This window comes from Heterocephalus glaber, unplaced genomic scaffold (assembly GCF_053883595.1).
Source record: "Heterocephalus glaber isolate CG9 unplaced genomic scaffold, H.glaber_assembly_v1.0 deba00001538, whole genome shotgun sequence".
In the NCBI taxonomy this organism is placed as follows: domain Eukaryota; kingdom Metazoa; phylum Chordata; class Mammalia; order Rodentia; family Bathyergidae; genus Heterocephalus; species Heterocephalus glaber.
The window spans coordinates 6,085,987-6,373,208 of NW_028258333.1; the positions used below are offsets into that span (position 1 = coordinate 6,085,987).

A 287,222-nucleotide genomic window follows, 5' to 3' on the forward strand; every position below is an offset into this window, starting at 1 on the left:
GCTTCTATAAAAGACTTTTAAGGGCCAGGGATTTAGTTCAGTGGTTTCGTTGCCTGCTTCACAAGTGCAAGGACCTGAGTTCGATCCCTGGTACCCCCCCCAAAAAAATTTTTTTTTAAATAATTTTGCATATTTTTAAAGGATTACAAAATGAAATCATCTTTGACAAGTCCATCTGAATCATGTGGTGAATAAAGAACTAATTGGCTTAGTTTTCTGATCAATAAGACTATTTTCAATGACTGTCAGACACTGACAATTCTATTCCATAGGAAAATTGATTTACAGCCATGTCAAATGGAGATTTTACTTTACTTCCTGTTTTTATTGCTTTGTTGTCTTCTGCTGTCGGCCAAGAATGGAGACCTCCTCCCCTGAGAGCAAGGAGGCAGAATGAGGCCTCCGAGGTCACCCTTGAAAGCAGGAAACACTCAGCTCTGACCTGGTCTATGAAATCAATACGGCACGGCATGGAGAGAGGAAGCAGATGGCAGCGTATTGTTACATCAATATTTTTCTTTATTGTATCATTTGCATTAAATTCCACTAAAGGACAAGCAGATTCAATTGACCATGAGATGGCAATGAGTCATATCGCAAATGAATTTTAATCAACACTGTAGGATTTGTGGTGGAAGCTTATTTTCCTTTTAATGAAGTTATCTCACTGCTTCCCACCTAGATTATAAGGAAAAGTACAGGCTGCAACAGACAAGGCTGAGCAGCTGTAGGCCAACCATCAAATGCTGCCCCTGTTGACTCTTCAGCACACCTGATCACAAGTTTCTCTGTACATTTTCTATAGTCATGGATTCCACTTAACGCAGAATAAAATCATTTCCCTGTTCCCACAGAGGTTCTCGTTTCCTTCGCTCTGGATGGAAAGCCTGCCCTGAGACCTCAGAGGCAGGAAGCAAGGCTTTAAGGGAGTCTGCCTCTCTCCAAAGCCCACAGTCCTCCACTGTGCCCACGCACCCTAAAAACAGCTAGGCCTTATCCTGCACGAAGTCACCTCTGAGGAATCTACATGGAGGCTGAACCGAACAAAAGGGGCTAGAATGTGTTGAGATGCCAAAAAGTAAGAAGCTTTTAAAGACTAAATCGTCATGTCCAGGGAAAGCCAAAATGGCATTGTGACTGTCCAAAAAGTCTATAATCATACTCAATTAAAATATTAAATATAAAAATCAATGTGTTAATAATAACACTTTTTTAAAAAACTTATGAGCACTAATTCATTATTCTGAAAAATTGATAAATATAAAGAACAAATCAAGAAGTTCTCTTGTCTTTCCAATATTAACTGTATTTCAAGGCAGTCAAATAATTGATGAGGATAAATTCTTCTCCATAGAAGAATCATGGCTAGCTAATGTAAAAGAGGGGACAGGAGGGCCGGGGATTTAACTCAGTGGTTTCGCCGCCTGCTGAGCAAGCACTAGGACCCGAGTTCGATCCCCAGTACAAACAATAAAGAGGGGACATATATTGCTATTTTAATCCTTAATGAAACACCGGATGTAGGCAATGGTTGTCAGCGAATGCTAAGCCATAGGTGAAATATTCAGAGGAGCCTTTAGAGGATGTTCTGATGTCACCTGGCTGATGATTGGCATTACTGGAATCAGGGCAAACAGATGTCATGAGGTATGGTCTGACTCCACAGGAAGTACCTAGCATAGGCAATAGTATGACCTAAACTTAAATCAAGGTTCAGATCTAATTCTGGACTTAGAGGAAATCAGAAAGTGGAGGAACAAGATAAAAATATCAGAGCAACCATCATTCCAATCTAGAATACAGGAAGTAAAAGATACCTATCCTGACTTCTCCAACAAATTTAATGTCATAAAACTACTGAAGAGAGGAGAGGAGGGACAATGTATATTAAAATAGTGAAAAGATATGACAACCCTGCAGTTTTTTGTTTTATATTATTTGAATAGGCCAACTGTAAAATAAAAACATTGAGATAATTGGAGACATTTGAATACCAGTTTGGTATCACAGTATTTTAGATATTAATATTTTAGGTGGTTTTATATATATATATATATATTTTTTTTTTTTGTACCAGGGATCGAACTCAGGACCTCGTGCTTGTGAGGCAGGCACAGTGCCACTGAGCTAAACCCCTGGCCCCAGGTGGTTATATTTTTCAGAGTATTTTTCCTTAAATTCACATAAAGTAACACAGAAAAGGCTATGTTGTCTGATACTTGCTTCAAATACTCCAGGAAAAAGTGTGTGTGTGTACGTGTGTATGTGTGCGTGTGTGTGTGCACATGTGGTGGGAGGAAGAAGGAAGTAGAGATGGATTGATGAAATAAAAGTTGCAAAATATTAATAATTACTGATGCTGAGCTACAGGTACACGAAGTTATACCATTCTCTCCATCCTTGTATATGTTTAGAAAATTCCATAATAAATTTAACACCAAAAAACTATTGAAATAAAATTCCATAAATGCCAAAAACTGAGAAGGCATGCAATAAATAACTATCAAAAAATCTAACTAGAAAAATGTACTTCATATGCTGCATGCTGATTTCTTATCTATATTTGAAATGAAATCCCCCCAATATTATCTGATTAGTTTTGAAACTGATGACTAATAAAAAGATTAATCACCTTCTATATTCTTTTGCACCTACCACCACCATCAATTTAAGGAAGAACACGAAAACTATCAATCTAAGAAAGAAACACAGTGAACTTAAAGGTTTATGGTATGCTCTGTGAACATGTCTATCTTGTTGCAAAGAAGTAATTTGGAGATGGAAAGAGGACATAAATTCTGCAGGTCATTTTTCTGTGATCCTCTTTTTTTTTTTTTTTTTGGTACTGGGGATTGAACTCGCGTCCTTGCGCTTGCGCAGCAGGCAGCGAAACTACTGAGCTAAATCCCCGGCCCTCTGTGATCCTCTTTAAAGGCTGGAGGGATGATTTGGTTTTCAAAACCCTGATGCTGTAGATCACAAAGTGAAGCAAAATTAATTGATTGAAGGGAAGAAAACATTCATAATGGCTCTTCTTTTCCAGAGAGAGTTAAGCAAGCTAATAGCATTCAGGGGTTAAAAATAAGTCCATTCACCATATGCCCACACACATTCCATATAACAACAGATGGTGGTCTACTTTTTAAAATATACTACATTTTAAAAATTCTTCAAAAACATCTATCTAAACAATGGATTAGAACTTGATTAAAAAATAAATAATTTAAACACTGAAAGCTCACTTAAGAAAAGACAGTATGTGCAGAAGCCTGGCTGTAGAAACAAAACCCTTTGTTCTCAGCAAAATGTTTTCCTCTGAATGAAATAACTAAATATTTTAGATTTTACTTTGGTGAAATGATTATTTGTTCTTCATCACAATCATAATTTATTCAAATCTCTGGGGTTTGCTCATTGGTTGGTTGGTTAGTGTGTTTCTTTGCTTGTTTGTTGTACTGAGGACTGAAGCCAGGGCTCCAGTACCTGAGTACATCCCCATCCCTTTTTTATTTTTGAGACAGGGTTTTTCTAAGTCACTCTGTTGTTCAGACTGGCCTCGAACTCGACATCCTCCTGCCTCAGGCTTCCAGAATTCTGGTACTGTTTTTAACGTGAGGTACAAATAGTGGGAGAAATAAAGGCATTTATAAAATGCTTAAACCATAGCACACTCCTAGGTCAGTCCTCTAGAACCAGGTTCAAAGACGTTAGGTCACACACAGCTTTGTTGAGAGCACTTTCAGAAACACCACTTGGGAGCAGGAAGAAGCAGGAATGGGAACAGGGAGATGTCAAGGCATGGTGTGATTACAAGAGTCCTCAGAAAGGTCCATGGGAAAATGGTCCGTTCAGGTTTTCCTCACGGACGTAAGAGATCACGCTCTCACATCCTCGCATAACCATGCCTTTAGATGCCAGTGAAAATGGGCTGTAACCTTGGACAAGTGCTCTTCTCAGGGCTTAGAGGATGAATATTTTGGTCCTAGAGAGAGGTCTACAGAGTATATCTTCCCTTCCATCATAGTCCAGCCCTTGAAATTCCCCCATCTACTGCCTTCAAACACCAAGCTCATCGCATCTAAGAATAGCTCCATGTGATGCCGTGTGATCTCTTTTCTGTGAGAACATAAGAGAAAGATTATTGGGACAAATCACGGCACCTGCCACAGCAGCGGCTCTCATGATCCCCCTCTTCCTACTAATTCCCCCCTCAAATTCTCCACATATTCAAATACCTCTGCTGCTAGTCTGGGTGGTTTCCCTAGTAGAGTGACCCAGATTGTCACCCCCCGAGCTGTGGGACGCTAAGGTGGTAAATGGCCAAGTTCAATCCACTGACACTGCTCTTACTCGTTTACCATCAGAATCTGGGAAGGAAGTACCAAGAACCAACCTGGGTGGCCGTGGCTGTGCTGTAATGAGGGGGCAGTTGTAGCTTACAGTTTAATGGGATTTTTTCTGTGTCCCCCAATAGGAGCTTTTACCCTCTGGGTGCCAGGACACAAGGCTGTGTGCCAGGACAAGGAAGCACAAAGCAGGTCATTGGGAATAACGGTGAGTTGCCCCAGGTCTATCCAATCCTTTTTTATGGGGCCATCAATTCCACCTGTTGAGAACATAGCGATGTATAATGGACCTTGATCTAATGTCACCCTGTCCTCACAAGCTCTCATTCCAGGCTTGCACTTCAGCTGGCACTAGTAGGTAAGGCGCTTCTGGGTGGTATGTATATGACCAGAGCAGGGGATCCTATGGTCACAGACACCCATTTCCTTTGCTATAAAATGGGACTATTGGTCTGAGGTCACATTAAGCAAGATCTCATGCCAGTTTACTAAACAATCTGTAAACCTGTGGACAGAGCTGCTGCCTGAGTTCCCATGAGCAGGAAAGGTAAAGCCATTTCTGGAACATATGCAGTTCTAATCGAGATAAATCACCATCTCCTTCAGGTTGAAAGGGATCCAATATCATCAAGTTGCTAACAAGTAGCTGGTTGGTCTCCTCAGGAGCTAGTATTTATGGGTGCCCTTGGTGTTAGTTTCTGTTGTCTGCAGTTTGGACATTCAGTAGTGACAATAGATGTATCAGGTAATTGTTGACTTTATGGTGATCCATCTTCAATTACCAGGAGCTCTAGTTTTAAAGGGGGCAGAATGGTCAACTAATTAAGTAGGGACAAGATGCGGCCACTATCCTTGCAGTGTTGAGTATATCTAGAGTGGCAGATCTTTCTGGCATTTCCTGTATGTAGCATTATTTTTTATTTACTCTCTTGGTCATAGTAGAAAACTTTCCGGGGCTTCCATGTAATCTTCCTTATACAGTAACTCAACTTACAAACCAAGGAGCTAAGGAGAGGATTCTGCCAACAGCTACAGCTGCCCATTTCTCATATACATTCAGAAACTGGACGAATGGTCACCAGGTGGATATGTGGAGTCACAGACTCTACTGCGAGATAGACTGGGTCTGGACTTTTTATTATCTACCTCTCAAAAGCCCCTCAACTTTAGCAAAGGGTCACAAGACAGTGATTGTCATCCTGAAGAGTCTTTGAAACATTGTACACTTTACCAATAAATGGCCACAGACCCCTGTAAGTAAAAACTAGGGAAATTTATTTTCATAACCACCTGCCATATTATATCAAGATACTTCCTCAAACCTTCCTGAAGCCTCTCCTTCAGTCTACAGGTTCTGGATTGAAGGACACTCAATTTTGGAAACTGGCCATGACTTTTTAGTAGGGTATCAGCATTACCCTTGTTATTTGCCCCATCTTCCTCCTAAGAACACCATGTTGAAGTCCAATAATACCCCTTTTCTGTGTTTTCACTTTCTGTGATTTCAGTTACCCACAGTCAACTGTGGTCCAAAAATAATGAATGGGAAATTCATTCCAGAAATAAACAATGCATCAGTTTCAAACTGCATAGTGCTCCAAGTAGTATGATAAAATCTTGCATCATCCTGCCCTGTTCAATTTGGGATGCAGATTATCCTTCGTCCCACATATACTCATGGTAGGAGCTGCTCACAAGCGCTCACTTGACAGCCATCGTGGTCATCATTTCGACTGCTCTGGTATCACGGGGCTCTTGTTCAAGTAATCCTGAGTAGTGCTAGCCTAACACTGCATCACAATGCTGACATCATTCTCCTCCCTTCATCTCTTCACCTAGGCACTGTATCATCTCACATCCTCACAAGAAGAGAGGTGAGCACAGTACCATAAGATATTTTGAGAAGAGAAAGAAACCACTTTTCATAATTTTATTATAGTATATTGTAATTTTTCCATTTTATTATTAGTTTTTTATTATTATTTAATAATATATTTATATTCCGTTTTATTATTAGTTTTTGCTACTAATCTCTTATTATGCTTAATTTGTAAATTAAGCATATATATATGAAAACATAGTATAGTACGTACTTAGTATAGTATATGTAGGGCTATACACATAGTATAGTATATGTAGGGCTATACATACGGTATATAGCATATACACAGTATAGTATATGCAGGGCTATACATACGGTATATAGCATATACACAGTATAGTATATGCAGGGCTATACATACGGTATGTAGCATATACATAGTATAGTATATGTAGGGTTTTGGTACTATCCACATTTTCAGGCATCAACTCGGGGTCTTAGAAGACATCAGCTGTAAATTAGGGAGGACTGGTGTAATCATCTATGAAGCTCCCTAAGAGAGAGAGTCCCCTAGTTGTCACTTCAACCTTTGTTACTCATAACAATTGAATGTTCCTTGTTTCTGCCACCTAAGTTCTGCCCACTGGCCCCTATCAACCTGGAATCCTACCTCCCTGTTCCTTTCAGGGAATTCAGTTCTATAACAGCTTCCTCTGGTCTCAGCCTGGCCTTGCAGAAGACAGTCCCCCTTGAGTTTGCAGTGTCCCTGGAAACTTATCAGTTTGTCCCTTATAGCTTTTGTGCCTGGCTTATCTTCAAGGTTTCCCTGTGGAATCTGGTGAGTCTACGGGTTTTCCGTTCTTACAGAGCATATCCACTCTTGCATGCCCACTGCTCAGAGCCTTTTGATTTCTGTTGTCACTGTCTTCTAACCTCATATATCTACTCTGCTTAGTCTGGTCTTTTCTATAAAAGAAAAGAGCTACTCAAGCAGAAAACTAAGTCCTATATCTCAGGAGAGCTCTCCCATGTATTTAAACTCCATTATTCAACTGAATATTCCATGCTCCTTAATCTAGATCCTCCAAGATCCAATCCTGTATATTTTCTTCCATTCTGCTGGAATTAGTTGGCAAGGTCTTGCATCTTTATTGGTGTATCTTCTTTATCAGGATGAGCACTTCTCCTGCCAGGTTTTATTGTAATCGGAGTCTAGTTCAATGGTCAGCAAACTTGTCCTATAATGAGCCAGCTAACAAATATTTCCAGTTTTGTGGGCTCCAATGCAACTACTCCACTCTTCCAGTGTAGTACAGAGGCAGCCAGAGATGCTGTGACACTGAGTGGTGTGGTGGTTGTATTCCAATGAAATAGAGAGCTTGCTGAATCCGGTTTGGAAGCTGTAGTTGCTGGTCCTTATTCTAGCTGCTGGTCTAGGGCCAGGCTGGAGTTAGGGCAGATCCTGCATTAGTAACGTTAGTAACATGCGACCTTGCAAAGCAGTGGCTTCTGCATTGTCTTCAAGCAAGGGGAGAGCATTAGCTTTTCGCAGGAAGGAGCGGGCCCAGAGGGGTCAGGATAATTTGGCAAGTCGAGACTTTTGGTACACAGACACAAGAGTTCCCAACTCAAGTCTCAGAATCTCACACCTTTCCAACCAGGGCCCTGATCTTGGTGTAGCAGACTGGCTAGGGTTGAGTACTCAGCTTTCTCGAGTGCTCTGGCTACTCAACAAAAACAGTGGGAGAAGGAAGAAAGGAAGGGAGGGAGGGTGGAGAGGAGGAAAGGAAGAGGAAAAATCCAAGTCCTCCAAACTCCTACAGGAGCCATAGCTACTTAACTGAACATGTACATTACAAAAATTTCATCTTTCTACTTCCTTTCCTTTTAACAAACAATATTTTTTGCCTTTTGGCATGGCTGGGGGGGATCATTTGAAGCACCATAATGCTGAATTTGTGACATGGGAAAATTTAAAGAGGTCTACTACAATTTAAAATGCATATATATACATATATATATATATATATATGTATGTATATATATATAAAATTTGGAATCCAAATAAAATGTGTGGCATGTACAGATGCCCAAATAAATGTAAACTATTTCCCCCTAAGCTAAGAATAACATTCTAAGTAGAGTTTTAAAGAACCATTTTATATTATTTTATCTTTGAAGCTATAATGATTATCCAATCCCACAGAAAGCAATAGTTGAAATGGTTTCTCCAGATTCTCAAGCATTGTCTTAATGCTTGTATAATTTCAAATTCTGATGAATTCTTCAGAAGTTAACATCCAAATACCTATAATCCTTTCTTTTGCTCAACATTCATTCGTAGCCAGGACTTTATCTTCGAACACCTTTAGCATTTATTTCCCTGTGAAAGTCTGTAAGCTGGAGATTATGAACATGAAAGAATAGGTACGGGCTCTTGTTTACAGATTTTGAAATGTTGCCATCTGTTCAATTTCTATCCTTATAAAGGTAGTGGGTAATGGATCTTATTCGTGTCCAAAATCTATTAGTTCACCTTGTATGTATTCTTTAGGATATTAGGCTCTTGGCTACATAGCTTTTCAACAAGCTAAATATAAAGTATCGACACATTCAGGAAGATATCTGTGGGTGCTATGGGTTCATATTGAAACACATACATGCATGATCTACATGTCTAATTCCCCTTCTCCACCATCACCAATAAAATAAATGTCTAGGCTTTGCACTGTAAGGAACAGACATCAGCAGAAAGGCAGAGGCCACCTCTGTAAACACTATGAAAGGCAAAAACTAGGAGAGGTTGTTTCTAGGCCCTTAGGTGTCTTGCTTATGAAATTGAGCAGACAACATGAAATAGCATGATCACACTTCCCCACTTGGTGCTGACCAAGTAGCATTAGATAAGACCCACCAAATCCTCTCTACAATCCCAAGGTCTCAGAGTTCCGAACACTTAAAGCATTTTGTGCATCCTTCTGCCTCAAAAATCTGATCTGAAAAGACAGGAAGCCGTTTCTAGGCCTTGATATGAGTGGAGTGTGCATTTGCTTATTAGGTGGTTCTCCAAATCCTACAGAGGTATAACACCTGCAGTGTATGCACCTGGCTAAACTTCTAGATGCCCAAGAATATGCATCTCCAAACACAGCTGGTTTGCAAGGCTTTTAGCATTGGGGAATCTGTCTTGTGGCTCTCTTTTCCTTCCCTTCTGCCTGGTCACGGTCCCTCCCTTCCTCCCTGCCATGATTAGCTAAACTGAAATTAAAGCTACCCATCCTCTGCATATCAGTGCCTGTTAAGCACCTTGTCACATAGTTTTTGAAATGCTGACAATGTCCCTGCAAGGACTGGAAACAAGCCTTATTGCAAGCAAGGAATCTGAGAAACAAGTAACTTAATGGAGGTCAAGAACTGGAACCAGGTAGCTCCCCCGTCCCTGTCTGTGTAGCCACTGCTGCTCTTTCTTTCACAGCAGGCTGAGATTGACTCAAAGAAACCATTTCTTAAGGAGCATTTAATATTCAGCCAGGACATTTTCCTGGGCACTGAGGCAGTAAGGCATAATACAATGTTCTCAAAGTGTGATTAAGTGACCCTGGGTGTCCCTAAGATCCTAGCAGGGGATTTTCAAAGCCAAAGCTATTTTTTTGTACTATTATTAAGATACTGTTTGCCTCCCATTCTTTTTCTGCCATTAGGGAAGCACAGTTTCTGGGGTCTATGAGACATATTCTAAATAATGGATTGAATGTAGAAGCAGACATGACAATCTGGTCATACACTGTTAAGCAAGACATTAAAAAGATTTGTAAAAATTTACACCATGATATGTGGGTCCCTCAAAGTGGATGTGCTGAGAGCTTACCCCACAACCAAACAGTGTTGGGAGCCAGGCCCTTGCAAGGAAATTAGGTCACAGAGGCCCTGCTCTCCAGAATGGGTTAATGTTGCTATCAAGGGAGTGTTTGTTAGTTGCCCAAAAGTGGTTTGCCATCAAAGTGAGTTCAGTCCCCCAATCCCCTTCCCTCTCCTCCCTTCATTATGAAATGACACAGCAAGCAGGCCTTTGCCAGGTGCCGGACCTTCATATTGGGCTTCCAAGCCTCCAGAGCAGTGAAAAATAAATTTCTATATAAATTACCCAGGCCCTGGTATTGTTATAGCAATGCAAAACAGACTAAGGCAGAATACTGCCACTGAGAAGCGAACCACTGCTACAACAAACACCCAAAAGTGTGGAAAGTGCTTTGAAATTGGGTAATTGGTAGAAGCTGAAAGAATTTGGAGGCATAGGCTAGGAAGCTCCTGTATTCCTGTGAATGGAGCATTAAAGGCAATTCTAGTAACAGTTCAAGACAAGAGCTATCCGGGAGAACTTACATCTTTTTAGGGATTGTGTGAAGTGTTCTGGTCATATTACTAGTAGAAATATATACCTAATTCTTTCTTAAGGGTTTCTTGAGTGGTCTGATTGGATTTTTATTTATTTACTTATTTATTTTTTTGGTACCAGGGATCAAACTCGGGACCTTGCGCTTGCGAGGCAGGTGGCAGAACCACTGAGCTAAATCCCTGGCCCCTGATCAGATTATTAGTAGAAATATGGGTGGGAAGGACCATTCTGATATGTGTCAGACGGAAATGAGGATAAGGCATTAAAACCTGGTGAATAAAGTCCATCCATATCATATGAACCAAAGAGCTTCAGGAAGTTATGTGCACGCCTTGGGCTTTATGGAAAGAATTTAAGAGTGGTGAGCTAGGCTATCTGGTGGAAGACGTACAAAGCATCCAAGGTGATGCTCCCAAGTAAACAAGAGAAGAGAGAACTGCTTGAAAGATGAACTTCATAGCTACACAATGAAAAGATTCAGAAAACTCTCAGCTTAGCCATGTAAATAATAAAACAGTGTGTTCGGGAAAGAATACGAAGATCATAGCCAATCAAATTGTTAAAAGAGATCGATATGGATAGAAGAAAACCAGGTTCTAGTCAACAAAACAATGGGAGAGTGACTCTGGAGCCATTTTCCGGAGATTCTGAAGCAAGGTAGGACCTTGAGGGAAAGGTTGCCAAGGCAGTGCCTGTGGGACATCAGCATGTGCTGCCCTGCACTACCTGAGGACTCCACTTCCTCAGTTCCAGCTCAGCACTGGTCAGCCACCCACCTGAGCCACAACTTGCCACAGATTGCCAGGGATCCTGGAAGTGGAACTGTGGGATTTGTTTGCCCTGCTGGATTTTGGTCTCGCTTTGTTCCCATTCTTTGCTATCCCCCTATTTGTAACTTTTGGAATGGAAATGTCTATCTTGTGCCATGGCATGTGGGAAGTGTTTAACTTTCTTTTCATGTGTACAGAGGCTTGCAGCTAAGTTTGCCTTACATCTCAGAGGACATGTTGGACTTGGACTTTTCAGCAGTGCTGAAACTGTTAGGACTTTGGCAGCTCTTGGAGATGGACTAATGCCTTTTGCATAGAGAGGTACATGAAATGGGGAAAAATGAGAGCCAAGAGAGATTATGTAAAGGTGCAAATTCCCAATGATGAATGTCATTCTATTGTATACCTAACACGTACCAGTAAAATTAATTGTAAAAGAAGAGAGAGGTGCATGAGTCTTTGGGAGGCCAGGGTCAGAATGTTATGGCTTGTGTCCAGATGTCCTCCAAAGCCTCATGCACTCATGGTGGGGGGGGGGGGGGCTTCTCAGAGGTGCCTGAATCTAGAGTGACACTGGGATTGATTCATGGTGCAAGCTAGGATCAAGGGCACTACAATAAGGGTGTGGGTGCTGCCCATCCTAAGAAGCCTGGATAAGACACAAGGGACAGAAAGAGCAGTGATCTTTCCTTGCTGCTTTGCTGCCTTCTGCCCACCATGAACTGTTTCTCCTCTGTGATGAGCTAAATAAACCTTTCCTTCTTTAACTTTGAGTATCGGATATTTTGTCTCAGCAGCAAGAAAAATGATTGAGACAGGGATAATGTAGTACCTACTTCATAAAGTTGTTGTGAGGACCAAATGAATTTACCTATGTAAATCACATACACCATCTGTTTTTGTTTTAGCTTTTCTCACTGAATTCTTACATAATGTGTGTGTGTGCATGTGTGTGTGTGTGTGTGTGTGTGTGTGTGTATTCCCAGGAACCCCCACCAAAGTTTCAAGATAAAGAGACTAAATTATCCAAATAGGTTTCATTTACTTGAATTAAAAATAGGAAAGACATCTTGGAACCAGAGTCATATTTAAGGCATAAATGTTAAAATAGTTTCCATTCACTCCATTTATTTATTTATTTATTTATTTATTTATTTATTTTATTGGTGCTGGGGATCAAATTCGGGACCTTGCGCTTTTGAGGCAGGCAGTGGAACCATTGAGCTAAATCCCCAGCCCTCCATTTACTCTATTTAGTGTAAATTTAATATTCTCATTCTCTGGCACAAAGCATTATAAAAATCTCTTCAGAAAAACTAAAATCCCTCATTTATTGGCATTCTTATTCAGTGAAATCAAAACTGCAGATTTCTTTAAGAAACATAGATTTGATGTTGTTAGTATAGACTTAATGCTTTTAATATAGATCTCTTCTGAAGAAGTGCATCATGCTCTCTCAGCAAACAGTTCAGACTAAAAGATTTTCAGGTGCTGTAAGCAGTTACACTCTGCAAAGTAACACAGTGGCCAGCACACACACACTTGGTGAAATATGCTAATATGCTTTCCCTCCTCTGCCAATTCCTGTGTTCCAGGGACAAGTTTGTTGCAGCCAAGCACCCAGACTCCGGTATATAACCACAGTGGGAATGCAGCCACCTGGTGGGACATGATTTAGGCCAATTCCCTATGTCATCCACTCCAGAGAGGATGGTGATTAAGGGCAGGCATGACCCAAGGCTATTAGCCCCAGCGTCCTCAGCTGGAAAATGGAACTGACAGTTGCAGTCTTCTGCTGACTTAAGGGTGTTGTAAAAATTAAACAAGGCGATAGAATGTATGTAAAGTCCTTGCCTTTAAAATCGTATTCACGGGAAATTCCACCCCAAGGTGGTAAATGGAAACAAAAACATTCAACCATGCAAAACATGTGGTGGTGTAATGCTGGGATTCCACTTACTGCTGTTGTATAAACTTAGGGGTAGAAAACAACTGCGCTTGTTTGTTTGTTTTTATGGCCACCAATTCTATGGGTTAAGAGTTTTGCAAAGGCTCAGCTGGGAAGTCCTCAATGGGTCTGTCAGAGGCTGCAGTCAGAGGTTGCTGGGGGCCGCAAGCTTTTGAGGGCTCAGCTGCTGAGGACATGCAGCACACTGTCCTCAGATGCTAGTAGCTGGTGGTGGCTGCAGCTGGGACTTCGGCTGGAAATGTCAACTGGAGCAGCCACGAATCTCTCTCCATGTGGTCTGGGATCCACCCACCATGACCTTCTCAGAACTGTCAGACTTCTTGGTCAAGTCCAAGGTGAGCCCTGACTTGCATTTGGTGACCACCTCTAGGAGTCCAAAGCATCACTCTGCTGCCTTTTTATTAGTCATGAGAGATTAAGGCTGGCCTACCACCAAGGGAAGGGGAGACAGACCCCACCTTTCCAGGAGAGAGGTGTCCAAGAATTATCAGGCATGGTGTAAAACTGCCATAGAGACTGAAGAAAAATATATTTTTCAGCATGTATGGCCTTCAAAAGAAATCAGAGACAATACTGAAAATATTGACCTGCGAAAATCCCGATTCGTGAGGCTTTTATTTCCTACCGTCTCCAAACCTAATCCTGCTTTACAATTAGCCCAGCTGTTTGAGAACGGAGGGAAGGAAGAATATAAGAAATAGCAATTGGCAATTGCACTTTAAGCAAATCTGCATTATACTAAGTTACATTAGCAGTATCTGGGGCTTTACCCTATTAGATTATAAACTAGGCTTCGGTAGCACAAACTACACAGTATAATGACTTCAGTTTATGTCACATTAACATCCAGCCAAGTCCGGTTGGCAGGGCACCACTACTTTATCTTGACATTTAGCAAACCAGGCTCAATCCATGTCTGCCATCCCCTAAAGTATTGTCCTTATCTGCCTGGGAAACAATGGGACACCTCATCTCCAGCTTATGAGAGGAAAATGAGGCAGCATCTAAAGGCAGCTTGTCTCAGAGTTAATCTGTACTAAATTACATCCATCTCTCTGTGCACAACCACTGGCCCAAATTTAGTCATATGACCACACCTTGCTGGAGAGGACGCTGAGAAATACAGCACTGGCTGGAAAGCCACATTCTGAGGATGGAGAGAACAGATTAGAGAAACAGTCTGTTCCACAAATGACCAGGAAGTTGCCATTGTAAGACTCAAATGTTTGCAGCAATAACAAGCTAATCAAATCTTCTTCATCTCAACCAGTTTCAGCATCACAAATAGTTCATGTGCCAGCTGTAACTGAGGCTGAACCAAATGATACAAATTTTTCAAAACACAAATTTCTCCAGGACTGCCAAGAATTCTCTCACAAAAACAGTCTGAACATTGAGAGTTGGCAACACAGCTCCTACCTGGCCTCCTGCATGTGAATTATTATGAATTCCCAATTAGTGATGTCCAATGGCATCTTAGATTAGGAATGATAACTATGGTGGACAACAGCTTACAAATAACTGAAACCAGTAGGAAGCAAAAACTGTTCATTTTAATCATGAAAAGGTGTTTTCATAAATGCAGACACTAGATCGTATCCTAGATTTAGAATGAGCTTTTTTGCATAGCTGCTGCAAATTTAATGGACTTGAGTAAGACATTACAGCTCCACCTCCCCTCTGATGGACAGGGTCACTGCACAAGTGCAGTGTTGCAGAACTCAAGAATACTGGCACGGGCATAGTCCCTGGCTTCCTTCTGTTGTCTCCTTTAAAGTTATCGACTGACCCTTATTTCCTATGTAAAATACTAGTAACTGACGCCTCACAGTGAAGAGTCAGAAAATGTGCTTATACTCAGTGAAACACAAGCTCATACTAAAGAAGGCAGAAAGAATATGTTACCTCTGTGTCAGCCACCTGCCAGGGCTTCTGAGAGCCTGGTGCTGCCATTCTAGTCTTCACACTGAGGGACAGAACTCCCATCCAGTAAGCCCTTGGCTGCTCTTTACTCTGCCTAGGTTTTACGATGCGTCCAGAAACACGCTACCTCACGAGCTGTGACAGCCAATTTTGCTCCTAAATAAGCCTCAAAGCCCCTGAGGAAGGTCCCACCGTGTGGCAAGTTACTCTGAGAATCAGTTCTGAAGTAGATAAATCACTCTGGTTTCCCACAGTAAGCTTGCTGAGAGACACAAGTCAGCAAAATCGGAGGCAAGGAAGCAAATGACAAGCAAGCGTCAGTCCCAGGGTCCAGCACACATGCCAGCGATTCCACATCTGCCTGACACACTGCTCAAAGACGCTGTCTGAAAACCAGTGTGATTCCGACTTTTATTACAGGGACAGAATAAATAAACGGCTGCGAAAGGGTCTCCCCATGGCAGGCCCCGCAGTCCTCAGAAGCTCTCGCAGAGACGCCCGAGGCCGCAGACTCAGAACCTCACTTGGGCCCGGAAGTGCATCTGCTTGGTGGCGTTGTTCTTCATGCCAGTCTTCAGCATCCACTTGGACTTCATCCTCTGGACGTACTGCATGTCCCTCTCTCGCGCCAGGGCCTTGCCTGCAAGGGGCAAGGTTCGAGAAGCAGGTGAGGGCCTGCCCCTCTAGGCTTCTCATACAGAGGGCTGCTGACATGGGGATCCCAGCACGGGCCTCGGGGGCCTATGCACCTCGGTAAATGTCCATTTCTCTGCATAAGCATCTCTACAGAGCACTTAGAATGGGTTCTGAGCTGGGCGTGGTGCTGCAGGCCTGTGATCCTAGCACTCAGCAGGCTGAGGCAGGAGGATCATCTCGAGTTCAAGGCCAAGTGGGCTATACAGTGAGTTCAAGGTCAGACTGAACACATAGTGAACCAGTCTCAAAGAGAGAAATGAACAAACAAACAAAAAGAAATAGAATGGATTTTGTGCCCAGCGCTTTCCAGACCATCAGAAAGCAACTCTTCTCATATCCCCCACTGTCCTCCAGCTAATTCCACACCCTCCCTGAAGACCGAAGGAAAACCAGCTTTACACACCAGTCATCAAAACAAACAGCATCACACTGAGGAGGCTTCAAAGCTTAAAACTTTCAGGGCCCAGCTTTAATCATCTGAATCTAAGTTTTCTACGGAAAAACTGCAAAAGGGGGCTGAAGGCTGACTCCACTGTGCACGCCCTGTATCCCATGTGGCTTCTACAACCAGCCCACTCGGCGGAGAGGCAGGTCCTTCCATTAGCATCTCATGTAACAGGCAAGGAAACAGAGGCTTAGATTAATTACGTTACCTACGCTCATCACGTGAGCATCATTTAAGTCTGTTCGACTCCATGGCTCAAGCCGTTCACCACCGGATGCTATTTAATGCCTTGGTGCAGCCTCCAGGATAATTTCAGCTGTAATGCCAACTAAATATTCTTTTTGTAACAAATAGCTTCTGAAAAAGCTAATGGTATTTGTAAAGATATTAGCCAGGAATAGGAAGTTCCTAAGTCAAGGAGTCTTTTCTTACTGCCACAGCCATAACGGACATGGAAAGTGTGATGGAAACCCCCCGGGCCAATGGAGCAGTCACTCAAGCGCCATATGCAGGCCAAGTCCTCGGGCTCCTACCTGTGCTGCCAGTCCACCCCAGCGCTCGGTACTGCCGCAGGACCCTGCCCACGGCCTTCTGATTTCTGGCCACGGCCACAGCTCTTGACAAGCCGAATCGCTGCCTGTAGTACCTCATCAGGGAGCGGTGACCCACTCTGGCACCTGTTGTTCAAAAGAGCGATATGTAAACAGGGGGCCGGATGCTTCTGTCCAGGCAGAGCTGTGAGGGGAGGAGGGCTTTCCAAATCCGATCTTCAAGGGTACAGAGCTGGAAGACGGATGCGCCCAAAGAAACAGTGTTAGTAACAAGGGAAAAAGGAAACGGCATTTAAAAAATATAGAGTAAAACAAAGAAAGAGCAAGCCAAGGGTAGATTTTTAAAAAGAGAATGGCAAGTCGCTGCTCAATGAAATCAGGGTCTTGTACTTACAAACATACAATATTTATACTAATTCCAAAGAAAAGGATAAGGAGGTAAGGGATTTTGAGAATTTTTTTTTTAAAAGAAAGATGATGCTTAGGTTTACAAACCTCGGTCAGAGTCCAGAGCAGAACTGATCCACCCGTGCTCTGCTTAAATCACTGCAGCTCTTCTGTACAGGTGCAATGTTTACCCCACGGGGACATTTGCTACTCACTAGAGACATCTGGGTTGTTACAACTAGAGTGCTGCTGGCCTCTAGTGGCCAGAGCCCAGCGGTGCTATAAACATCTACAGTGCACCAGACCGCCCCCATTCACAAAGGCCTCACTGGACCAAACTGTCAACAGTGCTGAGGCTGAGAGCCCTGCTTAGTGCTTCCGATCCACCCAGTCAGCCTGTTTAACTAGGACCCAGCCTCTCCGTCCCTGTATGTATTCTGTCCAGCTGCTGTCGTCCTAGAAGGGTGACCCTAAATCAGTGGTGGCAAACACACAGCACATGGGCCACGGCGGGCTGTTCGTTATCACTGACAGCTCTGAAAGGTTCGCCATCACTGGCCTAGACTCTTGCCTCTCTGGCCCTTCAAAGGAAAATGCCCCAGTCTGAGTCTTGGAAGAAACCGGAAAGGAAAGGCTTCGTGGGTGCCAGCTCCAGGCTCCATCGGGGCCATGGCACTCGAGAGGTGCCTCTAGGCCAGAGAAACCAGTGCCAGCTGAGGCTTACTAATATATATGAGCTTTGCCAAGAATATTAACTAAGACGTAACCTAATAACCTTCCCAGACAGACACACATGTATGGAACGCTCACAGCATACACACGAGCCACACAGCAGCCACTGCCACTGAAAATGAGTAGTAAGGGAACCCTGTGAGGTTGCTAGAAGGGTTTCACATGGATATCAATCTCTCAGAATGCTTTGGGTAAACAGACTGTGAGTGGAAGGCTGTACTTGCTCTTAGGATACAGAACTTTAAATTGGGAGAAAAAACTGTCAAGGTTATTCTAAGTCCCTATACCTGGCAAGACATGTGGAAGGAATTTACTTGCCACACGAATACAGAAAAGTGGCTACTGGGCCGGGGATTTAGCTCAGTGGTTCCACCACCTGCCTCACAAGTGCAAGGTCCCAAGGTCGATCCCTGGTACCAAAATTAATAAATAAATAATTTTTTAAAAAAGAAAAGTGGCTGCTTTCAGTGCCTGGTTTGTGATCACACTCAGGAGATGAGAAAAGAACCTTTCACCATGGCATGTAGATGCCAACATGGATGAGGTGTTTCCCCTCAGCCTGACTGTTCGGTGGCACAGGCGTTCACGAGCCTCCTGGGCCACAGGAACGGAGCACCAGCGGACGACCCACGAGGAGACCCCAGCATTCCTCACGGTGATTTTCTATTTCCACTGTTAGATTGTAAAGGTTCAGGTTTGCAATGGTAATAATCCCCAACCCATAAATGATAATGTTAGTAATAACTACACAATATACACTTTCTTAAGCAACATTTAGAAGCACATCTCAGTTTCCAAGAGCTGGCAGAGAAGGGGACAGTGTCGGGAGCTCCTCCAGCTCTGTCAGTGACACGGTACCTGATGTTAGCCCCAAGTGTAAAGTGCTAAGCAGAGCCCAGGACAAGGAAATGCCTCACAGTGTGATGACCGCCCCATGACTTGCAGGCTGGTCGTGTCTGAGTCACAGTGAACACGAGCTGCCTGTCCAGCTTTCCCATATCACAGCTGCTGACTACACTGTCCATTCCTGTTAAAAACAGCCTGCCAACGGATGCCACTGGATACTGGAAAAAAAACCACCTAGAACTACTGTAATTTTCTCAAGATTAACTATGCAATTCTCATAGAGCAGCGACAGTTTCATCTAGCTAATCCACAGCTAAAGCAACGTCTAGTTCACACCAGCTTCCTCCACAGGAGCTGAAGAGCAATGAACGGAATGCCAGGAACTGAGCCAGGCCAACCTTCCAAAGAAATGCTCACGGCCCCCTCTACTGGACGCTCTTGTCACTGCCTTTGGGATCATGGGCTTGCAGGTTTTACTAACTAGACTTAGGATATCTCAACTGCTGCTTTTCAAATCAGCTTAAGCAAACTCTTAAGTGTAGCTGGTTAAATATCAGTAAGTTCTAGACCTTAGTACCCTTATCAAACTGGCTTCAATATAACATCTACACTAACTCAGTCATACAAAACAGCAAACTGAAGAGGTTTCCGAGGGGTAAATGTGTTCAGAGACAAACAGGTGAATAAATTCACTGCTGCTACATTCTTATATACTATTAGATCAGCATTTCTTGGTTCATTACAAACTTCTCAACCACTACCGAGGTGCAAGACCAAACCAACAGACTGTCCTGTCTCACTGCAAACATGATGGACCAAAGCACGACTGGTTTTTAAAATGTGAGAGGCTAATACAGGTAACAATAAAAGCACCGTGTCAGTCTATATGGTCTGCATGTCAGTGGATTTGTCTTTACTCAGAAATCTGTATTTGCTGCCACTTACACAAAATCCAGTCTCAGGGCCTCAGTCACCTTGATGACCGGGTTTTGTATCTGAGAAACAGATTTGCATCTGTGGCTCCCAATCTTCTCTAAGTCACAGAGGCTTTCAGTAAGCTACGGCCTCTCCCCGCAAAAATATACATGCCCACAAGGAAAAAAACTGTGCACAGCTTACTTAAGAACGCTTGGGGTGTGACACAGTTTCTGGCTGTTGGTTACATCTGTCCTGGGTCTGTCTGTCTAAAGGTCAGCGTATTGCAGTTCTCTAAGACTCAACCAGTCACCTGACCACTCCCCAGTCCTGAAGTTATCATCGTCTTTCAAATGACAAGACTTAGAAAGTAGACCCACAGCTGTGAACAAGAAACCAGCTCATCTAGGCCATTTTCCTCTTCGATCGCATGACACGGGGCCAAGCAGTCTCCTCTGAGGACTCAGCGATGCAGACAACTGGAGTCTGAGCCCTGTGCGACCCCAACCCTCTTCCTTTCCCACCACTGCCGGGGGACTGACCCTGCCTTCCTGTTAGAAGACACCTCTGCCTGCTCAGCCAACAAACATCTATCTGGCTCTTGCATGTCGGAGCCCCCGAGCTGAGAGGAAGAGAGAAAGAAGCAGCTTTGTCTTTGAAGCAGTGGGAAGCTGGACAGGACTGGCTTCCACCACTGCACAGCACAGGGATAACAATGGTGGGTGACAATTATTTCAAAATAGCTAACGGAAGACTTTAGTGTTCCTGACACACAAAAATGACCTCTGTCTGAGTGGACAGAGATGCTTATTATTCTGAATGGATCAGAGAACACTGTGTGGCCATCTTGAGATGGCAACTGCACTGCATCCATATGCACAGTGACTCTGTGTTGAGATATATTTCTATATATATATATTCATCAAAGTAATGGGGAAAAGGAGTCACACAGGGATGAGGTGGAAGTCAGGACAGACAGGCAAGTGTCGGGAGCAGACACAAGTGTTCACTCAGCAGAACAGCTGAAGCTCAGGAAGGCTTCCCGGGCTCACAGGACCAGAGAGAAGGATAGGAACCGCACACACAGACCCAGATCAGGGCCCTGCAAGTGGGTGGACAGGAGCAGCACAGGACCCCCCAGGGACAGGTCTGACAGATGGAAGTCACCCGGCAGCCAACGGCTCCCCCTGCAGGCAGTAGAGAGTAATGCACACACATGGAGTCTACACAGAATGTTCTGGGGCGGAGGAAATCAGACTGAAGATGGCCCGGCAGGAAGTCCTAATGGTGACACAGACAAATGGACAGAGAGAAAACAAGGACAAATGTATCCAAAAGATATTTAGGCAGTGCCAAATCATGCAGATGTGGGAGGGGAGTAACCTAAAAGATACCCATTTTGGCTTTGGTTAACCCTAGAAATGCAATCCCCCTATGAAAAAGTACTGTCTACATAGCTGAGGATTCCTGATTTTTTAATTTTTTAAGTTTCAAAAATCTAAAATTCAGATGAAAACTTCTCTCAAATATATTATAATTCTCCAACAGGATATTCTTGTTATTATAAACATTGTGTAATATGTGCTAAAATAAATGCAAGCTGAAGCAAACATAGCGACTACTATGCACGACAGCTTTTTAAGAGTTTGGCTTACACAACGAATCTGGGTCTGCTGTTGCCTGAGCGTAAAAGTGGATGCTGGTGAGATGAGGGGCCAGCCAGTCTTGAAAACTAAGTCATCCAACATAAAATCACCCCTCGGGATCTGTGGGCGACTGGTTCCACGACCTCTCCCTCAGACACCAAAATCCAAGGACGCTCAAGTCCCTTCTACAATGTGCTACAGAACAGGTGCAGGGCACATGCCTGTAATCCAGCTACTTAGGAGCCGGAGGCAGGAGGGTCTCAAGTTCGAGGCCAGCCTGGGCAACTAACTTGCTAAGATGCTGCCTTGAAATTTAACAAATTTTAAATGGCTAGGGGTACAGTTCAGTGGTAGGATGTTTGCCTAACATAAGTGAGTCCCAGGATTCAATCCCTAGACACACACACACACAGTGCCACCATACTTGCATATAACTTATACACATCCTTTTGTATACTTAACATCACCTTTAGATTACTTTTAATATCCAAAGTGATGTTAAATGCTATGAAAATAGTTGTTAAACTGTATTATTTCCGGAATAATAACAAAGAAAAACTTTCTATACTTTTCTGACACGAATGCAATCTTTTCCAAGTATCTACACTTCAGAGTTCGCCAGCCCATGAAGCTAAATGTTCCGTGAGGACGGCAGGGAACTGAGGGAGCCCCGCCTCTCCACAGTAAAGTCCTCCTCTCAGGCCTGTATCTGACAAATGCACCCACCCGAGGGCAAAATCAGCTCCATGGTCTCGTCGTCATATTCCAAGTGCTTTTCTGAAGGCAACTCTTCCGTCCCATGCGGGTCTTCCCCTTCCTTGTGATCTGGGTAGCTACTCCTGAAACAGGGAAATGCCGTTACTAAATAGACCACCTCAAATTTGACTAAAAACAGGAATGGCATTAGCAAATGGGCAAACTCACGAGCTACTTAAAAAAGGTATAGAGACTTGCAGTTGAATGGTGTTGGAGAAAACAATCTGTTTGAATTTCTGTGTAGTGAAAGTGGGCAAATGACCTATAAAAGAATTTTTCCTATTTGTTTCTCCCTAGATTACCAAATGCAGAGGAAGAATAAAAAACAGGACATGCAGCTCTAGTCAAATTAACCACTGTAGAAACAAATTCTAGAACAGTGGCACTAAACAGACTCTGTGCTGATAGAAATATTTTATGTCTCTGTGTCCTACATAGTAGCTCTAGACATGTGGGCTGTGAAACACTCAACTTCAGAATTCAGGTAATATAATATGAATAAAGAACCGAATGTTTTAAACTTATCTTTTATTCATTTAAATAGTCACAAAGGTGTAGCTAGTCATTATTGCACTGGACATGAAGTTCTAGAAGAATCTGTTCCCAGAAATGTTCACAAATTCCTATTTACTCACAGATGGCAAACAGTTTGACAAATGCACATAAAGCCATATAACCCAATGGAAAATATATAAAAGACTCGATTAGATACCTCATAAAAAGATCTCCAAATGGCCAATTAATACACAAAGGACTCTCAATTACACTGATCATGAGAGAGATGCAAATTAAAACCACTATACACCCACCAAAGCGGCCAAAATGAAAAACTCCCTCAAAGTGGGAGTATAAAGTCACTCTGGAAAATGATTTGACAGCATCTTCTAAAACTGAACAACTTCTAAAACTGGCCCAACTCCTAAAAATATACACCAAGATAACGTGCACAAATTTGCCAGACTGCAGAATGAGGAAGCAGCACTGCCTGTGATAGCCTCAGCAGGGACCACCTAACACGTAACACAACCCTCTTGACAGCGAAAAGGAATGAGCCACAGCTGCAGACAACACGTGTGAGTCCCACAAAGGTAAAATGAACAGGGGGCCGGGCTGAAAAGGGCGATTTCTTTGCACTCCTGTTCCTGTGAGGTACAAAAAGATGACAAGCCTAGCTTGTCAGAATGGTGGTTACTCTAGGAGTCTGGAGGGATAATTCCTAGAAATACACACAAGGGAAATGTCAAGGTATTATTAATATTTTGTTTCTTGATGTGGATGTTTGTTATATTTAAAATTTCACTGTGCTGAACTAGGTGTCATATGTGTATGTTAATGTATTTTTCTGCAAGTTTATTCTTCAGTATAAAATTTCAAGTCAACATGAGTTGACCCTAGTTACTTGGGAGCAAGGATGGAATTACAGGAAATTTGTTCATTTTCTAATGAGGTGAATCCACATAATATGCTTGTGTCTGAAAGGTAATAAGCACCCAACAAACACTAGTTTTGTGCATGAAGATTTTCCATTTTCCAAGTTGAGCATTATCAAGTTTTTTGAGTAAATAAGTCATTTAATATTCATTTTTATGAAGGCTTGTACCATTTCTCATTTCTAGGAACCAACAGAGTCAGCTCTGTAAACTAAGTCCAAAACGGCAACATTTGCACTCAGAAATTCACTTCTTCAACCATTAACGTCAGCTATAAATTTTCATTCAAACTGACAGTGTGGGCAATGTTAGGAAACAACAACAAAAGGCCTACCCCACAGAGTCTAGGAGACAATAAATAAACAACATATAATCGATAAAATGGCAGCAAAGGGTACAGGGATAAACAAAAGGGGAGAAACGGATTGGGTAGGTGTTACTATTTTATGAAAAGTGGTCAGGGAGGGCTACACTGGGAAAGAAAAACCAGCCCCAGCCCTGCAGGAAGTGAGAAGACAAGTCCTATGACTTTCTGAGCAAAGGTTACAGCCAAAGGCAACAGGAAGCACAAAGGTCCTGAGAAACACACTGTGCATTTGGACAGCTAGAAAGCCAAAGAGCAAGAATTAGAAAACATTGGAACCATAGCTGTGCCCAGAATGACCAGAACATGGAGGACTATATGGGCTATTAAACTTTGGCTTTTTCTTTAAGACAAGAAGTCCCTGAAGATTTGGAGCAGAATCTGATCTGACTGAATGCTCTGAAAGAATCACACTGTGGCTACCTGTAAGAACAGAATGTAGAAGGTGGTAAGAATGAAGCCAGGAGACCAGGCAGGAGACACTGCATGAGTCCCATGAAAACCAATGGTGACCTGGACCCAGAGAGCAACAGTAGAGGAGATGAGAAGCAGTCACACACATTCGGAAGACAACTCGAAGGTAGACAAAGGAGGATCTGGTGACAGATTGGTGTAAGCATGAAATAAAATTAAAAAGATGACCAAAAGGCTTTTAGCTTAAGTAACTGAAGGTTAGAATTAGTACTTACTTAGGGAGGAGCAGGTTACAATGCATGTAAGTTTGATTTCGGATAAAGTCAAGGACAGCTGGATACATAGTCTGGGGAGAAGGGGGAAGCTGTACAAGAGCTACAGCTCTGGGAATCTCAGCCTAGGAGATACTGACATCTCTGAGCGGGGTGGGGCCCTGAGTATACAGAGAGTAGGTGTGGACCAAGGGCAGAGACACAGGGGCTCAGTGCTTCATTCCAAGCCACTGCCGGTTGCGGCCTCTCACCTCAGTCTCTGATATCCACTTTGACCACTCTCATCAGAAAACGGATGAAAGGGTCAGAAACACTGCTGACAGGACACTGGAGAGGATAAATACTGGCTATTGCCTGGAGAATGCTTCCACCCCCAGTGGGCCATTTTCCATCTCTAAACCCTTTAGTTATGCCCAACTGTAAGTCTTCAACTGCAAAATGAGAAATCAGGGGGAAACTGCAAAAAGAAATTTTAGAAGACTAAGACTTCTGAACACCAGTATCATTTGGGCTGTGCATGCCTGGTTTGATCATTAGAAGCAGCTGCTTATCTGCTGTACTACCTCACAGGAATTCTGATAACAGGAACTAGTCATGAATGAGCGCCCCGCGTAGATCTGGTGCACAGTGTACGAGCTGCTAAAGATGCTGGTTAGGATTGAACCATTTATGGGATAACTTCACCACCAAATGCCAGGGTCTGGCCTAGTTTAGCCACCATCTCAACTATCTTAGGAAACAGCCTGTGACTCCAGGTCCCTTGAGGAACTCGAAACATATAACCGAATTTCTACACCTCTGTTCATAGGTAATCAGCAAAACTGAACTCCTGATGATTAAACTACAAAAGTCACGTAAAATTCAGTTTAGGCCTGGGATCTTCTCTTTCCTAGATGTCTTAAACTCAAACTGATTTTCTTAACCCAGATAAAGGCATTCTATGGATTATTAAGAATATAGAGTACAACATCACTTCAATGGAAACATGACAACCACAGTTCACTTCACAGGACAGATCCCAGACGTACCTAAAATCATAGAAGTCTGCAAATTCCAAAGCAGCATCACCATCTGTGAAGAGCTTACAGTGGCTTTTGTCACTCATGTGGGCCTGGACAGCTTCCGTGGAGTAGAAGGATTTCCCTTTCTCATTGCACCACAAGCAAATCTTCCCAACACCAACTTTTTCACCTGTTCAAATTATTTGAGGAAAAAATATGAACAAAAGCTTTCTTTCAGCCACAGCAAATCTCACCATTCACCTCTACAATTCAAAAACCACTCACTGGGCCAGAGATTTAGCTCAGTCATTTCACTGCCTGCCTTGCAAGCACAAGGTCCCAAGTTCGGTCCCCCATACCAAAAAAAAAAAAAAAAATTCACCAAGTTTTTAATTTTCCCAAGCTAAGCAAGTAATTAAACCAGAGACTGATGACAAACACAAAACTAATAATGTTCCATTAAGACCTGTCCCCCAGGGCCAGGGATTTAGCTCAGTGGTTCCGTCGCCTGCCTCACAAGCACAAGGTCCCAAGTTCGATCTCCAATACCAGAAAAAAACAAAAAACAAAAAAAAACCTGCCCAACAATAACAGGCTATTTCCTCATTAGAAAGAAAGATATCACACCTACCCAAATATTTAATCAGTCCCTTCAGGTCAGAAAGATATTCTATGTCAGGAATAAAGAAGCTGTGGACTTTAGTCATATGAGCCACGTTCTTCACCAGGGAGCTTGAATGATGGGAACAAAACAAACAGTCCGTTACTGGGATGGCTCCTAGGGCTGGGCTTTCTCCGGCTTCTCCTTCCTTGGCATTCGGCCCTTGCACATCGTCCATGCCTTCATCATCTTCCAACTCCATTTCTTCCTCAGAATCAATATCTTCCCAATCTTCAAGCCAGAGTTTTGAAAAAGAAAGTTAATTTAAGTGGTAAGTGCAAAGACAGCACAATGATTCATAGTAAATGGTACATTTGGGGGGCCTGGGATCCAATTCCTCTTTCAAGATCTCAACTGTCGCCATGCATTGACCACAGACGAGTTCACGTGGCTAACAAACCTGCTTAACCTTCCTCTTCTGGGACACAGTGACCTCTGTGAAGCAGTCTTGGGCTTCTTTCCTATGCTTCACAGCACCTAGCCCAGTGCGGGACACACAGTTCAGGGCTCTCACGTATGGCTGAACAGCTCTACAAACTGCTCGGTGGCGGTGAGCTGCGACACAAACTCCCTGACTGCATGTGTCCTTCCCTGTTGAAAACTAAGCATCAGTGTAGTGGTGTCGAGAGCTGGGGCCTTCTAGGTGATCGGTGCTCTGCCCTCGTGAATGAACCAGGGCTTAGGAACTAGCTAGTCCCTTCTGCCATTTCCATCACGTGTGGAAATGACACGACCATGCCCACCACGGAACAGGCCTTCGACAGACAGTGAATCTGGTGGCACCTTGATGTCAGCCTCCAAAACAGGGAAAATAAATTTATGTTGCTAATAAGCTACCCGGCCTCAGGTATTTTGTTAGAGGCACGGATGGACAAAGACATGAACTTGCATTATCAGTGTTAATCGGATGTTGGGTGAGGAAAGAAGAAATAAATAGCGCATAAAATCAAAGAGGCTAGGTTGCTGGCTCAAGTTCCACTTTTAAGATTTGCTAGCTGACTTTGAGGCCTTCATTCAGTTTTAATCCACTAAACTAAGCACCAACCCATTATAACAGGAAACCCACTAGCATGACAAATTTTTGCAAGCAGTGTGCCAACAGCACGTCCTCCTATGCAGATGCCAGCAAGTTCCTCAACCAAAATGGATGCGATGTCAGTTCATCCTACAAATATTAACTAAGCACTTATTTTAACCAGGTATTGTTATAGGCCCTGAATGTGCAATAGAGAGCCCAAAAGACAAAACTCCCTGCGAGGATGCGGGCCGGAGAGGACACCCCCTTCACTCTTCATTTTCACTTACACACACACACACACACACACACACACACACACACACAGCCCTCAGGTTTAAATTGAGAAACTTAAGGCCAATTTCCTCTTTCCCTCCCCAAACCGGGCCATTACCTTCTTCATCCGGGTCCTCCTCCTCCTCCTCCTCCTCGCTCTCCTCCCCCTGCTGCTTGGCCAACTTCTTCGCCTGCTGTTCAAACCACTGCAGCCGGGGCGGTTTCTCCGCGGGGTCTCGGTCGTGCGCCCCACGCCCACCGGCGGCCACGGCCCCGCTGGACTCCTCTGCGGGCGCAGGGGGCGCCTTCTTGGGGGACAGGGACGGCTGAGCCTTGATGGCCTGCTGGATGGCCGCGTTCATGGCATCCTTGTTCACACCGTCCACACCCAGTCCCTTCTCCAAGTTCTTCTCGTTCATCATCTCCACTTTCCGATTCACCGCCTGCACGGCCTTCTTCTCCAGCTCCACGTGCCGCCGGGACTTGAGGTGATTTTCGTAGGCGTTGAAAGAGCCAAACTTCTTACTGCAGACGGTGCAGTAGGTGGCTGTGCCCTTGCTCTCCTCCGCCGCCACGGCCCGCTGCGCGCGTACTCGCTCCTGGAAGCCTTCGGCGGTGACGGGGGCCATGCCGGCCACCTTTCGCCGCAGGTTGTAGCGGTGCCAGTCCGTCTTATAGTGGGCCCGCTGCATCTCAGCGTCGCGGAACGCCACCCGGCAGGTGATGCAGGTGTACGTCGCCATCGCTCGGCGAAAAGTAAGAGGCGAATGAGCCGAGAATCTAGCGATCAGCGTTGCGGCCCACGGGATATAAGACCTTCACTCCTCTCGGTGGACAAGAAGAACCCCCCAACGCCTGACTTCCCGACTTCCGCTGCAGGAACTTCCGGCGCACGCCGGAAAATATTGACAGCTGGTCAGGAAGTCCCGCCTCTCACTTTGGACACGCCCCGGAAGTTTAGGGGCCCAATGACCGGTCCCATTCTGGGCCCGCCCAGTCCGCCCGGAGTGGGTGTGAATGGGAGCGCGCCACGCCCTCCCCGTGACCCGCCTACAGTTCGGGGTCAGACGGGCAAATGTGACGCGCTTGAGATCGCAGTGCTAGGAGTGGGGAGAGGGGCGGCCGGCCCCCCCCGGGAACTCCTGTGAGTTCCGAGGAGCGCGGTCGGGATTCCCTGCAGACCCCGCGCGGGGCCCCGGGAGCGATGTCGCGAAAGCCCTGGGTCGGAGCCGGTACTGCCCAGCCGCCCGGGAATCGGACGTCAGGGCGGGAGCCCAGGCCTTCCTGAGGCCGTCCTGTCGGTGAAACTAAAACACCAAGTTTGCCTGCTAAGGGAGCCACAGCACAGCACAGCCAAAACCACGCGTGTAGTGTCGAATCTAATAGTAAAGTAAAATTACTTTTAATAATACTTTTTATTTAACCCAATCAATCCAAAATATCATGTCAACGGGTAATCAGCCCAAAGAAATTAATGAGATTCTCCTGTTGGCATTGAATCTTGGAAATCCAGGGTGTATTTTATAATTAACTGCTTACCTCAATTCGGACTGACCCATTTCCTGCGCTGGTTCCCCAGGTAACCCCATATACTGTACACCAGACAGCACAGTTTTATAGAAAACGAGCCTCAAAGGCGTGAGGAGTTCAGAGATTCATCTGCACACCCTAGTAGGACTAGAACCAGCTTTGTTACAGAACTGAACATTGCACGAACAAGATCCAAGCTGTCAATGGCACTAAAAGATGAGAGAAGACTTTTTTAAAAAAAAAAAATAGGTCAGATCGTGCTGCTTTTTTTGCTCAGAACCCTCCAGTGGCTTCCCTTGACTAGAAATAAATTTTTCAAAACCTGCCTGTGTGTTTTATGAAGTCCTTGAGTACCCGCTACACCTCCACCCTACTTCTGATCTTTACCACACCGTGTTCTCCACCTGGCTCACCTTGGTTGTCACAGTGACACTTTTTTTTTCCTAACAAGGTATGTTTTGTTGGTGTTCTCACAAGTCCTTTACTTTGCTGCTCTGAACATCTCTCTGCTGGTTTGCTCTCTGACTTTTTACATCCATGCCCAAATGCCTTTATAAGAGAGTAAAAAGTAATCCTAACCCTGACTCTTAAATCCTTACCAGGAATGTTTCCTCCATAAACTGTCAGTTATCTGTTACTCTGTATCGAATTAAACTCAAATTTGGCATCAAATTTTATCTCAGTTTCTGCAGGTCAGGCATTTGAGTGGCTTAGCTGAGCGGTTCTGACTCCATTTCATGATGTTTCAGTGAACATGGGGCCAGGGCTGAAGTCACTGCAGGCTGACTGTTTGGCCTTGGGTGGATCAGAAGGACTCATTTACATAGCTGATAGCAAGAGGATTTGGTTCTTAGTCAGGTGGACCTTGACATAGGGCCGTTTGGCTGCTTGACTGTAAGATGGCCTAAGATGTGACTGTTTTCCCCCAAAGAGAGCAGAGCCACAGTCTGCCTCATGACCTAGCCCTAGAAGTCACAGTTATTTCCACTATTAGAGTGCTCTGATGTAGGTCAGCCCCGTTTAACTCAGAAGGAGATCACGAAAGGATGTACAATGGGCCCTCAAGTAACGACTGGCCTGACATATGAAAAACTTGGGTTATGACTAGAATTTTAGTTAGTCTTGAGTTATGACCCGAATGCCAGCTGCTTGTGCTTCCAGATGGTCTCAGATACAGATTGAACCCTTGAAGAGTTCTAGAACATTACAACATCCTTTCCTGTGTGGGGTTCATTGAGAAATCCTGGGCCAGTGTCTAAGGACACTGAGATCTGCCTGTACACAGGAGAGCGAATTTGAAGGTTGTGTAGAGGAGCCTGAGCCTTCATTGACCAACTTGAGTTACAACCATCCCTAAGGAACAAACTGAGTTCATAAGAGAAGGGTCCACTGTAAATCAAGAGGGTGGGGTGGGTCAGTCTTTGGGGACCATGTTGAGACGCTTCTGCTACCATTTGTTGTTTATCCTTGATTTCCCAGTCAGCACTGGAAGCCCTGCATTGGAAGGAACCCTCAGCCCTGGACAAACTAGAATAGCCAGTCACACATTAGTCTTCTGCATCTAGAATACAAGCTCCCTGAAGGCGGGCAGTCTTCCTGGCTGTATGCCACACTGCAAGAACAGTGCGGGCACCTAGATTGTTCCATTTTGCTAAAAGAATAATTTTGCAGCGCAAAAGTTAAGTCCAGTGGTAGTTTTTATTCCAGAAAGCTTGGCTTAGATTGCCAAAATCTTTTGAAGTAGCCGCACTCTCCAGACAGATACTCAGTTTAAAAAATATAACTAACATTAATCATCAACTGGAGTAAGAAAAACTATATATTTTCAAGCTTCCCTAAAAAATAAAGCAGATAGGTAGCTGTAAAAAGTAAAGAACTTCTGGTTTTGCTTTTCCTTATGTATTATCATTTCTGTATGCTTCTTCTAGCACGCATTCTTCAGGCAATTATTTCCTCCCTGCCTCCTCCACTCTTTCACGATCCTCCCAGGAATTTTAGTATCTTTGAACACTCCGTTTTCTTTGTTTTTCCTCTTCAAGAGGGCATTGTTTTCTCCACAATATTATTTTTCCAATGAACTATAAAGAGAATAGGCTTTGGGATCAGGCAGTTTCTTCCCCTCACTAGCTGTATGACCTTGGACAATTTATTTATCCTGTATTTCACAATGCTCTTAATTCCACTTAAGAGCTGGGATCTTGGTCTATTGTAATGTTCTACTAAACTACGGAGGGGGACATTTTGTAAAAAATCACTTTTGAAGATTTTAGGGTAAATGAGAATATTCAAATGGAATGACCTTTCAAAGTAAACTTCAACTTCTTTTTTTTCTCTTTTGTTTTTTTTTTCGGGATATTGTGCTTGTGAGGCAGGCGGTGGAACCACTGAGCTAAATCCCCGGCTCTGTTTTGTTTTTCTGAGACTATGTAGTTCACTACGTAGTTCAGGCTGGCCTTGAATTCACGATGTAGCCCAGGCTGGACTTGAACTTTTGGCAATCCTCCTGCCTCAGCTTCCCAAGGGCCAGGATTACAGGCGTTCATCACCACGCCCAGTGAATTTCAATTTCTTTAGCACACTACTTTATTGTTTCAGAGAAAAATACATGATACACATCTGCTACACACTTTCTACAGGAAGTGAGCAAAACCATGGTTCACATTTTAATGACTGCATTTCACTTAGATCTCACAAGGAAAAGGCCATTCATTCTTTATCAGTGTCTTAGATACTGGAGAAATACTGCTATTGATTTAATTTCTCATGGTAAAGGACTTACTGTCCCCTATCATACTGGATCAGTCATACGGCTTATTTGGTACTATAGCAAAACAGAAACAATGGCCCCACACACAGAATCTTCAGCATCCCTACATTCATTCGACTTAAAAGTTTTGAGAAGAGCACCATTACTGTTTAAATTTGTAATCACAAGTTCTTATATAAACCCATCAAATGGATGTATAGTCATAGTGCTCCTCTCCGCAGACTGCTGCTGTCTCCAAACCCATTTTAATTTGTAGTTTGTAACAGTTTATTCTAGATTTATTGTTCATACAAATACCAGCCCTTGAATTTATCTTCTTGTAAGCTTGTCCAGTGACTTATAACATAATCTTTGATTATTTGGTTATTGAAATTCTTATTTTCTCCTCAATGAAGAAACTGAAATGATGTTTAAACTTTATGACCTTGTGACCAAGAATATTTTTCAAATGAAGAAACGCACATTTTTTTAAAAAAAAAGAATCCTGGTAGCGACTATTTTATAAATATGTGATTGTATTTTTTCCCCTCTTGTCCAGAAACTCTTATTGAAAAGAATTGAGGTATACTCTTCCAAAACCACACAGTTCAGAGATTTTCTAACACAGGTTTACATTTGTACTGAAATGGGCAAGAGAATGAAGGCACAGGCTCACCTGATACCATCAATAAAGGACGTCAAACATAGCAGGAGGCAGTAACGACACGAAAGTATAGTCAATCACAAAAGCAAGTGTTGAAAGTCTTCAGGAACTTTCTTCCCTTTAACATTTGGCAAAATTCTGTCTAGATAATTTAATACCTCAGAAAGAAAATATAAATAAGAGATACTTCATACAAGATTAGTTACCGAGAGTTGTTCTTTACAAACGTAAGAAAAGGCATGAAATGAAAGGAGGGGGAGACAGATTTCCTATACTGTTAGATTATTCTTCCTTTCTGAGGGTCTCAGATGCTGTGCATCTGTAGAAATGCCAGCCGTATCTGAAGGTTTAAGAGATGTTTTAGACTCGCTGACATGGTCCCTCACTCAAAACGACTAAAAGTCTATATCACAAAAACAAAACTATCTTGGTTTCTGCTTTTCAGTCCTTTGTTAAAAACTGTAAGCCAAATGTGACCATTAAAAGATGATCTAAAAAAGTGTAAGGCAAAGGAAAAAAATATATTCTAGTTTCCCAATAAGAAACAGGTGACACAGGTAGACTTCAATAGCAAATAAATATTTTAAAGCCAGCTATCTTTTCTATCTATACAGACTAAGAAAACAAGTTATTATTTCTTTATTGAGATGATGACATCATTCCTAGAACGTATCCATAACTTGTTTCACAATTTTAGGTGACATTTTCCATGACACAATATAAAATATGAGCAATGAGTGTGAGTGGGCAGAATAGATCTGCACTCACAATGTCTATTACAAACAGAGGACAAAAATGAGCAACAAAACAACGGAATCTCTGGTTACACCATAACCTCCATCTATGTGATACACAACTACTTACTTCTCTGGGTTAAGACCACCCTTCACACGACCAGAGGTGGCAGCCAAGAAGATGCCACTTTGCAAGTGCGCCTATGCCTACAACTGCAGAAAACATGTGGAGATGCTCCAGCCGATCTGTACGTCTTATTTTTAAAATTTTTCCTAGGACACTAATTTTGATAATACTTCCCAAGTCCTTCAACTAACAATCCTTCGATAATTTGTCTTTTTACATCAAAATTTACCAGTTTTTTAAAAAATTATTTCCAAGTATTAGGAACAAGGGAGCTGATACAGCACATAGTCACAATTAATTGTTAATATTTTCAATGAGTTACAATAAACTTTTGCATGCTTGAAAATTAATTATAAAGAATACTTACAGAAGGATCTTAATAATTTGGTGTTTGGAGTTTTTTTTTCTTTTTGCTTTAAAAACAACTCCTAATATTTCCGACAACATGGTGTATATGTATATGAAGTTCATTTCCATGCTTATTACATAAAAATAACTATCAGAAATACCAATCTATCAGTGTTGGCTGATATATATCCAATTAATTCACCGCAGAGGGGAAAATAAGACAAAGAAAATCTAAAGTAATCATTAAAGCTTACAGTTAAATTTTTTTCCATTTTTTTCTTTCTTTTTTGTTTTTTTATTTTTGCTGGGTTGAAACTTTTTGGTGGCAGCCTGTGCCTGCTGCAAGCCTAGTCCCAGCTTAATGGCCGCCAAGGAGATGTGAAAGGAATCCGGAAGACTTCCTGTTTTGCTGTGTTTCCGCTTCCTGCTCTTGTGTGAGTCCCAACTCACTCTCAATTTGATCCAGCTCCGACTGGTCAAGTAGTTCAAAGTCATCCCCTTCTTCAGTGTCTGTGTCCTCGCCCGGGCTGGGCGCAGCAGGAGCCAGGGCCTGCTGAGCCCCTCCTAGCTGGTCTTTGATGGCAGCCGTCACTGCAGCTGTGATGACGTCCCCAGCCAGGCTGCTCATCAACTGAAGGGCTTGGTCACTGTTCAGAGGAAGAGTGAGCCCAGCTGCTGATAGCCTCTCTCTGCTTGCTGCATGGCCCCTGTCCAGCTGCTCCTTTTTCCTCTTGCGCTCAGTGGGCAATCCGAGGCTTAATTCATCTTCATCGTTTGTTCCTGTGCCATTTTCTACAGATGGAAAATCTGAGAGATCTCGAGAGAAAACATCCTCACTAGGCCGGTCAAGATCTGTGAAAAGCATAACACAAGTTCATGCTTACGCACCCCAACAAATATGAAATCTGTTAAAAGCTGTCTTTGATCTGACCCTTCCAAGCCACCTTGGCCCTCCCCAAGCCTGCTGAGTGAACAGGAATCATTTTAACCATATTCTGGAACTCTCCCCAATCTGTGACACTGTCTCTCCACAAACACACAAATACTATGTGTCCTCCGCATCTTTTGCTTTCCTCTTAAGCACAAGCTGTGTATATGACTTAATATTGAAACTTCTCTGATGTGATCTGGAGGATTTAACTAAAGATTAAGGATATATCACAAAAATCCCTTCCTTCTAACATGGGAATCACCTTAAGCCAATGGGGGTATGTATGGTCATGAAAGAAAAAAAATACTTGAATTGCAGGCATTCACAGATTCTGGTACATCAAAGAGTAAATATAGTTCATCCAGACTCAGCATTTCCATACATAGAAATAGGACTTGTAACCTGTGTCTGTTTAAAGCAACAAAAAGAAGCTACTGGCCCTAGTATTCCCACTCAACCCGAGAGCTCATGGAAACATTTGGTCCTCTTTATAACTACCGCTAAAACTGAGCATGCCTACATTCAGGACATCTGAAAGCAGTATCAGATTATGAGGCAAGCTGATTTTTATAGAATATTTTTTAGTACAGTTAACTCCTTACAGCAGTGATTTGAAGTTTTCAGTTCTAGTAAAGACAGCCTTACATGTGGGTTTCCTTTTACTATATAAATCTAAGATGGATGCATAAGAAGCATTTCCTATCTTAGCATTTAAACTGTGAACTCAGGTGTAGACAGTGAAAGTTGACACCGCACAAGTGAACTTCAGGGCTCCTCTTACTCTGACATGCAAGGCAGTGGAGATCATGGTGACTGTGTCACCCGTCCAAGACCACACAGTCAGCTAGTGGCATCTGAGGCAAGATGACATAGTACTTGGGTCTCCAAGTCTCCAAAAACGTCTTCTTTCAAACATGGTATAGTCCCCTCCCTCCTTCCTGTACAAAGTCAGTATGAAACAGGCTACTGATTCTCTTCCTTTGTGATCTCATATGTTCAGTATGTGGCTGGGACCACTGAAAATTACCCAGGGAGACCAGCGAAAGGAAAGTCACTGCACAAGCCTTGTCTCCATTTATATGGATGGAATTTACAAAAAGCACCATAAAGAATAATGTACTCATTTAAATTGTATTTAACCTATTGTGAAAGCAAAGTAACTTACTTAACTTTGAAAACAAGTATGAGAACTTCAGAGTTAGCTTTGGACTCTAGAGAACCTGCCCTCCACTTTTTTTTTTTTTGGTACCGGGGATCAAACTTGGGACCTTGTGCTTGCGAGGCAGGGACTGGAACCACTGAGCTAAATCCCCGGCCCCACACTTTCATCTCTTTTAAAGAATATGAGGTCTGATTATATAGGATTAGCTTTTCTTTTTCTCTTTTCCTATTAATGCTATAAGCAATGCTTCCAGACATTTCAGGAGGGAATTTTTTTAATTTTTTATTTTCAAAATAAAGGTAGATTTGGACATGACTAAGATTTTTTTCTCATACTTTTTAAAAAGTAACAAGTATTGGAGATAGTAACATCATAAATCCACTTTTTTAAAGTATATAATTAAGGAAGTTCTAGTATATTCATCACACCAATTCTGGAAATTTTTCTTACTCCCAAAAGAAACTCCTACCAACTAACTGTTGCCCCATGTCCCTAGTGACCACTAAGCTACTTTCTTTCTATACAGATTTGCTTCTTCTGGACATTTCCTATTAAGGGAATTATACAATGTGTAACCTTTTATCTTTAGCATCTTTTGCTCAGCATAGTTTATTTATTTATTTATTTTTTTGGTACTGGGGATCAAAGTCGGGTCCTTGCGCTTGCACAGCAGGCGGTGAAACCACTGAGCTAAATCCCCAACCCAGCATGGTGTTTTCAAGATCCACCCATGCTGTAATAAGAATTAGAACTTCATTCATTTTTACAGCAAGTATTAATTCCAATATACCAAACTATATTATTTATTTAGTGGTCGACAGAAATGTTTTTACATGTACTGAATAATAAAACTAAGAGTCTATCTAGAAAGGCTAGCCTACCATCGGAAGTATCTGTCTGTGGAGTGTATCCTTCTGAGAGGTTGAAGGTCCCATTATCGGTCCAAGATACTTCTGAGACGTCTGTGTCAGACACTGATAACTCTTTGGCAGCAACTGTAAGGCTGATCTGCGTTAATACAAACACAGTGGCACATTGTAAATTGCAAAGGAAAATTTTCTGAAAAATCGACACTCATGGCCCCAATGTCATACTAATAAAAACAGGTGAGTATTTTCCTTTGAGGCTGTTCAGATGACCAAATCTATCTGGAAAATCATTCAGCTTTGGTTCACATAAATAAATGTACAGTCAAACCACAGAAACAAATTGAGAACTAAACAAAGTACCTTAGGACAAAGAGCAGAAAAGTCTAATTCACTGTCATCTTTGTGACTCTTTTCTTTATCTGCTTCTGTTGAGAAAAAAAAATGGGAAGCTTTCAGTTTCCTGGCCAGCTTAGACACGGTGTATTTATTTTATTATATATTCTTACCCCACACTCCCCATATACTTCAATGTCTCCAGATAGTTAAATATCTGCACAAGATGAGTGTGGTGGCACACACGCCTATAGTCCCAGCATTCTAGGAGGGTGAGACAGGAGGATCACCAAGTTCAACCCCGACCTAGGCAACTTAGTGAGTTTATGAGACCCTGTCTCAAGTAAAAAATAAAAAAGGCCAGGGATACAACTTAGTGCAAAGGCCCTGCATTCAACCCCCAGTATAGAAAAAAACATGTTTGCACGTAAGAACCTTTACATGTTTGATGTCTGGCAAGCATGAGGCCCTCAGTTCGATTCCCGATACTAAAAAAGAAAAAAGAAAAAAAAGACCAAAAAAAAAGCCCCTTAAAATAGAAACTTTACATGTTTGCAAATCATAAGAAGCCCTGCATATTTGGAAGATGTCTGATTTCCAAAGGCAATGGTCCATATTAGCAATTCTGCAGCCAACCAGTAGCTGCTGCCCGGGAAGCTCTTAGCAATGCAAATTCTCTGGCCCCCCATCTGACGCCATTGAGACTCACACACAATTTGGCCTTTTTAAGTCCTCCAGGCCACGCTGACACACACCATGCCCTGATAACCTGTAAGTCACAGCTGAGGTGGGATGTCAAAACCATCACACTGGTTTTTCCTGTGATTTCTTCCTCTGGCTATTTGAGCCCAGTCTCACGTGACTTCCACACTCATCCCTATTGCTGATTTTTATTTGCAATACAGTAGACTAGCCAAAGATAAAGGAAATCATAAATGGCAAAATACATACTCGGCAAAGCCTTCCTCCCTCAAAAACTGGGATTTAAAAGTCAATTTACTTAACTATGTTTGAGAAAAGTGTAAAAGCCTAAAAAGGAAAAAGTTACATAGATTACCTGGGGGGAAGGGTAGCTTCTATGATAATATTTAATAAGAAACCCAAAGCACCCTAAAATGTATTAAAGGCCATTGTAGCAAGGACCTGGGAGCTGGGCCTGCAGGTGTAAAGGTGTAAATGAAAGCAGGTGGAGTGGGACATCTCTGCCCTGACCTCAGGTGTCTCCCTAGGACCTGACAGCGAGGGTCAGGTCCAGGCTCCGCTGTGCAGGTGGGCAGGGCGCTCATTTAAGGGGTGTCTGTATGACACACTGATCAGCCGGGCGTGGTAGCTACGCTTATGATCCCAGCACCCTGGGAGGCTGTGGGAAGAGGGTCACAGGTTAGAGCCCAGCCTGAGCAATTTATCAACTTAGAAAGACCCTGAAGAAAGAAAAAAGAGAAAAGAAAAGAAAAGGAAAGGAAAGAAAAGAAAAGAAAAGATGTAGCTCAGAGCAAAGACCCTGGGTTCAATCTCCAGTACCACCACCACCAAAACAGAAACAAAACAAAACAAAACCTGAGATAAGAGCAACTAAAGTCTTTTTCGGGATTGGCAGGGACATCTAGTGGCCAGCTTTTACAACACCCAGTCCAGACTCCCTGGAGCAATGCCTAGGAGTTTCCAGTCCTGAACCTCGCAGCCACCTCAGAGGCCAGGATAAGCAGGGTCCAGTCGCCCCCAGGAGGTACAGAGCCCCAGGTGGGAGCAAGGCTGCCCCGCAGCAGAAGCCGTCCTGGGATGGGCACCACAGCCCTCTAGCGAGGAGGGCTTGCCCGCCCCCACACAATCAGTCCTGACGTGCGGGGGCCCAGCGGCACTGCCTCCTACAAACCCGTGTCTGTCGGCCCCTCCAAGACCCATCCTGAGCCTCTTTCACCCGAGCTTCCTGGCCTGGCCACGCTGATCAAAGCGCCCTTCACCACTGCTCGTCTCCCTGTGGGCATTATGGGATGGGCAGCCCGGCCTAGTCAGGGACGACCAGAGCCAGGGCTTCTGCCCTAAACTCTGTCGACAATCTCGCAATAGGCTGCTGGCGTGTCATCTCAGGCACGGACTCTAAGATTCAAACTTTACTTACCAGCCCTCTCGAGTTTCTTCTGATTAATATATTCTCCGATTCCAAAATCTAGTTTCAACAGAACTGACTTGATCCTGCTGTATATTTTTTGTCCGATATCATTACATTTAAACAGTGGACATAGAAACGCAAACAGTACTGAAATATAAGGAGGAAGAAAGTAAAGGTAAAACATCCTTTTTCACTATTTCACAAAACACTAAATTTTCTTTGTTGAAAAATAGAAGTTTTTCTTTTTTAAAGAAAACGCCTTTGTGAAATAAGTTCCTAATTTCTATTCTCCCCGTCATGAAAACATGTTTTACTGCACACCACGCCCACACACACACACCCACACACACACACACCCCATGCTCACGGTCACTTTTTTAGACTTGCAATTAGATCACCTTTCTCCCCTCAATCCTTTCACCCTGAAAACCTACAGAAACTTCCTATGTTGTCCAGACAACTGCCCCGGGTTAGAACCTCACCACTGTTTTCTATGTGGCATTTTGCTGCAGGAGACCTGCTATCATCTCTGTCTGACATCAGTAACACCGGGGTCACTTTGCTGGAAGTTGGTCTGCTGCATGAGATAAATTCAAGCCATGTGAAAAGTGCCTTGCTCATATTTCTCCTTCCCCTGCACTATTCTCCTCTGCCTCCTAAATAATGCAGATCAAGAGGCTGATGGTTTATGCGAGTTCTATCCGGAAGACTCGATTTGAGCCATTTGTGTTACGCATTAGGAATACAAAGTGAGATAAAGATTACCATGCTGGACGCACTGTATTCCCCGGTGCTTACTTCCTTGTTAGAGTTAGGAGATGTCTCCTGTTACCTTTTAAAATAGGAGTTGCAAAACTGAAGTATCTTGAGTACCTTTAGGCAAATCTGGTTAGTTGAGACCGCCTGCCTCACCAAAAGGTAGCAGTGTCAGACCTTCATATCTTTCAGGAAAGCTAGACTTCATAATGACATTTTTAGTTATAGCTGACGTACGATAGATTACACAGAAAGTGTACAATATGATAAATTTTGACATATTCGTGTAACCACAAACCCATCACCAGGGCCAAGAAGATACCTACTCACCTCTGTCACATTTCATGTTTTTATTAATCCTTCTGCATCCTGCTTCTCCTTGCCCCATACAGCTCAACCCCAGGCAACCACTGATCTGCTTGGTCACTAAAGAGTACTTTGAATTTTCTAGAATTGCATCCAAACAGAATCTACGGTACATAACTCTTTACGTGGCTTCTTCCACTCAGCCCAACTGTTTTGAGATTTAGCCTAGTATTGCATGTATCAATGTGTAGTGCTCAGTAGTAATCCATTATATGGATATACCAGAGTTTGTCCATTCATCTATTGATGGCCATATAGGGTGTATCGCACTTCAGGCTATACAAATAATTGTGCTGTGAACATCTGTGTATGCATCTCTGGAGATGTGGGTTTCCATTTCCCTTGGGCAGCTACCTAGCTGTGGGATGGCTGAGTCACACAGCAGAAACTGCCACCCCACCTCACTATGTGAGAATTTCACTTGCTCTGTCTTCTTGCTAATACTTCATATGGTTGTTGGTTTTAATTTTAGCCATTCTGGCGGAAGTACATACAATGATATCTCTTTGTGGTTTTACTGTTTTCAACTATAGAACATGCAAAAAGGACAAAGTATTGATGCATTTGGGTGGTAGGGCATGCAGCTTATCTATAGTTTTACTGACATAATTTAAAATAAAAGTATTTACTTCTAATGTGCCTTTTGCAGCTTTCTTCCCAAAATATCTCTAAGAAAAAAGAAAAACTTTGTACAGCAAGATATTAAGAAATAATCAACTTGTTATTGCGAAGAACTCATGCCTCCTCTTCTAAACCATGGAAACTCTGTTGGCCACTAAGTGATGACATTTGCATCAAAGCAATCAGTCAAATGTTCTACTATACTTACACAGTAGATAGCTGAGGATAACCCCAGGAATGTAACTTCCCAAGATTGTAAAAAATGTGCACACACTGCAGACCAGGAGACAAAACTGCAAGTAACAGAAATAAAATGGGACAGTTATTGCCACAGAAAGACATTTCAGAGCACAGAATACACATGCCGTTATTTATTTATACGAGGCCTATTGGATTATGGCAAATATGTTCCAAACAGTATTCTTTGCACTCATTCAGGGACATTCAACAAGCTCGGTTCATTTTAACACTTGGAAATAATCATTTATAAGGCAGAGGAGCTCATTTCTGCAACTAAAAATAATGTATCCCATTAGTGGCTGAATTACTGCCAGGTGCAAGAGACCCGAAGAGTCACTGGTGTTCCTAGAATCCTCTTCCTCAGCATCATTTAATAAAAGTGATGCAATCTGATATAATTAAATCTGAAACTTCAAGCTACCAGTGTAACCTACAGAAATTCATAAATACAGCAAACCATGTTAGAACGATTAGAAGCATCTATACAAATCTCATGCTATTTGCATAGTGGTAAACCTCTGGGACGCTCCTTTCTAACAATATCCACCCACTTCTCGACTGCCTAGAAACCAACTGTAAATGAAACGAAACTCTTACATTGAAATTTTATTATTTTCCTTTTCTCTGCCAATTACAATGACAGCAAAATCTTGGTAGTTTTAAGAAATTTAAAAACAGTCTACAGAAAGTTTTCCTACTACCCATTAGAAACATCAAGACAGAAAAACCTTCCCTGTAAAGTCTTCACTTAATTCTCACACTTCAGTCTAAACCTTTTGTTTTTTATCCTATCTTTACATGATGGTATTAGAGTACGATGATAAGCAAGCAAGGAAAATGCATTAAGGGGCTTTCAAAAACCACATGAAGAAGGAATACATACCTCTCCCCAATAACTGATTAAGGGAGAGGGTAAGGAGTCTAAATTTCAGGTTAACTTCATTCTTTGGCACAGAGTTAATAAAATAAAACAGAACAGATGAACTTGTACAGCAAAATTAAGAGCTATTTGTGAGATAACAAATGCCCTTGGAAGAATATGGAATTCTAGACATGAAATGGAAGAAATAAAGCTGTAGAGGTGGAAGGAGCAATAACAACACAATGATATCCAGAACTAAGTGTTGGAAAGAGATTTCTTATTAACCCTTAGCTTTTGTAGCACCTTCATCCTCAGCCACCAGACTTGGAATGCACTGAGGCAATCCAGGGTGGAAGTCTGAAGTTCAGAATTCTCCAAAAATATGTTTAACCACTTGGGTAAAACAGGCACCAAAAATACACCATGCCCGCTGTTACGGTTCAGACCTAAGACATCCTCCAAAAGTCTCACTCGGAGGCGGACCCTGGTCAGGAGGTGGAGCTCCAGGGAGTGATTCGGGCGGGTGAATTCCCATCCAGCTCCTTCTGCTCTCTCTCTGCTTCCTGACTGCCAAGGGGTGAGCAGCTGTCCTCTGCCAGGCCCTTCCACTACGCCATTTCAGAGCCAGCTAACTATGGACTAAACCCTTCTAACCTGTGAGCCAAAATAATCCTCTCTTCCTTTAAGTTGTGGGTTTTGGGTATTCCATCCCAGTCATAGGAAAGCTAATTAATACACCTGCCATATGGAAATCTATTCTAAAATTTATCTCCAGTGATTAAAAAATCAACCCAAACACAATGCCACTTCAATATGCTCAGAATATTTCCAAGCACAGTTCTCCTATCTAACACCGATGAAGCCACAAGCTTGCCCACAGACAGCACACTGAGGAGACTGTAAGTGCTGCGTCCAGCACCCTACGATCAGAGGCCATCTGACCCTGTGAGGCGCCTCTGAGCCCATCAGATGGAGCAACAGCAGTGCCGGACCGTGTCGCACAGGCAGTAGCAGCGTCTGTCTCCCTGAGCCCCAGTCTGTCCTGCTTGGTGGGAGGGAAAGGCAACCGTGAAGGCAGCGATGGCACAAACAAGGTCTGTGGACGGCTCTGCAGCTCCTGCAGCCACCAGACTGCCGCGCACAGTGGGAGCTGTCTGCACATGCACATGGTGCCACCCTTCCCTGGGTGACCCTTTCTGCTCACTGAAGACTCCTCCCCCTGTGGTCTTCATCTTAACTGCAAAAGTGCCCGTTCTAAGTACATAATCATTGACTGCTTCTGCCAAAAGTTTTCTTTCCCAAGTAAAACATATGAGAATCTCCACTTCCTAGCTTGGCAGTTAGACTCTGTTGCCTCTGAACGTGTCGCTGCAGGTCTATGCGTTCATTTCCCTTTGACTCTTCAGAACCAGGCTGAAAGCTATCAATGAGACTTTTTTTTTTCCTTTTCTGGGACTGTTTAAGACAGGGTCTCATTATGCAGTGCAGGCTGCCACTGAACTCACCATATGGCCCGGGCTGCCCTCAAACTTGTGATGATCCTCCTGCCTCAGCCTCCTGAGTGCCAGGACTACAGGTGCATCCCAACACATCTGGCTTCAATGAAAAATTTTTTTTTTGTGTGTGGAACTGGGGCTTGAACTTTGGACCTTGTGCTTGCAAGGCACGCACAATGCCACTGAACTAAATCCCCGGCCATCAATGAAATTCTTAATAAGACTTTTCTTTTCCCCTTTTGGCTTGGCTGTTAAGACCAAGCATCATTCATTCCAATTAATAGCCCAAATAAACACGTATAAAATATAAAGCTAACACGACTTCCAAACAGGAGTTTGAAGGTTCTCTGGGGCTCGTGTGCTAACATTTTCAAGCCCTGCTGGCGCTGGTTTTCACGACACGGGTCCTGGTATATTCAGAGTCAGACAGAGTCAGTCAGTTCGTTTGTCCCCAAGTGCATGCCACATTTAAACACACTCCTCCCTGGGAAAACTTGCCTTGCCAGGACTCTGCTGTTTAAAAAGAGACATTTCTTGAAGAAATATGCTGAAGTTCACCCACGATTCTGCAATACAATGACTGAGTCTGGGTCTTTCATCTGGCTTAGAATTGATGACTTCCCAGCTGAAAAGAGAAAAAGAAAAATAGTATCATTGAACTTTCGATGAGTCACACAATATTCATGGCTCCAGTAAACATTTATTGATCATCTGCTGGGCTCGCTCTCTGGACAGCCCCGTGAGTCCCTGGGAAGCCAGAAATGCCTTCCTCAGGCTCCTGCTCGATGGAGCTCAAATGCAAAAAACACCACAAAGAGCTCCACAATCACCCAATGGCAATGAAAGGAATCCAATGGGGGACACGGCCAGGCTCTGAGACAGCTTCTCCGAAGAAGTTGTCCAACTCCGATCTGGAGCAGATTTGCAGGTGACCGTATGCGTTCCAGACAAAGCGATGACACTTGCTCAGACCTCGGGATGGGAGGTGGGCCCCTCCTGTGCCCCAGTGTGGCAAAGGGAACCAGGAGCAAAAGATGAAAACAGTTCAGTACGCGAAGAGGATCCCGATCGTGCAGGGAACTCACAGGACTTGCTAACTCTTTACACACACCTTATGAGTCAGGAAGCCACCGAACTTCTAAAGAAACGCAGGCACTAAGCATATAAAAGTTACTACCAAGAATACACCAACAAGTACTTGTATTTCCGATAGCTACCATGTCCAATTAACTCTATAGGAAACTGTTAAGCTCAACAGGATCTCACAGCAACCCCAATTTTTCTAGGATATCTTTTCCTGACCACCGTCTAGAATGTGTTGAATGTGACACACAGGCCAGGCAGTGTGTGTGTCCCTGTCCCTATTTTGAAGGCGGTACCAGGAGCCATAGAGGAGGCAACACACGAAGGGGCTTCCTCCATAAGAGCAGGGTTATTAGTGATCTCTAGGTCATGACTGGAAAGGCATCAGGGTGAGGCTGATGCCGGGTTTAATCCCAGTGCCCTGAGACAAATCAAGACGACCTTGGCAGAAACTGTGAACACATACATTCTGTTACTTTCTAATATATTTTGAATAATAAGGCAGTTTGTAAGTTATAATTTCTTTTTTAACAATAAATTTTAATGTATGCTTAATAAGTGCAAAAGCATTAAAATTTTTCCTTTCTCTCTGGCTCAATAATGTTCTGCAAAGAATCGCTGTACTGTGAGCTCTTCAGGTTCTCAGCAGGTGGACCCCTGCCAGATGACTTCCTGCTGGCCTCTGGAAGGAACCTCTGCAGGCATCTGGCTGTCAGGGGCCGCTCTGTCCCACTAACCCTACCTCCTCGTGAGTCACCAAGTGCCTGTTTCTGTTGTGATCAGATTCTGTAGCCAGTGTGCCTGCGCCGTGAATGATTCCAGACCTACTACGAGAGCACTAAGAAGCCGCTATACCAAGATCTTGTCGATATATCTGCCTCGTGGGAAGATTCTTCACTGGGGAATCAAAGCTGCACAGCCAAGGAAATGTGAGATTATTAAACCACTGGTCTCTTTTCTTAGAAAACACAGACGGCGAGGCTACTGTCCAGCTTCATGGGCCCAGGAGGGTGAGAGGAACACAGATTTTCCTATTTGCTGTCTGTGTTGTGTAGTAGTTAAGGATTCCCTGGGGCTGTGTGGAAACAGAATTGTGACAAAACTCAAAACCTTAAATGATTTGAATATCAAATTTTGAAGATGTAAGAATTAATGAACACTTTGTGTTCTGATACGTATTTACAATATACTTCCATTAAGACGATGAGCAGGGCCTGATATTGCACACACCTGTAATGTCAACACTCTAGGGGGCTGAAGCAGGAGGGTTACAGCCTGGGCAACTTAGCAACTTAGTGAGACCCTGTCTCAAAATTAAAAAGGTTGAAAATAAATAAATAAGAAAGAAAAAAGGATGGGGATGTAGCTCAGTGTGAAGACCCTGCATTCAATCTCCAGTTTGAAAAAAAAAAATAGGCTGTGCTGTGTTCGAGCAATGGGAAATAAAACAACAGCGAAAATACGAAGGAATTCAAACTCTACGTTTGTATATCAACTTTGCAGTCATGATATTAGGAGAGAAAAAACCACAGAAGAAATATATGCCGTGTGATTTTATGTAAATAAAACTCAACATCACGGTAGGCTGAACAGATTATTTAAGCAGCAAAGTGATTGAAACAACTCAGGAGAGGCGATGCTTCAGGTGGGCATTAGGCAGGGGCCGGCAGGGAGGATGAGGACCACAGAGTCAACCACTGCTCCTGGAGCTCGAGTCGCGGGCGTGTGTGCGGATTCTCCGCGAGGATTTATGTGAAATGTTCCCACTTTCAAGTGGGTAACCACGCTTCTCACTCATGAATAAACCCTCTCCCGGTTACCCCGCCTCACGTCCTCTGCCCCGCAGCGAGCTGTCCTCCAACCCGGGTCAGAGCACCTCCACACACCCCCTCGGGGCTGCACAGCACCCTCTGAGGCCGGCGGACCTGAGTGCACGAGCGACGGACGCTCCTAGGGACCCGTCCAAGCCCACGGCCTAACAGGGGTTCGGTTCGGAGGTGCCGCACCCCAAGCGGCCCCGCCCGGGCACAAGTCCCAGCACACTCAGCCCCGCCCAGCTGCAGTGCCCGCCCCGCCTGGAGACAGGCACTTCTTTTCTGCAACACATCCAAACACACGTTACCAGCTTGCCCCGGGGCTGTTTACATGGGAAGTAAAAAGGGCATTCCTATTGGCTAGAGCCATGAAAAATTGTATTTATTTTACTGGGATTTTTTTTCAGTGCTGAGCCTTAAACTAGGCCTCATGCACGCTAGGCCAGTTCCCTGCCACTGAGCTACACCTCCAGGCCCGAAAAACATTTTTTTAAACAAATGGTACCTGTAAGTGTTGCAGCTTTGTTCTGACGCTACCTTCAGAACGCGTGTCTCAGAAATAACATCACATTTGTGTACGTAGTTTTTATTACTCTGGTAAGTAAATTCCCGAAAACTGGAAAGGGGGTAAAGACTAAGTTACCACTGGAAGGATAATGGCTGGTAGAGACTTCATATAACTTAATGTGCTTTATACAGATCACAGTGAAATAACTAAAAATTCTCTTTTGGATTTAAAGATCTTATCTTTTTTCCATAGTGGACATCATCCACCCATTAACTTATTCATTCGTTCATTCAATAAAAATGTATCAAGCTCCCCTCTGTAGCTTGCATTATGCTAAATGTGTAAAATATTATTTAGAAAGCTCAGATACCTGCACCACTTTTCCCATCACTGTGTCAACAGATACCACCATTTGTTGGAAAAAAACAAGTAAATATTCAACTTGTGACTACTGCCCATAGCTGAAAGACAGCAGTTGTACCAAATTTCTACTCTCTGAGAAAGCCTCAAGTGACTTGGAACAATAAATTCCATGGTTATATTTATATTAACATAACAAATAATTCTCGCTGGTATTTGAATTGCTATAATCTCAAACAGAAATGAGAAATTCACTGTACACAACTTGAAACTATTATCTAACCAAGTGGGTTTTGGAAAGACTAATAAATGTCTGAGATAAAAATGAATCTCCAGGGGCCCGGGATTTAGCTCAGTGGCACCACGCCTGCCTCTAAGGCCCAAGGTCCTGAGTTCAATCCCTGGTACCAAAAGATTAAAAATTAAAAACTTAAAATAAAAAATAATAATTAAATCTTCAGACTATGCTGAATAAAATGTAATGGAAACATATGTTTTCAAAAAGAAAATCTTAAGTCAAAGATGAAGAGTTGTCATTCTACAGTTTAAATGAGATATGGACCCAAAAGAGCTGTTCCCTGGCCGTCTAAAAATAGCTTAAAATCGTGCAGTGATTGTTTCTGAATGCTACCGTCCTTCACTGACTTCTGGCACCACAGTTCTATAATTTGTTATGAGATGGAACATTTCATGCCAACTTCACAAAACCCCTTATTTTATGAGAAACACTGAAACCCACCCAAGTTTTCTCAGTTAGCCAGGGGCAGAGCCAAGGCCAAGACTGGGACGCAACGCCCAGCACAGCTCTGGGAACGCTGGGCACGTGTCCCGTCACGTGATGCGTCCATTCCCAGCCTCCTCTGCACAGACCACGCGTCAGTCAGAATGAGCAAGAACGTGTCCAGCTCCTCCTGCTCCTTCCTAGAACGAGAGGCGTGGTGGTGGCCACAGCACGCGCCACGGGGACCAACCCTTTCCGGGAAGGCAGAGCACTTCCTGTGCAGAATCCAAATGCTCCGCCGAAACTAACCCCGAACTTGGGGGCTGGTTGATGTTTCCTACGGGTGACGTCCACACACATGTAGAGAGCTGCTCCGCAGTGAAGCTCTAGGTTTTCCTCCAGAGCCTTGTTTGGGAGACAGTTCTCTTCCACAGGGTCTCCCAGCACCTTGGCACTGATCGGTGAGCAGCCTGAGGCCTGACCAACACAAAAGGCAAGGAGACAGACCTTAGCCTTCACACTCAGCCGTCTGATCTCTGACAAAGGGGCCAAGCACTCATGCTGGAGGAAAGATCGGCTCTTTACCAAATGGTGCTGGGAAAACTGGCTGTCCACATACGCAAGATTGAATCCAGACCCACATCTCTCACCCTGTACTAAGCTAAAATCAAAATGGATCAACGATCTAAATGTTGAAAGAGAAACACTTAATCTGCTAGAAGATAAAATAAGTAAAACTCCTGAAGTCCTAGATGTAGACAAGAACTTTCTGAACTTTGGGACCACCAGTAGAACAAGAAACAAAGGGCAACAATCAACAGATAGAATCACATCAAATTAAAGTTTCTGCATGCCAAAGGAAACAACTAACAGAGTGAAAAGACAACCTACAGACTAGGAAAAAATAGGCTATTCCTTGAACACAGGACTAATATCAGGAATACATAAACAACTAAAAAAAACTAGACCACCCCAAATAAACGACTCAATCAAAAAATGGGCAACTGAAATGAACACTTCTCAGAAGAAGCAGCACAGATGGTCTATAAACAAGAAAAAATGCTCAACATCTCTGCCTATTCGAGAAACGCCAAGTAAAACAACACTGAGCTTCCAGTTCACTCCAGAAAGAATGGCTAACAAGAAATCAAATAATATCAAATGCTGGTAAGGCTGTGGGGAAAAGGAACACTTCCACACTGCTGGTGGGAATGTAGACTAGTACACGCATTATGGAATCAATATGGAAATTCCTCAAAAAACTGAAATTAGAAATTACATTCAACCCAGCTATTTCCCTTCTTAGGTATCTTCCAGAAAGAGTTAAAGACATCATGTTACAGTGATCCATGCATACCCCCATGTTTATAGCAGCACAATTTATAACAGCTAAATCTTGGAAAGGGCCTATACATCCATCAACAGATGAATGGATAAAGAAAATGCGGTATTTACACACCATGGAGTACTACTCTGCCACAAAGAAGGAAAACTTGCATCATTTGTAGGAAAAGGGATGCCCTTCCAGACAGTAATGTTAAGGGAAATAAATCAGATACACAAACATAAAAATTATATGAGAAACCTGAAGTATAATAAATGAGCAAAATAAAAGATAATAGGAAGAAGGGACATAGATGTTTTGCAAATGGAAAGAGGACAGCGAGATGGAGGGAGGGGGGACGAAGGGGATGAAGAAATTAAGAAGTGTTTTGTCCATGAGGAGTGTAATCATTATGTACTACAAACACATACTAATAAAAAATATAAATGGAAAAAAGGAATCTACTTTAGCCTTCAAACAGTTTGGGTTTTTACCAAGTTCTTAACCAAACTGTACAAGAAGTCTTCTGTGACTGAAGTTGAGCAGTTACCAATGCTTCATGATTCATGTTTCCTTTCTATTTTAGAGAGTTCGGAAATTTCCAGGTTCAAAGGTAAATGAGGTTCCCTACATCCTTCCTCCTCTCTCTTTTCCCCTCTTCCAGTATTCTCTTCCCCTTTAGCCTTTGTTGGGCTTTAAATCTGTGGTCCAGCCGTCGCGAGTCGCCCCCTGGTGGCCACCGCCCGCCCTGAGGCCGGCCAGGAACTGCAGTTGGGAACGCCTTGCTCCGAAGGCGCCAGCCAGTGCCACATGGCTACGTCTTCCCGCTCAAGAAAAACGAGTCAGGTGTTTTTGACGGAGGCCATTAGGTCCTCAAGATAAGCAATTATGTACCAAAGAACCCTAGGCTGGGCCAAAGTCCGTTTTCAGCAGCTAAGAATTTCTGGTTTCACCAGACTCTAAGGGAATAAAAAGTAGTAAAATACAGTAGCTCCTCAGAGGCCGGGGACACGGCTCATGGTACAGCATGTGCCTAACACGAGTGACGCCCTGAGTCAATCCTTAGCAACACACATTAAAATTTTTGTATTAAAAAGTTTGCCTTTTTTTTTAAGTCAGTGTTTGTGGTACGTCAGTGTTTGCGGTACATTTCCATTCCTTGTGTGGAGTTGGCGCGGGTTCAGAACACATCTTAATTTATCCTTTTTCTCATCCCCTTTCCCTCCCTTCCCTCCAACTCTAGACCCCCTCCCCTTTTGAGAAAGATTAATGGATAAAGAAAGCGTGTTATTTACACACAATGGACTCCTACTCTGCCATAAAGATATCTTGAGGGCCGGGGATTTGGCTCAGTGGTTCTGGTGCCTGCTTCCCAAGTGCAAGGTCCCGGGTTCGATCCCCGGTACCAAAAAAAAAAAAAAAAAAAAAAGGTATCTTGAGTCATTTGTAGCATAATGGACATACTTTGAGACTATAATGTTAAATGAACTGAATCAGACACTCAAGCTTAAACATTCCATGATTTCTTTTATGTGAGAAACCCAAAATATAAATAAAGAGCATAATAAAAGACAGATAAAAGATTTCTCTTGAGTAGTTCAATGGTTGCGTAAATAGAATTCTCTAGTTTGAAGATGTAGTGCACAGAGTCGGCCAGTAGGGGACTCTGTAAGACTAGGAAATGTAACACCCTTGGAAGCAGACTGTCCTGCAGGAGAGGGAGGATGCGTGCTAGTGCCTTTGAGCAGAGCGAAGTGAACTTTTACCCTGATCCCCAAATGGTTCAGTACGTGTGCACATGCGCACGCACACTTGTCCATAAAACTCACCTTTTAAAAGGCATTTGATTGTATCTGGGGCTACTGGAGAACAATAAATCTGAAAACTAACATGAGGATCGGCTATGTGAGGAGAACCTGTTAAATACAAGATCTTTTCATTACTGTATGTTTTACGACAAGGCACAATGGTGCACTCCTGTAATACCAGCTGTTCAGGAGGCTGAGGCAGGAGGATTACTAGCTCAAGGCCAGCCACGGCAACTTAGTGAGCTCTTGTCCTAGTGGGCCAGGGATGAAACTCAGCAGCAGAGCACTTGCCAGCATACACCCGGGTTTGATCCACAGCACCACGAAGGAAAACTGTGTAGTTATATTCTAGAGAGCTTAAAAGTCGGAAGTGCTGCATTTCTACAGTGGAAAATCATTTCTCAAAGAGAAATTGTGCGTTTGATCTACCAAACTCAAGTCCTTGCACAGACAAGCACAGGTGAATGGAAAGAGAGATGGAGGGAGTCTGAGAGTGGGCAGAGGGAGAGAATATGGAAGTCCTGCCCTGTGCTCAAGCCCCAATTCCTGCGTTTGTGCCAGAGGGCTGCCACCGTGGGACCCTCACAGCGGGCTGGGCTGTCTCCTCCCATGGGAAAAGTCACGCAGAGAGCTCGTCCCTTCATGCAGTTATCGCAATGAATGGTGCTTGTGATGTTGACTCCCTGTCAGGTTGTGTGTGTGTGTGTGTGTGTGTGTGTGTGTGTGTGTTTTACTGCAGATCAAGCCCATCAAGCTACATTCCCAGCCTTATTTTATTTTATTTTAACTGTGAGACAGGTTCTTGCTAAACTGCCCAGAGGGAGCTTGAACTTGTGATCCTCCTGCCTCAGTCTTCCAAGTAGCTAGGATTACAGGTGTGCACCACTGTATACATGCTTCATTCTATCCCTGGTTTTATTATAAATGGGAAACAGATGTTGAAACCAAACCATATTTTTCAAAGAGTGAGCTCTATCGACCTCCCATGTTGACAAACATTTAAAAGAAAATATTTGTTGTAGCCTAAGCTATCACTTAGCAACCGTGACAAGCAGCTGCTTCGGCCATCACACTTATAAATACGCTTTGGCCTGGGGAGTGTTCATTCTCCGAGGGTGACTAAAGGTCCTATGCTCCCTATCGGTAGTGAACATCTGTTGATGCTAATTACCGCTGAATTTTTCTTAGAAAGGTCAGGTTGTATCTGGTTACTGATTTTAACATTTCTTGGTGTCGTGCCTTGGGGTCGCTTTTATCCCGTGGACACTTACCGTGTTCCTCCACGAGTGAGCATACGGAGACAGAGACAAAATAAGGCCGGACCATATTTCTCTGTACACATACTCACAGAATTAGAACTATGACCAAGCAAATAAGAGGTGTCAATGGGAGGACTCACTGAGCAAACAAGATTAAGTTATTACATAGCGCTTATACCAATTACACCGGGAGCAGCTCCTTCCTTCTCCAAGACCTGGATGGAGAGGCGCCAGTTGCGAGCCCGCTTCCGCTGCCCCAGGAAGCCGACCCCACGTCCATGCTCCCGCTTGGGATGCCCCTGTTCACAGCAAGTTTGGATCAAACCAGAGCTCAGCTGCGTGGTCTGTGAGATGAACAATTTGCCTCTTCTGTCTCACACTCAGCTCCGGCACCTTCCTGGGCGGTCACCAGTTCCCCAGTCCACCTCGGTAGGAGCACGACACTGAACTGCCCGCCCTCTGACCTGTCACGGTCTCGAGTCCCTGTGAATTAGATGTCAGTCGTTTCCAGCGTTTTCACCGATGTTACACTTGCATCACTGTAAACTCCATCACTAGCACAGGACCAGCGCCTCCATGAGGCAAAGCAGGCAGGACACAAAGCACCCTTCCAGCTGGGAATGCCGAGACCGGCTTCTCCCTGTCCCTGAGGGAGAGAAGAAGGCCCCTGCTTTATCTCTAGAGGACAGATAACAGCAGAGGACCCCGAAACATTCCTCAGGGAAAGCAGACATCGACGGTGTGGAACGCGGTTGGTGATTTGGAAACAACCCTTTCGATTCTGTTTGGGACCCACAAAGTATTACAGTCCCATCCAGAATTTAGATTTAAAAGTAAATGTCCCCTCCCTCCCTTAAAAACAAAAACTTCTGGCAACTTATATGAAACCTGTGACAAAACAGCGCAAAAACTTAATGACCATATGCGTCCCACTTGGGCTCTTCAGCGACTGCGTCCCTCCCACTGGTCCTCAGAAGGTGCACGCAATCGAGCCGGGCCAGAACACCGAGCTCCTCCCGGACGCTCTCAGCGTGTGGGCCAACTCGCCTTCCCTTCTCCTGGACAAGCTCCTGTCAGCCTTGGGACGCAGCGGGACCGCCCGGTCTGTCACGCTGGAGAGACCGTCACGCGTGGGGACAGCCAGCCGCGGTGCGGGTCTGCTGCGCGATGAGCCACATTCCCTTCCTCAAGCGAGGACGTGGAAAATTCGTTCCCGGAAGAAGAATGCAAGCACGGGTGGTAAGCGAGCGCATAAGACGCCCTCAACGGCCGCACGCGGGGCAGCGGGTGTGAGTGTGATTTGGGGACGTGGAGCACAGACGAGCTCAGGACGGGCCGGGGCGCGGGGCTATGCTCCCGAAGCGCCGTCCAGGGCATGGGACAGAAGCTACGGGAGCTGCGAGGCCCGAAACGCGTTACTGCGGGGCTCTTCCTAGGGCCGGCGAGGCGTGCTCCACACTATGGGGTGTGAGCAAATTCCCACGCAAGTTATTCCCTCTAATGATAGGAAATAAAATCAGAATTAAAAGAGCCTGCCGGATTTAGTTTCCATAGGGTTTGCCTAACAGGCGGAGATGAGCTCTTCCCCGTTTTTCTGGTTACTATGGTGATGTTCACTGTGAGTTTTATATATGACTGGAGGAGTTCCAGGGAAGGTTACGTGAAGTTTCCCCAGTGTTTCGTTTCCATTCACATTACTGATCTGCTCAGGAAAACGCACTTTTGAAAATCAGAATTCCCTGGTGAAACTGGGCAGGTGCAGGCCGGACTTCCGGGTCCCTTCCTTTTTCCGGTCGCCAGGGCCCGCCCCCGGGGGGGGGGCGGCCCGCCCCGGTGCTCCCCGTGGGCAGGGCCTGCCAGGCTGCTGGAGCGGAGAGCATCCGCCAGGCAGCTCCACTTTCAGGAAGTCGCCTCCCCAACATCTGAGGGCTCAGGAAGGTGATGGGTGTTCCTGCCCACCATGGCCCCTCAGCCGCAATGGGAGATGGCGTACCCTTCCTCCTCTTCCTCAGGGTGCTGCTTCCTGGACTCGCCCGGCAGTGAGATAGTTTAGATGCCTACGGTTTGTCACACAAACCTGTGTGGTTTTCAACAAAACACAAAACCGTCCAGTTCCAACGTGCTGCTCCCCACGTGTCCCAGACAAAAGAAACCAGTCAGACACCAGTACATGACTCAGTCCAATTGAATGTTACATCGTAAGTTCTTACACAAATATGCTTTCAATGAATAGCCAGAGGGGACAAGAGTCAACGGGCTCTATGAATTCTGTTACAACTTTACTCACAGAAATCCTGACAGCAAGTGAGAGGAATGTTCCTGTAATCAGTTTTGCTCAAGAATGTGGGGACACAGCAGCACATTGGTGAGATTCCCTGGAAGGCCGATGGGAGCTGACTGCTCCCCGTGGGGACCCTGGACTGCTCTGCCTGTACATAAGAAACAGGATAAGACTGGATGCTGCTGGATGCTGCCAGGGACGTAGCTCAGCGGCACCGCACCTGCCTGCCGAGCGCAAGTTCCTGAGTTCGATTCCCAGTACAGAAAAAAAAAGACCAGATGTTAATCCTTTTTTGCAGTACAGCCCCCTTTGAAATATCTGTGGGCCCTGTGTTGAGTGCTACCAAGGACACCTTCTGCTTGAGGATTTTATCATCTAGAAGGAGCCTAGAATTTTCTTGAAATTCTGAATTTAGGAAAACTGGGTAGTTTAAGCCTCCACTGTATAAAACAGACACTGATATTAACTCGAGAGACGAATATTAAATGTTAATATCCCTTACAAATCCCTGGTGACACTGATGGGAAAAGAATCCCAGACAACAGCTATCAGTGGCCCTTTACACATGGTCACAGTGTCTGATCTCAGGCCCAAGGTGGTTTCCGGCCAACAGGCCACCCGCCGAGCTGCAAGAGACCTGCGCTACTTCCATTTTCTGACGCTGTATGCGTATGCAAAATGTAAAATGACAAAACTGTGTTATGCCAATATTTGTGGTGCTGTAATGGAGAAACTTAAGGCCATGAAGAGTTTCATCTTTCATCACAATGGGCAGCTGTGATATCCTGGCTGATTTTAGGCCCTGTGTGCCAGTGTGGCCAGAGCAGCTACCCACTGGCCTGCCTTCCCTTGGTCCACCAGCTTCCTCTGCGAAGGTGGCCTACATGCTGCTGTCCTCACCACCAAGGGCTCTTGGTTTAGCAAAGTCAGGAAAATCTAGATCTAGAAATTCCTTGTTTGATCAAGAGGAAGACCTCGGACTTCATCGGAGATATGGAGCTGGAGACCCTGAGACCAGGCTTAGAAAGTAAAGGGAAATCTACCAAAAACAGCAGAGGCTGCTGAATGCCAGGGCCTGACTACCTGAGAGGAATCAAATCTTCCTTCCTCACACTTTCATTGTGGGGCTTAAAGGGGCAACCATTTCCAGTCCTCACACTGCAAACAATGGTCACTTGTAAGCTGCTTTTTCATATCCAATAACATCCCCTCCCTTACCTGGATGGCCTAGATTGTACACTAATTCCAAACTAGACTAACAATAAATTAGTATTTTCGTATTTTTAAACTCATACTATAACTTAAATCCTGACTGTGGATTAGCATGTCACACAGTGAATCCCTGGGATCTTCAATTTGTTCCAATAAACATTACCCTGTGGATAAGTGCCAAGGGTCTTACCAAATTGCCGGCTGCTTTAGAGCTGGGAACAAAGACTGGTATCCTTACATAAAATACCCTCCCATGTATTATGCACCATTTTAAAGAGGACCAAGAATCTAATGACAGAATCAAAATCAATTAGTCTTTTTAAACCTTTATTCCTCAACTTTTTCAGTTGTTTTGTCTATACTTTGTTAAAAAAAAAAAAAAAAGCAGTAATTTCCCTTACTCTCTGCAATGCATTCAACTTTATTTTCATAGAGAAAAAAGAAAGCTATATATTAAAATGCATGCTCATCTGCTGTACCAATGTCAAAGCAACAGTGGTTTATAAAAGAGCAGTTCCTTTCTCCCTAGTGTGACAGCAGAGCCTAGAGGGCTGACTGGGGGATGTTCACAGTGCTGGAGACCAGGCAGGCCCTCTCCTTCTGGTTGCTCAGATACACTCAAACCACACTGCTACCCTATGAGCCCAGACAGTTACTGCAGCTACTGCTCTCCCGCCCACACAGCCACTAGATGGAAGGAAAAGGGAAGTAGAGGGCCTTCCCCTTTCTTTAAAGTCATGGCCTGCAAGTCACACGTACAACTCATCTCCCACAGGCTAGAATGAGGTAATATGGCTGTACCTAGCTGAAAGTGAGTCTAGGACACATGTGGCAACTGCTGGTGACCAACTTCTGGCTGAAACTCAGGATTCTATCACCAAACACCCTAGCATTTGAGAATTACCAGAATCTGCCATGATGATGTTCTTCTGGATATCTTATTTCACTAGTTTATGTAACTATCATCAAAATATTCAATTACAATGGGCACAAAGAGATATGAAAATAAATACAACTGACTTAGTAAGCACACAGCTCCCATAGTGGAAACAGTTATATACTAGAGTGGGGTAGACCACCCTTTTCTATAAAGGGCCAGAGAGTGGATAAATATTCCCAGCTTTGCTGGTCACAGATACAGTCTCTGTTCTTAACTCTTCCACTGTGCCAAGAAGGCAACCACAGACAATACAAAAATGAAGAAGCAATACTGTGGCCTAGTAAAATTGACTTACAGAAAAAGGCTGCTGGGTAGACTTGGTCCCCAGGCTCCAGTGGTCTACTAGTTTGGGTTGTCATGAGCTTCAGCTATGTGGCTCTATGGAGATGACCATGATCACTGATTAGCCCATCAAGCTCACTAGGGAACATTAAGAAAACTGCTACTGTGCCCAAAGCACCTCCCATTTACTGAGCATATACCAAGTTCCAGGAATGACGTTAGGAGCTTTACTCATGTTATCTCTAGTCCTCCAAACAATCTGACAAGGTGGGAAAATGCTTCCATTTTCCAGATGACCAGCAGACACAATCAAGAGAACAGCACCAGATAAGGACCGCTCTCTGTGGCTCCACCCCCACTCCCTGCCAGCCTCCCAAGCTGGTTCTCTTCCGGATGAGACAAGGCTCTTCTACAGAAGCTGGCTGCAAAATCAACCTTCAGCTAACAACAAATGATTTATTTCCCCCAGGAATTCTCGTCACACAACCAGCAACGCTGTACTGCCAGACTTAACCTGGAAAGTATTACAATGGCAAAGGTTTCTCTCTGATCTTAAAATAACCCTTACCCTAGAAGTTTATCCTGGTTTCAGCAAGGACACACCCAACCTTCAGATTTCCACGGGTTGAGCCCAGTTCTGAAGCATCAGAATGGTGGTAACCAATGAAAGGGCCAGGGGGAAGTGGTTGTGAAAGTGAAGGTTCCATCAACATCACAGAACAACTGCACAGGGTTTTCTTCCAAAGTCTATCTAAATTGGGCTGGGGATGTAGCTCTGGCACCACCCCTGCTCTGGAGGCCCAAGTTTCTGAGTTCATTCCCCGGTACTGGGAGGGGGGGGATAATTCAGTAGAAAATCAAAGTCCTTCTAAATAAATGGAAAGATGACCACACCTCGCCCATCCTTGCTCAGGGGCTTGCATGTACCACTGCACTGTCCCCTCCCCGTGCATGCTAGAGCACGCTAACCTGGCACTGCACTCTTTCCACAAACTTCCCAACAAGGCCTCATGATCTGCATCGGCGACCCAAGGCACTATCTCCAGTTACAAAACTTGGCACGAGAGAATGAATCCACATGCAAACCCTCAGCACCTGCCTACAGGGCACCCAGCATCCCCTCTTCTCCTCTACCATGCCCAAGAAAGGAATTATCAGTTACTTCTTTTGCCACCAATGCCAATGTCTGTTGTAACTTAGACCTACTTAGATCTACTTGCTGTTTCAAAAAGCAAGTCAATTATTTCTAGGATTATCACTTCTCTAGGCATGGATTCATTTTATAACAAAATGTGTATTCCACAGCATTCTTTGGCATAAATATGCTCCTAAAAGCATATTTTCACAGTATCTCAAAATGCAGACACTGTGAGTATTTAGAATTTGCATTCTGTTTACTCCACTTGTGGAAGGAAAGTTATCTATCACTGATGTGACAGACTGCTCCGGGAACACTGAACATCCGCCACATCACTGGATTCTTGCATAGAATACCCAGAGCACCACAAACTGGTCATTTCTAAGAAACACACGCACATTTATAATCCCCACACCTTTCTAAAGTGAAGAATTTATAATTTTATGGGGCTAATTTTAAGATGCTCCACTGAGGGGTGGGTTTGTTTTCTTTTCAAAATAAAGCCCTTGCTTATAAGTTCAACTGAAACAGCAGCATGAAATGTCACTTCCTCAGCCCGAGTGGCATTTGTGCACAGCAGCTGCTGTTGTGTGTACAGCTAACAGGAAGCCCCCTTGGGGTGGTGGTTACTAGGTGACACTCATTAGCCACCACCATGTGTGGGTGTCTGCCCACCTCTGGGGGTGCTGGTCTCCACCTAGGCGCCACTGCACGTTAACAATGCAGCGACCCTTCATAAATCACCGTTGCCAGGAGGGAACATTGTGGGCTTGAACCCCTTCCGTGACCTCTTCCTCTACTGGGCGCTCGCAGCTGTGGCCCTCCCTTCCAGGGCAGAGACTGCAGTCTGTGATGTCTCCCTGGGTCACAGAGCCAAATCTTTAACAGCCTTGATGGTCTTTACCTGGTAGGTGACAATCCCTCCCAGAGCAGGCCAACAGCAAAAAGAACATTGGAGCCGGGAAGGGAGGGCGACCTGGCTTGGGAGACTCCAGGAGGCTCCCCGCAAGACGATTGTTCCATCTGTGTCCCTAGTGGGAGGCCTCACAGGGCGACACAACGGTCCTCTCGGCCCCCACATACCTTGTGTGTCTCCAGGGACCGCTGGGACGTTCCCTTCCCAAGGTTTCCCAACCTCAGCATCAGGACACTTGGGTCTTGCCCCGTGGCTTTGTCAGTCTGGGACTTGGGGGTGGCAGGTGCGGTGGGTTTGTAAAGGCAGCTCATGGTCTGAAGGCATGAGAGCAGCAAGGACAGAGACTACGGAGAGGATGGGAGAGTAGGAGACCATGAGCGTGGACGAGAGAGTGAGAGAAAATGGACTCAGTGCCTGTGAGTGTCCTGAGGCAGAAGGAACTGTCCTGCCCAATGTCAGCTCCCTCACAGAAGTCCGGGCTGAGGCTGGGGCCATCCCTACTCAGGCCAAGGAGTCTGAAGCCAAGATTCCTGCACAAAGTCTCTTTCATTCTCCCATTCATCATTTTCTGGCCACTTCACAAGAACAACTGGAAAAAACTTCAGTGGAGCTGTGAAACTCACTCCCGCCTGGGGTCTCTGCTCTGAGTTTTGTCTGGCTCTCACCACACTTTAACCACGGAAACCAACCAAAATCTCTTGATTTAGGTGAAAGAAAAGTTAGATTGCTGGATAACTTTTCAAAGTACCCTTTAAGCACTGCATGCCGAGGTCCTGCTTTCTCAAACAGGAAATCAAAGCATTGTATTTCTTTCCCCGTATCGCCACCTCCCCACTAAACCCAAATCACTTTCCACCCTTGGTCTTCAGTTTGAAAACTAGAAGGAAACACTTAATTTCCTCACCTACGTGTATAGATATCTAATTTGTGCACATTCCAGGCTATTCCCTTGGCCACAGGATGCACTTATATGACATCCAACGGAGCCCGCTTCATGCAGAAGGTCAGAGCCTGAGTTGGGCGTGAGCCCCACACCAGCAGGACACAACCTATGTGACGTGACCGTAGGGGAGTGGAGGTGCCCACCACACAGCTATAAAGCGACATGTGTGCCTGGGCCCGGAACGCCCCCTGTCCTTGTAATATGCCTGGGGCAGGAGTGTGCTTCCCCTTAGAAGAGGTGAATGCAGTCGCCCTTCTGTGTCCATGTGTTCTGTACCCAAAGAGTCAACCAACCTCAGACTGAAAATATTTTGTTTAAAAGTTGTTCATGTACCAAGCAGGAACATTTTTCTGCCATTATTCCCTAAGCCGTGCAGTGTAACAGCTACTTACGTGATATTTACATTGTCTTAGAGATGATTCGAAGAAGAAAGGAGGAGGTGCACATGCTCTGTGCAAATACCACACCCTTTCCCAGAAAGGGCTCAGCAGCCTCAGATCTGAATATCAGCAGGAGCGCCGGAACCTTCGAATATGGAGGCACAAAGGTGCTTCCATTCGCCCGACAGTGTGTAGCATAAATCAATGTTCACACAGGCTCAAGCCACGCTAGGAAAGTGCAGAGCGCAGTGACCAAAGTCACACCCCTCTGCAGCTCTGTTCCAAACATGCACAGCACCCAGATGCTGTGGAACACACCAAGCAGGAGGAACGAGAGTACAGGCAACAACGGCGCCCAACCCTCAGGTAAGGCCATCGAGAGAGGGGGGGAGAGGGGGAGAGGGGATAGGACATTTTCAGAGGACACCCCTTGTTGCCACGCCTGCACTGGACGCCAGATGGTTCAGGTGCTGTTTCCACTCAAAGTGACCTATTTCATATTGCCTAAGGAAATGCATATTATCATCATCATCTACTCTGAGAATTTAGCATTGAACCATTCCTACACTAAATATTTAACCTGGCTTACCATAGTAACCTGTAAAACAAACCTGTAAGATCCATGTTATTTTATCCCCATTTTACTGATAACAAAATGAAAGTCAGACAGGTTAAGGAACTTGCCCGAGGCCACCCAGTTAATACATGATGCCCGGGTTTGCAGCCAGGACAGTGGGCTATTTTGAATTATTCCAAAGCTAGCGGTCACCCTGAAGAATGGTTCACATGCTTACAACTGTGAAGCATTTGTGTCTGGAGAGGTGGGCTTCGAGGGACTAGAGTTCTTCTGTGAAGGAGCTTCTCCTGCATTGTGACTCTGCCAGGGACACCAGTCACTGGCCTGCCATTTTCTTCAGAGAGAAGAGGAAACCAGATGTCAAGGTTTACCACAGATGCCGGGGATTTAGCTCAGTGGTTCTGGCGCTTGCCTTGCAAGCACAGCACAAGGTCCCGAGTTTGAGCCCCAGTACCAAAAAAAAAAAAAAAAAAAAGATTTACCACAGATATCCTTTCCACTGACAGTTGACAAAATGTTGTGACAACAAATATGAAGTGAACGTCTCTTCTGTTTTTGTTAGTTGTAAAATAAATCCCCAAAATTCTTTGAGAATCTTCCCAAAGAAAGGTAGGGTCTCTGTCCCCTCCCCTCAAATCGGGGCCCTGGGGCCACCTGACCAGCAGAATACGGTGTGGATTTAAGGAATTCCCACCCTTTGGTCCCCTCCTCCCCTAAATCAGAAAAAAACTATGCAGTGCTATATCCTACTCTCATCTTTCAACAGCAATGATTAATAAATGAGGGCAAATCCAAAGAAGAGAATTAAAAATGCTGTCAGATTAGATCCCACTGAAAAATGCCTGTGAGTGAAAAGCCACATACAAAATATATATACCATAGACTTATCACAACTTAGCCAGGAAAACACATCCAAGAATTAGAAGACAACAATTATTTTTAAGGTATTAAGATTACAATTGATCTTTTCAGCTTTACTTTTGTTTCTTCCTAATAACGTATGTATCCTCCCAAATGAACAATCATAACATGCTTTAGTGGGAAAACTGTTTAGTGGGACATTAGTTTTGGAATATATGAATGCCAATGTCTGAACCTGACCCAGACAAAGCTCTTGCCGCACACCTCTGATGAGCACAGGATGGAGAAGAAGCAAACAAGCAAATGGATTCAGACACCAAGTTTGCCACAGAGGGACAAAAGGCAGGGAGTAGGGGAGAGCCACACAATTAGCTTTTGCTCTGTTGATCACCAGGGACAGTCCTGCCCGCAGCCCACCACCTAGCAGCTGCAGACCCCCTTCGGCATTGTAAACCAGAGCTTTGTCACATTTTAGGGAAAGGAGCAGAGACTCAGTCACCCTGTGTTCATAACACTGAAGTCAGCACTAACTGGGGAATCCTGGCGAGCTGCAGGGCTTGGGAAGCCTGCGGCTTATTAACTAGTGATTAAGATATCTCCCCCAAAACCAGCACTCTTGCCATGGTGGCAGACTGCATGGTTCTAGGTGTTCTGAATCAGTTACAAATATTAGCCCAGCTGGGTCAAAGGAGGATTTCAAAAATGATAAACATTTTCCATGCCTGGTAGACATTTTCCAGGACTGTGTGGAAGAGTGGAAGAAAATAAATTATTAATTCTTTCAACTTCTCTTTATGGGATGTCTATGATGTCTTCGGAACAGGTCAAGAAGATGCAGCATTGTTAGAACTAAATGGCAGCTCTTCTCCGGGCCCAGGGTCTCCTCCTGCATCCTGGGGCTAGCCCTCACAGGCTCATCAGAGCCAATGTTGCAGAGTCCTGTTTCTAGGCTTGCGGGACCTGACATGAGCGGCTTGAAATCAACCCACAGGGTGACTGACTGCTTATCACAGGGCTTCCAGAGCAAGCAAGCTGGTGGTTGAACATTACCAACACACCACCCCTCCCAGGCCCAACTCAGCCGCTCGTGTACACCTCTCCCACTTGTCTCCAGCCACTGTCCCCTCCCTTCTCCTGTCCAAATGTACTGACACTTCTGAGCCCACACCGGCTTCCTTTCTGAGCGCTGAGCCCACCTCATGGGTCACCCCCACACAATGGTCTAACTGACACAGGCTCGGTCGGCAGCCACCTGCCTCCAAATCACAGCCCCTTCACTTGATGGCTGTGGGAACTTTGTTTATTTCACCTCGTCCGGTTTATTTCCAAACCAAAGGCAGCATAAAGACTTTTTCAAACACACAGGAGCTGAAATGCAATTGCTCATAGCAATGCGCCCCAAGTGGAGGTCGAGGTCCAAGAAGCAGGAACCAGGGATCCCAGTGTGACCACCATTCGAGCCATTTCTTAAACTCGCCTCATAGTTTAAAGAAATGGTATCACCAAAGGACAGGCCTTACCCACAACGTAAAGTTAAACCTAGAATCTGGGCAATGTGAGTCATTGAAACGTCTGAATTTAAAAATACACTTAAGCCAATATCTTTTAAACTTTTCGAGAATAAAATTCAATGCAATTGCTAATAGTATTTCCAAATGCTAAGCAGACCACTGTGTTTTAAAAGAGCTTTCGATTTCTTAACTGCAACAACCTTTTGCATATTCAGAAACAAGTACAAGCTGAGCACCCCAACCTGAAAACCAGAAATGTCAAATGCTACAAATTTAAACTTTCTGCAGACTGGGCATCCATCACAAGTGGAAACTTCCAGAGTGACCCTGAATCCCAAGTTATGACGTCAAAATGCAAGCATACTAAAAATATTGTACAGAATTATCTTCGGGTTACGAGCAGAAAACGTACATGAAACACACGTGAATTGCATATTTACAGTTGAGTCCTAGTCCCCAAAAATGTACAAATATCCTAAAACTTAAAAAAATTGAAATCCAGAACACGTCTGTTTTCGAGCATTTGGGAGAAGAAAAGCTCAGCATGTCTCAGGCCACCTCACCACTCCACATCAGAGCAACAACATAAAGCTATGGGAGCAGCCAAATTAGCATTACAAACAGGATCTTAGATGCTCACTGGCCTTTTCCAGCAAACTTGTAAGTCTACTATATGATGAGTCCCTGCTCACCAGGTGGAAGGGGGCATGGAGAGTGGTCTTCTCGCCTACATCTCCAACATCCTGAACCTCGAGGGCCAAATCTTTATATGCTCCCTGTGCAACAAAGTCTTCCCCAGCCCTCACATCCTGCAGATCCACCTGAGCACCCACTTCAGTGAGCAGGCCGATGTCAACGTGCCCTCGTGCTCGCTGTGTGGGAAGACTTTCTCCTGCATGTACACCCTCAAGCGCCATGAGAGGACTCACTTGGGGGAGAAGCCCTACATGTGCACCCAGTGCGGCAAGAGCTTCCAGTACTTGCACAATCTGAGCTGCCATGCCGTGGTGCACACGCGTGAGAAGCCACATGCCTGCAAGTGGTGTGAGCACAGGTTCACACAGTCGGGAGAACTGTACAGACACATTCGCAAGTTCCACTGTGAGTTGAACTCCTTGTCAATCAAAAGCGAAGCACTGAGCTTGCCTACTGTCAGAGACTGGACCTTAGAAGACAGCTCTCAAGAACTTAGGAAATAATTTATATATATATATACACACACACACACACATAGATCTCTATATAGTTGTGGTACGGTCTAAAAGCAGTCTTGTTTCCTGGAACTAAAAAGTTGGGATCTTAACTTGTTTTTGCATTTTAGAATAATAGCATGAGAATCTCACTAATTTAGCATTCTGATAAAAGAAACTCTAGAGCAAGTCGGAGAATAGAGAGGTATCTTTTCTTTGAGGGATAGGTGAAGTACGCCAATAAGAACCTTCCAAACAAATTGTCCTATCACAAAATGCTTTCACATGGCTTAATTTTGTCAACACTGCATTGTCTTTGGAGTTCTTTTTTTGTGCCCCACATTTCTGGTTTTGTTTTTTAAAGTAGAAATTCTCTCCAGTTTTATTAGCCTCTGTGTCTCAAATTGCATGAACCTTTTCTGCCTGTTGGAAACCTGAATGCTTTTAGACCCAAATGGAAAATTTCTGAAATGCTGGATTATCTATTTTTAAACAAGCAGTTGACTTAAAATTTTCTGGGGCAACTTCTGGTTTTCTGACGGTTCCCAATGAGAGAAATTCTGAAAGTACACTGGGATCACTGGGACACTGTCTTGGTGAAGGTTTGCTCGGGATGAAAAAGGATACTGCAGCTTCAGTAGTGTTGAACTGTGTGTTTAAAAATGTGAATTACTGTTCTTCTATACTGTAATTGATTACATGAGCTGGGGGTGGGGGGTGTCAAAGAACTTGACAGGTTGTGTTGATGCCCTTAGTTGAGTCCTGAAAAGTAAATATTGGGCCAGGGATTTAGCTCAGTGGTTTCGCTGTCTGCTGCGCAAGCGCGAGGACCGGAGTTCAATTCCCGCTACCAAAAAATATATATATATACACACACACACACACACACACACGAAAAGTAAATATTAATGCTACAGAAATGCATGAGTTCAATAAATTTTTTGTCTTTGTTTGCATTGTATAACTTTAACAAGTGAGCTTAAAATTATTTAATTTTCCCATTTGGGAAAAAAAAGGTGTTATGAAGAATGTAAATGCACTCTTTTAATTTTTATTTTATATAATTTAAATTGACTTTCCCACTGTCTTTAAGTTGAAACTGTTAAGCTGAATAAACTTTGCTACGTAACACGGAACATATACATGTTTACAAATGGCTTAAAGATTTGCATGTGCAGTGTGCATTTATAACAAACTTCTAATTGCACAAAACCCATGCCAGCTCAAAGTTTAGGTGTACACATTTACTGAGTTGAGCATTTTTAGAATAACTACTGCACAAATTGACAATAGGTCATTCTCTCCTTTTTTTTTCAACCCTTGTCTTTCTGTCTCCCCACCCCAACTCAGGAAAAGATTCTATGGACTGAAAAAAGCCCCAGGCTGAAAGGACTGGACTTCCTTGATTGACATGGGGATGGGGTTAGTAGACTATGAGTATCGGCAGCAGAGGCTGCAGCCCAATGTGTGGTTTGAATGACCAGCACACAGGGCAAAAGCATTTTGCACAGTGTTTGTTTTCCTGCCTTGCACTTATAAATAAGGTCTATGGGAGTACCATGGACCTTAGCTGGTTTTCCTTTTTAAATTGCTTTTGTTTAAAATTTGATCGCCTTAACTACTGTAAACATAGCCTGTTTTCCTGCTTAAGATACTGAATGGAAAACTCGATTGTGTGTTGCTGGACTGTTTTGGAAATATTTGGTCAAATGTGTGATAATTTGGCTGTAATGGCATTTAAAGCAAACTAACCAAAAAAAGCTGTGAAAATGGCCTTGGAGCATTATCTTTAGTTACCTGAAGAGTTTCTAGTTTTTTAAAATTCAGTTTATGTTAAAATCATTTTTATTAATCTAGAGAAGCCAATCAATGTCTGTGAGCAAAACAGACTTTCTTTTGTATTTCTTTTCGTGGTCATTGTGAGTGATTGCTTCTTCCTTTGCTTAGCTTCCCATTCTTCCTCTGTTCTAAAACTTAGACTGACGTCTAGCTTTGACAATCATAGTATGTTGTATTTTCCTGGCGGGGGGGAATAACTTACAATGTTTTTAGTTTTATACTATTGGTGTGTTGGTGAATTTTTAAACTGTGCACTAGCTGCAATAAATTATATGAACTGAGGAAAAAAAATAGTAAGTCCCCACTCTCTGGGAGGCTGAGGCAGGATTCCAAGTTCGAGCCCAGCCTGGACAACTTAGCAACAGTGAGACCCTGTCTCAAAACTAAAATTAAAAAGGGGCTGAGGATATAACTCAGTAGGAAGGCCCTGGGTTCAATCCTCAATACCAAAAAAAAGTGCCACAGAGCCCTGAACAAGTAGCCAGTTTGCTCTGTACCATGCCTGTCCCGGATCCGCAACGCACACCCCGTACCCAGTACTCTCCCGTTACCACGGCAACTTCATGTCCTCCACCCTCATGATGTGAGTGCCCTTAATTTACTTGCTGTCCACCTGCAGTCTGTCTCCCCCACCCAGGCTGCATGCTCCAAGACAACTGGGGCCTGGCATCACCTGGCCCAGCCACTGGCTTCCGTTCAGAACTGATAAACACCTCCCGAGTGAACCTGGGAAGTGTGAACATGATCCTCTGCTGTCACAGTGCTTCTATGACCAGACACACTCAGAGCTCAGTCCTGGTGCCAGTCTCCATCACTGGTGACCGCTGCACCCGGGGATGTCCCGCTACCCAGCCTATCCAGGTTCCTGGGCCGCTGCTCCAGGAAGGACCCTTAGTGAGCTGGGAGATGGGACCACTGTGGAGCCACGCCTCGGGCCAGGGCTCATGTGCCTCACATTTCTTCACCTGGTCTACTTCCCAGTCCCTGCCCTTGCTCTGGGTCCTGGGTCCTGGTTCCTCCTCCTCCTCCTCCCTTTCCCTCCCCCTCCTCCTCCTGTTGCTTCCTATTTGGGGCTGGGCCTCCCAAGCCTGCTTCAGGCTTTCTTGAGCCTTCAGCTCTTGACCTTCAAAGTGGCCCAGAGTCCTCAGAGGTTCTTCCCGAGATACTGGGCAGAACAGGCGAAGGGAGGAGGGTCTCCCTCTGCCTGCCCTTATGGTTGCTGTCGTCCATCTGGTGGGCAGGAATGGTGCTTGGGGCTGCCAGGGAATAAAGCGGTGGGGCGTGGGATGCTCCAGGTACCAACACAGCACCCATGTCAGGCACACCCTTCATGCCGGATCTACACAGTCTGTTTTTAAGACCAAACTCAGATCTAGCTCTCCAGCAATTACAGAGCAACCCAGGACACCAAATTTTAAAAACAGGACTCAAGAAACGTGAATATGCCTTAATGTGAGATTCAATCAGAACTGCTGCAATGACGCTCCAAGAACATGTTTCATCAGCAGATTTATAATAATTTCATCAGCAGACTTATAACAGTTCTTTCTCTTTTAGACACAGCACCAAGGACTTGTCCAGAGACATTTCATCTCAAAGTTAGCAGGAGTACCATTTTCTCTTCATTGTATACATTTTATTTCCAGCCTAGCTCTAAACTTTCCCATCTGGGATGTTATTTTTTTCTGCACAGATAAGGAACAAACAAATACAGGAGGTAAAGCCATCTATAAAAACCACCAACTGTTAAGAATGATGATGAAATTTATCTCATCAAAATAAAAAACAAGGGGGCAGAGGTATGCTACCTCAAAGGAGAGGAAGTTTCCACTTTCAGTCAAATATAATACTATTCTTGGTAATAATAATTACTGGTATACATGTGTACAATATATTTATGTCCGTGCATGAACATATATTCTCTATCTGTATATACATTTTTGCCTTCATTTATCTTTTTTATCAGTAAAACATTCCTAGAGAAAGAAAGATCTGTAGTGAACATCACAAACTGTTCATTCAAAATATTTATTGCCAACAGTAAAATACTATTTAATTATAATGTTGCATTTCACTAAAGCAATCATTATTAGATTTCTGACAAATCTCTCCCCTTTAGTCCTCGAATGATCAGGCCCTTAGACCCTGCACATGCAAAATGGCCTATGAATACATCCCATTCCATGGAGCAAGTATTTGTTTAAAAGGCCTATTCTGTGCAAAATTTTATGCTTCCGTGCTAGGAGAAAAGAGAAAGTCTTGTTTCAGAGATGCAGAAATGTTCAGGAGAGGATACATACAATATCTGTGGATCAGCCAATCATCTCCAGCCAAAACTGACATTTATTTAAAACTCCCTGAAAAGTGTTTTCCACACTAGTTAATCCATATGTCTCTCTGGGGACTCACAAAGGGCATCTTCAAGCACTTGACTTAATACCTCATTTTATGTAGAAAACAGTTCAGTTAAATGTCAGTGCAATGTCCCTTTTCATGTCCTGGAAAGGGATTGGAAAGAAAAATAAAAACTAGAAAATGACAGAGAACGGTAGCTTCTAAGAACATGGTTACAATTAATTCTAATCACCACACACAAACGTGCCTCCAATCACCATGGCTTGCAAAGTGTATTTTGGGTTCTCTTGTTCCTAAAGCTGCCAGCTTCTACTTCTTTAGTAATAAAATTATCAGTGATCTCTTTTCTTTTTATCTAATAATTTTCCTTTTAGATTTTCATATTTAATTTCAAAGACCTAATTACAGTGGTGAAGACATCTAACTGATTCATATAAATTTTGTTAGCAGCAAGGGGGCTGCAATGGAGACTTTCAATATGGGTACAAATTAGCAGGAATTAATTGCTTGCTTGCCGCTCTTCCCCCTTCAGGTTCCCCCTTCTTAGACTTAGATATTAATCCAAACATCGATACAATTACTGTATTGCCCAAATGATCCCATTTTCAAAGATATCACCTATGGTTTTTAAAAAAAAAATTTTTTAAATATCAAAACTGCTATGCTGGTCCAGCATTTAACCTCTAGAGTGGCTTGGCAAGTCTTTAAAATCCAACCGTTCTTAAAACTATTCATGAGTTCAGATTTCCAACAACTATCCTTTCCTTAAAAAAGAAACATCGAAAAATTCAAGGAGCTTTTACATTGTATATAAGAAACAATCTTTTAAAATATTTCAGATCATCAGTTCCTTATTCAAGAAAAGCCCTTCTTAGCATATGTTTCTAAGAGTATATTAAGTGAATTTTGTTTTGCTTCAGTTAGTCTATGGACAAAAATATTCAGCTTCCCAGAATCAAGGAATGATATTCCAAAACTTAATTTTTAAATTGAAGCGCCTTTTAATTCATAATTTTAAGAAGATAACTACCAAATGATACAGAATCCCCAAACAATAAGTCTACATCGTGATTACCTTTTGCCTGGAGCAGAGTCTTCACCTTCAGGCATCTCTGCCCTTTAAAACACTAGCAGTGCAGCCAGCTGTCACACTGCCTGCCCCACTAAGGATTCCAACCTACAGCGTCTTCCACGAGGCCCCTGAGCATCAGGGGGGACTCCCAGCGATGAAGTTCTTTCCTTTTTGGAAAAAAAAAGCGCTTTCTCCTGTACTCAGAAAGTTGCTGTTTACAAACTCCCAAAGCACCTGCTCGCTGCTGTGAATGAAGCTCGGGCAGGGCTATTATGACAGCCCCCTTCTAAAAATACAGAGGTCACCTCTTTCTCCCAGCACCGTGACAGGCAGCTGGGAGCCCAGCACTTTCCCCAGGTCGTGTGAGAAGGTGTCACCGCCCTCGTGGCATGACTTCACCCACCGAGGCAGCCTGCCCTTTCTCTTTCCTCTTTTTTCCTGGCATGACCAGGCACCCTCAGAGGGGACGGTGGCTAGGGCAGGCTGAAACCTCACCCCAGGCTATCAGATCTCCTCTTTCGAGTCACAGGAGGGAGTTGGAGGGCAGAGAGCGAAACGGGCTGTACCTGTGAAGGCATGTTTGCTTGCAGAACGCGTAGCCACTCAGCAAAAAGGTCCTTTACTCAGAAAAGAAAGAAACAAAGTGTGTGGAGCAATTGGGTTTGGAGAGAGATTGTTTTGCAAGAAAATCTTTCTCTGGGACAAACAGATTTCTCAATTCCCAGTACGCAGGCTCGAAGGGCTATTGAATGGAGGCGTCTGCCTAGGCAAAGGGCGCCCCCGCCACAGGATCTGGGTGTCATTGCCGCCTTCTTTAAAAAAAGAGCAACGAAGGGAAAAATCACTTCAAAGCTTTTCGCTCCCAAAAAGCCCAGGAGAAATATTACTGAGGTTCCTCAAGGAACATTCTCTGAAAGCTGTGGATAAAAACCTGAAGCCGTTTTCTTTCATTCTTTCTTTCTTTCTTGTTTTTTCCCTGACTAGGAACATGAAGGAAGGCAGAAACCAGGGCCTAACGATGATGAGATATATTTTTCTTTTTAAAATATGTGTTCCATTGTCATACTGTGGCTAATCTGACAAGATACCTCTCTTTACTGCCTATTTTACGTAAGACACTTGTCAAAGTGGTTTTCTAGAGCACTGAAGAATCTGAAAGTCAGAATAAAAGATGCTGTCACCTACTTTCTTTTGGATGGTGTTAGCTATACGGTGATACAGGTATGCCACAGTTAAAAACATTCTTTACATAATTTAATATTTCACACAAATTCTAATATTTCAGACACTTCCAAGTCTAAGGCTCGGAGGTGCAAATATTCAGCATACCAGGACCTCAAAAGAAAACAGTCATCCATGGAGCTCTGTGGATTGGGATGTGGGGCCACTTCCCAGAACCAAAGCAATCTGCTATACTGTTAGAAATCCCAGGTTCTTAAAGAACTAAAAGGCTGAAATACTGAAAATACTGTCTCTAACACTATGTCACACTTGCATCTAACCACAGCAGCACAAAAGGCTAATTGTGGTATCACTCTCAATTCTCATCATTCTCTCCCCTTAATTTCACCTTGTTTTTTCTCCTAAGCTCCCGTTCTACTGCACATGTAAACTCTGCTGCTGGGCACTGCAGACCTGAATATATCCCTGAAATTTGTCTCTCAAGTTTAAAGCCAGGAGGCACATTCTATCTCTGAACTCACAGGTGAGAGAGAAATGAAATGACATCCCTGCCACTGTTACTTTGAGACTACAGAAATCCTCTCTCATGCATGGTTTGCTTTCTATGATTTCAGTTACCCACAGTGGACCAAAAAATACTACATGGAAAGTTCTAGAAATACACAGTGCACAAGTTTCAAGCTCCTGCTGTCCCACACCATCCCACTGTGTCTTGGCCCACCCAGGACATAAGCCAAAGCCTACTCCAGGATATCCAACTGCTGGGGTAACGACTGCGGTGCTTGCATTCAGAAAGCCTTATTTTACTTACTAATGACCCCTAAGCACGGGCTTGGTGATACGGGCAATTCAGATATGCCACAGAAAAGCCATAAAAGGCCTCCGTGAAGTGAAAAGTTGAAAGTTCTTGATTAAATAAGGAAAGGAAAGAAAAACTATGTTGAGGGTGCTAAGATCTATGTTAAATTATTGTTACTACTCTTTTTTTTTTTTTTTTTTTTGGTGCCGGGGATCAGACTCAGGACCTTGCGCTTGCAAGACAGGCGCGGTTCCACTGAGCTAAATCCTTGGCCTTATTGTCACTATTCTTACTATGCCTAATTTGTAAATTAAACTTTATCACAAGTATGCATGCATAGTTTTAAAAAGTAGAATACACGGGATTCAGATTGATCTATAATTTCAGACATCCACTGCAGTCTTGAAATACGTCTCCCAGGAATAAGGCGGGACTAACTCTACTCACATTTCAAATTAACCCTATTTCCTTAACAGCACAAGCAGCCATGCAAATAGAACTGACTCCAGACCGCCACCCCAGGCCCCTCGAAGAGATCACACACAGTGTATGGAGGAAAGAGCGGGTCCCCTTTCTTGCCTGGTCCCTGCATAAGTCTGGAAGACTGATTCCTGGTGGCAGGCTTTTATGTAGTCAGTGAGGTTTTTGTTTGGCTTTGCTTCTGAAGTTTGTGCTCTAACGAAGATCCAGAGGACAGCGTTAGATCACCAGGGTAGTAATTCCAGTAAGAGCGACAGAGAGAAAAGACCACAGTGACACCAGAGCTGTGTTAAGTATCAAAGCGCTTCGGTGGAGGATCCAATCTGTTCTACCGGACCCTAGAGGGCAAGTGGGAGATAAAGAGGTGGGAGGTTAAAGGGAGTAAAGTGTTCCCATAGTGGACTTGTTCAGGTCTCCTACAGGCCACTCCGGAGGCAGCCAGGTGACTGACAAGTCACCCTCTCTGTTGTTGGGTTTTTTGTTGTTTAGTTTGGATTTTGGAAACAGGGTCTTGCTTATGTGGCTCAGGCTGGCCTTGAACTCATGATCCTCTTGCCTCAGCCTCCTGATGTTGTTCGGTTTTAACGCCATGGACCGTCAGGCCGGGAGACTGTGCACTCTGGGACTGACAGCCACCTGCTCACACTGAGGGCGTGGCACAATGGCTGGACTCAGGAGCTTCTGCAGCTACCGAGCATCATAACTTGGGATGCAGCCTGGAGCAGGACAGGCTCAGAATGTGCCAGGTCTGTTTCTTTTGGACCTGTGGACAGTAGCAGAGTTTAACTCTAAATGCGGTGATAGTCTATCAGGGGCTTCCGGCTAATGCTTCTCTGGAGGCTCTTCTAGAATGACAGACTCCTGAGCCTACTTAGATCTGAAGTATCCTAAGAATCCATCACAGCCAGTAGCACTGACAGAAAACCCAGGTAACACTGACGATAGTAACAGCAGCAGCGCAATAAAGCCTGCCGCCCCTGGAACCACACCATGAGCTCCTGATGCAGGGACAGCCGCAGCACCTGGCCGAGTCCACACAGCCAGGAATGTGCTGCAGGAACCACATCCGGGTCAGCCTACACCACAGGCCTTGCTCTGGGCTGCTAGGCCATGCCTGTGGTATGGTCCTTGCAGACAGCTTCTGTAAAAGAAAAAATTCTTCTAGCGCTTGTCAGAGAAAGAAAGGCAGACTTGATTCAGGGAACGATTCCTTAAGGGTTCTGCAGCAGAGGGGAGAGACTGGGCTGAATTCTACAGCAAGAAAAAATCGGGGTTTGTAACCAGGAAGTAGGGTGATGGCATAGGGTAGGGGCTAATAGATAAACGCTTACAATTTTCCAGTTTTCATATCAATGCAGGGATCCTTTGCATTTCACTCAGTTTTTAAGTGCTGTCTCTCTTCCTTTTCACGATCTCAGGCACACAGCTGTCCGGTCATCAGACCCACCGAGTCTCCTGTGGTCTACGAAGATCACGCTGTCTTTCCCTGGTTTGCAGGACCTTGGCAGCTCTGATGGGGATTCGGTAGATGTCCTCCGTTTGGACTTGACTGGTGTTTTCTTACAACTGGCCTGAGCACTGGGGGAAGTGCCCTCCTCGCATGGTGTCACCCAACCTGTGACTGATGGTGTTAGCTGCATCATTTGCATAGAGTAGTGTTTTCAAGATGTGCCCGTTGTAAAGTCAGTTTTTTTCCTTTCCATATTCTATTCTTTGAGAGCAAGTCACTAAATCCCATCCACACTTAAAGAGGAAAGGAGAAGAAAAAAAAGAGGGAAGGAGAGTGGAACAGGGATACAACTCAACCCTGAGCCAAGGAGAACTGATGTGTGCAGTACGTGGAGTCTTCTGTAGGGAGATTTGCCTCTCCTTCCTGACCGTGTCTTCTCCACATTAGTAAAGACACAGGCATACCTTAGACTTTGGGCTCTACTCCTCTGCTACGTGATTCCTTTTGTTGCTCCACTATTGTTTCCGCCACGACCTTGCTTTTGCCTCTCCTCCAACCCCTCCCTGAGCAGAAGAGGCCACCTCTGCCTCAGTGTCCCTCTCAGCCCTGCTCCCATGGACTGGCCTAACGGTGTCCCACTCTCCAGCAGAGCTTGGTGCTAACCATCCAATACCCAGTCCCCCCACCAAGGTTAACTCCCTTCCCGGCTGGCATCAGCACCAGCCAGGGGGCCATGCCAGGAGGAACCCGTAGTATGAAGTGCACTGATACACAGGGAAGATGTGGGCACCTCACGCGAACCCATCTCCATGAACATGTGACATGGGGTGACACACGTGTGCCCTTTTGATGTCACGGGCAGCACCCATGGAACTGAACTGAGAACCCTTCCCACTGTGTTCTTCTGAAAGCCATGAATGACAAGCTGCCGTTTTCCCCTCATTTTCATAAAACCTCCAAGTCGTAAACCAAACTCAGATTTCCTTTCCATGTGTGCCATCAGTCCTTACCTTTCATTTTCTTTCCTATTTTGGGTGTTACAGGAAGTCTGTGGTTTAAAAATAGAAATGGGACTTGGCACCTTTACCTGCCCCTACTTTTAGCATCAAACCATGGCAACGTCACACACACAGTTCATCATAAACTGTCACAGTGGATTCGCACTGCCAGACGCTGCTTTCAACACGCTTGTTTATAACCAAGGCACATTTTTTTAGTCCCGTTTCATTTTAAGTTATTTTTTAGTGAAGACAATGAAGTCACAAATCGTGCAAAAACTGTAGAGGGCCACGACCTGTTGAAGACTCCCCCTGACCCAGAGTCTGTGCCCACCACAAGCAGTTCAAATGTAAACATCACCTCAGTCCTAAATATGAGTGAAAGGAAAAGGACTCGCTGTGTCAGAGGCTTTACGAGTGTGTGTCCGTTACCATCTGGGACAGATGTGCAAGTGAGGACACCATGTCTGCATGAGGACAGTCAGTGTCCCGTCTTCCAAGACAGTGCAACTGGCCACGTGTGAGGAGACAGACAAGAGGTCCCCATGAGCAGTGGAACCAACTGTTCCTGGTTTCTTCACAATTACACAGAGGTATCAACCCTACAGGCAGAACCGAGGTCTCCCTGGTCCAGTGGGATGGGGACCAGGCTTGACCTGGTAAGTTGGCACCTTCCGCAGCCTTGCTGAGTAGTCAGGCCCATGGCAGCCTCTGAGGTAAAATGTGGGGATGGAGACTGAGCAAATACTGTGCTTCCAGGGTACCAGACAGGGTTGCTCAGGGAAACAAGACCACTAGGATATAAAGAAAGGCTTAGTCTTATAACTGGCTCCTGTGATTGTGAAGGCCACAAGGCTGCTACTGGCAGGAAAGGCCAGCAGACTAGAAAATCCCAGGGGGCCTTTCCTTGCATGAAGGCAGACTGGAGGCAGGATTCCTTCACTGAGGGACACGTTCTTTGCTGTTATGGCCTTCAATTCACTGGACGTGGCCCAGCCACTTTCTGGAGTGTAATCTGGTTTATTCAAAATCTGCAGGTAAGTGAATCACATCTAAAAATAGCTTCACAGCAATTATCTAGATGGGTGTTTGTTCAAACAACTGGACTTCACAGCCCCACTGAGTTGATGCAACAATTTAACCATCAAACGGGGAAGTCTCCATGAAGTCTCTTTGCTGCAGGTGTCAAATAGATCGAGGAGATCCTGTAGAAACATTTTCCATTTCCAAGAAAAATCAATGACTCTTGACCTACAGGCTTGCTGCTGGCAGGTAAGAGCATCTTAAGCCCCACTTTTTCATCACATATATACCGGGGCATATTCTGTGCAGGTTCTATGAGAAGGAAGTCACAGTAGGACCAGCTATGGTGTCGGTGGACTCAGATCCAAGGAGGAAGGAAGGAAGCTTATGGACCCCAATCCATTACCTGGGGACCCCAGAAGAGCAGTTCAGGAATAAGTACAAAGGTTCCCAGTAACAAGTGAAATTGGTATATTGCAGAAATAGAGTCTAGAACCCGATAAACTAGTAGTATAGTTAAATGACAGATGCATCAAGTCCAAGATGTTAATTTTAATTTGCTTAGCAAACACGTGTCTGTTACTGTGGGTTAGACCCTGTTCTGATGCTTCTACACATATTAAAACGTTCATCCTGGGGCCATAGTCGATATGTCTGGCTGTCAGGCAGCTCTAAACGACTGGTAGCACATGCATGATCATCCCATCGGGTGGCACAAGCCACACTGTCTTCACGAAGGAACACTTGATTTAATATGATCACCGTTCCACCGAACACTCACTGGGATTATTTTGCATCATTATTCAACAGCCTACATACCCGGCGGTATAAATCAAAATTTAGATACTAAGTTCCTGGCGACAGTGGCTAGTTCAGCTAATCTTTTCACTTTTTTAATTGCAATAGGCCATTCGGGCAATGAAGTCCTAACACTAGTAATAGTGATCATATTTATGATTCCTTACTTTGTGTGCTTTAAGTATCTTCAAATGTCTCCCCACCTATGTACTCCTTTTGTAACCTGATGAAATCTACAAGGAAAAACTAATGTCTCAGATTCTGTCTTTAAAAATCAACAAATGGAAACAAAGTTTGGTATTCTGTGTTTACGTGTCCTGTCATTGTTTGTACATTTTTACTGAGACCATTTCATATAAAAAATAAGAAAGGTCTAACAAGAAAATAACTCAGACCTGTGCCTCCCAGACCGGGAGGGTGTGTGGGTTAGGAACAGGGAAGGTTGTTTTTACTGCTCTGGCTGAGTCTCTGGAAAGACCGAATCTTGAATTAGCAGCCTGCTTTGCTGTCCATATAAATATTGTGTTGCTATGCCCTAAACTGTCCTCCCACGTGGGTCACCCTGCTGTATAATTAGCCTCTTATCGTATCAGGTCTAAATCAAACGGGCAGCACTGGCTGTTAATGTGGTAATGCAACAAATCAGAAACACCGTTCGCAAGTATCAGAGTCTGATTTATTACTGTCACAGTGCCACCAAAGACACACCGCGGTTTTCTCACTGTTGGACAACAGCAAGCTTAATTGGTGTCAAAGGCCTGGACACTAAGTTGTTAGCACTGTCGGCGCATCTAGGGCCCTCGCTGCCCCTGGAGGCCAGGCCTCGATGTAGATCTACACCTCTCTCCTTTCTGGGTGTGGGTCCTCGTGGATGTCCATGGCACAGTTACCTTGCTGTGGGCCCCTCCCCTCCATTTGCAGATGCAGCCGCTTCTCATGTGGCAGTGGCTCTGCCTGAACAGGCCACCATGAAGGGCAGTATTCCAGGTATCAGGCCTTCTCACAGCACGGGACCCAGTGACCCTGGAGTTGTGGCCTGGCTTCTGAGGCTGCCTCCACCGCCCACTGGCTGTGTGCTCGCAGCAAGTGGCTCAGCCCTCTGGGCACTGAAATATATGGAGATGTATGGAAAGCACCCCAAGTATATGATTAAACTGGGTTAAGTATATAGACTGGGGATGTAAGAATATGCAAAACACTGGAAACAAAGCATGGCCTACTGACTGCCCTGCTTAATTGTCTGCTTTAAAAATATCCAAGAGAAATCTGGGCATGGTGGTACACGCCTGTAACCCCAGCACTCTGGGGGCAGAGGCAGGAGGATCGCCAAGAGTTTGAGGCCAGCTTGGGCTACACAGTGAGTTCAAGGGCAGCCTGAACTACAAAGCAAGACTGTGTCTCAAAACATAAATAGGGGCGGCCAGGGATTTAGCTCAGTGGTTTCACTGCCTGCTGCACAAGCACCCAAGTTCGATCCCCTGTACCAAAAACAACAACAACAACAAAATAAATAAATAGGGGGGGATGGGGATTTAGCTCAGTGGTTCCATTGCCTGCCTTGCAAGCGCAAGGACCCAAGTTCGATCCCTGGTACCAAACAACAACAAAAAAGAAAAACATAAATAAACCCAAGAGATAGAGAATTAATCTCACATTTTTTTCTTTTTGCTGTCTATCACAATGATTTAATTTTCATCAGAATCTCAACAGGAAAGAAGGAAAGGAGGGAGGATAGGTTGGTTCTTAGATTCTGTTCTTTCTTATTCCCTCACTACTTGTGGCCACTGACACACTGGTGGTAAATAATAGCAATGATGAAGAAGAGGGAGGGGAAGGCAGCTAAGCCAGTCTTGTTACGCACGGAGCCCTGAAAGTTGACGGCTCGCTATGACCCTCACAGTGCCGCACCCCATCTTAGAGAACACACAAGTATTCTCACCCCATCTCACAGACGAGGAGACCGAGGCCCAGAGAGAGCCAGCGTACCCCGCCCCAGGCTGAGCTAGGGCCCTGGTTTTCTTGCAGCGCAGTTCTCTGCTGGTCATGGATGTGTTAATGGCAGCGTTTGGTTAAAGGAGTGATTCCTGAACAACTGCTGGCTTGTTGCCAATTTCAGGCCAGTTTCGAGGAGGGCGAAGATTAGAAACATCTGTGGTCCCCAAGTGTCAGCGTGGGGGGGACACAGACGACCCCACCACAGTTACACAGCAGCGGGGAGACAGTGGCTGGGAAAGTACACTGTGATGGGACCACGCAGAGCAGCCCTGTGGATGTCCCAGGCTGTGCAGCTGGGAGGCGGCCGATCTCCGGACAGAGGCGCCGCCCACTGAACAGCAACTTCTGCCCACAACCGGGCCTCCTCTGTCAGTGGGTCTGGCTTCTCTCACGCCCCGGGCGGTGAGCGCGCCACTCTGGGGGGCCTCGAGGTCCCTGGCTCTGGTGTCAGCCCAGAGAGGCCCAGGATGGGGCGGGGGCGGGGCTGCGCCTGCCCGGGGAAGGGCACCAGTGGTGGGGCGGGGACGGACCCAGGAGCTCTTGGGCCTGGAAATCCCTCCACAGGACAGGCCCGCGAGGGCGCTGGGACAGCGAACCTTAGTAGTGGTCATCAAGTCCTGGAGGGTCGGGGGTGATGCACCGTTCTAGGACATCAGTTTCCTCTTAATCTCCTCGCTAATTCTCAAAGCAAAGTTTTGCCCTTTTATTTATTTATTTATTTTACGGTAGTATTAAACTACCATGGCTTTCACATCAAGCTACTGTCCCAGACTTTTATTATTATTATTATTTATTATTATTATTATTATTATTATTATTTTGATACAGGGTCTCACTAAGTTGCTAAATTACCCAGACTGGGCTCAAATTTGTGATCCTCCTGCCTCGGCCTCCTGAGTAGCTGGAATTATAGGCATGTGCCACCACATCTGGATGTTTTTCTCATGCTATCTTTTTATCATGCTCTCTCTCCATGAAGTCAAAAAATAAAGACTAGAGAAAACTAAGATACCATTTTTTAAAATAAAGTATGCCATCTTTTTTTCCAGTACCAGGGATTGAACTCAGGACCTTGCGCTTGCCAGGCAGGCATGGTGCTGCTGAGCTACATCCCCAGGCCAAGTATGTCATTATTACCAACATACTTTTGAAGAAAGTTTCGCAAATTACCTGCACAGGTAGGGGAGTGCAAGGATTCTCTCGCCACAGGAAGTTGCAGTCTGAGTGACTATGCTGTGAGACAGTCGGGAAAGCCAGCTGGGTTCCTTCCTTGTTGGTTAGTATTTCTGCTTTATAAACTGGTAGAATACAGCACATGTAAAAGAGTCTGCTGAAATTCAAAGCAGCAGCAATAATTTGATCGATTGATTGATTGACTGAGCGATGATTGATTTTTGCAGTGCTGGGCCTCCAACCTAGGCCTCAGCCATGCTAGGCAAGTGCTCTACCATTGAGCTCTACCCCCGGCCAACAATAAAAACACTGAAGACATAATTTAGGAGAACTATTCCATTCTACAAAATAAACTACAAATCCCAGACACAGACATGAATCTCTACAATGTGGGCACTTGGGAAAGATCTGGAGAAAAAAAAATCTTTTAATAAGATACTCGGCTTGGATACTTTAGAGTTGAAAGGAATTTACAAAGGACTGAAATACAGATTTTAGCAGTTGATGAGATGAACAACAAAGGTCTTAGGTGATCCAAAGACCGTGGAGCCTAAACATTGCCCCATCCTGCCCCATCTCCCAGCAGAAACACTAAATTTCAAGTCGGGAGGAAATGGGAGGTGTGCCCGACAAATATGGTGAATGTTTAAATTTTTCAAAAAATGTATTGCAGCAAAAGACACATTGCCGGGCGGGGGATTTAGCTCAGTGGTTTCGCCACCTGCTGCGCAAGTGCAAGGACCCGAGTTCAATCCCAGGTACCAGGAAAAAAAAAACAAACACTGCCATTAATCACCCTCAAAATCCTGTTCCTTGGTTCAAACACGTTCCACTGTTCTTACTACTTCCTGAAGCAGTTCTAAAGTCCTCTTTCATGTCTTTAGTTGCATTATTCTGGCTCCTTGATGTCCTGAATTGATTCAAAACGTTTACCTTCCATGGTCATTTTGACTCTGGGGAAGAGCCCGAAGTCACATGGTGCCCACTCAGGGGAATAATAAGATGGATGAGGACTCACGATACTGTTTTCACAAACCTTTACAGCATTTGCATGCCTCACAAAGACACAAAAGAGGGCTTCCAGAACTGTTTCGGAAAATGGCAAGAATGAGGAATAAGTATTCAAAGTGAGAGCAAGTGTTTAAGATTATTATTTTTTACAGTAATAATTTTTTAAAATTTAATTATAATCTTAATTTAATATATTTCTTTTCTTTTTCTGTTTTTTGTTTTTTGAAACATGGTCTTGCTTTGTAGTAAAGGCTGGCCTTGAACTCACTATGTAGCCCAGGCTGGCCTCGAACTCACAGTGATCCTCCTGCTTCAGCCTCCCAAGTGCTGGGATCACAGGCGTGCATACCATATGTCCAAAGGCAGAGCAACCTGGAGGTCCTCTAGGTGTGAGCATTGTTCAGCTGCTGCTCAGGAGTAAGGAGAGCCTTCCATGGGACCCATCAGCGCTCCCAGGAGCCTTCCGTGGCTGTGCCCTGGGGAACTTGACGCCAGCTCCTCATTCAAAGTCTGGCTGGAGCGCATGTGGCGGAGGGGCCCAGGGTTCTCGCTGCCAGCGTGGGCTCCAAGAGGTGGGAAAATGAGCTCAGCCTCTGTGGAGAAAAGGTGCGGACTCCTAAGTCCACAGGTTCCTTTTCACCCTTGGAGAGATCTGGGCAGCCGTAAAGAATGATACACTTTCCCTTCTTTTTACCAACACAATCTCCTAGCATCCGTGTGTTCAGAGGAGCCGAGGCTTGTTCAATCCCCAGTACAAAAAAAAAAAAAAAAAATCTAGGGGCCGGGGATTTAGCTCAGTGGTTTCGCCGCCTGCTGTGCAAGCGCAAGAACCTGAGTTCAATCCCCGGTACCAAAAAAAAGAAAACAAAAATTTAAACAGAGGAGTCGAGGCTTGACTGTGTGTGAGATCCACTCCAGCTGCCCCTGATCTGGCGGTGGGAGGCCCCCAGGTAGTGGGCGGGGCCAGGGGGGCTTGGAGAGGGAGATACTGTGCCGGCTCTGGGCGGCCTTATCAAGGCCAGGACAACCTCGTGATAATGTGGGAACCCGTCAAAGGGGCAGCCCGGGATTTCTGCACCCAGATCAGCTTCACACTTCAAGTGCAGCCAGCTGCGGTCTGGTCCGTGGCTCAGCGCCGCCCACTCCACACAGAGAGCTCGGCGATGTTTCCTCCTGTGCAAGGGGTAGAAGCCGCCCCTCGGGACAGTCTCCTGGCCCCCTTCTCTCCTCAGTCCAGGGCCTCTCCGGGCCCACAGGGTTTCCACCGAGCCCTTCTTCAGTGGCAGCACGGTGGCGGCCTTGGAGACTCGGGGATGGGCAGGAGAGGCTCGCTTGGGGCGGAGAAGCCTGACGGTGAGCAGGGGAGACAAACGGGGACTCACTCTGTGAGGAAAAAGGAGAAGCTGCAGTCCTCAGAGGGCAGATTTAAAGCCAGAATGCTTGGATCATGTTTTTTCTCTTGCTCTCTCAAATATATTTATAACTTTCATTGCATGTTTTACAAATACGCAGTGGGTGTTCTCCCCAGTCTCTGGGCTGGGGTCAGTCCTCGCAAGATCAGAGCGCCCTAGCTGGTTTCAGTGCGCAGCGGTGGCCACGCATGCACACACATGTGCACACACTCACAGGGTGCACACCACCTCGGGTAGACAGGGCAGCAACCTGCCACGCGTATCTTCCTGAGATGACAGCGCGAGGAACACACAAGGCAAGAGAGTCTGACAAGTCCTTTATCACCTTCAGAGCACACTTTTCTCCTACCCAGGAAGCAAGGGGCTCAAGGGCCACCCACTTCACCTCTCTCATTTGAAATGGACCATGCAGATGATAGGACTGGTAAGAATTCCTGCTGAGGAAGGAGCCTGCCTCTTCCCAGAGGCAGCCTTGAGAGAAACTCACAAAATACCCCAAAGCCAGAGAGTGCAGGAAAGTCCCCATACCTACTCCTTACACCTACAGCTGGGAGGAATCCGATCACTGAGACAAGAGTGACAGGGATCATCAGTAGGCATAAGCTGCCCACCTCACAAATGTGACTTGCCACACCAGTTCAGCCCCTGGCCCGGGCCTGCAGCGCTGCAGCACATCTTCATGCCTCTCCCAAGGACACAGAATACACCTGTGCCCGTTTCATTTTCTCACCACTCTGACATTTATGCCTTGGCCCACCCAACAGGAAGCACTCCACATCTGTGTCACCCCGCATCAGATGAAAAAAATCATGAATCACAGTGGGTTGGGGGCAAACAGCTGTTTGCCAAAAGACTAGGAGTAGACCCAAGGTGTGGACATAAAGAGGAAATAAAGAGATGCCGAACCCACATTACAATGGGCGTTGGAATATTTCATCCACTAATGGGCTTCAAAGGTCATCTGGGACTCTTGTCTTATGGTAACAACCAGTGACAAAAATAAGGTTTCTAGAGGGCCGGGGAATTGGCTCATGGTGCCGCCACCTGCCTTGCAAGCACAAGGTCCTGAGTTCGATCCCCGGTACCAAAAAAAAAATAAGGTTTCTCAACACGGATTTGCTTGAGCTCATCAGAACGAGCATTCTTCAGGGCTGAGCATGGGCTCTGCGCCACATCCCCAGCCACAAGACAGCTGAGGTGGCAAGAGCTACTCAGTCTGCCTTCTGTTGCTGAAATAAAATACCCGGGACCACAGAACTTGTAAAGAAGTTTGTTTGGCCCAGGGTTCCGGAGGCTGGTAAGTCAAAGCTGTGGTCAGGAACTACCTGCCATGTGATCAGCAGAAGGCGGCAGCCCATTCTGGGATGGGGCGGGAGCTCTAGCTTGGCATCTTGTCCTCTTTATAACCCACCAGTGCCATCGTGAAGAACCCACCCTCAGGACCGCATCCAACCCTAATTACCTCTCCAGCCCCCCTCCGCATACCATTAGCACAGGAAATGGGAGGTTAAGCTTCTGGGGAGCACATTCGCCTCACAGCAGCCACCACCAGCAAGGGGTTTAGGCAAAAGGCCCAAGGTCAATGGACTTCCCTTCCCTCTCTTCCAGGAGCAGCCCTGTGCAGCTGGTCTCATCCTGTCCCAGGGCGAGAGTTCGTGTGAGTCAACAGGGCAAATCACAGAGCACTGCGTTCACAGAGCCCACGCCAAGGGCCAGACACTGGGTCAGGCACATCAGAGGCTGCCATATGCTTTAATCTATACATCAACCTTCTGCATTAAACACTATCTCCTACGTTCAAAAGTGAAGAAATGAGGCTTTGAAGTCTTCCGCCCTGTCCAGGGTCGGGCATGTGTTCACAGGGAGCTGGGCTGGAACCTCGCCTGAGCCTCAGAGCCCATCCTATTAGTACCTCCTGTCCACTGCCTGAAGGTGCCAGCCAGGTAACCAGGGCTTGGGGCAGCTGCAGACACCGCCACAGCTTAGAGCCCAGGAGGTGGGAGGGGCTGTCCAAGACTTTAGTTCTTTAAGGGGAAAAAGATGATTCTAGGCCCAGGTACTGGCACGGCAGAAGAAACAGGGTCTGCCCTGCTCAGCTGGGTGCCACCGTGTCCCAGTGCCTGTTTCCACCAGTGTACAGCAGCAGCCCTGCCCAGGGACCACTCTCTTATCCTGCACACAGGATCCACGGCTCTCATAGCAAATATGAGGCAAATAAAGCCCACTAGGCACAGCAATCCTCAGCTCACCTACAAGGCACAAGCAAAATATACAGGGAGTATTTAATTTTTAAAAATTTTTGACAGTGTAAGATACACTGCCACTAATCCCTCAAAATGCTCCCCCTGGCTTCAAATACACTTATCCCATCCTTCTGGCCACTTTCGGAAGCAGTTCTGGACGTCCTCTTTTGGGAGGGTCTTTACAAGGTATGATCAAAAGTTTGATGAATGCTGCTGCTGAACGCCATCCCACGGAAAGGCAGGCTTGTCAGAACATTTCGGTCTGTCCTCATCTACCTCACCAGATCTGGCACCCTGCGACTTCTGGCTTTTCCTCAAAGTCAAAATGACTAAGAAAGGCAACCGTGTGGAATCAATTCAGGACACTGAGGCAGCCAGAACAGTGCAACTAGTGGCACTCACAAAAGAGGACTTCCGGAACGGCTTCAGAAAGTGGCCAGAACCGTAAGATAAGTGTGTGGGAAGCGAGGGGAAATATCTCAAGGGGGGCTCATGGCCATGTGTCTTTTATCATAATAAATGTTTTTAAAATGTAAACATAAATTTAAACCATATTTTTCTATCACAGCACATGATATTCACGGGATCACAGGACTCTAGCGGGAGGCGGAACTGGGAGTCAGTGTGGCACATCCCTTCTTTTACCACTGCCTGGGAAACGGAAGTGTAGGGGTGTCTGCAAGATGCAAAGGCGAGGTCAGCAGGGCCTCCTGGGAGGGAGATTTCCTAGGCCTGGGGGCCTGAGCTCCCCACCCCACCCTGCCCGCCTCATCTGAAAAGGGGAGCAGGTGGCACCTGGCTCCGGCTGTGTCAAGGGAGCAGATGCAGAGTGGCCTTGGCAGCGGAGCCTGCGCTGTGACTTCTCCGGCAGCTGCAGGATTAGTGCTCTGCTGGCTCCGGCTCCCCAGGCGCCTTGAGCCCAGCGTGGAGACAGCTTCAGGGCTGGGCTCATCACATCTCAGCACAATGAAGACAACAGCAAGTGACAAAGACGGCGGATGACGGCGGATCGCTGAGGTGAACAGAACGCACCCCTGTGCGGGCACTAGGAGTGGCTCCGGGCTCCTGACCCAGCTCGTCCTCCCCAAGCTTCGAGAGTGGATCTCAGCACTCACTCTACAGACGGCTACAGTAAGGCTTGAGTCTGTCATGATCACCGGGTGCCTGCTTCAGCACAGCCACGGACCTCAGACTGGAGAAGGAACAAGAGCAGCCATTCAAAGCAAAACTGAGGCTGGTCATCCGGGTCTGCTGCAACCTCACTGTGTACTCCGAGATGTTTCAGGGATGACTGAAGTGTCCTTTTCAGGCGGGGGGAGCTTCAAGGGCGCTGCTTGAGGGAACAACTGCTGGGGACACGGGGGAGGAAGGAGCCCTGACTTCTGGGCCTGTGAAACTGAGCCTGGAGGAAATAAACAGGTTATTTTATTCTGCGCTCACGTGCTGCACCCCGGAGCCAGCAGGGGGAGTCCCGAGCATCTGGTGACTAATCAGACAGCGCGCTGGGAAACACACCCCTGCGTCGCGGGAGCCCGGCAGCTGCGCCACGACTCCAGAAATAAGCTGTTGCTGAAGGGCGGGCGCCCTCTGGACATAATTTCCAGAACATGTGTCGTAATTGGGACAGGACGGAGAGAGCCAGGAGACAAGGAAAGGTCACAGCGCGGCCTCTGCCCGGCCTGGCAGCCCTGCCTCCCCACGCACCGCACCGCGCTTCCCCACCCTGCACCCCATGCACAGAGTCCCAACTCGCCTTCACCCTGAGCCCGTGTCACCCTGAGCCCGTGTCCCTCCAGATCACGCTCCTGGTACCAAGCTCCACCCCAGGCAGACCTCGCGCCTTTACCAGACACGTCTCCCTTGCTCCTTGCACTTGCCTTGAATACGTTTTGAGAAACCATCACAAACTGATGAGTTTATTTCCCAGACATTTCGATGTCATATAATTACTGGCACCCGATTCTCCACTTTTCCGCTATGACTGGACTGAGTGACACGTTTGAAAATAACATTTCCTTTTCAAGTAATGTGGCCTCCGGCTAGAAAACTGACTGGGTACCTAGATTCACCACAATCGGTTGCTTTAAAACTTTGTTTTGCCCCTTCGTTGCTGGGGATGCAACCCAGGCCTTGCTGTGTTCTAGACAAGCCCTTCGCTGCTGAGCTACATCCCCAGCCTTTCTGGAACTCTGTGATGAAAATGCCAGAATCCAAAGTGAATTTCTTAAACCTGGATCCGCCAGTGAAGATCACCGTCCCAACAGGGCTGGTGCAGCAGCTTTAGTCCCTTCCTGTGGCCATGACTGCCCTACTCATGCCTCTGGTGCACTTGTGTCATCAATAAAGCCAACGGCTGATGAAACCCGAGAAGACACAGGGCACAGCCGCAGGAAGGCTGCTGAGGCCCGGCCAGGAGCTCAGGACCACGGAGTGGCTCAGTGTGACTGTCACCCAGGAACACCCACCATGCACGGGTCCCTACCAGATTCACTCCTGCCACAAATTCAATCAGTACACAAAGCTCAAACCCTTTGCTTCTGCCCTTGTCACGAAATTTGCCCACATCCCAGTGAACGATTCACTCTGTCATTGTAAGCAAGAAAAGCAAATCAGGTGCTGGGCATGGTAACACACACTTGTAGTCCCAGCAATCAGGAGGCTGAGGCAGGAGGATCACAAGTTCCAGCCCAGCCTGGACAACTTAACAAGACCCTGTCTCAATAATAATGATAAATAAAAGGGTTAGGGATGCAGCTCAGTAGTGGAGTGCCTCTGGCTTGGCCCCTTAGTAACACACAGCAAATCTGGGAAAGATGGAAAGATGTAGACTCATTATTGAGTAATTCAGAACTAGCAGATGATCACCAAAGGGAAGGGAGGGTGGACGGGAAGGCTGTACCTACTGCAGACACTGTCTGCATGCACTGCCTCACCTCACCCCGGCCTCCTCTAAAGACCACACGGGAAGCCGCAGCTCTCACCACCTCAGGTCTCCACGTCCTGAGCATCACAAAGAAGAAACATGGGTGTGGGCATCGGGAGGACACGGCCACTGCTGGGTCTCGGGTCCCACGCGGCCACGTGACTCAGACCAGCTAAGAGGGGAAGCGTGTGGGTTCAGTGAGCTGACAAGTAGAGATTTTCCATGCGACAGGACCACGTGCAACTCCAGGGGCAACAGCCCCGACTCCCCACTCCACTGGAGCCTCAGGAGGAGACGACAGTGGAAGGTGGAAGGTTGAGTCCCTGTCCCCAGTCGCAGGCTGGAACCTGACACCGGAGGCAGTATCAGCTCAGGCCTTCGGGAAGGCCTCCAGGGCTCCTCTCAGGAGTGGGACAGGCCGTGAAGGATGCTGAAGACCTGCTCCATCCCTTCCGCCACAGCGGGACACAACAAGCAGGCACCACCGGGAGGAGCAAGCCCTGTGCAGACAGAGTCTGTCTACAACTTGAACCTGGACTTCCCAGCCTCAGAACTGACAGCAAGAGGCTTTTGTTGTTTATGAATTCCCCAGCCTAAGGTATTTTGTTATAGCAACCCAAATGGATTAAAGCAATTATCAAAAACAAAGGCCTCCGGGCCTGGAGATTTAGCTCAGTGGTTCTGCTGCCTGCCTTGCAAGTGCAAGGTCCTGAGTTCGATCTCTGGTACCAAAAATAAAAAAAACAAAGCCTCCATTTCACACTGGACTTTGCCCTTAAAAACACAATGGTGGGTTCAGGGATTTAGCTCAGTGGTTCCAGAGCCTGGAGCCTGCCTTGTCAGTGCAAGGTCCCAAGCTTGACCTCTGGTACCAAAAAAAAACACAATGGCAAAGACACACACCTGAGTTTAAAAATAAAGTCATCAACATGCCGATATTAAACCACTTTTTGTTACTGTAACAGAATACCCGAAGGCAGGTAACCCTGTGAAGAAGAAAAGGTTCGTCTGGCTCACAGTTTGGAGGCTGAAAGTCCAAGACTGGGCAGCTCCCTTGGGCGCTGGTGAGGTCCTAAGGGCAGGTGGTGCCCAGGGACCTGGAGCTCACAGCACCCGACAGAAGGCCAGCGCCCAGGGCCAGGGAGGACGCCCTCGAAGAACTAGCCCAAGGCTGACACGAGAGCAGAGCAGAGCGGTCTTGATCCCCACCTCTCATGGCCCCCACCTCTCACGGCCCCCACCTCTCACGGCCCCCACTGCACACGGAGACACGCATGCGAACTAGGAGACAAAGCACAGCAATGCCTATGGCCGAAACAGACTCAGAGGGGTTTCAGCAAAGGTTTTAAGGAAAATCACCCAGGGAGGCCACGATGCAATCATGTTATGACTCCCTGTGATAAGGGCACCATGTCCTCCATGCAGGCAGAGGGCAAGGCTAGGCACTCTTAATATAACTTCACTGCGAGAGAATTTATAGAGAACAAGCTGTATCCTTTGAAAGCATAGATGCTGATGCGTTTCTGACAGATGTTTACACCCATGAAATCAACACCACAAGCAAGCAAGGCACATTTCCAACACCCACCCCTCCCCGCCTTGGCTCCTCTGCAGCCCACCGGCCCCAAGACCACTGCTGTGCTTTCCAGGGAAAAACAAAGGTGTAAACATGGAACCAAAGGCCCAGTCGGGGCGTGGGGTCACACACCCATAATCCCAGCCTGGGCCAGAGTGAGTTCACGGCCAGCCTGCCCCGGAAGTCCCAGCTACCTGAAACTGAAGGCTTTATCTGAGGAGAGGCTCCTGCCCATGAATATCTCACTTTGCTCATCAACGGATAGGGGCAGCAGGTGACAGAGCCTCAAAAATAGCTCAGCTGGCAGTGGGAGAGTCGAAGGGCCTTACCTCAAAGAACCCATCTGCCTCCAGCCACGCCCTCGCTTTGCTCCTCCCGAGAAGCTAGAAGACTGAAAGCCACCCCCCACCCCACCCCCCCCACCCCCGTGAGCTCAGGTCACAGCTCAGGCCTACACCTGCCCACACCTGCCCACACCTGCATTACGGTGCCAAAAGTCATTTCTTCTCAGAGTAAAGGACTGACTAATGATCACTTTGAAAGAAACACAAGGTGCCCAGCACAGTCACCTGAAAGGGATTCAGAACTGGCACCAGAATAACCTGCAGATGGTACATAAAATCCTCCTGACTTCTAAACAAAAAAACCCTTCCTCTTCCCACACTTTCATGTATGCTGACTGCCAGACCTGCTTTGTTTAAACAGCTTCACAATGTGTGAGTGTCATACAATGAACTGTGCATATTTACACTGCATTATTTCATAACTTCTGACATATGTACCCATAAATCCATCACCAAAATCAGCAGTGACAGCTCCATCACCCCCAAAGTTCTCTGCTACCTGTTAACTCCCCCAAGCCACCCTCTTCTTCCAAGACTCATCTACTTTCTCCCTATACAGTAGTTTCATTTAAAATTGCTTATATAAACAGAATTAATACAGTAAATTTTTTGTTTGGCATCTTTCATTTAGCAGAATTATTTTGTCTCTCATGTAGTTCAGGCTGGCCTCCAAATTGTGGAGATCCTCCTGCCTCAGCCTTTTGGGTACTGGGATTACAGGCGTGCACCTCCACACCTGCATGTTTGTCTTCCTAAGAAACTGCCACACAGTTTGAGAAAAGGGTTGCACCATACATCCAACCCACCAACAGGAGATAAGGGTTCCAGTTCCTCCACAACCTTATAAACACTTGGGACAGCCTGTCTCTCTCTTTTTCCCTTTCCTTTCCCCTCTCCCTCCCACTTCCCCTTCCCCTTTGGACCTTTTCTTCCTATTTCACATTACCAATTATTCATTTTAATCCCTATTTACCCTTTCAGCTTCTCACAGGAGAGAAACTATTTGGTATTTCCCCATGTGGGCCTGTCTCTTAATTTTAGCCATTTGAGTAGGTACACTGGCCTCTGACTGTGGTTTTAACTTGCTGTTCTACTGTCTAATAATGCTGAGCAGCTTTTCACATGCCTGTCTCATTTGGAAAGTATCTGTTCAAGTCTTCAGTACTCTCTTTACTGAGCTGTTTGAACTCTAATGTGTGAAGAGGTTTTGGGGGGGTTTTTTGGTACAGGGGATCCAACTCCGGACCTTGTGCTTTCAAGGCAGGCGGCAGAGCCCCTGAGCTAAATCCCTAGCCCCAGTTAAGAGTTTTTACATACTCAGAATGCACATTATTTAATAGATACATGAATTTTTCAAATATTTCCCCCTGGTCTGCAGTTTGTTCATTCTCTTCATGGTACCTGCTAAAATCAAAGTTCTAATCTTGATGGAGTAAAATTTCTTCATTATGGGCCACACCTATCGGATTATATTTAAGAAATCTTTCCCTAACCAGGTCTATGAAGATTTTCTCCTATGTTTTCTTCTAGAAGTTTTATAGACTTATGTGTACATTTAGGCCCATGTTCCCCTTTGAGTTAATTTTTGTGTACAGCATGTGAAACGGATTACAATTCATATTCTTGCAATATGGATATTAAAACTTGCTAGCACTATTAGTTAAAAAGGCCCCTGAAGATCTCCTCTGAACCAACTTTGAACATCTCTCCATACTTGGCTGTCATACTTGGGTCGCTCCTGGACTGTCTACTCCACCTACCACAGTGTTGTGATTATCTAGTTCTACAATAAGCCCACTGACTTTGTTTTAGCCAAATAGGAAAGTAAGTCTAGAGAATGAGGCTGAGTTTTTCAAAGTTCAATGTCTCCTCCATTCGTGCCACACTGTCTAAAGACTTCATTCTTTGACATGCAAGGAGAAATTTTTCCCAATAAAAAAATTAATTGACAGAAATTGACATAATCTTGCTTCAAATACATCTTCATTTTGTGATGAAAAGTAAGCTTTCGGCCTATTAACTATAAGCTTTTAACAGCAAAGAAACGTTTCAGTCATAGGAAGTCTACCTTGTCTCTCCAACATCTGAAGAACCCCCACTCCACCCGGTGGAGGTCCCTGTGGGCTGTGACCCACTCTGATCTCCAAGCACTGAGATGGTATGTGATGAAAACATTTTCAATTCCCGACCTTGTCTTTATTTTTGAAATGCTGGTTAGGAAGCTATGTCCTGGGAAAATATATGTGCATGCACTATGTGATACAGGATGCCCTAGAAGCATCAAGGTGAAGCCAGTGGCAATGGGAGGAGACAGACAAGAATGGAAATCATCCCTCTGTCACTTTGGTATGGTCACCCTAGCAAGCTCTGCAGTCCTGGTCTTGTAAGTAAAACCAGGAATCCCTGTCCCGTGGATCTGTTTTGGAGATAATTAAGGTAAAACTCAGGAAGCACTTAGTGTAGAGGACCGACTCCTGGCTCAGCATGGCCATCACTAGCACAGGCTTCCCCTACTCTGACGGCCCTTGGTCCTCGATTCTCACGGAGCTTCCTGGCATCTCCCTCTGAGTTCCGGAACCCTTAAGCGGCTCTGTCCTGGAACTTGCTGGTTCTGAGATGCCTGAGGTCCCTAAGAATTCCCTTTCCTTGGGCCACACAGAGCAAGCAGGACCCTGTTTGTTACTGCAGAGGACAGGAAGAAACAAGAGCACTGAAAAGAAAACAGTTCCCTTTCGTACAGCATTTTCCACTACACAAACCTTAAAATTTCATATTCTTGAGATACAGAAACATTCAACGTTTGAAAAGAGCTAAGTGACTAGAAGCAACATGTTGCACCAAAGGCACTTTTGTGACTTGAAACAGAGACAAAATTATTTTAACAGGTTATAGGAAAACTGGAGGAAAACAGGGCAATGATTCAGTGGAAGAAAAACCAAAGCCAGACTCCAATTTTGAAATAATAATCTGCGTACACAAAATAAATCTGATGCCTTCCCTCCTGCCTACCTTTTTCTTACTCCCTCTTAAAATGATCATTTCAATGAACAAAACAGAATCAGCCTAAATATAACCATGGGCACCTTCCCCTCAAGGCCTGAAGGGCCAATGAAAACCTTTTCTGAGGTTGTAACAGCTCCAGCTATATTTATTATCATGGTGCAGACTCCTTCCCTTTATGTAGAGCAAACACCAGTGGAATCTCTGTAGAATCTTTTGAAAGGTAAATTCCCACAGCCTCCACTAAGCCAACCATGTACACCTCTCTGGTTATCTCACACACCTCTCTGACATTCCACACCTTCCCACTTCAAGGGAAACCAACAAAATCTCAAGGCAATCAAGCCACTGTGCTGCTGCAGGTCCAACAGAGTCCACCTTACGCATGGCAGATGCTTGCTAAGTGCTGGAAGCATGAATCCACCAGCTCCAGGTGAAGATATCGTGGGAAGGTGGCCCCGGTGTGGAAGCAGGAATCCAAAAGAGCAGCTCCCCCAGACACCAGCTGGGCAGCCACGGCATGTGTCACCTCCTCGTCTCTCTTCAGACAAAAGGTCTGACATTTCCAAAATGTCTCAGCCCTTTACAAATATCACCAAAAAATCCGTGAGAAGAATTTCAGAGTCAGGCCCAAGATGAAAGAGATTTTGTCAAGCCATAGCAGAGATGACTAACGACCTGCTGAGCAGAAACCAGGAATCTGGCTTCCACGTTTCCTTTCGGCTCTACTCCTGCAAAACAGACAACTGTGGGCTCCCTGGTAGCTCCTGTCAAATAACCATGAGTGTAACCAACAGTGGGAGTTTAATTTACGATCCAAAACCCAAAACCAACTCCTGTTTTAGGAGCATCATTTACCCTATGGATGGATGATTCTGCCTAAGGATACAGCTGATTCTTCCAAGTTCCACTTTCAATGTGTACAGAGAGGCCCTCTATAAAAATAAATGTACACAATGTACTCAGAGTCATATAATGACAGGTATTCCGAAGCCTTCTGACTGTGAATATAAGAACACGTGGAGATATATCATTATAATGTCAAACTTGCCAGCAATTTTATATTCCGAAATTATTAGTGGGTGAAACTCTTCTGGTTTTGAAAGACTGAAAATGAATGTGCTGAAGAAATTCATTTAAATTAGTGCTAAGAAAAGCTAATAATTATAGTAAAAAATTTAAGCAACACATATAAAATACTAAGGGTTAGAAAACGTATTCAAAGTACCTTTTTAAAAAAGTGAGTAGCAACTGGGTGCAATGGCATGTACAGATAGTCCCAGCTACCAGTGAGGCTGAGGCAGGACGACTGCTTAAGCCCATGCATTTGAGGTCAGACTGGACAATGGGAGCCCGTAGCTCACAAATAAATAAGTGTAGGGAACAGGGGAAGGGGACATTACCAGAACCTCTGCAGTGAGTCCTAGTGTGGGACTGCATAACCTTTGTTCCTTTTCTCCAGCCCCATTGTGATTAAATGTGAGTTAATGGATGGAGATGCTTGTTAGTTTAGGGACGCTAGATAGGGATCTGTAACAGACCTAGAGTCCCAGAGTAAACTACTCAACTCCTTGTTTGCCTGGAACTGATGTTCCGGGCACCACAATTTTTAGAACAAGCTGCAAATGTCTGCTGACCATCCATATGTGACAGTCAACCACTAACCTTTGTCCCCTTTTCTTTAACTCTGTATGTTAACTTCCCCCTCAACCCCCTATAAAAACAGCCTTGGATTCTGAGCCAGCTGCCTCTCTAAGCTATTTTGCTTTGGGAGTGCCGTCTGGCCAGACTAATAAAGGTCTATTTTCCAACTTGTCCGGTGTGTTCCTTCTCGGGTGTTCTTCGCTGTAGTCAGCTCCTCGGAGCGTTTGGTAAGGCTCTTGGTCTTACATTCTGAAGGCACCCCTGGGATTCCTGGGTGTGCTTCACTAGTCAGCTCCTCGGAGCATTTGGTAAGGCCCTCGGTCTTACACTAGTCTCCTGTGAGCCACGGCAGCACATGGCGAATTACAGGAAAGGTAGACAAATGAGACTGAGAAGAAGCTGAGCTTTGGGTCTGATCAATGTTGCTCTGGGCAACAAAGACAAAAACCCCTAGTTTGCAGCACCTTTTACTCAGTACATTGGGAGAAACAAATGTAACAAATGAATATGTAGGTTTCAGTACTTCACATTAGGATAAACAAGATGTAACAAAAGACTGGGGGGGGGGTGAAATCTAAGGACAATAAGGAGCTATGCAGATGAAGATTTGGTTCCTTCCTGGCATCTCCCGCAGGTGTGGTCTTGCCCTGGAGCATCACAGCATCATGGGATCACTAAGGTCTCAGTTGTGACCCAAGACCAAAATGGAATTATGTCTGGAATGCCATAGCTGGCCTGTAGGCGGAAGAACTAGGCCTACTCAAATGATTTTTCCCTAGAATTATGTAGCATTGCTCCTGACATATCTCCCTTTCTTTTTGTTTTATGTGAAGGTGTTTCTAGGAAAAGTGTGCACACCCAACAATAGCTTGCCCCTATATATATTGTGAGGATCTATAGTGTGTTTGACTAGCTTAGCTGTCTATAATAACCATAATTTCTATTAATTGGGGCTGTAAAAGGATGAAAAATTGAATAATAATTTTTTAAACAATGTTGGCTAAAAAAACTTAAAACTTTTGTTGAACTCAAATAGCTATTGTCTTTAGTTATACATTTCTACTGTATGTTCAAGACCAAGTTATGGTGAGACCTATATTAAATAAAGTCAATCTCTTGCTATCTAACAAGGTCAATTAGGTCTCCACAGGCACTGCCTTGGAATCATGCATAGAGCCTCTTAGCTCCTCTGTCAGTGTCAGCCATCAGGATATGTCACGACCTTGCTAGGCCCTTAGAGGGAAACTATTTTTGCAGTTCACACTAGATATAATTGTAGAGATTTCACTAACTGGTTAGATAAGAACAACCATTCCATGGGAAAGACCTGTTTCTCATACCATTGCCCTATCAAACCTGTAGGTGAGTGGGGAGTATTAAACACAAACAAATGAACTGGATAATTAGAGTTTATACGAAAAACCTGATGGTTATGTTTGCTTTGTTCTATTAATTGTAACTCCTTTTGTGCCTCTGGAGTTAATTTTCGAGGGGAATTAAGATCAGAATCTCCCTGTAATATTTCATACAAATTCTGTAATTGAAAAGTTGCTATCCCTATTTTAGGCCTAATCCAATTAATATCACCTAATAATTTTTGAAAATTATTCAACGTCTTTAATTTGTCTGTCCTAAATTTTATCTTTTGTTGCTTAACCATTCGCTCAGCTAACAAGGTACCCAGGTAAGCATAAGGCTCACACAGTCGAACCTTTTCAGGTTCTATGCACAATCCAAAACGCACAAAATCCTTCTTTGCAATAGCAAAGGCCTGTAAAAGTAGCTGTTATGTATTTGTAGAGATTAATATATCATCCATATAATGTGTTAAATATATAGTAGGAAATAACTTACAAGTAGCTCGAAGAGCCTGTGCTACAAAAAGCTGACACAATGTGGGGCTGCTAGCCATTCCTTGAGGCAACACAGTCCCCTGAAAGGCTTCATCAGTTCTCTAAAATTTGTATTAGGTACTGAAAAAGCAAATCGAGGTCGGTCACTTAGCCACAAAGGAATGTTAAAGAAGCAGTCTTTTAAATCTATAATTCTAAGCGGCCACTTCTGGGGGATTGCCACTGGGTTTGGTAAGCCAGGTTGCAATGCCCCCATTGGAATGAGGCTGGCATTAACTGCAGTAAGTCCTGAAGCAAACGCCATTTGCCTGACCTTTTAGGAATAACAAAGAAGGGTGTGTTCCAAGGGCTCACAGATGGTTCTAAACGCCCCTCCTTAAAGTGTTCTAATATGAGTTGCTCTAGAAGGATTAGTTTCTCCTGTGGGAGGGGCCATTGATCAACCCAAATGGGATCATTTGATTTCCATTGTAAAGGCAAGGCTGCTTTGGGTGGAGATACTTCTTCAATAGCCCCAACTAAAAAATTTTTTTTGTATCCAATTCCAAGGCAATTATTTTTGTTGCTATTCTATAGGGTGTGTTCTTCCCTGAAGTTGCTTACCTAACCCTTTTCCTGGTTGGTATCCCTTTCTAGACATCATTTGTTGACTCAGTGAGGTTTCAGGGGGCAAAGTAGGCACTACAACTCTCCACTCTTCCAATAAATCTCTGTCCCATAAATTTACAGGTATGGGAGCTATGTAAGGACAAATATGTCCCATTTGACCATCAGGCCCTTCATGAGGCAAGGGAATGGAGCTTTGCAAAACTTGTTGGGGGGGGCGCCAAGGCCTACCAGAGATGTTTTAGTTGGTTTTTTCCCCCCAAGATGATGGCCAAAAACACGTGCCAATCACGAACACATCTGCGCCTGGGTCTATCACCCCTGCAAAGAATTTGCCATTCAACTTAATTTTACACATGGGGCTGTTTTTGGAAATCTCTTGGGTGAAATAAAACTGTTCTTGAGGAATTTCTGGCTAAGGATCCTCTCGGGAATTTTTAAGGCTAACATTATTTAACTCTGGTTTAGGCAAGAGCAACAATTGTGCAATATAATCTCCTTGTTCTATTACCCAAAGTCCTGTGCAACGAACAGGAACACACACTTCAGAGGTACAATCAGAATCAACAATAGCTGGAATAACAGCAATAACTTTCAAAGTTAGAAAGAATTTTCCAAGTATCAAACCAATTGTTCCAGGGGGTGGGGGTCCATGAATTCCTGTGGGGACAGATACCGGAGTCTCACCTCCCAGTAGGTGAACTCTCTGAGCAGCAGGAAGATCTATTCCTGAGCTCCCCGGTGTTCCCCTGATGAGGGAAGAAATGTCCCTCCAGACACCCATGCTGTCTGATTTTGTATTTGTGTATGGGTCTGAACCAGGTACCGCTGACTCAAGGGGACTGGAGCCTCCTGGTCCTGATCTCTTATAGTTTCCTGGGCCCAGTTTCCATTTTCCTCACAGCAGTGTGCCATCCTTATCATATTTGGAGTGGCAGGCTTTAGCCCAGTGAATGCCTTTTCGGCACGGAGGACAAAGGCCAGGTGGTAACTTATTTTCTCTGGATGCCTGACTCAGTGGCTCTGGGTCAGCTTGTAAAGCCCCTTTCATTTTGCAGTTTTTTCTGAGATGCCCCAATTTTCTGCAATTAAAACATTTTAAATCACTGTGTGTACCGTGTAAATGTTGGGAGATGGCTTGACCCACCAGAGCCACACTGTATGAAGGAGACCCAATATTCTGGCATGCCTTAATATATGCTCCAAGATCCTTAGAGGAGCAAACAGGATTTATTACCTGTTTGCAATCCATATTAGCATTTTCATAGGCTAGCTGTAAGATCAGGATGTCTGCTGCCTGGGAATTAGAAATCTGTCTCCTAACAGTTTGTTGTAATCATGCTACAAATCCTAAGTTCCCACCAGCCCTTGCATGATTTGAGTAAAAGATTTCATTGGTGCACTCTCAACTGGCACAGAAGCCCAAGCCCTCCGCAGGAGGTCCTCTAGCTGGCGAAAGAGTAACGCTGGGCAACAGGCTTGCCTGCTTAAATCCGAAAAGTCACCTGTGCCCGATAACATGTCGATAGTAACTTCTCTCAACTGAGCATCTCCCTGAGCATTCTTATGAGCCTGTTCCCTGATTAAAGAACGCAGTTCCACTCAAAGTAGATATACTGAGCTGGGGATAGGCACATTTTCGCAAGGTGAAAAATGTCATGAGGAAACAGAGAATAAGTCTGAGGTACGTTGTCCAACAAACCCCCTGTATAGGGGCTTTGGACACCATTAGTTAGCACACTCTGTCTGAGGTCCTTTAGGATGTTAAAATCAAATGAGGAGTGAACATACATGTCCACCTCTGGGTCATCAGGATCAGGCAAAACTGAGACAGGAAAGCACAAAGGGTCTCCCACTGCCTTGCCTGATGTCACAGCCTTTTGCTGGGTACAGCGACAGGGAGTGGCCACTGAAGTGGGCTTCACAAGGGGGGCAGCTAGACCTTTGTGAGATGGCTGAGGGGCTAGAGAGTTAGGGTCTTCCTCAGCACGCTGTGGTGGTGGAGCAGAAGCCGCAGTGAGATGAAAGCAAACCGGAGAGAAGCCGAACAAGGGGAAACCTGGACAGAAGGGCTGGGGAGGGGAGGGGTAGCCGAGGTTTCCTGCACTGACTGAGAATTTGAGAGCAGAGCGGACTGAGGCCCAAGGGGGGAGCGTTCGGGGGAGAGACGATCACCCCTTCACCAGGCCTCATGAAGAACAGTGCCTACATGTTCCCATGTTATTAAGTTAGTTGTCCCTTCTTGGGGAAAAGATGGGACGTACATTTGTATGTCTTTTAACGAATCTATCACAGCATCCTTAGGTACTCGGTACATAGCTTGCTTTAACAGAGACTCAGGTAATTTGGCAAAGTTACACTGCTCCAATGACAGAGACTGACACATAGTTGTAACTCAGCAAAGATAGAAAATTACCCCCAGCTGGACACTCTTACCACCAGTGTCCCAAGTCTGGAAATTGTCCTGGAGACCCCTGTGCTGTCTCTTTTACTCCGAGTTTGTCTCACAGGCGAGTTTACTTGTGGATCCTATTCACATCCACGTTGGGTGCCAAATGTAGGGAACAGGGGAAGGGTACGTTACCAGCACCTCTGCAGTAAGTCCTAGTCTCCTTCCAGCCACGGCAGCAAACGGCGAATTACAGGAAAGGTAGACAAATGAGACTTTGAGAAGCTGAGCTTTGGGTCTGATCAATGTTGCTCTGGGCAGCAAAGACAAAAACCCCTAGCTTGCAGCACCTTTTATTCAGTACATTGGGAGAAACAAATGTAACAAATGAATATGTAGATTTCAGTACTTCACATTGGGATAAACAAGGTGTAACAAAAGACTGGGGGGTGGGGGTGGAAATCCAAGAACAATAAGGAGCTATGCAGATGAAGATTTGGTTCCTCCCTGGCGTCTCCCGCAGGTGTGGTCTTGCCCTGGAGCATCACAGCATCATGGGATCACTAAGGTCTCAGTTGTGACCCAAGGCCAAAATGGAATTATGTCTGGAATGCCATAGCTGGCCTGTAGGTGGAAGAACTAGGCCTACTCAAATGATTTTTCCCTAGAATTATGTAGCATTGCTCCCAACAAATAAGTAAAGAAATAAATAGGGGATTGGGCTTAAGAAGCTTATAACCTGTAAGTGAAATAATATAAAAAAAAGTATTCTGAAGATCTTAGAAAGGCACTGAATATAGAATAAAACCCATATAACTATGTGAAAAACATTCCCATCTAGTAATAAAAAACATTCAATACCAGTTTAAATTATGAGCCACAATTCTTCACTGCCTGTAGTTTATGTCAATGCCCGTACCATGGCCTCGTGGGGTCACAGGTATGTTCTGCTCATGGGCCTTGGATTTGGCCATGTGACTGGCTCTTATGGGATATGAACAGGCAGAGCTTGAACAACTGGGCTCGTACTCCGGGCTTCTCCTTGTCCATGAAGATGGTATGCCTTGCATACCCTCTGGCCCAATAAGGCTAAAAGACCTGGCCCTACCTGAACCACCTGAACCCTGGCCAACCCCCAGACACAGAAGCAAGAAACACATGCACACTGTATGCCAGAGGAATGTTATATTTTATGTCACACAACAGAAACTCATCCTGAGTCCTCATGCAATAAAGAAAAATGTATAGCAAATGAGGGGGTCTGTTATTGCTAATATCTGGCTGTCCCCTAAAGCCTCATGTGCTCCCAGGTAGGGCTTTAGGAGTGACTGGATCGTGGGGGTGTGATACTGGATCAATCCACTGATTGGTTTAGCATAGTTCTGGGTGTGGATGACGGACTCAGTGAAGAGGGAAGACCCTCCCTGGATACAGGTGGCAGCAACCAATAGGCTTGTAGCCTGCATGGAATGAAACGGGAAAGAAGAAAGAAATCTCTCTGCCTCTTGCCTGCCGTGTCCCTCTGCCATGCTGCCCTAACTGGGAGCCAGCCAAGTACAAACTGTGAGCTGAAATAAACCGTCCCTCCTTTAACTTGTGGGTAGTGGGTATTTTGCTCCAGTAATGAGAAAAGTAGCTAAGACTGGTCATAATGCATTCATTATTAGTCCTGTTTCTGTCTGGTTTCACATGAAGGGCCAATTAAGAAGAATTTTAAAGGACTTGGAAAATACATGTTTTAACTTTTTAGTCAAAAAACATTTTATAATTACCCATACCATGGTTTAAATACGATCCCAGTATGTGTTGGTAACTTAGTTGCTCTGCTCTCCTGAATGAATGAGTGAATGAACAGGAATGTCACTGCCTGCCCCACCAGTGCATCTGGAAGAATGAGGGCCCCCAGCTGGAGGAACACACTTCAGGACGGATCACGCCTCACGCCTCGCTCCTGTCTCACTGAGCTGAGACACTGGGCTTTGGACTTGTGCACTGGTGCAGGCTCTGCAGCTACTGTGATGGGATAAAGGTATTCTGCATGTGAGAAGGACGTGAATTTCAGGGGCCAGGGTCAGAATGTGCCAATGTGTCTCTCAGAAGTTCCTATGTTGGAGGGCCATGGATTTAGCTCAGTGGTTTCGTCGCCTGCTGCGCAAGCACAAAGAGCCGAGTTTGATCCCCGGTACCAAGAAAAAAAAAAGTTCCTATGTTGGAGACTCAATCCTGGCACCTCCAAGGACAGATTCGTGTTGGCTTGCCCTTGTGTGTGGGTGAGTGTCACTATCACAGAAGTAGGGTCATTATCACAGTGGCTTGTCGTGAAAGAACTCTCTCTAGCACGCCTGTTCTATCTCGCCATGTGCTGTCCCCCTGCCATGCTATGATTCAACAGTAAGCCCCACCCAGATGCTGAGCAAATGTGGGCACTCTGCTCCTGGACCTCCTGGCTCCAGAACCGGAAGCCAAATGCACATCTATTCTTTATTTAGTTGCCTGGCATTGTGGTTTGGACCATAAGTGTCCCCAGGGCCATGCACTACACGCTTGGTTGCACTGTTGGGAGATATGAAAGCTTTAGGAGGTGAGACCTGGTGGATGTAAGTTAGATCACTGGGGTGTGCACTTGAAGGGGCTCTTGGGGCCCCAGACCCCTACCTTTCTCTGTACTTTTCATTGCCATGAGAAGCACGGCCTTCTCCACACACACACTCCCACCAGGACGTACCACACCACCACCGGCCCAAAGCAGCAGACCCAAGACCCTATGGACTGAGCCTTCTGTAACCACAAGCCAAAAAATCTTTCCTCCTTGTAAGCTGATTCTCTCAGGTATTTTGCCACAGTCACAGAAAGCAAATTAACACACCTGGTCCCAGGAATTTTATTATAGCAACAGAAAAACAGACTGAGACAACCCATTTTTCTCCTTTGTCTGGGTTCTCTCCTCAACTTGAATGAAGAGGCATCACCTGTCAAACTCCAGGCTGAGGGGAGGGGAGGCTGGTCAGGATTGGTTAATACCTCTGTCCTCTGTATTGTTTTGCTATTCCATGGTTCTACCACGTGACAGACACTCCCTATCCCACATCCACCACTAAGTGAAGCTCACGTTAATAGTGGTGAAATTATCTTCCAAAGGCATCAGACTAGAAATGAGCCTGAAAATGACACAGTCCTCTGTGGTCCAAATTAAAATATCTACACTATCTCTTGAAACAACTCCCAAAATTCAGGGGACCCAGAGCTCAACAGTAACAGGCAGGAAAAAGTGTGTAAAAGAATTTGAAAGAAAGAACGTTCCTCTTTGTATCAGAAAGTCATGAGAACCAGAACTGTATAACCAAAAATATTAGCAAATAATCCCTTCTCCAGGAATCTGAGTGCAGAATAGATTATCTTTATGACTTGTCGCACTGTGATTCTTTCTAGAGGCTTGGATGAGCTGCAACTTCCTAATCCTGCATCTTTAGGAGTTGTATCGACCCAGTGAACTTCTCCACTTACCCAGAGAACTAAGTTCTAAGCAGGGAGAAGGAGCAGACGGGGTAGCGGAGTGCCATAGCCTGAAGGGCCACGTCCCCAAATTCATTCATGGAGACCCACACCCCAAATGACAGTCTCTGGAGATGGAGAATTTGGGAAACGAATGGGTTTGGGTGAGGTCACATCCTTTGTGGATGGAAGCCTTCCCAGTAGAACTGGTGCCCTTATAAGCTGATGAAGGGTCACAGTTTCCCCATGCTGCCATGCGCGGACACTGCAGGAAGAGGCCCCCACCATGGACCTGACCATGCTGGTCCTCTGGTCACCACGCATGTCAGCCTTCAGAAATGTGAGAAACCAGTGATTCCTGCTTCAGCGCCCCAGCCCATGGAACCTGTTACAGCAGCCCCAGCCAGGACAAGAATCCCAGGCCAAGGCACCAGGTAAAGTCCCAGTGGGGAGCACACATTACTGAGGTGGCCTTGGAGTCGGGCACCTGCCACACAGCCTCCGCTGCTGCTTCCTGGCCTCCTTCTACTCCGACATCACCTTCTTATATGACAACAGCTCATCCCTCTTCCGGAAGTCAGGGGAGTCAGCCAGCAGGGAAAAGCCTTCCCCAGAGCTCACCAACTACTTGCTCTTCCGCTAGTGCGGAAAGGGTCACTCTCATGTTCTAGCCAGCATGAGAAAATTCATTTTGCTACTGGAGGGCTTCTGTGTGATGACTGAAGAACAAGGACAGACTGAGACCTGGCTTCCGGTTTCCAGGCGTAGCACAATTACACAACCAGGACGCTTCCCTTTCCATGAGCCCCCACTTGAATCACCTACGCATCTCATAAGACTGTGGGGTCTTCATAAAGGCCAGAGGCAGTCCTGTTTTACACCCATTTCTCAGCTGTAAAATACAAGTTTTTTCTCATTTTATTTTTGGTTGTTTTGTTTGGGGGGATGTTGTTTGTTTGTTTGCTCTGAGGCAGGGTCTCGATATGTACTCCAGGCTGGCCTCGAACTCATGGTGATGCTCCTGCCTCAGCCTCCCAAGTGCTGGGAGGGATCACAGGCACGCCACACCATGCCTGGCAGTGTTTTCTCACTCTGAAACACTCTCAATTACTGAATCTTCATTGTGTATTCCAAGCCTGGCACACCCACTAAAAGCCCCTTAAAGCAAGATGATTTCACTCCAACTTCTTCCCGGTGGAAATAATTACACACATTTAAATGTGTAATTTATTAAAAATAAACAGCCATTTTTGGATCTGTGGATGTTTCACTTGGTAAATTTTGGAATACAGGCTGATCCTTTCCATAGCAGATGACTCCCGAATCATGATCGAAAATACCCTCACTCATTCTAATAAAGATAACAATCACTCATCAAAAACAAAGCCCTTATCAAGGCCAAGATGTTGCCAGCGTATTTTCTGTGGAAGTAAAAACACTTTTCAAAACTTCAAGCTCATAGTTCAGGAGAAATGAACACTGAAGATGCTTCTTGGGCTTTCAATGACACGAGATGGCTCTGAATGTTATAGTTTAAAAATACTCTCTAAGAATACAAGCCAAATGACAGCAGGATTATAAGTTCTCTCTCCCAGTTGTTCAGGCATAAAAACAGGCACAAGTAAGAACACCCTTCGCAAGGACTCATAAACAGCACATGGCCTGGGGCAGGCGCTCTGGGCCCTGCCTGCTTCTCCTTATACCAAAGACCCCTAAATAGTAACTTTCCCTTTCTCCAAGTGCTCACTCCTCTTTCTAAAAAGAAATTAAACAGGAAACATGGCTTTGAGGACAAATGAAGGGCTTGCTCTTGGGGTCTTCCTTCAGGGCACTGCGCTCACTGCTGGGCGTGGTGCTGCCCAGAGATCGCCTTCCCCTGCTGCTCTGGCATCTGCGGAGGGACCGCTTGTCGGCTTCCATTTTCCAGGAGAGATTTACGGACGATGAACACAGCCGCCCCCTGCCCAGGGTCTCCCCCAGACGTGATCCTGCCCCCACTCACAGCACAGCTCCTTGCCTGTAAGTTCTGTCTAGTGGCCCAGCAGCCCGCTATTTTGAGGATAAAACCAAAGAAGACAAAACCAGCTGCTCACTATTCATACTGACCAAGAGATGGGAATACAGTACTGGTACCTCAGTTCATATACTTAATTTGTTCCACAATTGTGGAAAAGATGGCCACATTCATGTTTGTGTGGGAAAGATGGCTGCAGTCATGGTCATCACCCAACATGAGTTCACAAACAAAAATATAATTCTGCCAAACATTTCTGTTTGTGAACCAAATTGTAAACTGAGGTACCACAGTAATCCAAATGTCTACCAACTGATGTCAAAGCAAATTGTGGTATATCCAGAAATGGAATATTATTCGGCCGTGAAAAGGAATGGAATGCCAATAAGAGTTACAACATGGGTGAATACAGAAGTCATTATGCTAAGTGAAAGAAGCCAGACATAGCTACAGTCACATGGTTCCACTGGTAGGGAATATGTAGGAGGGTGGATCCACAGAGAGATGAAGAGGACTGTGGCTGCCAGGAGGTGGAGGAGAAGAAAAAGAGGAGTGACTGCTTAGCACTTGTAGGTTTTCTCTCAGGGTGATAAAAACAGTCTGGGGACTGGGGATTTAGCTCAGTGGTTCCGCTGCCTGCCTTGCAAGTACAAGGTCCCGAGTTCGATCCCTGGTACCAAAAAAAAAAGTCTGGAACTATTGTGATGATGGTATCACAATACTGTACCTACTGTATTAAATGTCTCTGAGGTAAATTTATGTTATCTATATTTTATCACAATAAAAGTTGAGAACAAAATAAAACCCAGCTGATGCTTTTCTGGATCACTGTCTATTTTCTCTTGGTCCATTCACCACCAGCATTTTCTAGTATGGAGTTCACACCAACTACACATCCATTTTCTCAGCTTTCACCTCATCCATTAGCCTTTGAATTTGGTTTTTCACTACTGAAAACCTCCTTCTCGGGCCGGGGATTTAGCTCAGTGGTTTCTCTGCCTGCTGTGTAAGCGCAAGGACCTGAGTTCGATCCCCAGTACCAAAAAAACAAACAAACAAAAACCCTCCTTCTCTTCCATACACATAAAAGATACGGAGCGCTATTTATAAAGACATCCGCGTGAGTCATTTCTACTACTGGAACAAATACAGTTGAGCAGATCAAGCTGAAAAGAAGAAAGGCTTGTTTAGGCTCACAGCTTCAGCGACAGTCCAGTTCTGGCTGGCCCTGCCTTTGGGCCTGTGGTGAGGGTGTGTACCATGCTGGACCTGCCTGGAGGCGGAGGAAACTAATTACCTCCTGGCAGCCAGAACGTGAAAGACAAACAGGAAAGGGCTGGCACATCTCATGACGTCACTTCCCCCCGCCAGGCCCTACCTCTCAAAGGTTCCACCACCTCCAAATAGCGCCACAGACCGGTGAGCAAGCCTTCCACACATGGGGGTGTGGGGGACACTTATCCTACCCACAGCCACCTCTGAAACACTTCTAAGCACGCCAATGCCCTCCTCCACGCTCTGAGGACATGGGTGACGACCATTTCCCCGAAACCCTTTTCCTCTGGCTCTAGGCATGGCCTCTCCAGGGCTCTTCCCGATTATCCCAACCAAGTGGCTCCCTTTTCACCCCCTGTCGCCCCTCTGCCCACTGGGAGTGTTCTCCAGGCCCGTTCTCAGCCGCCTGTGCTCTGCCTTGCTGTGGTGAACCTGCCCTTCCGTGCTCTGCCATCTGGCCCTGTTTCAGGGTGCAGCTCTCCCGCCCGTCGGGTCAAGCTGTATTTCCTCCGTCACCTGGCAAACTCCCTGGGTGAGGTAAGCAAAACCCAGTCCCCGCACGTCACAGAGGATACTGCTGTCCATTCGCTCCTTATGACAGCTGTGACAAGTGACCACAACTCAGCGTCTGTAAAGCCCACAAGGACTCAGCGCACAGCTCTGCTGCTCAGAGCCCACCGGGCCTGTGGGCTCCCTCCCCTCCTTCCTGAGACTGTTTCCTTGCCTCTTCCAGCTCCAGAGCTCGCCTGCTTTCCTTGGCTTGGGCATTCTCTCCTCTACTGCCAGAGCCTGCAGCCCAGCATCTTCCCACCTTTTTGCTCTGCCTCTCTCTTAAAAAGACCCTAGGATGACGCTGGTCTACCAGGCTAATCCAGGGCCGCCTCCCATCTCAGCAGCCAACTTAACCACATCTGCACCCTCCCGGGCCGTGTAAGGTAACAGAGCAGGGGTAGAATGCGCCCAGGTTTGCTGGGAGTGACAGAGCTGACTCAGCAGTCTCCGAGCACCCCATCCCCTGAGGACCTAGGACGGTGGTCAGCGATCTCCTACACTTTCCTCACAAGCAGGGACCTCTGTCCTCCATATCTAACAGGTCAATTTATACCTGGAGACCAACAAATCACTGAGAAGTTCTCTCTCCACACAATCACTTGCAAACTCAGCCATTTTCTGGGATATTTAGTAGGAAAAGAGGGGGAAATCTACAAATCTTCACTCATTTCTGCACACCTTTTAGCCCAGCATTTGGGAGGCTGAGACAGGAGGATCACAAGTTTGAGGCCACTCTGGGCTAAATAGTGAGGTCAAGGCCAGGTACCCTAATGAGATCCTGTCTCAAACAACAGAGACAGATAGATAGAGAGATGGATGAGGGGAGGGAGAGGGAGAGAGAGGCATTTAGTAAGACAATGGATAGAAACAAGCAGTGAAGGGGACATGAACTCAAAGTGCCTTTGCCTTCTAAGACACCTCACGAATCATTAGCTTGTTTCTAAACAGCGCAGCTATTTGTCACCGATTATTAGATTCGCGCCCATGTTGCAAGTCTTCTCCCCTCCAGGTCTTTCTTGTTCTCCGATGATGATCACACATCTTTCTATCACTTCTCTCTGCCCCCATCTGTTTTTTCACTCTCCCTCCTTCTCTACTATGTGCATCCATGCACATGCGTGGCACAGGCGCAGCCCCAGGTGTAGCCTTTCCTTGGATTTTCTCTCCTAACTGGCACAACTCAACGTTTCTGCCCTGCCTGAACGCGCATGCGCTAATGCCACTCTGGAGCCCAAGGGCAGCGCTTAAGGAGCAGCCGACTCTCTCAGCGTGGACCACAGGGAGACGGCCTCCTCTCGCGCGCCCCCTAGTGGTGGCCAGCGCTGGAACACTGCTGGGTAGGCTCGGGACAGCCGCAAGGAAGCTTGCAAAAACCCCTCAGCTCTTCCTGAAATACCAGTCAGAGCCCAAGTTTCGGTGTGAATTTTACACAACCTTCCAAGCCTACAGTTTTCTCCCTTCAGAAACTGTTTACTTTATGCATCAGATATCTGCCTTTTTCCTTTTGCAGATCTTCTTTACTATCCGGTAGTCAACTCAGAAATTCACAAAAACAAGGGACCGTCTGGGTAGGAGAACAAAATACCAGACGTTTCACCAATACTGATGAAAACAGAGGGGACTGTGTTGGCTACAGTCACATGATGGAATTTTATACGGCAGCCAAAAATAAATGAGCCACAGCTACATACAGCATCGTGATTGTCCCCCCCCCCAAAAAAAATGTTGAGTGTAAGACACTGGTCCTAAAAGGCAATGGAAATATGGTACTTTTTTTTTTTTTGGACTGGGATCGAACTGAAGACCTTGCGCTTGCAAGGTAGGCGGCAGAACCACTGAGCTAAATCCCCAGCCTAATATGGTACATTTTTGAGCTGGGGAGTGCACAAGACCTTGGCTTCAATACCCAGGACTGCATAAACATGTTTTTACTTAGGGATACATATAATTTTTATTCATTTTTTTTTTTTTTAGTACCGGGGATCGAACTCAGGTCCTTGCGCTTGTGCAGCAGGCGTTGAAACCACTGAGCTAAATCCCCGGCCCTAGGATACATATAATTTAAACAGACACACATGAAGTTTTTTAAAACAAAAGGAGGAGCACAGAATTCAGGGCCACACCTGCCTCTGGCAGCAGGCTAGGAAAGGAAGGCAGAAGGCTTGGGTCCCGCTTAGAGGATGGGTCTCTCCCCTTTACCATGAGTGTAGAGTTTTACAGCGCATGAGTACATATCTCAATGCGCCACATAAAATCACTAAACATAACCAAGGGACACAGGGCGGGTATGGAGACCGTAACACAGCACTTACAGATTCATTCTTATTCAAACTGTTCAAAGACTGTAGCTTGGGGCCTAAGGACAGAGACCAGAATCTGACTGCAAATACTTATGTGAAATATTCCTGGGGTCTTCCCAGGTCCCATCTGGGCCCCGATGCCTGTCCCCGGAGGTGCCACTCAGAGCAGCCTCTAGGTCTCATGGAGGGAGATGGAAGGACTCCGATCCACTTCCGGGGCACACGACCTGACCCGAAGTTAATCATCTCTTTGCCCCAATGCTGGGAGACTTTGTTCACGTGACCCTGAGGTGAGCTAGGCCCCACCTGTAATGACACTGATTTTCCTGCCCTGGTTACTTCTCTGGGCTTCAGCTGCCTCCTCCATTTCCAATGACAGCCAGGACAATGTCCCTCCTGATATCGGAGCTGTCACTAGACAACAGCTCAGAAGCCAGAGCCCTTGGTACCTAGGTGAACTCAGTCGCCACCCTGTCACCTACTTGCTGGGACCCTCCCTCCTTCCACTGAATACCTTTGTTTCCCTTCTTCCTAAAGGCATGTTTGTCAAAGGAACAAATATACAATAAGGGTAAACAAAATTTTAAAACTTTAAGACAAATTCCCCTCTTGCAGAAATAACTACATTCATGTACTAATAACTGTGATACATTGTGCATTATATATCACTATGCTTACTTTAAATCAACAATTTTTTATAAAAATTAGCAATAAAAGAATTTTTCATATGCCTGTTCTTCTACCTACTTATAATCCCAGCACTCAGGAGGCTGAGGCAGGAGGATCACTGAGAGTGCTAGGCCAGCCTGGGCTAGACAGTGAGTTCAGTGAGTTCAAAGCCAGCCTGGACTACACGGCAAGACTCTATCATCTCAAAAACAAACAAAAACAAAACAAAAAAATAAATACATGAGCATGAGACATTTTTTTACAAAGCTCCCAAATAATTTTTTTGTAGGTACATCATTGATAGCAAGAGATAAAACACGTAATTCTCCATTCATTTTCCTCCAAAATAGCCTTAAGATCTAGTCCCTTGTTTCACATTGTCTTCCACGGGTCTCCTTTTCAAAGTACAAACTGAAAAAAATGAACACAACAAACTGGAATCCGGATGGAGAACTCGGGCCACTTTCAGAGCAACCCTAGTGAAGGGTTTTCTCCAGCCCGTGAATGGCTCCCTTCTTTGTCAGGGCGAGAAGAAAAGGGCTTTGATGCTCTACTGCGCGAGATATGACTAGAGAATTGTCCTCAATTATTATTTTTGAAAACAGGAATAAAAGGCCCATTGAGATTTGACTTGGGCAGGGACAGACTTGCAAAGTGCCATTTAGCTCCTCTGCTCACCTGGACAGCGTCAGCCCAAGATTCACCCAGGACAGCTTGGTTTCTGCACAAGGCCATAATGTCCAGGAGGTCAGAAACTGTTTTCCCCCCAGGACGATGATATTTTTGCCCCTAATCCCACCAAATATTCTCTTCACCACAAGATTTTCTTTTGGTTTGCTGGTCACAACCCTAAAAAAACACAGCTTCAAACAAAACTCCTTGTTAGCAAGGTACCAGCCTTACCTGTTCGAGGCCCAATGTTATAATGTGCAAGCTACAAGGGGACATTAAGGCAAATCAGAAAAAAGTAAAACTCAAAGCCAGCCACAGTGATGCATGCCGTCTGTCATCCCAGCACTTAGGAGGCTGAGGCAGGAGGATTGCTACAAGTTCAAGGCCAGCCTGGGCTGCATAGTGAGTTCAAGGCCAGCCTGACCTATATACTAAGACCTTGTCTCAAAAAACAGAAAGAAAAAAATCAAAACTCTAAATGCTAGTGGTTTCAGTACATAAGAGTGAGAATTATTCTTCTGGAAAAAGAGTATGTCTTTTTTTTTTTTTTGATACTGGGGATCAAACTCAGGACCTTGCGCTTGCAAGGCAGGCACCGGAACCACTGAGCTAAATCCTGGCCCAAAGAGTATGTCTTTTAGGCTATCAGCTCTTCATCTGGGAATCCACATCAGCAACAGCCTATGCAATTCCAATGTGAGCAGTGAGACAAAAATAAAAAACAGTATTCCCCCACCCAGTTCCCCCTCGAAGAGGAGACAAGTTAGTGAGTTCCAGACCACTCAGCACTTTTAATCGTAGCATAAGGTGTCGGGGGACATAAAGTCTTCTGTGTCCCTAACCTAAATGCTGTAATTCCTCCTGGGCCTACGAGCTGGGTCAAACATAGGCCTTGGACTTTACCGCTAAGGATTCCTGGGTCCTCGCCCCCAGCCCTTCACAGCACACGGGCAGCGGCCACACTCGGCTGGGCTGTGATATCCGAGCCCGTGGAACAAAAGGCCATTTCATCACACGAACTGGGCCACACCCCGCTTCTTTGGACAGTGTGAGAGAGAAAGACAGCCGAGAGAAAGGCCAGAGGGGGCTCCTGCGCCTGGCCATGCTGGGGACAGAAGCGCATGCCTCGGGGAGCACAGGAGCGCACCATGTTACTGCAGCACCCTGGAGGCTGAGGCAGGAAGATCGAAAGTTCGAGACCAGCCTGGGCAATTTAGTGACACAGTGAGGCCCTGTCTCAAATAAATAAAGCCCCAGGGATTTAGCTCAGTGGTTCCGCCACCTGCCTCCCAAGCACAAGTACCTGAGTTTAATCCCCGGTATCAACAAAAACAAAATAAAAAATAAAAAGAACTGGGGATGAAGCTCAGTGTAAAAGCCCTGGGTTCAATCCCCAGGACAAAAACCCCACAAAAGTCACAATATCTCGTAGGTCCGTGCAAGCCTTGGGAAGAGTGACACTGTTAACTCTATGCCCTTTGTTGCAAGGGTCCAAGCCAGGTACGGCCCAGGGCGGCTCCCGGGGTCGGCCACTGCCCCTCCTGGGGACAGCACCACAGGAAGCAACTGGACAGCTGAAAAGTCCACCAGACATCCCCTAGCTCTCGGCTACTATTTTCAAATTTTATAATTTTTTTGCCATGGAAAAGAATTTATTTTCTGTAAATTTGAAATTTAAAAATGATAGCTGACAACTCTCAGAAATTGAAACAATAAAATAAAGTTTTTGATAAGAATATCCCCTTTAGTCTGGGTCATAATGAACAAGCCATTAAGGTGCTAGGTAAAAAAAAAAAATTCTAAATGATTGTTCAGTGTAAGTAATAATCTAACTTTTTTACTTAAGAAAACCTGGCTATGCTGAAGACAATTTTGTGATTTTTAAAAGGAGGTATGATGGGCCAGGGGCTCAGTGGTTTCGCCACCTGCTGCGCAAGCACAAGGACCTGAGTTCGAGCCCCGTTACAAAAAGAAAAAGAGGTACAGCCGGGCATGGTGGTGCACACCTGTCATCTCAGCACTAGGGAGGCTGAGGCAGGAGGATCGCCATGAGTTTGAAGCCAGCCTGGGCTACACAGTGAGACCTTGTGTCAAGAAAAACAAAAAACAGCCACTGAAAAATCAAATTCCAAACTAATTCTCCAGGTACATAGAGAGCCTTGTGGATAACATCAGATTCAAATTTTCCAGTTCTTACTGTTGCTGGCACCACTGGAAACCAGAACCAGCTCTTCTATACTGTGCGTGGAACATCGCAAACTCGTTCAAACCTCTCTCCGTGCCCAGAGGGAGCACCCACGTGTCCTGTGTCCTTCACACTGCCACCTGCCAGCTCCAGGGAAATCCACACATTTTTTGGGGTGAGGAAGAGCCTGTGTCACCCCAGCCCGGGACAAGACACCTTTGGCACCAGGTGCAGGGCGCCGTGAGCGGATGAGGAAAGCCAGGCCGAGAAAGGCAAAGGCTGGGGGCTGGGACAAGACGGAAACCAGCCGCGCCAGTTCTAAAGGGGTTGGGGGTGAGGAGGTGGTGGCCATCTAGACCCTTGTTTAAGGGCTATTTCTGTTACCTGGCCTTCTCTGCCTCACAAGTGCCCTTCCCTTCAAAGGAAGACAAAGCTGGGTGTGGTGGTGCTCAGGCCTGTCATCCCAGCACTCGGGAGGCTGAGGCAGGAGGATCCCCACAAGTTGGAATCCAGCCTGGGCTACATAGAAAGACTCTGTCTCAAAAAAATACACATCAATGAACACAAAAGTTTACAACACATGGACTCCGAGGGACATATTGAAAGCATAGCAAGGGACAATACTCTGATCAAAATGACTATCCATACATCAGACAGAAGTTTGCATCAAAGAGCACAACTTTTTAAAAAGTCCTCTGAGACCAGGGGATTTAGCTCAGTGGTGCTGCCATCTGCCCTGCAAGCGCAAGGACCAGAGTTCGTTCCCAGGTGCCAAAAATAAATAAATAAAAGTCCTCTGAAATGACACTGGGTCACGTGGTCTCATCTTCCCCTGACCACACTTAGATAGCAAGCTTCTGTTTTGTCACCTCTCAACAGGAAACGGAGGCACAGGAAGTTAAGCCGCTCACCCCCAGCAGGCCGGCAGGCCTGTGGCAGGCGAGTCTGCGTCCCGGGCCATGGGTCAGGCCCAGACCACCTTCTAGGTACCGTCTCCAGTTCTCAATTCCCCCTCAGACTGCTCTCCTCAGAGTTTTGGTGTTTTTTCTTTTTATTTCTTTTGGTACCGGGGATCAAACTCAGGACCTTGCGCTTTCGAGGCAGGTATGGCGCTGCTGAGCTAAACCCCTGGCCCCAGATTTTTGTTGTTTGAGAAAGAGTCCTCTATGTAGCGGAGATGAAAATTTTGCCCTGGTCCTCATCTTTTGGTAACTGTCACGCCTCCCACACTCAACTAAGGACGAGTACCAAGGTACTACTGTGTGTGTGTGTGTGTGTGTGTGTGTGTGTATTTTTTTTAATATGGAACGCATCACGAATTTGTGTGTCATCCTTGCACAGGGGCCATGCTGATCTTGTCTGTTTTGTTCTGATTTTAGTATATGTGCTGCCAAAGCGAGCACTACTTTTAAGGGAAAATTGATGTTTTAAATCAAGTCTTATAAAAATTCATTTTAATAGAACTTTAATTAATTTATTTATTTTTTGGTACCGAGGAATCGAACTTGGGTCCTTGTACTTGTGAAACAGGTGGCAGAACCACTGAGCTAAATCCCCAGCCCTTAATAGGACTTTAATCCCCATGCGCTCTGTTTTTCTGCTCCTTGTCCGCGCAGCCAGTGAAGTGAGTCACGTTCCCCTGAGCAGCCAGCCTGACCCCGTGCTCCTCACTTGGAAGCAGCTCCTGCTGGCAGGGTGCATGGTGGCCAAAGGACAGGAGGTAACACCTCCCTCTGCTGAGGCAAGGAGCCAAGCAGGCTGGTCAGCGTCCGCTGCATCATCCTACCAAAGGGCCTCTGAGCCCCTCTCATTTCGTCCCAAAGTTCTCTGGACTGACCTCATGGGTAGCCGTCCAGAACATCCTAGAAAGTCCTAGGACCTAGGGAGTCTGGCCCTGTTCTCCCATGACAGCCGCACTGCTCATGTCCCCAACCCGGAGTCTGAAAGGAGATCCCAAGAGAAATGCCTTCCCGCCTTCACCTCCAAATCACAGTCACACAGGGTGAGCGGCCCAAGGCCAGGCCCAATACTGTAGCAAAGTACTGATCACTTCCTCCAGTGAGTCCCCGTTTTATCCTTGTTCTCAGGTCCACGGTATTTCTCTTTATTTTGCCCACTCTTGTAAATGGCTACAGGACTCGGGTCCTTGTCACTGAAACACGACCTTGCAGATGTATGCTGGCGCCTCCCAGCCCCCCACTGCCCCATCATGGAGGTGTGTCCCCTACCTTTCGCTGAGGCTTCTCCACAGCTGGGCACCTGCAACGGGGAGAAGCAAATGTGAGCCGGAGCTGAGGCCCTGTCCTCCCAAGGCCTCCCCGACTAGAAAGGAGCATTCCAGGCCACCAGAAGCGGGACACTTAAAAGCGTGCAGCACTAGCAACATCAATCATCTGGGGTGGACTAGCAGAGCCATGACTAACTCCAGCCATGGGTGAACTGAGATCCTGCAACATCCAAAACACATGGTTCCTGCTGCAGGGACCAGAATGTCCAAACAGGTGCTGCAGGAATTATGCGAGAGGCACAGCCGCTGAAGGAAACGTCAAGAGAGTGTTCATATTAGGAGCAGCTCTGAAGGGGAGTCCTGGCATAGAGCTGACAAAAAGGAGAATGGACGCCAAGAGTCAGGGTGCTCGCCTGTAATCACGGCACTGGAGAGGCTGAGGCAGGAGGACTGCTGTGAGTTCAAGGCCACTCTGGGCTAAATGGTGAGTTCAAGGCCAGCCTAAACTACATAGCAAGGTCCTGACTCAAAAACCGGAGAGACAGACAGACCGAGAATGGGAATATGGGTACAAGTATTTATTCTTTAGATGTTGTGAACTTATACCTAGGCTCAAATGAAGTCAACAGAAAAATATACATTCTTTGCTTTCCAAAATCTCCAGCAACTGTCTTTGTTTGACTAAATCTTAATGTAACACTCTCAGCTACCAGATTTAAGGAAGCTTAAAGTAAGAAATGACTATGAGGTTGGGCGTGGTGGTGCACGCCTATAATCTCAGCACTCAGGAGGCTGAGGCAGGAAGATCACCATGAGTCTGGGGCCAGCCTGGGCTACATGATGAGCTCAAGGGCAGCCTGAACTACACAGTAAGACACTGTCTCAAAAAAAGGAAAAAAGAACAAGAAGGAGGAGGAGGAGGAGAAAGAGGAAGAGAAGAAAGAAATAGAAGAAGGAGGAAAACGAAATGGCCATGAGGAAGTTTCTACATTTTCCCTCAAACTAAAGGTCGAAGATGTTGCCCTTAGGTTCTTCAATATCTTCTACCAAAGATCTGTGTAATAAAATCTTCTTACTTCCAGAAAAAAAAACTTTCTCAAAACTGTTTGCCGGTGGCATTCTCTAATGGCTCCAGAGCCCCGTGGAGAAATCGGGTGAGGGGCGGCAGCCTCTCTGCTTGCTCATACTATTGTTAAGAACGGGTGCAATGAATACGGCGATGGGAAGGGAAGTGGGGCACTGCAGGAGTAAGGACAGCATTCCTGCAGCAACTGACACACAGAAGGAGAAAGTCCAGCCAAAGACAGGGCCGAGCAGAAGAGTTAAATCCAGTCCCAGAGCTGAGTCAGCAACACAGGGGCCAGGCAGGGCGGGCGGAGGGTGCAGGGACCGCAGTCTTGAGACTTGGCCAGTGGTGGACGTACAGTACTTCCAAAGGCCAAGGTGAAGGAGGAGGCTGCCCAGCAGGTACTGAGAGCCAGGCCCCTGGAGAGGCAAGGAGGACTGGAGTTCACAGGCCGGGTCCCTGCTAGGTCTTCATTCCCACCTACCAGGGTGCTGAGGATATGGTGGAGAGGACAGTGTGGGTTTCCCATTCCCAGGAAGGAAGGTGTGAAAAGACAATGATTTCAAATGACCCTGGGGTCATGGGGATGATCCAGCCACAGGGCAGGAGGTGCAGATCTCACAGGGAGCCTGGGGTGGGACTGGAAGGGGTGATTACATCCACGGAGGGGGGGAGGTCAAAGACAAAGTTAAGGATGCAGGGTTAGGGTTAGAGTTAGAGGGTTAGGGTTAGAGAGTTAGGGTTAGAGCCTTAGGGTTAGGGTTAGGGTTAGAGAGTTTGGATTTTGGCTAGAGGGTTAGGGTTAGAGCCTTAGGGTTAGGGTTAGGGATGGGGTTAGGGTTAGGGTTGGAGGGTTAGGTTAGGATTAGAGTTAGAGAGTTGGGGTTATGGTTAGAAGGTTAGGGTTAGGGTTAGCGTTAGAGGCTTAGAAGTTTAGGGTTAGGGTTAGAGGGTTACAGTCAGGGTTAGATGATTAGGGTTAGTGGTTAGGGTTATCGACTGGGGTTAGCGTTATGCCTAACCACCTCACCAGCACACCTGGTTTTGACTTTGAACTTTTTAATCTTTAATGACTGCACCTGAGGGAGGATAGAATGGTTGTTCTCGCCTGTGATCTCAGCAGTGGGGACCTGAGGCAGGAAGATCACCCTTAGTTCAACATCAGCCTGGGCTACAAGAGTCAGTTCAAGGTCAGCATGGACTACATTGCCAGATTCCCTCTCCAAAAACGGTAACCAAAAAAATATTAAGAAGTTCGGATTCAACCATATAATAGTGTACATCTAGTTCACAGCATTTCATATCTTGAAAATTCGGTAAAAACATTAAAACTGAGGTGTAATTAAATTCGTGGCCTCTGAAATTTATTTTCTGAGGTCACAGAAGCGGCTGGGGCAAGCCGACCGAGCTGAGAAGGGAGCACAGCTGCCCGCCTGCCGGGCAGCCCGGTCCTCCCTTCCTTTCTGCTGCGACTGGGCCCAAGCATCTAAGGGGAGCAGCTGCTGGCTCGGATGGAAGCCCCCGAGTCACCAGGCCGCCTACAGATGTGACTTGGAGCCAGTTCTGCAGCTCCTGGGATGAGATCCTGGCAGCCGTGTGCTGTGCCGTGAAAGGATCTCTGTCCTCGGACTTTCTCCCACACAGAGCAGGCAGCAGAGCATCTCCAGGCACAGATCACAGGGCTCTGAGACTGCACAGTGAGGAATCCTGCTTTCGTCTCTGTCTTTTCATGCCCAGAAATGCTTTGTTCACAGCCATGCCACCCAGTGAAAACCTCGAGAAAGATGGGCTAGGGGGAGGATGAGGCTCCACTTGGCAGAGGGGCCAGAGTGTCTGGGTCCCCACCAGAGCCTATGAAGGCTGGCACAGGAAGTCATGGCACAAGCCTGGTGTGGTGGTGCATACTTGTGATCGATCCCAGCACTCAGGAGGCTGAGGCAGGAGGATCACTGTGAGTTCGAGGCCAGCCTGGGCAACCTAGTGAGACTGTCTCAGAAAAAGAAAGTCCTCAAACAGACCAATGGATGGGTAGCCAGAGTGTGCCGTCCTGGGTGTGTCAGCCCCGTGTCCCCTCCTGTGGCTGGCTCTATGGAAAGAGCAAGGTTGGTCCCACTTTGCGGGATCAGTAACTGCAGTGGAGGAACAGGCTGAGGGCTCTCCTCTGGGCCCTAGGACTGACCCCTCGTGTCTGTGGCTGGCTCTCCATATGGGAAGTGCAGGGGGTGCTGGGCCCCTGGGGGCCCTGGTGCACCTACCAGTGTCCGCTGATGGGAGAGGCTGAGGGAGACGTGACACAGACAGAGGAGAAGCAGTGTAGCCATGAAAGCAGAGTGCGGGTATGAGGCCACAGCCACGGGCCACTGCCAGCACCCAGCAGAAGCCGGAGGACAGGAAGGGGCCCTCCACTGGGGCTGCAGGGGGTGCGGCCTGACACCTCCGCCGCGGCACCCTGATACTAAGCAGAAGAAATGGCTGTCACGTCAAGCCCCTGGGTCCATGGTCACTTGTGACACAGCCATGGGAAGTTAACACAGTCTATGCTGTGGCTTCTCATGGGAAGAAACAGAATGGACTCGCTCAAGAAGGAGACTCTTGGGGCAGCACTCGAGAGGCGGAGGCAAGAGGGGTGCCACGAGGCCAGCCTGGGTGCAAAGGGAGACCCGAGCTGGAAAAAACGGGAGACAGGGAAGGCGGGGGGAGTTGGCTCTAGGCAGGCACCCTTTCAACCCCACCACCTCAACTTTTAAAAGGACTGAATCGGGCCGGGGATTTAGCTCAGTGGGTTCGCCGCCTGCTGTGCAAGCACAAGGACCAGAGTCCGATTCCCAGTACCAAAAAAATAATAAAAATTAAAAAAATAAAAGGACTGAATCTTCACATCTTATAAATAAGAAATCTCTTATGAAGACGGGCAGAGGCTCTGGGGGTAGGGGAAAGGGGAGTAAAAATGATGAGGATGCAGTATGTACCTATACCGGTTCCCCAAGATGAATGTCATTACTATATGTCACAATCATGTACTACTAATAAAAAATACACTCTGATGTTTGGATGATGCTCAAGCTAGAAACTACAGGGCCAGAGCCTTGCACCTGGGAGTCTCCATCTACGGGTGCACGAAATGCATTAACCAGGCAAAATATGAATATGTTCTCTGTCCAAAAAGGAATGACTCACCTCCAAAGCTGATGACATGCTAACTAACGTAAAAGAGTCTTTCAAAAAAACATTCACACAATGATCTAGATTTTTGAATTTTTGTCCATCTACACAAACTAGCTCAAATACTAGACGAGGCCTCACCAATCACAGAGGAGGTTAATTCAAATACACAATATATTTAAATTATTCAACAAAACTTTAAACAATCCTTTTAAACAATTCAAGTTCTCACTTGTAAATTGAATGTTTAAAATTAATTCACTTTTCATCAGGAACTCATTTAAAACTTTTTATTATCATTGATTTTTTTTTTGGAACCAGGGATTGAACTCAGGACCTTGCACTTGCGAGGCAGGCACTGGAACCACTGAGCTAAATCCCTGGTCCCCTACTATCATTGATTTTTAAGCCCTTCATAGCTGGTTTTTTTACTAAGGCACAGAAAATGTGTTTTCCAATAGCCCAGTTTCTTTCTTTCTTTTTTTTTTATACCGGGGACTGAACTCGGGACCTTGCACTTTCGGGGCAGGCACCAGAACCACTGAGCTAAATCTCCAGCCCTACAATAGCCCAGTTTCTTATGTCAGATGCAGTAAATATTTAACTGTTATCCTCCCTGTGAACTTAAATACCAAAATGGTATTTAACACAAGACTTAAAGCTGAGAAAGAAACCAAAACATACCAACTGTGTGCCCAGTAGCAGTAGGTATGACGACAGAACTATCAGTTATATAAATGATTACACTGAAAACAGCAGCATCAATGCCTGTAAGATCTATTACTTTGCTCCTGTCCAGAGGATTGATAGGTCAAAAGGCCTACACAAAAACCAGAAATTCAGGTCCGGGGATTTAGCTCAGTGGCGCTGCGCCTGCCTCAAAAGCACACAGTCCTGAGTTTGATCCCCAGTACTGGAACAAAAAACAAAAAACCCCCAGAAATTCAGAATATAGAATATTCAGTGCATAAAAATGGAGCTTCCTTACCTCTTGTTCGAGACAGAACCATATCCTTTATTATTTGCATAATGACACGTCCAAGAATCATGACAGAAATCAAATGATAAACTCTCCACGGAGTCAGCGCAAGGAACCTATAGCAGAAAAACAGGCAAATCAATATTTTAATGTCAGGATTGTCATCTTTAAAAAAAAAAAATTAGGTTTACTTTGGGCCGGGGATTTAGCTCAGTAGTTCCACCACCTGCCTTGCAACTACAAGGTCCCAAGTTCGATCCTTGGTACCAAAAAAAAAAATTAGGTTTACTTCCCATCCCAGAAACAAATTTTAAAAATGTATTCACTGATGATTTCCCGTTTCAGAAACCACCCCGTGACCACATGAAATTATTTAATACCAAAATGGCATCTTTTGAAAACAGCATGAAGAATCCAATTTGCTCTGTCTTTAAGATCGCTGCCTTCTTGTCCACCTGCCCACCGCCTCTCCAGAGTAAAACACACTGCAAATTCACAGACCCTGCAGGGCCTTTTATGAGCGACAGAGGAGAGGAATGGCTGGGAAGTCACCAGAAGCCTAAGCCTTCACATCAGACTAGGGGTTGACCCTCTTTTGCACAACTGGCCAAGCCAAGCACGCCAATTAACATTCACTCTGACGTAACCAGAATCTCAGAAAGGTGAACTGAAGCAGAGTGCACCTGGTGCAGGACTCCATGGAGAAGTAAAGAACACGCGTTACAGCCTTCCCCACAAGCACGGGCCGAGCTAAGGAAGCCCACGCAGTGTCTTAGGTGCCGTGTCAGAACGCAGGCAAAGAGCAAGATGCGCCCAGGAAAGAACCATAAACCCCACATCAGGCAGGATTTTATGAAAGCAGCACCAGAACTCAGCCTGGGAGGACAGATGTAATTCTGAGGAAAGCAAAGGCTGCTCCAACGGGGAGCTACAACGTGAAGAGAAGACGCATCGGTGAATCGTGAGCTGCCAGTGGCCTTCCAGGGAGTCCTGGCGGCCTCGGCAGGAAGTAAAGGCAAAAGAAGAGGGCTGGAGAATGGCAGAGCAACCGCAGGGACAGGAGGCAGCAGGTGTTGGCAGGCCTTGTGTGATACACCAGGCTGCTGGTCTTCATGCTACAGGAATGGAGAGGGAGCCAATGGTATAGGGCAGGAAAATGAAATGAGTGTGATTCTGAGGTGGGCAGATCGGAAGTTTGGCCACATAATATGCTTGAAGGAAAGAGACCCACGTAAGCTGCCCTGAGAAGCTGAAGGTACAGCCCTCCCGACAAGGGGGGACCCAGCTCCCAGCCTGGCACTAATGCCAAGCGCCTGTGCAACCAGGGCCAGAAGAATAAGCAGGCAAACAAGGTCGGTGCTTCATAAACAATGGTCTACAGCTGCCACCAGGAGAAGCTGGTTAAAGAAGATTCTCAGGGGCTGGGGATTTAGCAGCGGTTACGCTGTCTGCTGCGCAAGCACAAGGACCCGAGTTCGATCCACGCTACCAAAAAAAAAATAGTAGAATGCTTTGAGCTGGGGATTTAGCTCAGTGGTTCTGCTGCCTGCCCCGCAAGCGCAAGGTGCAGAGTTCAATCCCCAGTACCAAGAAAAAAAGCAGATTCTCAGGCCCCAGGCCTCGCCTCCCAAGTCTTCTGAGACCGGTGGTTTTGGTGTCATTAATAGTGTTTGAACCCAATCAGTATTTATTTATGAATTATTACCCACACTGGTATTATTATACCATCCATGCGCTGGGCTCACATAGTTTTTCCACACCATAATGAACTGGCAGTTTACAAAGTTTTTGGTAGTGATCAATGGTAAGACGTTTACTTACATCTAAATACATATAACTGAGACTAAAGTTTCAAAAATCAGCGATTATCCTTACAATGTGTAATACCTTGGGATGCTTTCCACTCAACTTGCACCTATGTTTCAGTGCTGAGTGCGACTCACTGAAGGGATGCAGGGCCACTACTGAACTGTAAGTCACAGTTCAGCTCACAAACATCACGGGAATCTGAGTGTTGGATTGGGATGCTTTATCAGAATGGCTGTCCTTGTAGAGGCGTCACAGTCCGAGGAACCCAGAGAGTCCCCCTAAGTCGAAAAGTCTTTACAGCTAATCAGAAAGTCACTGAAGTATCTTTCTAAAAACAAAGAAATGCAGAAGCAATTGAAGCAATGAAAGCTGTTAGTTATTCTTAGTGGAAGTTCCAAACTTCCAAGAATAAATTAGGTAATGACTAATAAATTAGGACTTCGACGAGGGAATGCCCATGGCAACTCCAAAGCACACCCTGGGGTCCCCTCACTGTCCTGGGTAAGGATCCAGTCAGCGTCTCAGCCCAGGGCCTTGTGGCCTTTAAGAACCCTCAATCAGCTTAGCAGGCAACCCCAGAATTCCTGGAAAGTCACGCCAACACTGTATGGGCCTGTGTAGCTGCTTCCTTAGTAGGTTAGACTCTTCTAGTCCCAAGAACAAAGAAAGAAATGCTTGAGAAGCAAACTCCAAGATGAGTAATTTTTATCTGCAAGACCTGTGCATAGCTGGAACTCTAATTATGCATAATGTTTAAGATGATTCATCTCAGGGTTCTAGGTTAAAATATGTAGCCAAATCCTTTATTTAGACCTGTGATTTGCAGTTAAAATACCTTTTTAATTTCTTAAAATTTTTCTTAGTACATGTTTACAGAACATAGAAATATCTGTGAGGTTTTTTTTTCTTTATAAGAACTGCCTAATATTAGGGAGGGCCTGGGTTGTCAGACAGTTGATGTTGTTTTTTTTAAAGTATTTTGCTTTGATTAATTTCAAACATAAACAAAAAGAGAAGCCAGAGTATAGTACACTCAGCTTCTACAAGCCTCCACTCATGGCCATGCAGTTTTCCCTACACTCCCACTCAGTAAGCACGCCCATCCAACACAGGCCTCTATCCTCCCAAAGGGCTTAATTTTTATTTTCATCAGTACGTGTTTGCAGTATATAATGATCCCATCCTCACGGGGAGCTGGTTCATGTACATAACGCATCCTAATTCTTTTCTCATGCCCCGCCCCCATCTCTGGTGTCTTTCCCAAAGGACTTCCATTCCCTATCCCAAAAGATTTTTTTTAACCAAACAACAATACCACTATCGTGGCTAAAAAAAAAAAAAGTTTTGGCTTTTAAGATCATCAGATATCCTATTAACACTCATATCTCCCCAATCACTTTTGTACACTTATGGGAAAACAGAAAAGGGAGGGGGAACAAGACAGGATTCAAAATCATCAGGCATCGAAGTTGGTAGATGGAGGCTTTAGGTTTCTTGTATTTCTAGGTCTGCTGGCATCTCTTCTTTTTTAATTCTTGAAAACTTTTACAGAAGAAACAAGCTCATTTGCTCCCTGATTCTGGGACTAGTTCATTGCATCCTTGTGGTTTAGTTTGAATTTCCTGGTTCTATGTGCGAGTGTGCACACATGCATGCACCACCTCCTGCAGCCTGGCAGCTGGATCTAGAAGTTTGATCGGATTTAGGTTCTTTTTCTGTTTCCTGTAAAATCTTACAGTAGGTGGTGGTATGTCTTCCCACCAGGACGCAGGTCCAGCCTGGGTGTCTGGCATCTGGGGTGACAGCACCAGCCGTTAATGATTCCTGAAGTGCCTCGTTCGCTCCTCCTGGCCACAGGGAGCGGGCGGCCTTCACTCTGCTTCAGGAACTCCCTGGCCGCCAACCCTATGGAGGAACCTTCGAGGTCAGTATGTGAGCAGCCGGGAGATGCAGCTCAGAGGAAAAGCACCATCGGTACTTGACTTTTTCCGTAATGAGGCTGTTGCCTGGCATCCTCCTAAGGTAACTAAGTTAGTTTCTTCATTCCTTCCTCTTAGTGTTATTAAAAATTCAAGAACTGAACCTACGATGTGTTTCTGTCCACGGTGGCATTATCCTTACTGATCCTCAAGCTGTCATAGCTCCACTGGTGATCCCTGAGTTCCTTTTTGGAAGGACTTGAACGGGTATGGAAAACATAACATTTACAACTGCAGTTTGAAATGCTGGAAGGAGTATAACTCAACTTTCTAGTGAGATCCTTTGTTCACCCACAATTCTCTCGAAAATGCTTGATAAAATTTGCTAGGTTTACAAACAAAATAATGTTTTATCAGTTAAAACGGAAAGTCCAAAGAAAAATGGGGATTTTGAAGGTGTAACTTTATGAAATCAAAACTCGTGCATTAAAAAGCAGTCAAACAAAATCATCTCCAAACCAATTTTTACATGAAAATTATCTTATAGGGCATTAAAAAAAAAATCTGTGCCAGCTGTCACACCCTCTGAGAAACACTGTCACTCTCTGGAATCATGGAGCAGGGGCAGCCCAAGGGAGTCAGATTTCCCCTTCATCTGATCCGTGAGTCCTGGTGGAGTCCTTCTCACGGCCCTCCTTAACCAGGTCTCACCCTGGAAGGCCAACTCCCCGAAGAGCAGAGCCACCTCCTGGGGTGCACGATCATGGCTACTGTCACCCCAAGGAGCATGGGTCGGACACGCAGAGCTGCTGGGAGCCCAGATGACCAAACCCCAGCCTGCCCAGCACTCACACACAGGGGACAGCAGGCAGTTGGCATCGCACTGAGCCGAGGGCCACTCAGGACTCGGTGGGAGTGGAAGAGTCACTACCCGCAGAAGGAAAGCCAGAGAATGCTCTCAGGACAAGGTGGCCCCATCTCTGGGGCCCACAAAGATCTGGCCAGGTGGGAATAAGGTGAGTGAGGTCCAGGCGGGAGAGCAGTGGGTGCCAAGGGAAGAAGGCAAGAGAGCAACTTGCCCTGGACACCAACCCCCTCGCCGGGGCCTCCGATCTGTGGGTGAGTAAAGTAGCTCGTGTGCAGGGAGCAGAAATCTCACTAAGGATCTCACACACTCCTTCATCTAAGGAGGCCACTACCATTATGACCCCTGGACAGATGAGCAGAGAGTTCCAAAATGTGCTTGAGGCTCCAAGACAAGGGGAGGTAGACCCCCATGGGAATGCAGGCAGCCTGGCTAAAGCCTAGCTTGTTTGTTTTGTTTTGTTTCGTTTTTAGAGACACGGTCCCCTCAATACGTAGTTCAGACTGGGCTTGAACTCATTATGTTGCTCAGGCTGTCCTGGAACTCATAGTGATCCTCCTGCCTCAGCCTCCCAAGTGCTGGAATTACAAGTGTGCCCCACCTCACCTGGCAAGTCTGCTTTTCTTATGACTCTACCAAATGCCTCCCGATGGACACAAGTCTCTGCTACCTCATCTGACTGCCATCACTTGAAAAGACCTAGAAGCACTGTCACTAGTTCACAGCCTTTTTCCCTCAGTACTGGGGACTGAAAACAGGATCTTCACCCTAAGCTACAACCTAGCCCTTTCTATTTTTCTATTTTGACACTGGGTCTTGCCAAGTTATCAGGTAGAAGGTCCCATCGTGTAGGATTTTGTGTGGACACAAGTTTTCAACTTGTCTCAACACAGCTTTCTCGTTAAACAGTTCCACCAGCACGCCGCCTGGTGCTGAACTCACCGGCAACCTGGAGTTCGAGTGTGGTCTGTGAAACCGGTTCCTGTGTGACAGACCAGGAGGCAGCGATCACGGCTGTTCTCTGGGACACCCACATGGTTGGATCTGCCGGCCATCAGCCCTCACTGACACAGCTGATCAAAGATACCGATCAGTGCGGTGCCCTGTCCCTCCCCACCAGCCCTGACCCAGATTCTGTAATCAGTGCTTCCTGACAGCAGGCTGGCCGGCCTGTGCTGTCTCCCTGTCCCTGTCACTCCGCAGTAGCAGGCTGTCGTGAACGCCTCGCTGAAACTTCCCGAGTGCACCAGATCAGCGTGTCTGCAAGCGCCCGTGGGCCTGGCTACTGCGGACAATCACTGGAGCTGTGCGGCGCTCCCTGCAGAACAACTGAGCACTACTGCACCCTCTCGGAGGCATCACGGGGCCGGCTGACCCCGCTGGCCTGGCTACGGAGAAGTTGTGGTGGACAGGCCATGTACGGACAGCAGCAGGCCCTGCAGTGCGGCTGTCACCTGGCTGTGGTCACAGGACTCCCGAGAGGCTGCCAGCAGAGTCGGGTGCAGGCTCTGAGGAGAGCGGGGCCCACACACCATCCTCCCTCAGGGGTTCCTCGCTGTTGAGGCGCAGGGCAAGGTGAAAACGCAGAGAGCTCGCTGCGGGTGGAGGAGTCCGCGTCCCCTCCCCAGCCCAGTCACCCCAACCCAGGCAAACAGGAGACCCCAACACGCACGCAGCCTCACTCCAGGGACTGAGGTCACAGTGGGACATGAGCCACTGACCTGGGTGTCGCTCAGGAGGAGGCAGGAGAGGGGCTGGGCAAGGGGGCACCAAATGGCAGGGAGCAGGCGGCCGAGTCCACCCGGGAAGGGGGCGGAGCGAGGGCGCCAAGCCCCCACGCATGCGCCGTCAGCCCAACCTGCTTCTCTCAGGAGCCCAAGGTCCAATCAGAAGTGCGGGGAATCCCAGGGCGGACTCCGAATCCCTGGCCCTGTGTGGCTACCTCTGTCTCAGCCGTCCAGCCAGCCCTACCGGCAGCTGCGGTCCCCATTACAGCTTTTCTTCTCCTTCGAACAGTTTTAAATTCGGTAAAAAAGACCACTGACCCATGTTTGCATCCAAATTAGCTTAGGGACCAGGACCACATCAAAAGATGTTAGAACCCCGAAAATTCACAAGCATGTCCACCAGTCTCAGTCTCCAGCTGTCAGAAAGGTCTGCAGGCTGATGGGCTCATTCTAACCAATTAAAAAGAAAAAGAAAAGCTAACACTTTCTAAATTAAGATATCACTTGTTTACTAAAAGTTACACATTCTAGCGGGTATGGTGCGCATGCCTGTGATCCCAGCACTCAGGAGGCTGAGACGGGAGGATCGCTGCGAATTTGAGGCCAGCCTGGAATAGTGAGACCTGGTCTCAAAACACCAAATAAACAAACAAACAAATATTACCTGCTCTTTTAGCTGACATATGATATGACTTTTATCTGACAAAGATATTCAAGATTTTGGAAACGAAGACAGGCCTAAGTTACATATGCCAATTAAAATAAACATACGCATATCATGACAAACATTATCTACGCCAATTATGTGCTTTACAAAAAATAAAATTACCGGTGGGTAATGATACCCCACGTGTCTCACAGACACTCCGACGTCTGGCTGGGACTGGAGGTAACAGCTCTGGAAATCACCAAGCACACTTCTCCCAGCCAGCTGGGGCCTGCTCCTCCGCCTCAGTCCGGTGTGGCGATGGCAGTAAAGCCACCCCACACGACCCAGGTGACTCTCGGCTGCTTGCCATCCTCACAGCCCGCAGACGACTTCCACCCACGCCAGTAATAACGTCATTTCTGATTCGCTCTTGTACTGGATAAGTTTGTCTGCTTGCTTTTGTCTTGCTGTTTGGTTGGTGCGGTTCGTTTCTCTTACACTCTTTGAATCCAGATCCAGATCCAGTGAAGCTACTGTGAATTTTTATTTTCGGGCTGGGTTACAGTGGTTGATGAGACTCGTCTCTCTTCAGTCGTCTGGCTGAAGAAATGAGACAGCGCATGCTCAGAGGCAGAGGGGAGGGAGAGGGAGACAGTGCAGCCCAGGGGAGCCAGGCTGGGAAGGCACCGGGGGACACTCAGGCTGCTTCCGGTGCAGAACGTGCTAGGATTTTTTTTTTTCCTTTGGTACCGGGGATCAAACTCGGGACCTTGTACTTGCGAGGCAGACAGAGGAACCACTGAACTAAATCCCCGGCCTGTGTTAGGATTTTAAGAAGAAAAGTTTCCGCGGGCCTGGTGGTGCACACGTGTAACCCCAGCATTTGGCAGGCTGAGGCAGGAAGGTCACTGGGAGTTCAAGGCCAACCTGAACTACACAGTGAGAGTCTGGCTCAAAAAATAAATAAATAAAAATAAAGCAAAAAGAAGGAAGGGGAGGAGGAGGAATTGGAGAGAATGTTCCCGTCAAATTAGAGCCTTTGACTAATTCAAGGTTGGTCTGCACTGGCTGCCCGCAAACCCCTGGAGAGTTGGGGCACTGGCTCCCGGAAGGCGTTCAGCAAGCAGATGAGAGGCCAGGGAGTTAAAGCCTCCCCAGAAACGCAGCATCTTGCTTCCTGCGCAATCATCCAGACCCCTGCAGAGGAACTACAAAAAAAATCGTTTGCCAGCTGATGAGGGAGCTAAGTTCCCATCAGGATGAGTTTGCAAGGCCCCAAAAGACAAATTTCTTATCTTCTTTTACCGGATTACATTTTTATTGGCACATAATGATTGTACTCATTGTTAAGCATTGGTACATGTACATAACACACCTTAATTCTTTTAGGACAAATTTCTTATAAGGCAAAATGGGGGGAGGGGATAATTCACAAGAAAAAAATTTAAAAGACACCAGAATAAATTTCTTTAACAATGAATGGAAAGACAAGACTTGGTTCTTCCCATGTGAACAGACTTAAGCTTCATTTCTGGGTAAAGCAGAATCCTCTCTGTACTATGAAATGAACAGGTTCAATAGTGAAAATATCCTCTTTTTTTTTTTTGTCTTCAAAGAAAGTCTATGGATAAAAGCATTAGAACCCATCACAGTTCTTATGTGGAATAATGTTCTGCATTATTTGCTTTGTAACTTTCAAAACAGGGTTCTAAAAGAGGACCTTTGTTTCCATTTACTGAAATATGAGCAACCATAGACCAAGGCCTGAGAAGTCCTTGATGTCCGCTGACTTTGTCTAACCGTCTAGTGATGGCTTTTACGATTAACCATAAAATAAAGAAGGGTCTCACAAACCATAAGGATTCACACCAAACAGCATTGCAAGGCCAGATTGCCATGCTGGCAAACAATAATCCTCTCAAGTGTTAGGCAGCCCTCTACCTTAATATCAGAAAATCCTGAATCCTTTTATACAGATTCTGAAAAACGAGTTGCTAAAGATGCGGTGTAAAATTAAATTATTCAGAAAAAAAAGCTGAAAATAGATCACGACCCTCCAGATTATAATATGCATTTTATTTCCATTTATGTTCAAACATATGTGTGCACTGGGCAAGGGGATACTTGTTGGTATTTCTTTAAAAATCAACAAAATATATACTTCTAAGTAATTTGGGAAGAATAAGTTATCGTGAAATGTAGCAAAATAAAGTGGAAAGCTCGATCATCAATCAGACGAGGTGGGACACGGAAGGCTTTTTGTAGACGAGGACGTGTCTGGTTACGACCAGGCGGCATGAGAGGAGAGGGAGACACGGGCGGCCGGAAGTGGGCATCCTGGTGCAGGGAGGAGAGAAGAGCAACCTGGAAGATAGCGAAGACGGCGATGAGGAGGAGGGGCAGGCACGGCTGGTTATAGCAGAAACAGGTCCGTAAGCCAGTGAATCCGGGGAATGTGCCCAAGTCAGCAGAGCAGGCAGGTGGCAGAGCAGGGACCCGGGGCGCTGTGTGCACGGCAGGCACGGCTGGAGCCTCGGCAAGGGCAATCAGGCACAGTCCACTCTGCTACTGCCCTGGAGTTGAGAAGAGCCACCCCAGGGCCCTGCAACAGGCTCCTGCGACCTGCCGGTACCAGCTGGTTATCTGCCCCATCTGGGGCCTGCTGCCTCCCACCCGGCCTGGTCAGGACAGGGAAGGGGCCGATCAAGGGAGGTTCGAGTCTCCCTCTGCAACTCACCCGGCTGAGTCACCAGTGAGTAAAAACTAACCACCAGATTCGGTCACGGGAAGAAACCACCAGAAGAAAACGGGGGGATCAAGGTCGTGCACTGCAGGAGTAGGGTGGCTAGAGGGAGGGAGGGAATGCGAAGGGACAGCGGAGAAGACAGAAGAAATAAACACCAAGCTGAGGGAGCTCTAGGAAAGGCAGCCGACTGGTTTCTTGGGGTTCCCGTGCAATCAGTGTTCTATGTCTCCCCCACGGGAACCTAGGAGTTCGGGGCCCCAACAAATAGATAGTGGAGTTTGAATCCCAGCAGCCCCAGCATGGACAGAACCCCTCTGCATCCTCCTGTCTTTAATTTAGACATTGGTGAGATAAGTTCCTCCCAAAACTTCCTTATCATCATCAGAATTAGTTGAAGCCCTTTTTAAAAATACAGATTCCTGGGCCCTGCTGCAGACCTGGCAGATCAGAACACCAAGGAACAAGGGAGGCATAAGAATCCATGTAACAGCTGCCTTCTGGGTGACTGTCCTAGAGACCTCTGGGCATTTCCACAGCCATGCCCTGAGACCGCGTCCCCACTTCGGGAGTCAGGCCACATAAGTGACTTAAAACAGCACATTGAACTGGGGCCTCTTCCTTCCTAAATAAATAAACACACTCACTGCAGTGTCTGTCCCTTTGGGCCCCAGTAACAAATACCATAGACCCAGTGGCTCACAAACTATGGAAATTTGTTTCTCACAATTCCAGAAGCTTGAAAATTCAACATTAAGGTTCCAGCAAAGCTGGTGGAAGAGATGAGGGATCTCTCTCAGGCTCCTTCAGTAGGGTGCTGAGCTCAATTACCAGGGCTCCACGCTCATGACGAATCACCTTCCAAAGGCCCCATCTTTGACTTCAGTCATGCTGGGAACTGGATTTCAATATAAGAACTTGGGGGACATTAGCGCTCATTGAGTCCACTGCAACTGGATGCAGGGCTAAGGATAGAGGCCAGAGGCCTTCAAGGAGAAGCGCTCTTGGGGACAGAAGTGGGGGAGCGAGCGGAACGCACGGATATGAACGCAATATACCTTTACAGGAGGCCCAAGAAAGACTCGAGCCAGTGAGCCACTAGGACCTGCCTGGTGCCAGATGTTTCCACATCTCCATCTCCATCTCCACAACGGTCCTAAACATGATGAATTCAGACATGCAAGCTAAATATCTACAGATGAATGAGGCTGGAACAAGCCATCTAAAATCATCCAGCCTGGCAGTGAGAGTCATGATACAAACTTGGGTCTTCCTGACTTCGAGGCCAGGGCTCCATTCACACACCGCATGTGGAGTCCCTGGGCATCTGGCTTTAATCTGTCTGTCAGTCTTCAGTTCCAGGAGCTCTAGAGGGCAGCAGTCAATGGTCAGGTGATCTTCAGTCTACTGGGTGTGGCCAATTGTACTCGGATGTTTTCATCCACAGTGGCTCAAGCCATTCAGATGGGCCTGACCCTGTCCAGGGTCCCAGAAAGGAATTCAGCCCCTCTGCATTCCGGTACAGCTGGCTTGGCCACAGCTACTACAAAAGATCCTCTTGTTCCTCCAACACCTTCACTTCAAAAGAACCAAAGATGCTAAGAACTGGGCTTTGGCCCACAGGCATCGGTATGGACCCATCTCCCCCGGCTGCCCAGCCCTGCCCTGCTCTCTAGAAACCCTGCCAGGGTTCTGCTTATCCAGATGCAGCCAACCCCTTGCCAGGGAAACGAACTTGATCACAGCCATGTGCAAACAGACCTGTGTTAACGCCTCTTCTTGGCCGCATACCTGGGCTCAGTGCTAAGATTTCACACTGCCAGACACCCCCGACCCAGTCCCAGGCAGGGGCCACAGCACTGAGTCTGAGGCTTCTACATCTCTCAGCTCAAGAGTATTTGCTGTAACAAAATACCACCCATCAAATGGCTGAAAATTTATTTTATCACAGTTCTGGAAGCTAAAACCCCAGGACCAAGATGTTAGCAATTTGGTTTTTCCCAAGGCCTCTCTCTTGTTTTGTTTTTTTAGGTTTTTTGTTTGTTTTAGAGACAGGGTCTTGCTGTGTAGCTCAGGCTGGCCTTGACCTTGGCAGTCCTCCTGCCTCAGCCTCCCGAGTGCTGAGATCTTAGGCATCACAGCACTCTAAGGCCTGTCACTTGGCTTGCACATGGTCACCTGTGACCTCACGGTCTTTCTTCCATTCATGCTCTTCCATCCTTATGACCTCATTTAACCTCCACTACCTTTCTAAAGGTCCTGTCTCCAATATGTAGTCACAGTCAGGTGTACAGCAGTGTAGACTTCAACATCTGACACTGGGGAGGACACAGTTTAGCCCATGAGAGCAAGTGGACCACACACACCTGGTCCAAGATCAACTTCAACATCAAGGTTAACTAGCCTACGATTGGTCTGTTCACCCCAAGATGCTCAGGACCCATCCTGCCCCTCCCAAACTCCTCCCTGCAAAAGCAAATATTCTCTCAGGCTGTTACCCTCAGTAAACAGGAGACCGGGCTGGAATATCTCAACAAGCCACAAGAAACTATGTGGATCAGAACGGTTTCCTTGACAATCAGAGAGGCCATAACATAACGCTTGACACAGCGCCGTGACCTACTTAGATTTGGACAATAAATTCTATGGTCACCCTACTTTAGATCCAAGTGAACATGACACACAGAAGCACACTCTTAAATGGTTTCCAAAGCCCAAAACATAAAATTCACTGAGCAGGGAGCTAGTAATTGTACCACCCTAGTGGGCCACTCATTTGAAGGCCAAGATCAAGCATCATCTGTCAGCACAGTGAAGCAGCATCCTGGGTGGGGCTGACCTGGCCACACCACTTACAAACACTGCTCTCTGTCTACATCCGGGTCCTCTCTCAGACACCTGAACATCCGGAACCCTGCATCCGGTAGCCATTTCTGGAGAATGTCACTCATCTTTTTTTCTCATTCGATGCCAAAATGACCAAGAAATCATATAAATCATATAAAAGCCAGACCTAGAGAGGGACACGAGCCTTCACAGTTCCCACGGACACAGTCAGGGGAGAGACCAGTGACGATCTTGGGCATCTTCCCTAGGAAAGGCAGCCCTGGGAAAAGGAACTCAAAGCTGAGGATCGTAATCCCTGTTGGTGTAGCTGTCCTGACTGAGACAGGATGGGAGTCAAAGAGGAGCTGCAGGGCACATCTTTCCAGGTGCTGGCATCAGGGGGACAGCCGTGGCCCCTCCATCACAGCGTGTGGGAGTATGACGCTGTGACTGCCTGCTGTTCTGTGGCCAAACCTGAGGCAGGAAAAGGCAGCCATTAATAGTAAATATCGGGACTGGCCGCTCTGGGCCTGGTGCCAGGGGCCACATTCCAGCGGCCACATTCCAGCTGGACTCTGAGACTGCTGTCATCCCAGGTGGGAAAACACCTTCTGGTTCTTTTCCACGGCTCATATTAAAAGAGAAGACAAACAGAGGGAGACACAAATAGTCAGATTGTGTGAACCTGCACAGCACGAAGATGAATTGGTAGCTGCCGTGTGGACCCAATCCAGGAAGTTCCCTAGGCTCTGTGGTTCTAGAACATTCTCGAGTGAACCTGGCTCGACAATGAATCTCTCTTTTTTTTGGTATCGGAAATCGAACTCAGGTCCTTGTGCTTGTGCAGCAGGTGGTGAAACCACTGAGCTAAATCCCCAGCCCCAACAATGAATCTCTTTTGATAGCCGACAGTTCTTCGGGGTCCCCAACTGAGGGCCTCAGACTCAAGTGGAGCTGTCTCTCAGGGCCTCACCACTACCCTCTGAGGGGATGACGGCATTACCCAAATATTTCTTCTTTTCCAAAGGAGGAAAACCATAGCTCTGAAAGATAAAGTCACGAGTTTTAGGTTCATCTGGCTAAAAGCCTCACCCTCCCTCCCACACACACACATGTCTGCCTCCGTGAACATTTGTATCATACCTAAATCCAATCCAGAGAGCATAAATATCTATTATAACATAGAATAAATATAAAAAATAAGGAAATTGGGCAAAAGGAGAATAAAGCAGGAAAAAATGGCTCAAGTTGAAGCATAGCCCACAGGAACTCAGGCCAGAGCTGAGATTCGAGGGAGACACCAGGCTGCTTCAGAAATGAAACCTCCAGGGTGAGAACTTGATATTTAATTCCTGGGGGAATCTTGTGGGAGTTTTTTGTTTGTTTTTTGTTGATTCTGTACATTGAACACAGGGCCTTCACACTGAGCTCCATCCCCAACGATTTTTATTTTTTTATTTTGAAACAGGGTCTTCCTAAGTTGCCCAGGTTCAACCTGAACTGGAAATCCTCCTGCCTCAGCCTGGTATGCACCACAACGCCCAGCTAGGAATGCTTTTTTGATGGGAGAAGAAGACAGACTAACACAGGGAAACACTCCATGTCTCCTCGGTATAGAAAATGGATCAGGGGCCGGGGATTTAGCTCAGTGGTTCCGGCGCTTGCCTTGCAAGCGCGAGGACCTGAGCTCGATCCCCGGTACCAAAAAAAAAAAAGAAAATGGATCAATACAGCTAGTGAGCCTATAAAATAAGTGAATGTTGCCAACATCATGCCAAGTACATTCTGAGCGCCAACAGCCAAAATAAAAGTCTCTGAAGATGTTTGTAAAGCTTTCTGTTGTTCCCCCAAAACGCAGCTATAAAATAGGAGAACAAGAGAATTGCCGATCAGAAGTGTTGCGGAAGGAACAAAGCCTCCCCCTCCAATACACTGTTTAAAAACTCGCAGGGATTTACTAGAAACGCTACCCACACATGTGCCCAGCATGCATACAAACAACCAACAGCTCCCTCTAATTAGGCCACGGAGACCAAGCCAAGCTCAGCGGAACACACACCTCTCCAGTGATTCCACTGAGGCTCAGCCCCATCAGCTCTCCACACCGGCCAGACAGCATCCAGAGCAACACGGCGGGGACTCAGGTCAGAGAGCAAAGACGACAGCTTCTCATAGGGCTCTGAGTGCGAGCACCTGGCTGCTGTGCTTGAATTCAGCATGAAACCCGAGCCAGAAAAACAGACATCTCAGTTCCACCAGAAATGACTGCAGCTCATGCAGCACCAGGAGCCTGGAGCAACCCCACGCCTCCGTCCTACTTGGCTCATGCAGAACAGAGCAGCAGGAAAGGAGGCAAAGCTATGCCCACAAATAACCAGAGAAAAGCCTCATGGAACAGATCTTCTGTCAAAACTATGAGGTGTGGGGCCGGGGATTTAGCTCAGTGGTTCTGCCTCCTGCCTCAAGGAGTTCGATCCCCGGTACCAAAACAAAACAAAACTATGAGGTGTGAATGTTTAACTTTTAAAACACTGTGACAGTACAAAACACATGGCCAGGTGTGGTGGCCCATGCCTATCATCCCAGCACTCAGGAGGCTGAGGCAGGATCACCTCAAGTTACACAGTGAGTTCAAGGCCAGACCCTGTCTTAAAAACACCAAAAAAATTTTTTTTAAAAAAACACATTGTCATTACACACTTATCCCATCATTCTTGTCACTTTCTGAGGCAGTTCTGGAAATCCTCTTTCAAGAGTGTCTTTGGCTGCAGTCATGGTTGCCGTGAGGTCTCAAATCAACCCAACACGTTTCCCTTTCATAGTCATTTTGACTGTGGGAAGAAGCCAAAAGTTGCACAGTGCCAGTTCAGTGAATAAGATGGATGAGGACGCAGCGCAATGTTTTCCTGACCTTGTCTTTCTGTTGGATGACGGCTGGCAGCAGCATTCACTGTATTTTTGTTTTTCTTTTTGTTGGTACGTGTCTGCAGTATATAATGATTACATTCCTCATGGGGAGTTGCCACGTGCACATAGTACATCTTAATTCTTTTTACTTCCTCTTTCTCCTATTTTTTTATCATACCTTGTAAAGACACTCATGAAAGAGGTCTTCCGGAACTGCTTCAGGAAGCAGCCAGAACGATAGGACAAGTGTGTTCAAGGGAAGGGGGAGGACGTCAAGGGGGTTTCATGCCGTTGTCTTTGACTGTAATAAATTTAAAACTTAAACATGCCCTGTATATTTTGGTCACCCCGCCTAACCCCAGTCATGAAGTCAGCTACATCAGAACTTTAAATCCATACGTCCAAAAGGGATTGGCCGTTTCCAAGAAATGAAACCCAGCTTCTTTGGAAGAAGGCATTTGTTCTCAAAGGCTTGCCAAAGGCACGGCTCTGAGTTCCTCACTCAAAACCCAAGCATGGCAGCCACACAGCAAGGAAAACCCAACCCAGGCAGCTCGAATTCAAAATCAGCCCCGTGGCTCCCCCAGAGTGCAGCCTCTGCTCGCCCCTCTGGATTCCATTGGAGGGTCGTCTGCCTGTTCCTTTGTTTTCCACACCAAACTATGACCCCATGAGGGCGAGGCCCACTCCTCACTGCACCTCCATCCCCCCTGCCAATAGCAGGTCTCAGTGAGAACCTGTTTGTGTGGCTCATTCAGTATCTGCCCAATGAATGACCCAGTTAACGTCATCATTAACCATGCATATAATCAATGTAATTGTTAATTATGAATTCTCCAAATCACACTATCACAACAGCAACAGCTTGAGTAATTGAAAAACAGTGTACAGGGACAGGAAAGTTTGCATCCATTTCTGAAGACGCGCTGGGAAGCAATGGGCAGCAGGGTTGGCCCCCTGGCTTAGATTATTTTTTCTTTAACAGAAGGCTTGGCCATTGTGTTAGTCTATTTTCTGTTGCTAATATCACAATACCATAGATTGGGTAAGTGACAGAACAGGGGTGTATTGTGCTCAGGGGTACGGTCAGAGGTCGAAAGGCCACATCTGGTGATGGCCCTCTGGCTCGTACAGCCCCAGGGTGGACAAACCATGGTGAGACAGGAAATTGACTCTGAGAGTCCTACACTGACTGGCTCTTTTGGTGGCAGGGTGGGAGGGTTACATAAAGTCTTGTTCTGTAGGCTGGCCTTGACCTCACTATGTATCCCAGGCTGGCCTCAAACTCACAGCAAACCTCCTGCCTCAGCCTCCCAAGTGCTAGGATTACAGGCGTGCACCACCACACCTGACTCCAAAAATTCTCAGTATTATGGATGATGAAATGTTGCAAGCTGTTTTTAATTTACCCAGAAGGTATTTGGAGCTGAAATTCAAAAGGTGTGCCGAGAAGATATCCATTCATAAAGAGACAGATGAAGTAAGTCTCCATACTGTCAATACTCCGGGGCATACCCATTTGGGCAACAGGAACCCAACTGTGGAGGGCTGTCATGTGTCGTATATGTCATATGTCATACGATGTCCCTCCTTCAGCTTTAGAATCATTTCCTCCACCTGCAGAGGGATGTGGAGTTCATCCAAATCAAAAACAACTAAGTAGGGCCAGGGATTTAGCTCAGTGGTTTCGCTGCCTCCTACGCAAGCACAAGGACCTGAGTTCGATCCCCAGAACCAACAAAACAAAACAAAACACCTAAGCCTTGGACAGGAAGCCACCTCTGACCAGGTGAAATTCCCTGGGCAGGGCGCTGACCAGGCCCAAGCCCCCAGCTTCGCACCCTGCACACCTGGCCTTTAACCTGTGCTGCTCCAATGGCCATCTTCAAATTCTGATTTTGTGTCACAAGAAAGTTCTGAATTTTGAGGCCCATTTTATGGATGAGTGCGTGCGTATGTTTATACAGACACCCTGTGTTCTATGCAAGAGCGAGGAAAGAGCTTCATGAGAAGAGGCCAGCCTCTCTCTGGAGGGATTTCATTCAGTTATGAAAACTAACACAAAGATCAAAGCAGCCATGCCTGCTTTAACAGGTCTCAGTGTTACTTCAGTAAACATCAGTGTTGACTTGTCCTCGGGCACATGAAAACCTTTCCTTGGAAAGTTCACTGCCAGTATGAAAGGTTCTCCGGGATGGGCTCGGCCTCAGGCTTCGGGAGAAGGCTGAGCTCCCCTTAGCCCGACATCTCATGTCACACAGCTGTGGGAGGACACAAGCCACCAATCCATCCTGGAGAAGAGACAGTGCTCCCTCCTCCTGGCAAACACAGGAGGACTCGCTTGTTGGGGAGGCAGGGAGGGATGCTGAGGTCCGCGGCAGAGTTGAGACTCACAGCTTTAACAGTCCTGCCAGAGCACGGGCACATCTGTCCATACACCGTCTCCAGACCCTCTGGAGGCTCCCAACGAAGTATCTGGATCAACACAGCCAAGTTCCCGCACTGACCTACAAAACGCGATCAGCGGTTCTCGGGCGCCCGGAGAACATTCTCATTCTGCTTCCTGGGTTACAGCACACTTGCTGTTTCAACACTGGGCAGCAGGGAGTTTACCAAAGAGGTCAGGAGCCTCTGATGCCGGTCGCATTGTCACGAACTCAATCTCATAGGTCCTCGGGACGGCATTTCTTCATCTAGAAAATGAGGTGGTGAAACCAGAACAAAAGGTTCCCTCGCCTTTTGTTTCATCAGTAGATGTTTTCTTTGGAGAGGGCTTAGCTGCCAACAAAACACCCTGGTTTCCTAGGTCAGAGCTCAGGAACTGGATCACCAGAACGGATATCTCCCAGCATGTGGCTGAAATACTGGACTTGGGTCAGTGCCTAAAAGAGCCGGATGGCTTGGGCTCCTAGCTGACTACTAACTCACTCTGCCCCTCCTTGCTGAAATCTGCTCATTTCAGGCACATTTCCTCCAGGACATCACAGACTGGCAGAACACAAGAAAAACACAGGTGGCTTTTGGACGAGGGGGAAACTGGCACTGCTGTAACATCAAGCTCCAAACCCAGCCTAAAATGTCAACAGCCGCAACATTCTTTCAACTCCGTGCAACCTGGTCCATGACACGGTCAGATACTGTGTTTGAATGCTGTGTTACCAAGGCCAGGGTATTTCTGCCTGGGGTTCTCCTAAGCATGGCTTAAACTAGGATCACACACTGTTCCCAGAAAGCCAGGCAAACTGCCTGAACCACACCCTCCGCATCACCACAGAGTGCAACACAGCAAAGCCAACCCAGGCAAGGCAGCCTCCTGACCACTTCCAGGGGGCGCTGCTCAGGATGCTGATCAATTCCATCCACCCAGACAATGCACTAAAAGTCATATACAGCTTGGTTTTTGGCAAGCAAGGGTCAAGTCTTGGAAGCACAAAAGGCAAAAGGAAATGTCTGAAGCTTGGCCTGAAGATCTAAAGTTTGAGAAATGATAACACAAGAGTCTGATTCACTCTTATCTAAGTGCCAGAAGTCCCAGTCAGTAGTTGGATCAACTACAGAGAAATTCATCTCCACCAAGCGCCATGTAAAGAAGGCTGAACAAGTAGGCAGCCAACTGCAGCTCCAGGGCAGGGCAACCAGCAAGCAGTCAAGGGCAACCCTGTGGCCAAACCACTGACCTGTAATCCAGCCCAGCTGCTCATGAGCCGTGCCCTGGCGTGCCTCACCACTCCCCTGGGCCCCTGTGTCTCTGCATAGCAGCAGAGTGGGAACGTTAGCAGCAACCCGACCCCTACCTCCTCTCCAGACCTCACATACAATACACAAAGTGGGAGACACTACTGCTGAGCTGCCAAGATATCTGGCACAGGACAAGCACTGACATGGTGGCTGTGAATTCAACATTACATTGCTGGCCTGTCACAGTGTCTTCATTTTTAGAGCCAAAATCTTGACAACTCTAACCTTGGTGCCATAAAAAACAAGTCTCTGTGGGACTGTGAATCCCTTCAGGGAGCCCCGGGCTCCTCACACTCAGCTTTCTAGGCCAGGCTGGGCCTCAGGCTCAGTAGGACATCAGCCACCATTCCAGGGCCCCACCCAGAAGGCCACTTTCAACACACACTGCCCTGTGGCTCTCCCACCCACAGAGGACCTTGGGCAACTCTGACCAGTGGCTCCTTGTGGGGAACCTGACAGATCCCCAGGGACTTCCTCCTCACACCCACTCTCCAGATGCCAAAATGGCTTCCCATGGCCCTCCTCACTGTCCCTGCACACTTCTGTAGCAGAACCCCTCGTGTCAGCCCCACAGGCTATCTATGATGCTCTATGGGCACTCCAGGCCTGAAAGAGTCCCCGTCCTTAGACTAGCGTCAAGGATTTTCTGGATGTAGGTCGCCTTCCCTCCACCTCACCTCCTGCTTCTTCCAGTCTCTATCTCCTTGTTCAAGGGATAGGGAACTACTCTGACCATGGACTGAAACCCCTGCTCCTGCCTCCTCTGAGGACTTCCCTTCTCTCCATGGTGGAGGCCCTTCATGGCCACCATCTTTAGTACCTCATCTCCTGCTTCACCTCCCCCCCTTCACACCCCACCTCCCCACACTGGTGCCCAGTGGTGGTTACACTTGATTGTGTCGACTATGGCAGACACACTTGATTGTGTCAACTGGATTGGCTTGGGAGCCTCTGAGATTAGAAAAACACAGTCTTGGGTGGATTATGGAAGTGTGACCTTGGGGTCTATATCTGGTCCCTGGCCCATTGCTCCCTGGCACTATGACCCTGTTCTACTTCCTGCCACCATGAACTAAGCATCTTTGCTTGTTCTGCCACATATTTCAGCCATAATGTCTTTGCCTTGGACCCAGCCAACCATGGACTGACTCTCCCAGAGTGTGACTGAATTAAACCCCTCCTCCTTTAAATGGAGGTGTTGGGCATCAGTGGCAGGAAACCTGACTAATACATTCCCCGTCCTCTGAACTTTCAAACATACTGCTTCACTGTTTTAAAACAACTAACTTGGCCAACTTCCACTGACTCTTTAGGGCTCAGGTGAAATATTTCTTCTTCTTCTAGGTTTTTCTGACCACTACGCACCATGACTGCCTCTCCTACCGACTCTAGCATAGCAATGATGAGAACATACTGGAAGGACCTGTGCCAGTTAAGCTTAATAGTCACCCTGACTGGATTAAGAGACTCCTGGAGAGTTGAGATCACAGCAATTCTGTACTCATCAGTAGATTAATCCACTTCTGTTCATAGCTGAATGTGCTGCTAGAAGGAGGGCCTAGTTGGAGGACATGGGTCACTGGGGCTGCCTTTGCAAGGTATCTTTCCCTGGCCTCCTTCCCCTGTGCCCTACTTTCCAGCCTCCATGAACTAAACAGTTTTGTTCTGCCACACCTGTCCACCTTGATGATCCTGCTTTAGAGCCAGCTGACCATGGACTGAAACCCTGAAACCATGAGCCAAATTAAGCCTCTCCTCCTTTAAGTTGTAGGGGTCAGGTATTTTCCCCCAATGATGGCAAGGCTAATAAAGGGTCTTTTACCTGAGTTTCTTCCCCTGATGGTAAACTTCACAAGGGAGGAGGACATGGCATCTCTGTTGCCTACACAGCAACTTCTACTTGATATGTCTTCAGGGAGTATTGGCTATACTGTATGCTTCATGGCACTCCTTCATCCCGGAAGGCCCTTCTCACCTTTATCCACCCAAATGACCCCCACTCATCTGTAGCAGACATCTCTGCCCAGTATTAACAGACTCTGGTTAATTGCAACCCAACCTCAATACCCTTTGATCTCTCCAAACAAGACAAGCAGTGCCTTCACCCTTTACATCCCTGTTTGCCTATCAGCTATCCCTGTCTGCATATCAGCTATCCCTGCCTGCATATCAGCCATTGACAGATGCTTCCTGCCAGATGCTTCCAGATGTTTCACACTGTGCTGCTAAATGTCTTCAAAGCATTACCTTCCCACACTTGTAGTCAATAAAATACTGGGTGCCCTTGGTGGCTCTTGTCCTTGCTGCCCAGAGCAACACTAATCAACCTCAAGACCCAGTTCTCTCTAAATCTTGTTTCTTTCTTTACATTTATTAGCTTGTGCTGTAGTGCCTCATAGGAGACTGCAGATCTACTCCAGAGGTCCATGGTAAAGTCCCTATTCCTGTCCCCTACACTGGCACCTAATGTGGACGTAATTTGAATCCAAGGTTGGATTCACCTGTGAAGCAGACTCAGGTTAAAAAACAGCACAGAACTCTCAAAAAAGCCTTCCAGACACAGACAAAAAAATACCTAATATTCACCTGCAGGTACTTTCCTGTCTTTTGCTGAGTTAAAAATACGGGTCAATCTTTGTCAAACGGCTTAATATGCTTTTAAAGCAAACTATGTATCCAATACCGGAAAAGACTATAGTTAAATTGATAACAGACTTAGTTAAATATGCCCTTTTATTTCCCAAAACTTGAGACCTAAGCTCATAAAAACATGCAAAACTCGCTCTTGGTGACGCCCACCAAAGGGACAACCCTCTCTCTGCTCAAACTTGACTTTCTCGGGCTCTCGTTCTTTTGGGGGTAACTTACCAGTCAGCTCGAAATCACAGCTGCATCCACTGGCACTTCAGAGACATCCGTGCCCTCAGCTACAGTGGCACCTAAAGCAACTTCAGTCACTTCAACAGCTGCTGTGCCTACCACTGCAACTGCTCCATGGGCAACTGCCCTGGGCTCTGCTGCTCTCCCTGTTCTGCAGGCCTCAATAGCCCTCAGGGCCTCGAAGGTGATTTCAGTCATCTCTGGGATGACAGTGGCGAGGCTGACTCCAGCCACCAGAAGGCTAGCTTCGCCCTCAGTTAAGATGGCGCCCTCGGCGACTTCAGTGTCCCATTGGCAGCCCCACTCACAGCTGCCCTTACAAAAGCCACCCCAGCTCTAGAGCTATCTTCCTCTGTGGCTACAGTTGCAAGCACTGTTTCCAACTTTCAGTCAACTTTTACTCCAGGAGAGCATTTCTTTTCAGCCTTAAAACAAATGCTCGCCAAAAGTAAAACAGTCAATATTTGGGGACAAAAATGGGCAAAGAGCAGAAACCAGAAGTAAGCAGGAGACATGCACACCTACTTCCTCTCAGGATCACAGGAGTCGGGAGGAAACGGGTTGAAAAGCCGGGGCGTCACTGCAGTTGGGCCCATTTTTGATGATGGAGTAAATATACTCCAAGACTGCATCAGATACTAAGATAAATCTACAGATTTGCCCCAGATACAAATGTTTTCAAAAGATGTCCTAAGTAAAAGATAAAATAGCTCAATACAATTAATAACACAGGGGCCAAAGTGGGCTTGTATTCCAAAAGACAATCTCAAACCTACCAGACCCAACACACTGCCTACCACGAAAACCCAAAAACAAACATTCTGCCATAAAAAATTTCAAACAGCTGATGCCTCGATGCCACAAAACCTGGACTCACCCTGCTACAGCTGCTGCTGTCTCCAAAAAGAAAAGGAGGAAATGTAGCAGACTTCCCTGCCCAGCACCAAACTGCACCTGCCTCTTTACTCCCAAGCGCCTTCAAAGGCTAAAATCCACAGATGCTGGTGGGATGGTGGTGGATGCAGGGTTGTAAGAGGGCCCAGGACTGATGCTGTGGCACTCAGCAGCCACAGGCCTTGCCAAGTCAGCCAGACCTCCTGTCTCTTAGAGTTCACCATCACATCCAGGTGGCTTGAAAATATCTGGGATTCAGAGTTTGATGCTGGGGGGCCCCTTCATTTACCAACTCACCCTCCATTTGTTTAGTTTTATTTTTAAAAATAAAAAAAATTTTTTGAGGTAGGTCTCATTACATAGTTCAGGCTGGCCTTGATGGCCAGGATGTTCTCCTACTTGAAGCGATCCTCCTGCCTCACCCTTCTGAGTGCTGAGATTACAGGCATACCTCACCACACTAGGGCTTAAAATGTTAATGAATAAAATAATATGCTGTAGAAAATGCCGTTCTCATGCTGGTGAGACTAAAATGTGGTCATGATGACACACACCCGTGATCCCAGCACTTGGGCTGAGGCAGGAGGTCGGAGAGTCCAAGGCCAGCCTGAGCTACATACCAAGAACCTGTCTCAAAAAAAAAAAAAAAAGAACAGAAAGAAGAGAAAAGAAAAAAAAACAAAAAGATTAACTAAAATCAAATATACCTTATTCATGAATGTTTTACTTTGTGAAAACATAGTTACGTATTGATACCATAAATCCAACTTTTAGTTGAAAACCTACAAAGTGCTGCACTTGGGTTGAGTAGGACTTTTTTTATAAGCGCACAGTCAATATTTGGGGACAAAAATGGGCAAAGAGCAGAAACCAGAAGTAAGCAGTGAACACCTACTTCCCCTCAGGATCACAGGGTCAGGAGGAAATGGGTTGAAAAGCTGAGGCATCACTGCAGGTGGGCCCATTCAGGTACAAAGGACAGCTGAGGGCTGGGGATTTAGCTCAGTGGTTTCGCCTGCTGTGCAAGCGCAAGGACCCAAGTTCGATCCTGGTACCAAAAAAAAAAAAAACCAAAGGACAGCTGAGTCCACAGCTATGTGCAGGATCCACAGCTGAAGGCACAAACCTGGCATTGCCACCCCAGGATGGTGACAGGAAGCATGGGGCTATGGGTGGGCATGGCACACTTACCACACACACACACACACACACACACACACACACACACTCTCCCCTCCCCGACCAGCCAGAAGAGAAGGACAAAGGACATAAGAACAAAGATGCATGCCAGAGACAAAAGGAGCGCAGGGGAGGGATCAACAATTTCATTGTCAAAGAGTTCTGAAGACAGAAAGTAGGCTAAAATCTGCTGAATAAAGCTGGATGTGGGGGTGCACACCTGTAACCCCAGCACACTGGGAGGCTGAGGCAGAAGGATTGCGAGTTTGAGCCCCAGCCTGGGCAATTTAGTGGCCTAATAAGACCCTGTCTCAAAATAAAACAATAAAAAGGGTGGGGGATGTAGCTCAGTGTGAAGACCTGGGTTCAATCCTCAGGACAGTTTAAAAAAAGAAAATGATAAGTGACTCAGGAAGCCATGAAGGAAACACACCCATGAGTCCTTTGTTTATGCAAAGGAAAAGGCACTGGGAGAAGGCAGGAGCTGACCTTAGGTCTCCTCTGACAGTCTAAACAATAAACACTTGGAGATTCAGATCTCACCACTCACTCTGCCGGGTCGAGAGACAGAATGGGGGACTGTTGCCAGGTGCGCTGTGGCACACACTAAAATCCCAGCACTCAGGAGGCTGAGGCAGGAGGATTGGTGCAAGTTTGAGGCCAGCCTAGGCTACACGGTGAGTTCAAGGCCAGCCTGAATTACACAGTGAGATACTGTCTGAAAAGAAACAAGACTTGGGGATTGTTCTCTAAAGAGAGCAGAAAGACTTAGGACTGTTTGGAATGAGATGCACAGAAGGGAACAGGGATACGGAACCACAGGGAAAATGGGGGCTGGTGCAGGCCAGCACCCTGAAGAGGACCCCGCTTGCTCCTCCCCTGGGCTTTCCCTGCCCTGTCCCCCACAGGGGCAGCAGCTCACCTGCAGGGATCCACAACTGTGAAACGGTGATGGGAATCAAAGGGCCACAGATCTGAGAAAAACCTCCAACACCTAACAGTTCAGAGCACACAGACATAAGGAACTCAGAACAAATGCAAGAAGACCTCAAATAAACCATCCCCAAAGCCCCCAGGGAGGATAAAAATCCAAGATCCCCAAATCCAACAGCCAAAACAAGTGCATTCTAAAGAGGAAAATAAAACATGGAGGAAATGCCTTAGATCCACAACTGAGACAACACATTTGAAGTCACTGAAAGATCAAAGAATCTCTCTGCAAGAACAGAAAACAAAGATGAAAATAGGAACAAAAACTGAGAAAATCAGGAGCGATTAAAAAAGTCCAATGTTTGAGCAGTAAGATTTGCACAAAAGGAAAAAAAAAAGAAAATTATCAAAAATTTAAAAATGTTTCCAGAACTGAAACACATGTTTCCAGATGAGAGGGTTCATTTAAAAATTTAAACATGTAAAAAGACAAGGAAAGGCCTGTATTACAAAATATCAGAACATCCAGGATACAGAGGAGATTCCAGAAGCTTCCAGAGAAAAAAACTGTCCTGTACAAGGACCCCAGGCCCCAAACCGGAAGAAATCGGGACACCACCACGGCAGCCTGGCGGGTGCCCTTTGTGGAAGGGAATTTTCCAGGTACACTAGAGGGTTTAAAAGATTAACCAGAAAACAGTTTGAAGAGGGACAGTGAAGTGACTTCGGGTCAGAAAGGAAGCAAGACCTGGTGCTCTGTGGAGCTCTCGTCTGAACAGTGCGTGCTCAAAACTGCGACAGAATTACCAGGGAGGCAGGGCAGGAGGAGTTCGTGTGAACTGGCACGCAGGGGAGAAATTCATGTCTTAGATTGTTAAGCCAGACATGGCATCTTAAGAATCTCACTACTTAGAAAAGTCAATAGACAAAGCTGGGCATGGTGGCGCACACCTGTGATCCCAGCACTTGGGAGGCGGAGGCCGGAGGATCACTCTGAGTTCAAGGCCAGCCTAGACTGCACAGCGAGGTCCTGTCTTGAAAGACAACAGGTCATTTCCACGAAATTCACCCAGCTCCAATCCCAAAGCACCCCTCTGCCACATGCCGTTCCACAGAACGCAGCCATCGGAACAGGCCAGAGTCCCCAGGACATTTAACCTGTAGACAAACAGCCACCCTGGGGCCAAAGGGACAAATATGAAAGGGAAGTGAAACGGCAAACAGCCACCTGACAGCTCAGAGAAATGCACACCCGGCTGGATAACAAACAGATGTTAAGGGTGGCGGGGGAGGCCCTAGAGGGTCAAAGGCACAGGATGCCAAGCTTCTACTTGGAAAAATCTGCTGACTGCTTTGCCTGAAGCAGAGAGCGAGCAGTACGGAGGGAGCTGGTACTTGCATCTGAGACTCGACTTAGCCCAGCCCCCAGGGTGCAGGGGTGCTGCTGCCTGTCTGGTCCACTGGGCCAGAGCACAAGGACCTGGCTGGAACCCTCACTCCACCCCATCCTGTTATTTGGGGCAAATTACCTAACTATCCAGCCTAGACATCTCTTTTGTCAAACAGGGCAAAGCCAGCCAGGCTGTGGTGCTGCATGCCTGTAATCCCAGCACTCAGGAGGCCGAGGCAGGAGGACTTCGGTGAGTTCAAGGCCAGCCTGAACTACATAGTGAGACTCTGGCTCAAAAAAAAACAAAGGGGAAAGGGGGACAAAAGGTCCATGCCGCCTCTGTGGGTAGGAGGCCACAGCCCGTGGGTGGCTGGAACTCTTTCCCCCAAGAGAATCTTTGTTCCACATTCTATCGGGAGCATGAAGGGACTGCATCCTGAGCAGGCTATTTTCACTGAATGCTGCTATCTTCAGCCGGGAGACAAAAATCTTTTCCAAACAAGTTCAGATCAGCAGAACAAAGAGTACCACAGTGAATCACTCAGCAAAATCTGAAAATAATTACGAGTTTGAGTTTCTAAAAGCAGGTGTGTAATGATAAATACATGGAACAGGCTCATCTTAGCTTGAGCAGCAGGAAACTCCCTGTAACACCCCGGGGGCTAGCGAAACACCAAGCTCAGTACCTTTTGCTGATCACAGTGGCTGTGATCCCAGCATTCTAGGAGGCTGAGGCAAGAGAACTGAATGTTCAAGCCCAGCTGGACAGTGTAGTGACCTACCAAGACCCTGTCTCAACATAAAAAATGAACAGGTGTTGGAAGCAATGCTACATAATTCTAGGGAAAAATCATTTGAGCAGGCCTAGTTCTCCTGCCTACAGCCCAGCTAGGACATTCCAGACATAATTGCATTTCGGCCTCTGGTGACAACTGAGACCTCAGTGATCCACCCACCCCCCCATGCTGGAATCTCCAGGACAAGACCACACCTGTGGGAGACGCCAGGGAGAAACCAAATCTTCATCTGCCTAGCTCCTCATTGTTCTTAGATTTCCACCGCCCCCCAGCCTTTTGTTACACCTTGTTTATCCCAATGTGAAGTACTGAACTCTGCATTTCACTTGTTACCTCTGTTTTCCCATGTACTGAATAAAAGGTGCTGCAAGGTAGGGGGCTTTGTCTTTGCCACCCAGAGCAGCACTGATCAGACCCAAAGCTCAGCTTCTTCTCAGTCTCATTTGTCTACCTTTCCTGTAATTCGCCGTGTGCTGCCGTGGCTCACAGGAGACTAGGACTTACTGCAGAGGTGCTGGTAATGTCCCCTTCCCCTGCTCCCTACAAACAGGGTCCAGGACGTGGCTCAGTGCAAAGACTGGGTTCAATCCCCAGTACCACAAAGATGAATTAATTACAATAAATACACACCTTGAGCCAGGTATGGTGGCCTGTGGGACTGCATAACCTTTGTTCCTTTTTCTCCAGCCCCATTGTGATTAAAATGTGAGTTAATGGATGGAGATGCTTGTTAGTTTAGGGACGCTAGATAGGGATCTGTAACAGACCTAGAGTCCCAGAGTAAACTACTCAACTCTTTGTTTACCCAGAACTGATGTTCCGGGCACCACAATTGTTAGAACAAACTACAGATGTCTGCTGACCATCCATATGTGACAGTCGACCACTAACCTTTGTCCCCTTTTCTTTAACTCTGTATGTTAACTTCCCCCTCAACCCCCTATAAAAACAGCCTCGGATTCTGAGCCAGCTGCCTCTCTAAGCTATTTTGCTTTGGGAGTGCCGTCTGGCCAGACTAATAAAGGTCTGTTTCCAACTTGTCCGGTGTGTTCCTTCCCGGGTGTTCTTCGCTGTAGTCAGCTCCTCGGAGCGTTTGGTAAGGCTCTTGGTCTTACATTCTGAAGGCACCGCTGGGATTCCGGGGTGTGCTTCACTAGTCAGCTCCTTGGAGCATTTGGTAAGGCCCTCGGTCTTACAGGCCCACACCTGGAATCTCGGCTACTCAGGCTTAAACAAAAAGCCAGGAAAACAGCTCCATGCAGCACTCTTCCCCAGGAGTCGTCCGTGCCTTGCCAATATCCTTCCCCAGGAAGCCCTGGCCTCTCTTCGGGTGCCCGACCTGGGGCCGGGGACACATTTGCCCTGCAGGGCAATCGTAGGACCTGCCACTCTGACCATGGCTGCGCCCGTCTCTCAGGTCCACAGAGCCTAGCCCTGGAGCCAGGCACCAGGGAGAGAGGGGATGCCTTTCCTGGTGTGGCCATTATGAGAAAATACCAGAGCCAGGGATGGAGGCGCACACCTGTGATCCCAGCACTCAGGAGGCTGAAGCAGAAGATTGCTATGAGTTCGAGGCCAGCCTGGGCTGCATAGTGAGTTAAAGTCCAGCCTGGACTACATAGCAAGACCCTGTCTCAAAAAACAAACAAAAAGGAGCAGATCCTTCAAAGGCCAGGGAGGCACAACTGCAAGTCCAGTGCTAGCTGGTAGGGATGTCAGCAGCTGTCACCTGGGAGCGACTCTCCGGGGACTCCCCCATGCTGTGACCCTGCTTTGGGAGGTGCTCTTCTGGGTCACCAGTCTCCTGGCTGCCTTCCCCACGTCCCCAGTAAATGCGCCCCAGCAATGCCCCACACTCTCCAAACTGCGACCCCTGGGCCCGACACACCCAGCCCCATACCTGGCTTGACCTGCATGGGGGGCATAGGCCCGGGTCCCTCCCCACAGGACTTCTGGGCTCAGCTCCCCGCGTCCGATAGCCCCAGATGGAGCAACCGCCCTCCTCTGCACACCCGACTGCTACCCTTCCCTGGTCCTCACCAAGAACAGGGCCGGACAGAGGATGCACAATAAATCCTTGCTGCATTTGTAACGGAGGTCTTGGGAGAACGGGAGGAAATGATGGTGTTTATTTTTTGGGAGCCAGACGGAGAATGCTTGTTGGACAGAGTGCAGATCCCTCTGCCTAATCCCATGGTAACATCTTCATAAAGTGGCCCCAACCTTTCTCTTTCTACCACACTTCGGAAATTTGCATAAAACCACACTCCCCTCCCTTCCTCTCTCTGTTCTCTCTCTGTGTCTGTACCTCTGGTCTGGGTTTTTTTTGTTTGGCTTGGTTTAGTTTAATTTGTTTTTTTGAGACAGGGTCTCACTATGTAACTCTGGCTAGCCTTGAACTCACTATGTAGCCGAGACTGGCCTCAAACTTGCAGCAATCCTCCTGCCTCAGCCTCCTGAGTGCTGGGATTACAGGTCTATGCCACCAGACCAGCTGTATCTGTTTTTTTGTTGGTTTTTTTTGGTACCAGGGATCGAACTCGGGTCCTTGCCCTTGCACAGCAGGAATTGAAACCACTGAGCTAAATCCCCAGCCCACTGTATCTGTTTTTAATGTTTCTTCCTAGATATGAAGATATACATTAATACAGCTGTCCATTAATACCCTGCCCACACTTCCATCCATTAACCAAGTGCCCAGTGACTGGCTGAAGATCCTGTCTTCTCCATAATCCTCACAGCTACTTGTCTCAGGCTGTTTGCTGTTGCTGTAACTGAATCCCATGGGCCGGATAATTTATAAGGCACGCAGGTTTACTTTGCACTCTGGGAGGCTGGAAGTCCAGCCCTCCCAGATGGCTCATGTGGGAGACAGCTCATCTTTCCCTTCTTCTCATGGCACTGATGGAATCAGGAGCACCTCCAAGTCTCATCAGCATCTAAATCTGGGGATTAAGTTATCCAAACAGCAACTTTGGGGTTGCAAATCCCAGGGCCCCTTGCTCCCTTCCTAGGGAACTTTGGTTTTTTTCGGTACTGGGATCAAACTCAGGACCTTGCACTTGCCAGGCAGACATGGTGCCACTGAGCTAAATCCCTGGCCCAGCTCCCTTCCTAGGGATCTTCATGGCCTCCAAGGGACAGGTCAGCACCCAGCACCTGCATCAGGATTCCCAGCCTCCTGACCAGCTTCTCTTCCCCTCCCTGGGTGGGACCATGTCCCCCGGGTCACCTTTCCATTCTAAGCAGCTAGGAAGAAGGGTGCACTTCATTTACCAGTCCTCACTGGGATCCGCTGGACCGCTTAGGAGCACTCAGCTACAACAGCAGGATAAAGAGACAGAAGAGCAAACTGAAGCTGAGACAGTTATTACCCAAAAAGCACCACCATAAGATTGTGCAAAATCACTAAATTCGGGTTCAAAGTCGGCTCCAGGGTTCTCACCTGCTGCACAGGACAAAGCCTGGGGTGTTCCGAGAACAGGCATTAGTCTGGGGCAAAGGGCCCTGCTTCTGGGGTCCTCACCCAGCGTTTCCCAGGCCAGGACCCAGGTCTGCGACAGCTCATAGAGCCACTGTGTCACAGGTGGCCGCCAGGAAAAGGCTGAAGACTGAGAAACGGCCGGAGCTGCTGCTAATGGACAGAGTGCTCTTCAGTTTGTAAGTGCTTTGAACGGCCCCACCCTGCGTGGGCTAGAAGAACACCAGGCAGCTCACCTCAGCTCAGCAAGCTTCCTGATCCTCCGCCTTTCAGTCCCAGGCTGGTGCAGATGAATTCTCTGCTTCCTAAAGCAGGCAGAGAAAGGTGAGTCTCCCCGTTCACCTCTTCCTGGGTTTGTCCAGTGTGAAAGCCTGGCCATTAACCGCATTTGGAGAATTGCAGCTTTCTTCTAAGTCTGTACAATAAACTGCACAAAGCCTTCATCAACCACCCCACAGCCCCTAGTCTCGCTTTGTCCCAAGCTTTGAAGCCCTGGAGCCGTGACACGAGACTCACAGCTGTGACTCACGGTCTCGATTGATGCACGGGGCCAGCTTGTCTCCTGTACCAGAGGGAAAAGCTCAAAGACAAGTTGAGAGCTCAGGCTTCTGGTCTACCCCGTACCCCAGCACCAGGTGGGGTGGTCTGAGGACCACCCCGAGGGGACAGACCTGAGGCAGGAAACATGACTGGACCGGTCCACAGAGGGAAGAGAGACCTGTGCAAGCAGAAGCAAGCTTCTCCCCACATGACTCTCACTCTGTGCTGGAATCAATAAGCTTAACTCTGCGATATTAGAAACTCTTAAGTCCTAATCGCCTCCTGCTGTTCTTTACATAGAGCACGGCAATAAAAACTGGGTTTATGGGAACAGATGTGACTCCCTGACCCAGCTGATCACTACTGTCCAGGGCTGTACACACGGACGGAGGAGCCCCCAGCCACCGGTGGCTGTTGACATTTACATTTAAAGAGAACAAAACTAATTCAAAGTACGCTTTCTAAGTCACACTAGCCATAGTTTTATACACTCAGAAGCCACCAAATCCCACTGGCTACCATCCAGACGGGCAAATGGGGCATAAGATTCTCCCCCAGGAGAATCTGGGGGGAACCAGGAATGTGGAGTGGACAGAGCCAGGGATTCCTCAGCTAGGACAAAGGAGACTGCACTGGGACCACGAGCAGAACAAACCCTGACACTGGGGCTGCAGAGATGTCCAAGAGGCGGCCTTAATCACGTAAGGAAAATGTGTACCAGTTGGAGATGTCCAACAATGGAAGTGTTGCCGTGCGTGTGTGTGTGTGTGTGTGTGTGTGTGTGTGTTTGTGTGTGTGAGACAGAGTCTCATTATGCAGCCCAGGCTGGCCTTGAACTCCCGGCAATCCTCGTGGGCTGGGATGAGAGGGGTACGTCACCTTGGCCAGCTGGCAGTGTTGCCTTAGGAAGCGAGCTCCCAGCACCAGGTGACCCCGCATTTGTGTCAGAGCCTGGGAAGCCCAGAGTCTCGCTCAGCCCCAAGCATGGAGGCTGCAGTTCAGAGGGGAAGGTGCGGCCAGAAGCCTCATCCCTAACCCCACCAGGGCCAAGCTTGGAGGCCACTGGCTCTAAGGAGCTGGGGACAAGGGTGCTGGGAGCGAAGGGGAGCTGCATCCCGAGGGGGAGTGAGGGCCTGTAGCCTTCTGCACTGACTATAAACCACGCTGGGGCCTTTGGGACGGCTCAGTGCACGCAAGTCAAGTCCCCCATTTCACAGTTACACAAATAGAAGGCTGTGGCGCCTGCTGAGACACAAGCCAGTCCACATCAGCGTCGTGACAGGCAAGACGACTTAAGGCAGCGGCGTCGTGCTTCACGCTCGCTGGTCCAAAGCCACCGTGTGGTACCAAATATGGGTCAGAGCTCACCCTTTCCTCACCAAAGCCCGAGCCTTCACACTAAGATTCCTGCCTCAGTTGTGCCAACAGCCTCGACAGTAACAGTCAAGCTCGGAGACTACTCCAAGAAACATCAATCCCAGGGCTGGGGGTTTAGCTCAGTGGTTTCTCTGCCTGCTGCACAAGCGCAAGGACCAGAGTTCGATCCCCGGTACCAAAAAGAAAGAAAAAAAAGAAACATCAACCTGCAAATGGGTGACCAAGTTATGGTCATAGGACTGAGCAAAGAAAAGGGTCAAAAACCCTTTTAGGGACCCTCAAAGGGGGAATCTCAAAGCTCAATGCTGAGGAAATGAAGCCAAGCACGAAAGGCATCATACATACCATGTGAAAGAAAAGTCTGATCGATCGTGACTCAAAGCAGATCAGTTCCTCAGACAGTAATAGGAAAAAGGAACCGCCCAAAAGTCAATGGAATGAAAAAATATTTTAGAATATTCAAAAAATTCTAGAATGTTTTGGAAAATTCCAGAACATTCCAGAACACTTTGGGATATTCTAGATTTTGACTGCCATTGTGATTGGATATCTATGTACATTTGACTGCACGCGAATATGGGTTTTACTGTCAGTAACCCAGAAACGATGATTCCCTAAAAACAAGAACCAACTTGTACTTCTGGTTTTGTTGGGTTCACCCATTTCACACTGTGTTCACAACTGTAATACCTACCAGTTGCCCCTGGGAGGGCACCACGTAGCCAGGGGCAGGCCTGGGAAAGAGACTGTCAAAATGTTTATCTTTGCTGTGAGGATATGGTAGTTATTTTTCTCAATAAATAAAATTCAGAATTCAGAACTTGGAAACTGTTTCTTACTGGTAAAATGAGTGTGATAGTAACATCAAGGCCCTCCCCGGCCAGGACTACAGAACTCAGAGAGCCCAATCTCTTTCAGTTCCGAAAACCCTGATCTTTGAGATGGGCATGCTATGCAGTATGTATTTTATCAAATTTCTCTGACCTCTGAGTGAATATCAATTTTTTTTTGGTACCGGGGATCGAACTCGGGTCCTTGCGCTTACGCAGCAGGCGGAGAAACCACTGAGCTAAATCCCCAGCCCCAGAATATCTACTTTTTAACCTTTATTTATACTTTAGCATTGTTCATAAATACAGGTAAGAATGCATATTATGTTTCCATGCATCTGATTCAAGAATGTTTTATTTTCTTTGAAATTTTCTCTCCTATGTCTATGTCCCTAATCAATTCTCTTTAGTTTTGCACATTTAAAAACTTCTGTTTAAATGGAATTTCAGCTTTTGTTTCAGTTGAAATTCTTCTTCTAGATGTGGTGCCACACACCTATAGTCCCAGCTACTGAGGAGGCTGAGGCAGGAGGATCACTTGAGCCAGGCTGATCTCAAACTTGTGGTTATGCTCCTGCCTCAGCCTCCTGAGTGTTAGGATTACAGGCGTGCACCACTACACCCAGAATAAGCATGACCCTTTTCTGAGGACACGTGATCTCTCCCGTCCACAATGCCAATGTCCCCAGACCCGACAAAATGAGTTCTTCTTGCCTGAATCTTCTTCCACAGTTGGTTCACACACACCTGTCTTTTCCTGTGTTTTGCTACAGCCACATCTGAATGTCTGATGCACTAGAAGGTCACAGATACAGGGCAGCTACTAGATGTCAGCACTTCTGAGTCAAACTCAAATTCCTGCAAGCAACTGCTAGTACCAGGTACTAAATCATCCCAAAATTATATGTATAAAAAGCCAGGCATGGTGACATCACTACACCTGTAATCCCACACTGGGGAGGCTGAAGCAAGAGGACCACAAATTTGAGGCCAACCTGGGTTACACAATAAGTTCAAGGCCAGCCTGAACAACATACCCTGTCTCAGAAAACAAAAACAAACAAGTTAATTTCCCCAAAAGTGAAAGGATACCAATTAAAGCGGGAACACCACCCACTGCTTAAGACAAGATTTGGGTTCTCACATTTCTAACACTGACCTTTTGTGCTTTTCACAGAAAATAAAAGCTTTACAGTTTCTGGAATTCAGAATGTTTGCGTATTGGGAAATTTAACATCATTTGAAAAGAAACACATTCTTTAAAAGAAAAAACTTACCGGTCTTGAGAATGTTTTAACCCCAGAACAATGTTGAAGGAAGAAAAACACCAATATTTCGATGAAGGAGAGAAATGAGACATAAACCCCAAAGCACCATAACCCACAAGCAACTAGAGCAAAAGTGTGTCACTGTCCCATTAAAGAACACACAAGCACGGGCCGCAGACACGCGGAGGAGAAATAAAACAGGACCCGACAGATGCTGGACATGGGGGCCTACTCACTGTTCACCAGTCACACACAAATGGGTGAAAGCCACCCCCCAATAACTCCCACATGCCTTTTGATGATTTCATACCAAACACATTCTTTTCCATAGATATTATTAAAGAATACATCATAGAAAAAAGTTTTTGCAGCCAGGCAGAGTGATGCACACCTGTAATCATCCCAGCGCTCAGGAGGCTGAGGCAGGAGGATTGCTGTGAGTTCGAGGCCAACCTGTGCCACACAGTGAGTTCAAGGCCAGCCTGGACTACATCATGAGACCCTGTCTCAAAAAAGAATAAATAAAATGATAAAAATTCCAAGTACACATCCCCTCTGACCCAGTGACTCACTTCAGGGAAACTGTCCTACAAAATACCGGCATATGCAAAAGTACTTAGAATACTTGGCTCCACCCGAGATAGGTTAATTGCAGAGCTCCTTACGAACTCTTTCTAGGCAGCTGGGAAAGGAAGAGAAAGTGGCCTCCAACTTGGAAGAGGAACAGAACAGAACAGTGTGTATTTGCTCAGAGATGCACTAAAGACACACGAGGAGCACAGCACCAGCGCCTCGGGCAGGAGACTGGGTAGCCCAGGGCTGAGGTGAGAGATCTGCAAAAGGTGCAGTTTCCACCCTTCCAGCTTCTGAACTGCGCCACTTTATTGGTTACTTTTTAAACACATGAAATTTAAAATGAGGAGAGAACGATGTCAAAGCCCCTGATCACGTGGCTCCCGAGACCCACACCCGCGGCAGCTCAGTGCAAAATCCCCCTGCGGCCCGAGCTGTCGTGTTTATCTAGCTCCCAACTCCGAGGGGTCACAAGGCATCGCCGCGAGACTGCCCGCCCCGCACGGGGCACTGGGGCTGCGCCGGCGAAGAGGGCACCGGGGGGACAAAGGAGGTCACCGGGGCCAGGTGAGGGCGACCTTCCCGGGGGCCACAGCTGCCCCTCCCCGCGGAAGGCTGCGGACAGGGAGCGAGGCCAGGGAACCCCGCCCTCGGGGGGACACCACTCCGTGCCGTGCGGTGGCTGAGGCAGGCAGCGCTCCGGAGCGCAGTCCGACCTGAACCCGTGGGGGCGCCTCTCGGGGTTGGGGTGCAGGCGCAAGCGCAAGGCCCGCGGCCCGACAGGCGCACGCCGGGGCCAGCCGTGCATGGCCACGCGCGTCCGGGGGGGATTGGGGCGCCCCCGCCGCCCGCCCGGGTCACGCGGCGCCCCCTCGCGGCCGCCCTCACCAGAACAGCAGGTTGGCGCCCGCGAAGCCCAGCAGGCTGCGCAGCGGCCTCTCCCAGCTCAGCAGTTCGCGGGCGCGGCAGCCGAGCCACAGCCCGGGCTCCCCGAGCAGCCGGGCCACCGCGGCGGCCACCGGGCCCGCGGCCTCGCGCTCCCCCTGCTTCCCCGCCGCCGCCGCGCGTCCTTCCGGGCCCGGGGCCCCAGGCGCCGCGCTGGCCATCTTCGCCGCTGCAGCGGGGCCGCGACGTGGACGGAGATGGGGACGGGGCCGGGGATGGGGCCGGAGCGGCGCGGGGTGCGCTCGGCCGGCGACTGGGTGCTGTGACGTCAGCCCGCGGGCGGGGGCGCCGCCCGGGAAGTGGGTGCGGTCAGGTTCGGAGGGCGGGGCGCGGGCGCCGGACCGAGGAAAGCGGGCCGGGCGCGGGGGTGCGTGCCTGTCATCCCGGCGCTCCGGAGGCCGAGGCAGGAGGATCGCCGCGAGTTCGAGGCCAGCCTGGGCCACATAGTGAGTGCAAGAACAGCCAGGACTACGCAGACCCTGCTTCAAAACAAACCAATCAGAAAAGCCCATTGCCTCAGTGTTCCCTAACGCTGTCTGGGAGGCCAACACCGACCTCTATGTATGTATCTGTAAGAATTCACTGATACGCTGCAGGCGCATGCTGGGACCCGCGTAGGGTAGATTCCCGGAGTTCCTGCTACAGTTTCTTGAGCAGCTACTGTATGCCCAGCTCATTGCTCAGCTCCTAGGATATGGCTTGAACCCACGGGAGGCTCACAGTCCAAGGGGCACCAACGGCAACGGTGACAAGGGCTATGGTGAGATCATCACCAAGTACATCACCAAGATTCCTTACTAAACTGGTCTTGCAAAACCTGGGTCTCTTGTAGGAAATGGATGCACCTGGAGACCATAATGTTAAATGGAATAAATCAGACACACGAGCTTAATTATCGCATAGTTCCTCTATGAGAAACCCAAAGTTTAACCAAAGAGCAAAATAAAAGATAAAGAAGAGGAAGCAGGGAGATAGATCTTTCTCAATAGGAAGGGAACTGAGAGATAGAGGTAAGAGGGGAGTGAGGTTGGGGACAGAAAGAGATGTAGAAGTCATTATGTACTGTGCATGTGTACTCGTAAACATAAAAACTTAAAAGTAACACTGGGCCAAGGATTTAGCTCAGTGGTTTCGTCACCTGCTGTGCAAGCGCAAGGACCCAAATTCAATCCCCGGTACCAAAAAAAGTAATAATAATAATAACACTTTGGGCATCCAGCATTGGTGAAGGGCCAGAGGAATGAGGTGGCTGAGCATTTGGAGCCAAATGGCTGCCCCCCGATGTAGGGCCCAGGAAGTACGTGGTGGGGGTGCAGGGACAGTCTTTCCTTCGGGGTTCAGCGTAACAGACGCTGTGGAGTTGGAGGGGTGCACTTTGAGAAGGGACCTCACCAAGGGCCTTGAATGACCAACCGGTGATGGGAGGTTTGGGTTTTTATTTATTTGAGACAGGGTCTCACTATGTAGTTCAGCTGCCCTTGAACTCGAAGCATTCTGCCTCAGCCTCCTGAGTGCTGGGATGACAGGCGTGTACCACCATGCCGGGCTAGGAGGTTTAGTTCTTAATCTGATATTTCCAACTGACCTTTTTAGCAGTATCCGTCTGACACCCTTATGGAAAGAGGCCTGGGAAGCAATGAAAAAGTAATGTGGAAACAACTGAGGTAGTTTTTTCCACAAAAGACTATCTTTTGCCGGGTGTAGGTCCTTCCTCTGGCCTTAGCAGAGGCGCTTTGGAAAGATAAATGATGCTTTTACTTTGCAATTCGGTCTTTGCTTAGTTCTTGATCCCGCCCACTGGGGGTTGTGGTTTTCTAAAATCCCTGGCTAGACACAGGGCTGCCTCTGTTGCTGAAAGTGCAGACAGAGGACAGGGCAGCCAGCGTCCCCTCGGTCAGGCCCCACGTCAGGCTCCCCGAAACGCATCTGCAAGACTCCTTGGGTCCCTCTTGCCCCCCTGCATTCTAATGACTGGTCAGGAGCCGCTGAAGAAGCAGGACCTGTTGACAAGCAGACACACAGAAGCTAAGCTGCACCCGCCCTGTGGGGCTGCCAGCTCCTGCTACCTCTCACACACCATAAATCGGTCTGCAAATGGCTATGCTGTGCAAAGTGCTTCCTTTCTCTTCAAATTATCACAGTTTCTCCACTGTGCAGAACTCGTTTGCATAAAAGGCTTGATTAATTTCTGCCTTTTTCACCTCTTCTGACCTTGGTAATTGCTGGCAAATTGTGGCAGGAGCAGAGGCCGGCAAAGAGGCAGGAACAGTGCTACTGTTTCCTTCTTTGTCTAATTATCTTTGTGATGCTGGAGTAATTTATTCAGCACAGAAAGATGATGCCCATCCAGACTGCGGTACAACGGTCCCCAGTTTCAAGAACATGCTATATTTCAGACCCCGATGGGTGACCTTCCCTCCAAGCTTCTCTGCTGAATTCTGCTTGGCCGGCTGTGGGAAAAAGCAGTTGGCACTGCTAAGCCAGCAACCTGACACTGTCCAGCTGAGAAAAGCCAGCCAGAACGCTAGGAAAGCATCAGAACAAACAGGAGAGACAACGGTTGCAGCAGGGAATGCAGGCGACAGTTTAGAAAATAGAAGCTCCTCGCTGGAGGCTGAGAAAACGTCCCGATGCCAGGTATGGCTCTAAAAGAGGCCACTCACCTGGCTCCACTGAAAGTAGGCAGAAAGCTCTGTAACCCAGAGGAAAAGGATAAATAATTAATCCTCACTGTGGGAGGTCTCCGAGAGGGCAGAGCAGGAGGGCTATTGTACCAATGCTACCGCTTTTCCCTTAAAATGGTTCCTGCTGAGATCCCAAACTAGGCTCTTGCGTGATTCCTTGAACACAAGAGCCAGTTGCACCTGGGATATTTTGTATTGGTCCCACAGGAGAATTTTTGTGTTGCTAATTTTATTGCAGCAATCCTACTGTGCTGTACATTCCTAACCCCCACGTGTTTTCCTCACAGCCAGAGCCCCTAGGCAGCTGGCTCCCAGCACAGATCCATGATAATGTGGCATCCCAGCATGGACAGAACAAATGGAAGCAGGACCAGATCCGTCTCCCTCCCCCTCTGACCTGGTTCCAAGCCCTGCTTCCAGAGGGAATCCACCAGGTCCCTATTGGGCCGTCTGTCCTGCGTGTGGGGGCAGGCATGGAGCAGGCTCCACTCACCTGGTGTTCTCTACGCATGGAATGTGCTCACCGGAATGGACAGGGTCACACCAGGAAGGTGGTCAGCTGTTTGGGGTAACCTCACTCCTTCATACCCAAAAAAGATTTTTTTTTTTGAGACCGGCACCGTATATGTATTTCAGGCTGGCCTTGAACCCACTGTGTAGCCCAGGCTGACCTCGAACTTGCAGTGATCCTCCGGCCTCAGCCTGCCAAGTGCTGGGGTCATAGGTGTGCACCACCACACCCAGTTTCCAAAAGGGATTTTTTAAGGATTCAAAGTGTTTAACTGAGCTACATATGACGGTACAGGCCTGTGATCCCAGAGCTTCTGGGAACCACTGAGCTAGTGACTGAGGTGTTTTTTTTTTAATTTTTATTTTTTTTCTTTTGATACCAGGGATCGAACTCGAGACCTTGCGCTTGGGAGGCAGGCGGCGGAACCACTGAGCTAAATCCTTGGCCTCATCCCAGCGCTTCTGGGAAGCTGAGGCAAGATAATTGCAAGTTTGAACCCAGCCTGGGCAATTTAGTGACTTAGTGAGGCTTGCCTCAAAATAAAATATAAAACAAGGCCTGGGGATCTAGCTCGGTGTGAAGGCCTTGGGGTCCATTCTCAGTACTGAACAAAAAATTCATTGAAAAGAAGGATGGTCACAGTGTGTCCGTCTAGGACATAGCGCCTGCAGCCGTATAATTTATAACCCAGATTCCCTGGGCTGGCGGCTCTGGGGCACAGGGAGTTCCGGGGCTTGGTCCCCGCGCCCGGAGAAGGCCTGCTTGTTCCCGAGGTCCGCTGGGAGGGGTAGGGCAGGAGGGAAGGCGGTGTGCCTCCAGAGACCCCGTAAGAGTAGGGGGCGCAGCATGAGGACAGGGCGGTCCGTTTAAACCACAGCCCCCGCCGGCGTGGGCGCGTGAACGCGCACGTACATCAGCAAGGGCCCCTGAGTCCCAAGATTAAGCCCTGCGAGCTCTTAAATTTTGTTTTCTTTTTGTGTTTTTTTGTTTGAGATTGTGTGGTCCAGTCTGACCTCAATTTGGAGCGTTCTCCTGCCTCGGCCTCCTGAGTTTGGGGATTCCGGGCGCACAACGCCCCACACATCCTCTACCTCAGTCCGGCTTCTAAGCACTGTCCTGGCCCAGCGGGCAGCTTTGTCCTGGGCCCTGTATAGTCCTATTTCTCCCCTGCTGCCGGCTGGCGTAGTCACTCATTGTGTAATGTCCTGGTCCTGCAGCCACACTAAGGTGGAAGGTGGGCTGACGGGGAGAATTGCAGAGCTGCTGCTTTCCCCGGGGGCTCGCAGCCACGGACGGGACAGAGCGCCAGAGGGCGGAAGAAGGTAGTCAGAGGGTCTGCTGCGCTCGGGGACCCGCAGGGGCCTGGGCCAGGGGCAGGTCGAGGCTGAGGGAGGGCGGTGTGAGGACTGGGCAGAGGCACCAAAGAGAAGGACCCAGAGGCCCAGGCCAGCTCGCTGTACGGGAACAGATGGGGTCTGACTCAGCAGGGCTCAACCGAGATTTTCCAGCTTTCCAGTGGGACAAAGAGGATGCCAGGCAGGCCAGGCATGGTGGTGTAATCCCCGAACTCAGGAGGCTGAGGCAGGAGGATCATACCATGAGTTTGAGGCCAGCCTGGACTACATAGGGAGACCTTGTCTCAATAAACAAAGACAAAGACAAATAATCAAACACAAGTAAACAAAAAAGATACCCCTTCCGGAGAAACCCCGCTTTGAATCTTGGCTTTTGATCTTCTCTCGCTCTAGAGGGAAGTAGTGTGGTACACTGGCTATGCATATTCTCAATTTAAGATGGCTTTATCGGCCTTAGCCCCATGGTAGGGTGAAGACGCTTGGATGAACACAGCCGGCGAAAGAAAGTTATGAAACTGAGGGCCGATGTTTCCACACAGTCCCGCGAGCAGGGGACAGATCTCGAAGACTGTGGGTTTCTGCATTGCTAGTTTGCTTTTCACCAGAAAGTGAGAGCTGAAACACCAGCTTCCTGGGGGCCCGGAAAATGCGACATGGCTTCCATTCTCCCAGCAAATCAGGGGCACGATTGTCTCAGATCCAGGTCCCCGAGTCCAGTCTCCGGGGTCTCCCTGTGCTCAACTTAGAATCGGGGAGCAGCATGAAGAGCCTGAAGCCACGGCCTGCCTATTACTGTGCTCATCGGAATCAGGCACAAGATGAGGCTCACTTCCCGCTGTAACAGGGGCTGTAGGGGCTGCCATCGGACCGTGAGACGTGTGTCCTCTCGACCTGGAATAAACTGCACAGCCAGGGAGGGCACTGCAAGATGCAGGTGACTTCTGGACCATCAAGGAAAAGCTAAGGTTCTGTTTATTGCAGTTCACAGTTCCGGGGGGGACAGCAGCCTGTAGGTTAATTCACTGAAAGCTGATGCTTTCTCTCTACTTCTGAACCACTTTAACTTACAACACTTTTTTTTTTTTTTTTTTTTTGAGATAAAGCCTCACTAGTCCAGGCTGGCCTTGAGCTCACCATGCAGCCCAGGCTGGCCTTGAACTCATGGCAATCCTCCTGCTTCAGCCTCCGGAGTGCTGGGATCACAGATGTGCCACCACACCTGGCATCACACTCCATGGCCTTTCACCCATGTCACTCTGGGATTGCCAGGGATTTAGAAGCTCTGTGCAGGAGCAGAGGATGAAGACCAAATCTATCCCTCTTCATGCCAGGCATGGTGGCACATGCCTGTACTCCCAGCACCTGGGAGGCTGAGGCAGGAGGATCGCTGTGAGTTTGAGAGGAGCTTGGGGTACACAGCAAGATCCCGTCCACGGCATCTCGGCTTCTCAACTCCCCAGAAATGCCTCCCCTCCCCCACCCCCATGCCACAGTTGCTTCCTACCAGTGCAGGGGAGGGTCACAGAGAGACTGCCACACAGGAGGGGCACCGACAGCTGCTCTGTGAACTGCAGGGACCTGTAGGCATGATGTCAAAAATACTGGAGAAGCCGTGGTTCTGGACTCATCTGCACTGTCTGTCTGGAGTGACCAGGGAGGGGGCCTGTAGCCTCACATCGGCTTTGTTGCTGTTTTGCTCGTTTGGTTGTTGAGACAAGGTCCTGCGGTGTAGCCTAGGACTGGTCTCTAACTTGTGACCCTCCTGCTTCAGCCTCCTGAGTGTGCACCAGACACCCACCTTGTGTGGTCACTCAGATGTGTTTGGATGTGGATGGTAAATTCTATGGGCCTTCTGCTACCACCAGCCTGTCCACAGCGCTGAGTCCCTGCCTGTCCCCGCCCATCCCCGAGTCTCCAGCCCCAGGCTGACCGCGGCGGTAAGTGCAGGGTTGGCAGGGCTCACTTCCGGTGTGTCAGGCATGGAAGCCTGGCTGGGGTCCCTTCCCCTGGGCGCTGCTACCCGGCCACCATGAACTAAGCTCTTTGCTCCCTCACCCTCCCGCCTCTGCCTCAGTGTTTCTTTTCTTTTTCCTTTTTTTCCTGGCATTTTGAGAGTTTATTTTGAAGATTGTATCTTTTTTCTTTTTTTGGTATCAGGGATCAAAGTCGGGTCCTTGCGCTTGTGGGGGAGGTGGTGGAGCCACTGAGCTAAATCCCTGGCCCGATCATACCATTTTTTAAAACAAGTTAAAGACAATCCGAGGAAAACATTGCATAGAATGCGCTCATTAAGTCAGTATGGACATTAACTCAAAATAAGGGAAATCGTTTCTCTTCTGCAAATCTGGAGAGTATTTCTTTTGTCCTGAATGTTTTTATTCTTCAAAAATGGGGAGAAATAATGGTAATTAAGTTGCCTCTTAATCACATAAATCTATAGTAGTTGCCCTGTTTCTGTGCTTCCCAGGAAGTCAGTGCTGGTCTTCAAATCGTGCCTTGCTTTTGTCTTGTTTTTGTTTTTTGGAGACAGGGTCTTGCTTTGTAGTTCAAGCTGGCCCTGAACTATGTAGCCCAGGCTGGCCTTGAACTTGTGGTGATCCTCCTGCCTCAGCCTCCTGAGTGTTGGGATCGCAGGCTTATGTTACCACACTCAGCTCATCTTTCTGTTTGGTTTATTTGTTTGAGACAGGGTCTCTCTACATAGTCCAGGCTGGCCTTCAACTAACTATGTAACCCAAGCTGGCCTTGATTTTCCTGCCTCAGCCTCCTGAGTGCTGGGATTCCAGGTGTGTGTCAGCATACCTGGCTGGCTCAGTTTTAGCATCTTGATTTTATTTGTTCATTAGCGTATGTTTGTGAGACGTAGTAATAACCTTAATTACATGCGTCTGGGGAGTCGGTCCATGTATGTATTTATGTATTACATCTGCATCTTTTTTGTTTCTCCTGGCCTCTCTTCTGTCCCCTCTTTTGCTAAAAAACCCCGGGGCACCTTGGAGGATTAGCTGACACCAGGTCTGACGGGGAACATCTTGCATGCCAGAGGCTGAGACGTTTCCACGGGCTTGTTAATAATTGAACTCCAAAGGACGCAGCAGCCAGGGTGCAGGGGGCGCCATGGACCTAGTGTGGGAAACTGCGAATGCAAAGGAGTCATCCTGGTGAATGATATACTGAATTTTTAAAAAATTCGTGACTCCACAGTGAGTTTCAAAAGATAAAATGGAGCTGGGCATGCTGATGCACACCTGTAATCCCAGCGCTCTGAAGGCTGAGGCAGGAGGGTGGCCATGAGTTTGAGGCCTGTCTGGGCTACATAGTGAGGCCCCGACTCATGGAAAAAAACCCCAAAATTCAAAAAAAGATAGGAAAATTGGAGTCCAGACTGTCGGGTGCCTTTGTGGAATTAACGCTGGTTTTCTTAGGTGTGCTAATGGTGGTGGTACAAGACGTCTGTGTTGTGTGGTGCATTTAGGGGTCAAATGCCCTGAAGGCAGCTGCTCTCAGCAGAAGGGAAGTGTGTGTGTGTGTGTGTGTGTGTGTGCGCGCGCGCGCACAGAGATAGAGACAGGAAGTAGGCATGCAAGATGTGAACCTATACTCGGATTCCTGGCATCCGGTGTTCGCTGTATCATTCTTTCAACTTTTATGTGGCTTTGAAAATTTTCAAAACAACAAAAAAATGTTTTTCAGAAGCATGAGAGAGCTCTTCTAAAAATGGCTTTAAAAGACCATTTCCTGCTGCTTCCTCTTCCCCAGGACTGCCCTGGGTGACAGAGCTCTCCTTCCTGTGCACCCGCCTGCCTGGTCAGCGAGGAGAACCCCACACTTTGGACCCATCTGACAGCACGAGAAATCGCATCTCACTTTCCCGGGAACAGAGCTTAGCACTTCTACTCCAGTTTATTGTACTGAACTTCAGCCAAGCAAGGCCCCTAAACCAGGCCAGATACAGAGGCCAACACCAAGGCCGTCTCTGCCATGGCGGGTATAAAATCGAAACAGTAAAAATTCATTCAAGCCTGGGGTGGTGGCACACACCTGTAATCTCAGAGCTCTGGAGGCAGAGGCAGGAGGATCGCCTTGAGTTCAAGGCCAGCCTGGGCTACATAGCGAGACGCTGTCTCAGAAAACAAAAAACAAACAAAAAAACAGGGCAAAAAGATAAGATATTAGATTTAAGAGGGGCTTTAATGCAGGGCAGACAGGGAAGGGGTTTGGAGTGGAGACTTCAGGAAGGAAGACAGGCAGTCAGTGAGGTTTGTGACACACCCAAAGTTCCAAATGGTGATGAAAGAACAATGGATTTTGTGCAAGAAGTGGCTTCGTCCAATTGTCCAATTTTCATCTTGTTTGTTGGTTTGTTTGTTTGAGACAGGGTCTCTCCAGGTATCTCAGGCTGTCCTCGAACTCATGGCGATCCTCCTGCCTCAGCCTCTGGAATGCTGGGATTACAGGTGTGCCCCTCCACACCCAGCGCAATTTTGATCTTTAACAGACTGTTCTGGTCACTGACAAGGGCCTGAGCCAGGAGTCGAGCAGGCAGGGTGTGGTGAGGTGGAGAGAATCGGTGGATGGTGACTTGCTGGGAGACAGGGCCGACAGGACTGGCTGAGGGCTGAGCCATGGACCCTGGGGGACAGCAGAGTTGGGGACACCTGACAGAGGAACTGGAGGGGATTCAGCGGAGGACGCCAAGCGCTGGGGTCGGGACTCTCTTCGCTTCATCTCACGACAGCGCAGGGCAGACCCGGGTGGAACACCGGACGAGGGACTGTATCCTGGGGACAGAGCCACGGGAGAGGCCGAAGAGAAGACCCGAGGTGCGCTGTGACACGCGTGAAGGACGCACAGAGGCCCGCAGGAGTTTAGACAGAGCAGTTCCCAGTCCTCGGTCTTGGGGCGCTGGACACTTGGGGCGGGCCGCCTTCGAGGCGGGAGGAGGGCCTGGCTGTGCTAGCCCTGGTGGCCAGCAGGGCGCGGTGCGGCTCCCGCATCCGGGCAGCAAGCTCCACCCACCTAGATTCACTGCTAATCTCTTCCAAACACCTTCACAGCTGGGGGCGGTGGCGCAGGCCTGTGGTCCCAACACTTGGGAGGCTGAGACAAGAGGATCGCCAATGAGTTCAGGGATAGCATAGAGAGACCCTGTCTCAAAAAACCAAAGAGGGAAAAAAAAGGGAGGGAGGTCTCACTGGAGGCCCAGTGGTGCAGAGCCCGGAGCAATCTGGCTGCTCTTGGTGTCTAGGAACTCCAGGCTGCGGCTGGAGCTGGCAGGGATGGGGACCTTGAGAAGCAGAGGGGAGAACCAGCCTCTGCAGAAACAGATCCTGCAGCAGGCCCAGCGACGGGGCAGAGGAAGGCTGCTGTTGGAAGTTATGAAAGTGGAGTCTGTCTGGTCTTTCTTGGGCGGAAGAGAAATCAGCAAGGCTGCAGGGGCAGGAACAAACGTGAAGCCAAGTTTTGCTTCCCCTTGATCCTAGGCCTCAGTCTGAATTACTGAGTTTGCCACAGAAGTACCATAGGAATCATTTATTATTACAGGCATTATTAAGTTTTATTTATATGACTATCTGAAGAAATAATCCTACATGTCTCTCCTGTCTTCAGACATTGTTGTATATTCTTATTTAAGCTCACCTGAAATTAGTTATGAAACCAGGACTCCATCTGTTACACCACACATAGCGTGTTCAGGCCACATTCTTTTGTTTTGTTTTTGTTTTTAGAGACAGGGTCTGTGTAGTTTAGGTTGGCCTCAAACTCACTGTGCAGCCCAGGCTGTTCTCAAATTTGTGGTGATCCTCCTGCCTCAGCCTCCCGGGTGCTGGGATCATAGGCGTGTGCTACCACTCCCAGCAGGCCATGCTCTTCTGACCTGGCAATGATGCCACCTCTTACAAAGCAGGTAGCATTGGGACTGTGACTCGGTTGAGTTTGTTGTAGTCCATTGTCATCTCCCAGAGTCCACCTGGTTTTTTTTCAGGGCCCCGACTTGTGAATTAAATGGTGAGATCATCGGGTCTCTGTGTGTTCTAGTTCTTCTGGGATTTAGTTCACCTCTGGCTGCAGCCCCTGCCCAGGGTGGTAGACTCTGAGCTTCAGGACTTCATGTCTTGGCCTTGCTCTGGTCCAGTTCCTGACAATCCCGTCGGAAGGGGGCTGTTTACTCTGCACCATTGTGGGGTGGAAGTATCTACTTTCTTGGCTTTCACAGAGGCTCACAGCTGAGAGTTTGCCCTGAGGCTCAGAGGGGACTTTTGACTTGCTTTTTGGCACTGCTGAAACTAAGACTTCAGTGACTCTTAGAGATGGACCGAGTGCATTTTACATAATAAGGTGGACAGAAGCCATGTGGGAGTCAGGAGTGGAATCAGGATCTGGATCTAGGGTGTCCTCCGGAAGTCTCATGTGTTCAGAGGTGGCGACCCTGAAAGGTGACTGGATGGGGGGTGCTGTACTCATCAGCGGATTAGGTCACAGCTGCATGTGCCGCTGGGGTGTCGGCCTGGTTGGAGGGGATCACTGGGTAACCAGCTGGACGGGTGTGACCTCGTCCCTGGTCTTCCCTTCTCTCCAGCTTCCTGGTTGCCACGGATTGAGCATCTTTCCTCTGCCATTTCCTCCTACCACGCCACGCCTGCCTTAGAAACAGCCACCTATGGACTGAATCCATAAAATGTGAACCAGAACAGACCTCTCCTTCTTGTTTGTTTTTGGTACCGGAGATCGAACTCAGGACGTCACGCTTAGGAGGCAGGTGGTGGAAGCACTGAGCTAAATCCCCAGCCCCAACCTCTCCTTCTTTAGGTCATAGGTGTCAGGTATTCTGTTCCAGCTACATGAAGATGATTAACACAGAGTTGCCACTAATTTCTTTGCCCCAGGAAGCCACACTGTCTTGGATTCACTGTCTTGGTAATAGAGGAGTTTCATTTCCAAGTATAGTAAGTCCCCAACCTTCGAATATTCCAGTTGGGAACTTTCACAGGTGGACTGTGTAAGACTTACTTTGTTGGCTTACAAACAAATCCAACTTACAAACAGTTCTCCCAGAACAGAGCTCAATTGTAAGTCAGGCCACTTAGTGTATCTGGGTCTTCTCCACTTCCAGTCTTACGCTAAGGCCAGGAACCAATGTGAGGTTGTGCAACTACGAAGCATCCCTATCTTCCTTCTGCATTTGGGGCCCAGGCCAAGTGTCCATTGGACCGGAACTCGCAGACCCGCTGTAACCTGGGCCTGGGGCAGTCTCCATGTCCTAACTAACAGCCCCAGTACTGCCCTACTCTAATGGGGCCCACGATGGTGATTTGTCTCTGTGTATCACGTCTACGATGACAGGGTATTCCTGAGTCCAGACACCAGTCGATTTCTTTGGGGCAGACCTTGGAGACCCAGGTCCTCACATGTGAGCTGTGGTGTGGCAGGGTTCCTCCTGGGGATGCAGTCTTCTGCCAGCAGGCCTGGGCCCAGACAAAGGCTCAGGTCTGGCCACGGGACAAAGCACTGTGGCTTTCTTATGGGCTCCTGATCCTGTCCTTGCTTTCCTCTGATGATACAGGCCTAGCAGTCTGTTCACTGTTTTGTCCTAGGGATGCGGTAATTTGATAAAATTTTGCATTAACTTCGTGAGTATTCTTTTATGCCTGGCAAAGGTTTTCTGTACAGTATTTGGGGAAAAGTCTTCATGAACATTTCTTAGCCAGAAGGGCACATGGCGGAGGTGACGGCAAACTATGCACCAAGGCCTCACACTCCCCAATCTTCCCAGCATCCCTTGCACAGAAGCAACCCCACTTGACCGGTTACTGCTGGTGGGCCGGAAGTGGAAGTGACGTCACTTCCGGTCGGGGGTTAAGTGGAAGTCCCCTTCTTGATACCGTATGCTCAGGCCCACAGTGACCTTACCAGCTAGATATCCAAGAAGACAGAGCCTCTGCCAGCCTGGGCCCAGGGATAACCACAAGAAATAATTACCACCGGCCGGGTTAGACCACGGCTGGACTGTGACATAAGCGAGAAATCATCTTTAACTGTTAGGTAGTGAAAGTGTAGGAGTTGGTTTGCTTAAAGCAACTAATTACACTATACATACTCTATAAATTCTTTATGAAATCTAAATAAATGTTTCCGGCTGAGCAGATTCTTGCTAAGTTTGATAGGTATGATTGTGACCGTGTAAGAGTACAGATTATGTGGTACATAAAAGATGCACTCTGAAGGGCCATGGCGCTGTCTTATTGCGACCAAGTTCCTTGCTGTGACCCTCCTGCCTCAACCCCAAGTGCAGGGTCCACCACCACGCCTGGCCGGCAGTTATTCTTCACAACGGAGAATGAAGCACCGTGAAAGGGAACGTTCATGGCACCAGCTTCACACACACCTTCACTGCCCATGTCCTCTCACTGGTGGTGGCTCTGAACCTGGGTGTCCCGTCAGCTCCTCAGGTGCCTGGGGCTCTGAGAACCACTTGTGCAGAATGGAAGGGAGCAGGGGCTCTGGGAGGCAGCTGCCAGCGTGCAACTCCTGTGCTCGTCATACGGGTCATTCCGGGGAGGGAGCGTGCGCTCGCTGAATAGCAGCAGAAACTGACTTTTTAAAAAATTCATGATTTTACCAAGTAATAACAGAAGACTGGCTGGTTTAAAACACAACGTAAAACATTTCAAACAGGAACTCTCTACCAGCCAGCAAGGGAGCCTGCCTGTCTGACAGGAGGGATGTATTGTTTTGATGACAGCTGATGCATCAATCTTTTGCTGGTTTACACTTAACATAATTCGAGGACCCTCAGAGTTGGAATCCAGGCCTTCAGCTTCCTCAGCTGCATAAAGGAAAATTCGGTTATGAAGCCCGGCCTCCATCTACCAATGCGTCTGTTTGGTTAGGACTCACTAATATTTCTATCATAGTGATTTCCACTTATTTAATATGCATTTGTGAATTAACTTATGTCTCAGTTCAGACTGGAGCATTAAAAATTCCAGGGGCTTTGATCAAAGAGGATGTAATTATTTCTTAGATTTTAAAAAGATATTAAATGTTTTTGGTAACACTGTAAAGGGTATCATTTTAAAAAGTTCATTTTGTGGGCCAGGGATTTAGCTCAGTGGTTCTGCCACCTGCCTCGAAAGCGTAAGGACCCGAGTTCAGGGATAGTTCATTTTGTAATTAGTTTTTGCTCCTATCTAGGAATGCATTTTCTTATTCTGGCTTTTTTTCTAGTGTAATCCTAATAGAACAGCCCAGCACTACCCGTCAGGTAGGTCCTTTATAGTTATTTCTTTAGCTTATCCCTTTTTGTTCTAAACAGCAGAAAGAAATCAGGTGGGATCTTCAGCACCACCTCTGAAAATCTCTATAGTTTATTACATACATTTTCTATTTCCCACATTAGTACAGGGAACAATGTTGCTAAACTCTTCTTTGGTTTGCTTGTTTAATTTCTGAGACAGAGTCTTGTTATGCAGTCCACGCTGGCTTTGAACTATGTAACACAGGCTGGTCTCACACTTGCAGTGATTGTCCTGCCTCAGCCTCCTGTGTGCTAGGATTACACCCGCCTGGCTCCTCAGACTTTCAGTCACTCTGCTGACCTCACACACACCCGCAAGTGTAATGCTACAGCACTGGAACGGGTGCTTTGGATGAAGGAGGCTGACGCTGCTGTCTGGGTGATACCGCTCTCACAAGAGACCGAGTGAGGGTATACAGGCCTCTTCTCTCGGGCATTCTGCTCCCACTTCCTCTCAATCTACAGATTTATTTATTTATTAAGACAGGGTCTCGCTATGTAGTTCAGGCTGGCCTTGAACTCACTACTTTATGTAGCCCAGGTTAGCCTCAAACTCCTGCCTCAGCCTCCTGAGTGCTAGGATTACAGGTCTACACCACCACACCTGGCAGTCTACAGTTATGTCTAAATAAAATGTTAAAACCAGACAAAGTTATTGGCATGTCAGGGTACTGCTGTGAACCTATGTTCTTCTAGGGTGGGTAAGGGATCACATATATACATATCAGTTCCTCAGAGAGAGTGTAACTATTATACCCTGCCAACATAAGCTAATAAAACAAAAACCTAGAGCGGTGGCACATGCTTGTAATTCCAGCACGAGGGAGGCTGAGGCAGGAGGATCGAAGGGAGTTTGAGGGCAGCCCAAGCTACACAGAGTTCAAGGCCAGCCTGAATTACAGTGAGACCCTGTCTCAAGAAAATGACACCAAGCCAAACCCTTCGTTCTGGGGGTGCTGTGGCCCCAGGGCTTGATTGAGCCCCCCCTTCTAACTCGGTGTGGCAGCCTCAGAGCGGTGGGAGGAGAAAGGGCTCACCTTCCTCTTCCTCCTTGAGGCTACCGGTTCTGGGCTGCAGGGACCCCAGGGCATCTCGAACTCCACTGTAGTCAGGGTGTCTGGGTGAGGGGTCCTCAAGTCCTCACAACTGTGCGATTTTACCCTCTACGCTGTGTGGGAGGAAAAGGAGTCCGAGACAGGCGGAGAGACCAAGGGTCTGGTGAGCAGGGACAGCTGGGCCTCCCAAGCCTGGGTTCTGGGTCCATGGATTCCACCAACCACAAATTGAAAAGCAAAGCGAAGCTGAGTGGGCATGATGGCGCACGCCTGTAATCCCAGGACTTGGGGGGCTGACGCAGGATGAGCTCAAGGCCGGCCTGGGCTACAAGGTGAGACCCTGTCTCTAAAAGGAGATCAGCAAAACCACATCTGCATGGAACATGCGTGGACTCCCGCTCAGTACGGGCGACAGCTGTTCTGGCCCTCAGGCCTTCTACGGAGCCCAGGGTGCACTCAAGGCACCTGGGCCACGTAAGTGCATCCTGGGTCATGGAAGGGACCTGGGGATCCTGGAGCCATAGTATCTGGAGACACAGAAAACAACGCCAGCTAACACTGCAGCGCGACAAACAAACGGACACAAGGCCCGACCTCGAGCCGCCCATGAAGGACACAGCCACGTTGCTGATGTCTTTTATTATCGGCTCCAAACCAGGCAGCGCGTGGTTGGGGAGGGTGGGGGTCAGAGATCAGAGGTCAGGGGTCAGGGAAATTGCTTTTTCCTCTGTGGCCAGACCTAGATGGCCCAAGTCCTTATAACTTCTCCATATAAAAATAGAAGTCCAAGTCAGATCATTCTTCTGGTCATCGGAGCCCATTTATTTACAGGTGCGCGGTCCGGACCCACTGTATGCACACATTTTCCGAGGCCTTAGGCACGCAGCAGCTCCTGTGGGAGCTGGCAACAGCCGCCCCGTCCAGGGGGTCAGCACTAACCTTCAAGGAAAGGCCTCTTTCAGCTTAACTGGTTTAGAAATGAAAGCCTGGGCGATGACTTCACCCTGTTCTAAAAACAGCCCTGGAGCGGGAGTGAGCAGGCTATAAATACAGCCACCCAGCAGCCTTCGCTACACGGGAGCAAAACCGGGCCCAGCAGCACAGGCAGGGAAATCCAGGAATCCGGCTCGGTAACAAAACCACCTTCCAAGGCAGTGGCTGAGGACTAACTCTGAACTAGGAAAATATACAGACTGTTTACACCATTGCACATCCTCTTCCCTTTGTGTGTAATGCTTGTGATGAGAGCTAAGTTTTTGCAAGCACCTTCGCTGGAAATGACACAAAGCACAGGGTGGACTCGAGTCCCAGGGAGGCTGCCAGCAGCGCTCCGGCCACACTGTCCCTGCCTTCTGCTCCCGCCCCTCCCTTACCTTCCCTGGGGGGAGCGGGCGGGTGGGAGATTAGTGCACAGCTGATAAGACACCCCCTCCCTGCGAGCTGGAACAGCTCCTTCAGCAGCACGGCCAAGGCCAAGGCTGGTGAGGGCTGGGTCTGCAGGGTAAGGCACTTGTGGCTGCTTTGGTGGCAGCGTGGCTTCTCTCCCCTTTCTTTAAGGCATGAGTCATCTAGAGCAGTAAAGCTTTGGAAACTGCAGACTGTTAGGTGGGCGGCTTAGGGCACAGTCTCGGCAGCTGACGGGGCGAAAGGACCTGGGGCTTCCAGGGCGCCAGGCAGCTGTGCCCAGGCTGATGGCGGTTCGTTCAGGTCAGGGCCGGGAGTGCCTGTCGCCTTCACCTCGAGCTGCCCTGGCTGCTCACAGAGCGCGAGGTGCTGTAGCGCTTCTTCACGATCATGCTGATGTAGGCCTTCATGAGCTTGGCCACGTCCACCACCTGCCGAGACAGAAGCGCCACAAGGTCAGGCCACCAGCAGGCCGGCCACACACCCACAGCTCCCTGCCCTCCATGCAGAAGCCAGCGGCTTCCGACGTGTGGCCTGGGCTACTATCCTGTACGAAGCCAAGAATGTGACTGTTTTTCCCGATTACCAGCCAGGGCACTCGGGAGGCTGAGGCAGGAGGATCAGCACAAGTTCCAGGCCAGCCTGGACTACATAGTGAGACCCTTCCCAAAAGACTTCCCAGCCAGGGAGAAAGGAATTGTGTTTTTTGGAAATGCAGTGCACGCCACCTGGTGGTTGCTGTGTGCAAAATTTTGCTGGATGTAAACTGTCAGACTTGGCCGTTAAGCGAGCACTTCACGGGGCACTGGAGTCAGGGAAGGTCGCGGAAATGCCAAGTTCACGGTCGGCCTTGAAGCCGGATGCCCTAATTCTGGTCGCCTGCTGGGAGGTCGCAGGGGCCAGCTCCCCACCAGCCACTTCTGTTCCTCCCATCAGTTCCTTGCCTTCTGTCTCCTTTTTTCGTTGTTCTTTTTTGAGCCAGGGTCTCACAGTGTACCTCAGGCTGGCCCCAAACTCAGCGATCTTCCTGCTCCAGCCTCCAGAGAGCTGGGATTACAGGCATGCACCACCATGCTGGGCTCTACTGTATTTTCATACAGCAAACAGGAAAATATCCCAAGGAGGGGGCTTGGTCACAGGCGCTAGGGAGTGGGAGGCCCTCACCTCGCTGGTCTCGAACAGCAGCTCACGCTCGTCCACCACGATCTTGTAGGTATTGGCCAGGGGCGCCCCGAAGGAGAGGATGTGCTCGTACGGGAAGACCTCCAGGGGGCGCCCCTCCCCGCGCCTGTACACGGACACGGCGTCGGCGCTCACGCCCAGCCACAGCTCCTGCGGGAAGCCGCCCTCCTTGCACTGCGGGGAGACAGGCAGGGTTAGCGGGACGCCAAGCAGGGGCCAGGATCCGAGGGCGGAAGACCACAGCAGCGCGTCTGCAGGCCTCTGCCTGACCTGGGACTCGGGTGGGTGAGGCCCAGTGAAAATTTCCAACTCACTGTGCTGGGCAGGTCTGGCTGCTCCTCACAAGGAGCGGCACAGACTTTTTCTTACGGTTTGTTGAGACAGGACCTTGCTATGTAGTTCAAGCTGGCCTCAAACTTGCAGCAATCCTCCTACCTCAGCCTCCCAAGCGCTAAGATGACAGACCTCCTGCCTGCTCAGTGCAAAAAGGGGCTTCCCTGACCTCACTGCTGACCCCTCCCCAGACTGACGGAGAGATCAGAGCCCAGGCGAAGGGCTGATCTGAAGGAGCACCGCGGAAGGATACGAGCGCAGGCGGCCCCGGCCCCGGCCCCGGCCCCGGCCCCGGGCATGGATCACACCTGCAGCATACCCGATGGACCCAACCAACACCGGAACCCGAAACAGCAGCCTCGGAGAGCACTGCGAGGCCTCGGGTAGGAGACCTGGGTGTGGATCTGGGGAGGAACCGGACTTCCATCACCAGGCGGCAGGTGCAGTGGGATGAGGCCAAGAACTGGGGAGTGCAGCGCCGGGTGGAGCTCAGCCCTGCGCCTCGCCACGGCCCGAAGCAGCCAGGCAAGACCCAGCAGAGGGCGGGGGAGCGCGACTGTGCTGGCGAAGCACCCCGAACACACAGGCAGGTCGGACTGGACCCGCGGCCAGTTTGCCAAAATCTCTTTTAATTCTTCTTTTTAGGAGAGAGAGGAGAGCCAAACCTCGTCTATAGCATTAGTGAGGTTTCTTTCAGTCAGCGGCTACTAAACAAAACAAAAACAACCGAACCAAAACAGTAGCAATGAACTGAGTGTGGTGGCGCACGCCTGTAATCCCAGCACTGGGGAGGCTGAGGCAGGAGGATTGCCACCACGAGTTTGAGGCCAGCCTGGACTCACATCGAGACCCTGTCGCAAAACAAAAACCATAAAAACCTACCATATTCTTCCCTAATACGACAGAAGCATTTAGAAGGAAAGAGGAGCAGCCCCGCCCCGCACTCACCTCCACGTCGAAGAGCGTGGAGCCGTAGCCCGGCCACTCCTTGACCAGCGCCATGTACTGGGCCATCGCCTGCTCCTGGCTCAGGCCCTGCAGCCGCCGCCACTTGTTCAGCACGCTGGCGCGCACGCCGCCCAGCTCCTCCTGCAGCCACAGCTCCAGCGCCTGCTCCTCGTCTGCCCGCTGCCGTCCGGGCCCGGGCCGCAGGCTGCGCCGCAGGGTCCCTTCGAGGAAGCTGGCACGCCGCCGCTGCAGCCGCTCTCCCTGGCCCGGGCTGGCGCTGCGCGTGGTGGCCTGGCTGACGCGCGCCCGCAGCCGCTGCAGCGAGTACAGCTCCTCCAGGGGCAGCATGGCGGCCTGCGCACAGTGGTCGCCCTGCACGTACTGCAGCCGCAGGGCTGCCAGCACCTGCAGCGTGTCCTCGGGCGCGGGGTGGTGGCCGTGGATCACCGCCTCGTGGGCCTGTGGGGAGGGGCGCAGGGTCAGAGGACCGCGCTCCGCTCCGGGGCACCCTCCCTGCCCTCTCGGTGGGCGGGGGCAACTTCGGCTCCACAATCAGGACGCAAACCAGTGTGGAGAATCCTCGAAACTACCACTAGAAACTCCATTCCACCTCGCTGTTCTCCTTCCCAAGAATTGAGAGACACTGTATTACAGGGATCCACACATCCCCATGTTTATAGCAGCAGGACTCACAAAAGCTAAATCTCACAAGCAGCCTACATGTCCATCAACAAAGAAACAAATAAAGGAACCATGGTATTTCCACACCATGGAGTACTACTCTACCCTAAAGAAGGGCATCTGGAGTCACCTGTGGGAAAATGGACGCACCTTCAGATCAGAACGTTAAGTGAAATAAATCACAAACACATGCTGAATAGTGCATGGTTTTCTCTTATACGAGAAGTCCAGAGCATAAACAAAGAGGAGGATGAAAGAGAGTAGTAAATAGGCAGCCAGACCTTCTGCAGAGGGGAGCAGGAGGTGGAGGGGCGAGGAACGCAGGCAAAGTCGTGCTGTGTCGGGCGCAGGCCCCACCTCCCCAGGAGGACGCGGCCATTCTGCACCGACTAGTACAGAGATAAAACACTGAACAGAACAGAACACCGTGCCCTCGCCCAGCCCGCCACCTAACTTCACCCCAGCATGGCCGGCCCGGACACCGCCATGTCCTTTACTGCTACACTCGCTCCCCTGACTGGAACAGTTCACACAAAACGTGGCTTAGTTTCGTCCTCCACATGGCGGGAACAGCTGCAGGCCTTGTCCCGGCGGGGACTCTGCCGGCCCCAGGAGACCGACTGGACAGTCTCCCTGTGGAGTGCAGGCTGCCCCATGCTGAGCCTCCCCGGAGCTGGGATCCAGATGCCGAGTGCACTGTGGCACCCGGCTTTGGCCGCGGTCTCTGAGGCCCAGCAGCTGGCCAGGGCAGCTGGTCCGAGTCCCTCACCTGCTCAAACATGAAGGCGAACTCCACGCTGTCCTTTGGCACGCTGTCCGTGTCCAGGAAGCAGTAGAGTTTGAAGTAGAATTTCCAGGGTAGGTCCCCCGCGTCGGGCATGGCGGCCAGCCTAGGGACGGGGTCAGAGACTCAGCACGGCAGGGCAGGTCACACACACGGCTTGATCTCTCGGGACAATGGGAGGACAACAGGGGGACCCGGGGACGGGGAGAACGCAGGGCAGTGACAGGGGCCTCACCAGAGCCAGGCACACGCTCCTGTCTCACTTCGAGAAACACAAACAGCCACAGCCAAACCCTGCCCGGAGAGCTCGCTGCCAGGGCCCTGTCTAGCGGGTGCCAGCTGAGCCGTGTGCTGCACCCGCACACAGAAAAGAAAGCCACTTCCTTTATTTTCCTTTTCCTGCCTTCAAGTAAATTACAGTGAGCGGTAGAAAGAAGCATTCTCTGAGGGCTGCGTTTATGCTGAGCAGGAGGTGTTCTGCGCTATTTAGGGGCCATGAAGTCAGGATACAAATAGCACAGGCATATTTTTGTGGAGACAGTGTCTCTCTGTGTAGCCCAAGCTGGCCTCAAACTCACAGCAATCCTCCTGCCTCAGCCTCCCGAGTGCTGGGATCACAGGCGTGGCTTGGTTAAACCATCTGAGACCATGGCTTTGTGTGGGAATGAGGAAACACAGGGAGCAGAGAGGAGAGCTAAGCCTACTTCAGCAGGGGAAAATAAGACAAAGTGACACAGGAGGCTGCTGCAGGCTGGAGCTCAGGCGGGCACACAGGCCGCTCCCCCTGCCCCGCCTGCTCCCACGGGACTCACTTCTCAAACTTGGCCAGCACATCTGCCACCACGGTGCGGCTCTCGATGGCCTTGTCCACGCGGCCATTGTGCTCGAACAGGGCGAACATGTTCCTGCTGTCCTCCATGGCTAGCCCGCGGATCAGCTTCTCCACTACCTGCAAGACAGGGTCCCTCTGCTCTCTCCGGTCAACACGGAGCACGGTGTTGGGGCCACTGCTGGGGCCGGAGGTGGAAAAGCAAGTGAGACGCTGGGGTCCTGCCCTTTACCTAAGACCACCAACTACGGCAGGCAACAGTAACTTCAGAGGAAGCCTGGCAGGTTCTGGTACCTTGCTCCTCTTAGCCAGTGGGCTTCATCATGCTAAACTCAGAGCCGGGCGTGGTGGTGCACACCTGTAATCCCAGCACTCAGGAGGCTGAGGCAGGAGGACTGCCACAAGTTCACAGCCAGCCTGAACTACATGGCAGTGTAGTTCAATGGTGTGTCAAAAGACCACAAGAAAATCCCCCAAACCATAATGCTAAGTTGAAGAGAAAAAGTGTTCACCGGAGCCACGTCAGATAGCCCTGCCTCCCGGGTGCTGGGAGCACAGGTGTGGCCGGCAGCCTGGCGCTGCTCAGTGTCCCCGGCCCTCACCTCCCCAGCAGTGGTATGCGAGGCGATTGTGATCTTGCAGGAGCCCCCGCCGTGGCAGTACACGGTGGACGTCATCTCCTGCCGGTGGATCAGAGCCTTGATCTCGTCTCGGGAGGGCACGAACTCTCGGCACTTGGTCTTCTTGAGAGATTCGCAGATGAAGAGCGCGTATTTTTCCATCTCAGTTCCTGGAAACTGTTCCCGGATCCTAGAATTCAAAGGCCAACTGTTAGTTGCATCTGCCCTGGGCCAGCCAGGCACCTGCAGCCTTCTCGCGGAGTGCCCCCCAGTGGTGGTCAGGAAAACAGCGGTGGCTGGCAGGGAGGTCCAGCTCCTCTGCTCAGGATCTCTGTCCAGGCTGGCCTACAACTGGCAGAGATCCTCCTGCCTCAGCTTCCCGAGCACTGGGATGACAGGCACACACCACCACGCCCGGCCATTGTACCTGGTTTCACCTCTGTCTCTCACAAAACTAAGTATGATGAGAAATACAGTAATCTGCCTTACTGTGATAACCATTTTACAATTAAAAGGTATCCCATAACATGAGACATCATGTTGGAAACCTCTGGCAGACAGTAAGATTTTAAAAAGTAAACATTTACTAATGAAAAAATAAAAAGCAAAAAAACGAAAAAACAAAAAACCCCAGTAAAATGAGATAAAATTCTTAAGCCAGGCGTGGGGGCGCACTCCTGTTATCCCAGCACTTAGGAGGCTGAGGCAGGAGGAGCACTTCATGGTCAAAACTAGCCTGGGCCCCTTAGTGAGTTCGTGACGAGCCTGAACTGCACAGTGAGACCCTGACTCAAAAAATCCCATACATAAATAAATTTTTAAAAATGAAAGAAAAAACCTCTTACATATTAAAAAAAACCCAATCAGACTGTTTGCACCCACCTGGTGTGTAAGGACCCTAAGCTGGGACTCCTCTGCACGGCGCCCCCCCCCCCATCCTGCCCAGCCGGGTACCGCGCCGAACTGTCCGGCTCCCTGACGCCCCCTGCCTGCGTGGCTCCCCGACATCACCTTTTCAGGTGGAACCTGAGGTACTTGAGGATCCCACGGCTGGGCAGGAAGGTGCAGCCCAGGCAGGCGAGGATCTGCCAGCTGCACAGGTTGCCCGTGCTGCCCGGCTGGGGCACCTGCGTGGTCTGCTTGATGAGCTGGCAGTACAGCTCGTCCCGCAGTGGCCGCAGGTCGTGGCCCGTCTGCAGGATGCCCTGGATGATGGGCACCGGGTCGGACACGGACTCCAGCTGCTGCAGCGAGTTGAAGATCTTGATGGCCTCATCCTGCAGGGTGGTGTAGCCCTTGTCCTTGAGCACTAGGGAAGAGGCACCAGGTTACCGTGGTGCGGAGAGAGGTCTCCCCGAGGGGCACAGGAGCAGCGGTCTCCTCCCAACAGCACCCACCGTGGTCCCCCTTGGGTCGGCGACACAGAGCGGGGAAACGGTGGGTTACAGTTTTGTTACAGAACTCAACCTGTGTTTTAATACTAGGGATCGAGTCCAGGGCCTGTGCACTAAGCTACATCCCCAGCCCTTTTAAAAGCATTTATTTAGGGCCAGGGATTTAGCTCAGTGGTTCTGTCGCTTGCCTTGCAAGCGCAAGGACCTGAGTTCGATCCCTGGTACCAAAAAAAAAAAAAAAAGCATTTATTTAAATTGTTTTAAATTTTGAGACAGGGTCTCACTTCTCCGCTAAGTCGCCTGCTCAGGCCGGGTTTTGACTTGGAATCCTCCTCTCGTCTCAGCCTCCCAGAGAGCTGACATTACCGACAGGCGCCGCATGTTCAGCTTATCACTGGATGTTTTACTACATAAAATGCTCATTTAAAAGCTAGCTTATGGGGCCGGAGATTTAGCTCAGTGGTTTCGCCACCTGCTGCGCAAGCACAAGGACCCAAGTTGGATCACCGGTACCAAAAAAAAAAAAAGCTAATTTATGGCTGAATGGGTTCCATACTTAGCATAAAAAATTGTTTTAAAATCTGTTTATCCAATAGACATGTTCCTTTATTTAACATGGGGCAACATCCCAATAGACTCAATCTATATGTGAAAATATCATGAAGTAAAAAGTGCATCAAATCTGGGCAGTAATGTCAGCACTCGGGAGGCTGCGGCGGGAGGACCACAGGGAGTTTGACACCACCCTGGGCTACGTATTGAGATCAAGGCCAGGCTGAACTACACTGTAAGACTCTGTATCAAAAAAGAAAACAAACAAAAAAAAGAGCCATAGGGCTGTAGCTCAGAGATGAGCACTAGAGTGCTTGCCTAGTATACGTGAGGCCTTGAGTTCAATCCCTAGGAATGGAAGCACACGCGCACGCGTGCGCGCACACACACACGCACACCCACACGCACAATGCTTCCAACCTACCTACTGTCATAGCTTAGACTAGCCTCTCCTAAACGTGCCCAGGACCCCTATGAGCCTACAGCTGGTGTTATGGTTTAGATCTAGACGTCTTGCTGAAGCCTTATTCATTCATAGGGTAGGCTTCCAGGACTTGACTGGGTTATAGCAGCTCATAGCTGGCTTGCAGTTAGGAGGCAGGGTCTGGCCCGGAAGGGGCAGGGCCTTGTCTGAAAGGGGTGGGCCCCAGGGGAGTGGCCTGAGAGGGTTTAGCACCCCCTGGGCTCCTCCCTTTGCTTCCTGCTTCCAGTGCCCCTTACTGTGAGCAGCTGTCCCTGGCAGCCTGCTCTATGCTGGCCTGTCCTGGAGCCAGAGTATGGACTGTAACCTCTGCAGACTGAGAGCTAAAATCAACTTCTCCCTCCTTAGGTTGTGGGTACCAGGTATTTTGTCCCAGCGACAAGAAGAGCGTCAGAGGCAGCTTGGGAGAGTCCTCTGCCCCAAAGCCTCTCAGGCAGTGGGCTGAAGGCTCAGCAAGGCAGGCACCATCCAGGGCCACTCTGTCACTGCCATCTCTGAGCCCTTGGCGTTCTTTGTCACTGCGAACCGTCCTTGTATCACTGAAACCAAGCTCCAAAGCTCCAGCCCCGGAGCAGCCCACCAGGACTCACGGTTGAGGTTGATGTCCCCATAGGGCAGCGGCAGCAGTGGTGAGTGCAGCGGGTGGTGGGTGTAGCGCAGGATCGGGTTCCGCTTGTAGATCTGCTCCACCACGTCGGCGTTCAGGCAGTTCTCCTGGAAGCACAAGGCTTGTTACAGAGGGGAGGGACGCGCACGCAGACAGACGCAGTGCCCCATCAGTTGGACCTTCCCACACTGGTGTTTCCAAACATCTCAGACATCCACAGTCAACCTAACAGGGGTGGTATACGTTTTTTTCATTTTTAGTTTTATGAGAACATGTTGTGGTACACAATGATTACATTCATCACAGGGAGCTGGTGCATCTACATAATGCAGCTTGATTCCTTTCACAGCCCTTTTCCCACCCCTTCATCTCCTCGTTCCCTTCCCATCTGTAAGAGATCGCCCTTGTTTTCTATTTCTATCTTTTGCCTTGCTCTTTAATTTATTCTTACTTTGGTTTCTCATATAAGAGAAACCGTGTGATATTTAAGCTTGTGTGTTGGATTTATTTCACTCAACATTATGGTCTCAAGGTGCACCCGACTCAAGTTTATCCTTCTTTATGGCAGGCAAATGTTCCACGGTGTGTAAACACCTCCGTTGCTCTATCCATTCATCTATTTCCAGTGTCAATAGTTTCAAGGACAAAGACAAACGCAAGTTGTGTCTCAAGACAAATCACAGTTTCTTCCACAGCTCATTTTGTTTCAGGTGCATGAACTGTCTTATGTTATTAAAACCACCCCTTGCAGATTCTATACAGAGAGTACTTAAAAAATTGGAACTTCTGGACCAGGGATTTAGCTCAGTGGTTCTGACGGCCCCCTTGCAAGTGCAAGGTCCCAAGCTTGATCCGTGGTACCCCCCCACCAAAAAAAATTGGAACTTCTCTTCTAAGGATTTGGCCATTCACTGTGCTATCTTCACCTGGAATTCATTTTAAACACACATTTTGCTAGTTCTTTTGTATTTTCTCTGTACCTAAAGCACCACACATTGTATGTTCACAGGGACTCTTCCTCCTCATGCCCCCCGCCCTGAAATCTGGGACTTGAAAAGGCCAATTACTTCCAGAGCTTTAAAAATCAGAAAAGCTGGACAACAGGCCATGAATCATTCTTTCATGCTCATTTCACTTCCACTGTGAGTCTTTTTTAGTAACACCCAATAGGAAGCCACAGAAAAATTTAAAATTACTTTAAAAGTGTTCTGTGGAACACTTAATTAGAGCAATTTGTTGCATTTCATAAAGAGCATCATTGTACATCTGGAAAATTATATTTATCCTTTGAATGTCTGAAATCATAGTTATAGAATATAAAAATAGATGTGCTATAGCTTTGAAGGGAAAGTAGGGCTAAAGGATTTTTTAAAAATTCCTGTCTCAAAAAAAAAAATTCATTTTCTTTAAGGCTAAAAGTGAGCTTATTTGTATCCGGCACCCTGGGGTCCAGCAGAGCTCTCGGCAACACCTGACTTGCCATCATTTTAGTGTGTTCTGTCACAGCTGACGGTCCCGCATCATGGACTGACAGCTCTGTGAACACCACAAGCACAAAGCCCCAGGTCTCCACCTCCGCGCCTGGGAAACGAGTGTAAAACCCTTGCTTGCGGCTGCCATGCAATCACTGCTTCCTTCAACTGACATACAATGACCCAGCAATTCAAACTTTTAGGCAGGAAACCACAACCTAACGTGATCACTATTAATCCAGAGACTTGCGGCTCCTGGAGACTGGCAGTGACTGACAGGGATCCTGAATGTTCAGAATGTTCTATCGGGGATCCTCATGAATCCACTTTAGCCCAGCTGTGCCTCTCCCTGTGATCGTGCAGCCGACAGCCCCAACTGCAGACCCCTGAGAGCCCAACAACCTAACACCTTCTTGGAGGCCAAATGTTTGTAGTGTAAAATCCCAGTTACAACCTCACACCTGTGAACACCCAGCTGGCCTAACGCCAAGGTCCCGGGGGCCGAGGGCTGCTCTGGCCCCACCTCACCTTGATGTCCTGGATCAGCTGCTGGGTCGGGGTGTCTATCGGGGCCTTGGAGTCGGTCACGTTCTGAATGGCGCTGGCCCACCTGGTGGCCTCATTGAGCAGCTTGGTGTAGAGCCGGTAGCAGTGCTTGCGCCCATACACGGTGATGTTCCAGTAGCCTGAAAGGACAGTGGCAGCAGGAACACGCTGGCGCTGGGATTGGGGCGACGCCCTGGTACCCGTCCCAGAAATCCAGCATCATGAGCAGCCCTGTCCTCTGGGACCCAAGCCCCCGAGTTTAATGGATCTGTCCCTTAACTCAACAGATGCTGAACCCTCCCCGTGCCGTGCCCAGCATAAAGACCACGTGTCCCTCACACTCCAGTTTCCAGCAGAGAGGCGACGACAAACATTCATACAAAAGACCCAGAATTCAATACATACACCATGACATTTGTTCTCAAGGAGAGCAGGGGCAGGCTAATGTCTCTTTCTAGGGACACATTTCTGGAACAAGCAGATTCTGACTTTCCTCCCACTTCCCGGTCTCCCTGTCTTCCCCCCGGCCTCTCCAGCAGCAAACACTGGGCTCAGCGGTCTGCGTGTCCACACAAACATCACAACACGTCCCAGATCTGACGTGCACGGCGTGACCATGGCTAAAAAAACACAAAACCACAACTAGAAACAAAAATCAAAATAGGCAATCTTCCAGAAACACTTTAAAAATACCACAAAAAACAAAAAAAACCCACACCAGGCGTGGTGGCACACACCTGTAATGCCAGCACTTGGGAAGCTGAGGCAGGAGGATTGCTGTGAGTTTGAGGCCCTTGGGAACTACACGGTGAGACCCTACCTCAAAAAACAAAAAAATCACTTCGATGCTTACATGCCTGTTTTTCATGCATTGCAGGAGGCTAAGTTCACAGCCAGGAATTACCTCTGTAGATGCACATGGTGTAAAGCATGTTCAACACAAGGCCTCCTATAGGACGGGCACTTTGTGTCTACTTAGTTTCCCGCCCCTCCATGAGTGGAAACCTCATTGCTGCAGCTCACGGGCCAAGTGTCCAGAGCTGCTTCCGGGCTCGGCAGGAAGCTCCAGCATGTACCCAGAGCAAGCTGAGCCTGCAGCCCTCCTGGTCACCTGTCTCTTTGAAGATCTTCTCATCTGGGGGCACGACGGAGCAGAGGCTGTTGAGAACCAGCGTGCCCAGCTTCAGGGAGTTCTTCTCCGAGCTCTTGTAGTAGTCCAGGGAGTTGTGGGTCAGGACGAACCAGCGCTTCTTCAGCTTCAGTGAAGACATCTTCGGACTGTTCTTCACCTCTTTGTGCAGCCATCCTGGAAAGGAAGGCTGGGGTGTGAGTTCAAAACTGCAAAAGGGCTGGGGGACAGCTCAGTGAGAGGCGCTTGCCTGACACTCGGGGCCCCAGCTCACCAAAGCGAAGCAAAGCAAAGCAAAGCAATGAGACCCCAAGTCCCACACCATTGTAATGGACTGCATTATACAAACATAACCTATTTGATAGAAAATAGCCACGAGGGTTGTTCGTTTACTTTTTTTTTTTGGTACCGGGGATCCAACTCGGGACCTTGCAATTTTGAGGCAGGCGCCGGAACCACTGAGCTAAATCCCTGGCCTGCTCGTTTATTTTTAAAAACTTCAACATGAGCCGCAGCAACTCAGAAGAGCCACTTGAAGGCAATGCTGCTAAGGGGGCACGCGAGGCTGCCCGCGCACCTCGCACGATGAACTCCTGGCCCTCCACGCGCGCGTCGCCCTTGCAGCGTTGCAGCAGCGTGATCCAGTGGTGCATCTCCTCGGGGGCGTCGGCGTTGCAGTGCAGCACACGGTTGGCCGTGATGATCACGAACGAGTTGGGCCTGAGGGATGGGGGAGAAGGATGCAAAGCTAAGGGGCCAGCGTCTCCACCATCTGCACAGAGACAAGCGAAATGCCTTCTGTGGCTGCGGCCGCGGGACACACAATGCTACGCTGCCTGCGCTTTACACTAAGGCAGACCCCGTCCTTCCGGCAGGACTTATTTCACACATCATTAACCTTGAAATGTATTCATTCAGAAGGTCCCAGGAGGGACAACGCTTCTCCTCCATGCAAAACTTTCCAGAGGAAACTCAAATTCTGGGAATGCTAAATGAGGTGATCACAGGGGAAAGGCTTTATGTTGCTTCTCCAAAGTCAATGTCTTCCTGACTCTGGATGTTGCCTGGGATGATGTTTCTGTGGGTCGGGAATGAAATAGCAAACTCCAACCTCAGAAGAGCTCGGTCAACAGAAGTGGACCATCTTCTGCACTGTGCTATGCCTGGGACACAAAGCCACCCTGGTCTGTGTTTTTGGAGCAAGCTAACAGGGGGTGGATTTCCCAGCCAGGGAGAAAGTGATAATGGAAATTTACTGTCACTCTCAGCTCTTTCGGTCTGGCAAAGCTCTGAACCTCTTGCAGGCTGTGGCCCACTAATTCCTCTAATCGCTCAACCTAAGGAGTGTGAATTCTGTCTCAAAAATTTTCAACTGAGTACTGAGGTGAAGCACTAAACCAGTCCAAGAAAAAGAAGTTTTAACTGGACTTCAGTGGGCAGGGAAATCGAGACAAAAGGGCTGAAGCAGAGTCCTCTTGGAAAAAAAAAAAGATTTTTCTACAGTTGAGAAGGGCAGCAAGTGAGGAGAGAAAAAATCTGAGATGCCAAGTTCTAAGCATGGACCATCACGTGCCCAGTCTGCTGCAGGGAGGGAGCTTGGGTGAAGAAAGAGGTAGATTGGGCAAGAATGGAACTTTTTTTTTTTTTTGAGACAGTGTCTCACTATACAGTTTAGGCTAGCCTTGAATTCATGGCAATCCTCCTGTCTCAGCCTCCCGAGCTGGGATTACAGGTGTGTGCCACCACTAAAGGCGGAGCTCAAGTGGCACAGTAAGAATTTGGGCTTTGGTCACATGCAGGTATTAAAGAGTTTGGTATCAGGCAAAGGTAGAGTGCAGCGGGAGATGGTTCACGTCCTGAGTTCTATCCCCAGTACCAAAAAAAAGAGAAAACAATGGATCTGCAGTTCAGAAGAGCCACACTGATGAAGGTTGACAGTGACACAGGGATCTCATTTTGCCAGTCAGATGCTGTTTTTTTTTTTGTTGCCAATTTTAATGTACTCAGACCCCCTTGCCAGCTATCATATAAAAGGCAGAAGTCAGTTTTAATTCTCACTCCAGTAATAGAGCAATTTCTCTCTTTCTCAGCCCCCTTTCTTTTCTTTTTGCTGTTTCTCACAGGTAGAATATTTGTTTACTGTTCATAGCTTATATCTAGCTGTTCCCCCAAAATTTCATGTGGTCACAGGTGGGGAGTTTTGAAGGTGGCTGGATTAGGGGATGTGGTACTGGGATTAAGGATGTGATGCTGGGAGGAAGAGTGTGGATAATGGGTGCCCCATCCTCGGTGTGGGTGGCATTAATGAACAGGCTTACAGTCTGGATGGAATAGAAAGGGACAGAAAGAAAGCAGGTTTGTTGCTGCTGCTGCCTGTTGCTCGCTACCTCCTGCTTGCCCTGCCATGGACTGTTCCTCCTCTGCCAGTGCCTCTCTGTCATGCTGCCCTGCCTCGGAGACAGTTGACTATGGACTGAAACCTCTACAAACCTGTGAGCTGAAATAAACCTCTCCTCCTTTAACTTTGGGTGTCAGGTATTTTATCTTAGCAACAACGTAAGTGAAACAATGAGGTGAATAGCTCCACACAGAACAACTCCTTGAAGCCTATTTATCCATTTTTAAGATCTGACCAAATCACCACCCTGGAATGTAACTGGGCAACGTGGGTAGGGGTGATGTCTGGGCCTCATGTCAGTGAGGACTTTGCCCTCTTTTTAATTTTTATTAGTCCATGTTTGCAGTACATAATGATTACAATTACTGTGGAGAGTTCGTATATGTACCGATCACATCTTAATTCTTTTTTTAAATCCCCCTAGAGCAATTTTTCTCAAAGTCTGCCAGAAACAGTTTACGAGCATCAAAGACAAACAGACCTCACCGGGCATACAGCCTCCAAAGTAGATTTGCTGTCGGAGAACAAAACTGAAAACACGCTATTTTCAGGGCACGGAAAAAGCCGACATGTGAAGGGAAGAAATAGCTGGGGTCTGATTATTCACACTCTATGGGGGCATTATGACCAAATTCCTTTTCAAATCCATCCTTAAATTCAGCGAGAGCAGCTGCAGCCTCCCTGTGCTGGAACACTGTCCAGCTGCTTGCGTCTCTGTCTGAACAGAGAACCTTCCTCTGACCTTGCTGTTGTTCCAAACCCACCCTCTCAATGACTTCCACTGTCCAAAGACAGCCACAGGGGAAGTCTCACTTCTATGTGCTGTAAAACTGGGTAACAGCTTGGAAGGCCGAACATACCCCAGCACGATCTCACAGCCAAGGGCAGCCATCGAGGGACCTGCGGCCACATGCAGGTTCCTAAGTCACATTGTTTTTTTTGAGACAGTCTCACTATGTAGTTCAAGCTGGCCTTGAACTTGCCGAGATTCTCGTGCCTCAGCCTCCCAAGTGCTGGGATCACAGGGGTATGCCACCACGCCTAGCTCTTAAACCACTCTGTTGAGAGCCACATCGGAGCGTACCTGTCAGGGTTGTCAGAGGCACACACGGAATCGATCAGCCCCACATCCAATGTGCCCTGCGGAGGAGCAAAAAGCACAGTGAGAAGCACCAAGTGGGTCTGCGTCAGAGCCGTGCCCCTGACTACAGCTCCCTATGTGGGCAAAGTGAACAGGCTCCCTCTCCCTTAGCCAGCTGTGAAATTACAGTTCCTAGAAAGCGAGCTGCCCTTCGCTGAGTGAACAGACTGGAGACCAGGCGGGTGGAACCGGTAGTCCGTTCCTTGAAGGATCAGGAGCGCGTTCTTCCCCGTTCTCAAAGGGCTTCCGGATGAGCAGAGTGGTTTCTGAACTCCTTTCAACAGTGCCAGTTTTCCAACTGATGCTATGGTTTTCTGTTAAGTTTTACACTTTTACTGCCGTGTTTTTCTTAGGCGGAAATAAAGCCTCATTTCTAGAATGGGACTTGATGCCTTTGTTTCTGTGTGTGGAGTAAAGGCAGATGGAACACGATTCAGAACCCACCCCACCCTCTGCAGCCCAGGTGTCTCACACATCCTCGATGTCCAAGCGTGGAACCTTTTCCAAGTCTGAGGTGGCAGAATGGGAAGGCACCACTGCTAAGGGTCTGTCATCTACTGTCTTCCCAAAGTATGATTTGTACACCCAATGACCCTGCTTTTCTTTTTCATTACTACACTTTTAAGAGAAAGCCGTGTGGCAGCTGCCGGTCACTCTCCCGTAGCCCGGGGCCAGCGCCTGCACTCACCACAGCGTTCTGCGGGTTAGCCTGCTCGTCCTGCATCTCCTGGATCTCCTGGTCGGTGGACGTGTGCACCTGGCTCAGCACACTGAACCACTGGCTGTGGAGAGAAGGCATGGTGAGGGGCGGCCCCGTGTGGGCCGAAAGAACCAGATGGTGGCCCCCCATGAGAGAGCAACATCCACAAGAACTGTCCTTTGGATTTGGAGCAAACGTGGGATTTCTATGTTAGAAAGAGCAACCAAAGTACCCTTAGATACCATGTTTCAAACTGAAGTCAAGATCCTAGCACTCAGGAGGCTGAGGCAGGAGGGTCACGGCAAGTTGTAGGCCACCCTCAACTACACAGCAAGACCCTGTCTCTCTCAAAACAAAACAGCCAAAGAGCAGACTCTCTTCTCCAGTCCCACAGCCCTTCAGACATTGAGGATGATGAGTCCCTTGAGAAATTTATAGCAAATAATGAAATCTTTACTTCTACTCCAAATGCTCATATCCAGGACAGTTACCGAATAGGATTTTGCCGTGGAGGACGTCCAGGTGCCTTCCTGTCTTTAAAGGTAAGTTTCAAGGTGAGAAGGCTAAAACTGTAAAAGCACTACCACTGGAGTTTGGCCACTCGACATCTGCTTTGTACTCCTTCCCACCAGGGAGTTTCCAGCTGCCCAACAGGAGGTCTACACAAGTGAGCGGGAATCACAAACACTGCTTCAAATACAGAGTGGAAAATGATTTTGACCAGAGAATGCAACTCAGTTCTCACTTCCAGCCTCATCAAATCAGAAAATAAAAGTAAAATGCGTCATTCCAGAAAAATCTAGAAGTCCTGATTAACTAGAAATGTGAGTCTGTGTGAGGAAAAGAACCATGAGTGGCTGGCCATCTAACTATCTCACCCACCTACCCACCCATCCATCCACCCATCCATCCACCCACCCACCCACCCACCCATCCATCCATCCACCCATCCATCCACCCACCCACCCACCCATCCATCCATCCACCCATCCATCCACCCACCCATCCACTCACCCACCCACCCATCCATCCATCTATCTCACCCACCCATCTATCTCATCCATCCACTCACCCATCCATCCACCCATCCATCACATCCAGACACCCACCACCCATTCAGCATTTATTAATCAACTACAGCACACGAGAGGGTGGACACGTGAGAGAAGCTAGGGCTCCTCCCCCTGCCCAGCCTGTAAGGCACCCAGCATTCCTGCTGATAGGGCACAGGGGACAGGACCTGGCATGTGATGGAATATTTAAGTGAAAAAGTAACTCCTAGACCATTGAGATCACCTCCAGAGAAAGGTAGGCCTTATAAATTTACAGCCAAGAAGTAAAATCCATCTCCTGTGATTCCTGAGGGTGAAAATGTGAACAAGAGTTGGAAATTATTCAAAATATACAGACACTCTTGACACGACCAAGGGAAACACCTTCATACAAACTTGCTCCATTGTTCTGGTTAACCACAAAGCAAGTCTACAGTCGTTGTGCCAAACTCAAAAATCTCCTAAACCAAGCTGGGTGTGGTACTGCATTCCTGTGATCCCAGGACGCTGAGAGGCTGATGCAGGAGGATAACAAGTTTAAGCCCAGCCTTGGCAACTTGTAAGATCCTGTCTCAAAATAAAAAATAAAAAAAAGGCTAGGGATACGGCTCTGTCCAAAGGCCCTGGGTTCTATGCACAGTACAAAAAACCAAAACTCCTAAATCAAACATTGCAAAACTCACAAATTTAAGGTCTGTTATGCCACATAGAATCACAGACAAAAAGGAATAAAATCCAAATGTGCTGAACTTCGATCTGTACAGGTAACCTTCAAGTTACAAATTTCCTGGGGGCCGGGGATTTAGCTCAGTGGTTCCGGTGCCTGTCTCGCAAGTGCAAGGACCCGAGTTCAATCCCTGGTACCAAAAAAAAAAAAAAGTTCCAAATTTCCCCCTCTGAATCAAGGTATAGCTTGGAATTTGACAAGAAAATTTCAGAAATGTGTTCCACTGGCTGGGGGAAAAGTCCTCGCTGAAAGATTCCAAATGTTAAACGTAGCAGGTTCCTCACAGCACAGACAGGGCAGCTGCCGGCCTGGCTTGTAATTCAGCAGAAAAGCCGTGGGCCCTCCAGGACCGCGGAAACCCAACAGGAGGCCCAGACGGAATGAGGGGGCTGTAATTTCAGGTTTGCTTGTTTCTGCACTTTGTGTTGTAATTTATGAGTTCACCCGGGGGTTTAGTTTGTTCCCATGGGAAGAATGACTTCCTGGTGTCTTCACTGCTAACGCTGCTATTGTGGTGCTACAGTGACTTCAAAACACTCCAGGACAATGGGCGAAGAGGTCCCGAGAACTGATCAGAGCCTGGGCTGAGGACAGAATGTGAGCCAGAGGATTCAGAGCGGGACAGTCACCGACCTTACCCACAGGCCTGCAGGAAGAGAAGAGACGCCATCCCTGCGTGCCATAGCCTCAGAGTGACTGAAGAGCAAATATCAGCTCTCCTGACCCTTCTGTCTGTCATGGTTTAGATCCAGATGTCCCCCTAGAGCCTCATGCGCTCTCAGGCGGGGCTTCTGGAAGGTGACTGGATTATCGGGGTCAACAGACCCCACTGTTAGGAAGTGGGATCTGGTCAGAAGAGGCGGGCCATTGGGGGCGTAGCCTGAAGAGGTCCATCCCCCTCCCCGGCTCCTCCCTTCGCTCCCTGCTTCCTGTCCTCCATGCTGTGAGCAGCTCTCTCCCCTGTGCCATGCACCCTGCCCTGCAGCCAGCCGACCGTGGACTGAAACCTCTGCAGACTGAGCCAAAATCAACCTCTCCTCCTTTAAGTTGTGTAAGTCGGGTGTTTTGTGGTAGTGATGAGAAAAATAACTTAGTGCTGCAGGCCCTGAGCACCCCAACATGGCTACCTGAGGTTCAGAGAGTCGGGCAGTGTGGTCCTGCCAGTGGGGACACCGCTTTCCTCCTGTCTGGGTCAAACACCATATGAGAGGAATGTGGGAAGCTCAGTGCCTCCACGCAAGAGAATGAGCTTGCAGCAGGGACACGGCCCCTTCTCTGTACGCATCTCCTACTCTGCAAGGTGCAAGCAAAGGCGACAACAATGCCGACCTAAGAGGCCCATGTGAGAATTAAATGAGCTAATACATGTGACTCATCTGATGCTGCCCACAACAGCTGTAAGTTAGTACCTCTTCTGCTTAGCACATCAACATGCAGACTTTTAAACCCTCTGAATACTTCCACGGTATCATTCATTTAGCCACCAGTTAATGCTACTGCTCTTTAGATCCTTTTGCAAATATGAGCTGTTCACTTTCAAGGCTCGGAGTCTTCTCGAAGGTGCACCCTGAGCTTAGCTTTCTCACGTGGCCAGTGAGAGAGGACCAGAAATGCTGAGCCTGGGTGGTACCCACACTCCCACCCAGGAAAGAATCCCGGAGGTGTGGGACTCGCTTCTCTTACGACTCAGTTCTCAAGAGAAAACCCTACTGGGGTCAGCGCAGCCCTCTCAGGGCAGCAGGGCGCGGCGCCGGCCCAGGCCGGGGGAGGACGTGCTGGGGACGGAGTGGCAGTCACCCCTCACCTGGCATCTTCTGGCGACTCGGCGATCAGGTGGAAGGTCCTGTCGGCCATGACGATGTCGATCCCGTTCTCCTTGCTGGTGTTGTCTACGATCTCTCTGCAAAGAGACGAAAGCGGCAGATGGAACTGAAAAGAGCAATTTTATGAAGTGACTGACTGAGTTGGAAATGGTCACAGAAGCAGTTGTATAACGTAGACCCCACTCACCCTGGAGGGGTTCCGAGATGCCCCAGGAGAAACTGGAAACTGCAGACAGCGCTGAAGCCCACATAAACTCTGCCTCCTTCCCACATGGCTCAGCAGCCTTTACCCAAAATGCCTGAGACCAGAAGTGTGTCTGATTTTGAAAGCCTGCACATGGTGAGATGTCTTCAGGGTGGACCCGAGGCTAACTATGAAACCCTTTTCTGTCTTAGGTAGACCTAACACGGGAGCCTGAGGGGCTTTTTGTGTTTTAGGCATTGAGGTGGGAACCCAGCCCTCTGCATGCCCACATTCCTCAGCAGAGCCACGCCCCAGCCTCTCCCAGGTGATGGCATGCAGATTTTTTCGTGTCCACATTGTGACCCCAACTCTGCCTGAGCATGAGGGCAGCGCTCCAAGTTGGACTCGGGTTCTGGGTTTTTCTGGCTAGCACTGCTCAAGCTGTACACACACCTCCGAGGAAGCTTGCTTTCTAAACCAGGCTTGGTCACGAGAAAGAGAGAGAGACCAAGAAAGGGAAGGTGAAAAAGAGAAGGTCTCATGGAGAGCTGAGAAAGACAGAGAACCCCTTCGTTGTACTAAAAATGAGACTGATGAAGATGTATGGACCACGGTACGACGCTAAGTCCCAAGAGAATGTGTCTTACATAGGTTTGATCACATTCAAGGATTATTATACTTGTACTTCAGTCTACATTGGATTCTTTAACATTTCACTACAACACAAAAGCATGAATTTGTACTAATCCCATATAATAGAGGGATCATGCACCCTATCCACCAGAGGGTGGGAAACCATGCCATTTTCTGGAATTTAAGGTGTAGCATTACTTCATCAATCATTTGTTTACAAAAAAAGAAACACTAACAAATAAATTTAAAATGTGAGCCCATCAGGTATTGAGTAATACCTGTATCTTGGTATAGAACAAATCCTTTTGATTTTGAAATATCTGATATTAATTTGGAATGAGGTAAGGTTCTATTGAAGAGTATGTTATTTGAAGGCTCTTTAAACCAGTGGATCTGAGACAATTTTCACACCATTAATAATTGAAACATACCTCTTTAGGTATTCTGAGGTATTTACTATTAACTAAACTCAGAAAGTTTATGGGTTCACTCAAAGTGCAGAAGACATTGGAGTTGGTGGGATTTTCTGTAGATTTTATTTGAGGTGAGTATACAGCAGTTTGGAGTCTTTACTGTAATGACAATATTGCTCAAGTGCAAACCCTGAAACAACACAGCTTTTACACTTAAAACTTCTGATAAACTATTGCTGAGGTTTTTTTTTTTCTGTTGCCAAGAGAAAACTGCTGAATGGAGAATCCATGCCTTTCAAGCATTTTTAATATGGCAATATTTATAAATGTGGTTTGGAGAAATTGTTTAAATTCTTTTTCCTAATTTTCCTTCTCCAGGATAGAGTCTTTCAACAAGTAATTTGTAGTACTGACTGTGTTGACTTCAATTGTGGAGTGTAGTCATTATGTTAAAGATGAACTATTTGGTCATATTGAAGCCAATACAGAACTTGCTGCTATGTTTTCTTTCTCTAGTGATAAAAAAAAAAAAGAGAAAAAAAGAGAAATGAGGCTTGGTCAGCAGGGGTCAGCTGCCGTGATCAGTAACAGAACAGTTCAGTGTTACAACCAAACTTACGGAAATGTAGTCTTTCTCAAAAATGAAACTTTCTGTTTCACACTTGCAGACCATGGCTGCCCACCAATAAGTTAAGATCACGAACCAGAAGCTGAGGGTCAGCTAGCGCTGACGTGGCTCTACCAGCTTTGCTTTCTTCCTTTTCTTTCAGAAGCGGGGCAGGCTGTTGTGGCCTCCAGGGGCATGGCTCCTACGTGCCCAGGAGAGGGGCTGCCTCCGGTTTCTCATCTGCCTTAGAAGGGGATCTCAAAGGCAGGCAGCCCCAGGCCGGGGATTTTGCTCCATGGTTCCGCCGCCTGCCTCCCAAGAGCAAGGATCCGAGTTTGATCCCCAGTACCAAAAAAAAGCAAGAAAAAGCAGCCCTGCTCAGCCGGGTTCTTTGCCGGTTCACCACAGCAGCTGTGGGCTGAACACGACCCCAAGCTCGCGTGCTGGAGACTTAATCCTCAATCCAACGGGGGCGAGAGGTGGCACCTTCCGGGGGTTAGGTCACAACCGGGATAACTGAGCAAGAAGCCCTGGCCAGGTGTGGCCTTCATCTTATTCACCATGGCCTCCCACACCACGGGCCAGGTGCGGTTCTGCTCCTTATAAACTCCCAGGCTCAGGCTCTGTTGGAGCCACAGTCAGATGACAGCTTCCACCAGGGCTCAGGCCTGGGCTGGGACGACGGCACCCAACCTCTCAGGGACATGCGACCCCCATCAGGGCGCTGCGGGCAGGGCAGGACGTGGGCTTTGAGTGTGGGGGGGCTCCATATAATCTGGATCTCACCCCAGCATTTCCTAAACTGCACCTGAGACAAAAGCCAGTTTTCTGGGGTCCGGTTAACACAATCAGGGTAGGTAGGATGCAAGTAGAGGTCAGAGTCAGAGCTGATGGAGCTCAACTTGAGGAAGGGTCCTGGGGACAAAGCCAGCTTCCTGTGACCCCCAAGGCAGTGTAGCTGCTGAGAGTCACACATTTACTTTACACTGACGAAGCCATCGGTCTAACTGCTTAGAATAGATGCACACCTTACCTTATCGACAGAATCAATGAAACGATAAAATACACCAAGAAGAGCAGACTCTACTGGAAGCCTGTGATGGGGGAAGGAGAGAGGGGGCCCCCGTCTTGGAAGGGAAGATGTCCCTGGGAAAAGTGACTGGACCACAGCACCTGGACGAGTGACTGTCCCTGCTGACGCTGTCGGCAGGGCTGTAGTAAGTGCAGCTGGGTCCTCACTTGGGAGCCCCCCCCCCCCCGACCAAGTCTCAACCTCAAAATCACAATTCCAACAATCACCGGAGAACTTCTGCTGACAGAGCCTGAATCCTGAAGGAGAACAGGAACATCGGGTCCTCCCAGAAAGCATGAAGCTACTGTACACTGCCAGGGTTGCATGGAAAAGACACAGGGACAGAGCGGCTTCTTGGGCCCAGGTGGGCTGATGGGAGCATCCTCAGAAGAGCTTTGATGGTGACAAATGCACCACGCATGTTCAAACGCAGGAGTCACAGAGGTACGTGAAGCAGTAAACAAAGTGAAATAGCCAGAAGCATCGCTACTGGACCATGCAAGCTACGTGAAGAGATCAAGCATTTTCCTGGCCTTTCCTATACAAACAGGACCTCGGGGGAGCCACTATCTGGTGAGCAACAGCTGCTCTTCACGGAAACGGTCTGGCTTCACCCAGTGTGCAGCGCACACCTGTCATCCCAGCACGTGGGAGCCTGAGGCAGGAGGATCTGCTGAGTTTGAGGACAGCCTGGACTGCAAAGTGAGCTCAAGTCCAGCCTCAAGTACACAGTGAGACCCTGTCTCAAATAACAAACAAAACCAAAGAAATATTCTAGTTCATAAAGGAGCATAGTCAGCTCTCTATCCATAGTCCCCTTCCGTGCTGATTCAATCCGCAGCAGATGGAAAATTCTCAGAAAAGAAAGTTATCATCTGTATTGAATATATGAAGGGTTTTCGGGTTATTATACTTGAAACAGTAAGTATGACTGTCTACCTACCATTCACTATTATTTTTAATTATTTTATTTTATCCTATTCCCCCCTCCAGCACCCTTCTCCCCCATGTACAAAAGCTTTGTTCCCATTTTTCCCTTCTATTTTCACGTTCATCTTGTCCCTCCCTTCCTTTCTCCCTCCCTCCTCCTGTTCCCCTTCCCATTTGAACACTTTTTTCCCATTTCCCAGAATCCATTATACATCTCAGTCCTCACTACCACTTTCGGTTTCTCACACCACAGGAACAATGCGGTGTTTACACGTGTGTGTCTGATTTATTTCACTTAGAAGTATGGTCTCAAGGTCCATCCATTTAGCTGTAAATGTCTGAGGCGCATCCTTCTTTATGGCACAGTAGTACTCCACTGTATTAAAAACCCCACATCTTTATTATCCAGTTGTCAGCTGATGGGCATTTGGGCTGTTTCCAAGCTTTAGCTATTACAAACTATGCTGCTGCTATGAACATGGGTGTGCATATATCACTGTGGTATGATGCTTTTAATTCCTTCAGGAAGATACCAAGAAGAGGTACAGCAGGGTCAAATGGAACCTCTTGTTTTAGTTTTTTCAGAAATCTCCACATTGATTTCCACAGTGGTTGCACCAGTCTGCACTCCCAGAAGCAGTGGAGCAGGGGTTCCTCTTTCCCCACAGCCCCGCCAGCATTTGTTATTGGTTGATTTCTTGATAGCAGCCATTCTTTCTGGGATGAGGTGGAATCTCAGCATGCTTTTAATTTGCATCTCTTGAATGACCAGTGTTGCTGAACATTTTTTCATATGTTTATTTGCCATTTCTAATCATCTGATTATCTAATTAACTAATTGTCTTTTTATTTCAGATGCTCATTTTTGGATTGGGTCTTTAAATTTGGGAGGCCTGATTTTTTTTTGAGTTCTTTATATATTCTAGATTATAGTCCTTTGTCTGAATAGCTGGTAAAAATTTTTTCTCATGCTATGAGTTGTCTCTTCACTCTGTTGTTGGTTTCTCTTGCTGTGCAAAAACTTTAGTAAGATGAGGTCCCAGTTGTTGATTCTTTGTAGTATTTCCCATGCAGTCTGGGTTTTGTTCATGAAATCTTTGCCTACTCCTATGTCCTCAAGCGTTCTACCTATTCTCTTTTCCAGCCAATTTAGTGTTTCTGTTTTAATATTTAGATCTTTGATCCATTTTGATTTTAGTTTAGTGCATTGCTAAAAGATGGGGATCTAGTTTCAATCTTCGGCATGTGGAAAGCCAGTTTCTCCAGCACCATTTATTAAAGAGGCTATCTCTCCTCCAGTGAGGGTGTTTGGCTCCTTTGCCACAGATGAGGTGGCTGAGCATGTCTGGAGTTGTTTCTGCATCTTCTAATCTGTTCCACTGATCCTCAAGTCTGTTTGTCAGTACCATGCTGGTTTTGTTTTGTTTTTTTGGTACCGGGGATCGGGGATCGAACTCAGGTCCTTGTGCTTTTTTTTTTGTATTTAAATCACAGTAGCTTTGCAGTATAATTTCAAGTCAGGGATTGTGATGCCCCCTGCTTTGCCTTTGTTGCCCAGAAATGCCTTTGCTATTCTAGGTCTCTTCTGGTTCCAAATGAATTATAGGATCGTTTTTTCTAATTCTGTGAGATATTCTGTTGGGATTTTGATTAGGATTCCACTGAATCTGTACAACAATTCTGGAAATATGACCATTTTCACTATATTGGTTCTTCCTATCCAAGAACAAGGGATATCTTTCCATTTTCTGATATCCTCTTCGATCTCCTTTTTCAGGGTACTGTAGTTTTCAATGTAGAGGTCTTTTACTTCCGCCATTAGACTGATTCCTAGGTATTTCTTTTTTTCTTTGTTTTTTGGTATCGGGGATCAAACTTGGGTCCTTGAGCTTGTGAGGCAGGCAGCGGAACCACTAAGCTAAATGCCCGCCCCATAGGTATCATTTTTTGGATGCTATTGTGAAAGGAGCTGTTTCTCCAGTTCCTCTCTCAGACAGTCTGTTGTTCCTGTACAGGAATGCTACTGATTTTTGAGTGCTGACTTTGTATCCAGCTATGCCACTGAATTTGGTTATCAAACCTAGAAGTCTTCTGATGCAGTTTTTGGGGTCTTCTATGTAGAGAATCATGTCATCCACAAGTAACGACAATTTAATTTTTTCATTTCCTACCTTTATTCCTTTTATTTCTTCCTCTTGTCTAATTGCTCTGGCTAATGTTTCCAGAACTATATTGAACAGGAGTGGTGACAGTGGGCATCCTTGTTACCTACCATTTACATCAATTAGTTATTCTAAGTCATCTAGAGATAAAGTGTACGGGAAGATGCACAAAGCTTAGGTGCGAACACAATGCCATTTCAGGCAAGAGAATTGAATACCCATGGATTTCCACACCCAGGGGTCCGGAACCAACACTCTGTGGATCTGAGGGTGAGTCTCACCCTCGTGGAATCCCTAACGTATCAATACCCTGGGAAACTATAAAACCGACCCAAGGCCCCCGAGCACTACCCAATGCATGCAGCAGCACCTCGGGCTATCCGGGGTGACTGAGGTTTCCTGGTGGGAGGAGACCACCATTTTTAAACGACTAAGGGGACTGATTATGTACTAGAGATTCTTTAGCCGCATGCTAGGACATTCCCAGGCTGACCTAGGAGAATGCCCGTGGTCGGGGAGCCCCCAAGGGAGGCTGTGCGCACAGGCACTGGAGCGTGAGGACAGCCCTGGAAAGTGGGGAGTGAGTCCGTGGCTTTCAGGACATCCTCCCCCACACTGAGGTTTTCTATAATTAAACATCTCAAAATACAAAATGAAGACAATCTTTCCGGGAAGCCCTACCTCACTGTCCTGCTGTGTGACAGAAATGTCGAAGAGCTGACATTTCTGTCACTTGTGGCAATGTTGACAAAGTGCCCAGGGAACCCAGCTGCGTGAGGAAGCGCGTGGCAGGCAGGCTCAGAGACACGAGGGCACCTGTGCTGTCTGCAGCTCCAGGACCACTCGGACACCAGCACCCCTGGGTGTCTGAGAAAGCCCCGAAGTAGGACCCTCGGCATCCCCCCACTGCACCGAGCACGAGCTCCGCAGACAGCGGCCACCCTGCACTTTTGAAGGGGTAGTGACAGGGGCCAGGGGCTGCTTACAGGGGCAGTAAAGAGGCCCTTCTTTTCTCTTCTCTCAGTTTTCAAGCGGGTGGCTCCATCTGTGGGCATGGAAACTGTGGCTACGGGGACAACTGGACCGTGCTCTGGGGACATTCAGTGCACTCCCAACCCTGAGCACCGGGAGGCCTAAGAGAGGACACTGTGGGCCGTGGAGACCCCGGGCTTTGGAGCCCAAGGGGCAGCTGGAGAAGGCCAGCACTGCTGTCGGCAGTCCTCTGTCTGTCCTTACAACCCAACCACACAGGACCCCTCCCCTCACTTCTCCCCCCACTTCTCCGTGACCTCCCAGGCCGACACCACCACTTCCCAAAGACTTAGCCCTTGCTCAAGTTGAGCGGAGCAAGGTTATAGGTTACCCGCAGCACGTTTCTAGGCAGTGCCCAGTTATCCAGAAAGCCAGCTGCCCTGAGTGCCAACCGGTTTCCGAAACCAGAATTTTTAACAAAAATCAAAGGCCCTTGATAGTCCAAAGTGGTGGCTGTCCAAGGGGGCTATGTGGACTCAAACACCAGCTCTGCCCCTGCGCGTGCAGGGACTGGGTGGCCTGGTACAGACAACGTAGGGAAAAGACAGAATTCAGGTCAAAACAAACCTCTGAGTGTCAGCCTGTGTCCACATTAGCTCGTTCACCTACTGGGCCCTCAACCAATGTACACTACTTTTCTTTCTTATATATATTTCTGGGGAGTTACTTGACCGAAGGGCTTTTGTTTCAGGGTCTCGCTGAGTAGCCCAGGCTGGCCTTGAGCTCACTATGGAGCCCAGGCTGCTCAAACTCATGACGACCCTCCCGCTTCTGCTTCCCGAGTGCTGCGATGACAGAGGTGCGCCGCCATGCCCGGCCTGGTTAACCCATCTGCGAGACCACTACTCTCACTGGACAGGGAACGGGCGCCCGAACCCAGGGCCCCCGGGCCACACCCGGCGCCACGTACTTGGCTGAGCGGACCTCAATGGTGCCCTTGAGCTTCTCCTCGCTGTCATTCTCGAAGTACATGAGCTTGGCCTGGCGCAGCACGAACCAGCGGCGCCTCCAGTTCCTGCGGGACAGCGTGGACGAGCCTCCGCCCTTCTTGTGCAGCCAGCCCTGCTTCAGGGCCTCCTGCTTGGAGCGGAACCACAGGAAGGCCTCGCCCTTGAGCACGCACCAGCGGCGCTTCCAGGAGTTCATGAGGCCACCTGTTCCCGAGACAGGGAGGGAAAGGTGGAGGAGTCAGTCACACCTGGCCCTCTGTGCTTGTTTTCTTGACACGGGCCTCATCAGGCAGTTCGAGCTGGGCCGGAATTTGTGCCCATCGTCCTGCCTCAGCCTCCTGAATTCCGGCATGACAGGCGCTCGGCACCACACTTGTCTGGGTGAAGTCAATCAAGCTGCATGACAAGGACAGCCACACCAAGTCCCCAGCACCAGACAACCCTTGCCCCCATGCGGGCTGAAACGCACCCCGAGACCCTCAGTGCAGGGTGCGGCTGGGGGCTGTCAGGACACACTGGACATTTCAGCAGCCTGGGGTCACCTGGGACCACGGCCCTTCCTACACCCGAACACAGCACCTGGCGCTTAGCTGACTCGTCTGTAAGGAGTTTACAGAAAGCCAAGTAATAACAAACTGAAACTCTGACCCACAAAAGAGTCTGGAGCCATTTCGAAGTCACTAAGTTGCCAAGGCTGGGTGTGACGGTGTGACCCTCCTGCCTCAGCCTCCCAGAGCACTGAGCTCATAGGTCACACTAGGCCTTTCTGTTTGGTTTTTTTGAGACAGGGTCTCGCGATGCAGTTCAGGCAGGTCTTGAACTCACTATGTGGCCCAGGCTGGCCTAGAACTTGCAGCGATCCTCCTGCCTCAGCCTCCTAACTGCTGGGACTACAGGTGTGAGCCACCATGCCCGGCCAGATGTTATCTTTAAAAGGATAAAAACAAATTCTGTTCTCTTCTAGTAGAACAATTTTATTTTAGTTTTCTGGATTCCCCAAAGATGCCTGAATGATGTATTTCTCCTGTCATTCAAACATGTTTTAATTAGCACACCGAAGAACATAGTCTACTCTAAATTGCCCACACTTTGATCTGATTTTTTTCATCAACCAGCATTAAATGAAATGACATTTAAACATGGGCACTTAAAGTAAGCATACACAGTGTTTTCCTTTCATAGACTGGAAAATAAATTTAATATAGCTTTTTTTTTTAGCCAGGGTCTCACTGTGTACTTTCAGTTGGCTTTGAACTCACAACCACCCAGGACCCTCCTGGCTCAGCCTCCCAGGTGCTCAAAGGTCAGGTGTGTGCCATGAGGCTGGCCTAGGACTTTTCCTCAAAGACCTCGGCAGTGATTATAGACCTAAGCCTCCCACTGGGACAGATGCAGCGATGGCAGCCCTGGCTGGCATTCAGCGCAGAGGGATAGTCCCCTGGCCTGGCCATGCAATGAGGACAGCCTCCCCCAGAGCAGTTTCCTAACAGGCAGGAAACTCACCAAGGGATTCAAGCAGGACAAGCTGCTGCCATGATGGCTGTAACTGGCGATTTTAATCTGCATTTTAGATCCCAAGGAGGTGCTGCAAGCAGAGCAGCATGGCCCGCCCACCTGGGGACAGCACCCCGGGACTGAGCAGCGCCATTCACCCTGTATCTTTGCTAGAGGCTGCATTTTCCTTCTTTTATCGGTTTCTCTGGAAGCCTGGGCACTACGTTATTAAAGACTTTATGAAAGATTAAATGATGCTGCACTTACAAAATTTCTGCTTTTATTAAGACATGTCCCAAAATGCTCATCTTCTTAAAGTAATTCTAATGCTTTGAATATAGTTTTACATTTGTCTTATCCTTTTAAAAATCTTAATCAGACAACTGTAATAAATCAGTGGCACATATTACAGATAATAGGGATTTTAAAGCAAACTTAGCAAACTAAGAGTTAATTGGGAGAAGAGGAATATTTTAATCAAAAGCTTCTATTTACTGTGAAAAACACAAAATCTGAAGATGCCATGGTTAAAACTTATTGAGCGGGGAGCCAGGGATTTTCCTCAGTGGCACTGTGCCTGCCTTGCAAGTGCAAGGTCCTGAGTTCGATCCCCAGTATCACAAAAAAACAAAACAAACAAACAAACTTATTGAGCCAGGGAGGGCAGGGGAATGAGAAAAAATAAGAACCAAGATACATCATTTACCCAATGATGAACTGGTTAACTATATTGTATACCTAAAATGTACCAATAAACTTAATAGGAAAAAAAACCTTATTGAGCCCGACATGGTGGTGCATGCCTGTAATCCCAGCATTCAGGAGGCTGAGGCAGGAGGATTTCCATGAGTTCGAGGCCAGCCTGGGCTACATAGTAAGTTCAAGGCCAGCTTGAATTGCAGTGAGACCCTGTCTCAAAAAACCAAACAAACACTTATTGAATCTGTGACGGCATCTTTTCCTCTGTCACGTGTTCCAGTGAGGCTGTGTCTAGGATAAGGATGCCCGATCTTTTTTACTCCAATGCTCCTATAAACTCTACCCCAACTAGTGAGCTTGTCTCACCCAAACCAAGCCTGTGGGGGTTTGATGAGCTCATGACTGATGTTAGTCATTAGACTCAGGTATTAGAAGAGCAGGCAGAGAAAACAGAAAGGAAATCGAGTAGAAAGAAAAACATAAGTGAAGGCGGACATGGTGGTGAACACCTGTAATCCCAGCTCTTGGGAGGCTGAGGCAGGAGGATCGCCATGAGTTTGAGGCCAGCCTGGGCTACACTGAGAGACCCTATCTCAAAAAACGAAGCAAAACAAGCAAATCTCAGTTTCCACGGCCCTACTTAACCCACACTTCTCTGGCCGCAGGCCTTACCTTTCATGTACAGGAAGCTGTGGAAGTACGGCAGCGTGACGCAGCTGTACACAGAATCACGCCGGTAGGACAGCTCGTCATCCGTGTCAAACCTGGAGTCAAAGTCTTCTTCACTGTCTTCAAACTGGATGAGGAGAAGAGGGCAACAGTGAACAACAGGATGGACTGGATGGCAAGCAAAGAAAGCACCCAGCGTAAAAATCCCAGAAAGGAACCGGGACCAACACCCCACGTACACCACTGCGGCGGAGATCTCAGGAACGAAGCACAGCAAAATGCCAAGCGCTAAGGCAGGCGTGGTGGTGCATGCCTGTAACCCTAGCACTCGGGAGGCTGAGGCAGGAGGATCACCAGGAGTTCAAAGCCAGCCTGGGCTCCATAGTGAGACCCGTCTCAAAGGAAAAACAAAACCAACCAAACAAAACAGATCCAAACACTATGTCTAACTAATACCTAAAAGTCTTTCACCCAGTCTTCTGAAAACAACACCGCTTGTGAAAAGGTGTAATCTTAATCAAACCACGCAAGAGTTAAATCTCCTTCAAATGACTATGCTAAAAATATTTCCAAGCCTTAGAAAGTTAAAATGGCATCGAACTCATGATCAATGGGAAAAAGTATAAGTAAACTATAAATCTACGCAGATACTGGGAAGAGCATGTTTAACCCTAAAGCTTCCTCCCTTACAAGCAGATCAAGAAATATCTCGGTGGGGCCTGGACTGTGGAGCCACTGTCAGGCGGGATCGAGCTGCTCCCAGCACCCTGTGAAGCTAAGGGTCGGTCGACTGAAAATGCGGTTTCCTCAGGCCTTGGGCCAAACTTGGTTCTGGGCTTGGAGGCAGATCCTGGCATCTGGAAAGAGAAAGGGCCTTAAGGTTCTCTCTAGGGCCCTGTCTGCCTTTTGAGACAAGGTCTCACTAAGGATCCTAGTCTGGCCTTGAACTCCTGGCATTCTGCTGCCAAAGACTCTGGGGTGCTGGATTCAGGTGCTACCACGCCTGGCTTAGGTCCTGCCTATGCATCTTTGGTTCAGGGCTCCCCACTGACCCACGGGGACCCCAGGCACCCACCGAGGACTGGGCGCCCTCGGAGCTGAAGCCGTAGGCGCCCGAGCTGTTGCAGGTGCCCACGGAGCAGCGGTAGTCAGGGGACCACTGGCTGCCGTAGGAGTTGGAGAAGGTGACACTGCTGCCGGAGGTCACCGCGCCATCGTCATAGTCGTCCTTTTCGGTGCCCGGGGCCTCACCAGGCTCGCAATAGGTGGCCTCGTGCCGGTCGTCTTGCGCACACGTGTCGGGGGGCACGGTGCCCTCAGGTGCCCCCACAGCCTCGTTCACGTAGGGGTCCTCCTCGGAGGAGTCGTCGCTGGTGCGGATGCCGCTCGTGCGCTGGTCCGAGTGGCCATGCTCGCTGGGGTTGGGCGAGTCCTTGAAGGCGTCGTCGTCGGCCTCGAAACCCTCATCCTCGTCCTCCTCGGGGTAGGGCTGGCCGAAGTTGAAGCCCGGGGTCCCCGCGCTCCCGCCCCCGGCCGCCAGGGAGCGCTCGAGGCCGCGCACGCACGCGTCGATCTCGTGGAAGTTGAGGGCGGCCAGGAATTCCTGCGCCGCCCGGCTGGCCTCGTCCTCCAGGCGCCGCAGCTCCTCGTCTCGCCGCCGCTGCAGCCTCTGCAGCGAGGCCTCGGTCAGGCTCAGCTCCTGCCGCTCCTTCATGCGCTGCAGGTCCTCGATCTCGCGCTCCAGCCGCAGGATCTCCTCCACCTGCTTGTTCTCTCTCTGCTTCTGCAGCTCGCGGCTCAGCTCCGCGTCCTTCAGGCTCTGCTGCGAGGCCTCCAGCTCGCGCTGCCTCCTGGCCTCCTCCTCCTGCGCAGAAGCAGAGGCAAGTGTTAAGATCCAGCCGGTACTGGCCAGGAGGCGGTGGTCACTGTGTCACCCCGGCCCCAGGGACCTCAGGGTGTGACTGGGCTTGGAGGCGAGGCTTTTAAAGAGGCAAGGAAGTTAAAAGGAGGCTCAGTTTGGGCACACATTCGGTCTAAACCGGGCCCTTAGCTGAGGGCGGTGATGCATGGCTGTATTCCCAGCACTCTGGGAGGCCGAGGTTGGAGGATGGGAAGGTGTTTCTTCTTGTTGTTTTGGTTTTTGCAATACTGGGGCTCGAATCCAAGACATTGGGCATGTTAGGTAAGCGCTGTACCACTGAGCTACAGCCCGTTAGGATTGCAAGCGTGAATCCCACCTGAGCAATTCAGTGACTTGAGGAGACCTAGTCTCGAAATAAAACAGAAAAAAGGCCTAGGAAGACAGCTCTGTTCAAAGGCCCTGGGTCCATTCCTCAGTACGAAATGGATGGACAGAAAAAGTGTTTGTTCTTCTGGGAAGTGATAGGGCACACGCACCAGGAGTGCACTGCAGGAGGCTCAGTAGTACATGGGAGAAGGTGACCGTCCAGACACCACGGGGAGGGGGCCTTAGGAGAAACTGAACTGCAGACCCCCATCCCTGGAACTGGGGAAGATCAACTTCCATCATGTCACCCACCCAGTTGGGACTGTATCTCAGCAGCCCCAGCAGACTGAGGCCCAAGGAGTGACCCTGCTGGGATTCACACTGGAATTTTAAACATTCACTGCGTTCCTCCCAGCTGCACGGGGGAAATGTCGAATCACACATCAAGGTCTCTTCCTGCAAGCTGCTCTCCCTGGACAACTAAGTTATTTCAGTTTTGCATCCTCAAGCGAAGAGGTTTGAGGTAGAGAGGAAGCAGGTAAAGGACAGCCCAGGTCATCACTGCGGTCCCTACCTGCTGGGCCCGGAGCTCGGCTTCTTTCTGCACTCTCTCTCTTTCTCTGAAAACAGAAAAGAAAAAAAGAGGGTGAACATCACCCTTAATCTTAGAACCACCTTTGGGCCAGATCTACCCACAACCTTGTGCATGCTGGGCAAGTCACTGCACTGAGTGACACCCAGTGGAGAGCTCACTTTTCAAAAGCACCTGGAATAGGCCAGTTAAAGGCATGAGGGCTGGGCACTGAAGATTGCGTGTGAACAAATGTGGCAGAACTGGGTCACTGGAGCCGCAAGGGAATTCAGCATCCAGCTGCCCAGAATCAGGGTTTGCTTCACCCAGCGGGAATTCTTAATAGATGTGAGCGCAGAACCCAGAGGCGTCCATCTGTGCACCGGGGCAGGAAGGACAGTACCTCTCCTCCTCCTCCCGCTGCCTCCTCTCCTCCGCCTCCCGCTTCTGCGCCAGCAGCTGCCGGTACAGCCTGCGTGCCCGCTGCCCGCGGAGCTGCTTCTGCATCACCAGGGCCGCCCGCCTGAGGCGCAGAAACCGCCGCCGCAGCAGGAAGGCTCGGATGTTCCTCTGGATCATCACCACCCCGTGGAGGACCTCTCTGTAGTGCTTTCTGCAGGGGAAAACACGGGCGGCAGGTGAGGCGGTGAGCTATTCGAACACTGCACACTGAGGAGGGGCAGATGGGCTGTGGAAGGAGACGCTGACATCCTGTCACTGCAGAGGCCGGAGAGGGTAAGGGGGCCCTGGGCTGAAGCAAAGCAGAAGAAGAGGCACAAACTAAGCTACAAACCCTACCTCGATCTTGGCTAAACAAACACATAACCACTATGCCAACGTGGAATAATCAGGCAGGAAGCCAGGTAAACAAGACCAGAGGGAATCAGATATATTCTCCTGTTCATAGGAAAACACCCAACCTACGAAATAAAACAAAACCCCACCATAGCAGAGTGGCTCTCGATTTCAGAAAATGTAGCCCACTGTGGTGGTGCATGACTGGAATTCCAGCATAAAGGAGGCTGAGGCAGGAGGATTGCTATGAGCTCAAGGCCAGCTTGGGTTACATAGTGAGTTCGAGGGCAGCCGGGAATACGCATCAAAAGCCTGTTTCTAGAGACAGAATGATACAGACTGAGTATCCCTCATCAGAAATCTGAAATTTCTCAAACTTTCTGAGTGCTGATGTAATGCTAAAATAGTTTCAGATTCTTGGGCCCGGGGGTTTAATGCATGCCTCGCATGCATGACATCCTGGGTTCCATCCCCAGCACCATAAAAGATGATAGTAATGATAATAATAAAAGGATCACAGAGCAGTGTAGATTTCAGCTTGTCAGATAAGGAACGGTCAGCCAGGACGCCATGCAAGTATTCTGGAGCCCACAACCTCTGAACTACGAAACCCTCCTGGTGCCGAGCAGTGGGACAGGGGCTCCTCGGCCTGTGATGCCAGAGGGAACAGGAGATCATGTGGCTTCAGAGCAGGACACAGAGCCCCAAACCACACGGGGACCCCTCTCGGCAGAGCCACGGCGGGCGGGACTGAGGCATCAGAGCCCACCAGCACCTCTTCCAATGGCTCCCCCGGCCCTGCCGGGGTGGCTTCCTCTGAGGCCTTCCCTGGGACAGCCCTGATGGCCAGCGACAGGTCACAACCCCACCCTCTGCCTGGTGCTCACCGTGCCAAGTAGCCTAGGACGTGGGCCCGGATCACCATGGCGCCCGCGTGAACTCCTCCTCCCGCCGCTTCTCCAGCTTCTGCTCCAAGGATTCCCGGAGAAAGACCTGCAGGGGAGGTGCACGCGGAGCAGAGAACATGGTTGGCAGAAGGACGGCGTGGTAGAGTGAGGGCTCTTAGGGGTAACAATGTTTTGGGGAGGATTTTTTTTGCAATAGGATCTCGCTATGTATTCCAGGATGGCCTTGAACTTGGATCGATCCTCCTGCCTCAGCCTCCTGAGTGCTGGGATTACAGGTGTGCACTGCTATGCCTGGTTTGGGGGTAATGCTTTTTTCTCTCTCCTTTTGTTTGCTGTGGACTCACATGGCCATGTTTTCTAGAACAGTGCTTTTTAAATGTCCCACCTGCCAAGGACTAACAGGTGTAAAATCCAGTCAGTATATCTTACAAAAAAGAAAAAACAAAACCACATGCAAAATGAAAGTCTCGTTGTTTTTCATTGTGAGACTCAGCAGGCATGAAATGACTGTGCAGCTGCACTCTATAAAGGCCCCGGAATTCTCGGTGTTGTCACTGCCGGCCGAGACAGTTCCTAGAGCAGCGTGGGTCCTATAGCGCGCGTCTGAGAGAACTGATGCAGGAGCAAGAGAGGAGACAGACGAGAAAAGGACAAGGGAAAGATGGAGACAGCCACCTTGTCCTCACGTGGATACCTCCTTTGCATGCCCGAGAAGCATCGGATTTTGGCTTCAAAAACTCAAATGCACATCAGAGTAGTGACACTAGGAAGGTAATCAGTCGGCTGGGTGTGGTGGTGCACAGTAATCTCAACTGCTCAGGAGGCTGAGGCGGGAGGACTGCAAGTTCAAAGCCAGCTGGGTAACCACCCAAGTGAGACTTCATCTCAGAATAAAAGAAAGGGCTGGGGGGCCAGGGATTTAGCTCAGTGGTGCTGCCGCCTGCCTCGCAAATGTAAGGTCCTGAGTCTGATCCCCGGTACCCTCCAAAAAAGAAAGGGCTGGGGATGTAGCTCAGCGCTCCCTGGGTTCAATTCTCAGCACATTTAAAAAAGAAGAAAAGGAAGCAGAAGGAGGAGGAGGAGCTAATTTGTGTGAGGCCCTGGGATTGATCCTTAGCACACACATATAAAAAGTAATAACAACAAAAAGGGCTGCAGATGTAGCTCAGTGTGAAGGCCTTGAGCTCAATCCCAGTACCACAAGGGGAAAAAAAAATCCCTAAGAATCCACCCCTGCCTTCGTTTCCTCTGAGGTCAGCTCCGAGGTTGCGCTGTGCCCTGGGTCCTCACAGAAGCCCTGCAGGCCGGACCCTGCTAAGAGGTCAGTGTCGGCCCCGCCTCCGGCCACAGACCTGGTGTCACCTATGTGTTGATCACCACGGCGTCCCAGTTCCCGCTGCATGTGGGACGGAAATTCCTGAACCAGAGATCCCAGTCTTCACGAGGCCTGGGGGGCAACCCTGGCTGACACGCACACTGGTGAATAATTAAATCGGACAGCTGGCCAAGGTCAGAGCTGTGGAGGGCACACAGTTCCACAGCCTCATGTTTGCAGTTCCTTTCCTTTCCAGTGTTCTGGTGGCTGATAAGCTCCCAGTCAGCGTCGGCTTCCAACTCCTCGCCCATTAAAGTTTAACTTTCTGAGCTCCCGGCTTCTGCAATCTCGCCGGTCAGTTCAAGCCACAGGGACCTCTTCTGGAGAAACCAGCTCCTTACCCCTGAGAGATTTCTCCAAGCCCTTTCAGTAATTCTCATTAGCACATGTGTGCGGCCATTCCGCCAGCGGGACGTAGGTGTCTTATCTTCAGCGACAGTCAGCTGAGGGCAGTGCCTGTGTCCTGGTGCCTCCTCTGCCCCGGCTTCCGGAATGTAAACTAAAGATGCAGTTGCTTGGCACTGGACACAAAGCAATGGGTGATGGGTGAGGTGAGTCGTAAAGATCTTTGTAGAAGGCCGTGAGACAGGAGAGGGTTCTCGCTATGTGGTTTAGGCTGGCCCTAAATTCACTGCATAGTCCAGGGTGGCCTCAAACTTGCAGCAATCCTCCTGCCTCAGCCTCCGGAGGGCTGGGATCACAGGCGTGCTACAGCATGTCCAGCTTGCAATTTCTTTTTGACTTAAATAAAAGCTGAGCTGATTCTACTGCACTGCTGAGAGCTCCCTGCACCACTTTCTCCAGGTTCTTCCTTGAGTGATTAAGGAGCCCTATCCTTGCCCAACTCCTGCATGGACGCCGTGCAAAAGAACAATCAGCTCTGCGTGCTCCACCAGCAGCCATAGAAAGGGACAGCAATACAGTAGGAAGCAAACGAAGCATCACAGCAGAGCTAGGCCCAGGGCCCCACGATAACAGGAGGGCACCGGGGAGGCAAACAGAGCCCCGGCTGGTATGCACCTGTGCCAAGCCCCAAAGGAGCCCGGCAGGAGCACTTCTGGTGGCCCCTGGGAGCCCACAGTGTACAGCAGGGGAGATGGCGACCGCTGCGGTGGTTGCACTGCCTCCACCTCAGCAGACCAGGGCAGGAGCCTGAGGCCTGGAGCAGCCACACAGCCCGACCCAGAAACTCCACAGTCTGCACAGGAACTTCTGGACGCTGTTCTGACACTGCATGGCCACATGAGGCCCGGAAGGCTCGAGTGCAGGACCCGCCCTTCGGAAGACACTGGAGACCACCCGCCGGCCCCAGCCACCTGCATGGTCTCCTCAGGACGGGACTTTTCCGGGCATAAGAGTGGGAATCCCCATGAGGTTTCTGGCAGTTCCCAGAGGTAGCACGACTGATTTGATGGCTCATTTGCAGTGTGAGGGCACAACTGGTGTACCCTCCACGCCCATCTGGAAGACGGGGTTCAGGGCTCAGCCACAGCAGCAGTTCAGAGACCCCCTTCTCAGGGCAGCACTAGGGATTGAACCCAGGGTTGCTGCCCTGAGCTACATCTCCAGTCTGTCAAAGTTTTTTTCTTTTTAAATTCTGAGATAGGCTCTCATTACATTGCCCAGGGAGGACCTGGAGGACTTAAACTTAGGGTCGTCCTGCCTCAGCCTCCCAAAGTGCTGGGATGTCAGACATGCAGCGCTGCACTGGGCTCTACTCTTCACTGTTCTGGACTGAGTTTCTGGCAACCCAGGACAGCTCTGCCTGTCTTGCCGTTGTACCTGAGGCACCACCGGGTCACCCGGGACCAGGCTGTGCTAACGGCACTCAGTGTGCGTGCCCGAGTTGGCGGCAGCTTCCTGCCCCTCACCTTGGTCTTCCCCAGCTGCCACTCGCTGCCAGACCCGTCGTAGCCTTGCAGCAGTGCCGCACACCTCCCGCGCACGTCCTCAGGCAGCACCAGGTTCCTCGCCAACACATTATACCTGCAGCGTGAGAGGAGAGCACAGGGTCACCCTGTGTGGCCCGTGTTCCCTCCTGGGCTCTGGAGGACAACGGGCCCCGCAGCGCTTGCCTTTTGTAAAAGTCCTGGAAGGGCCTGCGGACGGCGTAGCCCGCCTTGCGGATGCGCACGGTCTCCAGCATCCCTGAGTAGCGCAGCTGGTTCAGAACCACGGCCTGGTCAAAGTGGTCGGGCATCTGCACCAGGCGACAGGGGCAGAGTTAGGTTAGAGTTTGGTAAGACTGCAGGCGCGGTGACAGAGCCCCCAGATTCCCACTCAAGGGAGACTGAGGCAGGAGGCCCGCAAGTTCCAGACTAGCAAGACCTCGTCTCGGGGCAGAAACAAAACAGAACCCGGAAAACTGGGGCTGTCTCTCAGTACGAAGGCAATGGGTTCAACTTCCAGTTTTTTGGGGTTTTTTTTTACAAAAAAGATAAATAAATAAAAAAATTGAACAAAATACACAAAATGACAGGCTGGAAAATGAATCCCTGAGGACCTGCATCACCCACTTCCACAACCCAGGCCCCACCCAATCCGAGCCTGGCAGTCCCAGCTTGATGTTTTTGGGAGAAATCCCGGTCTTGGTAACATCGTGTTAATAAGTACTTGAGTACGGATCGTATTTAATAGCACTATAATGCCATGATCACATCTTGAAAGAAACCAATAATTCCTTAAGATAAATATCCACGTTCAAACACCTTACAGTCTCATAAATATAAATTCACCAACATTTCAGAAATCTTTTTCAAAGAATCACGTCATAAAAATACCACTTTATTTTGCTTTTTAGCTGGGTGTGGTGGAGCAAGCCTTTAATCCCAGCACTCGGGAGGCGGAGGCAAGAGGATCGCTGTGAGTTTGAGGCCAGCCTGGGCTACATCGTGAGACTTTGTCTCAAAAAACCAAAAAAAAAAAAAAGGCATATTTTGCTTTATAAATAATATAGTAATCAGTGATGGGAACAAGTGCGTGTGCGTACACACACACACACACACACACCTGGAACAGGTGGAGAAAAAAACACTGGCCAGCAGAGAAAAAGAGACAAAGGCAATTTAGATTTGCCTAAGTTCCAGTTAAATGCCCCACTCACACGGAGCGTTCCATACACATGAAGTAAAGCCAAGAACACAGAAACTGAGGACAGAAATCGAACCAAGCCTTAATTTCCACACTCATCCTCTTAGCTGCTGTCACCAAACTGGTCCTGCTGCCTGAACAATACTTTTTTAGGGTAAAGGAAAAAAAAGTGCGTCACTTCACATTTACAGCTGTCAGGATCGTGACTCACTTTTTAACCCCAGCACTTACTGCCTTTAATTAACTTGCATATTTTTATTCTACACAACTGAACTAGAGGAGTGAACAACAGCGCATAAATGCCAAGGGTTTCATCTGCAGCCTTTTAAAAATGCACGCAGTCATGAACTCAAGATCAGGCTTGAAGCCATATTATTCTATACTTTCAAAACTAGCAAAAAGTAATGTGAAGGAACGCTCTGCAAATCTCATAACAGCCATGAAGCAGCAGAAGGCGCGGGCTGACTTCTCCCAAAACCTCTTAACACTGTGGTCAGGTCATCTTTACTCCGCAGTATCCTAACCAAGCGCAGCCAGCGGATGAAGGCAAACAGCCAAAACCCACGGCTCCTGATTTGAGTCTTGATTACTTGAACTCTCCTTTGCAAAACGAGAAATGCACTAAAAATACGAAGTGAAAATACCCCTTGGTGAATCTTCATGCAGCTTCTGTTGTAAAGAGCAAGAGTGGAGGGTAAGTAACTGTCCCACAGGGATCTGGGACAATGCTGCCGAGTGTCTACTTGGGACTCTCATCGGCCCACAGCAATCTACAAGCAGAGTACAGTGAAAATCCTGAAGCCTCCAGTCTGTTAAATGCATAATAACCAGAGAAACTGTCTCAATTTAACAGCCCTGAAACTCAGAGACATTAATTCAAAATACCTCTGTCTCCAGCTCTCTCTGCCCTTGATCCGCTCTTCCCCGCCAAATGCGGTCTCTCTTTGCTGAAGTCCATGCAGTTCGGTGGCCTGGCGCCAGTTACTAAAACTGTCTGAAAGGCAGGACTGAGCCTGTGGCACTCACCACCGGCCCGGCTGTCCGAGGGACACTCCCTGAGGCTCTTGGCCCAGAATTCATAGGGAAAACAACGGCCACCCTGACCTTCTCCCCACCGCTAAGTCCTGGAAGAATAATGGACGCCATTCCTGAGCTTTAAAAAGTGCCCGGTCGCCATGGCAACGCCTGGCACTCCAGGCTAATTAGTGCGGTGTGGTTGCAGGGTTTGCTTCGGCTGGGGCAGGCGGGAGCAGGAGGGCACCCCTGGAATGGTCACCAGTGCTGGACTCCCCGCCTTTGTCCCTCTGTCCCTTCCCGCAGTCCACCCCTGGGAGGGAGCTCTGCAACCCCATGGTCGCCCTGGGCAACCCACCCCGAGGTCACGAGGGGCCGAGCCCGGCTTCCCATTGGTGGCTGCCCAGTGAGGGGCAACTTCCTTTTCTGGTGAATTTAACTTTCAAAGACGTCACAGCTGGAGGCGGCAGGGGAGCAACCTAAAGGCATTTTGCCTTTCAGGACTTCACTCCTACACTCCAGTCCCGACTGGTAGGTAACTCGTTTTCCCCCCTGAGGTGGAGTTCCAGCCCACAAAGGCTGCCTGCGGGGTGCTAACAGTCAGGTTTTGATGGTGACAAATAGGTTAGAACTGGGAAGGAACAGTTCCTAATGCTGTATAATTATAGTCCCAGGAGTCCCAGCTCCATCTACTTAGTGAGCAGCTACTACACACCTACTGTGTGCAAGGCTTTGTGATTCGTGCTCCAGGGAGACACAGGGAGCTGGGCGGCGGATCTGGTTTCCTAGGGCTCTGAGATTCAGGAGGGTGCCAGGTACGCCTGACAGCACCACCGATACAGGCGAGAGCCTGGTGTTACACCATAAGAAAGAGAAAGTTCCTTGGGAAGGAAGACAGGAGAGAAAAACACCAAGACTGATGCGGGCAGTGCACGAATTGCAACCCAAAATGAGCTCTAACGAGCACGCTGTATGTTACCAAGTGCCTGGAACTCAGACTGGAATCTAGCAGGTCCCGCATTTTCATTTGTTATACAGTGATTAACTGCAGCTGGCATAGTGATGCACACCTGTAATCCTAGCACTCAGGAGGCTGAGGCAGGAGTTTCGCCACAAGTTTGAGGCCAACCTGTGAACTACATTAGCGAGACCTTGTCTCAAAAAAAAAAAAAAAAAAAAGATTAACACAAAGGATCTGAAAGAGGGAAAATTCAGTAAATCTGATCCCAGGTTGTCACACTGCTGCTGGGGGCGGGCGCCCTGTGCAGGAAGAAGCGTGAACCAAAGGTGGAGGGACCCAGGCTGAAGCTGATGGCCACTGTCCCAGAGGAGGGAGGAGTCCCTGGGGATGGACAGGGACCCTCTGTCATCAGCAGGAACTCTGGACGTGAGACCATCACCCACCAGAGGGCTGCAGTGCTTACTCGGATGCCATGCACATCGTGAAATAAGTAGCGATATTTTTTTTCTTTTTGGGTACCGGGATCAAACTCGGTTCCTTGCGCTTGCACAGCAGGCGGCGAAACCACTGAGTTAAATCCCCGGCCCCACATCGTGAAATAAGTATGAGCAACCACAGACAGGAAGGACAAAAGAGGACACGCAAGGACTTGAGGTCCTTTTACGTGGTCGTCCTGAGAAAAGGACATGTCATAATCTCACTTGATAGAGAAATGATGGCCCTTGCACACATCCTGCTGTCTCTGGACGTGTGTGTGTGAGGACGTGTTTCCACTCAGGCATGCAGAGAGGCAGGGAACACAAGCTCAGAACTTCCTGCGGTGGGGGGGGGGGCTCAAAAAAAGGGAGAAAACACGGACTGCCCTAAAAGGAGGAAATGATCACACCCACCAAGTGAACCGCTTCAATATGATTATCCTGCATGCAGTATCTTCGAGGATATTTCAAAGTAATTGTTTCTTACAAGGGAAAAAAGATCCAGAATGGGTTCTGAAGGTTCTGCAGGGAAGAGGGGGAGAAGGACAGAGAGAAGCAGGGGCTGGGTGCAGACAGCCTGAAATGCCATTTCCCCAACGACGAAACTGGCTCCAGGACTCCTGAGGGACACCAAAAGTCTTGAGTACTCAAGACCCTTCCATAAAATGACTTAGTAGGGGCCTGGCATGGTGGTAGACTCTGGGAGGGTGAGGCAGGAGAATCACGAATTCAAGGTCAGCCTGGGCAACTCAGCAATAGGGAGATCTTGCCTCAGAAAGAGGTAGGTTGGGGCAAGGCTGGGGATGTAGTTCAATGTGAAGGTCTTGGGTTCAATCCTCAGTCACATGCATGCACACAGGCTCAGTATGACTGGGGGTACAGTCCAGGGGTTGAATGGTACAGTGCCTGCCCCACCTACACAAAGACCTGGTTCATTCCAAGTACCAGGAGTGTGAGGGCGTGGGAGTGGGTGGTAAAAAAGTGTCGTACTTACACACAACCTATGCATTTGTTCCTGTATTCACCATTTCCAGTGGGATATGCTGTGCCAACAGTTATTGTACTGAACACAAGAAAAAAGCCCATCCATGTTCAGTGGGGATGCAATTTTTCATGAAGTCGCAGTCCACAGTGGGCTGAGCCCATGCATGAGGACACCGAGCAGCAACTGCTTGCTCCCACAGTGGAGTATTAGAGGCCGTGGAGGAATGGCACCGACACAGAAGCTGGAGACAGGCCAGTCTCAGAGGCCGAGATGAGCCCACTCCTGAACGTTCAGAGCGGGAGATCTACAGAAAGATGCTAGACTAGCGGCTGGCGAAACTGATGGGCAGGATGGGGACCCCCACAGGGGCAGAGCTCCAGGGCCAGGGGCTTCTTTCTGGTGATGACTGCATGGATCTGGGCATATTTAAAAACCACGCAGCTGCACACTGTAACTGAGTCGGCTGCATGCCACATGGGCTCCCTCTCAGAAGTGTTAGAGAAAAGGAAGCTGACATGGATGCCTTTAGAATGGACAGGAAGTGTGCAGGCAGGAAGGCATCCCCATCTGGATAAAGTATATTTAGCTTCAGCAGTGGGGTGTGGTGGGGCACACCTGCAATCCCAGCACTCTGGGAGGCTGAGGCAGGAGGATGGAAACAAGTTGGAGCCCAGCCTGGGCAAATTAGCGAGAACCTATCTAAAAATGAAAAATCAAAAAAGGGCTGGGGGAATGGAGCACCATGTGACGGCCCTGGGCTTAATCCCCAGGAGCCCCCAACCCAGAAATATACTTAGTTTCAATTTACACTTGGGATAAATTAATCAGAATGAATAAAATTAGAAAAACTTCTTTCCTCCCAGTCTGAAATATAAGATGCAGAACGCCTGGACAAAAACCCAAGAGTCCAACAGCAGGCTAAATGCTGGGCAAAAATCACTTGGGGGCAAACCTTACTTTTGCTGCTTAAAATTTAAATAAAGGGCAACACGGGTGCTGGGAACCAGGGGCACAGGGGCAGGGAGGCTGCTTCACATGAAGAAGACAGAAGCCTGTGCGCGATCAATCCCCCTGGCCCGAGCGGCCCCAGCCTTCTGTGAAACCATAAACACCACACAAGGACAGGGAGAGGCGGGCCAGCCGCCGACAGTGAGGGGGACCCCGCTGTGCCCACCAGAGACAGCGCAGCCGTAATCCGGGCACTGTGAGGCTGCTTCATTCAGAGCCCTGCCACTGTGAGGCTGCCTCATTCAGAGCCCTGCCGAATCAGACACAGAGACTCAGGAAGCACCTGGGGTGCGACTTAAACTTAACTTAAACTTCAGGCAGTGAGGGGAATGCACCTCCACTGTGGGGCGAGCACTCGACGGTTCAAATGCCAGTCTGCTCTCATCCATGCAGCGCTCAGCATGGAGCTGCAGGATCAGCATCTAAAATTTAGTCTGATTCTCTCAAGGAGAAATGACATGTTTTATTTGACTACTGTTTACAAACTGATAACCGAATTGTGTCCCATCTTCTCCAAAGAAAAACTACAGCAGGATAAAATAAACACGGTGATCAAAATAGAAAAAGGTGCCGAGCATGGTGGCCCGCCCATGCCTATAATTCCAGCACTCAGTTAGATTCCTGCAAGTCTGAGGCCAGCCTGGGCTACATACAGTGAGTTCAAGGCCAGCCTGAACTACATAGCAAGACGGGGGGGGGGGGGGGGGGATATTTGCCTCTTTGCCTTGGCTGACAGGAAGCTCAAAGCTGAGTTTGTTAACAACAGTATCTGTCATTAACCAGGTTATTTATTTTTACTTAATCTTTGAATGGCCTCTAAAAAATGCCTTTTCAGAGACATCAATAAATGTCTCAAGTCCTTTAAGAAGCATATATTAAATACAAATAACCATAATGTCTAAAAACATTAATTTTTTTTAAAAAAGAAAAATTCTATTATTGTGTTTTCCAAGATCTGCTGCTCTTTACTCAACCCTCCAACTTCAAATCCTGTAATTTCAGGGAAAATTTCAAATCTTTCAGTTCTGAACTGACAGCTCCCAAAGGGAAGGATGCCACATCTGTCCTTGCTTCTATGACAAAGGTGTGACAGCAGCCTTCAAATCAAACAGCGTTGTCACAGGGAGACTCGGGTGGGGCAGCCCCAGTGGGCTGTTATTCCACTCGAGAACGCTGGAAGACATCTTGAGCGTCGTGTTCAAAGCTACTTAGCATTTGCTGAAATCCAGCAATTACACTGGGTTGTAGCTCAGAGACTGAACACTTGCCCAGCATCCAAGAGGCCATGTGTAAGTACCAAAAATAGAACAATTAGGAAATTAAACCTGAAAGAGCTCCTCAAATCTGAAAATACTGTATGTGAATCAAACTTGCACACATCAGAGCTGGGCGTGGTGCCACACACCTGCAATCCCTGCACTTCAGAAGCTGAGGCAGGAGGGTCACCATGAATTCGGGGCCAACCTGGGCTACACAGAAACCCTGTCTCAAAAAACTCCAGTCCTGGGGTTTGCTTCCATAGGAACCAACTCTCTGCATTCTTCTTCTTCTTTTTTTTTTCCAGTACAGGGGATTGAACTCAGGACCTTGTGCTTACTAGGCAGGTGAGTGCCACTGAGCTAAATCCCCAGCCCTGCAAAAATTTTTAAATATTCACCGTTTTTTTTTTTTTTTTGGGTACCAGGGATCGAACTTGGGACCTTGCACTTGCAAGGCACGCGCCGGAACCACTGAGCTAAATCCCCAGCAGGACCCAACCCTCAAAGGGGTAAAAGTGTAAGGGAAAAGGTAAAGATGGAATCTAGGCAGAGAACATGCTCTGTGTACTGTATGTAATGTTCCTGGCAGTGTCTGCCATCATATTCTGGAAACACAGCCTTGAAGATACTGGCACCAAAAAGGATCTTAGGGACCAATCAGTCACACGCTGACTTGGTCTAATTAATTCCAGTGATTTAAAAGTCACAGTTTCAGCTGGGTGGTGTGGCACTCATGTATCACTGATGAGGCTGAGGCAGGAGGATCACTGGAGCCCAGGAGTTCAGGGCTCGCTTGGACGACATTTCAAGACCCCATTTCTAAAATCCAAAAACAAAAAAGACACCCACAATTTTAAGGGTCAAACCTGGTTCACTACCCTGAGTCCTGCCAGATGTCAGTTCACAGCAAGATCAACTAAATCTAATAAACTTTTTGCAAAGTCAAGCAGCAAACGCTGAGCACATGTGACCCCAGTTACCCCTGTGCACCCCTACAGGCAGCAGGGCAGCACCACGACCCTGCACCTCACTTCTGCTGGCTGAAGAGCATCCCCATGTCCCGTGACCCACACTGGGTCCACCCAGTCTCCTCCCTCCCACTGGAGCACCTGCTAAGGGCCACGTCTCTCAGGGCCCCTTGGGAGGACACACGGGGCCCCGGACTCGGGCACATTTAGTAATGACTGCCGCGACCTTTCCAGCAAGTAAAGCAGAAAAGTAGAGGCGTATTATTTCAGTACAGTGAAAGAGGTGTAAAAAGCCCCTTCCCAGACTGAGCAACTGCAGGAGGAAGGGTGGGGCCCAGCAGGGCACAGTCAGGCTGGCGGACGCAGGAGATGGGGATCCAACCTACTCTGACTAAGAACAGCCGGGGATTTAGCTCAGTGGTGCCACTGCCTGCCTTGAAAAGTGCAAGGTCCTGAGTTCGATCCCCGGTACAAAAAAAAAGAACGGCGGCGAGCCCCGACCTGGGCACACAGGGGACGCCAGGCTGAGAGGCCACAGAAAGCCACACGCAGGACCCAAGCAGGGCAGCCACAGAGGGCCACCTGGCCTGACTTACAAAACACGTTCTTAAACCTGTTCTACTGGGATGTGACCTTCCCCACCACATGGGCAGACTTTTTCAAAGTGAGCTTCGTGACATTCCACCATGAAATAAAGAGCTCTCCTCTCCTTCATAGGGTTCTCAGTGGGCCCAACATGTGACTACTTTAAACTTCCTTACACACGTATTAGGTCTGCAACCAAGGGACTCAGTCCACAGTCCATAGTAGGAGGCCTGCTCACCAGAAAACGTGGTAATTAGCGAAAAGAGTTGCAACGAGATTCTTTTTTGATAAATAGATTATAAAAGGGCAGAGATCCTACAATTGACCCACAGAAAGCATTTAACAGAGGAGATATTTGTGTCTCATTATCCTCAGGAGATACATCTCTACCCCAGCCTACTTTAAAGACAAACACGCAAGACTTACCTTTTGATAATCCATCTTCTACTTAAGAAGTAGAGGATCCCACAAGAACTTAGTGTGAGCCAGTTACGTTGCACCAATAAAACACATTCCCAGCCCCAAATAGACTGAGAAAGCCTCACCCAGGAACTCCCATGCCCGCCTCTTGCTGATTGGAGAAGAGCGAGAGCCCTGCAAAGAATCACAATCTTTATTTGCTTTCTTTGTTACCTCAAACCCTCCAGCGAGGTGCATGAATGAATATGATCGGATAAGAAGTCTATCACGCTTTGAACTGTGTTCAAGAGCAGGTTAATAAAGCAGCGATATAATTTCCCTGACCTTGAAACAGGCAGTAAACAAAAGCCAATTAAGCGAGAGACAAAGGTTCTTTGTACTTACAGCAGTCCCTGCAGTCCCGGGCTGTTAAACATTCTACACAGTTGTTGCCACTCGCTAGTTTTCACATTTTGTGAAAAGTGTAGAAAGCAAATCTTCCCTTCGGAAGAGGTCCTCCCAACAGGTGAGAGCAGGAAGCTGAGTGGTTACATGACTTGCAGAAGTGGGGCAGTGAGTCAGTCCTGGAGGTCGGGTTACAGGGTACGGAAATTTCTCACCCGCCCAGGACAGACCTCAAGCCACACCCCTGCAGGGCCCGGGACAGTTAGCACCCAGCCAGCTGAGCCTGAGCTGAGCCTGAGCCGGGGAAGGGTTCAGTCCAAGTTGGGAGCTGGTGGGGCACTTCCCGCAGAACCACCGGGCCTGATGCCCAGTGGGAACCACAATAAGCGCACACATGCGTGCACAGAGCCTGGCTCAGCTCTGTCCCGCTAGACCCCTGCTCGAGAACTTCAGCACATGCCAAGTTAAAACAGGCCTGGGCGTCACGAAATTCAAGGTCCTAAAATAGGGCGCCAATGTGCCTTTTCACTCAAATGCACAAACCCTACACTTTAGTCCAATTATAGATAATTCTAGTTGTTTCTGGACTAAAGCACGCACTTCCGGTCTTTGGCCTGAGGCTGGCTTCCGCACCCGAAATCTGCTCGCTGTCACCATGATGTCTGAGATCTCAGGGTGTCCCTCACTGCATCTTCCCCACCAGACTACCACTGGCACCTGCAGAGCAGGGCCCGGTGCAGCCTTTTCCCCTGGGCTTCCAGCACACGAGGTCCTTGCCTAGTGGAGCAACCGCGATCACACTTTTCTTTACGCTGTGTAATTTTGGGAACCCATCGGACATATCCACGGAATTCCCCAGGAGAGGGCTTTCACTGGGGAAAGAGCTGAGCTCTATGCATTTTTACGTTGCCTACCACAGGAACTGACGTACCAGGTGCACCCTTGCTGGCATGCTGCGTACCTAACATTGAGGTTTTGTTTGTGGCTGTTTCTAATATATTTGTTTACATTAAACAGGTTTAGGGACAGGATTTATCTCAGTGGTTCCACTGCCTGCCTCACAAGTGCAAAAAACATACATTAAACAGGTTTTGCTTCTGTTATAGATTTTCAAGAAATGAAAATGCTCTTCACTGTATGTCAGTCTAAACAACTATAGTCAACTAATTTGTTTTTTCCATACTGGGGATCGAACTCAGGACCTTGTGATTCCGAGGCAGGCAGCAACGCAACTGAGCTAAATCTCCTGCCCAAGTCAACTAATTTTTCATAAATGAGAAAAGACAATTAAATGAAGAAAGTTTTCTAAATAAATGGTTCTAAACTGACTGGATTATCAATATGAAAAACACAATTTAGATGCAGACATTATGAATTTCATAAAATTTAACTATAAATGGATTATAGACCTATGCATGTAACACAAAACGACTAGAAGAAAACATAGAAGATGATCTTAGGTGACCTTGTGTTGGATGATAACTCAGCTATAGTACCAAAAGCCCTGTATATGACAAGAACAACTGAGAAGTTTTAATTTCACTACAATTAAAACTTTTTCTCTCAGATACTGTTAAGATAATGGAAATACACACAGTAGAGACTTGAAAACAGTTGAAAAATATGTATCTGGAAAAAAGACTGTATCAAAGGTATGTATTTAAAAACTTTAGGGCTGGGGATTTAGCTCAGTGGTTCTGGCACCTGCCTCGCAAGCACACGGTTCTGAGTTCAATCCCCAGCACCAAAAAAAAAATAAAAAAATAAAAAAATAAAAGACAACTTTAAAGGGCTGGGGATTTAGCTCAGTGGCCAGGAGCCGAGCCTGCCTCAAAAGCGCAAGGCGCAAGGTCCTGAGTTCAATCCCCAGTACTGCAAAAAAAAAAGATTGTTAGGCAAAAGACACTTCACCGAAGAGGACGTACAGGTGGTCAGTAAGCACAGGGACAGCTGTTCAATATCACCTGTCACTAGGGAATTACAACTGAGGCAGTAAGGGAGTACCACTGCACATGTATTCAAATCATTAAAATCCAGGAACCGGAAAATACCAAGTGCTGAAAGGATGTAAAGCAACAGAACTCTCCCTTAGCTTAGAACTTGCAAGAACGTGTGATGGGACATTCAGTTTGGAAGATAGTTTCTTACAAAGCTCAAGACAGTCTTGACCCGAGATCCAGGAACTGCACACTCACCTTCACCCAACTGAGCTGAAAACTTCTGTTCATGCAAACCCTCCCCATGGCCAGCGGCAGCCAATTTATTCAGAACTGCCAAACAATGGAAGTGATCAAGATGTCTTATCAATAAGAAGATGGGCAAAACCCCCTACAGTCCATCCCTACAGTGGCATTTATTCATAGATTTAAAAGATGGTGCTATCAGGCCACAAAAAGGCATGGAGGAGCCTTCAATGCTGACTGAAACAGCTAGGTCCTATTTGATCCCAATGACACTCTGGAAAGCTATGCATGCACTAAAACCCAGACATTCACAGCACAAGACTAAACTTTGGCTGAAACCAAGAGATTATGAAGCTTGTCCAAAGAGCATCGAAGTGCATTACAGATGCACAAATCAACCTCGCTGAAAGGTGTGAGTGGGGGCTGCTCAGTTAGGAAACATTTATTAGATGACAACAAAAAGACACACCAGAGCCCTGCACCGGGTGGAGATACTTGTTTCCCTGGCGGCATGGGCTCTGCAGACCAGGCTTTGGGCTACTGGAATGAGCCTGCTTTGAGAAAACCTAAGTGAAACTCATTCTCTCCGACTAGGTTTGATTTACTTTCACACCAAAAAGCTGAGACCCTCAGGATCCTGGAGTGGGCGTGGCTGCAACTCGGAGCACTGCCTGAGGCGGAGGCCCGAGGCAGCGGCTGGGCACCCTCTTCCTCCCCCGCATGGCAGGCTTGCTTCTGTGGGAAATGGGTCACTGCAGGGCTTAACAAAGAATATTTCAGCCGAGGGTTTCATCAGGGTGGATACAAAAGATGTGGGGAGATTACAGTTGTCTCTTTGTTGCCTTCACTGACATACCCGTGTGAAATGGAAGAACAAAGCATGTGAGTGTTTGCTTTTAAATCCAAACACAGAAGAGAATCGGCAATAAAACCCTCACAGCTCCTGAAGAAATCCTCACCTACCTCACCTGCTTCCACGTGTGTAAATATTGTGTGTGTGCACGCACACAGAAAAATTGTTTTTTAAAAAATGCAAAAGAAAGCACTTGCACATTTTGCGCCTTGTACCCAAAGAATCTTGAGAAAGTTCCTATGGCGACATGAGGGTACCCCGCCTTTCCACAGCCGCCTCTACACCAAGGCTAGGGTGCCGGCTCCTAGGTTCCTGCTGAGCAGCTGCTTCCTCCTCCAGTGCTCAGGGCTTGTAAAGAAATACAAAAGCAGAACCGGAGTCCCCGTGCGAGTTTCCCATTCACACCCCAGCCTCTGGCTCCCCAAGGGCGCTGCTTTGGGGGCTGCGTGTGGAGCATAGGGGTGAAGGTATCGCAGCAGCCAGCCCCCACTGCCCGCAAAAACACACTTGCTCCTAGCAGAGCCCGCACTGCTGGCCACTGGGTGTGTGTTCCAGCAGTGTGGGCTCTGCACGTTCATCTGTCAGTCAGAAACCGACTGGCGACAATGCAAGATCGTCTTCCTATCCCACCCTAGCACGTGTGTCTGTCACGCCACATAACCAGGGTGCTTAATACTATCTCTAGTGCCAATTACGGAAAGCTAAAGGGCTGCGTTGTGACTTTTTTTGGTTTTGCTTTTGAGACAAGATCTCGCTGTGCAGTAGTGCAGGCTGGCCTTCAACTCTCGATCTTCTTGAGCCTCCCAAAAGCTATTACAGACCCGTGTCTGCACCCCGCTTTAAAATGTTATACCTTACACTGAAAGTTTAATTTAAAAAAACAGCAGCTGGCTCATCACTGAACGGAGCCTGTGTTTCTGCCACTGGACTAAATACTCAGCATAGAATAGTATCTTGATTGTTACAACCACACTGTGGATGAAACCAGTCCATGATGATTAAAGGTAGAGTGCGATATAAAGCCTAGGAGAGCGATCTTCTGGAAAATGCCATTAGCTGACGTTTGCATAAAGCCCTTTACATACAAGACATCATTTATTTATCTGCTCTACTCTGTGTGAGGTGGGCAGGGTGCTCTTAGTTGTTGTTTTGAGAGAGGCTCTCCCTCTGTAGTTCAGGCTCCTCTTGAACTCATTATGTCGCCCAGGCTGGCCTGGAACTTCAGATCCTCCTGCCTCAGCCTCTGAGTGCCAGGATCACAGGTTCGGACCACCACTCCTGGCTGCTCTTAGTGTTTTCATGTTGGTCCAGAGAACTGAAGCTGTCTGATGCATCACACACCAACTGCCGTGGACCACAGAGGTGCCTCTCCTTAAGGGACAGTGTCCCCATGTGGGTGGCCACCCCCACCCCCCGCAGACAGGCGACCCAGGGGACCTGCTTCTGTCCTGGTGCATGACTGGTGCGCATCCAGGCCTCTGGGATGACGGGCACAGTACGAACACCATGGGTAGGAGCAGCAAGGCAGTGACCACTGTGACACTGAAGCCAGCAAGAGCTGAGGGCGAAGGACGGCCAACAGCGACTTGGTGGGCAGGCGGGGGTCACTGTCCATTCACGGATGCACAACCGGAAGCACAGAGGTGTAAGTTAACATGTTGGTGGTCACCAAGTTCAGGCCACAGAGCCAGGATGCACACCCAGGCAGTGACATCCAGCACCTGGGCCTCGAAGTTGCTGTACCACGGCTACCCTGCCATTCTGCAAGGTGCGAGTTCAGGAGGGCAGAAGAGGGTGCTACAGCTCCATTTGCCCTTTAACAATGGAGTTATTTCCCGAATGAAATTCCTCACAATAGCTCCCTTGGTAGCAAACCAAAACAGAAATCCACTTCTGAGGATTAAAGCCCAAAGCAGATAATAGTACATTTAGTTAGTGCAGGGCTTGGCAAAGCGCAGCCTGAGGGCCACGCCCACTCGCCACCTGCTTCTGTAAATAAACCTTTTTGGGAAGACAGCCACGCATTGTCTAGGGCCATTCAGCACACGGGCAAAGCCTGAAATACTTCCTAGCTTGCCAGTTACGGAAAGAGCATGCTGGCGCTTGAGTTAAAGAACAAAAGCCAAGGCTGGGCGTGTGGCCCGAACTCAGGATGCAGGTGAGGCCCACGTTTCCATCCCCGGTGCTGCAAAAAGAAAGAAAAAAAGGGAACAAAAGGCAGGCAGAAGGTGCTCAGCCGGTGTAAACTAAGTTGTGCTCTAAAGGTAATAAAAACCAGATTTCAGAAACGCGTATGAGAAAAGAGTAAAGTATTTCAGTAATTTTGAGACCCTTTCACCTCCCGAAATAATATTGTATATACAAGTAATTTTATGAAATTAATTTCCTTTTGCTTTTAAACATGGCTACTGGAAAAGTTTTCTTTATGTGGCTCACAGTCTGTGTCTACTGAACAGGGCTGCTCTAAGAAATTAGACTCTGCTCCTTCAAGACATGGAGAGTAAACTGGAATGGGAGTGCACGCCTGTAATCCCAGCTACTTAGGAGGCTGAGGCAGGAGGATCACCAAGTTTGAGCCCCACCTGAACAACTTAGGGAGACACTGTCACAGAATGAAATTTTAAAAGGGCTGGGGATGTAACTGGTGTCAAGGTGCTTGCTTAGCATGCACAAGGACCTGGATCTGATCTTCAGTAACACACACACAAACACACACACACACACACACACACAGACCTGGAGAATACAAGAAAACAATGTTTAAAATTATAATTTATTTGCATTTGTTTGATTTATATAAATGTAACTATTATTTTTTTTTTTTTTGGTACCGGGGATCAAACTTGGGTCCCTGTGCTTCCCAGGCAGGCGGTCACACCACTGAGCTAAATCCCCGGCCCAATGCAACTATTTTAATACAAATCAAGAGACTAAAACCTGTTACTCCTTGCCAATGACATGACTTATTATTATGCAGAGATGAACGGCAACACTAGGGCAAAAACGTAGCCTGGAAGACACCTCATGGACACTTCCCAGGAGGCTCAAGAGTCTGAACAAAAAAATGACCTATGAGGAATTACTGCCAACTTCAAATGTTGTTTGTGAAGCATCTTTTAAATAGAGATGATTCTCAACATAACTACATTCTTTCTAGCCCATTTATGCTGTATTTAATTTCTAGGCCAGCCAAAACACATTTTCCTTAGGACACTGTATTTTTGTTGTGTGGTTTTGTTTTGTTCTTTGTTTTTGAGACAGGCTCTTGCCATGCAGTCCAGGATGGCCATGGACCCCCAGAGATCCTCCTGCCTCAGCCTCCTGAGCACTGGGATTACAGCCTTGTGTGATTTTGAGACACATCTTAAACCTAGCATCTTTAGTGTTATGTAATGATGAGAAAGAGCCACGCAGAGGAGCTGTGGTAAAGCCAGACTGACAGGCAACAACGGGGTGTGTCCACCGCATCTTCTCCCAGACTGGCAAGGAGGCTGTGCTCTCCCTCGCTGCTCCCCAGGATGCCTTTCATTCCAGTCCTGCAGACACTGTGGCCGCCGCATGTACCCAACACCTGCTGCAGTGCTTTCCTGAGTCAGCCCCCCACCCCCTCCCATTCTCCCTCCTTTCCGGTTTCCTGCCTTTATCCTGCACCTGTGCTGCCCAGCCCAGTGCTCAGCACCCTGCCCAGGCCGCCCCCGCCCCCTCCCCTGCGCACAGCACTGAGGGCGGCTCCAGATCGGATTGGCCTGTCCCACCTGCACCCAGCTCCCCGAGGCCAAGGCCATGCACTGCAGACACCAGGCAGAGTGTCTTGCAGACGGGGAGCCCCTGGCTTGCTGGTGGGGACTGGCATAGCTCCCAAAGCTACAGCCTCCTTCTGGAATTAGCAACAGCATGGAATTTAAGCAAGGATGGGTCCGCATCAGGGGTTTTAAGGTCTTTATTTCTGAGACAGGGTCCCACTATGTAGTCCAAGCTGGCCTTGAACTCCTGGAGATCCTCCTGCCTCAGCCTCCTGAGGGGAGGGCTGGGATTATGAGCGTGGCCTTGATAGTTTATTCAGTAGTAGGGTCCAGGAGCACTGTGTAAAAGGAACTCCAACTGTATTACAGCACCTGGGGGAAGAAGACACCTAGGGTGGACGGGGCCTCAATTCTCAAGAGGTAACATACATTTTTTCTTTTTATCTTTTAAACTTTAATAGCACATGTTTGTCGTTTAGGACACACAGATTGAGAGGGTTAGTGATTTAAGATACCTTAAGGATAGATAGCCTGCTAACAGGTTCCAGTACAAATCCATCAGATTAAAACGTGAAAGGACCCGGACAGCAAGGGAACTCAGACGTGCTGCAGGCTGGGCAGGGCCCCAGGGTTGGGCGCTGGGTGGAGCCTTGGCTCCAGACTCAGCTCAAGTTTAAAGCAAAGCAGGGCAGAGGCTCCGGGAAAGCAGAGGGGAGCCCAGTCTCTCCGAGGACAGGAGGACAGACGCCGCCGCTCCAGCCCGGCCAGGTGAGCAGAACCTGGCTACCCAGGCAGCGCAGCCTCCGCCTCCCTGCTCCACACGGTCCGGTCCGTGCGCCCCTCCTGTGTGTGCCTGGCTCCTCCCGGCTTCCCAGGGGGCAGTCACGACCCTGCCCAAGGCCTCACCGGGTCAGGGTACCAGGCGCAGGAGAAAGAAGGGGAGTGTGGCTGCGGCGGCCTGACGTTCCTCATTGTCCCCAGCCAGCACCTGGCATCTGGGGTGTGGATGCTGGGCAGAGCAGGGTCTTTAGGACTCGACTCTCGTGTCTCCGTAAGTCACTCCCTGGGCAGGGCGGGGGTGGGAAGCAGCAGAATGCGCCCACCTGGTTCCCTGCTTCAGGGTGTCTGAGCTTCGGGGACACAGAACTCGGACCCTCTGGAGGCCTGCATCACACTTAGTTTAAAGAATGAAAACCTGCGCTGGGTGTGGTGGCGCATGCCTATAATCCCGGAATTTGGGGCAGCTGAGGCAAGAGGATCGCCATGAATTTGAGGCCAGCCTGGGCGACACAGACCGTTCCAAGCCAGTCTGAACTACATAGCAAGACTCTGTCTCAAAAAACAAAACAGAACAAAACCAAAAAGTATGCACAGGAAAACAATGAGTCTCAGAGACAAATAAACGTAAAATAACAGAGTAAGACTGAGGCATCTGAACTGTTTTTACAAAGCCAAAAAAAGGCAACTCAGAGAACTCTGGCCCAAACCCTCAGTCACCAAGTAGAGCCGAGTATGAGGCGGGGCCCAATGTGGCCAGGTTCGTGTTGGGGCTGGAAGGGGCTTAGCATGTCACCCGGTCTTCCGGTCACCTCGCTCACACAGGAACACAAGGCAGGCAGCCAATGTGCACAGATGCACGCGTGTGCACAGTGCGGAGGCCTCGGTGTGCACTGTGGCTGACGGAGACAAGGATGGAGAGGTCCCTGGGCACAAGCGGGATGACAGGAGCACACAGCGCCCCGCTGTCCTTACTCCTGCTTATTCAGGTATGGATGCCCCTGTGCTGGAGGCACAACCAAAGCAGCCAGTATCAGTTTAGTATGAATGAGAAACACCACAAAGCACTGCACGGAGCGCTGGGACTTGCCAGCGAACGGCGGTCTGGTGCTCTCCCTGGCCGCGTTGTGCCCACCTCGGGCCTCTGTTCACATGACTCCGAGCACCTGGGCACCAGGACCTGAGAGCTCTGCTCTGAGGCGTCCACACCGGCCCGTGGGTCCAGGCACCTCCAATCTGATACTCCCTCCCGCTCACTCCCAGACCCCCACGCAGGAAACGCTGCTCTTCTGCAAGACTTGTCAGAGGACGGCCAGCAGGAGAGAGGTTTCTTTTGTTTTGTTTTTGGAGACAGGATCTCGCTTTGTGGTCCAGGCCGGCCTTAAACTTGCTGTGTTTAAGCTGGCCTCAAACTCATGGCGATCCTCCTGCCTCAGCCTCCCTGGTGCTGGGCTTACAGGTGTGCACCATCATACCAAACTCAGGAAAGTTTTAAATTGCAGGCTCACCAACTAAGAAACTGTTGAGAAATAAAAGGAGGCAGGGGTGTGGCTCAGTGGGAGAGTGCTTGGCTAGCACCCAAGTGGGAGGTCTTCCACATGGTCCTCAGCACTGTGAAATCGAAATTGTTTTTCTGAAAAGGGATTTAAGATAGACATGGTGGTGCGCAACTGTGATTCTAGCTCTCTGGAAGGCTGAGGGAGAAAGACTGCAAGTTTGAGTCCAGCCTGGGCAACTTCGCAAGACCTGTCTCAAAATCAAAACTAAATGGTGCTGAGCAGGTAGCTCAGTGCAAAGGCCCTGGGTTCAGCCCCCAGCACTGCAGCAAAACCCAAACCAACAGAACCCTCTGCCAAGTCCACCAGGGTACACGGCCTCTGGAATCATTTGGCGAATAACCCTCTTTGGGCTCCTGCTGACCACGTACTCCCTTCAGGGAAGACTGCCTTATTCACTGGCCAAAATGTCAACAACGATCAACTTGTTGTTTGTGAATTATGAGAGCTTTCCAAGCTGCTAGGGGAGATGGTGGGTGCCTGCCCATAATCCCAGCACCTGAGAGGCTGAAGCAGGAGCATTGCTGAGTTCAAGCCCCACCTGACCATGTCGTGAGTTCAAGGTCTGTCTGGACTACGAAGGAGACCATCTCAAAACAATCTAAAAACAAAAAACCAAAGCCTCATACTATTAACCCCAGAAGATAAGGAAAGACAGGCCCAGGTGAAATAGCTCTGGGCTCACCAGGCCACCGGGCAGCAGAGTGGAGCTGAAATTCTATGATTTACTCAACAAAACCATGAGACCAGGCCCCAGGGCTTGGAGACACTAGGGTGACTCAACAAGTGCTGGGGATGTCTGTAAGCCCAGCACTAGGGAGGCTGAGGCAGGAGGATTGCAACTTCAAGCTCTGCCTGGGCAACTTAGAAACTTAGGGAGACTCTGTATTAACAAAAAACTGAAGAAAAGGGTTGGGGGATGCAGCTCAGCGCACAGGGCATGGGCTTCCTTCCCTGCTTGGGGGTGGGGGTCCACCAGGGGTCTGTCTCTACACTTTCCTGCGCATGGGTGGCATCACGAACTATGATCAGAGGCCACTGACGGTGAATGAAACCAGAAGAAACCTAGACAGTCCTGTTCATCCCCTCGCCTCCGGTATTGACCATGCTCGGCGAGTCTCTCTACTGCCCCCTGTAGGCCCTCCAAGGAGGGTGCAGTCAGCGATTCCCTCAGCACCCAGAGCAATCTGTATTTCAGGTGTGCAGCTGCAGGTCATCAACCAAAACGGCCAGAACAAAGAACAAAACGAGGTGCCTGGCCAGTCACTGAGGCTCCCTGGATGTTCCCAGGCTGCCTTTGCAGCGCTGAAGCCTCCCAGCAGCAGCGTGCCGGGACAGGTGGGGCGGTGACAGGCCAGGTGAGTCACCAGCACAAGCGGCGATTGTGCGGCGGTTCAGTTTTCTCATTCAGCATGAGAAGGGCAAGGCTTTCACCCTGTGGACCTTGGCAGAGCCCCGAGTTTGTGTCGTCAACCAGGAAGTGCGTCTAGCGTGTCCCAGAGAGCTGCAGACCGCATACAGGGCCCACGTGCTGATGCCACAGGGCCAGCCCAGGAGGTGCCGGGGACGCAGGCGTCGGCAGCTCTCGTATCCTTTGTTCCTTTGCTTCCGGCCCTGAGTCCCCTTCCACCTGCATGCAGGACCTCAGGTGGCCACCCTCGAGGTTCCTGTGCCACCGGCCTGGTCCAAGCCCTGCTTGGCGACACCAGAGGAAGGGCAGTGCTCGTCGGGGCAGTTTCCCTCTGCTTTCTGACTTTTGCCCTATTTTGACTCAGCAACGTTTCTTAGTCCTCCGCTTTATTTCAGCTTCGCTTGTTCCCTAAGGAAACAGTATCAACGCAGGTGTAAAAGATTTCATACTTAAATCATGGTCCTGTCTACCAGTTCATGAGCTGAATTCTCAGTTATCTAAATTATCATGCATTCACATTCGCATCCCTCATTTTCTTGTTTATCAAGAGCCATCTTGTAAAAAGACTCATTGACCATTACCAGGGACACTTTATAAACAGGGAGAGGAGGAGAGAGGCGCTACAAGGTCTCTAGCCGGCTGTTCAGCTTTAACTTCCTAGAGCTGGAATCCGAGCGCATCCCAGCGCACACTCACACGTCTGCAGCTCCATGGCGCTCCTTTCAGGGAGACACCGACAACGAGCCTGTGGCACACTCGGACAAGCGGCTTTATCCTTTCGGTTTGCCAGAAACTAGAGCAGCATTCATGGGAAAGCAGCCGGCCCAGGCCCAGGCTGTTACATAAGGCTGCGCGGCCGGTGTGAAGACCCCAGCATCTCCAGTGCCCTGTACCCCTTCCGGGAAAGGGGACGACTGGTTTTGACTGAATGACGCATGGCGTAAGAAAGACACCAAGTGATTCCAGAGGGTCCTTTCTCCGTGCATTTCACAGCAAGAGACAAAAGTCAAAAGGAGTAACAAACACTGTAATAAAAATTAACTTGTGTGTAGATGTTATTTTTCTTTACAGCAAATACAGAGGTAGGGGACAGGGTCTAGGCATCCAGCGGTGGTCACCAGGGCTCCCCAGCCCTACTGTCAGCTAGGGCTCAGGTGGCCTAAGCTCCCGATCCAGACAACAAAGCAAAGGATCCAGCCTGAATCGCCTGATCAAGAGGCGGCCGACAGGAAGAGAAGGATGTAAAACCAGCAATGGACACATTTCCGTTTCCAGTGGTGGCTGGCATGGATGCAAGAATACAGAAAACTAGAAGAGAAAAGGGTGGCTAGGAAGCTAAGGCAAGGGGGCAGGAAGCCTCCAGTCAGGAAGCAGGAGGCGGGAAGCAGGTCAGTCAGAGCCCGGGTCACGTGGGGAGGCTGGCTGGGGGACAGGACAAGGAGGGCTGGGCAGACAAGCACTGAGGCAGGAGGGCGCCAAGGGCGGCATGGACCCCACGCCTGTCATCCCAGCACTCGGGAGGCTGAGGCAGGTGGATCGCTGTGAGTTCCAGGCCAGCCTGAACTACACAGTGAGACCCTGTCTCAAAAAACCAAGCCAAACCAAACAAAAAAGAAATAAGAAAATGATCAGGGACTTTTAAAGATATCATTCCGTAGCCTGCCTCGCAAGCGCAAGGACCCAAGTTCGATCCCCGGTACCAAAAAAAAAAAAAAAAAAAAAAAAGATATGTTTAACAGTGAGAGACCACTGCTCAAGGAAGGCGGCCGGTCAAGATCCTGTCCACCGTCACTTCCTCTGACTTTGTTTTTTTTTTGGTACTGGCAATCGAACTAGGGACCTTGTGCCTGCAAGGCAGGCGGCAGGGGAACCACTAGCTAAATCTCCCGCCCCTGCTGACATTTTTTTTGAGAGAGGGTTTTGTTATGTAGCTCAGGCTGGCCTGGAACTCAGTGAGTCTCCTGCCTCAGCCTCCTGTGAGTTCTGAAATTCTTGGAATTTCAGGCATGAAATTCCATGCCTGAAATGGAATGGCCCCCATGCCCTTCAGCACGTACATGAGCTGTGTATCTCCCTCTGTGTCTCCCAAAGACACAGAAACAGTTGAATACAGACAAGATGAGAACATCCTTTGGAAAAGGCTGCAACAGCCTGCACTCCAGGCGGCAGGGCGCATCAGTGGCAGTTTATTCAGTCATAGAACCTGGTGGGTGTTTAATATTACAGAGCACAGCAAAACCCAAACCCGTCCAGTCCTGGCACGCACAAAACTATCACACTTTAAGTTGTACTTCTTTGTACTACTGAGACTGTCACGCTGTTTTCAATTTGTATTTCACCTTTTGCAAATTTCTTGTTCACCTGTTTTAAGTATTTTTCAACTACAACCTCTATTATTCTTACTGGTTTTAGGGGCTCTTTATTAAGGGTTCACACTGGGCAGCACTTGGGAGGATGAGGCAGGAGGATCATCAGTAGGAGGAGTTCCAGGCCAGCTTGGGCTACACAGCCAGACCCTGTCTTAAACACCTCTTGCTATACAGATACTCCTTGCTTAAGGGCCTACCCACGACAGAGGCAGCCCCTGGGACTTTGGACTGACCACGCAGAAACAGGAGCGGCAGTGCGGCCTTATGGTGGTGGCTTCTGCTACAGCACAGTAGCGTGACTTTGGCCGACTGTATTGTACAGCACAGTGCCGCAGTTTTATGTTCTGTTATACATTACAGTGCTGCAAATAAAAGCCAAGACATCAAGGTAGGGTTTTCTTTGACCATTTTTTTGTTCTGAATATCGTGGCGTGAGGCACTGTTTATTGTATTTGTGCAGCCTCATTTAGCACAAATCTGCTTAACGACCGAGTCACAGATTGGAGCTCGGTCATTAACTGAGGAGTGCCAGTATATGCTGCAGTATTTCCCCCAGCTGGCCTTAATGAAGGTCACCCGACTATGTATCCACACAGACCAACGAGGTAACAATGTGCACAGCTGATTTAGCAAACAAACTTCCAAGAATTTCAGGCAACAGCATTTGTGCAAATAAATCACATAGCAGCATTGTTCCCAACAACACGTAAAGCAAACGATCAAATAACGGAAACCTGACTTTAAAGTACCGCTGCGGATAAAAATCTGTATGCATGGAAAGGGGACAGGAGAAATTTATGATGTATTTTAAAATGCAGGCTACAGAACTAAGGTAGATTATGATCCAACTTGAAGGGAAAGTGCATATACAGTAAAACACAAACAAGGCTGTCTTTCTGTGGTGAGAGTATGGGTAATTAAAAATATTTAGCATATTTTCCAAACGTTTTCTCATCACCAAGCCAGTATGGCCTTCACGTTGGCGACAGGGGGAGGCAGAATTGGCACTTTGTCTCCCAGAGCTGGCTGGGGAGGAAAGGAGGGAAGGAGGAGACCCCCACCCACAAAGGGGTCCCGGAGAAAGCCTGAACGGCAGCGGGATGCCCAGAGAGGCCGAGACCCCCCACTCCACTCCATGCAGGTCCAGCCCAGCTGGCTCCCAGTCAAAGCGGGGCGTGGCTGGGGCCCGGGGACTGGAATCCGCTCTTTGTGTTGCAGGGGTGCGGGCGGTAGGGGTCCCAGAACAGACACTCCCCAGAGCCGGCAGCTGAGAGAGCACCCATGAAAATGTTAATCTGGGCTCCTCCCCCGGGAGGAGAACAAACACCCCCCTCTCCTCCACCCCACCTCCATGCAGGTGGCAGACAGACAGCTGAGGCTGGGGTGGGCGGGCTGTGCTGGGGGCCCATTCCAGCAGGAAGGCTTTCAGCAAGAGCCTGCAGGGCTGCCCCTGGGAGGGGTCTAACCACATCCTGTCCCCTAGGCTCCCATTAGTGTGCCCTGGCGTTAAACTAAATGGCAGACTGGTGTGGGGACACAAGCCTGTAATCTTAGCACTTGGGAGGCTGAGGCAGCAGGATCCCTGCCAGCCTGGGCTATGTAGTGAGTTCAAGGCCAGCCTGCACTGCATAGTGAGACTGTCTCAAACACAACAGGTCCAGAACAACAACATCTCCCACAACTAAACAGCAGATGACAGAGGAGAAACCCAAGTTGAAGGTTCCAAGTTACAAATAAGTGGTGATTTTCCATAGGTGACTAACACACACCTTTCTCATGGGAGGGTAAGAAATTCATGTCAGATTAAAGACTCATACATGCACATCCTAACATTGGTTCTTTCTACAAGTCTGTCTTTTCTATTTCAATGAAAGGAAATTCAGCCAAGTAGCCCTCAGTCCCATTATTATTCATTTTTAAAGAAAAGTCCCTGCAGTTAATTTTAAAGGCACCTTGGAGCTGCAAGCATTAGCTCCCTCCTGGGCAGGCTTAGCAACTGAAAGGTGTCTGCTGAACACCTTCCCCGCTTGGCCCAGATTAGCATTCACCTTCCTGTTGCTCTTCACCGAGTTCCTCCATTGGGGTCCTAATTTTGGGGAATAAGGGAATCCCCAGAAAATCTCTCTCCTCAGGTTTTGCCAGGCTGACTGTAAAATTTCCACATGTGGATGGGGGTATGAAACAAGCGTATCATATTCCAGAGACAACTCCATATTCCACTCAAGTCCTATAACTGCTCACATTTCCACACACAAACTGGCTTATAATGCAACCCAAAAAGAGATTACCCTGGGGCAGATTTCTAAATGCAACGCAAAAAGAGATCATTTCCCTTGTGCAGATTTCTGCTAAGCACAAGGCAGACTACGTAAGTTTAAGTTTTCAGAGAGAAATACTTTGAAATAAATGCAAACAAAAGAAATCACCACTAATTTCCCCCTTCAAGCCATTCCAAATGGTTTTTCCTACAAAAGTCAGGCTCACTATCAAAAAACATATTGCATTACCAGTGCCTTATCTGCTAACCAGATCACAGCCTGCATTTTTACAAAGGATTAGTGGTGAAAACTTGCACAAGTAGCCAGAAGCAGCACTTACCCATTTGTTGTAAAACTAAACACTTCTGGTGCTCCGAGAATAGCAAGATCTACCCCTCTTTTGATCTCTCCGGGATCTCACACCACCACCATCATTGCAAACTTCACGAAACTTTTAAGTAGAACAAATAAGAGAAAAAGCCCTACCTTGGGTTTTCCTTTTCCCCTTCAGTTTTTGTCCACTGTAAATTGCTGCATCTTTAGCAGTCCGGACCGCAAGCTTAGAGCTGGCAGACACAAAAACGGGCTTTCTTCAGCTTGCTGGTGTTCCCAGCCTTTTATGTGGCGTCTTGGGCCGTGCTTGCTAATTCATTCCTGATTCCACTCAAAGGAAGCCCAGCCTGGCGAGGCTGGCGTGACAGTAATTGCTGAAGATCCTTCAGACTGCAAGAGCAAACAAGCGCTCTTTCTGACTAACAAATACGTAAATACATTTAAGGTCCAAAGATTATTTTAAATGACCTAATTTTTTTTTCCTAAATGCCCTCGGACAAAATCAGGCAATTTAGCTGTTATCCTGGTCAAGCCATCCTGAGAACGGCACTCCTCACTTGTGTGGGGCTTCATTTAGGGCTATTTATCCCGGAGCTTTACAGAGCGCAGCTCAATAGTTGCCATGGCAACTCGGTAAACAGGGCTGAAGTGACCGCTGAAGGGTTTACTGGGATCCTTTTTTGTTTGGGCAGAAGAATGGTAGCTTTAGTGCCTCCTTTACTAAAATTTCCCCAAAGGTAAAGCTCCCTTTTCACAGGTCTCCTGTATAAATTGCTTCAGAAGTCAAAAGACGCTGGTGATAAGAGGATGTGGTGGAGGGAGCTGGTCACAGCCACCTGAAGCTTTGGGGGCATCAGAAGATCAGGAAGGTCTCCAAAGGTTATGGAAAGCAACAGGCTCTTTCCAGTATGCCGAGGAAACGCAACACTCTGCAGAGTCCACCAAGGGCCACCTGTACTTCATGACAATCAAAGAGCTGACAATCTAGGCAATTCCAGAAAGTCCTAGCTTCGTAGCTGATGCCTCTGCTCTCCTTCCCTGCACTCTCCACTCCTGGGACTGAACCCAGGACATTCACACTGAGCTACAGCTCAAGCTGCTCTTTATCTTTTGTTTTGAAATAAGGTCTCACTAAGTCACTAAACTTTCCCAGGCCAGGTTCAAACTAGTGATCCTCCTGCCTCAGCCTCCCAGGGAGCTAGAATTTTAGGCATGTACCACCACACCTGGCTTTCATTCTTCATTTTATGCTTTCTCAGAATATTATGTATGTTTTTACGGTGTGCAATGCTTCATCCTTTGGAGAGACAGTCAGAAGTTAGCCTATTATTTTTAAATAGTACTTGAAAAATATGTTTACATCATCATCATGAACAGATTATGAACATTTGAAATTTTGATATATCACAACAGTATGCATCTGTCAAAACTCAAAGTTCTGGAACAACACAAGAGACTGGAACCCTAATGTAAATTTGTATCTTTGGACCTTGATGATATCACAGTATCTGTTCATTAACTATAACAAATGTACTACACTAATACAGTATGTTAATAAAAGGAATTTGTGTGTTCAGAAGGATTTAATATAGGAACTGTGTACTACATGTTTAAATTTCTATAAATTGTCATATTTTCTAAACAACAAAGTCTGTTAAAATTTAAAGACTGAAAAAAAAATCTGACACAGAGCACACATCTATAATCCCAGCACTGGGAGCCAGATAGGTAAGAAGGTTACAGGTTGGAGCCCAGCCTGGACAACTTAGCAAGATCTTGTCTCAAAACAAAAAATTTTAAAAAGGGGATTACTAGGGACAGGTCAGTGAAAAGGCCCTGGGTTCAGTCCCCAGTACCACAAAATAAAAACAAAACAATGAAATAAAAACATTCATCTCATAACAATGTCAAAGACTATGGGAAATTTTTTAGAAAAAAAAAAAAAGAAACAAACAGCTGCTTAGGACTTCTAGGAAGATGGCGGAGCTGTAAGCAGCAACAAATCAGTCTCTCCAAGATCTGGAATCCAGATACTGGAGAATTACAACTTGGGAAAGAAAAGAAGGAGGGAGGTGGATCCCTGGCACCCAGGAAGGATCTGAAGGGGGAAATTGGAGCCTACAAAGTGAAGACACAGATCACAATGTGGGAAAAGGAGGGGGCCAGTTTGCACTTTCTCCCTGGCTCCTGGCTTGTGGTGCCTGAGAAAGGAGGAGTGAATCTAGAGGTACAGGGAGAGTTGGGACTCCAGAGGCCTTCAGAGAGAAGCACAGTGGTGGAACGGACCTGGCGGATGCTGTGTGCTACACTAGCTGGTGAGTGACTCCAGCCCAAGAACCTGCCATATCCCCTAGAGAGAGTGCTATTCCAAGAGGGGCCACCTGAACCTGGGGCTCAGAGCAGCCATGGGTTGGCTTCATCTCAGGGGTCCCCTGTGTTAAACTCCCACAGTGACTGGGTGAGGGAAAACCACAGGATACATTTGTGGTCAGCTCAGCAAGAGACACTCAAGAGAGTTCTAAGCTGAAGGACTCACACCCCACTCCCATGACCAGAGGCCAGGATCAGCCTGAATCCCATGGATTTGAAACCCCCATGATCAGCTCCCCACCTTAATCCTATTGCCTCATTTTTGGTGACTATATTCAGCATGGTTATGGGCTCTCAGTATTCTTTGTCTATCAGCAAGAGCAGGGACACATCTTGAATTGGACACTGCCCCAAAACTGGACCCCAGAATATACCACAGGATCAAAAACACAGAGAAACCCTCTTGTAATTTTTTTGTTTGCTTTTGGTTCTTTTGTATATTTGGTTGGTTTTGTTGTTGTTGTTTGTTTGTTGTGAGTGTGAGCATTGGTTTTAGTTTTTTTGTTTTGTTCTCTTCACGAGTTTCCTGGGGTTTGGGTTATCTTCCTTTGTCCTTAAGCCTTACTTCTAATTTCTTTACTTCTTTTATTTCTCTATTTTTTCGACTTCTCTATTTTAAATTTTCTCCCCTTATTTCTGTCTTATTTTTATTCTCTATATAATTTCTTTTCTCTCTCTTTTATCTTCTATTTCTTGCCAGTTTTTTTTGTCTTAACTCTACCTAATTCTATAGACATCCTTCTATTCCCCTATAAGATCCTTTGTAACATTTGTCTTTCTCCTCCTTCTCATATGGTAGTTTGAGGTTTCAAAGTTTTCCTTTTGCATCCCCACTCGTTCTCAAACCCTAAATCTTTAATAGGGTAACTGTAAAGCTTTATTAATCTTGACACTTAACTCTGTAAAATTACTGTTGAATTCTTTCCTACCATTGGCAGAGATACAGCTTTTGCATTTAGTACACCTTAGCTGTGAGTCAATACCTAGGTTGCCTTAAATGTTTACATCATAATTGCTGATTTCTTCTCTGGGATTAAGGGTGGTACATAATTGGTTCTTTTGTTATGTTAATACCTAATTTGTCCTGGGTAATACCACTGTAGCTGATTGACTTGATGTTAACAGGGTCACATAATTGTTGCTATTTCTCTGTAAGCTAACACTCTGATTGCCTTTGTGACATTAAGAATACTAGAGAACATTCCCAGAGAAGGGAAGACAAAACTGCCAGCTCCTCTGAAGCTAATCCAGGGGGCAATAAGCGGCAGAACAGTATAAGCCACACACATAAATTACTTGAAAGCATAGCAGAAGAGGTCAGAACACAGCTCAAAGAGATTCTCAGCAGGATTAGACAAGATATAACTAAAGAGATAATAGAAGTAATAACTAAAAAGATGCAGAGCCCTCAGAAGACACTACGAAAAAGCTACATGCAGGGCTGGGGATGTAGCTCAGTGGCGCTGTGCCTGCCTTGAAAGCACAAGGTCCTGAGTTCGATCCCCAGTACTGGGGAAAAAGAAAAAGCTTCATGAGTTGAACAAAATGATACAAAACACGAATGACCAGTTTACCAAAGAATTAGAGTCCATGAAAAAATTTCAATCAGAAATTTAGGAGATTAAAAATTATACTGAAAGTATGGGCAGCAGAACCAACCAAGGTGAGAACAAAATTTCAGAACTAGAAGACAATGATGCCTTCAAAGGCCAACTCCTCAAAGACACCTTAAAAACAACAAGAGAACATGAAAAATCAATCCAATAACTGCTAGATGACGCAAGAAACTAATCTAACTGGAATAAGTGAAAAATTAGAAGACAATAAAAACGGTGTAAAAAACCTGTTCACAGAAATAAGGGCAGAAAACACCCCAAATATAAGGAAACAAACAAACATACAGATATGGGAGGCATGCAGAATCCCAAATAGCCATGACCAAAAGAGAACCTTGTACACTCAAAAGTTCCAAAGGTATGTCACGGGGACACAATCTTAAAAGCTGTTAAGAGAATGACAATGATTCACATACAAAGGTAATCCCATGAGAATCACAGCAGACTTCTCTACACAAACCTTAAAGCCCAAGTGGGGTTGGAATGAAATGTTTCAAGGCCTTAAAGATAACAACTTCCAACTCCAACTTATGTATCCTGCAAAATTTTTCTTTAAAATTGATGGAGAAATACGGTATATTTCCATGACAAGAAAATTCACGACCAACAAACTAGCACTACAAAAAATTCTCAAAAATATCCTAGAAAAAGACAATGAAACTAGCAATGTCAATTAAGTAAAAAATGAATGAACACACCTAGAGGGGTAAGGGCTTAAGCAGAAGGGGGGAAATTAGCAACAGGAAAATAATGTAATGACAGGGATAAGTCAATACATCTCAGTAGTAACTCTCCATGTGCATGGCTCAATCCCCCAATCAAAAGACACAGATTGGCACAACGGATCAGAAAAAAACCCCAACAATATGTGGTGTACAAGAAACAATTTAATTCAAAAAGATACTTAAGAGGGCTGGGGATTTAGCTCAGTGCCACTGCGCCTGCCTTGCAAGTACAAGGTCCTGAGTTTGATCCCCAGTACCAAAAAAAAAATACTTACAGATTTTTAAAAAAATCAAAGGATGGAAAACAATATCCCATGCAACATGAACCCGGAAAAAAGCAGGGGTTGCTATTCCTAATTTCAGACAAAGTGAATTTCAAACTAAGAGTGATCAGGAGAGACAAAAAAGGTCACAGCATATTGGTTAAGGAAATAAGTCTACAGGAAGAGTTAACAATTATAAATATATATTCACTAAACACTGGCACACCCAACTTTGTAAAACAAACACCAATGCACACAAAAAATCAGATAAACACCAATACAATGGTAACAGGGGACCTCAATACCCCACTGTCGCAAATGAACAAACTAGACAAAAAAAATTAACAAAGAAATATCAAAGTTGACCCAAACCTTCTAACAGATGGACTTATGTAACAGATGTCTGTAGAATGTTCCATCCAACAACAGCAGAATACACATTCTTCTTGGCAGCATATGGGACTTTCTCCAAAATAAGACCACATACTAGCCCATAATGCATGCTTAAATAAATCCAAAAGAATCAAAATTATCCCATGCATATTATCAGACCATAGTACAATGAAACTAAAAATCAATGGCAAAAGGCACCATAAAACTATGCTAACAGATGGAGTTAAATAATGCCCTCTTGAATAATCCAATGGGTCACAGATGAAATTAAAGAAAAAATGTGATAGTTTCTATAATCAAATGATAATGTCAGTAGAGTAGTGAATTCCTACATCAGACAAACAGAACAAGCTCAAATAAATAGCCTAATGGTCCTAGAAAAACAAGAACAATCCAAATAAAGCTTATACAAGGAAGGAAATTATAAATAACACGGCAGAAATCAGTGAAATTGAGACTAAAAAGAAACAACAAAGAATTAATGAATCAAAGAGCTGGTTCTTTGAAAGATTAAACAAAATAGACAAACCCTTAGCCAATCTTACCAAAACAAGGAAGAAATGACCCAAATCCATGCAATTAGAAATGAAAAAGGCAAAATCACAAGGGATTCTGCCAAAATCCAGAGGATTATTGGTAATCACTTCGAGAATCTGTACTCTAATAAAATAGAAAACTCAGAAGAAATGGATGTTTCTAGGTACATATGAACAACCAAAGCTGAACCAAGAAGATATAAAAATCCTGAATAAGCCAATATCAGTCACTGAAATTAAAGAAGTAATAAAAAAAAAAAAAACCTACCAACTAAGAAAAGCCCAGGTCCTGGCGGATTCACTATCAAATTCTACAAGAACTTTAGAGAAGATCTGATGCCACTACTCCCCAAACTCTATAATAAATTCAAAAGGAAAGCAGTACCCCCAGTCATTCCTGGAAGTAAGCATTACCCTATCCCAAAACCAGAAAAGGATTCAACCAAAAAAAGAGAACTATAGGCCAATCTCATTAATGAACATAGATACAAAAATCCATAATAAGATACTGACAAATAAAATGCAGCAAATCATCGAAAAGATCATATATCACAACCAAGCAGGATTCATTCCAGGGATACAGGGATGGTTCAACATACGCAAATCAATAAATGTAATACATCATATAAACAGAAGCAAGGACAAAAATCACACAATCATCTCAACAGATGTAGAAAATGCATCTGACAAAATGAACAACCATTTATGATAAAAACCTTGAAGAGAATAGGAACAGAAGGCCTTTTCTCAATCTGATGAAAGCCACCTATGACAGACTAATGGCCAACGTCATACTAAATGGAGAAAAGCTGAAAGCTTTCACTCTGAAGTCAGAAACAAGACAAGGATGTCCACTATCACCACTCCTCTTCCGTACAGTTTTCAAAACATTCACTAGAGCAATTAGAGAAAGAAAGAAAAGGGATATAAATAGGGAAGTAAGAAGTTAAATTATAATTACTTGCTGATGACATGATCCTCTACATATAAGTCCCCCAAAACTCCACTGAAAGACTTCTAGAACTACTAACCAAGTTCATTAGTGTAGCAGGATACAGTCCATACTCAAAAATTAATAGCATCTCGGGCCGGGGATTTAGCTCAGTGGTTCTGCCACCTGCTGTGCAAGCACAAGGACCTCAGTTCGATCCCCGGTACCAAAAAAAAAACCCCAAAAAAACAAAACACAAAAAACCCAAATCAATAGGGTCTCTGTACAACAAGAACAAACTCACTGAAAAATTAATGAAAAAAAAATACCTTTCATAATAGCATCATGAAACAAAATACTTAGGAATTAATCTAACCATGGAAGTGAAAGGCCTCTACAACGAAAAGTATAGTACCCTGAAAAAGGAGACTAAAGTGGATATCAGAAAATAGAAAGATGTTGGGCGTGGCGGCGCATGCTTGTAATCCCAGCACTCTGGAGGCTGAGGCAGGAGGATCTCTGTGAAGTGAAAGGACACAATAAAAAGTAAAGCCTGGTCTATGAAACTCAGTTCTTCCTCCGTCTGAGCCCTGAGGAAGCCCAGCACCCAGTGCCGATGTCTGAATAAAAATTCAGAGACCAATTAGGCTCACAGGCTGTTTGCTGGAGGAGGAAAATGTATTTATTAGTGCTCGGGATTTATAGACACCTGCACACTAGGAGGTACGCCAACATTGCGGGGCCCGGGTGGGAGTGAGTCTCCTCACAGCTTTTCATGCCACCTTCACAAGCTAGGGACAGACTTTGGGAACTACTCCCGCCAAGTCCAGACACCCAAGTATGTGCCAGGGCCGGGAGTGTAGCTTAGCGGCGAGCATCCACGTGTGTCAGATGCACACGTGAATCCTCCAGAACGAAACTCCTTCATCTGTAAACTAAAAGGCATTGATAAAAAAAATCTAAAAAGCCTGAACTTGAATAAAAGGAAATAGAAAGATATAAAAATAAAACAGGACTAGAAAGTCAAGGGAGGACTCATGCCGTGTTATTATCAGAACTTTTTACCCCGACACCGATGTGCTCCCAAGTCTCCTGAAAGACAGAGATGGTTTTCATGGGCTCCTGGCTCAGGCCAGGGGACAGGACGCCTCAAGGCCTTCAGTGGACAAGGCCCACGCAGGGCTCTATCTCTCAGGCTTGGTTCTGGGGCATGATCACCTGTCTTCCAGCACTGGGACTGTGGTCTGAGCTGCTCTTCCTGGGGACAAACTTCCTCCATGTGAGGGCTGTGTGAAGGCCTCCTCCACAGCCCAGCCCTGGGAGATCGGGCTGACCTCAGTGCAGGATGTCTCCCTCTTCGCCTCTGAGTCCTCGACACACACTTCCACACAGTAGCAGGGACAGCACCTGGTAGGGGCCCAGAGGTGGCCTTGATGGACCAGCAGGCTGGGCCTCCCGGCTTCTGAGGTGTGGAACTTCATTATTCTCCTGTTCCCACACCGGGAGGCTTCCTGATACCTATCAGTCTGTTCCCACCTTTAATTCTGAACCTCCCCAAGGGTTTTCTGAAGCATGTTAATGAGAGACTTTTCTAACTAGAACTTATTTGCTAAAATAGTGGACAGGCAGGCGGGGAGAGATCACATGCCTAGAGGCCCTTGGGGAGATTCTGATGAGACCAAGCAGCAAGAATGCAGGATTCCTGGGGCCGATACTCGAGTGGTGCCCTGGGCCCTGTGGGTCAGCTCTGCCACTGCCTGATAGCAAGTCATAGCTGAGAAAAGCTCTAAGGTCACATTGCCAACCCAAAGTCACCTGATGGAGAAGTCTCCTCTCTGTGAACTCTCAGAGAACTCTGGGAAGAGGATTCCATCTCCACAGCACCCGGACTCCTGTCAGAGGTGAGGCTTGTATCCCCCATCACTTGGCGCCAAGAGGTTTTCCCAGCGAGCCCATGACATGTGTGTGACACGATGCCCTGGATTAGTGGGGAATGTTTACGAAAAGGCCACATGATGTTAAAAGCTGAACTGAAGCGTGTGTTTCAACAGTTCACTAGAGTCTCCTTCTCTCCAGATATTTCAAAACACACCAAACGAAATAAAACAAAAACAAAAACAAAAAACCCAACAACTACCGCCAGGCATGGTGGTACACACAAACAACCGCTGCACTCAGCAGGTTGAGACAGGACTGCTATGAGTTTGGGGCTAGCCTGGGCTACATCGTGAGTACACAACTAACAAAACCCCACAGAGGATTCCCGGATTATTTTAGGCCCAAATGCCTATTTTGAGGTTCCAACACTGGCCAGGAGGCAGCCTACTGTCCAGGCCTGGATGTCCGAGTCACTGTGTCCACTGCACACAGCCCTGAAAGCACAAAAGCCGCTGCTTCAGTTGTTCTGATGCCACACTCTTCTAGGCTGCTGACGTCACAGCTGCAACTTTTGTCTCTTTTGGTTACAGGAGGCAAGAGGAAAGTGGAAGTGTACACCACACCAGACACGGGGAAGGCAGGAATGGTGCGGCGAACTTTCTACAACTGATCTCTGGACTAAAGAAATGTGTCAGAAACTCCAAATGTGGACTTTTTGTTTTGTTTTTTGTTTTGGAGACGGGGTCTCGCTATTTAGCCCAGGCTGGCCTTGAGTTAGTGGTGATTCTCCTGCCTCTGCCTCCCAAGGGGTTGCAACTATAGCCAAGGGCCACAGTGCCTGGCCCAGTGGGGACTCTTGAGACAAATTCCTCAGCCAACAAGCAGGGAAAGCCCAGTGTTTTCAGGGAACCAGATAAGTGCTAATCCAAGAACCAACCAAGGACCAAAAACAAAGACAGAAGACTGGGTTTTTCAGATTGCAGTTTCTGTTTTTAGAGCCGCAGGGCCAGGGCGAGTTCTGACCAGGAGTCGGAGGCGGTGGTGGCTCTGCAAGGCCCCACGGCGCCTCAGAGCTCACCTGGAAGATGCACTCCAGCCCAGGCTTCCACTGAGGAAGAGACATGAGTGCCCAGATGAAGGAGGCACTATCAGCCTTCCGGTGACACGGAGAAAGACTCTGACAAGAGACTAAGCCAGCCACTCTGAACACGCAAAGCCCAAGGCTGTTTCGGACAAACTGCCCGGCGGGCTGACAGGAGCAGCAAGGTGAATGTGAACCGGCTCACAGGACACACGCCACAAGGAGGAAGCCGCGTTCTCACTGCCAATTTTCTACATTTTGTCCAAAATGGCTAAGTATTGCTCATGTTGCCATCTGCTTTGGTAACCTGTAACATTTTAATAAATATCTGAACCATGGAAGGTGGTGTCTTTTTATTTATTTTTATTTTTTGGTACCGGGGATCGAACTCAGATCCTTCCGCTTGCAGGGCAGGCGGCAGAACCACTGAGCTAAATCCCGGGCCCAGGTGGTGTCTTTTTAAAACACCAGAACGCTGGACATTAAGTCATTATAGATCTTGTCTACAAAACCAGTTTTGGTTGCTTTATGTCATACAAACGCGAAGTTCTTTTTCTTTTTTCCCTGGGACTGGGAATCAAACCCTGGGGCTCTCTACCATCAAGCTACAGCTACAAGTTGCTCAGGTGAGACAATCCTCCTGCCTCAGCCTCCCAAAGGGCTGGGATTACAAGTGTATTATCACTGAGTCAGGCTAGATGCCCAAGTTCTTCCCTTAGACCTCACATGAAGGTAATAAACTAAATTACTCACTACTAAAGAGATGCCCAATTGAGCCTCTAAAAGAAAAGAATTCAATAGTGTGGTTATTATAAAGACACAGGGGATCTATAACTGAGGAATCAACATAATATTAACTTAAAGGCAACTCTTAATATAAAAGAAAGATCTAAAATTCTGGTCTTAAAAGATGCATCCATTTACCTAAAAACGTCTCGTTTATCCTTCTTTATGGCAGAGTCGTACTCCATTAAATATAAACACATTTTCTTTATCCATTCATCTGCTGATGGACATATGGGCTGTTTCATGAGTTGTGCTGCTATAAACATGGGTGTGTATCTATTGCTTATATTTGGACACACAAGCTTATGTGTGGAGGACAGATGACCGAAGTAGGAAGAACATGTTAAAATAGGAAGGGGAATGAGGGAGGAGCAAGGGAAAAAAGGAAAAGGCGTTTAAAAAAAAAGAATGGAAGCAGAGAAATGGAAACAGAGCTTTTGTAAGGGGGAAAAAACGGTTTGAAGGGAGGGAAAGGAAAGGGGAAAAAAGAAGAGTTAAGATACATTATGTACAGGTGCCAATTCCCCATGAATGGGATCATCATGCACGGCAAACATGTACTAATAAAAAAAGTAAGATCCAGCGTCAGCAAAGTTCCAGACTACAGCTCAGGTCTCACAGGCAAAGTTCCAGTCTGCTTTCTCATCTTCTTCCTTATGAAGGAAGCTTCTAGTGCTTTAGCATGAGGGGGTTCTTGACAGTACGACATCCAAATTCATTCATTAACAACACTTCAGGGCAAGGTGTTCCTTCCATCCTGGGCTGCAGTTATCTAAGTGTCTGTTTTTGTTTGTTTATTTAGGTGGCTCATCTTTCAAGCTCATGTTGTTTCTAACTGAATTAGGACATTAAAAATCACACAGCCATTAAGACAACCTTGGAGGTATCTTCTAATCAGTTACAATTAATGAATTAAAGCCTCTTAGCCATGTTTAACAATAAAGCAAGCCAGGCATAATCCCAGCACTCTGGGGGCCGAGGGAGGAGCATCCCAAGTTCAAACCCAGCGTGGGCAACTTAACAAGACCCTGTCACAAAATAAAATTAAAGGGCTGTGGATTTAGCTCAGTGGCACCGCACCTGCCGTGAAAGCACAAAGTCCCGAGTCCCTAGTACAAAAGGTCCAATTCCCAGCACAAAAAACCCCCAAACAATCAATAAATCAACAACAACCAAAAAAACACACCCAGTATTTTTTCCAGTTATGCCGCACTTTGACGCTCGATGCCAGAGTGCCACCCCTAACCCTAAAGAACAATGCAACAGTGTCGCGCTGCTGCCTTTTAGGCTGGGTTTCCCTAGAGCCCAATGGCATGTTCAGAAGCAGAGGCCCAGGTGCAGAGGATGGCAGGATTGTCCACGTAAGGCAAGGTCACGCTCCCCTCTCACGGTTTCCAACCATCTGCGTGAAAGAACGCTGAGCAACAACTGGGAGCCCCAGCCTGGCCGTGTCCGCGGGACAGAGCCAGGCCCGAGAGGGCCAGCAGCCTCACCTTCTGCATGTTCGGCTTGATGCAGCGGATGAAGAAGGGATTGGAGGAGCTCAGCGTGGCCATCAGGGAGTGCAGCGAGTCCTGGCAGAGACAAGAGCAGATGCTGGTTCAGCCCCCCATTCTGTCACCCTAGGCACAACCAGAAGTAAGGGCCACAAACAAAACAACAGCAATCAGAAGAATAACTTAACAGGTTTTCACCGTTAATGTCGTCCTACTACAAAACCACATGAAAGAAATGACAACTCATTGTAACTGAAGTTATCCCATAACATGCAACATCCGTTCATTCATTACTTCCTTTGAAATAGTAGCATTTTATAAAAACCACTGGTACAAACCCAAAGCAACCTTAAGGCATTTCAGTGTTCAATTCAGATAAGCCAGTGCAGTGACACATCCCTGTGATCTTAGTGCTCTGGGAGGCTGAGGCAGGAGGATCGAAAATTCAAGCCCTATCTGGGCAGTTTAGCAGTTTAGCAAGACCCTGTTCCAAATAAATAAAAGAGGGCTGAGGGTGTAGCTCACTGTGAAGGCAAATGAACAAACAGACAGACAGACAGAAAGTGAGCTAGACAGACATCCTATTCATCCATCAAGATTTCAGTATGCATTATTAAAGATGAAATACTTTAATGCATTATATAACCCCAATACGAGAGTACCTTAAAAGACATAACAGGAACTCCTCAAATTAATAAACTGATTAATTAACAGTTAGGAGCTGGGCACAGTAGTGCCCATCAATAATCCCAGCTACTGGGGAGGCTGAGGCAGGAGGATTACAAGTTTGAGGTCAGCCTGGACAATTTAGTGAGACCTTGTGTCAAAGTAAAGAAATAAAAAGGACTGGGAATGCAGCTCAGTGGCACAGCAGCCTCGAGTTTGATCTCCAGTGCCAGACACAGAGAGAGAGAGAGAGAGAGAGAGGAGAAATTTAACATTTAAATTAACCTTAAAATGTACACCAACCTCACCTTTGATATTTAGAATTTGCTCTACAGTCTCACATTCTGTAGCTGTTAGAAGGAAAGAGATGGCCCTGCACTGTGCTCTGTGAACACATCGTTTATGTCCCTTTAGTCACTGTGGGGTGTTGCCCCATGGACCCCTTCTAAACCCTGCTGCTCTGGGCTCCTCCTGGTCTGGTGCCCACTCCCGTGCCCTCCCGGCAAACCAACTTCCCAGAGACAAAACATCTCCATGGGAGGTGAAGCACTCAAAATTTTTTTTCCCCTTGCTTACTTATTTATGAGACAGAGCCTTGCTATATAGCCCAGGCTGGCCTCGAACTCACAGCAATCCTCCTGGCTCAGCCTGCTAAGTGCTGGGATCACAGGTGTGTGCCGCCACACTCAGTGTGACTGATCTTGCTTAAACAGGATCTTGGCCACTCTTCCTATTTGTGCTACAGTAAACATGCCTGGGAAAAAACATTCCCATCTAGATCTGGCAAGAAATCACCCTATTTTCACATAAACATCTAGATACGAGGGAGAATAAGCCCAGACAGCAAAGCAGACTTTAAGATCTGTTATTTCAAAGAGTTAGAATTAAATTAGTTATCTTATTTAATCAAAAAAAGTCTCTGTGTTTTCATCTGTCTTGGAAAAGTGTGTATGTGCATAATACACATACATGCATGTACTGTGTGTATTCTGTGTGTTTGTGTGAGTGCTGAGATCACACCCAGGCCCTTGCACACGCTAAGCAAAGAATCTAGGTGCACTCTACCCATGGGCTCCGTCTGTAGCACCTTTCCCCCTTTCTTGGTCCCGGACAGTGTCTTGCTATGGAGCCCAGGATGGCCTCGAACTTGTGATGACCCTCCTGCCTCAGCCTCCCAAGGAGCTGGGATCACAGGTAAACACCACTGCACCCAGAATCACTCCTTTAAAAGCATGATACAAAAGAAAACAAAATTGTAAGTCCTCCTAGACCTTGTGAACACCCAAGTCCTCTGCGTTCTAGGGTCACCACACAAGGGCCAGGCCGTGCACACCCGCAGACCGACCTTGAACTGCGAGCTGACTGTGGGCCGCCGGAGCTTGCTGCCACACTTGAGGGTGTCCTGGCTGCTGCGGCTGGAGACATGCTCGAAGAGGTCGTAGATGAAGTCGAACCTGTGAGGACAGTGGGCCGTGAGGCCGCACACCGCTTATTAGGGGCCCGACGACTGTAATTACGGTGCCTTTTCCCACTGGAAATTAACTACAAGCAGCTCAGCAAGGACGACTTCTAAGACTTCAAACCGACTTCTGCCAAAGAGCTTCAGGCACTGGGAGCCCCGTGCACCAGCCCCCACTTCTGTCACGTGGGAAGCGGGTACTTTCAGAATCCTGCCTGTGCCAGGGTCTTTGCACCGAGTTCCATCCCCAGCCCTTCCTGGAGACAGGGTCTCCCTAGGTTCCCGAGGCTGGGCTGGGCTTGGAGGCTTGGAGAAAAGCCTGGGTTCCCTTCAAGGTCAAAGAGGACAAAGGTGAGGGAGGACAGAGCCAGCAGTCAGCAGAGCCTCGTGGGCCGGGACAGCAACCTGTCACCTCTGTCACAGATGCGCTGACACAGGACAGAAGTAACCTGCCCAGCTCCACCCTGCCAGACCCGGGCCTGTGGATCTTTAGGCTTGGACAAGGACGAAACTGCTTCTATTTAAAACCAACACAATGCTTTCATTTAAACGCATCACTCTTAACCTGAGAACTCCCGATTGTTCCCACAGATAACATGTCCTGGTCCTTTAAAAGCATCCTTCAGTGTTTTTACAGGTCTGCAAACTCATCTACAAACGGAAATAGCTGATGATGTTACCACCTGAGGACTCTTCATGGCGCAGAGGTAAAGCAACTTTAAAGATCAAACTCTTCAGATTCTGAGCGCCTCAGCCTACACGTTAGCCTGGCTCCTTTCACCCCAATTCAGAGCTTTCCAAAAGGCAGGATGGCCCCCTGGTATTCACATTTCAAAACACATCAGAGCTTCTGAACAATTGTGCTGCTTCCTTCCTTAGATATGAAATCTTTATTGTTACACATTCATGCTGGGCCCTGAACGGTATCAAAAGCTTTTTGCCAAGGGTTGTTTCCTTCCCTTTTGAAAATCTTCCTAAGAATAGGAAGCTTCCTGGTTTAATCTCAAACAGCAAAACTAATCATTAAAAGTTCCTGCCTGTTTTCCTTAACTACTGATCTAATGGTGTGAATTGTTAATTCATGAGTGAATGCATAATGCATTTCTATTTTTGGCTGAATTAACACTTGTTTAATCTTGTTGATGTCCCTATGCTAACAAGAGACATTTGGATCCCAGAAAAGCAAGGCCGGAAGTAGCACACAGCTGGGACTGCAGTAAAGAAAGCAGGTCAGGCTGCTTAGATTCCTGAGCCAGGCAGACCTATCAAAGGAAGCTCACCACTCACTGGCTACCACTGCTGGCTGGCGCAGGTCTCCCACCTGCACAACAAAGCGCATGGCTTGGCTGTTATTTCAGCACTGCATTAAATGGCAGCCACCGCTACTATTATTAATTTATAGCTTTAAGTCACTTTATCAATGAAATAAGGCCTGGAGAAGATACAAAAGCAAGTGCTTCCATGCCAGCGATCTGGTTTTTTTTTGGTACCGGGGATCGAACTCGGGACCTTGCGCTTGCAAGGCAGGCGCCGGAACCACTGAGCTAAATCCCTGGCCCTGTAGCGATCTGTTTTATACCCGGGAGTTAAGCACATTTGCACAAATTTTAATTCTTGTTTAAGACGTGGGAACCAACGTACCGGCTTTCTCTTAGCAAGTTGAGAAGGTCATCGCGGAAGGTGTCTCTGTTCTTCTCCAAGATGCCTCGGACATCATACTGCACCTAGTTTGAAAAATAAAAGTCAGAAGCCAGTGTGGGAGTGCACACCTGTGATCCCCACACTCAGGAGGCTGAAGCAGCAGGATCACCAGGAGTTTGAGGTCAGTATGGGCTACACAGAGAGTTCAAGGCCAGCCTGAACTACAAAGTGAGATGCTGTCTCAAAGGCTTCGCAAACTATAAGCATCTTATGCAGAAGTTACCTCTCCAGCGTAGTGTTTCACTCCAAAATTGTTCACTGCTACTCTGGGCTTCACGTAAAAGTGGTTATTCTAGTAAAAAGAAAATTAAAATGCTTTGTCACTCATTCCCTTCGCCTTTGGAGAAAAGCACACACAATGGACAGCCAAGCAAGCACAGCAGCAATAATTGTCGCCCGTCACCAGGATTTCAGGACACAGCACAATGGCACCCGAAGCCACCACCTCCCAGCTGTGGCGTGACAGTCGGCGAGACACGGTCACATCTGCACTCCGAAGATAAATGGGCACAGTCTGACAACAGCCCCAAATCTAACCTTAAGCAATTTAGATCTAATGAGAGCGGGAGAATTTGACTTATTTCAGCCTAGGTCTAGAAAGGGAAGAAAAGCTCTGAGTCGAGAGAGAACATTAAATGTGGAGGCAGTGCTGGTCCAACAGGACCCACGTCTCTGCAATCTTCATCGCAGGGCTGCTGCTGGCACACACGGAGGACCAGCAGGTCTGGCCGTACCGCGTGCTGGTTGTGTAACTTCTCCAGTAAGGTGCTGTCCGTGGCCTGTGGAAAGTGGCTTTCTTCATTGATCAGGGCGAGGAGGCCGAGTTTCTGGGGGAGGGAAGGAGAAGGCTGAATGGATTCAAAGCTGAACGCGAATCTTTCACACTGCTTAGACCTCCTCTCCATTCCCTACCCGGTCAGCGATGACAAGAACGAGCACAGTCATTTCTTAGATAGAAAAAAATCAGAATGATACACCGTAAGGATATCAACTAATTTAAATTCTATGTCAGTCCTTTTAATAATGAAACCCACTGTAATTCAGTGGATGAAACTTTGGCGGGGGCATAAACTCGTATAACTGGCAAATCTACTCCTCGCAAGGCCAGACTTGCTTTGTTGAGGAACTGGAATCGCAGGGAAGTGGATTCACACACTGCTGCTGATTCTTAAATATCACATTCAAGGAGACAATAGGTCAGGGGCAGCCAAGTATTTAAACTCAACCTTGCACATGTACATCGCTGTTTCCAAAGGGTCCATTGTGTTCTGCACACTCACATCCTCGAAGTGCCAGTTCGCCCAAGTTCTCTGACCTGCACTATGACTCAGCCCAGCCGGGCACCCCTGGGAGCGGAAGTGTCCTTGGCAAGCCCTTACCTTCTCGATCAAGTCCAGGCACTCCCCGTTGTCTATCCAGTTAATGTCTTCCCACACCAGGCCTTCCCTGCAGAGAGATTAGAAGAGGGTCAAGTAAGACAAAAATCTGACTTTTAAAAAAATTGGAATGGAATCCTCTGAGCACTTACCTAGTGTATTCCAGTTGTTCTAAAGAAAAAATATGCTTGTTGAAGTATTCCTGGAGCTTTTCATTTGCATAGTTGATGTTGAACTGCTCAAAGTGGTTAACCTAAGACAGGAAAACATTCGACAAGTGTCTTTCGTGCCTGCTACATGTAAAAGTGAAGAAAAGGCAAAAAAAAAAAAAAATTCTGAGAAAAATATCAATGTCTACTTTGAAAGATTTTATTTATTTATTCATTCATTGATTCATTTAGTCATTCATTCTGAGACAGGGTCTCACTATGTAGTTCAAGTGGCCCAGGCTGACCTAGAAACTCAAAACGATCCTCCTGCTTCAGCCTCCCAAGTACTGGGATCACAGGTGTGCGTCACTACACCTAACTTCAAAAGACTGATTTTATAGCAGCCCGAAGCCCAGAGCAGAATGTGAAAATCTCACGCTTGGGAAGCCTACCTCGAAGTTTTCAAATCCAAAGATGTCGAGGATGCCAATAGACTTGAAGTCATCTCTGCCCTTGATCCTGCTGTTGATCTTCTTGATGACCCACTCGAAGCAGCGAGCATAAAGTGCCATGGCCAAGGAGTCTCTGCTGTCCACTGCCTGCGGGTTGGAGGCGACAAAGCCCTGATGACCAGCGCCACCAGCAGGCAGGTCTGGCCCTGCCCCACTCCTCAGACAGACTGCCCAGGAAAGGCCTGGGGCCCTCGGGTCAGTCCATCAATACGGGCGGGGGACACACAGGGACTTAAAGACACTGTGAGCTCACTGACTTCCTAGTGAGATCACCCACAGCTCCTTCAAATATCAGGATTTTAGATACAACTGTACATTCAGTCATAGAAAAGATTCTGGATCTATACATGTGATGTGATCGAACACTACGATGAATACTAATTTAAAAAATGTATCACAGTAAAAGACACTGCCAGGAATTCCCCTCAAAATGCTTCCCCTTGCTTTGAACACACTCATTCCACCGTTTGTTTTGCCACTCTCTGATCAGTTCTGGAGCCCTTGTTCACAGGTTCTTTAGCTGTGCTGCTGTGGCTGTGTGGACACCCTGAACCAACTCAGCGTTCACTTTCTAAGCTCACTTTGACTTTAGGGAAGAGCCGGAAGTCAAACGGTGCTCCTTACAGTAAATAAGGCAGATGAGGACACAGCATGTTGTCTCAGGAGCCTGGCTTTCTGTTGGATGGCGGGTGGCAGTGGCGTGTACCACATGTTTGAGCAAACCTTGTAAAGGCACTCAGGAAAGAAGACTTCCAGAGCTGCTTCAGAACGAGGCCGGAAGGCTGGGATGAGTGTGTTCGAAGAGAGGGGGATTAATGCCAATGTGCCTTTTACTGTAATGCATTTTTAAAACCTAAACATTGACTGCATATTTTGATCACATCTCATAATTATCTTTGTCTTACAGAGAAGAAAACTGAGGCCCACTGGATACTATTTCCCAAGAACAAGTGGAAGGATCAAGACTCAAACTGAGATGACGTGCACGTTACGTGTCCTGTAAACATGCAACAACGTCGCCTGGGAATGGCTCCATGCACCGCTCAAACTTGGATGCTGTCTACTGGACCATCGCCAAAGCCACCGTCACCATTCATCCCAGTGACTTCTGTGAATCTTTCCTGGATTCTGAGCATCGGCACGTACCTGCTGCACGCTGAGTGGCGTGAGGATCTCCTCTCCCCTGAGGAACATGGATCTCTGGGTCAGGGCGTCCGTGAGCGGTGTCGGGTCCAGCCCGAGTAACTCTGCAGACCTGCCCAGAGCTGTGGACAGAGGAAGGCGCGGTGGACCCTCAGCCCCACGGCCGGCCACACACACACACACACACACAGCCCTGCGGAGCGGGGGGTGCTCTCAGTCACACACATATCCCATCAGCAGGGTGCTCATCGCTCAGTGGGTCCTAGGCCAGGAGCACAGACAAGCCCTGTGCTTGGCACCGTGACGGGCACCCCAAGAGGTCCCCAAGACACCACAGAGATGGGAGACTTTTCACAGATGGCACTAAAGAAATTTGTAAGAGGAAAGGCAATGTCTCTGTTCTTACTGACTTTTTTCTGTTTTGGAGAAGTCTTTTAAGTTTTCCTGCCTCAGCCTCCTGAGTGCTGGGATTACAGGCACGTGCAACGATGCCTGGCTTATGATGGTTACTTTTAAATGAATGAATACATATTTCTAAATGCTCTAGTTTTAAATTCTTTAGTCTTTCTTTTGTTTTTAAGCAGTGGCAAAGTTTATTCAAGAAAGCAAAAGGGAAGAGTGGGAGAGAAATTGGCTCTGCAAGTGAGCTTGGGCTGAGTAGAGAAAAAAGAGGGTAAGACCTGCCTTGAAAGCACAAGGTCCCAAGTTCAATCCCCAGTACAAAAAAAAAGAAGGTAAGAGGGTAAGAGCAAAGATCAAAGCAGACGCTGTGCCTGGGAAACACATCAAGGTCTGTCACGGAAAGCTATGAGAGCGTTCAGTTCTAAATTCTAATGCAGGAAATTTAAAGAGCCGAAAGCCAGATAAGCAAAAGCTCTTTGGGGCGCTGGGTAGATCAGTCCTTTGAACCACTGGGCTACAGACTGGCTCCTCTCCAACCGAACCGACCCTGCCACTCAGGCGGCCCAACTTCTGTGACCGCACCTATTGCTCCTATCAGAAAAGCTTTTGAAACCCGTACATGAAATAATTCACTGTGGGAAATGACGACTGGCCCAGCTGTTAGTGTATTTGCTCATTTTATCTCTACAACCAACCTCCGGGCTCTGCAAAGCAGAGAAGCCACTGCCGGCTGAGGATAAAAACAGGCAGCAGCGGAGGTGCAGCGGGGTTAGGGACCCAGCCCTCCCTCTGCCTGCAAAATGGATCGGATCGTCCTAATCATCGCGTGAGCCAGCCACAGCTCGGGACCACGAAGCCGCGGCAGAGAGGGACAGCTCCACTCAGCTGGTGTCCTACATGGAGTACCTCGAGCACACTTCCGCTTCTCTGGGTCATTTTGTTTCTTTTTCTTTTTTTTGGTACCGGGGATCAAACTCGGGTCCTTGCCCTTGTGCAGCAGGCGGCGAAACCACTGAGCTAAATCCCTGGCCCTATTTTCTTTGTTTCTTAGGAAGAGTGAAAACATTCCAACTCAGTAAGGACTTTGCATACGCTGTGGCCCTTGACTAACTGATATTTGCCATCAGACACAGGTGAGGTCCCGCAGCTCGTGAGCTGGGGTTGTAGCTCATGGGAGGGTCTGCGATTATGGTACAGAAGACCTAGAGGGGTAAGGGAGAGCAAGAGAGAGAGACAGAAAGATAGAAAAAAAGAAAGGGAGAGGAAGACAGGAAGACAGGAAGGAAGGAAGGAAGGAAGGAAGGAAGGAAGGAAGGAAGGAAAGAAAGAAGGGAGGAAGGGAGGGAAGAAAGAGAAAGGAAATAAATACGTCTTCAGCTCCCCATTCCGGCCCAGCAGAAGAGCAGACAGCGGACGTTCTGGGTTTAATTTCGGAGGACACGTGGGGGAGGGCGGCAGACAGGCGGCCAGCTCACCTGTCTTGAAGGGGACCTGCGCGCCTCCTGCAGTGATGAACTCCACGTTGCCGAGGTGCAGGATGCCCGCCAGCAGCCGAAGGACTTCCCCGACCTCGTCCTTGCTGAACTGCATGACCTCCATGGCTGTCTAGAAGGAAATTGTGCCATTCAATGCTAAGCTTTCAACACTGAAGAAAACTGGAGGGAAAAGTTCATGACTCAATCACACTACGAGGAGCTGCTCTGAAGGCAAGAAAACGCGTTAACAGGTGCACAACCCCTGGGTTGATGATGCTACACAGGACAGCAGACCGAAAGTGGCGTGGAAGGCCAGGACAACCCACTCTGAAACAAATCTCTGCCTCTACACAAGTCTTCCGGTTCTGCTGCAGTGGAAGGAGCTCAGGGTCCCCCAAGGACAGGATCCTCGCTTCCCTGGGAGGAAGCCTGCTTGGTCATGGAGTATGATCTTTTCCATGACTCGGTGGATTCTGCCTACCAGTGTCTTGTTGAGGAACAAAATGCTTCTTTTCTACGGATATCAAGGCACAATGAACACTGTTTCCTGACATAGAAAGTGGGGGTAATATTTGGGGTGAGGGCGTGTTGTGTAATATGTCAAGATTCCTCCAGTATGGATGCCTTCTCTTTCTGGCTAAAGGCAACTGGAAGTCAAATGGGCAGAATAAAACTTTGTGTCAGAAACTCAGTAAGAGTCTTCTTTTCTTTTTATAAGATACTGATGGGCAATCTGAATAGATCAGGACCCATCTTCCCTAGACATTCAACAGATCTCTTTAATTTCTCCACAGGGTTTTTAAGATGTCATCTTAGCCTGAGACACAGACGTTAACATCATGCTATTTTGGAGAAGTACACACAGGACTGCATGAGTAGTGATAAGTATCTAAATAGCTCATTTGAATCATATCTAAGATTCATTCTTTTTCTATTGTGAGTCAGGTGCCCAATTTTGGTGAGGGAAAGGTCTACTAAAAAGGACACTCAGCCAGGGATTTAGCTCAGTGGTTCCGCCGCCTGTCTCACAAGCACAAGGACCCGAGTTCGATCCCCAGTACCAGAAAAAAGGACACTCAAAACTGAACACAGAATCTGTGCCTGTCCTACAAAAATGATCTACTAGGAGAATCTTGTGCAGTGTCCACAGGAGGCCAGGACGGAGGAAACCAGTAAAGCAACAGAAACTGAGAAAGGAAACAACTGGAGGACTACGGGGACAAAGCAAAAAGCCAGACAGAAAGGGCAAACAATACAGAGGGGAACACAATGAAAAGCTACTGGAGCAATGAGAATCAAACTGGCACTTCTCACAGGAGAACGTGCAGGGCCGGGACAAGCTCAGAGGCAGAGTGCTGTCCTGCACACGTGAGGCCCCGGGTTTGAAATGAACAGGAGCAAGCACAGCACCAGAGCGACATTTACCTTCCTGGAAATCAAACCTGTGTGAATCACAGTCACTCTGAGATCACATCTATGGAACCAGCGAGGATTTCTGAACAATGAACAGAACTTCGGGCACTGCTTACTGGTGCCGATTATGTGGGCTACTGTGCAGGGCAACACTTGTACATAATCCCACAACCTTAGTATCTGGGGACATGACAATGAGGTTCAGAGAGGCTGAAGGACTTTCTCTGGGTGATGCAACCAAGATTCAAGGTCAGGCTCAGCTAATTCTGAGTCTGGGGTGAATCTTTCTTGGCCACTCAGTTCTATGACTTTCTAAGGCCATCGGAAGAAACTTCCTATGTAATCACCATTAATTTCAATCTGGGAAATTAGTTCCAAGGAAAATTTCAGCAGAAAATAAGAGCGCTATAAAATATTCACTGCAGAGAATATTACAAAGATGTTAACCTTTTCAGAAGAAAACAAAATTCTAACTACCCCACAGTTAGACAAGTAAGCATTGTAACAAACTCGTAATGATATGCTGTAGTTTTTAAAGTAAATCATAAGCATTACACAGAACCATCTATATTTACTGTAGCTTAATATAAAAAGTAAAAAAAAAAAAACAGAACAAACAATCCTTTTTTTTTTTTTTGCAGTGCTGAACGTTGAGCCCAGGCTGCGCAAATGCTAGGTAGGAGGAGCTTTATCACTGAGCTATACCACCAGCCTCCAAGTGTGTTTTTTATACCCACAATTACTTTAAAAAATCCAGCTGGGTAGAAAATTTACAAAATTGAAAATATGGCTGTTTGTTAATAGTATTCAGGCTCAACATTATGATTCTATCATGTCTTTTATGTATAGGCATTTTTCTTAACAATAAAAATTGAAACGTTTTTGTTTGTTTATTTGTTTGTTTGTTTGAGACAGGGTCTCACTGTGCAGTTCAGGATGGACTTGAACTCACTGTGTAGAGTCCAGGCTGGCTCTGACCTTGCAGTGATCCTCCTGCCTCAGCCTCCTGAGTCCTGGGATTACAGACATGCACCACCACGTCCAGCTTTAAAAACTGAGATTCTCAATACGCAAGTGGATTAAATGGGCCAGGTGTGGAGGGCACAGAAGAACTTGTGGGGTACAGGACTGTTCTTATCTTTTTTTTTTTAAAACTGGGTCTCCCTATGTAGCCCAGGCTGGCCTCAAACTCGAGGAAATCCTCCTGCCTCAGCCTCCTGAGTGCTGGGATTACAGGCGTGCCCCACCACACCCAGCCATGTCCTTATCTTAATTGTGGTTGTGTACACACCTGTGTAAATTCAACATTCACCAACATATCAGTGTTAGATGGAACCATTTTATTACATGCAATTATGCCACAATCAAGTTACCTGTAAAAACTTGAGAGCCCATGAGTTACTTAGTGAAAAGTAGGAAGACTGCCATTTCATGGGTACAAACTGATATGAAGAATAAGAACTATCTGTGAGCTGTTTACCTTTTTTTTTTGTATGGAGAGCGAACTCAGGACCTTGCCCTTTTGAGACAGCCGCAGCACCACTGAGCTAAATCCCTGGCCCACTGTTTATCATTTTTAAAAGCCTGCATAATTAGAAAAATAATGACTCAAATTTACTCTAAAAGCTAAAAGGGAAAAAAAAAAGGTTAAGAAATATAGAAGAATCTGTTATCTTCAAGACTTTTAAAATAATCATAAAGTATGCTGTGCCAAAGTTAATTTTTCCCATTCTTTGTATGACTAAAGATTTCCTCATATGTAAAATAACACACTCAAGACTACTTTATAAAACTTTTCGAAGCCAGCCAGGTGTGGCTATTCCAAAGGCTGAGACAGGAGGATCTCGAGTTTGAGTCCGCTGTGGGCAACTTAGTGAGACCCTGTCTCTAAATAAAAAATAAAAAGGGCTGTGAATATAGCGCATGGTGGAGCACCCCAGGTTTCAGCCCCAGTACTAAAGGAAGAAAAAGAAATTCTAAGCCAATCTTACAATGACCACAGAAATAAAATCTTTGTTAAGTCACCCACTTGGAATTTATATAATATTTTAAAAAAAGGAAATTCTATATCCACGCATGCTCAGCTAAGTTCTTACAATCCATACCAAGATGGTCTATGAGGAGTACATGAGATGAAACGGAACAAAATGTCCTTTCTAGGACAGCCAGAGTGGATGCACTTATTAATTGGTGACTCCTCTGCTTTGCAGCCCGACCCGAGAGGGGGCCGATGGGCCGATGCATTCCAGGCTGGTGACAAATCAGGGACGTGGCCGACCGAGGACAGCTGACACCCCCACCCCCGGCAGAGCCCCAGCACCTGCCTCCCTGGTTTTAGGAAACAACCTCCCCCTTTGGAAGAGCACCCACTTTTAGGATCATTATAATTATTTTATTATCTCAACAACACGGCTCCAACCGAGAAATCCCTGGGAAATTCTCGGCCTGGCTCAGAACTTCGAAACAGCGACTGAGTTATAGAACTGGTGCAGAGCTGCGGAAGGCAATGTCCACGGAATTTTTCTGAAGCACATAGAGACGATGTTTGTGAGTGTGTGAGGAGGGACTCAGTGCTCAAGCAACAAAGCTTGTCACCCTAGAAAGAGAAGGTGTTGTCTCCTTTCCCAAAGGCACCAGGCACGGGCCTCAGCAGAATCCTGCACAAAGGGTGTGTGTGACAGAAACTCAAGAGGCCTTTTGGCCTGTGGTGAACAACAAGTGAGTACTGTGGTAATAATTTATCATGTAATGTGAGACATTACATCATTCTAAAGATTCCTAAAACTGAAAGAGATGTTCCTTCCACATTTGGCAACACCAAAGCACAAAATCTGTCCTTTAAATCTTAATTCAATCTGACTCAAGCTGAATGAATTTACACATGCATAATCGTGACCACATACCATTCGAAACAAATGGATACACCCAGTAAGGTCTCTCCTGTCCGGAGACCCCAGCCGTGGCCCAAGGTTGTTGTGGTTTGGGTCTAGAGGTCCCCCCCAAAGCCTCATGCGGTCATAGGTGGGCCTTTTGCTAAGGTGGCCGAGTCTAGAGTCTGTGACTGATTCACCATGCAATGCCAGGATCAAGGGCCCTAGGACTAAGGGCGTGAGCGCTACCCACCCTGCGTAGTCTGGGTAAAATAAAAGGAGCAGGGAGACGCTGTTAAGGTCCTGTGCTTTATCGCTTTTGCTGTCTTTGCCTACCATGAACTTCTCTGTGAGGCCCTCTCTCTGGAAGCCAGTGACTATGGACGGAAACCCCTATGAACTGTGAGCCAGACAAACCTTTCCTCCTTTAACTTTGGGTGTCAGGTATTTTGTCTCAGCAACGAGAGAAAAGGAACTAAGACAAAGGCCAAGAATGTGCAAATATCCAGTACTTGTGGAAGAAGAGTGAGCAGCTGACCATTCACCTCAGACTCTTGCCACTTCACATTTTGTCGGCTGCCTTCCCGCCAGGTGAAATGCAGGGGTAAGATCTCTGACTTGAAATCTTTCTCATCTTGACCAAAATATTTACAGTGCAATTGGGAAGGCTGTAGTCAAAATGGCGATGAAACTGAGCACAGGTTCCCTGCCTCGGCCCCAGGAAGAACCAGGGCTCCCCTAAACTGTGCAGGAACCCAGGGGTACTTCCTCCTGTTAGTGTTAGCTGTTGCCAGTGATGACTGTTTGGGTTTTTTTTGAGACAGGGTCACACTATGTAGTCCAGGCTGGCCTTGAACCCATGATGTAGCCCAGGCTGGCTTCTACCTTACAATAATCCTCCTGCCTCAGCCTACCAAGTACTGGGAGTATAGGCGTGTGCCACCAAACACAGAAAACAAAATTCTCAAGGAAGTAAGCACAGGTCTTAAAGATTCTATTGCCAGAGCACACTGCCATTAAGGTTCATAAAAAGAATAATTTATAATAGCTAAAATCAAACATCAAAAGTGACATTTGCATACATAATTCCTCTTCCCCTTTTGACGCATTCTGTGAGCACATTATCCTTGAGCTCAACAGAATGAGGTCCTTTCTCTTCGATTCCACCTCCCCTGAGAAAAGGAGCTTCCCAGAATGAAAGTTCAAAGATACAAATTTAAATGGACCTTGATGCTGGGAAGAAACGCTGAGTCAGTTACATAAAACACTGCGGTGTGATCTCTTCCAGACCTCTCCACTGCTCCAGCTCAGTGCAAGAGTGGTGTGCGGTTTGCTCACCCACACTCTCTGATGGGGTTCAGACTCAGAGGATGAGGGACACCAACTTCAGCCAAAGACGTTAATGCCATTGGTGAACCGCGTGGCACTCCTGGCAGCTTTTGTGAAGTTGTCCCTCGGTATCTGGGATGTTCAATCCGGGACCCCTGACAGACACCAAAGTCCACAGAGGTGCTCAAAACCCCTATATGAAATGGTGCAAGGCAGGCATGTGGCGCACACCTGTAATCCAGTACTCGGGAGGCTGAGGCAGGAGGATCACTGTTAGTTCAAGGCCAGCCTGAACTACACAGTCCAACCTTGTCTCACACACACAAAAAAGGCAGAACAATATTTGCATATAATCTATGCGTATCTCCCATATACTAAATCACCTCAAAATTACTTATAATACCTAATACCCTATATAATCGAGTGCCATGTACATCAAATACTGCATAATTGACCTACACTACCTAAAATCACATACACGCTGCAGAAACCGTGGTACTGTACGGTGCTGCCTTACAGGTCTCAGTACCGGCACAACCGTCACGGGACTAAGTACGTTTCTGCTCTGTGGTTGGTTGGATCCACGGACATGGGACCCAAAGATATGAAGACACTAACGGCACTAGAGAAATTATGAAATTAGGAATGTGGGCATCATTAAAAACTTCATGTGTTCACTGTAAAAACAGAATATACAGAGAATGATACAGAATAAAATAAAATCTTAGAATCCTGCCACTGAAGATAACAACTTTGGTACATATTTTTACTCCAGTTTTTTCCTGCACATATAACTTCTATATAGAGATGATATATAAAATGCTCTATCTATCTATCTATCTATCTATCTATCTATCTATCTATCTATCTTTCTATCTATCTATCCCTCCTCACTTTTGCCCCCAAAATACTGGGGAGTTGGGAGTTGAGACTCACAGCCTCCTCCACGCTAGGAAAGTGCTCTACTACTGAACTGCATCCTAACTAACCCCTTCTCAATTCTCATCTAGTAGGCAGTTTTCCACATTATTAAATATACCTGAACATGTGTTTTACTTCCTACAAGGGACCTCGTTTTATGAGTATAACACATTTTTAAACTCTTGATTTACACAGATCTAGAAGGAAGAGGTATTATTTATAGAAAGGAATATTTTTCCTCCTTATTTCCCAAAATCTATTTTTGTTTCTTTGGCTTCTTTGCTTTGTTTTTCCAGAAATAACAGCAAAAATTTCATATTTGTGATCTTAATAAACGTCAGCTCAGTTTTCAATATTTCTGGTGGGCCAATACTTAAAAAAGCAACTGTAAAGGAAACAATTAAGAACCTACAAATCTGTCTTATAAACAGAACATATAACCAAAATAAATTTGTGAGGTACCTGCTGGATGTCAGCTTCATGTACGAATTTCCCTTCCTTTCTAGGTGATAGATCCTCTTGTCATGAGACCAGATTTCAAATGCCAAAACCTATTATTTCAATTTAGCAAGAAAAGCTAGTCATCCCTTAGGCGGAGGCAAACTCCACAAGTTCCTTGTCACCAACAGGAAGAAACAGTTCTGACTAGGGACCTGAAGCCCCAGGAGAATGACAGGAAACCACGAGGAGTTTCTGGACCCTCCAGGTGAGCGGTTCCCTCTGCGAGCGCCCCCTAGTGGCTGCCAGCTTACCCAGTTGAGACCCACAGCAGGACCAGGTTCCTGGGTCATTAGGAGTCTTGAGCTCTATGTCATGGAAGTACCTTATTTCTCCATCAATTTTGAAAGATAGTTTTGCAAGGTACATCAATCTGAGCTGGAGGTTGTTTTCTTTTAGGACTTTAAGGACTTCACTCTAAGCTCTCCTTGACTTAAAGGTTTATGTTAAGTTGGCTGTGATTCTGGCAGGCTTTCCTTTATAGGTGATTTGTTTCCTTTCTCTAACAGCTTTTAATATTCTGTTCTTGGGCTGAATTTCTGGAATCTTGACTATTATGTACCTCGGTGTAGATTTTTTTGGTCATGGCTAATTGGAGTTCTATATGCCTCACTTATCTGTATGTCAAATGCTTTTTCCTTGCTTGGGAAGTTTTCTGCCATTACTTCTGTGAACAGGTTTTTTATGTTGTCTCCTGCTTTTTCATTGACTCTGATCAATCTTAGATTGTTCACTGCATAATCTAGCAGCAATTGGACTGATTTTTCATGGTCCCTTTTTTTTTTTTTTTGGTACTGGGGATTGAACTCAGGTCCTTGCACTTGCAAGTCAGGTGGTAGAACCACTGAGCTAAATTCCCTGGCCCTCCCCTGCTATTTTTAAGAAATCTTTCCTTTTGTGATAGCTGACCACAATCCTGTCTTATAGAGCTGATATTCTGTCCTCACACTGGTTCATTAAAACAATGCTGAAATTCCAACTCACTGCAGAAAGAATGGCTATTATCAAGAAATCAGCCAGTAACAAATGCTGCTAGAGCTGTGGGTAAAAAGGAATCCTTTTCCATTGGTGGTGGGAGTGTAGACTAGTGCAACCACAGTGGATATTCCTCAAAGAACTAAAACTAGAGGTTCCATTTGACCTAGCTATTTCCTTTCTTGGTATCTTCCCAAAAGAATTAAAAGCATCATATCACAGTGATATATATGCACCCACATTTATAGCAGCATAGTTTGTAATAGCTAAAACTTGGAAACAGCCCACATGCCCATCAACAGGAGAATGAATAAAGAAGATGTGGTATTTTCTTACATTGAAGTATTACTCTACCATAAAGGACAAACTTGAGACATTTATAGGTAAATGGATGCACCTTGAGACCATACTCTTAAGTGAAATAAATCCGACACACATGTTTAAATATTGCATTGTTTCTTTTTTTTTTTTTTGGTACCGGGGATCAAACTTGGGTCCTTGCACTTGTGAGGCAGGCAGCAGAACCACTGAGCTAAATCCCTGGCCCTGCACTGTTTCTTTGGTGTGAGAAACTGAAAGCGTAAATAAGAACCAAAATGAGTAATAGATATTGGGAAATGGAAAGAAAATGTTCAAAAGGGAAGGTGAATAAGGGAGGGAGGAGGGGGAAAAGAAGGAAAGGAAAACAAAAAAAATAGAAGGAAAAATGGAAACAAAGCTTTTGTAAATAAGGAAGGGAAGAGGGGTGGAAGGAAGGGGATGGAATGGGAAAAAAAGCAGCAAGATATATCACATACAGGTACAAATTCCCTATGATGAATGTGATCACTATGTATATCTAAAATGTACCAATAAAACTAACAGGAAAAAAAGGGAGTCTCATGTGTCTCTACAAGACCTGAGGTTTTTCTGGTTTTGTTTTGGGTGGGGGCACACACTCTCAGAAGCTGCTCCATGGAAGCCACCCCTGTCGTGCACAGGGACACTTGGCTGACAGCAGAGTCCTCGGTTCCCCTCCTCTCCACCCCCAGAACAAGAGGGAAAACCCATTCCCCCACCTTCTCCAAATGTAATCACTTCTGTCTTTACTTTAAAAAGCGATTTTTGAAACAGAGAATGCAATCTGTCACTCATAATAGAAGAAAACAAAGCAGTTAACTTACAATAACTTCTTTAAAGGACTCCTGGTCATTGATTGTCTTATCTTCTACACATCCAGACTGATTCAAGTAATGGTAGTTTTCTGGCACAGATAAATAAAATTCTTCTACAGAAAGAGAAAGAAGAACATAACATCAACACTCAGCTGGCCAGGATAACACAGGATTCAAGAGTTCATTATGTGACTGTGTTTTATTTCCTTTCTTTAAAGAAGGTCTCACTATGTAGTTCAGACTTGGTCTCACTATGTATCACAGGCTGGCCTTGAACTCCTACAGTGATCTTCCTGCCTCAGCCTCCCGAGTGCTGGAATTACAGGTGGGTGCCACCATGCTTGCCTGCTACTTTCAAATGTGCATTTCACTGCGATTGGTGGGATGTGAACAGCACTGAGACAGCTGCCTGGTCAGTTCCTGCCGTATTTTAAATGTGGACTGAGCTGCCATCCACACTTCTCCGGAGTCCCCGGCTCACTCACCTCTCTCTCCAGGACCCAGCCCTGCCAGCAGTGCATAGAATATGTGATAATTCCTCTCCCCCGGATTCTGCCTCACTACTCGGTTCTGTGGAGAGAAACCAAATCTGCATTCAGAGCTGTTTCCTCTGCTTAACTCCTACAAAGCGATAACTACTGATAACTGTTATTTGGAACAATTTGAATTAAATCACATGTACTTACTTTTTCTAATAAATCTTCATGTGAAAAGCAACGGCAAGTCAAGGAACAAAACAGATAGGAGAAGTAGTCTTTCATTTCCTGTTCTTTGTTACCCAAACAATCAGGGCTCCCTGTTCCAATGACACTGAAATTCCCAGCCTCACAAAAACCAAGCAAATGAAGCATCGATTATTTCACCTGAACCCACCCCACACATGACGCTGAGCCCTGTCGGGCACCAAACTGTCTGTGGGTTCACACCAACTCTTGATGCTGGTGCCCATGGTGGTCGGATGTGGCCTGAGAGTACCCTAGGTGCTGGGCCGCAGGCTGGGTCCAGGCAAAGGGGGTGCTGGACGGGGAGGGGCTTTCGGGAGAGGAGAGTGGGAAATGGCTCAGGCAGTCTCGGGGCTCCGCCTTCACAAGTGATTCCTGCTGGCCTCCTGGGGCACAGTTCTCTTGAGAACGGGCTGCTATAAATCGAGGTCAACTGTCAGTCCTCTCTCTCCTGTCTCTCTCAACTGTCAGTCCTCTCTCTCTCCTCTCTCTCTTCCTCCTTTCTTTTCCTCCCTCTCTCTCTCTCTGTCAAGACACGAGGCTTCTCCCATGGTGTCATGCAGCCAGGAGGCCCATACTGCACATTTCAACCTCCAAAACTGTGAGCTAAAATAAACCTCTTTATTGTTACTGTTATTTTCACTTTTTTTTTTGGTGCCAGGGATCAAACTTGGGTCCTTGCGCTTGTGAGGCAGGCAGCGGAACCACTGAGCTAAATCCCCAGCTCACTTTTTTTTGAGACAGGATCTTGCTATGTTGTTCAGGCTGGCCTTGAACTCACTACATAGCCCAGGCTGATCTTGTTTGGTTTCTTTTTAGTACCGGGGATTGAACGCAGGACCTTTGTGCTTTCAAGGCAGGGGCAGGCACCACTAAGCTAAGTCCCTGGCCCTAAGGCTGATCTTGAACTCACAGTGATTCTGTTTCAACCTCCTGGGTCCTGGGATGACAGGTGTGCCACCATGCTCAGGTTTTTCTTTTCTGTAAAAAACCTCTTTCCTTTATAAAGTACCCAGAATTAGGTATTCTGTTATAGCAACAGAAAATGGACTAATAAAATGGTGAACACAGTGTTTTTTTCAGACTGGAAAGCCATTCAAAATAGCTCTTTGTCTCACAGAACAATTAATAGGTTAAGTGTAGTAACATTACAGCAAAAGCAAGGCAGAACCAGCGTAAGAAGTGTTCCGTGCAATTTCTGGGACCTGGAGACAAAGGAGCGTAGTTTCCACTGACAGAATCAGAAGCAACGCGCAGAAACGCAGTGAAGCAGGATACAATCTACGATCCTCCCGCCCTGGATGTTCCCCTTCTGACAGAGGTGCAGCTGCACGAACTTCCCGAAGCGGCTGGAGTTGTTGTTGTACACGGTCTTTGCGTTGCCGAAGGCCTCCATGATGGGGCTGTGGAGAGAGCCAGGGCAGCAGGAGGGTTAGCCAGGGTGGAGCTAAAAAGGGAAGCGTTTCTCACAGACACACAGGAGACAAAGGTGAGAGACAGCCACGCCCAGAGGACCTAGCGTGCTGTGAGCCAGAGAGGGACCTAGCCTGTGGGGCTGCACAGGATGTCGCACGGCTGGGGAGGCCGCCAGGAACATGCAGGACCCAGAGAGCTTGGAAAACCCACACTTGGGTTCCAGATGCTGAGAAGGGTCCGTCCTGGGAGTTTCTCATCTAACCCCTCGGGGGTGTCGCCCTCATGTGAACTGGATTCAGACAGGTCCAGGAGAAGCACCCTCCTCCTCAAAGGACCAGGCAGCAAATGCGCCAGGCTTGGCGGGGACTCTGTGGTCCCTGTCGCAGGATCTCCGCTCCGCCACTGCAGCTTGAAAGCACCCAGAAACAATGCAAATGAGTGGGGCTGGATCCCAAGAAAACCACAAAGACGGCTGAGGAGGGAAGACACAGAAATGCAGGAGGTGCATCGGGCTGGGGTTGAACAGCTGTGTGAGCAGAGTCGATGCTGCTGAGCTATGCACTGAACAAGGGCAACATTTACAATGTTATCTACATTTTACTATGAGACAAAAACAAGCGCTTAAAAAATCAAAACCCAAACAAGGCTCAGCTTACCAACTCCTGGACAACCCTAAATAAACAGGATCTATACCCTTTCTTCCAGGTTTTATGTCATTTTTCTTAGGGTGCGTTTGCAGTACATCATGATAACATTCCTCGTGGGGAGTGGGTACCTGTCCACAGCAGTCTTAATTCTTTTTTTCCCCTTCCCTTTCCCACCTCTCCCTTGGTCTCTTAGGTTCTAAACTCTTGCAAGGTCCTAGACGGATACCAGGCACTGCACCTCGAGTGACAGTTCAGATGACACTGGGCCACACAGCCTTGTGAGTCCCCACACCGAGTGCTGGGCACAGCCCGCTCTCACACATGCTCTCAGTGGTCAGCATTTCTGCTGCTACCGTGGCATCAAAAGCCCCACTGAGCTTTACAAACTCCCACCCTAGTGCCCTACCTGACCCATGTCCTTTAGAAACAAAGCAAGCTGGAGTTGGACCCCAGGGAGGAAGGAGGCTGTGCTGTCTCTCCCACCCCTGGCACCTCCCAAACCGGCCCAGGACGAAGGGTCGGGGCTCCTTCAAGTGGGAGGAGCTGCTGCAGAGTTCTCAGAGGGCACTTCGGGCACGCGCATCAGGACAGGTTTTGAAGGAATTGTAAAAGAAATGCCAAGAAAAGGAGAAACTAAACCAACCACTTTGAACTACTGCGTGTCGTGGGGAAAGCAAATCCTACTGGGTTACTGGAGCAAGAAAATGAGTTCGAGAAATACCTGCTTCCAAGAATAGCCTGCTCGACACGGGACGCCTTCTCCTTGACGGAAAGTTCCAAAGACTGCTGGCTGAGGACCGAGAGGAACTGGAGGAGCAGCTTGGTGCTTTCGGTTTTACCTGCCCCGCTTTCACCGCTGCAAGACAAACGGCAGAAGTTGGTGCTTCTGGGTATATAACTTGCCTAACTCCGTGTGCTTCCTCATAGAAGCAGCCTGGAAAGGTGAGGGAAGTAAGACGCAGAGTGCAAAAGAGCCGAGTGGAAGGGCAGCAGGCGCCCCAATCCTGCAGGGCACCCCGCTTCTTGGCTGGTTCCTAAGGAGGGGCACCTTCCACTGCAGGGAAGCTGTGTGGCCCTGGGGTTGCCTGGTTCACTAGCGCGCCCCCGGCACCTGGTTGGAGGCAGGCACCTGCTGAATACTGGCTAAATGGGAGAGCACAGGAATAGCGTCTTTCTGGGAAAGTTAAAGCCAATAAATGTGCATAGATGAAATCACTCAGCAACTGAGGAGAGAGCGGGTGCCCCTCGGGTGCACGAGTGACCCCCGACTCACCACACAGCCCCCAGAACTGCACACCAGGTCTGCCTGGCTCAAGTCCCCCGGAGGTCATGCCCTGGTGATCGTTAAGGAACAGTGAGCAACGCAATCCAGACAGAGCAGAAAGGTCTGTGGGCGCCGAGAATATGGGCTCACAGGTGCAGGCAGGAGAAGGGCAAGGATCGGGCCAGACGGGAATTGGAGGAAGCGCCCAGGAGCAAGACCAGCCCGGCCAGGTCCCAGGGCACAGCCCGAGCTGTGACAGGCAGGTGACAGGTCAGCGGCCAGAGTGCACCAGGGCGGCAGCAAAGGACCGGCGAAAATGATCATCCAGGTTGCCAGTGAGGAGCAGAGCCGCGAGGGCCCTCTAAGGACCAGGGTCCCTGGGGCAGATGGGCCGGTGTTGTTCTTAGGCGGGAGCGGTCACGTCGGGGATGCAGGTAAAGGGCGGGATGCAGAATAAGGACGGGGTGAGAGGGGGAAGGAGCGGTCCAGTCCGTCCTGTGAGGCTCCGTGCTCGGGGACTGGGGACAGCAGCAGCAGAGAAGCCACAGCTCACAGGGAAGTGAACCGAAGGCCAAGCGACAGCAGGGCACGGACAGCAGATGGGCAGCAGGCTACGGACTGCTCAGGGGTGGATTCCCCACACCACCCTCTGAATTCTGCGGGAATTCCCGATGGCACGCCGAGATCCAGGAGATCAGGATGCAGGCAGGTGCTGCAAACAGGGCGAGCGATGCCCAAGCAGTGAAACAGAGGGGACGACTCAGAAAAGACACCACGTGAGCAGGCCAGGCGCCCTCAGCCCACTCAGGACCCCGCCTCTCTGTGGCTGGGCCCTAGGGTGGGGCTTGGGGAGGTAACAGGAGTCTGGCCACAGCTTTGCACGCACAGGGAGACGGGCAGAAATGGCCCCCGTCCTGCAGACACAGGTGCCTGACAGTCCACACCCACCCTGACATCAAGAACCCGCACTAGCTTGGGATTCTAAAGCAGAAGCAAAGAACGTCAGACAAGCCCAGCAGGCGTGGCCGGCCCAGCACCCTGAAACCACCCAGCCTGGGGTCATCAGAGACATCAAAGGCCCAAGGAAGCGAGGCCAGCTTTGGTTCGGGGTTCCTTTCTCCCCGAGGCCCCCTCGTCTGCCCTCGTAACCACAGAGGTAGCCACAACATGCACGGGTGGTCACAGAAGCTGAGCTCCGAGGGAATCTTTAAACAATGCTCTGTATATCAGAGAAACCTGTATCTGCGCAGCAGCTGTGGTGGCTGAATTATTAAAAACAAAAATGAAAACTAAAGGGTTAGTTAGACTTGGTGAGGAAGAAACACGTTAAGGACTCGCCTAACCATTTCCGTACCCTGGGCCGCACAGGAGCAGGCATTTCAGCCTCCCTTGTAGACACCAGGGACAGGGGTGCCAGAGAGCTGAGGCCGGGCCATCTGCGTGGTGCACGCATGGTGCATGGCAAAGGATTAAATCACACGGCTTTCAGAGATGCGCTAGCAAAGTGGTGAAAGCTGCTGCCGAGACCCATCCGACGGAAAGGCAGGCTAGTAAAAACACGACCGTGAGTCATCATCCACCTCAGTCACCAGATCTGGCACTGTACGGCTCCTGGCTCTTCCCCAAAGTCAAAACAACAGTGGAAGGCAAAAAACGTTCTGAATCAATGCAGGACACCGGGCAGCCACGACATCTGGGCGCTCATGCAGACTCCAGAGAAGAAAGGGCAGCGTGAGAGGTTAAAGGAGAAGGTGAGAAGTGAACACAGGGCGGAGCAGCAACCAGGAGAAAACCACCAGCGGGATGCTGTGGGGGACTGAACACACTGGCTGGGTTTAATGGCGACACCAACAACAGTACAAGAGAAGAGGCCAAAGAATCAGCGCAGCAGCGGGGCTCAGAGGGGCAGCGTCCTAAGGAAAGCAGGGAGGGGCATCCCGAGCATCGGGCTGGGTGGTCTCCCGGCAGGGCACGCTGGCTGGCAGCTCCCTAGACCCAGTGAGGGGCCAACAAACTCAGCCTGGGATCCCCAGGGCCGCCGTTTTTGCAGTAAAGCTGACTGGGAGCAGAGCCTGCTCCATCCCTTCGCACACTGTGAGCAGTGGTCTCCCACCCAAGCGCAGAGCTGAGCAGCTGAATGGGTGGCCTCACCCGCAGAGCAAAAACGCATATCCTTAGGACCCTCTCACTCGATCCTCGCTGGCATCTGACATTCAAGCATGTCCCTTCTCGTGAACTGAATTCCCTTGAGTCACGTGATTTTCACAAGCCAAATCAGGCCACTTCTCGGCTTGCCAGGAAACTGGAAACTTCTCCCCTGTCTCAGGCACTAAATCCAGAGGTCCTGGCAAGCTAAGCACAGCTTACCTAAGTCTCTCTACCAGTCACTCACACTCCCAGGCCTCAGTTTCCCCACAGACAATGCCCCTGAGCTCCTCCGAGGATCACCCGAGAACAGGTCCTCTCAGAATGGCCGTTCCCTTGGTTCCACCTCCACCTGTCTCCTCCATCTCATCCACTGCTCCGCTTGGAGCCTTTCTCACCCTCATACAAGCCTCCTCCAGCATTCCAGAGCCATCATTTCTAGACATATTTCTAGAAACAGAAAAAGACCAAACACCCAAATAACATCCCAGGAGATATACAGGCACAGTTAAAACTGCTTCTTCTTGAAAACCCCAAACATACAAAGCAAGCAAAGATCTTGAGCCAGAAGTCACTCCAAATTCTCCAGGTTATTCATCCTCTGACTGACAGCTGCTGGACGCAGGTCTTCTACCACTCACTCACACAGTCCTGAGTGTGGTGCTCCAAGAGGCCTGGGCCTCGGGCCTTCTCCACTGCCACCACTGAAGGCCACTGTTTACACTGAGCTCCTGTACCAGGCCCCCAAAGACCAGACAAAGCAAAATGGAGTCACTCATGCTAAACGCCACATAATTAGCCGGGGCTTATGGGAACAGAGAGGCCCCATAAAAGAGTAGTTCTTCCTCAACACAGCTGACTGCAATCTACCTAAGGCGGTGTACCACAGAAGTCTCCTCTGCTTTAACCCTTACAAAAGAGCAGCCATCAGTTAGTTTTCCAAGTTTCCCTTTTCCTGCCTTACAACCTCTGCCTTGCTGTTTTCCAGTGGGAACTCTCATTCTACTCTGTAAAACAAAGGTTGCTTTGATTCCTCGATTGTGAATAAAAGCCAATTAGATTTATATGTGAATTCGTTGTAATTTTGTCTTCTGACACCATTCTATCTTAAAGGTCTTACACAGGAAAAGACCAAAATAAACTAAATCCCACCTGCCCTATGCAATGTATGAAAAGCTAAAATCAAGTTCAAATGTATTAGATCAACCAAGGTCAAATGCTGACTTTATTAGATGAAGAAAGAATTCTCAAGAGTTTTAAATTTATGTATTTGTATTTTTCCATATTTCTATTTAAGGTGATAATAGCATAAATTTCCATTTAAGTATGCACAAAAAGGTAAAATAAAGCTAGAGCTGAAGACAGGCAACAATCTTGAAATGAGATCGCAGAGGCGTGCCCTGGAAGCCTAGAGGCCCGATCCTGTTGTATCCAAGCAGTGTACAGTCAGAAGGTGACAGGAAATGGAACTACAATGTTCTGTTTAGTTCCAAATAGGCTTGGTTTCTGATTTATTCACTTATTCATTTGAGGGGCTGAGAATGGAATATTTTGATTTTAAAAACACTAGCAAGAGAAAATGTCTTGCAAATAGTAAAATTCATTGCGTCCACCAGGGGGCGATGACCCCAAGGAACTCTAAATGCGGCTGCTGTACCTACTCGGCACTTTTAGACTTTTTAGATTGAATTTTCTCTCCATCCCTACAGCTCCACCCCACCTCCCCTTAAAAAAAACAAAACAAAACAAAAACCTGCTGGAAAGATCTATTAAAACAATAACACATTTTAGTGAGAAATTTGTTCCTAAACTCTGTCTCCTGAGTTAATTTAGATAAACACACCTACCCTTTTCACCTCAGCATCACAGACCAGGGCTTTCTGTTTGGGGCTGCTCCCCACCCAGCACCCTTCTTATTTTTATTTCATTTTATTTTTTTTCCAGTACCGTGGGATGGAGCTCAGGACTTTGCGATTTCGAAGCAGGCGCGGCACCACTGAGCTAAATCCCCAGCTCACTCCTCTTACTTTTAAATACCAGTCTTTCGCACGAAAATACCAACCCCTTCCGTTTTATTACACACTCACACACACACGTGTGTGCACAATGACCTCCTTTGATTCCTCACTTTCTTTCCTCAACTGTGCTGACTAGTCATGCTCTCATTTTTTCCACTCAAAGTAGTGACCATGAGAAATTATCAATGGCAAGTATTTAGCCACCTAAGTGTGGACAACAATGTGACAGTCTTACAATGACTGCCTTCTCTTTCTGTTAATCTCATGAAACTGTATTCTACATACTCAAATAATGACCTTTAATCTAACTTCAATGAAAACTTTTATTAAAATCACCTAAAATACACCTAGTGCTTTTAGTAAGTCCAAAATTCAAGTTCTTTTATTGGGCAGGTGAGTCTTAAACACTCTTTCTGTAGTAAGCCGTTTAACTTTGATCAGCTGCAAATCGGCATGATCCCCGCGTGCTTGACTAAAAACAGTGACAGTTCTTGGTCCAAGTTGCTTCCAGGCCGCACGTTAGCAGCGATAAACAGATGCTGGAACATCTGCCCACATGCTTCCAGAGAGACAGTAAGAGTTCAATACTTTACATACGTGTCATTTTCATTTGTTAAAAAAATAAGGAACCACCAAAAATGGCAGGTTCAGTGCGACAAGCTTCCTGGAAGTTGCTCTCTGGCGACACCTAGAGGCAGCCTCACATAGCACCCACACCCAGAGGCTGTCAGGTTCAGTGCCTCTATGTCCAAAAGTGCGTGTCAGAGACGCCAGCCGCTACTTCTTACCACCGTCAGTCACATCCCACGGGGACAGTGTGGATGACCCATGTGTCTTGGCTAAGGGGACTCTGCATCTCCCTGGCAGGTCCCCCCCCCCCCCGCAAGAGGGGCTTCCCTGGTTGGGGGTGGGGGGGTAGGAGTGCTGCTCAGCCCTTCAGATCTGCTCACCACCCCCTGAGAACTGGTTTCCCACAGTAACTGTGGCCCCCAGTTACCTGGCCATACCCATGACAGCTGGGCCGGTCAGTCAGTCTGCCTGCCTGCCTGCCTGTCTGTCTGTCTGTCTGATTTGAGGCTGCAATGTTGGCAAACCTGAGTGGCTGGACATCTAAAGATGACATCTGGCTCTCCACCTGGCTCTTAGGCCTCGCTTCCACTGAATTAGAGGCCGGGGATTTAGCTCAGTGGTTCTGCCGCCTGCCTCACAAGCACAAGGTCCTGAGTTTGATCCCCGGTACCAAAAAAAACCAAAACCACATTGAAACCACTGAATTAGAAATTTGGGGTATGTACCTTTTTATTATTCTCTCTCAAATCCATGTATCGCTTTCCTCTTAACATAAATAATGACATCAAACAGGTCAAAATCTTTCACACTGGCAGCCTCACTGGACCATCACTCTTCAGCAACAGCCACGTTCCATGCGTGACGGAATAAATGAATGGAGGGTCAATGAATGGCATGAGTGATGCACTTGGCTACTCCATGGAAACTGCACAGCAGGTGACATTCACCGCGGTGGCTCTGAACACCAGGCAGGGCTGTGTCGATCATCTCTAGACAGGACTCTAATAGGACCAATGGTCAGAGGATCTGACAGGGTGTCACCAGCATACGTGTGACGAGGTCAGTGTGAATTAGTTAACAATAAAAGTTGAGATATAAATGGTGCTGGGGATTGAACCCAGGACATTAGGCAAGAACTCTGCCACTGAGCTGCCACACTCCAGCCCAGGAAATACTAACAAACATTCTACTGCTTTTTGAGAAAGCTCCTAGTGACAAAGGTTTTGATGGTGGGATTCCTAGTTCTTTATTTTTTTTTTTTAAAAAAAGAGCTAGGCTTAGTGAAAATGGATATATGCCAAGTCCCTTCACCACTATCAGAAAAGAAAATAATTGAAATAAACATGCCCTTGTACCATTTCCTATATATAGTCCTCTTTTGTGTTCTATTTTGTAAGTAAACTTGAGAAGCATATAATTAATAACATTTCTTAAATCTGGGGAAATCTGATCTAAAGTAATTGTATCATACTAGATGAGCAGGCGGAAAAAGAGGAACTATGTGCAAGTATACAGTACGATGCCACATAAGTGAAATACACCCCAGAAAATCTAAGGCAAAAGGGGTGCGGGACATGAGAAGGAACTGACGTGAGAGTGGAGTTTGGTCTGAACAAAGCCACCCATGGGGTCCCTGGGCCGGGCCTTGTGCACCAGTGCATGCTTTCTGGGAGCTGTGACTGCCATCCTCCTCCACATGGAAGGCCACAGCGGAGGAGGAGGGTGCAGCGACCAGCTTCCTGTGGGTCAGGGGCCCAGCGCTGGTCCCAGCCGGCCCTCACCTGCACACCCCGCGCCCACACTCACCTGATGAGCACGCACTGGTTGTCGTGGCGCTTCCACAGGCAGCGGTAGCACTCATTGGCAATGGCGAAGATATGCGGCGGGAGCTCGCCCAGGTGGCACCGGCTGTACTGCTCCATGGTGGCGCCCTCGTACAGGCCGGCGATGGGCTGGTAGGGGTTCACCGAGGCGAGGATGGAGCCGATGTAGGTCTGCAAGCACAGGGCGGGTACAGGAGCAGCGTTGGCGTTAGGTGGGCACCTCGGCCAGGGGCTCACCTTCCTGCCACTGCACACCAGGCAGAGCTGGATGGTCCGGGTCAGCAAGACCCATGGGCACACAGAGTCCTGCTGTCCTGTAGGAGTGGACAGAGCCATCAAAGGGGCTCTCGGGGAAAGGTAAAGAGGAGGAGGGTGGGGAGCCCAGCCCCAAATCCCCTTCCAGGCTGATCTTTTAATCCTAATCCCTTCCTGGGCACAAACACCTCTCCGTGCCACTTTCTTCTGTCCTCCTGTGGCCATTAAGAAACAGTGGGCAAAAGAAGTGACAGAGGAAGAGCAGAGCTGCCTGGGGCCTGGGGACGGGCAGGAGAGTTGCTGGGGAGGGAGCGCAGCTTCTGTGTGGGGATCTGGGGAAGCTCAGAGGTGGTCATCAGCTATGGATGAGCAACAACGTGAATGCACTGAACGTCACCGAATGTGACGTCGAAACGGAAGGGCGAATGTTACACTACATACAGCCAGCTAGCTCGGCTTCTGGTAGCTGCGCCCTTCATGACGACAGGCCATGGGAACTGGTCTGCAGCCTGGGTGGCAATCTTGCCTTTCTAGGCCGACAAGCAGCCCAGAAAACGAAGCAAAACCTCCATCCAGCAGAACACAAGCTAGTTTCCTAAATGCAATGCCTGGGCGCCTTCCCTAGGGACAGCTCTCCACTCCACTTCTACAACACGCACTAGGACGGTTCGGCTACCGGGCATCCAGACCCAGACCCAGAACAGGAAAAACCCACAGAAACAGAAAGGCATGCTAAGCACTGGGGAGGCGGGAAGAGAGAGGCAGTGCTTAGTGGATACAGAGCTTCCACGTGGGGCACTGAAAATATCTGGGAACCAGTTAAACCCTTTGGTTACACAACATCGTAAATGTATGAAATGCCACTGACTGAACACTTTACAGTGATTAATTTTATGCTGAGCAAATTTCACCTCAATTAGTGAAAACAAAGTTCTTTTATGAGTTCAGCCCTTTGGAAACTCCAAATCTTTTCTGTCAGACCACTGTGAGGAAGATTTGGCCAGAAAGGAAGACAGAAGCTGCTCCTTCCCCAGGGAAAGGAAAGCTTCCTACTCTTCCCGAGGGTGCCACGCACCCCCATCAAGGCCTGACCACAGGTGTCTGGGCCTCCCTCCACCTCGGCTCTCAGTAGAGGCAATGCATCTACTCTGTCTGAAACAGCAGTTTTTTCTATCCGGTCAGTGATGTTTTTATTCTGCTAAATTCAAAACTGTTTGGTTTTTGTTTTTTTTTTACTATGAAGTATGTTATTTTTTCTCTACTTTGACAGAAGGCACGACTGACTGTCAATTCCATTTCTCTTTTGAAAGCTGGACAGGCCAGCAGTGGAGGCCAACTTCCAACAACCAATATGGCAGGCTGAGCTGTGGTGCTACATCCAACTCACCTGCTCTTCATGGCATTAGGATGCACACCTGCCACTAATATACCCTCGTCCTGGATAGGTTGCACCCTGTCTTCCAATACATATGGGGTGCTATAAAATTGTGAGCTGAGCTCTTTTTACTGAAGGTATTGATTTACTCATAAAACCACCATGAATTCTACACTCATTTGTACACAAGCTTTCTTTAAAAAAAAAATGCTCATTTCCACCAGAATCTCTGAGCCACATTACCCCTTTCTTCTGACTGCCAACCTCTCCAATTGTACAGCATCATTTAGGACACTGCTCACTCTGCCAGGGCGGTGTTACGATTTTCCTATGGGGACAGGAGGTCCAGCATGGTCTGACACCTAATTAACCCTTTACAGTAATTCACACTGCACTTGGCTCAGCGAAATAGCTTTCAATGTCTCAGACTGAAACATGGCGGCTGTGTCAGCCAGACCGGAAGGACGCCAAGGTCCACGTGCCGACCCCACCCAATCAGCAGTGCTGAATGGAACCTGGGTGCTCCTGGCAGCAGCTTCTATGCATAGGCAGCCCCACAGGTTCGCAAAAGTATGTGGCTCATCTCTTAGTGACTACACCCATCGGACCTCAAGAAAAGCATCACCATACTTTTCCCTGTCGACCACACAGCTCTGGGACCACCAATGTGGACGGCCTATGCCTTGAAGCTCAGAAAAATTATTCAACATATCTCAGGCTGCTCGGTGGAGCCACCATCTTCAGGAGGGGGAAAACGGTGTGCTGTGAGGTGGAACCAACGGTCCCCAAAAGTGGGGTGAAAAGACAAAGTAGGGGAGGGTGCTGCACAACTGTCTCCCAGCTCAGCGAGTTACCGAGGGCAAAACAGGGTCCCTTATGAACCCCACAGTGTCAAGAAACTGAAAGTTCCAAGTACTGTAAATACTGCTAATAGCTGGCTTTTACTGCTTCACGTGAGAAAGCCTTGGCATTTTCCATTTTGTGGAGAACTTGTATAGAGTACAACTCATGCCTTTGTGTCTACTGTAGCTGATTTAACCTTTCTTGGAGGATTTTTGGTCTCATTCAGACTCCGGTAAAAATGCTACCCATTAGAAAATGAGGGCAACTTCATTATCTTTTTTTATTATTATTATTATTATTGAGACAAGGTCTTGCTTTGTAGTGCAGACTGGCCTGAGCTCACTATGCAGCCCAGGCTGGCCTTGAACTTGCAGGGATTCTCCTGCCTCAACCTCCTGAGTTTGAGGCTTCATTATCTTTTAACCTACACTGAAGTTGCTCCAGGCTTGTAGGCTGCCTCTTCCCACATCTGCGCCTGGCATTATCCACCCTGCCTGCTGCGTCACAGGCTGAAGGTGCCGGAAAGTGTTTGCCTAGAGCTAACTTTAATGGAAGATACCAAACCTGGCTTTTGTTTTGCTTTTCTGAGACACCAGGCAATGTATCCAATGGAAAGGAAAGTTTCAAAGTGTTCTGCATTTCAACACATTTAAAACCTTTCACCATTTAGGACTAAGGAGGTAGCTCAGAAGTAGACCACTTGCCTAGTTCAAGTATGGTCTTGGGCTCAATCTCCAATGCTGGAGGTCAGCGAAAACTTTTTGCCTTTTCAGGGAAGTTGATGAAGCATGTGACGGTGTAAGGCTATATTCCAACAGGACTCTGTACAGATGCAAATGCCACTCTTAGGGTCCCCCCTTTTGATTGAGCAAAAAAATATGAAAAATATCTAAACTGGGCTGGGGATTTAGCCCAGTGGTTTTGCTGCCTGCTGCGCAAGCACAAGGACTCAAGTTCGATCCCCGGTACCAAAAAAAAAAAAAGAAAAAGAAAAATATCTAAACTATATTAGACTATATTTAACATTCTAAACAAAGACAAACAAAGGAAGCTAACCAGCTAGGAGTAGAGGAGAGTGGGGAGTTGTTTAATAAGCACAGAGTTTTCTGGTTCGCAAAAGGAAAAGTCAAGTACAGCAATGAGGATGCGCTTTACCACCGTTTAAAGATAGTTAAGACATCCAACTTCATATAACGTGTATTTGCCATAACTAAAAACTTTTAGGTTTTACAAAGTACATGCATCTCTGCAAAGAGAGATTCGAAAAGAAGCATCATGTAGAGTTTTAGTGAATGTACCTTCAAACTAAGAGGTTCTAGGGACAAATTACAGACCATCTGGGAAAGAACAAATGACATTTAGAATTTCTGGAGGAGGAAGTGATCTCATTAGAATTCAAACAATTAATAAATACATTATGTCGCGGGCAGCAGCAAGTCAACAAACGGACTCCCGCATGCGGGCAGAGGCAACAGACAGACCGACTTAATTTAAGCCAAATCTCAATAATCTGAAGTTTCTTCTTTAAACATTAAAAAATAAAATAAAGTAAGGAAAATGTAAAATGTGTATCTGACTGGCATGGATTTTATTGTTGTTGTTTTGTTTTCTGAGACAGCGACTCGGTATGTAGCCTCAAACTCATGGCTGGGCTCAAACTGGGCTCAAACTCATGGCGATCCTCCTGCCTCAGACCCCCAAGTGCTAAGATTCCAGGTGTGCGCCACCACTCTTGGCTTGGATTTGGTTTAAGATTATAGAAAACCTTGTCACATTGATAATTAAAATGTCAGGCTAGGATACAGCTCAAGGGTACAGCAACTGCCTGGCAGGCGGCAGGCCCTGGATTCCAGCTCCATCCTTGCTAAGAGAAAAGGTGATGAATGCCCGCCTTCCAGCATCTCTGCTCCACTGAGGGCCAAGGGCAAATAAGGCCCTCACAACACTAGGGCACAACTTTTGCTATTTCACCTTGTGTACCCGTTTCTCACACCCAGAAACGTCTCCCTGGTCACAGGACTCCCCGTGGCCATGAGGTCTACGCAAGGTGCAAGGCCAGGTCCTGCCTGCGGCCCCTCCCACAGATGACGGAACAGAGCACAGCAAAACCCGCTCTCCAGCTACAGGGCTGCTCAGCATCCGTCTACAGGAAGGGACCGGTGTGGCCAAGGCCACAGTGTAGATGTGAGCGGCTGCCTCCGCCACGCCCCACGCGGCACTAGGCCCAGCCAGGGTCTCCGTGTCCATGCTGCTTGCTCCGGCAAATTACGTCCAAGCCCTCCTGTCTTCCCTCCCTCCGTCCGTGTGCCTGCCCTGTTCCGTCTCGCTTTGCTCTGACTGTGTTGCTCCTCACCCTCCTTTCCCCATGATGCCCACAGCTCTCCTGGCCACCCCACCTCCATATGGTGCCTGCGGATGAATTTCAGCCCTGCAGCATGGAACGGCGTTGCAGTCAAAGGACAGGCTGCGCACAGTATGGCTGGTCACCTTGGAGAATGTCAGGGCGCTCTATGATGCTCACACAAGGACAACACTGTCAACCCCCAGAATGCCACCCCACTGCTGGGTGATGCCCGGCTGAGCCCTCGTGGCAGGCTGCCACAGGGGACAGGGCTCCAGCCGAGAATGGTCTCTGCAACTGAGCGATTACTGCCTGTGTCCATGTGACTGAAGGGTTCTTCTAAACCCGCTAAGGCAGACGTGCTACATGAACTGTAACCACAGCAACAGCTCACAACAGCCTACTTGAGGAAGACAATGACAGTATTTGAAATCTTGGTTTGCCAGCCAAAGTGATTATGGTCGAGGACATCTTATTCCCCCGGTGTCTTAAACAGATCCCCTCTCTGCACGATGCACGGGTGATCCTGTCACTAAGACGCCGGCTGCTGGTGTAAGAGGCTGCTGAACAATAAGGACAGTGCCCGGTGTCACAGAAGTGAAAACAGCAGCTGGGGAGAGCCCTGTGGGAAGTGTCAGGCCAGGCGAAGACAAAGTGCCTCTGAACTGGGGGTTGTGGGGCAGCATTTGTCGCGTGCTTCTGTCCTTTCACGCTCCATAAAAAGGTCTTATTCCTGCTCCAGAACAGCCGCAAGGACTCCAGGCAGCTTAGACTACGGACACATATGGCTCCCAAACTCAAGGCTGGGCTAGGTACCACTCTCCTCGTATTGGATTCCAAATTCCACAAGAATAAATAGCCCGGTCATCCTAACGGCTGTTCAGAAATAGAAAGTACATCCTATTTTGAGTATATGAAAAAAAATTTTTCTATTCAGGAAAAATTCCACATAAGTCACCAAAAAACACATTTCCTTGCCCATTTTAATAATTTGAAACAGCTGTGGCACATGGATACTTAAATGTTTGAGAAATGCACTGGGTTTCTTCTGCTTAAAATCTACCAATTCAAGTTTTGCAAAAGGTGTAAGATTATGATATCCAATGTCTAACCCACTCACCATATAAAAGTATAACCTGACTTCACTGTGTGTATATATACCCCAAACATCATGTTATACATTTTAAATACTTACAGTACATTTTCTTTTTAAAAAATGAGTATGAATTGTGTGTGATGGTACATGCCTGTAATGCCGGCATTCTGGAGGCTGAGGCAGGAGGATCACCATAAGTTTGAGGCCAGCCTGGGCTACATGGTGAGTTCAGGGCTATCCTGAACTACACAGCAAGATACAGTCTCAAAATAAGAAAAAAAAAAATCAAGTATGACCAAGAAAACTTCTAAAGATCTAGAGGCCTCAGACATGCTGTGCTTGTAGACATGGAGGAATCCAGACTGCCGGTGGGATGACAATTTCAATGAAGGATTGCTGATATGGACAGCATGGCTTGGACACATAGCTTTGCTCCTACCGCACTGCCTGACTTCTCCAAGCCTAAGATGCTGCTCAGTAACAAGGAGGCACCCACATGCACTGAAGGTATTTATTCAGAAGCGTTACATGCACTGGAGGTATTTATCATTGTTATTAGTAACAAAACTAAAACCACAACTGCTCTTCATCATGTGGCTCTGCAAAGTGGGATGGAGATGAAGTAGGCTGAACTAGGGAGACAGGTTGTTTAAAGTCAGCACACGGAAGGCTTTCCTACAGGGAAGAAATGCTGAAAGTGGAAATCATCATTCAGATTTCTTTCCCACCCGCCACTCCCCTCTGCTTCTCTCTCCACCGTCCCAGCTGATATGGCAATGACTTGGCTCCTAAATCTTAGCAACTTCAGCTTTAAGTTACACATCTGGATAATCAGTGGTCTGCCTCCTCCGGGTGCCCCACAGATGGCCGAGACTTGGCGTGCACAGGCGATCTCACGACACCTACTTCGTCCCATACAGGAACCTCTTGTTCAAACAGGTGACCCCGACATCCTGGAGAAAGTCAGCCCACCTGCCCATCACCTCCAGCCCATTTGGACTTCGCTTCTTTGATGATGTCCCCTTGGCTAGGATCCCCGTCATTCCCCAACTGGTTTACTGTCACTGTCCCCCTACACCTGAGACGTCCTGCACTTCTCCGCCATCCTTCAGCCTGAGTGCTTTCCCAATACTCATGTTTAAAGTCGTCCCCTAGTTTCCACGAGTCAACTCAAGCTCATTAGCTTGCACGAGGCGCCTGTCCCCTCACCTGCTCGTGGTCACCCGGTCAGCCAGTGTCACGCAGCCTCTGTCCCGCATGTCCTGCATCGTGTGATTCTGAACCTTTGCACGTGCTGACCCGCTGCCACAGAGCCACCCTCTGCTTGGCCAAATTCCCCTGCACGTGCTTCAAACTCACTCAACTAACACATTGTGGCAAATCATTTTCTGATCCACTCCTCATTCTGAAGTGCACCCTCTGTCACACTCATTGTCACCTGGAGCTGCTGTCAAGTTTGCTAGTGTCTGTCTGTCCTTGGCCACTCAATTAAATGCCTTCCCTTGTACAATCTTTGCTTTTTTTTCTTTTTTCTGGTACTGGAGATTGAACGCAGGTCCTTGTGGTTGGCAGGCAGGCCCAGTGCCACCGAGCTAAATCCCCAGGCCCGACCTTGTGCAGTCTTTCAACAATGACTGCCAGAAAGAGTCTTCCAGTATCTCAGGGCCCGGCAGAAGCCACTACCCAGGTGGAGCTGAACCAATGAAGACACAGTGGGGCTGCACCGTCTGACCACCACCAACCCACCAAATACAGCCATGCTTGATCCTTTTCTAGTGTTCTATGCCTACTACCTTCTCCACAGCAAAATTATTTGCCTTGGTCCAATCACACAACGAAAAGCATTTTAAAAGAATTTTAAAGTAAGAATTTTCAAGTATGTTGAAAACAAGCCAAGATCGTTAAGACATGACTCCCAAAGTCAGCCACCTCTCCAATATAGAAGTTTTGGCACCTCTATTTCATCGAAATGAATTCCTGACTCAAACCCTCTCCTGTTGAAAGGCATCTGAACCAAAGGAGGGACAGCGGAAAATCAGAAAAACAAAGTTTCTAACTGCCACTATCATGTGCTGATGTGGAAGCGGCCACTCAAGAGCATGAATGTTTGGTAAAGTTTAAAATACATACAGTCAGACAGATGGCTACAATTATCTTCTGGCAAAAATGTCTTGATTTCATGTGGGAGTGAAAAAAAAGCCAAAAAACAAGAACCCCTGACAGACCGCACTGTATCCAGCTGTAGCTGCTTCGTGTCACTGGAGGAGACGGTCGCAGGCGGACTCTGGGCCATGCGGAATCCGGGAGGGGACACTGTTTCTTGACACTGGTTTTGGAAAGGGACACAAACAGCCCAAAGACGTCTCCTTTGGGAACTCAATCCAAGGAAAAGAACACAGACAGATTCGCGAGGAAGCAGCGCGCCCCATTTCCGTGCTGCGAGCCCCTTCTTTTTCCCCACTGGTGAATACATCAATTGGCCCTGAACCGCAGTCCTTCACAGAAGCAGGCTGCAGAGTTAATTTGGGAACAGCACCAAACACTTACCCATGCGGGCTGGAATGCCACCTAACCACAGGGAGATATTTTTGCAACACCTAAAAATACATGAGCTGGGAAGCATCTTTTGCGCTTACTGAGTACGTATCTTTGGATGCGGCCTCACTTCTGAAAATGGGCTCCTTTGATTCCAATCCTCACGCTGTTTGTGCAGCAAGACCAACAAACTAACTGAAGGGCTGGGTGGAACACAGGCCGCTTCCCCTGGGGACCTCCTCCACACCTCCCAAGCTCCCTGCGGCTCCCCCTGATGTGGTCTCCAGCTATTCCTTGCGGCTGGGAGAGGAGCTTGCTCTGTGCAGTTGGCCCAGAGCTCGACAAAGCTGTACACAATGCAGTGAATGTGCATGGCCATGGGGCACGGCAGTCCATGCAACAGAAACCTTGTCTGCTCTCACTGACCCTGCTCAGATGTGGGGCGCAGAACCTGACATGATCCGGGCTCCAGGGGATGCAGCAGGACACGCATCCAAGGCCTAATGGTGTCTCCACCGTGGGCCCCAAACTCCCCAGATTCGCTTTATAGAAGGAAGGGCCTCAACCTTGGCACTGCTCACTAGACACCACTGGCGCCCCTGACCTCACTGTGGCAAGGAAGACTGTCTTCACACACGGCCAAATGTCCCCTAAGGGCAGAATCACACCAGTTGGGAACAAAGGCTTTAGGGTTTTCTAACCCGCCTGCCTGCCCATGTAGTTCTCAACACGTCCAGCAAACACCTGATGCCACAGGTGCACGCAGCCTTCTCACGACAGGCCACACTGCCGCCTCTCCATCTTCTGGATGGGACCCTCGCCTTGCACCAGCATCTCCTATATTGTGTTGCTGCTGCCACCCCCTCTGTCCTTGGCAGCAAGATCAGTCGCCTTGCTTCCCCTTCCATTTCCTCTTCTTTTCCCTTTTCCGATCCCTTCTTCCCTCCCTCCCTTCGACACTGGGGAGTGAATCAAGGGCCTTTGGACTGAGCTATATCCCGGGCCCTTCAAAAAATTTTCTTTTTGACACTGGGGCTCGCTGAGTCACTAATTTTCCCAGGCTGGGTTTGAACGAGCCACCCTCCCGCCTCAGTGTCCCAGAGTGCTGGGATTACAGGTGAGCTCCACCAGGCCCGGCTCAGGCCAGGCTTTCTGAGCCCTGTAGGCTGTGCTTCCCCATCTCTCGCCCTCTGCACCACACACGGCCAGCCCTCTCCCAAGGCTTTGGAAACCTCACCGGTGGGTACTCGTCCTCACCAGGTCTTCGGTGGCAGGGAGAGACCAGATGCTCATCAGAGTCCTCTCCGAAGGGGGCCACTGGGCCAGAGCACCCTGTCCATCAGGAGATGCAGGGCAGAGGCCGAGGTTGTTGGTTGGGGGCTGCTGTGCCGAGCAGGGCTCGCGCTAAGACTTAGGGGCTTCGCAGACAGCATCAAAACCAAGCCTGTGTCACCTCCTGGGACCTAGCACCTGGCAGGACTGCCTTCAGTTGTTTAAGACCACAGCTGTGCGCTGGCCTTCGCTGTGTCCCTGCTATACTTCAAGCTCCGAGGCTGAGGACAAAGCGGCCCCCTCCGCGACATCCCCTGAACACGGCACCACCGCCAAGGCAGGGCTTTCCGCAGAAGAGCCTGCTGGAATGAGGTGGACGAGCTGAGTGACAAGATGCGGCCACTAAGGCTCTATTTTAAAACAGTCCTGCTGGATGAGGGGAGAACAGTATCTGACTTGTAAAATAAGACAAATTTTTAAAAATGAACATTGTGAAAGATTAAATTGTACTTTAATAGAGCCGAGGAGGAGGTTTAGTAAAGAAAGGGGGCCTTGGCTCTGACGTCCAGTCAGAGAGCTTTATCATTTTATCGCTCTCGGATCAAATTTCAATGAAGGATGCTAAAAATTAGGGGGGAAAATATTTTAATAAGGTTCTGATAAAGTCCTCAGAGATGAAGATTGGTCCTTATTATGGTTCATATGTGGATGTCCCTCCAAAGCTTCACGCTCTCAATAGGTGGAGCTTTGGGAAGTGTTTGGATCATGGGGGTGTGATGCTCAGCAGTGGATTAGTCCACTGATGAGTTTAGAGCTAAATGTGATGTGGGGAGGTGAAGCCTGGTTGGAGGAGGCGGGTCATGGGAGCGTGGCCAGGAAGGATCTATCTCCCTCCTCCTCTCTTGATCACTTTCTCCACTTCCTGCTGCCATGCCATAGGCTGTTTCTCCTTTGCCATGCAGCCCTGCCTGAGGGACAGGCAACTACAGACTGAAACCTCTACAAACTGTGAGGCAAATAACCCTTTTCTCCTTTAATTCATTCACTACAGGGCTGTACATATACAAAACTATCTCATCCAGTGGTTTGTACCCCCTGCTAGGACACTCATGCATGGGCCACTGGTGACTCAACCCAGAGGGAACGTGTTAACTTGTGTATTTTGTCCCAGTAATGAGAAAGTAACTAAAACAGTCTTCAAGGAGAAGAGCGATGATGGTCGTCCTTTTTCCCAGAGGACCGCAGACTTGGCTATCTGGAAGGATTCCACTCGTTGGCTACTTGGGTACCCTGCCAACTCAGAGCAGAAAGCTGGGGGCAAAGGGAGATCTCACACGAGTGTATGTGTATGGGTGTGTGTGTGTGTGTGTGTGTGTGTGTGTGTGTTTGGGAAGCGCGCAAAGGACTCCCTGGCCATCAATGGGATGTAGAACAATGGCTCCTCCCCAAAGACACCCATGGCTCCTCCCCAAAGACACCCACACTCATCCCCGAAACCTGTACACCCACATGTAATGGGAACTTGTAGATTCGATTAAGCATTAGCTGTGATTAAGATGTGATCATGAACCCTGAGCGGGGGAGATTACCTGGGAAGATCTGATGTAATCACGAGTCCTTAAAGGCTGACAACAACCTCCCCTGACTGGAGTCAGAGAACGAGGTGAGGACAGCAGGGATGGAAAGAATAGAAGCATGCAGGAAAGAAGAGGGATCTGAACCCACAGAGGGACCCCGTCAATAAGCTGGGGACCAAGGAATGTGGGTGGCTTTGAGAAGTGGGGAACAGCCCTCAGGTGGCAGCCAGCGAGAAAACCAGAACTTAGTCCAGCAGCTGCAAACAGCTGAACTTGGCCAACAACCAGAAGCAGGGAACAGATGCTCACCTAGAGCCCCCAGCAAAGAGCAGCCCCAGGGACCCCTAGAGTTCAGCCCAAGAGACCCCTCTGAGGCTGCAGCCCCACACATCCTAAGGAAATACATGTGTTGCTTTAAGCTGGTGTATCCATGCCACATCAGCATTAGACAACAAATGCAACACCGCTGGCAAAATTGAAGTAC

General features: G+C 47.8%; 4 protein-coding genes, 1 long non-coding RNA gene and 1 other non-coding gene across 18 annotated transcripts; 1 reads left to right on the forward strand and 5 right to left on the reverse strand.

Moving 5' to 3' along the window:
* Positions 1–15,623: 15,623 nt before the first annotated feature.
* On the reverse strand, positions 15,624–28,526 carry Znf622 (zinc finger protein 622). Of its 2 annotated transcripts, XM_004845200.4 has the most exons (6): positions 27,752–28,525; positions 26,313–26,573; positions 25,709–25,871; positions 22,171–22,283; positions 16,901–17,044; positions 15,624–15,866 (listed from the first exon to the last, which is right to left on the reverse strand). In XM_004845200.4, exons 1-6 carry the CDS (start codon positions 28,374–28,376, stop codon positions 15,739–15,741), a joined length of 1,434 nt encoding a protein of 477 aa, XP_004845257.1. In that variant the 5' UTR covers positions 28,377–28,525; the 3' UTR covers positions 15,624–15,738. The 2 variants fall into 2 exon arrangements, with proteins under 2 accessions (XP_004845257.1, XP_021114288.1); XM_021258629.2 differs by lacking the exon at positions 22,171–22,283 and having other exon boundaries at positions 27,752–28,526.
* A 3,899-nt stretch (positions 28,527–32,425) lies between these two features.
* Positions 32,426–156,198, reverse strand: Retreg1 (reticulophagy regulator 1). 7 transcript variants are annotated; one of them, XM_087189438.1, is made up of 11 exons: positions 155,605–155,720; positions 121,282–121,531; positions 119,404–119,510; positions 114,189–114,219; positions 46,931–47,041; positions 44,027–44,153; positions 41,139–41,223; positions 39,197–39,334; positions 37,105–37,169; positions 36,757–36,883; positions 32,426–34,634 (listed from the first exon to the last, which is right to left on the reverse strand). In XM_087189438.1, the coding sequence occupies exons 3-11, from the start codon at positions 119,462–119,464 to the stop codon at positions 34,141–34,143; spliced, it is 1,239 nt and encodes a 412-aa protein (XP_087045564.1). In that variant the 5' UTR covers positions 119,465–119,510; positions 121,282–121,531; positions 155,605–155,720; the 3' UTR covers positions 32,426–34,140. The 7 variants fall into 7 exon arrangements, with proteins under 7 accessions (XP_087045564.1, XP_087045563.1, XP_021114291.1 ...); XM_087189437.1 differs by lacking the exon at positions 121,282–121,531 and having other exon boundaries at positions 155,605–156,198; XM_021258632.2 differs by lacking the exon at positions 46,931–47,041 and having other exon boundaries at positions 155,605–155,717.
* LOC147824472 (U6 spliceosomal RNA) lies at positions 113,257–113,363 on the reverse strand. Its single transcript, XR_015442326.1, has one exon. It is a non-coding gene; the product is annotated as a U6 spliceosomal RNA (small nuclear RNA).
* LOC147824473 (uncharacterized) lies at positions 156,032–167,838 on the forward strand. Its single transcript, XR_015442296.1, has 2 exons — positions 156,032–158,298; positions 158,633–167,838. It is a non-coding gene; the product is annotated as an uncharacterized LOC147824473 (long non-coding RNA).
* Positions 167,839–171,171: 3,333 nt separating this feature from the next.
* Myo10 (myosin X) lies at positions 171,172–236,324 on the reverse strand. Of its 6 annotated transcripts, none has more exons than XM_087189434.1 (23): positions 234,875–236,324; positions 210,164–210,288; positions 209,960–210,074; positions 206,693–206,798; positions 205,414–205,623; positions 205,014–205,059; positions 203,288–204,076; positions 202,216–202,339; positions 199,311–199,554; positions 191,349–191,444; positions 187,754–187,847; positions 187,009–187,064; positions 184,104–184,246; positions 183,509–183,703; positions 182,380–182,537; positions 180,363–180,486; positions 178,357–178,654; positions 177,328–177,535; positions 176,709–176,845; positions 175,882–176,002; positions 174,432–174,890; positions 173,133–173,324; positions 171,172–172,399 (listed from the first exon to the last, which is right to left on the reverse strand). In XM_087189434.1, the coding sequence occupies exons 4-23, from the start codon at positions 206,728–206,730 to the stop codon at positions 172,298–172,300; spliced, it is 3,834 nt and encodes a 1,277-aa protein (XP_087045560.1). In that variant the 5' UTR covers positions 206,731–206,798; positions 209,960–210,074; positions 210,164–210,288; positions 234,875–236,324; the 3' UTR covers positions 171,172–172,297. The 6 variants fall into 6 exon arrangements, with proteins under 6 accessions (XP_087045560.1, XP_087045561.1, XP_087045559.1 ...); XM_087189435.1 differs by having other exon boundaries at positions 234,729–234,877; XM_087189433.1 differs by lacking the exon at positions 234,875–236,324 and adding an exon at positions 219,239–220,531.
* Positions 225,974–266,758, reverse strand: LOC147824474 (unconventional myosin-X-like). The gene is made up of 14 exons (XM_087189441.1): positions 265,526–266,758; positions 265,325–265,409; positions 264,849–264,952; positions 255,680–255,809; positions 253,806–253,924; positions 252,600–252,746; positions 252,151–252,251; positions 252,002–252,068; positions 251,357–251,449; positions 250,846–250,914; positions 250,563–250,645; positions 248,808–248,916; positions 246,794–246,874; positions 225,974–226,389 (listed from the first exon to the last, which is right to left on the reverse strand). Exons 1-14 carry the CDS (start codon positions 265,688–265,690, stop codon positions 226,381–226,383), a joined length of 1,362 nt encoding a protein of 453 aa, XP_087045567.1. The 5' UTR covers positions 265,691–266,758; the 3' UTR covers positions 225,974–226,380.
* Positions 266,759–287,222: the final 20,464 nt, after the last annotated feature.

What these genes read in the sequence shown, in the direction of transcription:
- LOC147824474 (XM_087189441.1), bottom strand. Translation starts at nt 265,690, where the DNA reads ATGCTTCATTTGCTTGGTTTTTGTGAGGCTGGGAATTTCAGTGTCATT. An exon ending in GCCTGGACTTGATCGAGAAG is followed by an intron (nt 251,450 to 252,001) that starts GTAAGGGCTTGC and finishes TCCCTCCCCCAG; the next exon opens with AAACTCGGCCTCCTCGCCCT. An exon ending in AGTTACACAACCAGCACGCG is followed by an intron (nt 250,915 to 251,356) that starts GTACGGCCAGAC and finishes TCTTTTTACTAG; the next exon opens with AATAACCACTTTTACGTGAA.
- Znf622 (XM_004845200.4), bottom strand. Translation starts at nt 28,376, where the DNA reads ATGGCGACGTACACCTGCATCACCTGCCGGGTGGCGTTCCGCGACGCT. An exon ending in GGAGGACCCGGATGAAGAAG is followed by an intron (nt 26,574 to 27,751) that starts GTAATGGCCCGG and finishes TCTGGCTTGAAG; the next exon opens with ATTGGGAAGATATTGATTCT. An exon ending in GCAGACTTCTATGATTTTAG is followed by an intron (nt 22,284 to 25,708) that starts GTACGTCTGGGA and finishes TCCCTGTTTCAG; the next exon opens with GAGTAGCTACCCAGATCACA.
- Retreg1 (XM_087189437.1), bottom strand. Translation starts at nt 156,173, where the DNA reads ATGGGCTTTTCTGATTGGTTTGTTTTGAAGCAGGGTCTGCGTAGTCCT. An exon ending in AACAGCAGAGTCCTGGCAAG is followed by an intron (nt 41,224 to 44,026) that starts GCAAGTTTTCCC and finishes TGTTACTTGCAG; the next exon opens with TTTTGTCTCCTGGTCTGCAG. An exon ending in ACAGACAGATACTTCCGATG is followed by an intron (nt 34,635 to 36,756) that starts GTAGGCTAGCCT and finishes TGCTTTTCACAG; the next exon opens with ATCTTGACCGGCCTAGTGAG.
- Myo10 (XM_087189434.1), bottom strand. Translation starts at nt 206,730, where the DNA reads ATGGTGATCCGGGCCCACGTCCTAGGCTACTTGGCACG. An exon ending in AGCTGATCCAGGACATCAAG is followed by an intron (nt 180,487 to 182,379) that starts GTGAGGTGGGGC and finishes TTGTGCTTCCAG; the next exon opens with GAGAACTGCCTGAACGCCGA. An exon ending in TGCTGTTCGAGACCAGCGAG is followed by an intron (nt 172,400 to 173,132) that starts GTGAGGGCCTCC and finishes CTGTCTCGGCAG; the next exon opens with GTGGTGGACGTGGCCAAGCT.